The sequence below is a fragment of the Rhamphochromis longiceps genome, linkage group LG3, assembly GCF_057381845.1.
Source record: "Rhamphochromis longiceps isolate RC_006_pf linkage group LG3, R_longiceps_female_GT1.1, whole genome shotgun sequence".
Lineage (NCBI taxonomy): Eukaryota > Metazoa > Chordata > Actinopteri > Cichliformes > Cichlidae > Rhamphochromis > Rhamphochromis longiceps.
In genome coordinates, this window is record NC_140559.1 from 50,411,107 (window position 1) to 50,699,464 (window position 288,358).

The window sequence follows — 288,358 nt, forward strand, 5'->3', positions numbered from 1 at the left end:
ATTTCCAACTTTGCGCTGAAACTCTAAAAACAAAATGACTTTATCACTGCACTGACACATCATTGCCTGGATGTAATGCACTTTAAATGACTTTTGCAAAGTAGTGGCTCATTGATTTTAAGATTCATTTTTGCCTCTTTCTACTTTTCTACTATTTTTTGTCTGTGCTTCTCACTTTTTGCAAATGGTCCAAATGTCTAGTAAATTCCCCAAAAGCCCAGCCAACCACCAGTCTTTCCAGGTTTGATTCTGTTGTGAAGGGTGTTTTATTTTAAGAATAATTACCAACACTTTGCCAGCTCTGCAAGGAGACAGCGCACATGGTAAATGTCCCGTAGAGACCTGGTGCCATTGCCCGGACTTCTCACCTTCAGAAAGCTCCAGTGAGCAGCAAGAGATTTGCTGAACACAGTGAATAAACACAGCTCAAATGACAAAACTATACCATCTCTTTGCCAAGAAAGAAAACCACAACCAGTACACATCAGATTAGTAGAATCAGCTTTTATTTAAATAGATTCATTGATTATCTCAAATGGGTTACTGGGCAACTAAATCCCATTTCACCTCAGCTGTGTGGTGCCATTTTTTAATGGTATATTTTTAGCACTGCTGTCTGATTTTTCGATCCATATTTACTGTACACCATAAACACAACGGGAGACTTGTGTGTTCAAAAGCTCTCTGCTTTCATCTTGCTCCTCTTTACTGTGAGACAGATTGAATCTAAATAGCAAAATCTTCTATTTAAATGTTGAAAAAGTTAGAATTGGTTTCCCTAGAGGACAGTGGGAATACAGTGTAAGGAAATATGAATGAATAAAGCTTCAGTTTCTGTGTCTCTCATTGCTTTTATCTGCTGTAGCAAAAGCATCTGCAAATTTTAAAGCGCCTAACTGAAATCTGAACTTAATCTGCTCCTGTCTACTAACAATCAAAGCCCCAGTGTGTGCGCATACAAGTTTGAATGTGTCATCGTGGGAAACGCAAATAAGTTCAAAAAAATGCAGGGACACAAACAAATATGGATTTTTTAAGGACACAATGCAACATGTGAGATCGAGTTGTGAAATTGACAATCAAGGTTATTTTCCCTTCCTTAAAAACAACTTCCCACAGAAGAACGACTGAACAAAGCAAAGCTTGTTGTCTGTGAACACCATTTGCTGTGATCCTATTGAGTTACTACTAATGAAGCAGTGAATGTCCTGTTGTTACGTAAGAGATTAGACATGCTCCAACGCCGCAATGGAGGCCATGGGAGGGCGACGCCTCCAAAGCGACTTGTACTATATTTAACCGGGGTTTAAAATCCTGTAATAATTACTTTTTCGAACGAAGAAGCCTTTTCAGGTTTCACAAGAATGTTTCAACAAGTAGTTTCTGAAGAGGACTTTTGTTGGTCAACCACTTTTTCATCCACTTCATGGTCGAAACATCTAGAAATGCATTTTTGGGGTACAGTTCAAAATAAAAGCCTGTAGAAAAAGACATAGAACAGGCTAAGATACAAATATTATCTTTGGTATCTTGTCTACATTGTATAACATTCACCAAAATGGCATTTGTGTAAGTCATGATGACTTGGCATCACCTCAGACTTGTCCCGTGGGACAGGAGCAGGGGCAATTTGTATTAATTTACATTTTCTATCTGACCCCGAGTGAAACACTGCTCATTGTTTTACTGCAGAAAAGGGGATGACATGAGCATTGTTTTTTGCCAATTCCCCATGTTACATTAACTCTGGAGTGCAGCCAAGGTGGTGACGGTGATATATCTCTCTGCTGTGTTTGCTGTATCCACGGTAGCTGCAGCACACAGAGCAAGCATGCTATTGCCCCAGTGCATGTTCAGAAAGTGAGATAGCTTCACTGACTAAGATTAGGTACATAAATTAGTCTTTCCCCAAAAAAGACATCAGCAGAATGGGCTACTTCCTGTATCAACATCGAGGGCAATTACTTTTTTCTTTGTTGTTGTTGTTGTTGCTGTTGTTGTTGTTGCTAGGAAAAAGAGCATTTGCTTACCACCTAAAGGTGTCATTGCTGCAGATTGTTTTAGCTGCTGTTCATATTAGAAGCAGAAAGTTAATAATTCCTGGCTGACTATTAAACAAAGAGAGGAAATTGATGTATACTGACCGCTCCGGAATATAGATGAGCCCTCCGAAGGCACAAAGGCCTAGGCTGGATTACCGTGAGGGAACACAGTGCTAATTGGTCTCAAGGGCTTTTGCAAGTAAACAGGAACATGATTTTGAATGTTCATTTGTCCATACAAGGTAATTATTTGCCTAGCTGTGTGCATCCCTCCATGAAGCTGTCTCTACATTCTGTTTGCTCAAGCTCGGTGCATTTAGTGAGAGAGGGAGAGCGCATGTTCCTGTCCTTAAAAGCTGGAAGAAGTTCAGAGATTCGTGCTGGCATTCACCTTAACGCCCACAACACTTCTGTACCTACTCACAGAAACTAGCATATTCATCACTGTTTGTCAGTTATTGTCCACTTGTGGTTTCTGAGGCGTGATCGACTGAAGGGTTTTTTTTCTCAAGAGCCAGACATACTTGACCCTGTTGCGTCACTCCACCTCATTTCAGAAGCGGAATGTGTGCCGCGTCACCCTTCACCTCACCTCATGTGCAACTAAACGCCGCCCGACTGACCCCAGGAATGCTTTATGTTCGCTCGTATATTTAGAAATCCCACCGGGCTTTGCACTTTCCTGTGAGAATGTACACCTGCTTCGCATCAGATGAGAAAGACATAAACTAAAACGCTGACACACTAGATTAGCTTTGCATTTTAGTTGCTAGTGGATTTTGATGTCAGGAGGTCATATATTAAAAAAGGTTAATCCCAGATTTCCAACATTTCTAACCTAACCTAACCAACCTAAAACGTGACACTGAACACATTGGAAGTGCGGCCATATGCAAAAACCTTTGAGAGAACCATATGTCTTCATGTGGGCACTCCTCGGTGCCCTTGCAGTTGTTATTTCACAGCACATTTGTTTTTCTCGCTAGACCCATGCATACTTAGAGGAATCCTTCTGGGATATTGGCCGGTCAACTTGTGCAACCTTTAAGCAGTTGTCTGTGTCAGCAGCCATACTGCACAATCAGTGTTCGGTGCCGTGTGTGCAGATGGAAACCCACGAGACTTCAGCTTTAAAACCTGACAGCGAATGCAACAGCAGCAGGGACCATAGTTAACTGCTGATAAACATACAGACAGCCAGCTGTTCAGACTTAGCCGGGTCACACTGTACAAAAAAACATGACTCTAACATCTCTACTTCTTGCATCTGTTGAACACACCCAAAAACTGTACGTTTCCATCTTGTCAGGGTTCTTATTGCATAACAAGTGATAACTTGATATCTATTGGGTGTTTGTGTACTCATTCTTTTGCTCCAAAGGCATTTTATTTTTGAAGGAATGTCCTCTGAGATTTCGACATGCTATCACGAGTGTCTCTCCCTGGTGCTCTTATTCAAAGCAAATCTTTTTATCAGTGGTGTTAAAGACTCTACAATGTCTTTTAACTTAACAAGGCGACAGCCTATTAACTTCACATCAGTGATCATGTTTGACTACGATAGTAGTCAAACAGTAGTTTCTCTTTGCCAGCATAAAAAGGATTTGTTTTTATGCTAACAAAGAAAGGATATTTTGAAAAATGGGAAATTTTAAAGGAACCCAGTGAAAATCTAGAGAGAGTTGTAGATTTACACAAGAACCAGCAATATCCCAATTAGTAGATGCTCTGCTCTACGTCCTGAGTCATAGCTGCCCCAAGGAAGCTATTTTGAACATGGAATCTGGAGTCCTGGAATCCACATTTCTAAACAACTGCAGATTTCCAGATCAAAGAGTTGTTTGTAAGTACAAATTATTTGGATGTGTCACCACTCAGGCCAGTTATGGAAGAAGACCCAAACTGTCGTCCTCAGATGAGAGGAAATTGGTTAGGATGTAGAGTTGGATGTCTCAAAACCGGTCTTGGTCTCGAGACTTCGAGAACACTTTTACGTGGTCTTGGTCTTGTCTTGGTCTGGACGGACTTTGGTCTTGGTCTTGTCTTGGTCTCGCTGTCTTGGTCTTGCTGTCTCAGATCGACATAGTGGTCAGGAGATTTGGAGTCAACAGTATCCTGACACACAATGTAACATTTAATAATGTGTCCTGCGCAAAAGCATCAGCTCTAAGAGCCGTGCTTAGAGAGTGCTTTGTAGTGAATCTGAAGAGTCGCCTCCCATTGAGCGAGAGCCGGCTCCTCACTTAATTTCCTTTCGCTGCTCAGCTCTCACAGTGGCTCAGCTATGCTCCAATCCCTCCATATTGTGGCCAATCACATGCGAGGATATAGGATAATATCATTATGTGAAAAACAGAGAGGGTGAGAGACGCGGCAGTCAAGTGGAGCGTGCGTCTGTCCTCTCAGTAAGTGAGTGAGACAGTAGACAGCTCCAAATTACTATGACATCCATGCCCATAATGAGTGTATGTAAACTTCTGACCACAACTGTAAGAGAGCAAAGGATTATAAAGTTTAATCTCCTGTTCAAAGACTCCATAAGAGTCCATTGCTGAACCTACATCCAACCTTTTAGTTTGGGACAATCCACTATCCCGGGCAAACTGTAGCTCTAGCCTGTACCTACTGTTCTATTTCATGTCAAGGCGAATGTGCCTCAGGGGAGACCGGTTGCAGTTTGACACAAATAATCGAATCGTCTGGCTTCCCCAACCCCCAGCTAGGGTCTCTGCCAATAATATTTCCAGTGCTGCATTTTGATAATGGCTACATTCAAAGTTCAAAGTGAGTTTGTGCCTGGTGCTGATAAACACTGCTCGATATCCGCTGTGGTACTTGGCTGGGCTATTGGAAGTGTTGGATGCTAGGCGGTGTGCTGTACAAACAGTTTTCCTGAAGAGACTGGTTAGAGGAATTCAGGAGGACAAAAAAAGGGAGTGGTAGCCGAAGCTGCACATACCAAAGGCTCTCCAACAGCGACAAGGAACGCCTACACTGGCCTGAGTCACATGGCTGCAAAATATCTGACAGGCATTTCTTATTTCATTTTTGGCAGCAGGAACAGAACCACTTTAACAGAAATCAGCAGCTAAGTATGCAGCAGTGTTGCAAATAGTCAAGGTTTCATTATATAGCAAAGCAAGTTATCTTTATCAAAGGATGATTTGCCTTGATAAACTTAACTGAAAGCTAATTCAAGGCAATCAACTTACCTGAAATCAAAATGACACCTTGTCACAGTGATTGGCAGTTGTAGCCAACCTACAGCAGATGTGATCTGTCATAACTGAGACCTTTTAGCTGTTAAACCTCCTGACCGTTCAGTATCGTTTAGTATTGTCTGTTTGGTATTTCCCACTCATATTTCCATCAGTTGGGCTTGAGTTGTAAAATATACACACATCACAAGACCAAGAAAAATTACTATTTACTATTTACATAAAAGAATAAGATCTTGAAAAAATAGAAATAAGAAAAAAATAGCGATAATTTCACCAAAGTAAAAAAGGCTATTGAAGTATTAAACACAATAAAGTGCAATGTTACTTTCATTAAACATAGGTTATCAAAGTATGCTGTGTAAGTATGTCAAATATAGAAACTCTGGTTATGTAAATGAAAATTTAAATTAAAAATTTATGTAAATTCAATTCAATTTCTGTAACTTCAAACACAGGTACATCAGAGGCTACTTAAGAGTGATCTATATCAGATATTATGAAAGAATCATGTTACCTAGCAACCATCTGCCAACAGGCTAAAATGATCATTTTTTTGGCAATTATGCACATATGACAATTTATAAAAGCATCTTATCATTCTTTCACCTAATTTGTATCCATGAAAGTTGAATTTTGCTTGATATAGTTTGGCACATTCACACTGCCTGACAACCACCTAGCAATGTGCTAATATGATCTGCTTTTAGCCTTTATGTGCCTACAGTTCGATATGAAAGCGTCCTTTCATTTTAATTTCATGTAAGCAACATCTCATTTATATACCTATTTTTTGCATATAAACAACATCTGTCCTCCATAGAGTTTTTTAATCTTATCAATATGTTTCAGTGTATCTCTTTGACATCACCAAGAATAGAGCATGGCTATGTAATATTCATATCACTGCTAGTACCAGGTTGATTTGATTTGTGTAATTTGGCATACCTTCGCCTTTTCTTCCTGTTTCCATTTGTTAACAATAGCCTCTTGACAGTCACCCTTCCACTGAGCCCATTTCTGATGAGGTGAGGGATCTCTCAGGTCCTATGTCAGGTCTTTGCTGTGTTTTTTAAAGCACATTTCTTTCAGATACTGTTTATCTTCAGTAGATAGCCTTTCAGTTCTGCCAATAGTTCTTTTGTCTTCCATCAAGTTTCCTCAAATTTTTTAAGGACACACTGCACACCATTGACAGCTATCTCAGGATTTTGGTCAATAGCTCATCAGGAATCACATTGTTGGTGAAAAAAGTATTTTGTGCCTGCCAAACTGTCAGTCAAACTATCATTTCTTAAATAGATTCAACTAAAGAAATGGGAATCAGCTGTTTGTTTTTGTCACATGCTACTAGTGACAAAGTGCCGAAAGATATAATTTTAAACAGATTAATAGAAACACTTAGTACAAAGTTAGCATGCTAGCTAAAAGTTAGCCTGACAGTATGCTACTATACTAGCTGCTTTAAGCAAAAAAACATTGTATGAAGAGATGGTGCTTGAGTATACATGAACAAAATTCCAATAATTTCTTTAATTTCTATTTTATTTTATTAATTTATCTCTCTGAATAACCATAAGATAACTGCACAATATCTATTCGCCCCAAATGTAACATGTATGGTATCGGGGAATAAATATGGCTGCTTAAGCTTGTTGTAGCTGGGGTGCCTTCCAAAATAGGCTGTTGTGGTAGTAAACAGAAAGACAGCGGCCACAGCTTATCAAACGTCAATCTTTCTTCTGCTTGGCATAGCCAAAAGGTGAGAGACACATCAGTCAAGTTGCTCATATCGCTGAAGCAGATTTGATTTGTCAGGCAGTGTAACCTTGAGGCACGTTACACTGGCTCACATGGATCTCTGGCCTCTCACACACTATGATAACTGAGAAATTTGCATAGGACTATGGCACAAAAATGCACCGTCCTTCACTGGAGCTAGCTCATACCAACCCGTATCGCACACATACATATTGCATTCTGTTCCCTTTCCCAAAACAGAAATGTGCAATTTTTTCCCTTTCTTTTGAAACCAATTAAAAGGAAAATCAAAAATTCTGATTGGATTTTTGATCATTGTACGCCACTTTATTGAGCAAAAATGTGAGATAAAATCTGTTTATGAAAATCAATATACAACAGTTTTCAGTAGTGTGCCTGTCTAATGTACACAGTGATTTTTTTAAATTATTCCCTGCAGTGCAACAGTTAACATCAGTGGAAAGACCAAAGGATGCTACATACACGCTAACTTGAACCAGCAACACCCAACAGGATGCTCTGTTCTGACTCCAGCATCACTCCACAAACAACAACCTCAGGTTAAGCAACTAAGTAGACAGCATCTCTGTGTGACTTCAACACGGGTTCAAAGGTCTTCTGACTCAGGGATGAGCGCATTCTCGACAGAAACATTAGGGAGGGGGACTGGACCACCCGTAGACACCCACCCCAGAGCAGCTCTGTTGAAGGAGGGTCGAATTACCAGGGTGTCCCCTTGGAGCTCCGGGAGCTCTGGGAGGATTTCTACCTGAAGGGTCTTGACAGGAGCAGGCCTGGGTGCTTTGCTGAAACCACCGAAAGGGGTTGCCACCCTGGAGATGACAAAGCCACGGTGTTAACAGCAGACAACATGTGCTAATGAGAGAAACTTGAAGTGACATTTGAAGTGATGCAATTAATTAAAGCCAAGCAAAGACATTGACCCGGGGACATTTCTAAGATACAGTTGCTGAGTGTGAGAAACACTGTGCAACGAATGAGGTGAAGGACAGTATTTTCTTTGCTCACTCACCACTTGCATTCATGCTATATTAAAGCAAGAATGTATAATTCAGAGAGAGTTAGACTTTTGAATGGATGCGATTTACATTCATAAATAGTAAAACACACCCTCAACAGTTATATATTTAAATGTTTTATTGTTATAACTTCACTTTTAACTCCTAATTTCCATTTGTGTTTCCATTTGTTCACCTGTTTCAGGGATGTCAGACTTATTTTACATCGTGGGCCACATAAGGTCTGCTTTGATTCAAGTTCGTGCAAAGAAGTTTAACTGTGCATTTAATCTCAGGGCTATCTTTTACATGATTATTTTGATCTAGTATGAATGGCCATGGGTGAGGCCTTTATCAGTAGGAAAATCTGTAACTCCAAAATATATGCCCTCTTTTACATTTGAAAGGATGATTCTGGCCCTCGGGCCTTATATTTGACACATCTGACCTATTTGGGAATTACCTGTTGAAGCTTTTGTACCCTGGCAGGTCTTGTTGAGGTGCCAGCTCTGGCATGCGGGTGATGAGAGTGTCAGCCAAGGCAGGGTCATTGATGATGGCCTGCTCCCAGGGTGAGTGGTAGGACTTTGGCACAGCTGTACTGTTGAACTTCTCCGGAGGGATGTCTTTCAAAGGACCTCCATACCCTGGATAAATTATACAACACTGGCAGTGAAGGCATGTGGGGCTTTTCTGTTTTTCTATGTCAAATAAAGACCAGGTGTTGGCTTTTTCCACACGGTTCGCAAACCAGAACTTTGTGAGAGTCAGTTCAAAAGACTTCTTCAACAGCCACCAGCGAACGTACTGTCCAAAGAAAGCAGATCCTTCACTTTCATCGCAGATCTGAAGAAAACTTGAGTTCAGAAGTGAAAAAACGTTTCCCCTTTCCACCGTCTGTAACTGTTAAACTTTTAACTGATTTTGGTTTGTCTTTTAGTTTGACTGCATGTAAATACAAAAGAACAAAGAGATCAGGTCATTTCAGACTAAAGGAAAGTGACATTTAAAAAAAAATATCTTCATCTGTATTTTGTTACAAATGTGTACCTAATTTAACAGCAGTCTAAGTGTCCTGTCTTTCTTCTTTAGCTCCTTTTTTTCTCATTAAAGTTCACAGCCAAACAGAATAAAGGCACAGCTTCCCCGTGTTTGTGCGTGTGGGTGTGTGGATGCATGCCTGCATGTATGTCTCCCCACATACACTGTGTGTGTTGATGGGAGAGTCCAATCGAAAGTACTATCCTTCAAACCCAGCGCTTCACTCAGGGGGGCTTGCAAGCTTGGCGTTACATAACACGGGCCGCTGTGTCACGTCCTAACCCCTCACAATGAACAATTCCCCCTTCCTGAGTTTATGTTTTGCCCTGAGGAGGAAGCAGGAGAAACCAAACAGACCTGTGGGGAAGTTTACAGATTTTTTTGGTAGGGGGGGAATAATCTATGACAAAACACTGTGTAAAAATGTTTCTGAGGCCATGGGATATTATTCCTGTGGTTGGACGTTTGGCTAAGCTGATACTTTCGTGGGAAAGGATGATTACACCCCAGTTTCATGCAGGGATAAAAGAAGGAACTAAACCAAAAAGGAAATGTGAAAAAAAAAACAGCAGTTGGCTTAATTAGTGTCCAAGTGGCCTGATAACTAAAGGCACGTTTGCTTATTCCTTTTTCCATTGTTGAAAAATGGCACAAAAATAACTTTTTGTGAAGTTTCCGGTGTTTAACTGTTGAAATGGGCTTACTGTATATGACTATTGCCTGGCATGCACTCCTACAGTAAGTGGATGAGTGGGCTATTTTAAACATAATTCCCATTTGATACCTGATGCACTTTGGCCGGATTTCTGCTACAGTTGGACTGACTTCATTCACATACCCTGGGGTCTGTGTCTGGTCCACAAATAGCACCCCACCCTAGTGTCAACACGGTCATCCTTAAATCATGGTTTTGTGTCAGCTGAGCAAAATTAGGACATGAGGGAGGATGTGAGTGCACAGCTGATGGTATCAGCAGCACAAGAGCCAAACAGGAAACGGTTTCCGTGAGTAAAACTCAACGAATTTTAGAATGATGGTAAGAGCTGATTGCAATAAGGACGGTTGAATAAAAGGAGTAGACATGAGAGAAGGGAGTAGGATGAATATATAGAAATAAATAAAGGAGTCAGGCTCAGAGAGGGAGAACAGAAATGTGTAATCATATTTAGCCCGAGGCCAGCAGATTCCAGGCAAAGAAGAAAATTGTTTTCCTGCACGATCAAAGCCTGCTTGAGTACAAACAATGAGAAACAGTTGAATCCATATCAAAACACGGCACATCTAGTACTTTGTGCAGAGCACATGTGCGCAGTCACTCTGCTGGGAGCTGTACTTAGCATTCATCATACAGCAAAAAGACCAAAGTTTAGTGCAACACAATTAACGCAAACAGGTTAAATGGATAGGAACAGCTGAATATAAGTCAGTAGTATATCACTGCTGTATGATTTTGAGTCCTTGGAAAGTTTTTTCAGTGCACTGTATCACACAGCTTTACCTACCCGGAGCAATGCTGGTGGGATCTGGCACCATTTCCATAGTTGTTGTGTCACATGTCACTTTCGGTGGCTGGTCAACACCTACGTTGTTCTGGCCGCTGTGGCTGTCAGTGGTATTCCCAGTCTCAGTTTGGAAGATGGCAATGCTCTACAAGAAAGATCAAAGAGGTCATTCGGGCCCACAAAAAAGGTTTGAAACCATTTATCAATCAGTTGATTCCTGACAATTCATATCAACGTTTCACACAATTTTTGGAACATTTTCGACAGCATTTGTTTGGTTACTTGGTAACAGGAGAAACAAGCAGCAAACATCTTGCCATCTTTGAGGTTAATATGACATAAAAATGGATAACCATGACATGCATATCAAAGTTTCCTCAGTTTAGAAGTCATAAATCTAAACAGTAAATCAGTTGTATCTTCATTGCAGCGATATCACATGATAAGCACATAACAGATCTTCAATTTTCCACGTTTTCCTTAAACAAAGGAGCTATCTGTTTGTCCAGTTGTCTGTCCATTTGCCCTCTACATTCGAAATACTATTCTCTGGACTGAGATGAAATGTACTGCAGCCCCAGCACCCGGCTTTTCATCCCCTCTGAAAGATATTTATGATGATTTACTCGAGGATTTCCTCAGGAAATGTTGACAACTTGAAACAAAATCCTTCTATTGCCCAGAGCAATAAACAAACCGAGATATCTAAGTCCTTCATACATCAAAGATGAGGGGAAAAACTTCTCTTGAGCATAATAGTTATTTTATCTGTGGACTTAAGGGGGGCATTGAAAAGTACACAAGGGAACCACACAACTAAATTAAAGAGGACATAACTACGGATCCTAATTAATTAGATATAACAGAGAGAAACCTGGCTTTACTTGATTTTGCTGTGCGCTGTGAGACATGAACTTCTTTGTGTGACCAGATCAGCGAATGGTACCGCTGAGAAAAGAAAATGCTAACTTGGCGTGTTGCCCATCCATACACAAAGGAACATTAATAAAACCACTTATGACCAACTGCACGACTTGTGCTACAGATACACTGTGGCACAAGCAATATAAACACTCGAAGTGCTTATACTTTGTCAGGATGTAAGGTGGAATGTTTTTCATGTTTTGGTGAAAGAAGATGAATTAGGAAAGGGATAATCGGGCATGAAAAATATGCACGCTAGCAATGTGGAATTCTTACGGTACCCTCTTAATCTTTATCCCTACAAATGATCATAAATTTATGTGCATTTCAATGATTAGTTGTGCAGTTTAATGAGATTATCTGCTTATTTGCTGTCTTATCAGGAGTTAGGTGGTTAAAAGATTTAAAGATTGCAACCTTGGGTGCTAAAGAATTGACCGTTAGAGATGCCAAGAACTGCCTCCACAAGTGACTGAATCCCCATAGACTCCAGTAAGTAAATGCTCAGCTTTAGACCAGAGATGAACATGTCTCCAACCTATTACAAAAGACAGCTTGGGTTTGTATCAAAAGTTTAAGTTCTGCATGATTAAAAGCAGTAACTGGTCAGCACCAGGCTGGTAGCCATCTTTAGACTTCATCTTGGTGGCTGAACTGGACCTCAACAGTGTGTTTGTGATCTTTATCCTTTCTGGGGCCTTTTAATTAAAATATCTGACTCACATTATTGTTTAATGTGAGCTACAGTGGCCACATTAATGCTTTAAAGTATCCATTAGCAGCTACGTATGGGATTTACATGCTGTTATGTTGCAGTGATCTTAAACTGGTACAGTTCAAACAAAGAAGATATGAAATGTGGATTATAAAGTTGTAGAGGACAGATTTTTTTGGGGGGTTTATTGTTGGGTTGGTTGTGTTGGTTAATTTGATTAGTTTGGTTGGTGTTTGGGTTAGTTGGGTTGATTGATTGTTTGTTTGTGTTGCGTTGGGTTGATTAGCTTAGTTGGTTAGATTAGGGTGATTGGTTCGTCTGGTTAGTCAGTTTGTTTGATTTAATTAGTTTTTATCTTTTGAGAGAGTCAAGGTAACTGGCTAGCAAATCTTCCTGATAAGGTAGCCTGCTACTGCCTGCAGCTTTAACTGTAGTTCCTACGCAAACATGAACAAGGACTCGATTTTGGGACCTATTGTTGAAAAAGAAGATTTTTTTTCCCCAATATCTAAAGATTTCTTTAAGATAATAATTTAGACCACAGTTCTTCTTACATTCAGCTGTGTGTTGTTTTGGTTCTGGATGCTCTCAAAAGTGTATTTTTCTGATCGTCTCTGACGCATTTTGAAGAGACGGGAGCCCCGGTTGGAGGCGAAAGACAGCTCCTCCAGCATTATGTCCTTAGGCACACTCATCTTCTTTCCCAGATCCATTTCTATATCTGAACAGAAGGAAACAAAACAAGACACTAAACAACTTGTGTTTATTCAGTGCTTGAATCAGACTTCTGACAAGACAAATGTATTTTCACGATTCCTATACTCCCACCTATGCTGAATCAAATTAAATCCATACAGGAAAAAAAAAAACCTCCCTGCACAAAAGAAAAAATCCTGTACATGGCTGCTGACTTAGCATTCCTGCCAGTATGATGAACGAGGAATTATCTTCCCTCGTAATCAGCTCATATTCAGTGCTTGTTTTATGGTTTGCTCCGCATGTTAGCTACTGCATGCTGATCATGGAGATGTCATCGGCCTATATTCAAGCGTGAGACACATAATTTGCCAGAATATCTTTCAGCTGTCAGTAGCCTTCAGACCCTCCCCATCCCCAAGGCGCACAGTTGTCCACGCCCTGAAATAGCGTGTTCAAAGGAGAACGACAAAGGATTAGTTACTATGAGCCATAAAAGTAGTCATTTGCTTATTTATAGGATCATAGAGGGGAAGGTTGGCAACTGTTTTGCTAGAAAATGATGGGCTCATGCCTTTTATAAAGTAAATTTTGGAGAATTTGACAGTAAGGCTAACAGATCTGTACTGTAACTTATGGTGTTGTTAACTAATTGTCTTTGTTTACATGTTTAATGAAGAAGGTAAGAACAGAATGTGGGAGGTCAGAGGGATCAGGAAAACATGCAAGTGAAGAGGAAACGATACAGCTACCTTCTTGGGCTTGAACCTCCCTGCAGATTGCTGCTGCCTGCATTTTCCTCTCTCTGGTTGTCATGGTGGAGAACTGTGACATGGCTGCCATTGGGGAGATTGGGGTGAGGCAAAAAGTCACAGGAGACAGTGCACATCAGTACAATCTGTTCAAATGTACAAAGACAAAAGCAAGGCAGCTGCATGTTAGTCATCAAACACCCACAACACGCACAAAATCCCACCGAAGCAGATAGAATTTATCAAGGCAGTGAAAAGGGCAAAGTTAGCACTTCCCTTTAAATAACCTTGGGCTGTTAAACGCCAAGCACATGCTCTGCAGATATGGCAACCAGCAGTGTCAGGGGCGTCTCAGAATCGATATGTTTGAAATTACCCAAGTGGGCTGAAAGGACAGGGATGCAGAGCATGGTGTTGTCACATCGAACATGTGAGACAGCAGATTAGAGAGCAAATCAGAAAGTTTACACCGAGGTGTCGGAGAACACGAGTGTTTTATTAGAATCCAAAATGCTTTTCACAAAGCAAAGAACAATTTCTCAAAGAACCAACGAGCATTTCACAGCAAGTCTTCAAATTACCATCACTTAGAAATCAGTTGATAACAGACAAGGTTGCAAAATGCTTTACCTCCAATACGCTGTTGTGTAGATATATATATATGCTATTTATAGCTTTGTATTTGAGGTACATTCGCTTTAAATAAATCAGGACATATCCCATATATACAATTAAATTAATACAGAAAAAAGACATACATTTTCATGTATGTGTTCATTAAAAAAATAAAAAAATAAATATAAAAGCAAGCTATCACACCAACAGTAAAATACAGAGGGACTGAGTGTAGGTGGCAGAGAGAGTCATGCTTGATTAAAAGTGCAAGTGTCACGTTAGACATGGACAGCACACCTGTGGAGAAGCCCAAGCGATGGCTTACCTGTCCTGAAGGACCCTCAGGGGGTTGTCTCAAGTTGTGCCTGTCTCCTCGGGGAAAGAAAGGTGAGGTCAGACCGGGTAGTGTGACCCGTGTGGGCGCTCACACTCCCCGTTACTGAGGCTTGTGTTGGGGAGGGCAGCAAGTGGGGGCTGCAGCCTGTGAGTGACTGAATGAGTGGGTGGGTGGGTGGGTGTCAGTTTGTCTGTTGTCATTGGTATTTAGTTCACAAGCAGAGGGCGACTAAATTTAGACCGCTGCCACTACTACTTCACTTGCCCAACACCATCTCCCTTGGCCCGGTGTTATTACAGTAGCTCAGAATGAATCTGTGTTCATTTCAAAACAGGCAAACATTTACCTAGCGGGCACTTTTAGAGTTATTATGTAAAAAAAATGAGAATGAACTTAATGAAAAAAGCAAATAAATAAATAAAAGGCAAACACTTTTATTAGGCATACCTGTTACCCAGTCGGATAACTGCAACTCACTGCATTTAGGCATGTACAGTGCTGTGCAAAAGTCCTAAGCCGCCACTAATTTCTTTATATATTTGGAAAATATAAAGTAGGTGCAGAGATTGAAAATCAGTATTTGGTACGATCGCTTCCATTCTTCAACACAGTCTGAGCTCTCTTAGGCAGCTTTCTCGTCATTTCTTTAAGTAGCCTTCAGATATAGTTCTCCAAGCTTCTTAAAGGACATTCAAAGAAGAAAGCACACACTGCAAGCTCTGCGGAGGCCATTGTGTTTGACTGCGAACCAGTGTGTGTTTTTCTATGCTGATATGCTTTTACAGCACTGGCAGTATTTGGGATCATTATCATGCTGAAAAATGAAGCTGTTACCAATTAGACAGAACCCCCACCATGCCATATAGATGGCCGAAGACACTCAGTGTTGTCCCTCGCTATCCTAACACATCAAAGATGTCTTGAACCACAAATTTCCCACTTGGATTAATCACTCTCTGAGACCTGTTGCAACTGATTTTCAGTCTATTTCTTGTATAATCCGACAGTCTCTCCTCCATGTTTCCCTTTCTTCAGAATGCTTTCTTGACAGCCACCCTTCCACTGAGACCATTTCTGATGAGGCTTCAGTGAACAAAAAGGACTGAAAATGAATGAAAAAGCAGCTAATGTCAAAAGAAAAACTTTGAAAGACCTTCAGAAAGACTAGAAAACTATTCTTCAAGAGCACAAAAATTGCAAAAAAAAAGTCTGGAAGCTAAAGAAGTAACAAATGTGGGGCGATTACTAGATCTGTAGTTCGGATAAACTTAAATGAAAACCCTCTGGAAGATAAAGTGAGGATATATCTGGCAGTTGATAAGTGTTGGAGGAATTGGAGTTGCTCTAACTATACATAGGGCAATAATGTGCTGCCAGCTTGCAACTTTTCTAATAGACATGCATTGAAAAATGCTAAAGACATGAAAACTCGCTTAGTAAACCACTGACAAAGCTTTAACATCAAAATAAAGCTGTTTCAGCACTCAGGAAATTGCTATGCACAGCTAACATTAAATATATTCAGTGACATCCACCACGGGAACATGGTCCCCTCAGGGCTTGCAGACCAATCACATACTATTTGTTTTAAGTGCCATCATGTGATAAAGGAAGTACCAAAGTCTAATGGAATTCATTTACTTTATAATACCATCACAATGTTTCCAACGACCTTGCTACATTTAATTTAGTCTCATTTCCCCCCAGTTTTTTAAGAAGGCAGGCTGAGTTTGCGGCACATAGCAGAGCTACAGTATGTTGGATTCAGGGTTGGATATCAAGCTGAGTGGCATAACTGCACTGCATAGTGAACAGAAAGCTATGCCTGGGACACAGAATAATAATAAAGTTATGTCCCAAAAAGTTGATTCTGTTCATCTGGACATAGCGTGACTGAAGAAGTCACTTGGATGAGTTATGTTCAGCTGAACATAACTCATCCAAGTGACTTCTTCAGTCACGCTATGTCCAGATGAACAGAATCAACTTTTGGGGATTTTCTTACTTGGATAATTGAGCGTGCATCAAGACAATAAAATTACATGTGCTACAGTGCTATGCACTTCAACAGGCTTCACCCCTTTAAAAAGCATTTGAACCGCAAAGTGTTTCCCAGATCCAAATTGGTGGGGAAATACTTGCTTTTTATCGGCTCCGTCTGTGCCCTTATCTCTCATTCTCTAATGGTTCAGCTACACTAGGTACCCACTGTTGTTATGTAACATCTGGTCACCATGGGAACTGGTCTCCCTCTCAACTCCCCGTGCTGTATATGGAGTGACCATTTGAGACAACACATCTTGCAAAAAGCTTCACGGGATGGCACAGCAAGCAACAAATGGCCCCGAGCACAAGATGGGAATAGACAGCAAAGAGCACAAAAGGGCAACGTCTTAAATTGTGATATTTCACTGCATTTATTTTATAGAATGCTCTACATGAAATGGACTGCTGTATTGTATTACGACCATAATATGTGTTGTTTGAATGGAAGTGATACAGTAAAACAATCTGAGATTGTTACACTACACTATAGTACATCTGCATAAAACACAACACTGTGTAATAAATCTTATTTGCATTTATGAGGTTGCTCAGTGAGAATCGCATTAGGACATTATGCGCACTCTGTGGAAACACCAACGTAGCTTTAACATTTGGAGATGATTACAAGTCGATAGCAAAAGCCCAAACTAGAAATAAGCCACAAGCCAATTGCACAGTGTAAGTAATCGCCCTGGCAGCACTAAACCTTCCATAAACTAAACAAAAATCTTTTTTGTAGTGTTGATTAGATTTCATTGGTATGAAGCGATCGATGAAATTCACTCCCAACAAAAAGTTGTCAGTCGTTTTACATACTGCATTTGATTGTCTCCTATACAGTATATACTGTTATGTATGTGATGCTAGACAGTTGAAATGTCTATTCAATTCTATTTTAATGATATAGCACCAAATCACAAAAACAGTTGCCCCAAAGCACTTTATACTGAAAGGTAAAGACCCTACAATAATACAGAGAAAATCCCAACAATCAAACGACTCTCTTTGAGCAAGCACTTGGTGACATTGGGAACGAAAAACTCCCTTTTAACAGGAAGAAACCTCTGGCAGAACCAGGGTAATGGCCACATACCAATGCATTACTGAAAATACACCTATTGTGCACCAACGACATCACAGGTTATGGCACCTTTTCCCAAGGTAATTGCATTCTAGCACTTGAATCATTTTCTTATCAGAGGACACCACAAATCCTGCATGGATTTTGCAAAACAAGCAAAAAAAAAGAAAAGTGTACACCCATGGTAGCAACCTACATGGCAGATGCATGCATCCACAGCAAAATATCAAACTCAGATTGCTGGAAATCCACAAGCTCAAGAACAACTCAAGAAACAATCTTCACTTAAAACCTACAAAATGACAGGTGTCTTTTTTTTTTTCCAATCACAGATAAGTCCACATATGCAATCAAATGCTTTTTCCACCAAAGATATTGATGCACTCTCTCTAAACAACGTACTCATCTCTTTATCTAATCAACTAGTCTTCCACATCAGTGTGTTTGCCATCCATTTTTCCCACATCTTTTCAAATATCTAACAATAGAATGTATTAAAAGGTTCTCTACCAGTTAACTTTCTGTCCTTTCTAACAAGCTGTTGTTTTTTATTTCCTGACTGCATGTGAATGTATTACGAAACTCAGAATAAATGAGATTTGACTCATTAAAGACCGCACAGGCTGAACTGTAGTCTACCGCCTCCAGCTCCAAGTGTTGCTGGTGTACACAGACTTGTAAGTTTGCTTTCCGAAAGGGCTCTTAGACTCATATGAAGACACCGAGGGCCTCGGGTTAGCCTCTGTCACAGATTTCTGAGGCTGCCACTGTCTGGGCAGGGACCTGTAACCGGCATGACTAACTGTGGTGGAGATAGAGCTCCTTACTGGCGACACAAACGATGGGAGCGAAGCTCGACTCAGGCTCTGGCTTTGGCTCCAAGTCTGGCTGCCTGTTTTCTGCGGTGCTTGGTAAGAAACCCTGGCTTTCCACTCTGCTGGCGGCTCAGGCAAGATTTTGCGCTGGGCTGCCAAGCGCACATTCGAGGCAAGGGTTTGCTGGAGGCTCTGGAAAGCAAAAGCTTCATCTACCAGGCCCATGGGATGCCGGGAGGCAGCCTCCCATGGTGTGAGGAGCTTTTGGCTTTTTTCCATCCAGCATGTCTGCCTTGCCGAGGGAGTTGTGGAGCCCAGTGCTGGGGGCTTTGGGGAGGAAGAAGTTGAAGCTGACTTCTGGCCCGTGAACTGTACTCTGGCTGGTGGAGAAAGGGAGTAGCTCCTGCCAGGGGCCTGTAAAGAAGAATCCAGACATGTTTATTTTAGTAAGGGTTCATTTGTGTTTGGCTCTTTGGCCAAATCAAATTAGCTTGGATAAGAGTGAGATGCAGAGTAGCTCCCTGCCAGGATTATTTCTTTTAAATGCAGTAATACATGTATAATTTACTTGTGTATAGAAGATCAGTCACTCTCTTATTCAAAGGGGGTATGTGTATGTGTGTAAAAGAGTTCTAGGACATGTCATACTGCAGCCAGTGAATTAAACTGCACTAGCATTTGTCTAAACACATTGTCCCGCTTATTAATCAGAGCAACTGGCACATGAAAGTGCATAACCTTCTGGAAGTATAAGCCACATTCGGCTCATTTCCACTTAATATAGTTTGCTAAACAGCAACAGTTTGAAAGAATAACGAGATGGAAATGCTAAATGCCCAATACCAATAATATCCCCAGGATACCGGTGCTGCAGAGGGTTATGTGGGGTGAAAACACAGCTATACTGCACATAATCTCATCCAATGCCTCCTGTTATGTATGGTGGATAAGCAGAAAAGCCAGTGCTGCCATCATCTGGTGAGTGATGTGCACTGTCAGCTGATAAAATATGGCACAAATTTAAGAAGAGAGAAGAAGAGCGTGCAGAGATAAATGCTAAATCAGTCAAGGGGAATAAAGTCTCTGCTGCTCAGGTATGCGGTAGGCTTAAAATGCCCACAGGAGTGGGGGTCCTGGGCACAAGAATATATGAACAGATCAGTAGGTCATATTTTTACTTTGCTGAAGGAGACCGATAGCCCATTTGCACATGGTTTATGTCCTTCTATGTGCCATTTCTGCCAGATTTAACATGCTCAGAAAACGAGCGTAACAGCTGGGCTCCTTACATTTTAAGACAGATGTTCAAAACAGTCTTTAAATGCAGGAATGTTACATCCTGATTTATGGTTTGGCTAAGGTTTGATTTAGGGCATAAATACAATATTTATCTTGTATTTTTCTTATTAAAACAAATAATATGAAGCAAAAGGTGTCAAAGCTTGGTGTATTAGCACTACAGGGCATTAATGTGTGGGCTCTAAAGCAAGAGTAAACATTTGCTGTCTCTCTTTTATTGTCTTTTGATTGCAGATTGAAGATAAATGAATCGGCATGGGGATCAATTCCCTTCAGAAATAGTCGGTAAAATCCGCTAACTAAGATTATGAAATGATACTAATACTTTCATTCAACATATATCTGCTCTTTTTCAAAATCCATGATGCAACATGGATATATATTTCAGCTGTGCTCACTCACTTGACCATAATTATCCGGTGAAGTCACAGCTCTAATAATACTCTTCGTAAATGCATCATCACATGGTCATTCTGCAGGAATGTGCATCTCAAGTTTCTAAACTCTCTCTTTCTTTATTTTATTTTATTTTTTACAAAAAGGAGGTGATTTGGATAATTAGGTGCACCTTGCTGATAACTCTTGAAAATGGAACCACCAGATGCTGTGGTACGGACTAATTTGTGACAGATTTTTCTTTTTGTTGACAAGGTCAATAAGGACAGTATTTATAGTGAAAGTGGAGAAGTGGTGAAATTCAGCAAGACAACAGCAAAGAGACTAAAAATAGAAGAAACCCTAAAAGCATGTTCAGAGGACAAAAGAAAAGGAAACCAAACAAAGATAAAAGACAGTTTAATGGCACTGCAGTGAATCATACAGAAAGTGCACTATGAAGAGAAACACACAGACACAAAAAGAAAAGAACACAGAGAACCAAAGAAGCGACCCTGTACCAAAAATCAACTTGTGAGCATTACCAGGCTGGTTATCCTTTCAATAACTCTTCCTTTCTAGATCATGTATCATCTGTTCACATATCAAAACAAGGAACAGATACATAATGGGTAAATCTATGAGTGATAGACATTACATAACTGTCTCTTATCAGGAAAAATACTATGGCAGTCTGGAAGTTGGTAGCTTTCACTGGCTTAAGTTGAAATTTAAGCCTACTCTCTGGACCTCAGAATCTTGTCTCATGAGGGACTTTAAATATAGTGTCTAACATGACGCAACAGCTGGTAGAGAGCTTTAAATAAAACCCAACACACTTAAGTAGGTCCTACCAAAAAGGAATTGGGGAAAGTACTGGGGGAAAAAGAAGTATAGCACATTTTATGTTTAAGGAAAACAGTGTTAGTTGTCACAAGTCTGTCTGCCGTGTTATTTGGCCTAGAATAGCCTAAAATCCCACTGCTGTTACATAATCTCCGTACTCAACATCTGACGTTACACATTAAGCCTTCTGCTTGATATTATTACAGGCTACAGGCCCCATCCTTTTCACTTACCCACATACAAATACTTTTAGTATTTGCTTAAAAACTTTTTTTGGTCTTTTTAAAATGTAATAATTTGTAATATTAAGAACATTTATCATTTTCCCCTTTAAAAACATCAACCTGTCTTGACTTATCCAGTTCCACTGAATCTTTTTCTCGCACCCTTTTCTTTCACTTCACACTGAGCATTAGGCTCCCCTACATTCTTATTAATCACACAATTCTTTTGCATAAAATGTAATGAATTTACATTTATTACTTTTGCCTAATAAAATATGTTTACAATTATTATGACTATGCTGCGTCTGATAAGATATACTAAAATTCTATTAAAATAGGATGTAAGTCTATCCTTATATTCTTAATTTTATAGATATTCCTTTTTTCATTAGCTCCATGAACTTTTAGACTAGTAGGTTCTGCACTATGACAATAAATAGAGCTGGTAAGGAAAATAGTCCATGTGGCGGGGCACAAAACCTTTAATTCAAGCAGACGTCAAATAAGTCATGATTCTACAAGAATCACTCTTTATCAACTGCTGCAGGCTTCCACACCTGAGCTGAACTCTTATTAGCTGTAAACTTAGGCTTGGGAGCCACTCCAGGGTTACCACCAGATGCAGACTCAGGCCTAGCAGCCACAGGGAAACTGGGAGCAATATAGCTACTAAGAGGCTGTGGCTGGTAGGGCACTGAAGGAGCTGCCAGATAGGGAGGGCTATTGGCTGGCTGGTAACCAGCTTGTACCGAGTGTTGGTAGGGAGAGTTTGGAGACTGAGGGGCTTGGGGATGATAAGCAGGTGGAGCAGGTTGTTGATACTGTTGGTTATATACTTGCTGGTATGGACAACTAGGAGGTTGCTGATAAGGATTAGAGGGGGGATAAACATTTGGTTGGATCTGCTGATACTGGCTATCGTGCATCACAGGCTGCATTGGCATCTCATAGGTTTGTTGGGGATATGGGGCACCAAATGGTCCAGCAGGCTGGACCAGGGGCATTTGCTCATATCTGATTGGTTGGTTATCATCAGGTGGATTAGGAGGCGAACAGCTGGTCTTAGGTGCGGAAAGCTTGGTGGCCTCTGCTGCTGGACCATAGATAAAGAGTGAGGAATTTAGTTGATAGGGTTGATGTTTCATGACATCTATTACATTAAGAGGTTTAGGAGCAGGCATCTGTTTCGCTTTGTCTTTTTTCTTTGCTTTGGTTGAGGGGCTACTTGAAGGGGGTTGCTTTGTTGCTGCTGGGGGATAAAAAGGTGATTGAATAGGGTTATATGCACGTGGAGGTGGAGCACGTACATTGGGAGTGTATTTCCACTCATTCGGTAAGGAAGCTGCTGGTGATGTTGACCTGCTTGCCTTATTTGCTTCCACCGTCTCAGAGTCCACGATATACTTCTCCATTCGAGACTGCCTCTTTGCAAACATATCAGCTCCTTTTCCTTTAACAGCTGGCATCTCAAATGCTGAACCCTGGGATGATGGGTTTAAGACAGTGGCCATTGGGTTGATGGGCGATGAAACTCTTTGACCAATAGTGAAAGAGTGCATTCGCTGTGGCGGAGTAGGAGGGGATCGGCTTTGTGGAACATTTTGTGGTGGTTGCCAAGGTTTTGGAGAGGGGCGAGTGTTCACTGTCAGTGTGGAAATATTCACAGGTTTTTGCTGTGATTGTGGAGTCCAGGCATTCACAGGTGTCTGAGGCTGTGTCTGAGCTGGTTGCCATGTGTTTATTGGTGGTTGTGGTGGACTCTTTGATGTAGGCTGTTGCCACTTTGGCTGTGGTGCTGGCTGGGCTGGAACAGGTTGAGCCCATGGAGACTGATGGTGGGCCTGATCCTGCTCTTGAGTCCAAGAACTTATGTGGTGTTGACCGTGCTCTGGGGGGTGTTGAGCCCATGGAGGCTGAGACTGAGTCTGGGCAGGTACTGGCGCCCATGGATTTAAATTGGCTTGAGGCTGTGCTTGAGGTTGTGGTTGAGCGACTTGGATCCAGGGTGGCTGAGCTTGGGGTTGAGTTTGTGATGGGGCCCATGCATTCACTGAAGGTAGCTGTTGCTGTTGTGGTTGAGCTGATACCCAAGGTGGTTGAGACTGACCTGGTGCTTCAGTCTGTGGCCATAATTGTGGAGGAGCCTGATGTTGTGCTTGCTGAACCCATGGTGGTTGTGGCTGGGATTCTGGTTGTACCCCTTGAACCCAAGGAGTTTGTGCTTGGGATTTTTTATGAGGTTGTTGCATCCATGGTGGTTGATGTTGAGAGTCTGTTTGTGATGGCTGTGTCCATTGGTGCTGTTGTTGTGGCTGCATTTGTTCTTGGGCTTGACTCCAGTTGGGCTGCATTTTCTGTAGATGTGGCTGCTCAGTAGAGTGTGCCCAAGGTGGGTGAACCTGCGGCTGAGACTGAGGTTGCTCTCGTGACTGGGCCCAGGATGGCTGAACATGTGCTTGGGGTTGTGATTGCTCTGGAGGCTGCGTCCAGGACTGCTGAATTTGAGGGGTCCAAGTACTTGTGGGAGGTTGCTGTGCCTGGTTCTGAGTAGGCTGATGTGATACCCAAGGTGGGTGAGGTGAGGACTGTCTTGGAGGTGGTTCTGAGGGCTGCACTTGAGCTGAATGCCAAGAACTTGAAGATAACTGTTGTTGCATTTGTGTTTGAGCTGCACCCCAGGTAGTCACAGCAGACGACTCAGACTGCAGCGTAGAATTCATATGACCATTTGCCTCTTGAGCTACAGCTTGTGTGGGCTGTTGTTGAGATTCGGGTTCTGGGAGCGGCCATGTGTGCTGTTCCTCTTTGTTGGTACTGCCAGGATTCTCCTGGGGTGCAGCAGGGGGATAAGACTCAGGGGCAGGTGCAGGGGTTGGCTCTAGTTCTGGAGCAGGAGTAGTCTCTGCGGTGGGGGCTGCAGCAGGTGTGGATAGACTATTTTCAGCACACTGAGGCATCTCCTGGTTGGTTGCTTCTATCTGTGAGGACCAAGGAGGTGATGTGGGATTGATCACAGGCTTTGGGGCAACTGGTGGAGGAATCTTGTGTTTGACTCGCTGAGACTGAAGAAAATTACAAGCCTCGGCTCCAAGACTAAGATAATCATCCTCAGGTCCTGATTCAAACCCGGGCTTTTTATCACCTTTGTTTAGGAGGTTCAGCAATGCTGGGTTTGGGGATACTTTTGGGGCTTCCTTAAATGTGAACATAGGCTTGGCTGCATTCTTTTTCCTTGAATCCAACAAAAGTCCCGTCCTGATTGCAGGAGTAGAAATGCGCTCATCACGGGAAGCAATCTGCTCTCCTTGACTCACAGAATCTTGATTGGTCCCACTCATTGCGTGAGAATAAGGGGTGGCCGCCATGTTGTCTGCTGAGAAAGGCTTTGCAGTACGATTGCTGAAAGAGCTCTGCATTTCATTTGTTTGATGTTGGACAGTGCCATTGACAGTTGCTGAATACTGCTGCATTTTTTGTTGCTCCTGATGATATTCTTGCTGCTGGTGATACATTTGCTGTTGCTGATAGTGACTTTGCTCATATTGCTGTTGCTGATATTGCTGCTGATATTGTTGCTGATATTGTTGTTGTTGTTGGTAGTTCTGCTGTTGCTCATAGTACTGTTGCTCTTGAAACTGCTGGTACTGTTGCTGGGTTTGCTGGTGCACGTTTACATCCATGTAACTGCGGCCTTCTGCAGCCGACTGCATGTAGGAATGCTCCACTATTTTATTTTTAGCCTCTTGCACTGCTTCAACGGGGATCCCTTGGCGCCTAAGCTCCTCGTGTTCGGCAGAAATCTCATCCATCCTCTGGCGACGCTGGGCAAACATCAGCGCACCCTTGCCTTTGGTTTCAGGCAAAGATTCCATCTCTGCTTGGTTCTTCAAATTCCTTTCGATTTCAAGAAGACCCTTGTCCAAGGTAAAAGTTAGCACACTTTTGCCACTGTGGGTGCTAGTGAGAAAAGGCTTATCTATGTCAGAGTCGTTTGGGGCCACAAGGATAAATTGTGGAGCAGAGGTTTCTTGTCTGCTGTCTGGATTTTCCTCGTACTCCTCGTCGCTGTACTCTGGCTCGTCTTCTCCTGTGCCGTAGCTCACGAGCGTGAATTTCTTAGCTCTCTGACGATGCTTCTTGAACATCAACAGCCCCTTGTTATTGGGGTTGGTCGGAGCAGCCGTAAGAAGAAGGGCAATTCGTTTACATTTGGACTTGGCTTCCTTTAGCTGTTTCTCTGAAATGCTCTCGTTGCGCCTGAGCCCTTAACAGAGAAGGAAAAGAGAGACAGTTGTGTTTAAAAAATGGCCAAAATGAATCCAATTTAATGGTACTAAAACCTTAAAGAATTACAATCATAAAAACATTTAATCTGTTCATCTGAATTTACTTAAAAAAATAAACAGTTCGTAAAGATTTTGAACAAGAGACTTTAAAGAGGCTTTACAAACTGCACTAAACACGTGACTGTAGTTAATATTTTTATATCAAATGCTGTTTATTTTTGCTCTCATCAAAGCTGCCTGGAGAAGTTATGTGGAGACAGAAGATACAATTCACCTTTAACCTCCTAGGACCTGGCGTCCACATATGTGGACATCACATTTTGGGTTATTTAGACCAAAATACTCAATTTTGCTCTACATGGGCCTGATATCCACTTACGAGGACATTATACTGCTACTGTTCTATCAAAATTTTAAACAAATATCCGTATATGTGGCTCTTATTTTTCATAAAAACAAAAATAAGGTAAAAAAAATAAATCTGGTAATTCTTTGTTTTTACGTTCATCTGGCCCCAATATGCCCAAATATCAAAGAGAAATTAAAAATGCATGCCGTGGAAGAGTTCGGGTCTTAGGAGGTTAAAATAAGCAAGCCACGAAGCAGTTTCATCTTGTAACGTTACTTTGATATTAACCTCATCCAGCATTTACAGCTAAAGCAGATACAGAAATAACAGTAAACTAATAATACAGCTTGCTCTGTGGTTGACCTGATCCAAACACTCAGCAAATAGACTGTAAACTGAGCTATTTACAGATTCATTCACTCAAAAAAAATGATACATTACATATTTTCTCAGTCCACACATTACATTTACATACTTACATACTATCCAGCTGTGATTTTATCATTCAAATGAGCTCATTCCCTTGAACATAATACACTGGCCCATAAAGCAATAATGAAATTCTCCGACCCATGTCTAATATTCCCATTTGTACACTCAATCACTCATCCAACCCTGTAAAGTAGCCAAGAATAGGAAGCAAGAAAGATTATTTTAGCATGCATGCAATAAATTCACCAGGACAGCAACGTCTTTACCAATCCTTCTGTGTGTGTTGGCACGCAGTCTACTTGAAAGAAAAAAAATAAAATAAAATGTTTTCTTCTGAAATCACATTTCGTCCAATCCGACAGTCACGGAGAATGTGCGCCGAATGCAATTGCACAATAACACCAGCGGGCTTACTTTTTTATATTCTTGCAAGACTAACCTGAAGGTGGAGGAGACAGCGGGAGTGAGCGACAGACTCACTTTTTGAGCTTAGTTAAAGCACTCAGTTTGAAAGGATCAGGTAACGGGTCTGGGGGAGCACATGCTGGTGTCTGTCAAAGGGCCACTTCTGCAGGCATCGTCAGCGTGCTGGGGTTATATTTATGTCTTCTACACAGTTCAGAGGAACGCCCCGGTATCCATATTCACCATTGCCTCTCTTTAAATGGATGGTTTTAATGTTTTATAGGGTGCAGATGCTCCCCCCCCATACATACAATCCATTCTTTTTGTATCTTTCTCTTGTGATAGTGAATTCTTATATGATAAGACTTTGTTAGAAGCTCGATCGACCCGCAATACTATAACTTTGGTTCTGAGATAATTCAGGTTAGATCCGGATGCATCTCCTTCCTTTCAAAGGAATGAGCACCCCACCCCCCTTGCAGTTGCAGTGAGAGACTATTTTGAGGCGTACACACACTGGACATCAGGCTTTGGAATGCACACATGTTGACAAATGTAATTTAGTGCTGAAGATTACCCCTCTTAAAGAAAAGACAGTTATCCCCACTCACACACACAGAAAGAATGCACACAAAGGTAATACTGGTGCAGGTGGAACCAGTCCAAATATACTTACTGGCATGCCTAGCCCGATGCTTGTTGGGTTTGTGTTGAACTCCTTCAGAATCAGACTCCTGCTCTTCTGCAGGACTGCAGTCCTCTTCTTCTCCTTCACTTTGAGAACCAACTGTTTCCCTTACCCGAGTGCCACCTCCACTCTGGAGGCCCCTCCCTACTCCCGATGCCTCCAAAATGACCTCCACCTGCCCCAGCATTAAAGGGGAGTTGAGAACCACTCCATGATGGCTTAGCGGCTCCCTGACGGAGCGCGATGCGGTGGCGGCATTGGTGATATGAACAGCCTCCACACCCTCCCGGTTTGAGAGGTCCCCATCAATCCCACGAGCACTTCCGAGCGAGGCGCAGCCCACATCATCCAAGGTTTGCTCAGACAGGGACACCTGGAGCTCCACCATGTCCCCGGGTGAGAAGCACCGCTGTACTTTATCATCTTCTTCCTTAGATGAGGGGATATGTAGCTGAGTGCAAAGCAGCTGGCCTTCCTTGGAAAACTCTGTGTTGATATTAAACTCTTTGCTGTAGGTCTCATCCGGGGATTCAGGATTTGGGATTTGGGATGTTTGCTTTGGGGGGAAGATGTGAAGGGTGGTGCTCTCTAAAGTCTCACCCGCAGAGGCCCTCTCACTGCAGTGCATTTCATCCGATTCATAGTCTTCAGTGGTGATGGAGTGGTATCTTTAGAAAAGAAGAAGGCGAGATAAACAATGAGTGACGGAGTAAATGTGTTTTTTCTTTTCATTATTAAAATGAACTGAACTTGGGGGAAGACATGAAAACAATTACTTATTGATAAATGTTATTGGTTACATTTTTTCCTCTTCTACAGTTTGAAATGTACACTTCCTGTTTTCCAGTAATGTCAAAACTTGGACAGATTTCTTTTAGACCCGTGTTTTAATTAAATCTCTAAATAGACTAAAACCCACCCAATTTACACCTCTAAGCAAGATGCAGGGGTGTTCACTCGACAGAAGCAGGCATTTCAGCACTGGATTGAAGCCCTCGTTGTTCTGCTGAAGTTGTCAAAGCAATCAAGGAGATTTAATCTCGATGTAGAAAGTGAATCGAAAAGGTCAGGGCACCGAAGTGGAAAATAATTACGTTCAGACACCGATCTGCCTAATTTCGACTTTCAAGGTCAGTTTGGAGCAGCATAAACTAACGTCATTATGCATGACAGCAACTGTGCTCAAGTCAATTAGCCGTTAAAGACCAGCTCTTGTCTCCAAATGTAATCAACTTCTGCCAAACAGCAAAGTTGAGACGATCTGCTCGGAATCTCCCTTTAAAGCAGCTACACAACAAGCAGTCAAGGCCTGTTAAAGAGAAAGCGGGATTATCTGAGGACATGTCACTCTGATAAACAGACTGGCACTGCCAGTTGAGTAATGGCTGAGCAGCTGCATGCCAATCAGACACACAAATCTGCAACACCTTGGCAAAGCCACTTGGTAGGTTCAGCATGGTCGAGGCACAGGCTACAACACACGCAGACGTGGCTGGATATGATCACAGAAACAGGGGTTCATTCAAGTATGCAAAAAGGCCACATGTCATAAAGCTACATGCTATCTAAATGCTAATAAAACAGTGGAACGATCAGTTTTCCCTGCTGCTGTGGTCACCAAGGACTTACAGTTTGCATGGCTCAGTTGTCACAATGCAAAGGCTCTGCAGTGTAACTGATAAACCTACATTATTTTGTGTTTTACTACTTCACATTATTACATGTTATCCTATGAATACAGTCCTGTGCCTTTGTTTTCTGAAACTCGGGGTTTTCTAGGCTTCGCACATGTCTCATATGATCTCAGTTCAGCGGCTGGCATGCTGCATTACCTTCTGACTAGCAGCTGCAGACAGTCGATTGATGTGTCGATTAGCGCAAACGCTTGTAAAAGGGTGAGGTCAGCACACGGCTCCCCGTTGATTGACACCACCTCATCTCCATCCTGTACTCCAGCCAGGGAGGCACGACCACCCTCCTCTACCTGCAGAAGACATTTGGGAGTCAGAAAAGAAAGGAAAAAAAAAAAAACACAGTTTGATGTGTAACTTCTTCACAAACAGCGTAGCGGGGTGCAGCATCAGGCAATAGAAGGATAACATGAGATAAAGGCCTGCCAAGAGTGAGATCTGCTGTTTAAGATTCACGAATCTCGGTTGTCATGTTTGAAATATTACCTGTCAAAAAGCAGAAATCAGTTTCACAAGTTCATATTTTTTCTGGGAAATCAGATAAGAAAACTCTTTTTCACGTAACACGAGGTGAAAATGGACGTCCAGTAAAAGCCAGTGTGAAGATCAAGCCAGCCAAAGTGTGCAGAGGAATTCAGACTGGACCGTTAACATTTTAGAGATCTGAAGAGAGCATGCCGGCAGCGTAATTTAACTTAACGTAATGTACATTTGGCACCAAAATGTACAAACACTGCATAGGCTAGGTGTTCAGTAATAAAACTATTAATTCTACCTTGAATCTTGACTGTGCTGCTGCATATTATTGCTGTAGTCGAGCTCTGGGCAGAGCCATTTAAAGGGCACCTCTTTACACAGTTAGACTAATGACTGATGGTTTCATTTTCTTCTAATTGGTTCCTGGAGCCTATAAAATGGTTCATTAATAAGAGGATTTAATAAGGAGAAATACCTCATAAATTCAGCACAAAAGGCCACTCATACAGCTAAGGGGATAAATTATTACTGTAGTACTATGCTATTAGAGGATTTGGTTTCAGGAGTTATGTTAAGATATTTTGCCAGTATCCCAATTACAAAGCTTTAGGAAGGTTTCTCAGATATCTTAAGACTGGCAGCCGTTTGAAAATGTTGATTCCTTTTTCTTTACGCTTTATCTTCGTCAGTTCTAGATTAAAGACCACATGCCATAAAAAAAATAAACCCTGGTAGTGATAAAGTTATGCTTTTAATAAGCGTCTTTGGCTAATTTTCCTGAGGGATTGATTTAGAGAACTTTATACTGGCATCAAAATCAATACACAGGGAAGGCACCATGATTTTCTACTGTTACAGAATGTCTCTCTGCTGAATGATTTAAATGATCTCCTGACAAGCTGCTCTACCTGAGCACTTGTACAACATGTCTCATTCACACAAGCCTTTTTTTTTCTGTGGTGCTTTTCTATCTAACATTCACACTCGGATTGATGCATCAGAGACCAACTTGGGGATTTGTAACTTGCCCAAGGATATTTATCAAACCACCAACTTTCCAATTAATAGAGAATCTGCTCTATTTCCTGAGCTGCAGCCACCCCGTTAGTGGGAAATCAACCCCAAAATCTCTTATTTACAATCACTATGCTGTGTTATTAGGATGAAAATACATAAAGCTGTGCAACATCTAAAATGTCAAAGTCGTTTTACATTGTGTACCACATACTGCCAGCTTTGATCTTAAGTGGGTCAGAGTGGACCAGTGAAACTTGATAAATGGGTAAAATTACAAAAAAAAGTTCTGATAGTTCATTGCCCAGGACATTGTTCAATATCCTGTAATTCTAAAATATAAAGTTTTCATTAATTAACAAATGCTGGTGAAAAACATAGTAAAAAAACAACAGTTTGTCATCGTTTATCTATAACTTAATTACTTTGGTGTAGTAAGAAAAGTTGGAAAACCTGAAAATACAGGTAAAGATCTATGTACTCATTTTCCAAAGCTGTCCAGTGGGCCAGATTGGAGACTTTACCAGGCCAGTTCTGGCCCCCGGGCCATATGTTTGATACCTCTGGTCTTAGAATAACAATGCTTTACAAAAGTGTCCTGAAACTTTGTGACTTTCATACTGCAAATGAGGCAGTTCTGCATAGCTGCAGTGAAACAACTTCATCACTAGATGGAGATGCACACACATTGTACAGCTGATGGGGGGAAGCGAAAAACCTCTGAGTGAGATTTCATAATATAGAAAGGAATCAAAAGTCAAAAAAGCCTGCCTTTACTTTGTACACCATTTTTGATTTCACATATTTGCTATTAAAACTTTCCCCAATGAAACCAGTTGTAGTCTTTCTTCTTTGGATGTCATTACTTTTGCCCATTGCTTATATTTAAATATAATGCAAGAATGATCCTACTTTGTTATACATACAAATATCTTTCAGGTGTTCTATTATAGAGATGGTAACTTTCCATCCTCGCTCCAGTTTTTCGGAGCAAACAGCGAACAAAACAAGCCCTATATGGCAGCCAATGTGTCCGTCCCTTTGGGACTCGCACCTCGCTACAGGGAGGACGGTTACTTCTGGGATGCCACAGCAACGGTCCACACTCCAAAAAAGGAGGGGAAAGATTTGTCGTTGTCTCTCCTCACAACTCAAAAATACACAGTCCGCCAATGTTTACCACACAGCTTACAAAGAAAAGCCTCAGATATGCACTAAGTGCCCTTGAGAGGATAGCAGATAAATGCTGTGTAGGTTTCTTCAAATGGAGAGGAACTTGTCAAAATAATTGGCCACATAACTATTTTAATGTGGGGCTGTAACAATGTCTGGGTAACCACTTTTCAAATGAGCTATTTAAGTGCATTAAACCTAACAGAAAATCACAGGAAATACAGGAACGGGTGATGTCTCTGCCTACCTCCGTGTGGTTCCTGCCTTTCACAGCTTTGAGCAATTATTGTTTTTAGATTACAGGCAGATATTTTCCAGGTGTTTCACATTTAGCACTAAATCCATGCTGGAAGATTTATATTTGACCCTCCTGTATGTTCCCCTTGTTTTGTGTTAGGTTATTTATGCTATCAAGAGTTTAGCTTTCCTCTAAATTTGCATCATTTCTTATTATAACTGTATTTCCTTTCATTTGAGCTGTATGTGTCTTGAGGGGAGATACATTTGTTTTTTTGTCATGTGCATGCATGCCAAGCCATAACACACCAATGAAGGCACTGAAATAGAATATAGATTACTTATTATACATACATGTGGAAGAAGATTCCTTTTTTCTTTTTTTTAAACTTATAATATTCATAAATCATTATTCTTCATTTCTGGCTTTGATGTTTTTTCTTGCAAAGAATAATTAAGCCCCCATTTAAGATCTAGCTATAAATCTGTTATTGTTTGTGTCACTGGTAGACGTTTCTCTAGTCTGCAGTATTTTTTTCTATAATAAAGATGGCTTTTAGCTGTAATTGGGTTTTATTTGCAATCAGTAGCAGAATTCCCGACAGTTTTCCATTTGTTACATCATCTGGATGTATGACTAATGTATGGAGTAATGGATCTGGAATGACATCAGTTCCCAAAAACTGCCTAATGTCTTTTTTGAACAGCTTTCCAGAAATTCAAATAATTCTTAAAGATGTCCTGTGGGCACAAAATAGATGAAATACAGTTTCACTTTATTTTTTTTAATCGAATTCCTTGGCTGTAAATCCCAGAAAGTTCACTTTTTCAGTGTGTGCATAGTAATGCCCTGCTCAGTAAAATAAGCCTTAAACTCAGATTAAACTAAAAATAAATAAATAAATAAATGATTTATCCAAGAACAGCAACATTTAATTCATCCATCATCTATAACTCAACCAGTTGAAGGTTGCAGGAGTCTCTTCCTATCCTATCCCAGCTGAGAAGCAGACACTCATTCTTATGCATGCCTTCAGACTGTCGGAGGAAGTCAAAGAGGACCAACGCAGACACGGGGAGGACATGCAAACTCCACACAGAAAGGTCCAAAAGGTCTAAAGCAACAATCCTAACCACTGCACCATCACGCCACCTATATCTGTGCACCACTCCAAACATCACACGCAATTGCACAATCAGCTATTTTAATATTGCCCTCACATTTGCACTGATGTGAGGGGAATAGCTGGACTCTGACACAAACATCACCTCTTTCACAATAAAAGCGACTTTAGAAGAAAGCAAGAAAAACAGTATTGCAACATCCAAGAATATTTTTTTTCTGTCACAAATTAAACACCACACACTTTGGGGGGTTGACGAAGAGCAGGAATGCCGCAAATACAAAGCTGTTTGAGCACTGGCCCTCATTTGTTTAGATGATGTGAAACAGAAAAGAGGAAAACAAGCCCGGCCAGCCATCGCGTAAGGTCACTGCTTTCTCCCAGGATTGGAAATGAGATGGCTTGTTGCACAACACAATGCCCAAACTCAGATAAGTGACTGAGCTGTGAATCACTCTGCTTAGTCTGGGAAAACAGCAGTGAATGACTGAGGAAACGGCTCATTGGCTCATTTCTTGGCAGCTTAACGAGGTTCCTGTGGCGCACTATTAGGGCCGAAGCATCAGCAACAAAAGCCGTCTTTGCTCTGTAAAAGGCAAAAAAACAACTCATAAAAGTTTTTATACTTTAACAGACTAACAGATTAGTTCATGTATGTAAGAATAAACTCGTGCAAACTTTTAAAAGTCTTTCATGAAGATCACAGTTATCACTGCGTGCTCCTTAACTGATCTGATGCATGTTGACATTTCACATACAGAGATGGAATACCTTAGTAATTAGGCCAAAAAGTCTCCTGATCAGGCTGGTGGGATTTAAACTCTCTTTAATTTTTATATTTTTTGTATTGGAATATCTGTTTAATATGAATGCATTCTGCATCACAGAGCAAACGCAGCTTTTTCACCTCGGTGCGTGTTAGTGAATTTGACACGGCTTTGTACTGAGCATGCTCCTGCAGCTTTAAAAAAAATAAAGTGACCTCATCAACTTTGTACTCAAGCCAGGACTCCAAATAAGAAGAAAAATACAAGCACCCTTATATGGACAGAACCTTTTAAGAGGGGATACAGAGCGCCTTACTCTGTGTCGCTTGTCAGTACACTGAACAATCACTTTCCCCCAGGAAACAAAACACGGTGTCCACGACATTCAGCAGAAGCATTAAAAAACACACATTTTTTTATCAGACGCAGGAGAGCCTCTAGCTCGAGAGCATTTGTCACGATCTCGGTATGTTTGTTTCTCTTTTTGTAACTTCTGACTAACAGACTTGGCTCACTCACAAGAAAAGTTTAAAGGTATGTTTAGAGTTATGTCTTCCAGATGAGGCAGACTGGAACTGAACCCCCCCACACACAACCCCAGATGTCCCAAACTGGGGCATATGTAGCTACTTCACATTAATAGGCCCATACTTGAACGCAATGTATTCACAGCACCCGTTTGTTAACACACGGGAACACTTTGGGTGCAAGGATGCTTTAAAAAGCACATTTATGTCTGAAATTAGGCAGCACAGTTTCACGAGAAAATTAAAGCTTCAGGAGGCATCGAAGGGAGAGCAACTTTATAAATAGCTTTGCTTGCTTTACCTCACGTTAAGTGCTGTTTTTGGCTTAGAGTTGTGAGAGGGGATATAGTAGCTTATGTGCAATATTTGCAATTTTTTTCTCAATACAGTCTACTAAACTTTATGGGGTATTTCTCTCACTCAAAGCTAACAAGATTTAAGAGTTGTTTATTGCCCACAGGAGATATTTGTCTTCAGGTGCTTTTGCTGATGCTTTTATTCTGACATTAGGCAGACACTGAGTGTCAGGCCTGCGTGAGGGGGGCATTTCATAGGAAAAAGTGTCACTATACTATTTAATCAGACTAATCATATAAAGGACAGAAAGCAACTTTACAGATGTGGCTTCACTTGTTGGAGACATGCTAAACATCTGTCATGAAAATGATCTGCTGAGGTTTTTGGATTCTCCAAAACTTTCTCCCGGTGGCGCTTCGATGTCGCAGGAATGTGGCTTAAGAATGGTTTTTTTAAATTTTATTTTTACATGCACTCTGTTGACAAGTTGATGGGGAATGTGTGCAGCTTGAGCACTTTGGAACATACAGACCATATATAGAGCTTAAGCAGCTGGTCAAGGTAACGGCACCTGGTTTCACAAATACTGTGCATCACAGTGTGTGCAACACTATCCCATGTCTTTAAGGCAGATTGGTTTAAGGTGATCCAGCCTTTCAGTGATCCTTACACTCACAAAGATGCTCATTTATGGTTATGGTAAAGAGTAAAAAAGCTCCACTTAAGCTTAAACTTTCATTTTTCCATCCATCTACTTGTTTATTTGAACGTTTGAAGGCAGTAAACTAAGTTGGCTGGTACAATGGCTTTTACTGTATTATTAATTTTTTTGAGTGAGTTGTTGTATGCAACGCTGTCCACACTTGCATAATATGTAAAGCTGTTAAAAGTGACTAATTAATTATGATACTAATTTAAGTATCATAATAAGCTTTAAACTGGTTTCCATTATCACTGGCTGCAAAATGAGAACGTGTGATGGACGGACGAGCAAATAATAGGAAATAACCTAAAGAGTACAACATATATTATCTGTCTGTGTACATTTACATTACAGTATGTTAAAAAATGGCCTCTGCGTCTCATCAGAAAGTGGCTACATCAGCAGTTACCTCTAAGCAGATAAAACCCCGCACCTCTAAGGTTTATTACCTTATTATCAGGCTAAACAAATGTCACGCAGCTGAATCGTTCTTACAGCAAAACTTCAAATTTGCCTGTCCTCCTCTCTATCTCTTATTTGAATTCTTTTTGAAAGGGATATTTGCATGATAACCTCTTAGTTTTAGCCGCACTTGTTTTTTGTTCATACTAAAACGTAACACCTTGGTGTTATGCACATATACCTTCACTCTTCAGTCTGGTTACTGGACTTGCTTTCTTGCTTAAAAAGTCTTTGTGACTGAAAACAGATCATACTGCCCTGAGCTTCACACTCTGTCGTGGCCTTGACCATATAAGGGTGCCGAGGAATCTCTCACCAAAACACAGCCAACGCGCACAAAAATGCAGCGGCAGACAGCTCTCTCCCATCAAATTTCAGACTTTTTAAAGTCTCTGTTTTTCTGTTTTTTTCTGTTTTCCTGCTGAATTTCTCACCTTAAAAAAAAACTGTCGTGACTCTGAAGAAACAGAAACTTTTCCAGGATCTCAACAACAACATGTCCACAAACTTTCATTAGGCTGTTTATCCATCGTTGCAGTCTCACTAGCATTAGATTAGACAGGCATGACCCTGCTCAAGTGGTATTAAAACATCCTCCCACGCACGCTCGCATACATACCTGGGAAACTAGAAGAGGTCTGTAGGTGTCCCCTTCTCCCTCTTGCAGGGTGAATCCCCAGGGCGCACCACCACGCAGCGTTACGCAGATGTAATCCCCGGTGCCCATGCTGCGCGCAGCTCCTCAGCCAAACTTCCACGGCGCGCTCATGGAGCTGTCAGCCGGGCCAGCAGCACTTAACGAAAAACCACATCCACCGCACCGCTGTAGCCTATAACCCCCATCATCTGTCCTCAGAGTCCAGCCCGTTTTGGAAACGTCACTGCGCACGGACCCGCCTGCCGGCGTTAAACGCAACTGGTGGTGGGTGTAACTATCACTACTTCACCAACATCCCTGAACATCTTATTCAAAGGGAGATTTTGGGCAAGTGAGGTGAGGGGTACTTTTATGATTTAGAGACAGCAAAGACGAAGACAATGAATTATATTATAATAATACTTCTTGGTTATTTGTTTAAATCGAGAATGTTAATTCCAGCTTTGTTTGTGTCAGATACCTAAATAATGAGTACTGAATGTACTTTTGTGGCTTCATATCAGCATCCATTCATTCTCTTTGCCGTATAACTTCATTAAGGAATTAATTAGAATATTTAAAGTAGGTGTCTGATATGATTTTCATGTGTTTTATTACATATAAAAATGAAGTGTGACTAGGACATTTTTTTTTGTCGGAGAGAAAGCTCATGTGCGTTACTAAGGTGACGAAACAACGCATGTACTCTCGAGGACCACCACTCAACCCCTGTGGAGCCAGTGGTGCTGACGTGTATGGGTTCCCTCTCTTCCACGCATGCGCACACGGCAAACTGCGTCTGGGCCTCGTCAAATTAGCCACTCCATTCTGCTCGAAACAGAAGTGCATGTAATTCCTTCAACGTACAACGTGAAGTAGCGTTTTGAAACAAAAAAATAAGGGTACAAAAGGTTGTTATTGTTTTAGTTAGTCGTAAAATATTGATATTTCTACACTCAGGCTCGCGTTTGCATCGTTCATTTTGGATAAGCAAGTTTATTCGTCGTTAAGAGTTTTATTTTGAAACGCATAACAGGAAGCAGCTCACCGTTCTCTACGTGGCTGGAAACGCTGGTTTCGTCGCACAAACCAACAGAGCGACCGGTGCCGTGGTGGAGTTTGACGTGGCACTCTGCTTCAACTGAGAGGTGTAGATAGTGAAGAGGACTCTGCCCGACACACAGGTAGATTACAGCCAACAGACGTGAGTATTTCTATCTCCGGTAATTCTTCATTTGAATGTATTTATTGTAGAAATAGCTACGTTTCTGTCTCAGAGGAAAACTTTGTAGTAATTTCCGCGTTGCTAGCAAGATGTTTTCAGTCTGTGTGATTATAACTGAGCCGAGTGCTGTGTTGTCACATTACTGCTCCTCCTCTTTTTTCTTTAAAAAAAAAAAGGGCATTAAGCTACATTTATTGTCAAACAACAAGCTACGTGTTACTGACAAAATTGTGTAGTAGCAGCAAACGGGCCAACGTTTCCAGCTGGATGTGAATTAAAGGAAGGCAGCAATGCTTCCCCCCCCCCCTTTTTTTTTTATAAAAGCCATCATAACGGTATTCGACGTGGCAGCTCTCGAAAATGTCACACGCATTAACTATTGCACCGCTCAATTACCACTCATATTGCATTTTTAAAAGGTTTTATTTGGGTGAAACGTGCTTAAAATTGTCACTTTAAAGTTATAAAAGTAATCATGGAGATGTCATAGGCAGCTGTTGCGCGTTGGCCCAGCTGTTCCCATTTCCTTTTAAAAACTTTACAGGCCACGTTTTGTTTATAAGGCGTTATTTTTATTTTATTTTAATTTGTTTTTTAAGAGCAAGTTTAAAGCAAGTAAAACTAGGCATTTTGGTTAAAGGTTTATTAATGTTGGCAGAAAAACAATGTAAACACTTTGGTAAACACTGGAGCAAAAACAGAAATGAGCTGCTGGTGTTGTTAATTACTGATGATACACCAACAGATTGGCATTGTTTATTGCGAGATAAAGCAGTCAAAGGTTCATCTTACTGTGTGCTAATCATTGCATGAGGTCAAATATCAGTAGTCATTGGTGTGGTTTGTAAACACTGAAGATATGATTTGGTTTTGAATGAGGAGCGTAAAGATCCACCAAATGTTTGTGCAAACGGTTGTTAATTTTATGAATGTATGATTACAAGTCACATGTAATTATGTATGTGTCGCAATGAAGAACCAGACCTAAAAAGTTTTGATTTAACTTGTCCAACCTTGCCACCTGGCAGACACAAGCTTCATTATATGCTTGTGTTCTGGATACAAACATCTAGGATTTTTAGCAGGTTTTTACATAAACGTTCACCTAACAAGCAAAAGCTTCCTGGTTTGATTCCAGGAGGAGATGCGACTGCCTTTGAGGGGCGATCGTGGCTCAAGTTGGGAGTTTGCCTTGTAATCAGAAGGTTGCCGGTTCGAGCCCCGGCTTGGACAGTCTCAGTCATTGTGTCCTTGGGCAAGACACTTCACCTGTTGCCTACTGGTGGCGCCAGTGTCTGGCAGCCTCGCCTCTGTCAGTGCGCCCCAGGGTGGCTACAATGTAGCTTGCCACCAGTGTGTGAATGGGTGGATGACTGGATGTGCAAAGCACTTTGGGGTCCTTAGGGACTAGTAAAGCGCTATACACATACAGGCCATTTAGTATTTTGTCAGGAGAGGCATCCAGCGTAAAAATGAGACTTGCCAAGCTCTCCACTTTGGCAGCCAAAAGCAGCTTTATTTTCATATTAAACTTTTTTTTTCAGACAAAAACAAACAAACAAATTAAAATCGCTATATATAAAACTGAAGTCCTTGTTTACTTTTTATAATCTAAGTATCCCAGTTTCACTGCCCTAGGTCATACTCTTTCATCTTGGCATGAGAAGACTGTGAGAGACATCCCAGCATCATGAGTCAACAGGGTTATGTCGCTGCACCCCCGTACTCCCAGGCCCAGCCAGGGATGGGGGCATATCAAGGTGGATTCGGATCTGGTCCTACGCAGCCCCTCTACGGGCATTATGGGGGCCCACCTCAGGCATTCAGTGCTCCACCTGCAGGTAAAATGCATTTAAGTGTATTAAATATAACTTTTTTTTTTTTTGTTTATCTTGATGTGCATGTCTTTCAGAGTAAGAGTAATGGTTCATTTTGAAGCTATATCAGCTCCTGATATTATAATGTCTGTTACTCACTGAAGGTATGATGAAATCATCAGTTGCCCCAGCTGCTAGCATGCCTCTGCCTGCAGGGTCTAGTCAGTACAATCCAAACGTCCAGCAGAATGGCTCTCATCCTCAAAGGTAACGTTCCTTATCAGACTGCACCGACTCAGATCGACTGATTTTCCTTGAAGTACAAACAACAAAGTGATGAATTTAAGTGGGCTGAAAGTTCACGCCATCTGCCTTTAAAAAAATAAAATAAAATAAAAAATAAATGTATTTTTCACCATCCCACACCATGAAAGATGTTCACTGTTAAGTTATGTTAATAGGTTGTTGCAATAACAGCTGCTAACTTTTGCCATGTCTTTAAAGCAGCTTTAAAAACAAGGAACTGTGCAAATATAAGAATGCATTGAACCTCACGTATAGCTCAGTGCAATAACTGTTGTTATGATCTTCAGCTACCCGGCTCCACCAGCTGTATCTGCACCGTATGGACAACCACCACACTCACTATACAACAGCATGGCATCACCTGGCCCGCCTCCAACACAGCAGCTCACCAATCAGATGAGTTCTATGAACTTAGGCAGCCATGGTAAGTTTTCTGTATAGCCTCAGATCATACGGTCTTTTAATTATAGTCTTTTAGTGGAATTGTTAGGTTGGAAAACTCACTACATAAGATGTGCTCTTTTTATTTCTTAGTCCAAGGACTGCAGAGCCCTCCTCCTCCAGCAAGCTCTGTTGTTCAGCAGCCTTTCCAGACACCACCTCCTTCAACAATGGCTCCACCACAGATGCTTCCAGGCCTGCAGTCCCCCCACATGTCCCCTCTGATGTCTCCTCCACAGTCACCCCCAGAAAGCATGCCAATGGCAAGCCAGTCGATGGCAGGCACATCAATGGCAGGCATGGGTAGACCGTTCCCTGGGCCACCTCCTCCAGGCCCTGGAGGTTTCCAGCAACCTGGTTTGGGATCTGCTGGTCAGCCAGGATACCCCCAGCAAGCAGGTAACTCTGAGCCAAAAGCAGTGGACATCACAGGTTTTCATTTAGACAGGTATCTCAACATCTGCATCTAGGGACCTTACAATCTATACAGCATACAACACAATCTGGCTTTGATTCTGATCAGGAAAATTCAAGAACAGTGTCAGCAGTGTACCCTCTGTGGAAATAGAAATATCATTTATTGTCCCTCATTGGGGAAATTCACATGTTCTAGCAGCAAAGTGACAGGCAGGTGGAGCATGCAGATTCACACAAAAGTAAAGAATATAAAATAAAAAAACAAGAAATAATATACTGTAAAGCAGCGCTCCCCAACCTTTTTTGCGCCACGGACCGGTTTATGCCCGACAATATTTTCATGGACCGGCCTTTAAGGTGCCGCGGATAAATACAACAAAATAAAACTAGTACAGGTACCGAAAAAAAGAAGATTTATTCATAGCACACGTGAAAAGACCCAGGAAATCAGAGTTAACGATCACTGCTAATTCATCAAGTAGTTATAATACAGCTGACTGTTCTTGCATTCTTTTCAGTGGAGCCAATAAATACCTACAGATGTTGTTTCAATGTACAGGTCAGTTTGGAGGATACATGGCTGGGCCTCAGCAAAACATGCCAGGAGCCTTTCCTGGAGCACAATCTGCAATGGCTGGCCCACCTCAGAAGAAACTGGACCCCGACTCTATCCCTAGCATTGTGAGTGAAAAGCATGCCTTCACTTATCAGCACAGCACATTTGTCTGTCCTCATTTTTTGTCGTGAACTAGCAGCTTATTCATTCTTCAAGAGTTGTGTGGCAAAATTACTGACATCGGCTACTTTGTTACTAAATATTTGTAGTGATTTTAATTAAAATGGTGGCTAATGCAAACAAAAGGATTAAGCAAAAAGTCTAAGATTACATAAAAAGTGTTCGGGGATATTAATTTGTCTTCAGATCTGGGCATGAACAGTATGTTTTTATTTTGTCATGGCAGGTCTCCTGTCTTTATGAATGATGGACATATTATGCTTTTATGTTGAAGTCTGAAGCCTGAGGCCCAAAAGCTCAGGATTCAAGCTACTCTAAATACCCAGTTTCTGTGTATTTTTCTTAAGCGCTTTGTTCAGTGTGATGTCAAAGGGGTAGCATGACTAATATGGTCATCTCAGGCTGTGAGCACATTAGCCACACCTACCTGCTGTTAGAATAAGGGGCAGCCAATCAGAACAAAGTTGGCTTATGCTACAGTAACACTAGGCAAAAACACTGATAGGACACCAAAGCGAAACCAAAATTGTTGTGATCCTGTACAGTGAACTTGTTGCCTTAGAAATGGTTGCTTTGAAGCCAGGGGTCAGGTCTTTGACCACTTGCAGTCGGTTTTTGTCTTAAAATTGACTTTGGTGTGTCAAGACGTTGATAAAACAACTCTAAGATAGTGTCAGTCTGCTATCAATCAGCTGTCCATTTGCCATTAAGTTGGGTTAAGTTTGCAGTTACATACCAACTTATCACATACATCAGTTTGTAATAATACCACGATTAACGGCAATAAATAAATGTGGAAATTCACATTAAGTACTTGAATGCAAACTCCAGTCATGACCTCATAGATTTGAAACAGAAATTCCCTCACAAATAGTGACGTAGTTGCTACGAGACAGCGTTTTAACTGCAAAGTGGCATAACTGTTTTTATATAGGAATATAACTGGAATACAACCAGTTTGCAAGCAGCTGAGTCGAGTCTACCACTGCAACGAGAGATGTCGCTCAAAGAGATATGTTGTACTCGTCACCATGGACTGAGTCAGACTCTGTCTGCATTTATGAATTACATGGAAATATTTTGCAAACCTTGTCTGAGAGTGACTGCAGTCAGTCTGTACAATTACCTTACAGCCAAAAGTGGTTGCCCCGAAGTTGAGGGTGTTGCATACTCAACCTATTACAAAATATTTTTTAATACAATAAACTGGACATTGTAGGGATGGTAACCTAAAGGAAAAGGAGCTAAAACAGCTCATTTCAGACAATGGATCAACTGCGGGCAAGTCTCAGTACAAGATAAATAACAATTATATTTAACTGTAAATCAGGTAGAATTACTGTAGCAAAAACATGGAGTTGAAAACTAGCACAATATGATTACCTTTAATGAAGTATCCATTCTAAAAAAAAAAAAGTGCTTTTAACTAAATGATGTTAATAAATATCAGATTGCACTTTAATGCATAACATTTCTACTTTAGACCCATGTGATCGAGGATGACCAAGTGAAACAAGGAGGACAGGTTTTCACCACAAACATCAGAGGACAGGTTCCACCTCTTGTCACCACTGACTTCACAGTGACAGATCAAGGTAAAAAAATGCATATCCAAACTTTTCGTTGAGCATTTAGTTACAGTAGAGTATTCATTTATCCCTTATAGCGAGTTTATTTGGGAAAGATTTAACAGTAAAAACAAAGAACTGTCCTTATATTGAAATAATATAACAATATGAATTGGAATAAACAACAGATTATTTATGCTTCGTTTTGCTAAATCCAGGTAATGCCAGCCCCAGATTCATCCGCTGCACCACCTACTCGCTTCCCTGCACTGCTGATTTGGCCAAGCAGTGCCAAGTGCCCCTTGCTGCCATCATCAAACCCTTTGCCAGTTTGCCAAAGAATGAGGTAAGTTACCGATTCACATAAAACTTCATCCGGTCGCAACACAAAATTAAGATTCTACGATAAAAGGTGGACAGCTACTGTAAGGTCATCCATCCATTTCTCAGGGTTTGCATTTTCATTGTTGCAATATTATTTTCAAAACACTGGACGTGATGAGGAGGAGTGAAATAACTATGCTAACAATTAGTGATTGATTGTTAGCAAATGAGCATATCACAGATATCCTTTTTTCAAATATAGTATCACCAAGATTTATAAAATAATTATTTTTTAAATTCACTTTTTAATTCAGTATGACCCAAAATGATGAACCCATTAGCAAAGTGTTTACAGAGACCAAGAGAGCAAGCTGTTTTCCAGTAGACTTCTATAAGAATAGATGTTTTTTTGCACCGTAGCGATTTCCATCTGGTGGCTTTCAGGTAGAGTTTCAGGTTTTTAGGCACTAATGCATCATCACTACAATCTTTTTTTAATATACAGTCTGTTGTTAAAATACAGTAGAAAGAGAGAGGAAAACAAACTCATCTTGTACTGTAAATGTAACATTTGCAATGACTGATGGGTGCTAATATACACCACTGTCTCTGAGAATTTATTCATATCTGTTGCTCATCCATCCCACACTTATCCTTGGACTGAGCTGTGTTTTTGAAATCTTGAACACTGTCATATATAATGATTCATAAATCTTACTCATAAAGAACACTTGACACTGACTGTTTCTAATGCTGTAGAAGGAGAACCAGTTGTTTATGCCATATTCTCCCAAAGAGTTTGACACTTTATAAAGTCTATGTTAAAGTCTTTTTGGCATCCTCCTGTAAGAGAGACAGGATCGTTAAAATGTCAAAAGTCACTTGTGATGGTTACATATTCTACACTGTTATTTCTCCTTTAATAGATGTTTCCATGAACTACAAAAGATCATTTGTCCCACGAATGACCTCCTTTTGGATCACGTGTGGTCCAAGAACCCTGTCTTAGATATTTTCCCCTCTACACTCGCCTTGTCCCAGACACCAGTTGGCCTTTTTAGGCAATGTTAGCACTGTCTCATCTGGCTTTTGGCTAATTGGCTAATGTCAGATCTGCAGGGACCAGAGAAGACAAAAAAAGTCTTATACAAAAAGAATGGAAAATTAGACTCAGTCCCATCCAGTGCAAAAGGGAATTTAGAGTAGCCATAGTTAATCACTGCTCTGAGGTTGTAGAGAACCAAAAGAGCACGCTGCTGGGTCTTAATGTTGTTTCATTGCTGTTGTCATACAACTGCTTTTGCTTAGCTCCAAGATATTATAAACACTTTTACTCTCCTCCTTAAATTTGCTGGTGTAATAACAAACCTGCTTGCTGCCCTGTCTACATGTGTTTTAAGGCACTGGAGTTCATCTGATGCAAACATATTCAGTTTATGTTGTGTCAGAGAGTACTGAATAAACAGTGCGAAGACACTTTGTCATCTGTGCGTGGTGTGCGTAATCCTCACCGTTTCTATTCTATTTTATGATAAACTCTTCTCATTTTGAAAGCAAAGTGTGTTTTTATTTGGGTGTCGTAGAGCTGATCTATTCATCTTTATTCTCTGTGCAGACTCCACTGTATGTTGTGAATCATGGTGATACAGGCCCAGTCCGCTGTAATCGATGCAAGGCGTATATGTGCCCTTACATGCAATTTATTGATGGAGGGCGCCGCTACCAGTGTGGTTTCTGCAACTGTGTCAATGAAGGTACAGCACAATACAGAAAAACTAACTATATTTTAATCCTTGGACTCTGTGTGTGATTCACTGTTCAGAATATTACAATATTATTGTTGTTATACTCGATCTTGTGGCAGCATCCCAGTTCATCCTTTGTCTGAAACAAGTTGTTGAGCTCTATTGCCCCTCTCTTTAAGACATATATTCCTTGTGAATGACTGCACTTCATACATTTGAAAGGCAGATGGGTGTTTATAGCCAGAGCTGAGTGCTTAAGATGACCGTATCTTATTGACGTCATGTGGAGTAAACAGACAAAAAAACCCAAACGACTGTTTAGAGCAGGCTAAAGCCTGAGCTTTTGGCTCACAGGGATTACTTATACAAATGCTAACCTCATTATTTGAAAGTCTGTCCCGAGGGAGCAAGATGAAAGTTATTAAATTTAATTTAAAGAAGAAAAAGCGCACAGTGATCAGCTCAACACAGAGTTATATTTCTCTCTCTGCTCCTAGTGCCAGTCTTCTACTTCCAACATCTGGACCACATGGGCCGAAGGGTGGACTTCTATGAGAGGCCCGAACTGTCCCTGGGATCGTATGAGTTTGTAGCCACTCTGGATTACTGTAAGGTACACAAAGACTGATATCAAGTACACAATATGCAGGGTAAATAAAGCTGGTCAGACTGATAGAAACAAGCACTTAGATTCAGGCGTTGTTTGCTTGTGAAAGGATGAGTTTATGCACTGATGCAACTGAATGATGTATCACTTCAAATAGCTGATTCTTTGTTTAGTTTGTTGAACGCAGTAAAAGAGATTTGTATCGGAAGAACGGCTTTTTGGATTTTTCAAAGGACATTTTTGGCCAAACATCCTGTGTTTTCAGCATCGCCCGAACAGGACAGAACAGGGTTCAGCTCAGTCTCTTCAAAGTACAAAAAAACTGTCAATGATGCCAATCAGTGTCCCCACTGAGCCTGTTGAGAACATTAGAGGGTTAAAGTAAGTAGGCAAAGCTGAGTCACTCCACTGGCCTACTTTTGCTCTGTTTAATATGCCTTATAAACAATCTAGGCAAGGCCAGATAATAAACAAAAGCCTGTAAGGTGAGTGTCTTGTAATGGGTGTAACTGTGGAAACATAATATCTCACTGACAAGCCCCCTCACAAACTTCACTGCTGTTCCCTTGTTTTTAGCAATTTATCCCTGATACGGTGTTCAGAGTTATAAAGAAGCATAGAGGGAAATATCTTTGATGAATAACAGAAACCTAAAGTGGAAGACAATGATTGATCCTGTTATGAGCTCACTGATATAGGTCTCTGATAACGGTGTGTTATCTCGTGACTTGTGTGTTTAAAAGGCCAAGGAGAGCTGCTTTCCTATTTGTAAATTCGACATGTTACGTTGGAGGTCAGCCAAGCTATCATTGCCCGAAAAGGAGCAACTCATTTATTGTGCCTGCTGCTGTTTCTCCCACAGAACAACAAGCCTCCAAATCCTCCTGCCTACATCTTCATGATTGATGTGTCCTATAACAACATTAAGAGTGGCCTGGTAAAGCTGATATGTGATGAGCTGAAGACTCTGCTGGAGAAGCTGCCCAGGTACACACAGTAAAAAGCACACTTGCTCACTACGCTGCAGGGCTTCCCCTGAAGCCTTACAGATCAGCCATCCTGCTGAACATCAGCTGAACATGAAACTTTGCAGATGACGGGTACGAGGGAGCGCCAAAAGGGAAAATATGACAGTGCACGCTCTCATCTTTGAAAAGTATCCTAAACAAAAAGCTTTGTTATGGTTTTCTGTTAAGAATGACTTGATTTATGTTAGAGGAGAGGATGGTGTACTTCACCTGGTTACTCCCAAAATAACTTGGAAACTGTCCTGCCTTCTCACTAGTCCATCAGTGCCAGCAACAACATTTCCTTAAATGTCTCCTGCCATGACATCACTTTTTAAACACCTAGCAGAAGCATATGCAAGATAAGGGCTTCTTTAGCTGCGTTTGAACCTCTGCTTTTGCTTTCACAGGCACTAAATTAAACCCACTGGATACTCGGTGGTTTTCATGTGGTTCATGTAATTCTGCAGTATTTGGAAAAAATGCATGAATAATTCACTTAAGAAGGTGGAGGGAACTTTAAATAGATCCAGATGTGTAGATGAAGGCTTTTAATGATATTTTTATCACCACTGGTATGAGGAAGAGCACAATAAATAAAATCTGCTGAATCTGTTATTTAGAAAAGCAGCTGTAGCTGTAGAGGAGCCCCGAGGAGCTGTTTCCAGTCACATTACATATTCCTACGGTGCGAGCCCTTGATTTAAGAACGTACGTCTACAAAGTGCAGTTGGGATTGTCAGGAAAGAATGTTTTGAAATCACTCATATGGTGACAGGTTTTTATTCATGGTCCAGGTCAGTGCAGCTGCCTATTAGACTTCTGAATCCAGGGGTTTCTGATAAATGTCAGCAGGTATTGTGTCTTTAATTCTTTACGTGTGCTGCCACCTTAACCCAAAATCATCTTTGTGCGCCTGGAGGCACAGTGTAGAAGCAAAAAATGACCACGGCAGGCAAGACTCCCCAGTAAATACACATCCTTTGGATTTAATCCATCCTGGAATTCACCGATTGCTCGTTCTCTCCACAGAGAGGAAGGCATGGAGACCTCAGCAATAAAGGTCGGCTTTGTCACCTACAACAAGGTCCTTCATTTCTACAACGTGAAGAGCGCTTTGGCTCAGCCGCAGATGATGGTGGTGTCAGACACGGCCGAGATGTTCGTCCCGCTGCTCGATGGCTTCCTTGTCAACTACCAGGACTCGAGAGCCGTCATCTACAAGTAAGAAGCACTTCGTCACTGATGTGCGGAGTCACTGTTTATCTTAGAGGGCCCTCTAGCAGAGAGCATCGGACGCAAAGTACTGTCAAACATTTCAAGAGTAGCTGTTGTGAAAGCATTAACGAGGCAGTGTGACACGTCCGTGTCAAACCATAATCCTCTTGCTTGTCTCTGCAGCCTCCTGGACCAGATCCCTGACATGTTTGCGGACACCGCTGAGAGCGAAACGGTCTTTGCCCCTGTCATCCAGGCCGGCGTGGAGGCATTTAAGGTTAGCCTCAGTGTGACACCTGTCAACGCTGAAGTGGAACTGAGTGTAGCTCCCTGAAACAAACACTTACTGTAGGTTTGTTTCAGGGAGGGTGTGGGCTTCCTAAAGGTTTGGGGTAATTTAAATCTAAAACGCAGTGCTACTATGCTCTCACCAACACTGGCTCTCAAGCTTGAACTCATTCAACCTATCAACTGAGTGAAGCAACATGTAGATTTTACTCCCCCTGATATGTTTGTGTTTACTTAAAGTCCAGCAAGCTTTCCCAGTGATATGAAGTCAGTGTTTTGGCCAGTGACAAAGGGAAAGTTCCCACGCAGCTTTTAATTGGAAGCAGTTGCGATATTACACAACAGCGAGGAGTCAGAGACGTATTTATTTGTTCGTGCCCATTTATGTGGCGTACATGAAGTCTAGCATTAGAATATTTGCAGGAGTTGATATTTTTTTCACCTCTTGACCTCGTGGCTAAGCGAGATCTTCTTTCCCCTTCCATCTCTTTCCGCCCTCCAGGCAGCAGAATGTAGCGGAAAGCTCTTCATCTTCCAATCGTCCATGCCCACTGCCGAGGCTCCAGGCAAACTGAAGAACAGGGATGATAAAAAGCTGGTGAACACAGACAAGGAGAAGGTGAGTACCTTTTTATGTCAGTTGTGCCCCTAATCTGAATTCTGAACACACAGCGCTGGGCATAAGGAAAACCAATGCTGGTCTGATCTCAGTCTAATTACAATAAGTGTTTGAAACTGGTGACCTAATCTTGGTAAACTGTCTTGTACTTTTCCACAGACCCTGTTCCAGCCTCAGAAAGGTGTTTATGAGCAGCTGTCTAAAGACTGTGTGGCAAGTGGCTGCTGTGTGGATCTCTTCCTCTTCCCCAGCCAGTATACGGACATAGCAACCATGGCTGATGTGCCGTCACACACCGGAGGCTCCGTCTATAAGTACAGCAACTTCCAGGTACCAGCAGACGTGTGGTGCCTGTTTACATTGTATTTGGCTCTAAGCGCACGCACGCACAAATGCTGCATGCAGACTCATAACGAGCAGTTGTTTTATTCTTGTAATTGTATTAAGAAGTCCTAATTTCACACAGAGGCAAAGTTTGCTGCCTAATAAAAGTGAATTGTACCTACATAATGAGTTTGGCACAGAAGCCAGTCTGATATAAAATAGTCCCAAAGGAACGGTGCAGTAAGCATGGGAAGTTTGCACATAAGTACAATGTTGATTTTTATGCCTGGATCTGCTTCTTACAGACACGGCTCCAACAGTAACAACCAACACTGCCATCTGCTGGCTAAAACTTTGTTTGTTTGTTTTTGCTTTTTGTTGACAGATAGAGACAGATGGGGAGCATTTTCTGAGGGACCTGAGGAAAGATGTACAGAAGAGCATCGGGTTTGATGCCATCATGCGTGTCCGTACTAGCACGGGTAAGAGGAAAGACACGGTCGCTCTTTTGGTGTGTTCTGATCTATCACGGCGAGTTACCTCCCAGTTTTTCACACTGGTCTTTGTCTCCTTTAGGCTTCAGAGCCACTGACTTCTTTGGCGGCATTTATATGAACAACACCACAGATGTAGAGATGGCAGCGGTGGACTGCGACAACGGCGTGACAGTAGAGTTCAAGCACGACGACACACTGAGCGAGGAGACCGGAGCGCTCATGCAGGTGTGTGTTAAACCAAGCTTTATCCCAGACTGGTCATATTTGAAATCTTTTCTCTGAAGATTAAAAACCCAAGTATGTTTAAAGCTTATGTTTCACGCTTTTTTCCCCAGTGTGCCTTGCTGTACACCACCATCGGCGGGCAGCGGCGTCTCCGCATCCACAACCTGAGTCTGAACTGCAGCTCGCAGTTGTCAGAGCTGTACAAGAGCTGCGAGACGGATTCGCTCATCAACTTCTTTGCCAAATCAGGTTAGATTCCTCTGGAGTTCAGGTGGACTGCATTAGTTCAAACTCTGCTTGTGGGAAACATATTTTATGATGTAGTGCAGAGGCACGGCCTGCTAACACACTCAAATGTCATCTGACATTTGTTGATTATATCCCATGTATCACTAAATAATCTACTTTTACTCATATGTTTCACATGATGCCGTCCTTCTGTAATCTGCACATAGCGGACCATGAGTCCAGCTGTGTTACTGACCTCTGTTACCTTTTGGTTTTTTACCTTTTCTTCCACCTTTTTTTCCCCCCATACTTGCCATCAGATGCCTCTGAGCCGCCCCCCATGTTTTTGTCTCTCCTGCTCTTGCTTTGTTTTTTTTAACTAATCTTTTGTCCTGCCCCCTCAGCTTACCGTGCCATATTGAACCAGCCTCTAAAGAATGTGAGGGAGATCCTGGTGAACCAGACGGCTCACATGCTGGCCTGCTACAGGAAGAACTGTGCCAGCCCCTCCGCTGCTAGCCAGGTCGGAGAATCACACCTAGAAAGAAGTTTCAATGTGTATTTTAACTTTAGGATTAAAAAAAACAACTAACCATATATTTTTTAATAAATCCACCCGTAGCTGATCCTTCCTGATGCCATGAAAGTGTTCCCAGTCTATATGAACAGCCTGATGAAAACTGCCCCCCTGGTGGGCAGCACTGAGCTCTCCACGGACGACAGAGCCCATCAGAGGCTGTCGGTCATGGCCATGGGAGTGGAGGACACCCAGCTGCTGCTCTACCCACGCCTCATCCCTCTGGTAGGGAATAAAAACACTTTGCGCTTGGTCATCTCACTTAGACGCACACTATTAGTTTCAGTTGCTAAACCCTTTGTACTGTTTTTCAGCACAACATAGACGTCAACAGCGAGAAGCCGGCCACTCCTGTGCGCTGCTCTGAGGAGCGTCTCACAGACTCTGGCATCTTCCTGCTGGAGAACGGCCAGTCCATGTTCCTGTGGCTGGGCCAAGCAAGCTCACCAGACCTCATCCAGAGCCTGTTCAACCTGCCCTCCCTCGCCCACCTGCAAGGACACATGGTCAGCATTCATTTCATCACTTTGGCCTCAGTGTGCTCAGAATCCACATGAAATGGTTTTTGAGATATTAGAGTTGACATTTTAGCTCCCCGGTGCCTGGCGGCATTACGGTATGGTCAGAGAATGTCTGGATGGTAAAAGTCCAGTTTTGAGAAATCATCTCAGCACATCATAATTCAGTCATGTTCGACTCTGCCCACATTTTATGAAGTATGACTCACTTGAACTCCACTGCTGTGTAAAATGAGCTAAACTGAGTCAAAGCTTTTGTAAACCTCAAAGTTTTAAACAAGTACGCCCCGCACACAGAGATCAAAGATCCACGTTTATTTTCAAGGCAGAACTCAAAGACTTCAGTATGTGGTACTGCGGCACAGGAAGGAGGCAAGCAGTATTTAGGACTGGTCTTTATTTTTAGTGATCAAACTGCTCCTAATTACACTAAATCTTTTTGTTTGTTTGTTTTAGTGTGCGCTGCCGGAGCTTGACAACCCTTTGTCGAGGAAGGTCCGCTCCATCATCAGTGGCCTTCTTGAAAAGAGGTCAAACTCTATGAAGGTAAGCGAAACACAATCCAAAAGCATTGTTTAAACACAGTTCACATCCTTTATATTTGAACCTATTTAAACCAAAGAGAACATGGTTTACTTGAGGTGAGGCAGAGACGATATTGAGGCTTTTGTTGATCTCTGCTTCCCTCTAGTGGAGCTTTACAGTAAATACACTCCCCCAAAAGTTGCAAAAACATCATTCATTTATTCATGTTTTGCCCTGTTTCTATATAAATAGTCTAATCAAAGTACATCTACAGAAAGCACTGTACAAATGGCCCCATGCACTGCACACCCAGTGCTATTGAGCAGTTAATATATAGAAAGTTTGAATCCTGGATCCACAGAGGACCACACACATATACACACACACCAGCCTTAAAGTGAAGCTGAAGTAAATTCGATAAAATAGATGAGAAACATGTTTCACAAAAACAGGAACGTGCCAGCTGTGACAACAGAAACAATGTGAATAGATTTTGTAGTGTGACAGCTCCTGTGTTCCAGCTGTGCTGGAAATCAGTCACACTTCTCTTTTCTGCCCTGCTCAGCTGCAAATTGTGAGGCAGAAAGACAAACCGGAGATGCTGTTCCGTCAGTTCCTGGTGGAGGACAAAGGCTTGCACGGCGGGGCTTCCTACATGGACTTCCTTTGCTACGTTCACCGAGAGATCAGGCAGCTGCTAACCTAACCCGCTCAAGTTCGGGCTCAGGTTCCCCAACTGGACCGTGTGCAAACCTCTAAGGCTCAGTCTCATTAGGTTCTGTTTGAATCTTTAAGATGAGCCACAGAATGACAAGAAGAAACAAGGAACCAGGGAGAGCCCGTCGTCAATTCAACTTCCAGAGTCCAAAGTTGCCTTTATCATTGTTTAGTGGCCCACAGTATGATCTTCAAATAACCACTTGACACATGAGGAACTTTAAAGTAAATAAGGGAATGAAATGGACAACACATTAAGGATTTCCCGCTTGGGTACTCTGTGTGATGGACTGACATCGATGCCCGAGGCTGAAATGCACTCTGGCACGAGGCCCATCGGCATAAGCAGTACAACTCACTGTGTATTCAATCGGGTAAAGTGTTTTTCCCCATTTTACTTTGTAGATTTATAGGATCTGGATTAGACAAGGGGTTATTTGTGGGCCATACTGTAGACGTTCACTAGTCTACTCTCCCAGGAAGACTGAGTATATTTCAGTATATTTCACTTTTTAAAACTCTTTTTAAACAACAGATGTTCAGAGAATATTTGCAATATTCAAAGGTCTTGCAGAGGTTTGTACATTTTATCACGCTTTTGGTGTCTGACCAGAAAATTGATTTCAATAAATGTTTAAAGCATGTATCAGTCATTTCATAATTTAACAGAAACAACGCTGAAACAAAAGCCACAGGCTGCCAGGACCGAAGCGCGGTCCTGTTATCGCACCCTGAGTGATTCAAAGCATTCGATTCACACATGCCCCCACCAAAAATCTCATTCTTTGACCATTTATGGCTTCACTGCATGCAGTGGTAAACATAGCGTTTTGTTTGGGTGCTCTGAGCACACAATGAGACGAACACAGCTAAACCCTCTCTACATAGAGAACACGTCTGATGAAAAGTGACACTTTTTCTTTTCCAATTACGCGCGACTCAGAGTCGGTGCTCAAAACGGAAAATATTTAGTGAGGGATTACCTCAACAATCCAACATAGGAATTTATATATGACTTTTTGTTGTTGTTGCTTTGGGCCTGCGCTGCTGTTGTGCTTCAACTGCAGCACGTTTTAATTTATACGCCGACTTTTATGGCAGATAAAAACAGTCGAGCTACTGTTTGTGTCGGCTGATCATTAGTGTAAGGGACTATCTGCTTACTGCATAACCATCCAAAATCGTTAAATCTTGTGTTCAGTGATAACATGTAACATCATCACTTCATTCAGTGTAAGGTCACCTTCTGTTAAGAGGTACTGTACTTGCATCAGTATAATTAATGTTATCTATCTGCCTGCTTTTACGTTGATATATGTAACATCATAAAATCTACATGTCTCTGTGTAATACAATATAATTGTTTGGTTTATAAGCAAACTTATCTCAGGTAATCTAAGTATGTAGAAAGCAGTGGCTGGAATCTGACTGGAAAGATCGTTTTTGTGGAAATTTGTGCCAGATGCATTTCATTTCTCACCTTAAATGTCTTTTTTTTTTTTTTTTTTTTTTAAATCCAAGTCAACTATTGTCTTTAAATGTTGCTCAACTTTGTGAACGTTTATGTTTTGTTTACAAGTGCAATTTATTACATCACCCTCTGACGCATATTAAAATGAAAATTTCATATCCATACGCCTCATTGCCGCTGTGCTTTTTAAACCAGAGCATTGTTGCACTTACCATGACTGGTGCTCATCCTCCTACTTCAACATCCATTTTAGCTACACTTGGTAAGATTCAAAATACAACATTCATTTTTTTCATCCACTTTTTTCCTCTATACACTCTAAACAACAATATTATTATATATCCCAGTTTATGCCATTCAGGCAAGAAAGAATCAAGTCAATCGCCTTGTGTAATTCCACATTGCTACCACCAGGAGGCTTCAGTGAGAACCAGTAAGCACAACATACACTACATGGTCAAAAGTATTTGGGCCACGCCTCCTAATCTTCATTTCAGGTGTTTTCAGTCCCATTGATGTATGAAATCAATAACAGAGCCACGCAGGCTGCCTTTACAAACATTTGTGAACGAATGGTTCAAATGAGCTCCATGAATTTCAGGGTGGTGCTGTAATAGGACACCACCGCGGCAACAGGTCAGTTCATGAAATTTCTTCCCTTCAAGATATTCCAGGATCAGTTGTAAGTGGGATTATTGGAAAGTGGAAGTGTTTAGGAAACACAGCAGCTCAGCCATGAAGCGTCAGATTGTGAAGTTGCAGAGCATCAGCACGGAAACTGTGCACCGGGAGCTTCATGGCTTGGGTTTCCATTGCTGAGCCGCTCCTGTGGGTGTAATGTGTAGGTGGCCTGGTACTTTTAGATCTAAAATATGACACGCTTTTGATGGAATCGATTTTTAAAAGTTTTGTCTGCAAACTATTTGATCTGTTTGTAACTTTCCAAATCAACCGTGTTGCTCTTTTGTATTCCGTAGTGGATAAAAGTTACTTTTCATCATCAGGTCTCTGCAAATAAAATACAAATCACACTCAAACAAGCGGTTTAACAAACAGCAAGTTAAACAAGCTAAAACCAAACTATCTCCTTTTACATGAATAACAAGAAGCAGGGCTGAGAAAAAGTGTCATTTTCTTTACTAAATTATGGATGATTAACATGCCTCACCGAGGAGGTTCATATGTTCCCGACTCCCAGTGATACATCGTAGAAACACACTGTACACTTCGAAGGACAAACATGATGAACCATTAAATGTTGCGACACATTAACCATAAACCACAGCTCTCAAGTATAAGTCGTATTTCTGCCTACTTCCTGTGTCTAATATCCAAGTCTCTGTGGAAAAGAGCAAGAAAAAAAGAGAGCGCATGTCAGACAGAAACACTCAGACACACTTGAGACACTTCTCTCAATAATCCTGTAGTTTTTGCTAACATTTGGGAGCCAATCAAACCAATCAGGCTGAATCGGTGTGGGCAGCTGCATCCCACAGGATGGAGGAGGAGGAGAGAAACAGCAAGAAAACCCAAACTAATGAGTATAATACAAAGTTTGTACCAATAACCAAACCCCACTGGCCTTTCTTATTAAAAACAGTGACTCATATGAACAAATCTAAAGACCTGAAAATCACCCGAGGGTGACTTTTCATGTAATACTGTACAATGACCTGAACACCTTATAAATAATCCCAAGCACTGCTCCTAGTGTAAACTCATAAAACCCAAAGAAAAACATACTGATGGATGATTTTACTTTACAGGAAATATACATACATGAGGTTAAATGAATTCCACTGAAAGCAGCATTTCTCCTGTGACAAAGAAATGGTTGTATAACATCATAAGTAGAGCTACCTGTGTGCTTCTGTAGACAAACCATCGATATTATGGTCCAAGTTTGACATCAATACAATCCTTGTGTTGTCTCATTCTAGTTGGCAAGTAAACAAGAACAAAAGTTTCTCAAGGAGTTCTTATCTAATAATGTTTTTTATATTATGTACAGTTTAAAATGGTAAAATGTATTGTTTTTTCTTTTTTCCCCCTCTAAACAGTTCCTTCAAAGAGCAGAAAGACAGACCACGATGGCTAACTAAATCGGGAGGGAACACTCTGGAATTGGGAGCCGGTCTGGAATGTAAAAGCAGACGGAGTGTGACGTTACACCCGATGTTTTGTTCGGGTGTTTCTGATGCTGCAGAAAGTCACAGTGATCTGATTTGGCAGTAAATAAAACAGAACAGAATCTGTCTGAAGCCTTTCGTTAGACGTCTTAGGCAGAGTTCGGCAAACACAAAGACACTCCAGAGACAGAAGGCGGAAATCAACCTTAAAGTTAATGGTTTCATTTTGAAGCATCTCCTTTTAATCCATTTTCACTATTTCACTTAGAAGTTTCCCGAATTTGTTTAAAAGAAAGCGGCAACCAGCTCCAGAGTGTCCACGCCTATACCGCCTACTTACAACTGAGGCCCTCTGTAATGAAGAATAACTGTATCTATGGTCAAAAAGTCTGCATAGCACACTGTACACAGTATGAGTCCAAGTCAGTAACTGGGCCAAGCTAAAGATGATGGTCTCTTCCAAATCCTCCACAGCCAGCCGAAAATTAAAGAACGTTTTCAAAGAGGTGCATCGATCGCATGATGTTTTCATCCTGAGGATACAAAATAAGAGACAATACGATGAGCGGTGCTGAGACTGTGCCAGCAGCAGTGCGAGCTGATGTTCTGGGGATCGGCCTTACGTTTTGGCAACAGTCGATGAACTCGTCTATGGTTACCACGCCGTCTTTGTTCTTATCCATCTTCTGTTGGAGGCAGACAAAAGGAGAGATATGAAGGTTTTCCTGAAGCCTCGTACATAAAACAGTAAAATCTGCCAACTGCCTGCTTGCCTGAAAGAATACTTCTACGTGCTGACGGGGCGTCTCCTCTTTGAGGACGGGGTATGTGCATTTTCCCATCATGTCGTAGATGGCCTTCATGATGTCCAGCATTTCCTGTGATGCGCAGAAAACATAACAGAGATAAATACAATGTCTTACACTCAGTTTGCACTGACTGCTCGCTAGCAGTTCTTGTGTCCTCACTCATATCTTACGTGCGACTGGATTCATGCACGAGTCGTGTCTCAGGATGAATTATTGGTCAGCGTCAGAAAAAAAATAATTTAAATGAATGGCCCTGAGCCTCAGCTGTTATGCTAATCAGCACGTGTTGCATTATAGAGCATTCATTTGCACCGGGACTGTTTGTTCTTTCAGGTCCCCGTAAAACAGATTCAAGGAGCAGGAAGTTCGAATAACAACCCTGAGAATTTAAGGATGGCGATTATTTTATGTTGTTTTGTGATTTCTGCACTACATTATTACATTATTCAGCTTTACTTATAGTGTTGAATCAACATCCTAATGAGTGATATACATATATACTCACTGGCCACTTTATTGTTCAACTGCTTGTTAACACCAAAGTCTAATCAAGCAATCATGCGGCAGAAAATCGATGCATTTAGATACATAGACATGGTCAAGATGGGACCATGAAGTTCAAACCGAGCATCAGAATAGAGGAGAAAGTTGATTCATATTTCAGTGACTTTGAACTTAGCACGGTTCTCGGTGCCAGACCAGTTTAGCAGTTCCTGAGTGTTTCAGAATCTGCTGGGATTTTCCCACACAACCATCTCTAGAGTTTACAGAGAATTAGCCAAAAATAGATAAAACATGCAGTGAGCAGCTGTTCTCTGCCTTGATGGTGTCAGCGGTGAATGGCAAGACTGCTTCAAGTTGCTAGAAAGGCCATAAGTCAAATAACAGCTTGTTACAACCAAGGTACGCAGAAGAGCATCTCTGAACACACAACACATTGAAGCTTGAGGCAGATGGGCTACAGGAGTTGAAACAAACAGCTGTGCAGGGAAAATACTATTAGCTTGTTTAGGCCGGCTTTGAAAAAAGTGGCTTTAAATGTTTGCGGGCTGACTTAATCCCTGCGTTTGAATTAAATTAAAAGGAGCCAGCTTTGTTAATGAACATATGGCAGCTCGACAGCTTTAAAAATAGTGAAAGTAAAGAATAAAATTAAAGGTTAGGGTAGTTTTAGTTAAGCTGTAAATGTAGTCAGGCCACACTGGCAGTACTTTTGACACAAACTACTTTTGACACAGTAGATGGCAAAAAGAGCCAAATGTGGCTCTGGAGCGGCAAACTGGAGACACCTGCTCAGTACACGGACTGAAAACAGTACTGCAACTCAACCATAAGAGGGCAGTGTTTGTTTTCAGTACAGCTAATTCTTCCTAAGAACTTTTATTTTAAGTATTGTGAACTCCAATGCTTGAGTGCTTTCACACTGACAAGCTTAGTGAGCCAGTAGGAGGAGGATATGTCAATGTTAACCCACAGAGGCAGATTCCTGGGAGGATGTTTTCTTCAGTTTAACTGTTACATTTTGATCTTTACTGTACAAAAATCGAGCTTAGTCTGCAGGCTCAATGTGAACATTAGCAAAATGCAAACTGGCGTAGCGCTGTGCTCGATCAAAATCGACGAATCGTGGACATCCTGTACAACAACATGTAAGTGAATTAACTAAAGCATGCGGCGTGAAACACGGCAAATATCTCAGCACTGTGACCTTCGTGTTTTTAGGAGACGTACCTCTTTAGTGATATATCCGTCTTTATTGATATCATAAAGGTTGAAGGCCCAGTTGAGTTTTTCCTGGACTGTGCCACGCAGGAGGATAGAGAGACCCATAACAAAATCCTGTAATGGAAACGCAACTTACTGACAAATGTGCAAAACATCACAGCTTTAACTCAACAACGACGCATGAGACACTTTCTACGTGAGGCACTTCAACCGATTCCACCCTTTCTGTGAGGATGCCGTCCTCTATCACGTATTCATTAGAGGAAAATGATGAAAGTGGAGCTATCATAAATCAAAAATAGCTCATTATTCAAATGTTTAGTCGACTCAGTGTCAGTCCTCAGGGAGATCTCGTACTTCAGAACAGAGTGGACCGCACATTAGGCAGGGAAACTTTGTTTGGCATAATGACAGCTGTTCCCTGTTCTGTCCTAATAAGCAAATAAGTGCCCTTCATAAATATTAATCAAATGTTGAGCATCTTGAGTAAACTTGATGAGGCTAGATTTTTTTTTCTATAAAGGGGGTTGCAGGTTACATAATGATCGAGTGTAAAGCCTCGTCTGTAGGAGCGTTTGATGCGCACGCCTTTTCGACAGCGAACCCACACACTGGTCGAGCTTTAAGACACTGAGAAATGAACAATCTGGCAACTCTGGGCTTACCTCAAAACTCACAGAGCCATTGTGATCCGTGTCAAAAGCATTGAACAGGAAGTGTGCGTATGTCGAGGCATCTATGGAGAGAACAAACAACCAATCACAGAACATCTGTCGTGATTACGGCTCGCTGGCAGTGGTGGCTACTGCAAACAAGAAAAAGGTTCAAAGCGGAGACTGTTTTTTCTTTTCCACTTCAAAGAAAACAGGCTCGCGATGAGAGGGAAGAACAGTGTGCTTAGAGCTGAGGGTTTTATCATTGTTTCCTCTGTGCTGTGCCATTATGTTCACTGGCCTGCCTTTCTTCTCTCTGAACAGATATATCAAAGCTTCCTAATGTTTCCTCTGTTCCTCCTCGGGTTGAATCTTTGCATAATGATGAGAGCCAACAGAGAGAAACTCAAGGCTGCCTGAATACAAACTTCTCTTCTCCCTCTGCCTCTCACCGACACTGTGTTTTCATGGGAGGCGAGGAAACCTAACGTACTCCGGACTTAGTGCAATTTTTGTAAACACGCATGAATGCGGGAGCTCCTGGGAAAGGGAAAGCATGCTGGGAAAACAAAGCAGCAGGCACAGACCTCCTTGCGGGAAGAACTGTGCGTAGATGTCTTTAAAAGTGTCTTCGTTGACGACCCCGCTGGGACATTCCTGCAAGACAAAATGGAGATGCGCAGGTTATCTGACATCTATGTTTACAGTCCTAGCCTTAAACTTGAGTTCACATAGTGCCAATCACGGTCACGTCTCACTAAAAACAGGGCACCTCTGAGAACGACAAAGTCAGCTAGCAGTGGGAAGATGTCTTTAAATGAAAAACAACATATTCCACCAGTGACTGACCATCGAATCCTCAGCAGCTATCTCGTCCATGCCTGTGGTTATCTGGCAGCATTCACTGGAAAAGACTGAATAGTAACATACCCAAGAATTGTGCGTGTGTCTCTTTTCAAACAATCAAAGTAGCGGATGACCTTGCTTGGAGCAGCGTGGTGATGGAGGCAAATAGTTTTACAGGTTCGATTCTGCGGCACACGCTGACGGGATATTGACTTTAGAAAGTTACCCCCTACATGGGCAATTTCCAGGGCAGGAGCCTCGTGTTTCTCTGTATTTTATGGAAGAAAATAGCCAACAGCAGCGAGGGCTTTTATTGGAAATCAAATATAACAAAACAAAACAAAACACGGTGTGGATGCAAATGCGAACACCTCTATGATAGAAGGACTTCTGAAGCTACATTGTGCTTGTGAACTTGCATCAACATCAACATATTCTATTCCCTTTCACGAAAGTCAAAAGTAGACACGTTAAAAGGCTCTCTGAGTATGAGTAACCTCGCTAGAATTAAAGGGCACGCCGGGTTTCCTGCTTCCCGTGACCACGTCTCATCAGCCACTTTGGGAAACAGTGCGGCGAGGGGAAGAAAATAAAGACGAAACCTTCATCGTCTTGCTTCAAATGGGCGTCTTGTGTTTCAAGTTAAGAGGATGCTGCAAGGTTGTCTGCGCAAGTCCCCTGACACCCTCCTCCTTCTTGGTCTCACAGACTCAGCTGAATATCTTGCAGGGTGAGGCGAGAAAGAAGTTTCGGAGACAGAATGTGCACAAGTCTGTCTCTGCGTTGTCATCTGGCAGGCTCTAACCTGATTTGTGAAGTCTGAAAGTCGTTGCTTGGACTAGCGTGTATGAATCATAATGATGTACAATGAGGAAAATTACTCTCCATCATGGTTGGAATAAATGACACCTAATTATAACGGTCACAGTGCCTGGATTGAGGAAAAATATTCAGGCTGTTAATTTATAAGTATTGATCTTTATTCCTGGTAAAACAAAAGACTGCAGCTGCAAAGAAAACAATTAGTGCTTTTTGACTTAGAAAAGTATGACATTGCTGTGATATGTGGATGTTAAATGTGAAGCAACAGCGTTGTGAAAAGTTATTTTTTGCATATCTGTCACACTTGCATGTTTTAGAGCAGCGGTCTCCAACCTTTTTTGCGCCACGGACCGGTTTATGCCCGACAATATTTTCACGGACCGGCCTTTAAGGTGTCGCGGATAAATACAACAAAATAAAACTAGTACCGGTACCGAAAAAAAGAAGATTTATTCATAACACACGTGAAAAGACACAGGAAAAACGAGTTAACGATAAAAACGATAACAAAAAACCCTGAAAACCGATAAAAACCCTGAAAACCATACATTTCACACCTGAGCCTCAACTCTCGCAGCCCGGTACCAAACGACTCACGGACCGGTACCGGTCTGAGGCCCGGGGGTTGGGGACGCTGTTTTAGATTATCAAACAATTACAACACAAATACAAAGTGTTTTTAAATGATGATTTTTTTTTATTTAGTGAAATTTAGCCCTATGTGACAAAGTTTTTGCCCCCCTTCTTAACTCATTAATTAACTGTGACTCTTCATTTTTTGGAAAGCTGAGTTCAATCTACCAGCCACGCCCAGGTCTGACTACTGCCATAGCTGCTGAATGACTTGCATGCTAACATTAGTGATGTGCGATACCACTGATTTCCTTTCCGATCCGATACAAAGTAATATTCAGGGTGGTATCGACGATACTGATCCGATACCGATACTTTGTACAAAAACGTATTTTATTTATTGTATCTCAAATTATAGCGTCATAATGATTACAGGGCATCAGATTTCTTGTTCTTATCACTTAATAATGCAGGGTTCATCATATAGAAATAAAAAAACTAAAGTTGTGCCTATTTGAACACCTTGCCTGCCTGCAGCACTAAAGGACTCCGTGAGAGACGTCTGTCTCGCCCTAGCAGCACCTGCCCCTGTCCTCCTCTTCAGTTCGTCTCAACATACGCTCGTCATATTCTGTGATATGATTTACTCTGAGGTGTTTCACAAGGTTAGTGATGTTGCCACAACCATACATGCCAACCCTCCCGATGTTTCCGGGAGAATCCCGGAGCCACCATTCTCCCGAATTTCCACCTGGACAACAAAATTGAAAAACCATATCGCAGAATTCATAGCGGGCCCAGCCAATTCCAGTTTCCAACAATGGCGGCAGCTACTTAGTTTTAATATCACTCTTATTTCTCTTTCTGGGTCGCAAAAAAAACCCCAACTTTTAACATATTTTCAGGTGAGAATGTAGCTGTGTAAACTTAAAATATCTGAGCCGACCGACACATCGTTTTCAAACCCCCGCGGTCTTTCGCTACTCGGGTTAAACGTGATTTATAAGTCACTTTGATAACTTAAAAATGTTATTGTTGGGCTTTTTCAGTGTTTTATTTGTTTGTGAGTAAATTGGCTTGGCTGAGATTAAAGTTATTAGATTAGATTAAATTAAATTTAATCCATCGAGAGGGTTCCTCCGGGGTTTTCACACGGCTGAATAAACATCAAACAGAAAACTAATTAAAGAAAGTGTGAGACGGTCGAGAGTTTACGCCAGCGCCCGGTTATATTTTAGATAGCAAGGAGCAGACGGCAGAGTTTCACTCCACTGAGGGAGCTGTGACGTACTACCCGGCTTTCTTTAGACCGCGAAGGCCGGGTCCTCAAGTGGAAGCAGCCTCTGAATTTGGACACCCCCGCTGTTTCCGGGCCGGCCAATAATAACGGTGACATTTAACGTATTTTATCTGATAAATAAACACTGTAAAATGTATTTAACCCCCCCCCCCCCCAACAGCCCTTTTCAATGTCTCCCTAATTCTGAGGTCTCAAGGTTGGGAAAGTATGGCCACAACACCTCACTTTTTGCCACATGTATCGCAAACCACGTCTCAGCTGTTTGTGAAGGTAAAATACGTCCGCACAATTACGCTCAGTCATGGTTGTGAGTGCGCACGCCAAGGGGCTGCGAGACATTTATACAGCCGTATTTCGCACATGACTATGAAAGGCGGAAAAGCTTTCTGTGATCTGTTCATCTATTTAAAAAAAAAATTATCTACATCTAATATAAAGAATCAAAAGGTCACATTTTTAAGAAAGAGGAAAAATCCATTCACTGAGAGAAAAAAAAGATTTTTCAGGGGGGAAAGAAGGTTTTTTTTTTCAGGGAAAAAAGGCTGAAGTACAGTGGGGCAAAAAAGTATTTAGTCAGCCACCGATTGTGCAAGTTCCCCCACTTAAAATGATGACAGAGGTCAGTAATTTGCACCAGAGGTACACTTCAACTGTGAGAGACAGAATGTGAAAAAAAAATCCATGAATCCACATGGTAGGATTTGTAAAGAATTTATTCGTAAATCAGGGTGGAAAATAAGTATTTGGTCACCTCAAACATGGAAAATCTCTGGCTCTCACAGACCTGTAACGTCCTCTGTAAGAAGCTTTTCTGTCCCCCGCTCGTTACCTGTATGAATGGCACCTGTTTGAACTCATCATCTGTATAAAAGACACCTGTCCACAGCCTCAAACAGTCAGACTCCAAACTCCGCCATGGCCAAGACCAAAGAGCTTTCGAAGGACACCAGGAAAAGTATTGTAGACCTGCACCAGACTGGGAAGAGTGAATCTACAATAGGCAAGCAGCTTGGTGTGAAAAAATCAACTGTGGGAGCAATCATCAGAAAATGGAAGACATACAAGACCACTGATAATCTCCCTCGATCTGGGGCTCCACGCAAGATCTCATCCCGTGGGGTCAAAATGATCATGAGAACGGTGAGCAAAGATCCCAGAACCACACGGGGGGACCTGGTGAATGACCTGCAGAGAGCTGGGACCAAAGTAACAAAGGTCACCATCAGTAACACACTACAACGGCAGGGAATCAAATCCCGCAGTGCCAGACGTGTTCCGCTGCTGAAGCCAGTGCATGTCCAGGCCCGTCTGAAGTTTGCCAGAGAGCACATGGATGATACAGCAGAGGATTGGGAGAATGTCATGTGGTCAGATGAAACCAAAGTAGAACTTTTTGGTATAAACTCAACTCGTCGTGTTTGGAGGAAGAAGAATACTGAGTTGCATCCCAAGAACACCATACCTACTGTGAAGCATGGGGGTGGAAACATCATGCTATGGGGCTGTTTTTCTGCCAAGGGGACAGGACGACTGATCCGTGTTAAGGACAGAATGAATGGGGCCATGTATCGTGAGATTTTGAGCCAAAACCTCCTTCCATCAGTGAGAACTTTGAAGATGAAACGAGGCTGGGTCTTCCAACATGACAATGATCCAAAACACACCGCCCGGGCAACAAAGGAGTGGCTCCGTAAGAAGCATTTGAAAGTCCTGGAGTGGCCTAGCCAGTCTCCAGACCTCAACCCCATAGAAAATCTGTGGCGGGAGTTGAAAGTCCGTGTTGCTCGGCGACAGCCCCAAAACATCACTGCTCTCGAGAAGATCTGCATGGAGGAATGGGCCAAAATACCAGCTACTGTGTGTGCAAACCTGGTAAAGACCTATAGTAAACGTTTGACCTCTGTTATTGCCAACAAAGGTTATGTTACAAAGTATTGAGTTGTATTTTTGTTATTGACCAAATACTTATTTTCCACCCTGATTTACGAATAAATTCTTTACAAATCCTACCATGTGGATTCATGGATTTTTTTTTCACATTCTGTCTCTCACAGTTGAAGTGTACCTCTGGTGCAAATTACTGACCTCTGTCATCATTTTAAGTGGGGGAACTTGCACAATCGGTGGCTGACTAAATACTTTTTTGCCCCACTGTATGTCAAATTATATAAGAACTGGACTGGTAATCACTAGTAACAGATCTTTGGATAAATCCAAATTTAAAATGTTTGTTTAAATTTGTTTGGGATGGAGATCTTGTCAAAATTGATGGAAATAGTATGGTTGGATTGGGTTCCACCATGCAGTACTATCTGGAAAGCATCTGATCTGATTGTTGAATGATCCCAAACCCACTGCCAACACACAATGAAACTCAAACTAAAAATCAGTCATGGATTGGCCTCCCCCCAGCCTGGACCTCAACACAATTGAAGCAGTGTGGGATCACGCTGACGGGGAACAGAACAATATGCAGAAACCTCCAAAGATGAGCTTTGAATGTCCTTCAAGAAGTCTGGAGAACTATTCCTGAAGACTACCTAAAGAAATTACAATAAACTTCCTCATAGAGTTCAGGCCGTTTTGACGAATAAAGGTGGTCACACCAAATAAAGCTCATCGGGGTTGTTGTCTGTTTTTGCCTTATATGCTTTTTTCTAGATATGTTTGCACACATTTCAATAAATTGTTATTATTGTATTATTATTTAATTTCCCATTTTCATACTAAAATATAAAGAAGTAAGGGTTGGATCAAGATTTTTACGTAACGCTGCGTATTTTTTATCTGTAGCTTCTTAAGGAATGTAGAAATTCTGTCCCTGCAGGGACTTCACGCATATCCACCATAAAGACAAAATGCACTGTAGCATCTTTGTATTTGACAGTATTTCTCTGTTGTTTACCAGAGCAGCTGTTAATTAATGCTTTGTTTATCTTCCACAACCGTGCAGACAACACGCTCTCAACAGTCAACCTCTTGTTGTAGTTGTGCTCTGTAAATAAATATAGTAAGCAGGGGGATTTTTTTTAAATAGGACTTCTACTTGACTTGTAGAGTATGTGCATGGCTGCACCTGTGTGTGTCTGTGCATCACACACACTTCTTCTTCTATTCTCTCTACTGCAAATCATCCTAAAAAGCTGCAGAAAAAATAAAGCTCAGTGAAAGCTGTTGGAGCGAGTCTCACTCTCATGGCAGAATTCAACTGATTGTATATCAGCGTTTCTTTGTAGCCTGATGATGACATTGGTGAGCGAGGCTATTTTTCAGTTGGGAATGGAGCCTGTGCGTCATCTTATTACCACATGCAATGCAGCGCCCCTGCAATTCAATTTCAAGTACAGAGAAATAGTTACACTTTGACTTTAGGTCCCATCAAGGAAAACTTTGATCTTGCTGAGCTAAAAGTCAGGAACTCATTTATTTTATATTATATACATATATAACATTAAGCCAGAGTTCATTTTATTTTCATAAAGTATGCATCTGTGTCCCAACAACAGATGAACATATCACCAAATTAAAGATATAACAAATATCTAAATGTTTACATTTACATACATATCGATAAAATTAATTAGCTTATTTTTCCTGCTAGGACTCAATTCATAAATATTTGCTCATGCACTTCTAGATCAAGACTTTAAGAAAAAGAAAAAAGCAACTAGAAAAACATGGGTTACATTTTCCAGGATGATCACCAACGTAGTCACTGTTTCCCTTTGTCCTCGTTTTTTTGTTTTGTTTTGATTTTGCACATTGTTCAATGCCGTTCTCATTAGACGGACTGAGAGATCAGAAAGTTTATTTGTATTCATTTGATATGCTTGTAAAATTAGCTCATCCATGATAATAAAATCACACATCCAATTCAATCAAATGCAAAACTGGCCAGGCATGAAATTCCTTTTGGAGACCCATGAAGCGAGGCGGCAATAAGCAGTGCGGGGAATGAAATATACCTACGAACAGACGAATCGTGACTGATGGCATCGAAAGTATGAGATCTTAATCTAATGCCCAAGTCAGTACCCTGGACTGTGAACTGTGAAAGCTCAGAAGATTCAGTCAGACGTGAGGACAATATTGTGTTATTTTCTATAGTCTGAGGTCAAGGTTTGTTTTTTTTTAAATAATAAATTCTCTCAAACCTTTAAGGTGACCCCTTGCTCAAATTCTGCCTCGAGATCAAGGCCCAGAACCAGAGGTTTCATTTGGTAGACGAGACCTGCTCGACAAAGCGCTATATCTAAAACAAAGCACCACTTGTGCTACAAGTGAATAACTTGTAAAGTCTGTTGTCAAGACAGATGACCTCATCCTTCCACCAAATCAAACTTGGAGAAGTTTGATTTGCTTCAAAACCCTGGATACCAAGGACAAAGGGCCAAACTTCTCATCATGGGAATCATGCCAGCTTCTATTAGTCTGGCTCGCCTTAAAAGCTTTCCTTCATTCTGCCAATGTCACTGGGATAGGGCAAGACAAGATGAGCTGTTTGACCCCAGAAGTTAAAAAATGAGCCACACTCTAGATTTAGTGATGGACAGAAGCTATTTAATAGCTGTAATTTAAGCGTCATTACTCTTTCTCTTTGTCCAGTTTGGGGTCCTAGTTCAACCACATCTAACTCCACAGTAGACAGGAGCAACTGAGTAAACGGAGACGATGACCTCCTATTCCAATACATAAATGAATAAATACACTAAAAACATTATAACCATGCTAGTGGCTCAGTGAGGCTGTATTGAGGCTCTTTGATGTACAGAGGTAAATGCTAACATGCCAATATTTTACTATTCTAAACAGCAAACAAGCTAAACACAGTGAGGATCATGTGAATTTCATTTTTTGGTTTTTATCAAAAATCAAAGAATTTGAATTTAAAATTCAAGTTTAGATTTTAAAAAGGCAGATGGAGAATTAGGAAATGATACTGCGCGTTGTGGAAGGCCGGACAGATCCCCATGTACTAAGAAGAAGTAAATAAAATAAAAAGGTTAGATAGTGCTCAATCACAATCAGAAGAGTTGCCTTTTGGTACTTTCTAGTGTAAGTTAAAAACCCTGCAATAACAGAAAGAAAACCCCAACAATCAGATAATCCCTTTCAAGCAAGCACTTGGTGACTGTGGGAAGGAAAAACTCCCTTTTAACAGGAAGTGACCTGTTTGGAAAGCCATCGGCTAGTTTGATAACTTCTGGGCTAAGACTTCTTGTTGAATTGTTGTCAGATGATATCAATGGTTTCATGACTGCAGTTTAGCAGTTGCAGTCTTTGTTTTGCTGTCCACACTGTCTGCTTACCTCCATCCAACCAAGACCTGATTCTGATTCTTAAAGGTGGCATTATATGGTACTCAGACTATGAGCCGACAAAAAACGAAAACCAGAACACTTCCAGTACCAAATGGAAATTATGTCCCTTGCTAATAAATTCTGCATATATTCCTGATAAATCACCCAGAGGGGCAAATTAATATGTATGCCTTTTTCCTGGTGCTCAAAGAAAGCTGAAGGGGCCACCTGAGTTATTTGGATTCATCACTTCATCCCTTCCAGTGGCAAAATAGAGAATGTCTTTAAATGCTGTGAAATCAGGCAGCGTGAAGCACAAATTAAATCCCTGATCAGAACACTTCTTACCTCTTACACCATCTCCAGTGGAAACGAACTAATGGGAAAGATTTGCAGGGACTTGGCTAGAGCACATTGCAGGCAACAGGAAACTGAAGCCTCACGGGAACACCATCACAGGACTCTCACTATCCTCTTTCACAGCCAGATAATCTGGGTTGGGTTAATTCTGGGTCATCTTATTATGCCTCACACCAGAGATGACAAAGAAGTAAGCTGGGAGGGGGTGGAAGGGTTGAGGCATGACCTCATTATCTCTGACACAGTGAACCGTGTACCGAAGTTTAAATTTTCTGTGGTAAGCACTATTGGACAGTTTAACATTTAATGCAGGTTGAGCTGCTTCAGGAGACTTGGGTGGAAACACCCTTGCTCACTACAGCAGGTTGTAAAAGAATACATGAAATAAAATCAAAAGGAAAACAATGTTTTTGATGTGAAGAAAAAAGAGATATCCAAGAAAGAACAAAGCATTCCAAGGTGTACATTATGTATGGTGGCCTCGTCACTTACATTCTTGAAGCCGCGGTAAAGAATCTGTAGCTCCTTTCGGGAGAACCGCGTCTGTGCTTCGAGTTGTTCCAGGCCTTCTGGGCGATGGCGGACTGCCGATAGTTCCAGCTCGTCTTCGACGCTGTCTGGAGAGGAGAAAGAACAAGGTGAGACATGAAACGCGTCCTTGCAAATTTGTATTTTTGACACTAGAATTTTAGCTATCTTGTTACATTTTCAGCAAATAGATAATCAAATAAAACAAAAAAAAACAACAAAAAGCTCCATTCACAATGCCAGAACTCAACATTTTACTACAAAATGTTATTGGCTCATGGGAAAATCCATTCAAGCGGATCAGTTCTGAAGTCCTTTCTTTGCCTCACACGCCACATTCCTTTATCGGACCCTTCACAAAACCAAACAAAAAACCTGAATGCTCTTTTCTTCTCTACAACAAACATGACAGCAGAGGTAATTAGAGTTTTTTTGAGACCCTGGAACACAACAAGCCCTCGTGGCAGAGAGCCTCTTCATGAAAGAGGGTAGCTGAACCCTGTGAAATGTTTTAATGGGCCTTTAATGATAGCAGATGCTGTCTGGGCACTGTCACCGACTGCACTGTCCTCACAGCACAGCGTTTGACTTGTCTTGTGCAGGGTCTCTCATATACCTGAAGTGTGACACACTAAGTGCCTCATTAGCTCGAAGAGGCTTATTACGGCCCACAGTCAAAAGGCCAAATCTTTAAACGGACCATAATTAACCTGTTGCTATGGAACAAAAGCTCCGCATCCGTTGGGGGATGTCAGCTGATATAAAGGAAATAAAAATGGCTATTTGATCTCATTCTCATCATCATATTAGTCCAGAAACTGTAGCATTACAGCGGTGTAATTAACAAATTTCTGTTCACCTGACCTGTTTAGCATCACATATTCTTTTTCACGTCACCGTGTAATTACGCCGAAACTAATCTGCAATATGCGAGTGTTTTGTTTCAGTGAAAGATGACAGTTTTGACTGTGAACAGCAGAAAAACATTTTTATTCCCTTCAGAAAAGAAAGAAAAGATTTCACGTTGCAGCTAAAATGCAGCTCCGTCAATCATGTGTGACTAAAGCCTGTACTGGCTGAGAAAAGACACAGAAACAAAAGAACATCTTAGACAACAGCAACAAAATCATCAGAGAGACAGAGTGAAGGGAGAGAGAGGGAGAGAAAGCCTTGGAAGAGCCACTTGCTTTGATTAGTGGAGGATGGCTTTTTGGCTGTGGAGCATGGAAAGAGCCTCATGAGTCGAGCTCTCACCCCGCGCTTGTGGACAATCTGAGGGTAACCTGGGAAATACAGCATTAGGTCTTGTGGGTTACCCAGGCAACCAAGAGCCTCAGAACACTGTAGGACGCTGGACATGCAAGACGTGAGGGTCTAAGTTTGGACATGAAGCTAGCTGTCTTCAGGACAACAACACAGTGTTTTTGCTCTGCAGCAAGCAGCCTCAAAAGGAGCTCGGCTTGTGTCATTTTGGCTGTTACTAATTAGCTTTTAACACAATGCATAGCACACTGATGAGTAGTTTTTAGCTATTCAAAATCCTCAGTATAGGTCAAAAAAAAGAAAGATGGATGAAAAGGAAAAGGAATTTTTCAACATTGTTCTGCTCATTCTGAGGAGAAGTTGTCATGGCAATATCTCCCTTCAAATGGGAAACTCATCCCCAACAACAGGTTGAACCATTTGCACCAAGGACGAAAAACTTATTTTACATCATGTGCCACCCACAACCCACGTAATTTTCAGATTAGAAGGCCCAGAGACACTCTCCTTCCTGTTACTGTGACGACTTTAACTGCACTTTTATACCAAGAGCTCTTAATATAAGGAAAGTATGACAAAAAATATGTCAGACGTTTGCTTTGCTTTAGCTTTTTTTGTTTGTTTTTGCTGTGGATATGTTGTAAAAACTTTAAATTTCTACAGTAGACAGTAGAAAACAGGACATTTTCTTGCATTTATCTGTTTATCTATTACTTAATTACTTTGGTGCATTATGAATGACCATGGAGGAGGTCTTTATCAGTAAGAAAAGCTGTAAAATTTATGAAAATGCAGTTAAAAGTCCAGCTTTTATGCAAACCTTTACCAGTCTTTACCAGGCCGATTTGGTCCCTAGGCCTAATGTTTGACACCCCTGAGCTACACTACACTTCTCTTAATCCAGCCGAGAAACTTCTTAGACTGAACCAACTGGCAGATCAACAGACATTTTTATTTACTAGCACTGCTGAAGTTATCTCTGAATTTACTTCACGGACAGTGCTCCTAACAGATAAAAACAAGACCAACGAGGAACTACTTCTTCTGTTTAGCTGAAACAGTACAAAGCTACTCCCAAGACCATCTACGAACTGTCTTTGGATTCTGTGCTTTGTCTACTGAGCTAGTCCTTGGCTTTTAAACAGATGTGCCCTTATATCTAGATTTAGTTGAAAAGTAAAACAGAAAGAGTTGTCCTTTAGGCTGAGGTTTATTGCAAAGAGTGTTCAGGCCCTTTAAATTTACCCACTGAGCAATTTTATGTTGATTAGAGAAAGGCCTAAAAGATCTGTCAAAACCTGTAATTCCTACTTGTGTCAACAGTGTTTAGCTCCATCGCCTTGAAATTGCCAATTTTGGGGTTTGCAGAGGTGGTGAAGAGGAATGGCGTCTTTTTAACCTTTTTAACCAAATTTATACTTAAAGTAGCATCTTTGTAATGACCTGAGAAGATGGCTTTTCACTTTCCAAGAGAACAGATCTTAACAGTGTTTAGGTGTCTGTGAAAGTTGCTTTCAATGCCATTTTGGTGTATTTTTTTTGTGCAGTTTTGATGCAGGTTGGTGAAGCTATGAACTACAGGTTCAGGACTGCAGAAGTGTGAGATAGGACTAGTTCGCTGGTTACATTATTAATCAATCTCCAAGCACATTGTTCTCCATCAGTGTAAAAGACGGGCTCTGAATGTGATATGGAGGCTCATGACCTCGGGTCACGATGTAAGTTAATATCTCATCGGGTGTCATCTCTTCTCGCACATAATCAAGCTGGTTTCTTGACAAATGTGTTGCCTCCTCTTTAATTTAACAAAGTGGTGCATTCAAGGTAGGAATTGATGACCCTGCTACACACCCCAAAAAATCTTCTGTTGTATGCAAAACCAACGCGTGAATATGAAAGCCATTAAGTAATAAGTCCACAGTGTTGCCAAAAAAACTCCATTTGCCCTCCCTCTCCAGGCTATTGTGAAAAATTTAGTTCAAGGTTTGACGGCAGCTGTGGGTGTTAAGACGAGTGCTGTGAACCATTTGTCAATTGTGCACCAAGCACAAGGCAGCTCTCGCAGGAGAAAACAGTAATAGAGATGTAGCTCATGGCATGTTTATAACTAACTAGTTAAGATGACTGATGAGAGTTGCAAGAGGTCTCTATAAACCTGGGCTATAAAGGGATGTAGTAGTAACAATTACATCATTGTACAGAGGGCATGGAAATAGTGTCATAAATCTGCAGCCTACACCGTCATGAAGTGTAGAAGCAAACTGGAGGTAGAGGAAAGAGAGAAATGATCCTTGAAAAGGTTGTTGAATTAATGATAATTAATGCTAATATTATTCTTTTGGATCATCTACTGTTTGGATCAGATGTTGCAGACTTACACTAACGATGTATCATACTTGCTTTATTTGTATGAATTCATGTATAAGCAAAAGTGGCTGAATTGGAGGAGGAAGAAGCTCAACCAAGCTTAGCCTTAAGCGTGAATTTTTACTCCTAATTTTGCCAAATACTTATTCCACAGAGCTGGAAAGAAGCCCCGGCAGAGTCAATATTTAATGTGCCTCTGCCTTTTCAGCCTCACAGTGTATAAAGCATAAACAGTGCACACTGTGTTAGTGGACCACAGGCAAACCGCAGAGTGTAGATGGTTAAAAGCTCTTAGGTCTGGCCACATAATGACCAACATTATTGTGCACAACAAACTTGTTTGCTGTGAAGAATCTCTTTCTGTTGAAGGCCGCTTCATATTGCCTCCTCTGATAACACAATAACTTTGAGATTTAGAGGATGAAGCTCTCATCTGTTCTCGTTACCTCGGTGACACACACACCTTCCTACCTGAGTGGAGAGGAGACGTCTGAGTGCCCCCTCACTGAGGTTGAACTAGACAGATGTTGCTTTTGTTATCAAGATATATTGGTCTTGACAGCAAGCTGGCTTCATCTGGAGGCATTACTGTGCTCCAGAGAGGCACCTTTTTCTACCTTGGAGCTCAAGGACATCATGGAGAAGGGCCTTTAGTAGATTCTTTAGCAGCTGAACCGAGTTTAGGAGGCAGCGCGAACATTACAACGAATCTCGACTGTACTGAAGCGACAGGATGACTTAGCAAGAAGGCAATAAAAGCTGATCTCTAAAGTGGAACGGAGTAGAGCTTGAGTGACAGAGTGCTTAATCAGGCAAGAAAAGAGCAAACAGTCACGGCTGTCTGATTAAAAGTTGCCCTTTTATTTTATTGACAAAAAGGATTCGACGCTCGACTGTGTGTGATTCTGTGAAGAACAGCTCAAGCTGTGTCCTCCTGCCCCTTTGATAAAGGTCAAAGGTCGCACCTTTGCCGGTATTGCACCGCTTGTGTCCAGTTCATTAAAGGCAATAAAACCGCTGTTGTTGTCCTGAAGAATTAAGTATATCATGCAAGTCTAAACATTTACTTCACTGGTTTAGTTAATACGTGCCAACTCATACCGTCATGCCATACTTTTGCCTTCCTCGAAAGAAAAAAAAAAAGACCTTAGCAGCTTCTTGAGTGACAGCAGCTATAATAGTAGGCTCTGGCTGACTGTACAGCTCGCCAACAACGTAATTCACAGCCACCCCTGAACAGCAAAGCTGCCTTCACTATTTTGGCCTGCAGCAATACAAGAGAATGAGACTGATGTCTCAGCAAAATGTAATTACCACAGACCATAGTGTAACACGCTTTGCAGACTAAACTAAAATGGTCTACCACACAGTATCTTCTTTGTCAATGCTCTGCAAAAACACTTATATCCTGAAGAACGAATGTCAGGATATTTCCCTTCCTCCCAGTTTGGACTGATCAATCACGGCCCCGCTGCTACAGTCCCTTAATGTTTATTATATCAGGACTCATTCATTCCAGAGTTATAAGGTCAAGCTGGAGGATAAAACTTTACTAAATCAATCGGGTCTATAAACCGAAAGAGAGGGACTAATAAATACTTGACACACAGACACAACTGCTTACTATCAATAACTCTTGGGTCAGTGCTGTTGAGCTTTCTGCTTCTTTGTTGTGGTAAGAGGGGGTACGTACAGTCTGAAGCTGCATACAGCCAAATGATGGCCTCGGGGAACACATAGGACAGATGAATTTAATACAGTAAGTGCAAAAGACCTGACTCCGTGTGGGGTTCAAATTAAAATGATTAAATTGGTCTTTAGTGGGGGAAGTCTGCATTTAATCTGTGTGAAATTGTCCAAGATCGTTTTTAATTTCAGCCACTGATAGGCTACATCAAAGCCTGGATTTTGTGTGTGTGTGTGTGTGTGTGTGTGTGTGTGTGTGTGTGTGTGTGTGTGTGTGTGTGTGTGTGTGTGTGTGTGTGTGTGTGTGTGTGTGTGTGTGTGTGTGTGTGTATCTAAGATTAGGTCTTATATACTTTAGCTCCAGCTGCTTTAGCACAGTGGCGCCAAGAAGGCAGAGCTCACAAAAGTAGGCCATGACTCCAAGGGAGCACAACTTATCTTCTAGCACCAACAGTTAGATAGGGTTTTACAGGCATTAGAAATGCTGATGTGCACTTGTACTGCTTCAGTAGGTGGTCTGAAGATGACCGTGACTGGACTGGAGAGTTTTGGTTACAGATGATGGCCAACTTAGAACAAAAATACTGCATTTAGGCACGGAAAGTGAAAACCAAGGTCTGGACATTGAATAAAACCTAAATAACGGAGCTTCATGTTTAAAATGTAAACAACAGCAGGTTTTGGTTACTCACACAGATGCGCTAAAGCTAAATGCTAGTGTCAGTTAGCTAACATGCGCACATACTTATAACATACTTATCTTTTAAGTATCATGTTTTTACCTGCAGCCAAATTCAAAGATGCAGCCCTTGAATTTGGGCAATTAGTTTGCCATGTTAGCAACCTAAAATGTTCCTATTCAGCATTATACCCATTGTGCTGCTAGCTTAGGCTAACATTAAGCATGTAAACAGAAAAAGGGGGAAAGCTACATGACAAAAGCTGATGATGACAAAATCTCAAATTCTTTAATACATCAATGTTTACACATCCTTAAATTTATATTCATGAAAAGGATTGTTTTTCTGCCCTATTTTTGAGCCACGCTATACAAGACACTGTTCTAGATTGCTGATGCCATATAAACGTAGGGACAGAGAGAGCTGTTGATTCTGATTTTGAAAGATGGTGATTTTCACTCATTTCAAAGTCAGTGCTGGGAAATGAGACCAATGGTGTGATGAGTAACCACAGTCCTTAAATTTTAAAAGAAAGTAATAACTCCCCCTCAACTCCACCATTTGGTTTTGGGCTATAAAATCATTGTTGGAAACATATTTTACACACTGTGGCAGAAAAGTACAGAGCTCCCCCAGAGGTTTTTTTTTTAATCCCTAGGGAAAGTTTTCTGTAGTGGAAACGTGACTTTAGATGCATGTGCAGCACATCCTTAACCTCATGAGACCTGAGCTCTTTTTTGGGATGCACGAGATGTAACCGGTTTGAGACACGGGGTCTCAGAGGTTAAAATAAATTAATATAGTAGGACGAAAACGTCATTTAAAGTAGCTACAAAAGATACCACAAATACACCACATGTACGGCTGGATCAAAAATTAATCATTATGTGGTGTTTTTAGTATCAGTTTCCATAACAGACTCATGTCATCATGCTAAATCTATAATAAACAGATGTAAAAAACAAAAAACAAAAAAACCCTTCTTATCAGATTGGCTTTAGTGCAGAACACTTCACTTTAACAGCAATAAATAAAGAGATAGAGAGAAGAAATAAACTCTTATGAGTTATTGCAGCTTTTCTGGAGCAATGAAATAACAAAGATCATGACAGAGACAGTAAATAAGTGATGTAAATAGCTCTTTTCAAAGCGTCACTTACTATCAAAACCTGCCTGAATAAATCTGACTTCCTCACATTCACCAAAGTAACCACTGAGACTGGCCATCGATAAGCTCCAGATGACAACCAAACTCAAATCTGATCTTATCTTAACCCATGCTAACTCCTAATATAGCAGGTTCTGAATCCTGGCAATGCAACACAAGAAACTGAGGGTATCAAGTTAATCACAAGGCTGTGCTGTTTCCTCTGTTGGCCTTTTAGGGTCAAAATATGCTAACATAACAGCAAGGTATGGATGACTGCAATGGTTGTCAAACACACTACTGACTCAGATATTAAATAGTTCATATCCAAGAGAAAATAAAATGAGTGAATTTTAAGTTTGTTGGCTTCCAGCATGATTTGATTCGATCATTTTTTTTAGGCACAATATGGTCAGCAGTGATTTTCTGGGATCCTCCAAGTCACCTGTATGAGTGATTGTATGTGGCGGAGGACACCAGTGCTGCTGTCGCTTCTATCTGCATCCTGATGTGTATCTGGTCGAGAATCAAACTGGTTTAAAAGAAGTAATTAATCGCTCTGCACAAAATGGGATTGTTTTACTAAGCTAGAGAGTTAGTGAGGCATTGGTTCACTGAAGTGCCAGTGATTCCAACGATATTGGATAGTCCGTCAACAAAAATATACTGCCTTTTCAACAACTTCTGCTTTATAGGTTTTCTGGGGTTTATAAAAAAAATAAATAATAAGCTCTTTACAAAGACAACAAATGACAACATGCCAGACATCATTTATTAAGAGATGGATGGTATTGGATATTTTGAAGTGTTTACTGTCCTCAAGCCAGGTTTTAAAGTCAGTGGTTCCCCAGGTGTTAATCTCTTAACACCTTAATCTGTCTCCTGGTGGCCTCGAGACAGATCAAAGTTGGAGTAGAGTCCGAGCAGCGCCACCTCTTATCAGCCAAGTTTTACATTACAACAAAACACACAGCAATTTCATGGCATCTGCAGGGTCAGTGCCAGCTTAATTTGACTGGATCTTAGATGCAGCACAGCTATTTGCTTTTCCTTAAACATGCTTCATATCATTGAATGAACCAAACAGAGGCAAAATGACAAGAGGCTGTAAAAAAGGATTGTTTGATTGGATGGTATTTAAGTCGATGCTAGTGACTGGTAATTGCCATGCTGGTTTGTCAATACCTCGATTTAAATTCTCTCATCTTTCTAAAGGTCACCTTGGTATTAGTAATAGTCTGTATATGGAACATTTACAGAAGGTCATACAGCCAATTGATGAAATTCAGAGGCAAAGCCTTTTCGGTCATATAAATCGAATCTACTCAGCCGGAGCCAGGGGCTAGGATGCTTCTTTTAAGCTCAGTGTTATTTGGCTGTAACGCTACCAGTGTTTAAGTCCCAAGGCTGCATGCTGTTTTTGGGGGACAAACGTGGCAGATACTTGGCAGCTAGCAATTAACTGAAATTATACCCAGAGACAAGGGACGAGGGCAGCAGATGAGCAGTGTCTGGCAGCCTGCGCTTGCATGACTGGCACGAGTCCTAAAAAAAGGCCAATGTGATGTGAAACTGACCTGAAGTTACATCAACTCTGATGTCACAAGCTGTCTCCCAGCAGAATACTGAATTGCGCTAAGTGTTGTGTGGCTATGTTGATTTATTGCTCAAGATATGCTTCTGTCAACACTAAAACATCTGTTAATAGATGATACCTCTGGCGCAGATGCTAAACATAATGAGCATGCATTAGTGTAATGCTTGCATTACAGTATGTTAACACGTCGAGCGCAGCCAGATTATACAGATACGGGTAAACAGTTTTCAAGCTACAAAGCAGAGCAGTAAATGGGACTCGTGCTTATATGGTGCTTTTGTGCTTTAGCTGAACACTTAGAGCACTTTGTACTACAAGCATCATTCACCCATTCACACAGTCATACAGCAATTTATTCTGTGCTTTTTGGCACTTTCCCTAACATTCACGCGCACAATCACACTCCAGTGGATGAACTGGGGGCAACTTGAGTTGCAATACATTGTCCAAAGACACAACAAGCAGACTAGAAGATGCAGGGGTTAAACCACCAACCTTCCAATTGATACACAACCTGCTCTACCTCTTGACCCGCAGCCACCCAGTGAAGCAGAAGGTAAGCAGAAGGTTACTGGGTTGATGCCAGACTAGGTAAGTCTGGCATCAACTTAGATGGGGGTGATGTCACTGCATCAAGACAGTTGACCCTGCTACAGTAGTAACATTGGAAGCACAAGGAAAAACTGGATTTCTTTTGCTTCTAACAAGGTCGAGTCATCCATCACTAGTAATTCAGCCCGGTCACAGCAGATGGCCGCCCCTCCCTGAGCCTGGTTCTGTCGGAGGTTTCTTCCTGTTAAAAGGGAGTTTTTCCTTCCCACTGTTGCCAAAGTGCTTGCTCATAGGGGGTCATATGATTGCTGGGGTTTTCTCTGTATGTATTATTGTAGCGTCTACCTTACAATATAAAGCGCCTTGAGGCGACTGTTGTTGTGATTAGGCGCTTTATAAATAAAATTGAATTGAATTCAATGTCTAGTTGCAACCCATTCATGGATAGTGCCTGATCCTCCATGAATTGCTTATTTACCAAGTTATAAATACATAAAGTAATAGCACAGATTGAATGATTTACTACTCTTTGCATGCACTGCCATCATCTTGGATTGTAAAGTCGAAGATTGCAGGACATGTCCAGCTCTCCAAGCCAGAAATTCAATTTGGGGGGGCAACTCAGAAGTTAACAAATGGAACATAGCATAATGGCTAGTTTATGGTGACTGCATTCACTGTGTCCCATACCAACTGGGACATCGTAGCCCTGTCGCTTGAGGCGTGCAGGACTCCCTGCAGTCTTCTCCTAAATGATAGGTGTTGCCACTCAAAATAAAGTTCCGCATTAGCGATGATGTGGGAGTAGAGGGAGTCAGAAAGTCTTAGCTTTTCGGACTGTTGCAACGTTTCCTTCTGTATAATCTGGGAATCTCTGAGCTCCTGTACTTAAATATCACTGACATGGTGGTAAAGGCTCACGACAAGACCAAACGACACTAAAGAATGGAACACACCAGTAATTGTGAAGTCAATTTCAGTGCGTGCTGGAGGGCATTCAAATGTGGTATCTACTCAGATGAAAGTGACCCCATGTATATTCAACTCGGAACACAGCTGTTTGGGGAAATACATACTGAACTTTGGAAATATGCCAAGTAATAAAACTTAATAGCAAAGAGGTTGAAAGCAGAGCAAAAGCACCAATGAATCCATCATCTCCAGATCCGCCAGCAGACAGATTTTGCCTCTACCTGAAGCACTCTGAACACCAGAGCTGCCAGCAGTGGACATCTGCTGTTTACAACACATTTTTTTTCCATGTGTAAGATCTGCAGATGCAAGTCAGTGAGAGATAAGTAATTGAAACGCAGGCCTCATGCTATAGCAGATAAATGAGAGGAGCAAAGAGGGAGGTGGATACAGACCTGCCATTTGTTTCCATTTTGGTGGTCACAAATACAAATAAGCTCTGAGACCAGAGTCAGCCAAAGCGATATGTCATTTCTGTTATTTAATAAAACAGTTTCTTATGGCAGGCAGGAAAAATGGCAGTGTAATCGCTGTAGTAATAGGAAGGAGTTGGAGGGCAAGGTCAGTCGAGCAAATTTCTTAGACCACACAACAGTGCAAACTCTTTTTGCTGAGATATGAATTTATTTATCCAGAGACATATTAAAAATTCTGCGTCATGCTGCCAGTAATGAAAAGAACATCCAAACGAGCCAAACCAAGGAGACCGGGAACGGATCCGTGTGAACAGAAGCCTTGACTATTCCCTTTACAGCAGGTTAGCTATTACAAGACAGAAGGCAAAATATCTCCAATTACAGTGGCTCTTTACTGGCACCAGGAACACATTATCCAATGCTTTCCACCATTAGTACAATTTGCTACAGCTTCTATGTTGCCTAATGCAATAATAGTAGTTTTAATTAGTTTAAACAAGCGGATACCGAAGACATGTAGGAACTAATTTTTCATGCTGAGTATGGCCAGGACCATAAAAAGCTGTCCTTTCCTGTTCTGACCTGAGTGTGAGTGACTGCACTGACTGGTGGTCTGGGAACCGGATGGCAAGGTTCTTTATGAGCGAGAGCGGACTCTCACGCCGGCCATAATGACACACCATCACCATTTATTGGAATCTGGGGGAAAGAGCAGTCTATGTTTTTAATTGCAATCATTTGTCATGTGGAAGTGCTTCAATAATATTCTGTCTCTGGGAAGGCGTTGCTACAGCAGTGGAAGGAAAGGAACTTTGCCCTTTCTTCTCCAATCATTTTAAAGATTATAAGATGGGACAAGGGAGGGAAAAGGAGGTTTATCATACTTCAGCTCCAAAGATTAGAGCTTTCACGCCAAGAAAAAAGGATACCCGGAGAAGAGATGGTCTTTATGACTAACTTCAGAGTGAGTCATCCTTATTCCAGCTGCTGACACTGACGCTACCAGTCACTCAGAAAAGTGCATCAATGGATTAATGGATTTTACCCCAGACAATGTTTACAGTGTAATTCACATCAACAGTCTGAGATGCCAAAACAAACTTTTGAACTCACATCCAATTTTCTCCATAAACTGCGGCTCAGCCAAAAGACGTGATGTGATCACTTGAAGGGGAACAAAATGGCCCCAATAGTTGATTAACGTTTTACTTACTTCCTCCATTATTTCTCTGACAGTGAGGCTTTTACTCTGCCACCGCTATTGTGATGAAAAGGAAGTAGCCAGCTGGGATGATTTATGGTCTGCAACACCAGCCAATAAGATCCAAATGAGCTAAGTGATTTTTTTTCCTTCCTTTTTATTCAAATATAGAAAAGTATTATTTCATGTGCTTGGACTACATTAACATTTTCCTGTAGCTTTACAGCTGATGATGTATGATATTTCATCAGACTCAGTGCAAATTCAGACTTGTCCTTGCTCAGCAAATGGTTTCAATATAACAGAGGAATCTCTCGTGATATGAGATTGGTTTGCGAGAGGTACAATTCAGCACTTTATATTTCCCAGTGTCCCAGTTCTTTTTACAATAGTGCACACCACTAAATTCTTCCAAAAAGCCCTGCTGTTCAGTTAGTCGAGGAGTTAAAATCAAAACAAATAGAAGAAACATCAGTTGTGCCCAAACATGCAGACCCACCTCCCCCAGCTTCCACCCACAAACAACAAAAAAATAAATCCTCAGTGAAATTAATGGGGACTATAAACTCCACTGAATTCACAATCAACCACAACAAGAAACATGCATTATGAATAAGAACTGATGTCCTTGGTTTAATTATGGACAATACTGTTGCTGGAATGATTATTCATTTTGCAGGCTAATTAAAGCCAGAAACACGCTGAATGAGCACGCTTGTTGTGCAGCCTTGATTAAAAAAAAAAAAAAAAAGGGGGGAAAAGCACGTGCAACTTCAAAGGTCTAGAGATGGTTGAAAGAAGCAAGGCTCAAGCTTAAATTAACCCCAAAAAATGCAACACCAAATCCTTAAAAACCTCTTAATGTATTCACAAGACAATATGCTTTGGAGGTTGTGTCCTACATTGCTGCGCTGTATGTACAGGTCATTTAATTAAGTGAATCTTTAAGTATATATTGTGCCTCCTGCTCACTCGTCCATGGGGAGCTTTTTCATGCTGCCATCACCTATCTCGCAGCATATATATCCTTGCCTCAGAAGCATGCAGCTTACTTTTATCACCACTTATTACCAGTGATGTTTTTATCAACATTGATTGCTTGTGTGATACTTGCCCTTGCTTTAAAGTAAGTCCTCTTACTTCCACTAAGATCCACTGCCAGGCCTTTCTTGCCTCAAAAGACACCATGAGGACCGGTAACGCAGCACAGGTGGTTGCTCTAAAGCATAGAAAGTAGCTAAAGGAAAATTAGACCATTTGACTGTTTAAATTTACTGCTGAGTGGATGAGAGATTAAAGCGCTACAAAACACTTTACACTTCTTTACCTTTGACTGGATTTGTTTCCAATCTTTTAAAAGTTTGCCTGCTGGAGTAATTATTAGATTTATTCCCACAATGGACACAGCCAAATGAATTTACTGAAAAGACTGTAAATGCCATCCATCATAACAAAAAGGATGCTAAACACTTCTGACCCAACTTTGATGATATGTGACTTAAACAAAACAATCCCATAATAAAGATGCACTAAACCATCTACGATGTCCAAAAAACAACGCGTTTGAATGAAAAATGAACGCAATGCACTTAAAAAAATGAAGAATACCTTTTTGGTATTTTACAGTGATATAAATCCCTCACAGGCTGTATGCCTTAAACAATATCATAAGCATGTGTACAGACAATGAAGACATAAAGACCAACACAGTTAGCTGTCATTCTCCTACTGCAGGGGTCGGCAACCGAAGGGTTAACTGATGGCTCGACCATAGCTGGACTGGCCATCGGGCATACCGGGCATTTGCTCGGTGGCCCGGTGACTTTTTTTCCCCTTTGTAACGGTAAAACACTGAAAGGTGGTGGATTGGCCAGATTCTGGTCGGTGTGTAAAAATAACTCAGTTGTTTGGTGGCGGCTATGGCGGAGCTTCCTCAGATTCAGTAAAATTAGCAAGTGGTGGAGGCCAGCAGGTGGATGAGAGAAAGGGGAGGCAGGAGGAGAGACCCGAGGCAGCCGCCAGTCCGAGTGTCAGGTGAACTGAGCTTCAGGTAAGAAGTTATGACCTGCAGTCTGTCTGGGTCAGATATAAACCAAGTTTAGGTGCAGTTTATTTTTGTTGTGCTGACTTTTTACAGTCAGCTACAATAACTCGTACTGCGTACTAGCTAGCATGACGGAGTTTCTATACTGCTGGGTGGGTGCTATGATGTTACTTACTGATAGTGAACTTTATTTAATTCATAAGGTTAGTTAGTAGAGTTGCCAACCGTCCCGTAAAAAGACGGAATCGCCCCGTATTGAGAGAAAATATTACGCGTTTCGTGTTGAGCTGTAAAGGAACAGTTTGTCCCGGACTTCAGCTAGAATGAAAAAAGGACACAAGGCTGGAGTTATTCTGTGTCTTTGCTGCACAGCTGCCTCTTCTCTCATCTCCCCCTCCCTCTCCTGTTGCTACTTCAATCATGAAACTGATCAATGATCAGCTGATCGGCTTTTCTCTCTTGTTTGTTTATCGCCCACTTTGCACCAGAAAGAGGAAACCAGCGGATGTCGCGCTAAACAACAGCAGCACGTTTAAACTTGATCAGCTGTTGTTAGAATTTATTTAATATTACTTTCTACTATCAGCTGATGTTTGCTGGAGCCACAGCTGTAAAAGCTGCTGGTCATGATATCGGTTTGGTTATCTGGTGAGAGGGAAACATGAAGATGAAACCAGGAGATGTCCTTACTGAATCATCAGAGCTGAACAGGTGATGGAGAAACAGGTTTACTTTTTAGGTGACATGAATGAGTTGAAGGGAAGTTATGAACTGTTTCTGAGAGACAAATAACACCAGGATCCTTTTCTATGTAGCTGACAGCTGGTAACTGTGCAGGGGCGGGTCTAGCAAAGTTTTGCCAGGGGGGGCAGGTAGGGCATTAACAGGGAAAAGGAGGGCACAAATAAATACTTTCTTATTCTCATTTAAAATGTCCAGCTTTTATTAAATAATTATCTGAAGCTTACAACCAAAGTTTTTATCTGACGTAAAATGTATAGAAATCATACATATAGCATCGAAGTAGCTGGAATCCATAGATGTGCGTGTTCATGGAGCTTGCATTTTCACCTGCTGGACATCACTACCTGACAAGTTTAACTGTCTTCAGAACATTGCAAAGGCCTTATTGACAGTATTTGGCTCTACTTATCTGTGTGAGCAGATTTTCTCTCACATGAGTGTCCTCAGGTGGCCGTCTGAATGCTGGACACTTGGAGACCTCTGTCTTTGAGTGGGAGACCAGAGATCACATTAACACACATTAACATAGTTTATTTTTCTTATCATTGTTGTGAGGAGACCATCAATAGCATTTGTATTTTCTGTATTTTCTGTATTTGCTGTTATGGATAAAAAAGTGTCTTTTTTTGTTTCAAAATTGCTGATAACTATTCGCTGATAGCTGCCAACATCTGCGAACAAATATAATTCTATAAAGTGGTCCTATATAGTATGTAACTGTTAATAAAGAGCATTATTAAATTTATTGCTAATGCAATCATATGGCACATTGACTTCTGAGGAAATTTTAAATGGCACTCGCCATCAGAAAGGTTGCCTACCCCTGTCCTACTGTATGGCCAGCTTCATGCCGAGATGATGTGATTATCAATGACAGGCATGTCAGAACAGCTTGATCATAAATAAATGCCACCAAACAGCAACAGAAAGGTCACTCATAATTTTGGATGATAAAAATTCACCAGCTGTGGGTTCCAAAGATTTTTATGCAGCAGGCTTTAGACATCTTGCTGCTTATTAACATTAGCTGAGCACGATTATAACACTCAGCAAAGCTTGGTTGATCCTTAACACCCAATCAAAGAAATCTGAAACAAAAGCGGTGTCACAATGAGCTCTAACTATATTTGCGCTATCAGCATTTTCATCTTCTTAACTTAGCACATTGATCTAAAATGTGTTAGTTATGTTTAACAAAAGGTGTTCACAACCTAAAGCAGTGGAAATGGACAGCAGGACATAAAAATTGTCTAAAGACAATTAATGCAGTATCTGTAGAGATATTGAAATGTAAACCAACTGGTGGTGCTTCAACTGGCTTCATCCATGTGACTGTGCATCCATTTTCTTCCCCCTTTCCAATTCAGGGTTGGTGAAGCCTATCCCACCTGTCACAGGAGGAGAGGAGGGGTACACCCCACACAGGTTGCCAATCTGTTTGCAGAACTAACGCATAGTGTCTTTTCTCCCGTCTTCCTCCCCTCAGCCCAAATGGTGGCAGTAGATGTGATCCATCCCTGAGCCTGGTTCCATCAGAGGTTTCTTCCTGTTAAAAGGGAGTTTTTCCTTCCCACTGCCAAAAGCTTGCTCAAAGGGGATCGCCTGATTGTTGGTGTTTTCTCTGTATTATTGTAGGGTCTTTACCTTTCAATTTGCCTTGAGTGTTGTTGTGATTTGCCACTATTTAAATAAATTGAGCTGAATTTAACTGAATGGAGACAGACAACCACTCACACCTACAGGCAATTTAGAATTTTGCCTTACCATTTAGAATCCATCATGTCTTTGGACTGTGGGAGGCAATCAGAGTACCCAGCAAAAACACACAGGGAGAATATGGAAACCAGGACCTTCGTCGATCATTCTTCAAACCATCCATGAGATATGTGATTATCAACAAAGTAATGAACAACATGATGTGTTTCAGATTACGTACCGCCATACTAACACCCACTATTCTATGTGTACAAGCGTGTCACTAAGTGTATCTCAATGCTGTGCTTTCAGTTAAAAAGTTAACTGAGAAGCACTCAATTCTTGCTTCCTTTTATCCCCATTTCAGGCAAAGGAAGGGACGATAAAGCAAGTTTTAGCTGCTAGAAAGAGGGTACACCAACACCAGCGATGCTAGTTAGCTGTAGCGCGCTAAAAGTCGTAGATTTATTTCAGCCACTGTAGGTAAAAAAAAAAAAAAAATCGCAGACTGCGTCAAATGTTATTTTAAGTAGGTGCCTGACACGCTTTACAGCTTTACCCCTTCACCTTTGATCTCACACGGTCCTGTGAAAATGCATGCAGAAGTAAGCTGTAACGTACTACACGGTAGTACAAGTGTCCAAACTGACTGAAACCATAAGAATGGCTATGATGACGGTCCAGTTAATTGCAGGTGATTATTATGTCTGGCTCTATTATCTTGGCTTGATTTTACTGGAGTTTTTGTCTGCATCACCTACAAGCATAATTTGTTGGTACTAGGGTTGCCAACCGTCCCTTAAAAAACGGAATCGTCCCGTATTTAGAAACAAAAGTACACGTCCCGTATTGAGCTAATAAGGGACGCACTTTGTCCCGTAATACAGTGAGAATCAAAAGTAGTCTATAAATGTTTATGGAATTAACGCTTTGTTTGAAAACATAATTCCCAGCCCCTCTCCTGCTTTGTGACCAATGAGCTGACAGCACACTTATGACAATTCGAGTATGACAATTCAGATTATCTCATTGGTCGAGGAAAGGTCGCTTACGGAGAAAATACCGGAAGACAACAGATGACCACAACAAGAAGCATGGCCAACAGGGAAATAAACGCCGACACTGCGGTGCAAGTCTCGGACGACAGTACACCTAAAGCTGGGCAAACACTGTGCGATTTTTTCAGTCACGTTATTCAGCTCCTGCTCAAACTGCACGATTGACTCGCAGGGTTAGAAGTTGGTAGGTCACGATGCAGGTCTCACACTATACGGCCCGATGCTCTGATGCGACCTGAGTGCTCACACTGTGCCTCCATAAAATGAAGGTTATAACAGAAAATCTGTCGCTCGCTCTCTCTGTCTTTCACTCACACAGACACACCACTACCATCAACTTTGCTAAATTGCTAATGAAAAACATTGATCAGGCAGCTGTGATTGAGCAGCATGTAAATCCAACTGTTTTCACGGTTGTTGTGGTCGTGATAATTTTGTGATGCCACATCGAAAAGGCTCGGATGAGCTTTCCAAAGTTCTACAAGTTGTGCCTCCATCGCTTGTGTCCAGATCACAGGCTGCACAGCCGTGCTGCTCCGTCTTTTTCACCGACGTTTACGTGTTTGCGCGTGAGCAGTGTGAGCGGCTGTGGTGACACCCTCGCGAGCGATTGATGATCGGGAGCTGGTCGTGAGGTGTTAATCGCTTCTCGTTACCCCACGTATACTACACGACGCACGATGAAGGCCAAAATCGGTCCGATCACCAAAACGGTCGCACGACTCAAATCAGCTCAAAATGGGCCTAAAACCGCACAGTGTAAGCCCAGCATTAGAGCAGCAATGTTTGTTCCCCTCAGAGAAAGGGAAGAATGGGAAAAGGAAAACACCTGGCTGGAAAAAGTTAATATGGGCATGTGCAGTGAATATCAGCGCTATGTGGCCAGAAGTGTGATAATATAACTTATTTTGTGTAATAAACAGCTGCAAGGATAGATGATTACAACAAATAGATGACTAATACATAAAAGTAATACATAGATGAATAATGATGATGAGTTATGATGTGTAATCATGGGAACAAGCGGGTTTACAAACAGGAGCAGCTGATTAGCATTAGAAAAGCTGAAATAATACCTCAACTGAAGCCAATTGTACTAAATGCACTAAATGTGCACTGTTACAAGAATATTTTTCTTTCTATTGTTTTCTATTAATTTATATAATTTTAAGTTAAGCAGGACAGAGTTCTTTTAAAGAAAGATTTACTTATATTCTCAAAAGTTAAGCATGACAGGCTTCTGTTTAAGAAAGAGACCTGTTTTACTGTGTTAATGTTGTCATTTTGAGCTAAAAATAAATGGCTAAATGATCATTTGTTTCACATGTGTTCATATCACAAAGAATAGAATATGCATCTACTTAAATCAACTTCAAGTCAAATGGTTAAAAAATAATTTCACACACAAAAAAAAAAAAGAGCTACCACACTGGGAAGGGTGAAGACAACTGGGTCGCCCGGCCCTGGCCACGAGGTGTCCCTTATTTATTTTTCAGGGAGTTGGCAACCCTAGTTGGTACATAAGAGTCCTGTCACTTATGTACCAACAAATCGAGCCAACATGCTCATTAGCACTTTATTACCACTCTAAATAAATAAATAAAAACAGGCAATAGGGAACAAAAAAGGGTCCTGGTCAGTTGCTGACACAAATTATTTTTATTTGCCCGCCTTTGAAAATCCAATCAAGGTCACACAGAACATAAGAACATTGTTAGATGAATGTCGGTGCTGAGATGCTCTGTCCTCTGAGCCGGTAATAAACAAACGGCAGGTCCAAATTGACACAGTGTTCCATCACCGTTCTGGTAATGCTGTAATTGCGTGCAGTGTGTGCATGTTTGCAGGGCTACGAGGTTACGGTCGGGGGTGTTGCTGTGTACAGCTGAACCAGAGAATAATTCATCATTTCGTGACATACTGATTAGCCTGCACCTTGAGGCTTGAGTCTTTACTCAGCAGTTTGCAATACTGCATTATGTAAGTAGAAATGTACATACGTGTGAGAAGGATCTGGATATGTTTGTGAATAAGCAAGTGTAAGAATCTACATTGTTATTCGCTATTCTGCAAGGAGGAGGAGAAGGCTTGGTGGTTGATTATTCAGCAAAAAACAAGCAAACATCGTAATTTCTCCATCTTTAACTCAGTCTCTAATAAAAGTGGTCATTACATTATTTCGCTAGCCGAGGAGGGCAAACACTTGCCAGCTGCGCTGCCATTCTGCTCAATGGCAACAATACAAGCACACATGCATCAGTTCTGCTGCATTCACAATTAAACTGAAGCAAGTGACTTTTGTGCAGCTTGCCAGACCTTACTTTTATTCACAGTGAATGCTCTGGTGATTGTGCACGGTCTGATGCAATAGTCCTGTTATATTTCTCCAACGTGAAAGCATGCCAGGAGCAGGGAGAGGCTGTTAATAAACTATTTCTCAGGGTCTGAGGTCCTTACAGTCTGTGAAGTCGAAATAATCAATCCCAGGAGGTCAGACTTGATTTTTTACAAAGGGTACAGTTTCTTACTTGCTGCCAGCTGACTCTTTACAGTAAAGAGCGGAGCAGTGCTGGGACACATCCAGAGCGTGCTCTCGGCTCGAGATAACTCCCGTGACTGGAACGTTGCCAGTTTAAATCTACAGCGCAGCTGAGAAACTCCCTCAACATTTACCCCACACAGGCTTTTGAAAGAAAGACCTTTATCCTGCAGAAGCCCCAGCGGAGCAGCTCAGGTGGCCTGCAGTAGAGGGATGTGATCGTACTGGGCAGCTCCCAGCTGTGAACGTGTCTGACTGTATGAATGTTAAGCAGACCGTGCGCTTTCAGTGAACCTCTGTCCCTGGAGGTTTCTTCAAAAATAAAAAATAAAAGGGGCAAAAACAAACTATTTTAGTTATTGCAGAACGTGACAGCTGCTACAAAGGTAAATCTATACAACTGTGAGGTTTATATACAAGTGAAGCTACGCAGATGCTCGGCGGTTAAGACTGTCAACTCAGATATTTGCAAGCACAAGCCCTGAATCCTGATCTTAGCTTGGCCTTTCTGAAATGCAGTTCTTTTAGTTTTAGTTTTTTCCGCCCCTGCTGACTTGAAAATATGAACGCCGACTGAATAATGACCTTAAAGTTCTTTTCTGAGTTTTGAAAATGCAGAAAAAACAAACCTGTTTCCACTTATTATTAGCTCCTCTTTCTGCAAGAAACTTACAAATGTGCAGAATACCCTTAAACCATTTGGAAACATGCTTGTTGTCTGTCCTGCTGAATCCTGGTTGAGATGATCAGTTTGTGTTTAATTCAAACCTCGCTTCAAGACATTTAGCTTTGTTTAACCGAGCAGTGGAAACAGGGAACACAACTGGTCTGTCTCTATAAAAGATGCCATCTAACACAGTGCAAAGTTCTCCTATTTACACATTAAGATATCTGCGCTATAGAAGAAGTTACAGGGAAACAGAAACTGTGGAATAATGTGCTGTTGACTAAATATATTCAGGCCTTTATTGGCTTTTAGCTTGCTTACTAACAAGATCTTTAGATGGAAAGAGCAATTTATGTCAACATGGGATCTGTGAAATGAAAAAAGGACCTTTACTAATTGAGCAATCAAGAAAGGAATAAAACTAAAAAGTAATTCTTAGTTGCACCTCGAGTTTTGATGATTTATTTGCTTCTGTATGGGCTTAATTACAAAATTTAACTTCTTTCTACCCCCGCATGCATCGTGGGAGATTTTAAGACTACACACAGCTTGCGTTTGCCAGTGTTGATATGATTACAAAAAGATTTGTGGTCTCTCATTTGAAAACCTATTTGCCTAATGAAAAGCATTTCGCGTGCATTTTCAGCCCCTCTCCCAATATCTTTTTACCATTCCCTCGTCCTGAAAACGACTGCAAACACAAACAAAACATCGATATCTGTATTGACAGCCTGTCGGGCACCGCCAGCGCAGGCATTCTGTAAGTAATCAGGCTCTGAGACGGCTCCGTGGAATATAAATCACATCAACAGGCAAACGGCACCCGACATGCCAGCCCTGACATCTGTATAATCTCACCGTCGCCGATAATCAATATCATGTCAGCTGCGCTTGGAGATGCAGAGCGAGGGGAAATCTGAGTCGCCAGTGTTTAGCAAGGCATGTAAACTGTTACGTCGGGCGTGAGGTTCACCATCCCCCCAACCCAAATGAAAACCCAGCTCCCAGGTGCTTTTGAAACAGCACAGCCAGAGACAGTCAACAGACGCTAACACGTCCATCTAAACACTCGTCTCAGGTCGGGTCAGGTCGGCTTTTTCCTGCTACTGACTAAAGCACATTATCGCCTCTCTATTTACTTGCTGCCCCTCTGAATATGCACCCACCTTTGATTGATTATTCTAATTACAGGTTAAGGTGTATTTACTGAGCAGCGTGTGCTGTTCTTCGGTTTGAAGTGCTTACCATAGTGCTCGACTTTATTTAACGAGACAGCTTCAGTAGGTCTAAACTGAACGCTTTCTTTTCTCATTCTGCGCTTGCCGAACTTCCCCGCTCAGTTTTCCTCAAGAGCAAAGTGAAATGCATGCACAAGAAAACAACAGAGGCTTCTAAGGTCTGAAATACAGAGATTCTCTTGCCTCTCAAATGTTTTGATGCTTCAGAAGTGACACCGTTTTGCAGCTCAAGACATTCCTCAATCTCATCACAAGCTCACGCATACTTCTGTGACATTTCCTTTGCTACGCATTAATTAGACCGTCTTTTTGTGCTTCCCACTCCTGTTTTGGCATAATGATTACCTCAGTTAACTTCAAAACTTTTCAAATTGCAGTCTTAGAAAGTTTCAGAGAACTTCGAGCAAACTGAGAGTGAATCTAATGAGTCGAGGGAGCAGACGTGGAAAGCTGAAAAGGTGAGACTGATTGAAAATACATCAGCAAGGCTTATTATAGTCTATCAGTGAGCAAGCTTTAACTTGTTGTGTCTGCCAACCTCCACCTCCCTCCACCTCCCTCCACCACCCCAACAACCTTCAAATCAGTGTCTTACCCTCTGAGAAGCTGATGAGCCCCAGAAGGTGCAGGAGCTTGATGGAGGCAAACACCAACACCACGATGCCCACCGTCTGTAGCCCCTCAGTTTCCCAGATCGCGTTCAGCATCACTCCCCCTTCTGCCCACTCCCCACCGCCATACCCGGACCCGAACCCGGAGCCTGAGCCAGCTTCTTCTTCTACTTCCGGGCCGCCGCCGGGACCAGGACCACCATTCTCACCTGGCCCCGCACTCCAGTTCCCCTGCACCAACTCCAGCGCTACGCCGGCCCAAGCGCACGGGCCGGGCGCCCCCTGGCACCCGCCTTCTGCTCGCTTGTTCTCTAAATCCACTCTGGGTAAGGTTAAAATTGGAGATTAACAATCAGCAAGACTTGTCCTCAGGTTTGCGAGAAGCCTGAAGTCATTAAGGATGTTTCTGATTTCGAGAAGTCACTGAGAATTCAGGACGATCCTCTTCCTCTTCATTTCCTTCCCTCACAAACGAGGAGACCCTTGAAAGCCGGGAGAGCAAACTCTGCTGTTCTCTGACAGTTTGGAGCTCTCGCTCACTCTTTCAGGCGCACCGACTGCCTCGCTGCAATGTAAGGGAGGGAGCAGGAAAGGGGACGGATATGAGTGAGGGAGGGGAGATGGGACGGAGGCTGTGGGGAGGTGTGGTCCTAGAAGGCGCACAACCGAGCGGGAGCTACACATGTTCAAATTAACTTTAATCACAGGAGCGGCACAGCAAGCGTAACTGAATTCTGTCTGCTGGATAATTATACCATTAAATCAAGAAAACGGCATAATTCTGTGGTTATAGGAAAGACTGATCTTGGAGATGGGAGGCAAAAAAAAAATTAAATTGCAAAAAGCCGTACAGAGAGATCAAACTAACTTTTTAGCAAGGCAAGACAAAATAAATATCTCGTGGTTCAAAAGGAAGGAAAAAGAGAAAAAGCTGATAGCGTTCACTAGATAATCACCTACTTCAGGAGTAAAGAAAGCAACAAATCGCACAACTTTATTTAACTTAATCGCTTGTTTTTGAATCACATTTGATTGCGATGAGATGTGGCGAGCCGATAAAGAAAACTAGAGCGACAGAGACCGTGTGTGTCCAAGAGAGAGGCTGATGCATGCAGTCAGCGTTTGGAGCAAATGAGTGAAGACACCACCATCTACTGGTCCTGTGCAGACTGTAATTATCATACAGCACAGCATTCGATATTTATCCTGTTTTAACCAAAGAAAGAAAATTACTCCCATTTTATTTTGAAAATAATAAGCTTTCATGTTTCAGGAAATCAATGCTTTAACTCCAATAACTACAAGTTCAAAACAAGTAGAAAAGCCACATTGAAAGCTTGTGCGTTTCTGTGAGTTATTTGCGACTGCAAACACAATTTCACTGCACTCTACTTGATTATTTTGACTCAGAATGTCCCTCTGCCGTGTAAGCTGTGAATCAATTTAGAGTAAAGTCCGCCATATATCACTGATGTAAATGCACAAAGCCAACTTGATTACAATCATCACAACAGGATATTATTTTGGCACTGTGAAAGAAACCGTGTCTCACCGCTTACTCAATTGCTCTATGATAAATATCCAGTGTGACGCAGTGCTCTTTTCCAGTGATGGAAAAACGCGCACTCATCCATTTACATGCGGTCCATCTGCCGCTGCTTTTTCTTCAGCAACACAGAATGGAAAGTAGGAGATGTAATTCCATGTTTTTTTTTAAATTCTCTGAATAATTTAGCATGATGCTATTTGAAAAAGAAAATAATATTCAGCAGACATCCTGCTTAACCTGAATAGCCCAGAGCATTTTTAAAAAGTCGTTGGTATGGGAGACTTGTCCTTGCAAAGTGAGACATTTGATGAGGACTGAACTCAAGGATTATTTTGTATGCAATAATTTTAAAAATGTGTATTTATTTGTATATTTGTATTTTGGGTGCGCTGTTCTGAAAACTGAGTTAGAGCAAAAAGTGCATCTTTAGGCAGTATAATACAGCATGTATTCTGTAATTACCTCGTGCACTTTTCTTTTCCAAACATTTAATGACTGCAAATATCTCAGTTGCTCTGTGTCTGGATTAGCTTTCTATGCTTTTTTTTTTTTTAAAGGAAGATTTTTTTTCCTAAGTAACATATTCAATCATTGCTTTTATCTGTGTTTTACTTAAATCCATCTATTACAGACACTAAAAGAACAGTCAGATGCCATTATTGCACTACACAGCTTAGATAATAGCAGATAAAATAACTGTTGTTGTCAGATCTAGATGCCAGCAGTTTATCCCATAGTCTACAATCTATACATATATTTTTACTCTGAATTTGTTGTGTCCAAATCACAGGTGAGAGGATAGCAGACCAGTTAGTCCAGTCTTTTAAGTGGTATTTTCATACCAACTGTTTATGTTGGTTTAAGCTGAAAACCTCCAATGATCCGACTCCACAGAATCTCTCAGCTATACAAAATCCCCACGTTAAATCCCCCACATCAGTGAGCAACGTCATTGTTTGCATTCATACTTTTGTTCTGGTTGACTTTCATTGCTCTGAACAGCTCTTTTTGGATTTGGAGCTCATTAAATTATGAGGAGAAGTTAATTTCACTGAAATGCACATTTTCGAAGTATACACATTGTCAGTGCTTTAAAAACTGCATTTGTGTAGTGTACAAGGGCAAAATACGATATATACACACACACACAAGCAAAAATGAATGACAACAACTCCATGAATTTAGGCATTTAGACACGGTCAAGCTGACCCCCTGAAATTCAAACTGAGCCAATTCTGAGCATCAGAATTTAAGAGATTCTGAATGTGGCATGGTTGTTGGTGTCAGACTGGCTGGTCTGAGTATTTCAGAATGGGATTCTAATGGGATTTTCTCACAAAACCACCTCATTGTTTGTCTATTTGTTTTTCAGAAGTGGCCCAAAAAGGAGAAAATATTCTGTGTGTGGAAGTTCCTGGCTCTAAAAGCCTTGTTGGTGCCAGAGGTTAGAGGAGAATGGCCAGACTGCTTCACGCTGATAGGAAGGCAACCTCATGGTGCAGGGCGATATTTTCTCAGCACATTTGGGTTCCTCGGTGCCAACTAAACCCCACAGCCTACCTGAGTGTTGTTGTTGACCATATCCATCCCTTTATGACTACAGTCTACCCATCTTCTGATAACTGCTCGCAGCAGGATAATGCTTCATCTCACAAAGTTCTCACAAATCATCTCAAACTGGTTTCTTAAACACGACAATGAGTTCACTGTTTTAGTTCAGAGCCATTTTATTAGACTGAGTAACCAGTCTCAGTCTAATAAAGCACCTTTGGGATGTGGTGGAATTGGATATTCTCATCATTCATTACTATGATGCATAGTTACACTTCTGGAAGGGGACACATCAGGCTGCAGCTGTTTTGTACGACAGTGTAACATAGTCCTGATATTTCATAGTTTTGGTAAAAGTTTCCATTCTCGGTAACATCATTCCAGTTTTCCGTAAAAATGCACCAACAATCACTTTAATGTCTCCTTGAGGTCAAAGGCAGTATCAACATATTTCCAATGTTAGTTTAGCATATTAAGCCAATCAAAGTCAATAATACACATTTATGTGGAAGAATTACAGGTTCAGATCAGATTGTATTGGTATCAGTATTGCTCAGCTTTCACATGCAATTTATGAAAAATCAACTAACCTAAAAGTTTAGTTCTTCAGTGTCTCCTGACAACTCACAGCAGAGCTGCCAACATGTGGGCACTGGCACTGCCTCAGTGAAGCCACAGCCACATCACAAGGCATTCAACGGGCCAACAGAGGCTTCACTATCCCCCTTTTCCAAAATCATGGCTTGGCTTGCCAAACACTTCCCAGAAGACCAATAGTTGATGAAACAAGTAGGAATAACTGTCCAATCATAACTTCTCTCCAGCATACAGATACCATCTTAAAACCATAAATTACTAAAGCTGTGAGGGCGGAGGTGAGACAAATGAGAAAAGTAGTAGTGGGGATTTTGTGGCATAAGCATTCACTCAGCTATTATCTAAGCCATGATTCTATCAATGGTGCTGACAGATAAATATTACACTCCACATCTTGCTCAATTAATGTCACACAAATTCTGGACAATCACCACTCTAAAAACTATTACAGGATGGCAGGTCTGACAGATAGAAAACCTGAAAATTCTGCGTTTATAGACCTGACAAGAATATTTATCTTCGCGAGACTGAGATTACAAAATGATTTTATTTCGATATTGGAGAAGAAAATGGAAGCTGTGGAAAGCTGACACTTCTATCATTTGAAACAAAGGCCTGAGGGTAAAACACAGCTCCCTGAATGAGGCTCTATAGAGCTGCTCACAACACTAATGATTCAATAACCTGTTTGAGAGCACTGAAATGTTATTCAAGGAATATTACATTAAAGACCAATAAAGATGCCAGCTGCCTCAATCAGACATAAAAATATGAAATTATCACAAGGAATAAGAAGCCTTTCAGCTGTAACGTGAAAGGCTTTCTATTAATGTCATCGGGACTATTTAAAAGTCTTGAACCAACCCTCATTTCTTTCTGCTTTCCTACAAAAATTGGAAATAGGCGGGGAAATTTATTGCAAACATACATGGGAATACAATACAAGGCCAAAACAGAATTTGTACTTTCCTAACGAACTTCAAAGTCCATATTTGGTATCATATATTAATAGTAATTCACATTTGACCACCTTTATTCTCAACAAGCTTCCTTGTCATTTCTTTAAGTCATCTTCAGGAATAGCTCTCCAGGCTTCTTGAATGACATTTAAAGTTCCTCTTTGGATGTTGGCTGCCTTTGATTCTGTTCTCTGTCAAGATGATCCAACACTACTTCAATAATGTTGGGGAGGCCAATCCATGACTGATAGGGTTCCACTGTGTGGTTTTTCTATTCAGGTATGCTTTTACTGCACTGGCAGTGTGATTAGGATGAGTGATCCATCTACCCTCATCCATTCGCTTCCGCTCATCCTTCTCAGGGTCGCGGGGGGCGCTGGAGCCTATCCCAGCTGTCGGACGAGAGGCGGGGTACACCCTGAACAGGTCACCAGTCTGTCACAGGGCTAACACACAGAGACAAGACAACCATTCGCGCTCACACCTATGTGAAATTTGGATTAATCAGTTAACCTATCCCTAGGGCTGCTCGATTATGGCAAAAATGATAATCACGATTATTTTCACTGAAATTGAGATCACGATTATTTGACGATATTTATTTAACCCTTTAAGACCTACCATAGAACCAAGTCCGCCAGAGCTTATATATATTTTTTTTACATGTTGTAGTGCCATTTGTGGGAGCATTTCAAGTTGCTATACATCAATACAACTGTTATAGCCCATATTTTAATAATATGTATGCATTAAGTCCATAGTAACTACATTAATTGCAAACAAGTGCAATAAACTACAAAAAAATTGAAAATCGTTTTTGTTTTGTTTACATATATTTCTACTTGGAGAAATTTAAGAGGTTTATCCCTCAAAACTTTAAATACAAAAAAGTTGCAAAAAATAGTTTACAACAACAGGAAATTTATTTTGAGTGTCTTCATAGTTTTATTTTGGAGATACAGCAATTTTTATATACTGCAGGAAAAAGAAAAAAAACAATCCTATGATGCAAATTTGCAAAGAAAACAGCACGTGCATCAAAATAAACTATTTCCAGCTGTGCAATTCGAGTTCTAAGCATCCCAGCAACTATTCAGAAAAGTATAGAGTCAAACATGACTTATAAAAACACTAGTATAAGTATAGTATAGTATAGTTTTTTACTTAAGGCCTACAAGTAAACTACATTTTCCGCAAAAATGACACAGCTTTTTATGCAATTTTTGCAAAGCTTTATGTGGAAGGAAACTGTGACCGAGGACAAGCTGATGGCATAAGATGTAAGTACAACTCCTCCGGTTTCATATGCAAAACAAATTATTGCGCTAGCTTACACGGTTCAGGTTCTACAGGGATTTAAAAATAGTTACGTAAAACGGAGTGTGCTGCTCTGACCGGCTTTAAAGGGTTAACAATAACAATGTATTGAATAATGACTTTAAAAAATAATATAAAATAGTGTGCAAATACTGATAACAGTGCAAATGTTTGCAATATAAGAAATAAATGAAAAATGTAAACATCTATGTTTAGTCAACTTTGCAGTGTTGCTCTGTGGTGCAGCTACTACATCGTAGCAAAGTTTACACACTGTCTACTTGATCCACGTCTAACTCCGCCAACCCATAATGTTTCCACACCACTGAAGTTTTTTTTTTTTACCTCTTTTCAACCAACGGCAGTCACTCTCCTCTCCAAATAACTTCTGCTTAGCTTTCCGAGCTTCCCTCGGGTCCTCTTAATTGTTGTGACGCGTGTTCGAAATGGAGAGCGGTGCGCTTGACTTACCACACGGAGCAGCGCGAGAGTAAAGCATGAGGGAGGGGCTAATAATCGGCTCAGTCATTTTTAATGATCGTTGAAAGCCCAGATCGTAATCGTGATTAAAATTCGATTAATTGAGCAGCCCTACCTATCCCCACTAACTGCATGTCTCTGGATGGTGGGAGGAAGCCGGAGTACCCGGAGGGAACCCACGCAAACACGGGGAGAACATGCAAACTCCACACAGAAAGACCCCGGCCTGATGGTGGAACTGAACTCAGGACCTTCTTGCTGTGCAGCAACAGTGCTAACCACCGTGCTGGATGAGTGATGAAAAATTAAATTGCTGTCAATCAGATGCTTTCCAGATAGTATGGTAAATGGTTCCATTGGGTTTTATTTTTTTTATCTGGGTACTGTATTACTGTAATGGCAGTGTGTTTGGAATCACTGTCATGCTGAAAAATGAGACCATTGCCAATCAGATGCATTCCAGATACTATTGCATGGTGATGGCTGAAATTGAGTTTCAACCCATAACAGAGCCCCCACTGTGTTTTACAGATGGCTGTACACACTCATTGCTATACCTCTGTGCTGACCTCCTCTGTACATACTGACAGTAGTTCAAACCAAACATTTCCAAATTCAATAGACTGCTCCATAAGGCCTGCTACCACTGATTTTCAGTCCATTTCTTCTGTAATCTAGCAAATTTCATCTTTTTCTCCCTGCTTTCCTCGGCCACCGTGAACAGTAGACGGAAGAGCTGATAGGCCAGATGTAACGCAATAAGCTTTGTGTTATTGCAGCAGGTGCTTTGCTGAGTTGTCTGTTATGTGCAGACACAACACTGGTCCATCCTTAGAGTTAGGTTTTTGTGTTTGAATGATACACAGGTCAGTGTCAACTGACTTAAAAAAGAAAGCCTGGAGAATTATTGCTTGACTTTAAAAACAAACAAAAAAACCAAGTTAGCTCCTTGGAAACAAAGTATAAAGCTCAAGACTTTAGCAGAGCAATGTATGTTTAATGACAAAGAGCATTTGAAAACTGTGCACATCTAAAGATGTCTCCTTTTTTCCCCTCTGTTGAGCCACAGATGCCAGGGGATGTGTGTTTTTGAGAAAGACTATGGCAAAAAAAAACAACTATTATTTCCTGTGCTGTAGTTTGGCACAAAGGAGGTGTGCAATAATTTCTCTAAATCAGTTCACATTAAGTGCTTTTAATTTGGTAGTTTCTAGTTATTCCTTCTAATTTTTGAGAACCATACAAGAGACATGTGCCTGATGACAGCTTGCACCAACCAAATCCCCACATTCATCATTCCTTCACTGAGAGCTTTCACAAAGACCTTGTCCAACCTCTATAACCTTTGTTAGATAGCATCTTTGAAAAGAAAAAGTCTGAAATGTCAAGCTGCACTCAGGTCTGGAGATTTGCCATGTCCAAATTTCTTATCTGCGATCAGGCAAGACAAGTCTGAGTGACAAACATGCAGTCCTTTTTGTTCATTTGCCGCTGTAGACTGATGGACACTGATCTTGGAACAGATTACATATTTTCAGATTTACTTTTCATGCTCAGTATTCATAAGGGGAGGATCTTATCACGTTTGGTCTGGGCAGAGTGGATACGAAGGACAGGATCGACAGTACAGGTCACTGAAAAAGTCTCGCGAGCTTAAAGTGTTTCCTGTGTACATGAAACTTATGCACCAGCCAAATGGACTAAAACTAAACAGTAGCCTATGTGAGGTTTTTTTCTTAAAAGATTTTACCCTTTTTTCCCCCGCACAGTCACTGCGTATGCATACCAAACAGGCCCCCAAGAACAAAATTCCCATTAAAAACTGGACACGTGTTATCTTTCTTAAGCACACGGTGAGCCTTGGTGAAAATACAAGACCAACAGCAGAGAAACTGGCTTCGATGTAACCGTCATCAATCAAAGCTACACCGATCGGTGGATGGGAAAAGAGGCGAAGATGAGATTGTCCCGCTGTTTACAGATCAGCTTAGAGAACAAGTGGATGATATAATTAGGTGACACCTGCAGTGATTTGCTCAGGCATGCAGAGCAGCGTTAGTGTTTGGGTTATGTGTTCCAAGGCACATTAAAATCAGGCTGTCATATTTACAGAGGCAGCGCCTGTGAAAGGGTAGACAATTATGAGCCGTGAACCAGGGAAACCCTCAGTGAAGCAGCTTGTGCAATCAACCATGGAGTGCCGTGGGGTGACTGATATTGAGGACTTAGTTTGTAGAAAGCACACTCTGCAAGGTGCGTGCGCATGCATGCATTTATAGAAATTTGCAATATTTAACCCTTTCAACCTCTGCATACACATTGTAACTGTAGGGAAGACAAAAATGACTGTTTCAGACTATATATAGAAAGTGACAATTCATTCTGTCTACTGAGTATAATCCAGGACTCAAATAAATGTGTATTTATGTGATATTCAGCAAGAATTCAACAAGTCAGCAAGTGCATGAATAGTGTACAGAATTTCATGTTACAGTATTATGCAAAACTCTTGAGCCACCCCTCATTTCTTTATATTTTGCCTTCTTTTTTAGAGTGCTTGACCAATAGTTCTCCAGGCTCCAGGCCCTTCACTTGATCCAGCTGCAGGTCATTGAAGCCTTATTAGAAATTCTTTCAGTGGAGGCGTGGATGTCAAGAAGCCATTCTTAAGAAAGCAATACATGGAAAATTGCTGAGGTATGCCAGATTACACAAGAACTGGACTGAAAATCAGTGGGAACAGATCTTTGTTGTCAATGCATCAATAAGAGTTCAAGACAGAAGTACAGCAGTGAGTGTCTGCAGCCATCTGTAAAACACGGTGGAGACACTGTCGTGGTTTCTGGCTCTATTTCAGTCAGTGTTGTTGGACAAAATTGATGAAGTTTTGAATGTAGAAAAGTACCATAGATTTTGATCCACCATGCAATACTATCTGGAAAGTGCCTGATTGGCAACATCTTCATTTTTCAGCATGACGATTATTCCAAACACACTGCCAAGGCAGTAAAAGCATACCTGGTTAGAAAAACACACAATGGAACACTATCAGTCATGGATTGACCTCCCCAGACCCCGGACTTCAGCATTAGTGAGGCAGTGTGGGATCATCTTGACAGAAAAAAAGGCAGCCAACATCCAAAGAATCGCTTTGAGTGTCCTTCAAGAAGACTGGAGAACTATTCCTGAAGACTATCAAATCTCTTATCTAATAAAAGCTTGTCTTTATAGGAGAAAGAGTTAAAGAATCCACAAGAAACCTTGTATAGGAGGGTTCAGACAATGTTGTAGAATAGAGGTGGTCATACCAAAAATTGAATTTCAAGCTCATAAAAATTGAACAACTTTGTTTTAACTTACATATAGTATCTCCATTTTTTATTTGGAAATTTCAGTAAATCGATGCACCAATTTTCCGAGCAAGATATGAAGAAATGGGGGAGGGGGGGACAAAAGAGTTTTTGCACAATACTGTAAGCTCACATCTACCTAAAGGAAATGCAAGAAATGAATACTCTGGGATCTGATGCATTTCCTATGGGCTGTAGTTTGTTTTTTGATCTGGACCTTATTACTTGTTTTATGTCTTTTTGTAAATGTCAAGTTAAACTAGAAAAATTTGCATTTCCTGCGAAAATGCAGTGTGGATGCTTAAAGCTGAAGCTGTATGCAAAAAGTAGCTGAAAAAGCTGAAAAGTTGCAGAAATTGTAAAAACTTTGCAGAAGCAAAAGAAGTTTGCTAAAATGGAATAACTTAGCAGAACTGCAATATCTTAGAGGAAACATAATACTTGGCAGAAATACAATAGCATAGCAGAATTTAGCAGAAATATTGTAACTTACCAGAAACATGATAACTTCTCAAAAATACAAGAATTTAGGAGAAATAGTATAAGATAACAGAAAGAATATATTTAGCCAAAAATACTTAAACATTACAGAAACACTATGATTTAGAAAAATAGTACAACAGAGCAGAAATATTGTGATTTACCAGAGACACTGTGATGAACTATGAATATTGTAATTTTAAATTAAGACTATGTTTTAGCACAAATATTATAATTTGGCAGAAATACTATAATTTAGCAGAAATACTATGTTTCAGCACAAATCCTATAAAAAGCAGAAATACTATATTAAGCACAAATTCTACAAAAAGCAGAAATACTATATTAAGCACAAATTCTACAAAAAGCAGAAATACTATATTAAGCACAAATTCTATAAAAAGCAGAAATACTATATTAAGCACAAATTCTACAAAAAGCAGAAATACTATATTAAGCACAAATTCTACAAAAAGCAGAAATACTATATTAAGCACAAATTCTACAAAAAGCAGAAATAGTATATTAAGCACAAATCTTATAAAATAGCAGAAATAGTATGATTTAGCACAATAGTAAGAAGTTAAACAGAAAAATTGGAAAAGCAAAATGGACAGCTGAAAAAATGCTGAACATGCTGAGGGTCCCTCAAATATACTTGTTAAATGAAAAAAATTGGCAAAAAAATCTATAACAGCCACACAATCACAAATATGTACACATAAGGAAACACACATGCACAGAGAGACACACACACAAGATCCAATTCAGTCACCCAGTCTAAATATATTGAATTTGAATCTTAGAATGAGATCATCCCATTAAAAGCCTCTCTCTCTCTCTCTCTCTCTCTCTCTCTCACACACACACACACACACACACACACACACACACACACATAAACACAGGGAGAGAGAAGTAAGTTTCTAGGTCAGCCTGGGAGCTGCTGAATTTGAATCCACCAATCAGAGAGCCTGTGCACTTTTTCCCTCCAAAACAGGTGCTTCTGTTTACACACGCAGCACAGAGAGGCACAGGATTTTTGCAGTCTATTTCTCATAATGACGACTCACCTCAAACAAATGACCATAATTTCCTAACCGTAGAGGCTAGAACGGTCATTCTTACACCGTTTTGTTCAGAAGAGATGGGGGAATCTTCAAGTGTTGACAATTTATCATTAAAATATGAATTTTTAGAGATATATGACATGGATGACTTGTTGACTTAGAAGCCACGAATTCCCCAATATGCAAATTTGAATGCCTGAGGCCACATATATGATTGGCTGGCTGGGAAGCCGTGCAGGCCCTGATTTGTGGATTTGAATTCCTCAGCCCTCAGATATGATTGGCTGGCTTAGAAGCCACGAAGGCCCCAATATGCAAATTTGAATGCCTCAGGACACTTATATGATTGGCTGGGAAACCGTGCAGGCCCTGATTTGAAAATTTGAATGTCTCAGTCCTCACAGAGGATTGGCTGCCTGGGGACCTGGCAGAAATATATAGAAATACTATGATTAAGCATAAATACTACATTTAGTAGAAATACTATGTTTTAGCACAAATACTATAAAAAGCAGAAATACTGTATTAGGCACAAATACTATAAAAAGCAGAAATAGTATGATTAAGCATAAATACTACATTTAGTAGAAATACTATGTTTTAGCACAAATAGTATAAAAAGCAGAAATACTATAATTTAGCACAAATAGTATAAAAAGCAGAAATATTATAATTTAGCACAAATAGTATAAAAAGCAGAAATACTACATTTAGTAGAAATACTATGTTTTAGCACAAATAGTATAATAAAGCAGAAATACTATAATTTAGCAGAAATACTGTATTTACCACAAGTACCGAAAAGTACCAGAAATACTATGATTTAGCAGAATAGCAATAACTTACAAAATTACAAATATGGAGGCATATTGAAACAGAAATGAAGAGAGGGACACACAAACACAGGCTCTAATCCAGTCAATCAGTCTAACCATATTCAATTTAAATCCTACAATGACATGCTGCCAAATAAGGGCAGGGTCCTCTCTCTCCCACTAAACACACACACACACACACACACACACACACACACACACACACACACACACACACACACACACACACACACACACACACAGGGAGAGAGCTGCCGAATTTAAATCCACCAATCAGAGTGGCTGTTTACGTTTTCCCGCCAAAAAAGGTGCATCTTTTTACACACGCAGCACAGAGAGGCACAGGATTATTGCAGTCTATTTCTCATAGTGACGACTCCCCTCAAACAAATGACCATAATTTCCTAACCGTAGGGGCTAGAACGGTCATTCTTACACCGTTTTGTTCAGAAGACATGGGGGAATATTCCAGTGTTTACAATTTATCATTAAAATATGAATTATTAAAGATATTTGACTTCTAATGCACCATAACTGAGTAGAGCGAAGCAAAAACTGCCTTGACTTGCCCTCAAACAACGCTTTGTAACTTGAAATCTGTTTGGAGTATCGATAACATTCTTTCACCGTAAGAGACAGCAGGCTTTGGTGAACAATCATGGAAATTTTCAGGTCTCTGTGGAAATCCAACAAAAAGTTATGACGAGAGAAAAAAGTGGTTCATTTCCAGACTTTGAAATCTGAAGAAATCTGAGCGAAGGACGAATTTCCTACCCTCAAACAAGTCCAACTCATTTCAGAACGGTAATAGTTGAGAAAGAAATTCTTGAATTGTGAGCGTCAGGAGTGTCTGAAGATATGCCGGGACAAGCCTCATGTCTTAACTTTGCTTCGTTAAGGAGATATGACGATTCGAATATGCCTCTCATTCCAGAAATGCAGCGGTGATTTTGAACAAACTCTCCATTGACTTTATATGGAGAGTTTTCTGACCTTGTGTTAGTCTGAGGAGATTTGCGAAAGTTCTAGGAATACCACAACAATGATAGGGACATTTTCTGAAAGCCAGCAAAAATACCTACGTTTTGATGTATAATTTGTGGAAGTTGAGTAAAAATTGAGCAAGTAGCAAACAGTTGTTCGGACATGAAGAGAAGACTGCAAAAGCTTCAGTGTCACACTGGAAGCCAAGAGCATAGCAACCATAACAACGCATGTATTTTGTGAAAAATCACAATTTTGCAACTCAAAACTTTAAGAGGCATAAAAGTAAAACAGTAAAAGATTTGAAAAAGCTGAATCATACCTGAATAGCCCAATAATTTGTGAACATTTTAAAATTTGAATGGTTGTTCTAGGTGAAAATTTGAGGAAGTAGTTAAGTTTCAAAAACAAGCAAAATTTAGCAGAATTGCTGAAGTTTCCCATTAATTTCAATGGGACAAATTAAAGGAAAAAAGTGGAATATTTTAAAAAGTATAATAGTTAAAAATACCAAAAGATATAGCCGGAAAGAGCAAAAATAGCTGAATAGTTTAAAATTTGAACGGTGAAAATCGGCTGAAAATTGTGGAAGTAGTTCTACGGCGAAAAGTGTACGGAAGCAACTAGAATAAAGTATAAAGAATAAAGAGAAACAGGAACTCAATAGTGTGGATGCTTAAAGCATCCACACAATTACTCAACAACTGATGTAATATGACTGTAGTAACATTGTTCTATTTTAGAGATGGTATGTTTGAGCTTTTTATTTAGAAAGAAATGCAGAGCTGCGATGTGGCGTGATGATGTGCACTGCTATACTGAACACTGTTACACATGCAGCACATGAACAAGAGAAACTGTCTTTATCATCATTCTGAGTTGTTGGGTGGTGGCAAAAATACATCTGTGTATGTGGAGACACCATCAATCTACCTTGTCTTTTTTTACTACTGCAGGTATGTGAGTCGGGCTTTTTGGTTATTTTCTGAAATATGGGTGTGTGTGGCCTCAGCGACATTCACAGGAAATGCGTTTTCCGCTACCAACTACATCTGCTGTGCTATGGCGATGCCTCATCATTCAAGGTTGGATGGCTAGTAAACACATACGCTCGTCCTCCCCCATTTCCCCACCTGAATCAGTTCTGTCCGGTCCAATTCACCAACTCTGAAAGTTACAAACATGCCCCAGGAAGCCCTTACTTTTAAAGGTAATGAGCCAATTCAGAAAGCAAACCTTACTTGTTATACGCTTTTGCATTTTAGTGGATTGCATGTTTCACCGTGTTTCCATGCAAAAAAACGAAAAAATGCTAATTCTATCCATAGCATGGTGTCAAATAAGGAAGAAAGGGAGAAAGACCTATAAATTGCTCAAATACTTGACCAACCAGATCATAAAGGATGCTGAAATTTAGCTCCAAGAAACAAAAGCACAATAAAAGAAAAGGCAACGTGTTGAGTGATGGGTCGGAAATTCCCTTTGGAGGCAATAAGCCTATAAATGAAAGACATTCATTTTCTCAACAAAACGGCAGCCATCTCTCTCTACAGCAGAACCACTAGATCTTTATCAAACTCCCAATTCATTCCACATGATTAGTTGTAGTGAAGGGAAAGGTCAAAGGTATTGTCTGCAGGTGGACAGTAATACAAAGATCCAGACAGCGTGCTACAGGAGATAACATTGAACTCCTCCTTTCTGTACCTCTGCAATATTAGCTCCTGCGCGGCTATCTGCTGGCTCACTGTGGACAACACGTGAGGCCAAAGAGCAGGACTCGAGTTGTCTTTGCACAGCCAGCCTGTCATCTGATTTATGATGCACCATCCTTTCAGCAGCAGCAAAGTACCAGTCAAGCTGAGCTTCGAGTGCAAAGGTCGATGGAGAACATGCATTAGCAGGAACAGTAAAAAGAGACCAAGGGTGGCATAAAATGGCAGACAGAATACAGGACGGCTGGAGCCACTGTCCAAAGGATGAGATATGACGAGCACAGTTCAGCAGAAAGAAAAAGATGCTGAGAGGAAATCGATATAGAAGGCTGTTCCTAAAAGGAATCATCAACGTGGGTATAAATTTATTTAGCAGGATGTGGAAAAGTGATGAGTAGTGCATGAGCTATTGTGTCAAAGCACTGCAAATACTAAACTTTCTGGGTTATAGAGAGCACGCATTGTGTTGAAGCTATTAAGCGCCAAATCAAATATTTATAGTACTGCTGAGTTTGCTACTCAAACAGACACTGATTTGATGGATCGTATCAAAGCAAAAACACGTGAACCCAGTTTATATTCAACAGCAAGACAGAATGAGGAGACTGAGCTACTGAATTTCAGGTTAATGCTTTTATTTCCTCCTCTTCTTTCAGTCGTGTAAACTTAACTGGCTGACACTCCGGGACTAATTCCCGTGTTTGCTTCAAAGTGTAACTTCATTCACCTGTAATTAGAAATAAACTCTGATAAATGAGTCCCAATAAATCTCATATCCTGCGTTCTGAGTTCGGTAGAGACAACTCTGGCTAGGGATGCTTAAAACCATCTTTGCACTGCTGCATGCTGCAGGGCATGCATGCTTTATCATATTCCTGATTCTCCAATTAGGAAAAAACAAATACAAACAATTTACTTTTGCCCTGAAAGCCAGGATAAAATAATTATGCCATAAAGTATCTAATGAAAAAATATCTGTATTAAATAAACATATCCACTTAATATTCCAAGCAAGGGGATCTCCTGAGGCGAAGTTTGGTTGAGGTGTTAATAATCTCGCACTGCTAAATATTCTGGTATTCAATACAGCTTCATTTCTAGTTAATTGTGTCGAGACATCCCCTGCCATAACAGTATTAAATGTGAGGAAATAATTTATGAAAGCTGTTTGGTCCACAGATCAGATATCATTTAGCAGCGGAGCATCCAGTAGAATAATGTTTTATCGAACCCAGAGATACACTTACAAATCAAAAAAATGTTCATCGTGCATAGCGAGCGATTTAATATCACGGGCGAACATGAACCGGAGTTCATTGCTGAAGAATTTCCTGATAACAGTGGGCTGTCACAGTGGCACAACAATAAATAGCACCACAAGCAGGTACTGCGTTATATTAGGAGGTGGTAAAATTATGTGAGAATGCACAAACTGAGAAAACTGCCACAACAACAACATGAAAGTGCAGTTAGTCTGCATTTTTCATGAGCTTATTCGTCATTTCTGGGAATAAAAAGGCTAAATAAGCAACAAGACCACTATATCTGCTATATTTTGGTAAAACCATAATCCGAGTTAGCACTATAATCTTGTTACAGTATACTGCAACCAAATTTTTCTTAACTTGCTTTAATTTCCTATTATAAAATAATTGTGCCAATCTGTTAGCGAAATGGCTTGTGTGTATTAGGGAATAAAACTTGATTTAGCTTTAACATTTATCATGAGGCTTTTATCAATGCCTGAAGGCAAGCATGTAATGATTGCACTGAATATAATCCCCTTCATACAGTTCTACACTGTGCACAGTCCACTATAATTTATTAACATTTCAGTGTGATAATGAGCTTTTCCTCATGTTATTGTTGGAATCAATTCATAATTTTACAAAACATGAGCATAAACTCGGACTATTTCCCACAACGTCTCCCTCTCCTTACCCCAAACCCCTGCAGATGGCTGCCCCTCCATAATCCTGGTCCTGCTGGAGGTTTCTTCCTGTTAAAAGGGAGTTTTTCCTTCCTCCCGTTGCCAATTGCTTGCTCATAGGGAGTAGTCTGATTGTTGACGTTATGCATCTGTTATTAACGGGTCGTTATCTTACAATGTAAAGCACTTTGAGGCAACTGTTGTTGTGATTTGACGCTATATACAAACAATTGAATTGAATCAACCAAAAGCAAAACCCAAACACGGAACAAACAGATATAAACATTCAAACACAAATGTGTGAAAGGAGGAGCTAGGGTGGAGGTGGGTTGCAAAGAGGCTTGCAGATGCACAATGAGATTTACCAACTGGATGAGTAAAGGTTCCATGTTCTAAAACGTCTACGTAAAAGGAAGGAGAGGTGATTTCTAAATGTTCTGCATGCTCCAAAAAGGCTTAACTCTACTTTTCCTTAATATGTGAACAGGTTCCAAAACCAAAGACCAAGCTTAAGGCTTTTAGTTGGAAAAAGTAGATTTTCAAGAGGAACATGAGATTATACTTTGTTTCCTCATGGAGGCCATACAGATTCCAGCACTTAGAAGCATTTGTTTCTACATACAGCTAAGCTCCAAAAAAAGCTTAAACCTCATCTTCCCTTTTACAAATGTGCCTGCAGGATGATCCCCAAAACAAATGAAAGCATCATACGTTCATGATTTTCCGAATCAATCATTAGTAGCTCTCTCATTGCAGAGATTGATGGCAGAGTAAAACTGAAGCCTGTGGAATCATCCCTAACAGAGTTTAATTCAGCAGAAAGACACAAGACACAACAATATTTCTCTCATACCTGTCTGAGGCTCTGGGCTATTATCCAAAATTATAATAAATTGCAGATTTTTTAATATTCCTCCACTGAATAATATAGGACTAGATTTGTGAAAAATATGTCGAGAAAGTAAGATGAAGGCAATAAGGAGCACATTACTCATGCTATGAAGGGGACTAAATGTTTTTTTAAAAAGAGAGAGAAATCTTACATATTCCACTTTATTTAATGTGCTCTATACAAACATGAGCCTCCCTTTGCTTTGTGCCCACATTTTAAAAGTTAATAACTGTCACATCCACATGTGCTGTTCTAACAATATTTAAATGCTTTGTATTTTGTTTAAAACTCACACTGTAGTGTGCTACTTTAGGTTTTACATTTGGTTTCAATTTGAGTTTAAGTGCCCTCCTGGTGTTTCATTTTCTATCTACAGAGCTTTATTACTGCACCCACTTACTACATTACTAGCATTTATATGGTTGCGCTGCACTTTGTTAGGTTGGTGTGCAAGTGCAAGATAAGACAATTTATGTTCTTCTTACCAATTACTGCCCATTAAATCACACAGCTGGAACTGCTGGAAAACGGAATCCGCCTGATAGATACTGGTTTGTTTTTACTAGAGAACCTGGCTTTGCCTCTAGCTCCCAATCCTGGACTCATTAGTACTGAGTGGTGAGGCTGACTGTAAACTCTGGTTCCCTCTGGTGGCACATCTGCTAAACATGCACGTCAAAGAGAACATTTTTTACATAGGTTCAACTGTAAAACCACATTAAAAATGTGAGCTTATCGCAGAGAACAGTTATGGGCTTTTTAATGGACTGGAACTACTCACAGTGGTGTAAACATACAAATAATGTACAATAATAACTGTTCTCTGTGTTTATTATGTTGACAGATTCTCTGGTACACAAAACCATTGTAATAAAAGCTACACAATGTAATAAAAAACACACATAAACAAAACACATTATATCTAAAAGCCGTGTCATGGCAGCTTGAATGCCAGTGATTAAGCATCTTTATGTATTTTTTTCCCCAAACACAGTACTGTGTTCGTTCGACTCCAAGAAATCATGTTTTATAATGCAGCCAAGCACATCAGAGCACTCGCTTAGCAAATATTATTAGGATGCAAATACATGTCCTCTCCATTCACTATAGACCAGAGTAGGTAGGTAGGTAGGTAGGTAGGTAGGTAGGTAGGTAGGTAGGTAGGTAGATAGGTAGATAGATAGGTAGATAGATAGATAGATAGATAGATAGATAGATAGATAGATAGATAGATAGATAGATAGATAGATAGATAGATAGATAGATAGATAGATAGATAGATAGATAGATAGATAGATAGATAGATAGATAGATAGATAGATAGATAGATAGATAGATAGATAGATAGATAGATAGATAGATAGATAGATAGATAGATAGATAGATAGATAGATAGATAGATAGATAGATAGATAGATAGATAGATAGATAGATAGGATAGGATAGATAGGATAGATAGGATAGATAGATAGGATAGATAGATAGGATAGATAGATAGGATAGATAGATAGGATAGATAGATAGGATAGATAGATAGGATAGATAGATAGGATAGATAGGATAGATAGGATAGATAGATAGATAGATAGATAGATAGATAGATAGATAGATAGGATAGATAGATAGGATAGATAGATAGGATAGATAGATAGATAGATAGATAGATAGATAGAGAGATAGAGAGATAGAGAGATAGAGAGATAGAGAGAGAGATAGAGAGATAGAGAGATGAGATAGATAAGATAGATAAGATAGATAAGATAGATAAGATAGATAAGATAGATAGGATAGATAGATAGCATTAATAAATAACATGTGCACTTTTGTTCTTCTTTTAGCTGCTGCCTTCAGGGGTCGCTACAGCGCCTATCTGCACCATTCACCATCTCTAGCATCCTCCTCTGTCACACCAACCCTCTCCATGTCCTCCTTCACTACATCCCTGTGGTCTTCCTCTTTTCCTCATAACTGGCAGCTCTGTCTTCAACATCCTTTGAGCAGTATACCCACTATCCCTCCTCTGTACATGTCCAAACTAACTCAGTCTTGCCTCTCGAACTTTGTCTCCAAACTGCTCAACCTGAGCTGTTCCTCTGATGAACTCGTTCCAAATCCTGTCAATGAAAACCTTAACATCTTCAGCTCTGCTTCCGTCTTTCTGTTTGTGCCGCTGTCTCCAAATCATACATCATACATCTTTCTGTCTCTTACGCATCATCAGTTGCTCTGGATGGTTGATGCCAGGTATTTAAACTTACCTACCTTCACCAGCACTTCCTGTCTCCCTCTTATTCACACATGTATTCTCTCTTGCTTCAATAAACAACATGTACACTGTAAATCTTATAATCTTGGGACACAGTCTGCCAACCCAGCAGGTGAGACCTGTGGCATGAGGGGTGCACTGTGTTCAATGAAGGTGAGAGCATACATTATTCCATCCAACACATGAAAATAATTTGTCCTCCTGAAGTCTAAGAGTCTAATTTACACACGGTAATGGCTATGGCAGCATGTACTGGCAGTGTGTTTACAGAGTCACAGCTGATGAAAGCCACACCTTCAGCAGCAGCCATGTAAATGGCTGCCCTTGTCAGCTGTCACGTCCCACTGCACTGGTGACACACTGCTGTCACTCACTGTCACACCACTGAAGAGAGGCACAGACACTGAAAAGAGCCATTTGGGTCTGGCTGTGTTGCGAGTCTATTTTTATCCAAAAACCATCAAGTGGGAGAGTGCCACAGAGTAATAATCAGCTCTACAAATTCCTGATATATTTCCTGGTTTATTGTTGGCTTGGTTTTGGAGAGAGCATGTCAAGTTAAAAAAAAATCAAGTCCTTTGTTTTGGTTGGACCTTTGAAAAGGCACTCATACGGGACACTTCTTTGCTTTTATGACAATAATTTTCATAGCAGACTTTTAGTAGAGGGTGTATGGAATCATCCGATTTCAAAGTGCTTTAATTTAGCAGCTGTTGAAGGGTAACGATTGAAACATGTTAGAAAGAGCAGCTTACACATAAGTAGCATTACAAGAGCAGCAGCTGCAGTAAGCGTGGACACAAAAATATGGGATGAGTTTGACTATCTACCTGTTGGTTTTAAAGTTATTTTAAAGTCATATCCCTGAATTTGATTTTTGGTGACATAAATCATCTCCACGTTTCTTTAACAAACCTAAAAATACATTCTTTCTTCTGATTGGTTGAGTTCAGTATCGACCACAAACAAACTGCATGGGACATAAATGGGATTTTCTCACAGTCCCACGTGTGAATGTGACTGTTGCTGTTGGCGTGCTTCAACCGGGTGTTCGTGTCATGAAAAACATGGAGGGAACATTAAAAGTACAAGTGGAACGAGCAAGTGCTTTTAATTTTGAATTGTCAAACGTTGGCAAACATTGGTCCAACACTGGCAACCGACTGCTTTTATCCTGGCTGGTCTGAAGATGTTTGCCTTTCGCAGCCATAAGGCAAACAGCTTGGCAGCCTGTACAGTAAGTGGAGCTCATAAACAACAGGTGGTCTTCTGTGCCGGAGAGACCCAGCTCCTCAATATTAGATTCACACTTTGGTGGGAAAGATTCAGCATGGCACCTTGACAAATCTCCAGTGGGCGAGGGTTCAATCATTGTTCCCTCCTAAGCCAGGAGAAAGCGAACACCAAAAACAAAATGAATCATGAAGCAAAGGCATCTTTGAGAGTAGCCGCAACCAACAAGAAAAATTCAGATGAATATAAATCACTGCTTTTCTACTTCAGTACCTGAATTAGTGAAAACCTTTCATCCTTAAAATGACAAAGAACAGGATTTCATCTGGATTTGAACCCTTTACGTTTCCAGCTAATGAGAGAAAAGCAAATGTCACTGTGGCAGTTTAAAGCCCCAACTATAAATTCCAGGTTCTCAGCACCAGAATGAAATCCAGTCCTCATCATCATCATCTCTCTCTCTGTCTCTCTCTCTCTCATTTGGATAAATAAGTTAAACGACCCACAGATGATGCAGGCTTTCACGCCCAATTAAATTTAATTTCAATTTAATAAACAAACCATCAAAGTGGAGGCGCAAATGTCAAGAACCCACAAAGACTACCGGGTGTAAAATGAAATCCTAAAATTACACTGAGACGCAATGAAAAGGAATACAGTCAAATTATAATATTTGGATGTGTGTGATGTGTGAGTCATCACGACTGTTAAACCAATTAGCGGCAAAGTCAGGTGACTCAGAGAGATGCAACATATTCAATTAAAATAGCTTGAAGGGCGGACGCAGAGGCTGTCGAGGACTTCCGTTTGACGAGCAACAGACAACAAAGTTGACCTTATAAAGTCCACAGAGCACAATCACACAGCGAGGAGACAGTAACATCCATCTGAGCCTCTAATGCTCACACTCAGCCTGTAGCATTAGGTCTATTTTCAGGACATTTGCAAAAGGAGTCAGACTTGTATTGTATATTGCTCAGTGTCCACTATCACACGTTTTAACCATCAAAACACAAACATGTCAACATTTTTAAAATCTATGTAAGAGGACCTCCACTGTTGCACAGCAGGTAGTCTTACTGTAATAAACTACACTCTGCTTTTACAAACTTTCAGCAACAAGTGGTTGAATGCCAGGACAGAAATGATTTAGCTGTTCCCTTACCATCATAGCCAGATTCCAACAAACCAAACTGCTCCAGCACCTTAACGAACAGGACCACAACTACGAGCACGGCGATCATTTCCAGTCCCTCCAAGTTCATAGTCAACATGTCGGACAGGTCATAGGGTGCCCATGGCCAACGATGCAGAGCTCAGTGTTCAGCACTGTCAGCAGGCCATTTAACTCCACTTAAGAGCCCTGCATCTCTGGCTCTGATGAGAAACCGGCACAAGTCAGGGAGGGAGGAAGGGGGAGAAGAAGCACGTGGAAAAGAAAGGGGGGGTAGAGTGGCAACGCTAAAGATGAGGGGGCGTGAGGAAATGGAAAAAGAGGCAAGGAGGGAAGGGCGAGGAGAAGGGATGAACCTGATCGTTGTGACAAAGATAAATAACAGACAGAAGGGTAAAAGAATGAGGAGAGACGGTGAGCCACCAGTTGCTGTGGGATGTGAAGCACTGATTACGTTTAGGTGTGCTCACATTTTTATACACTTTTTCTTGCTAATGCACGAGAGACAATCGTTACCTGTCAACATAATCCTAATTTTACACACAAACACGATGGATGGCTAATTTAATCATTAACACTCATTTCTATAAGCTTCAACAATAGACTACATACAAAAAAGGTAGGTTGCTTTGCTCTGTTCTGTTTTGAAGGCTCAACTATTTACCAGCTAATGCTAGCTAGCATTATCAGGCTGCAACCGTCAACTGTGGTTGTGTTGCACAGACAAATATCAATACTAGTGCAGACCTTGTAAAAGGTTCCAGTAACACAAGTCAAGAAGTCTCAAATCACTGACTTCAGTGTCTCTGCAGACAGTGACACTGTCACTGACACCCAGTCAAAGTGGCCATAACCTAATTCTCACAGTTTGAAATGTTGGGTTACAAAGGAGATTAACCCTGCATGTAATTTCTCACACAGAGTCGCCCGATTGTTGGGGTTTCGCTCCATTATTGTAGTGTCTTTACTTAAAACACTATGAGGTGACCATTGTTGTGATTTGGCACCATATAAATAAAACTGAATTTAATTAAAAATTTAGAGTTTTTGTGGATTAGTTACTGTTAGTTACTTTCATGCTCTTGTTTTTTTTTTTTTTTTTTTACAAGTCTCTTTAACATGTTTCCCAGCCATCCCCAGTGTTTCCCCTCATGCAGAGTTGATTTGTATATTTGTGTGTGTAATACTTTCATTTGTCTATTACTTCCTGTTTTGGCAGTCATCTGTTTCCTGTGTCTTGTATTTACTCATTATTCTCATTGGTTTCACTTGCTTCTTGTTACCCTTCTGTGCCCAGTCCCCTGATTAAACCGTTGTGTAAACCATAAATAGTTCTTTGTCTCTGTGGTTGTGTACCTGCCACATGTGTTTGCTCTTGTCGTGTGCCTCTGGCTATAGTTTGCTTTTCCATTTTGGACTTTGTTTTTCGCTTTGCCCTTTGGATTTCATGTTTTCCTTTATGGACTTTTGCAACAGCCTAATTAAACGTCTTGCCTTTTGTATAACCCCGCCTGCCTTTCGAGTCTGTGTTTTGGGTCCTCAACTTTTACACAGTCTGCATAATCTGCAGATTGTGACAGAAGGTCTTGACCTTTCTTAAATGCCACTTACGAAAAAGATAGCATGATAGAACGATGAACACGGCCACAGTGTGCTTCGCTTTCTAACCCATGCTGCAATCATTTATGCGACTGTCTTTAATAGACAAAACTTTTCTATAAGTATCGAATTTGCGCGATTTTACTCTTTTTTCCCTTTCCCTGAACAAATTAATTCAGTAGTTTAATAATTAATTATAAAGGACTATCCAAAACACCTGTGTAAATTAGAGGTGATATCAGGCTTAATCAAGGCATTGACAAATCAAAAATACTTGCCACAATCGAGTGAAATGTGATACTGACAAGCTCAACTAATCAAAAGCAGGAAAAGCAGGTTGAAAACTCAAAATCAGCTTAACCCAGAGTGATTGTCTGAAAATCATGGCAAATCGCTCTAGTGATTGTCTTGACAGAAGAAGACTGCAAATCACTCAAGTGATGATGTGAAAATGTTTTCCGTCTTTTCTTTTTTTCAAACTCTGTTAAGGAACTAATAGCATCGTTGATTGAGGCAAGACACCAGAGAAAGTTGGCAGGAGGACTGATGAGTGTAAAATGTCAGCTCGTGAAAAAAACAACAACAAAAAAACAACATGTGTCTGACCTCCCCGTCACCTAGACTTTAAATAAAGAGCAAAACTATAAGGGACGGATGATAAGCGAGAGGTCAGGGAGAAAGACAACACTGCAGATGAGAGGGCTTTGAGGTTTCTGACTGCGGTCAGCAGTCGATGAGGTCAGAGTAAAGTAATCATCTGGTGTCTCCTGATTCTCTCAGTTCATAGTTGTTGATATTGTTTGTATCGTTTCCCTATTTATCAATATACGATATTACTTATTAATCCAGAAAACAGCCCAATTCCTTCACTAACAGTGAGTGAATTCCACAATTCATAGTGTGACCTGAATGTGTTTTTAAAATAGGTCATGCAAACTTAGGGCATCAAGCTGCTAAAAACTGATGAAAGGAGCAAGCAGCTTCTGTCAGATTTTCAAGATGAGCCAAAAAGTGAAATAGTTCTTTCCATTCAGAGCAATAGTCACAACTGCCTGGTGCAGAACCGCAGAAATATGCATGTTTAATTAGGAAAAAAAGTGACATGGTAGTTTATAATTAAAAGCTGCTCCAGAGATAAGGTCCCTTACACACCCTCTCATGGATGGGAGTGATCATTTCCACATTTAATCTTCGCAGCCCGTTGGCTCAAATGAATTGTTAGGACGCTGTTTTGCCATGGAAACAACCGCTCTCTGCTGTGCATGCTATTGGGCAGCTCGTTTATCCCACTATCACTTACTTTCCTTTATTTGTGGCAGCTGGGTAAGAGCCAAATATAGCTCCCAGGTCTTGTGTGTTTGTGTGTGTATGTATGTGTGTGCACTAGCATGCTGTCTCTGGACATGAGAGGACTGGTAACTGTGTAGCTTTCAGAGAAAAGGGATTGTAAAATTGGTGAAAAGAAGGTGTGACAGAAGCCTCAGTGACAAAAGCTGTACCCCGACATGAAGAAAAAGAAAGTGTTTTAATCTGGAATTCAATAAGATTTTGCTCCTTTTTTTGTTCTTTCAAATACTAATATCAGACCACAACCTAATCGCAAAGATTATGCCTCCACTTCTCAGCATCTCAGCTCTCCAATCACCTCAAAAACGTTGCTCAGGGTGTAATCAAGGCCCTCGGCTAATGGTAATGAAAATAATCAAGGTCTGTGCATGTCATCAGCACACAGTGTGCGGGATCAATCAGTGTATGATTGGTGATGAAGGTAATTGCCACTGCAGAGGATTGTGCTGTGTTGGATGGAGCATGCACTGTACTGTAGGGGGCAGAGGGCGTCTGCAGCACCTGCAAACTGACAAAACCGCTACAGGAGAAATACACGGAGCATCACATGAGCAGTGCATCAGTCTAAAGCCATAAAAAGGCAGTGAGCCGTACCCGCTGGGAATTGTGATAATTATAATTACAACATTACACAAACAGGGAAAAATGATTTAGTGCTGATATTTGAAAACAAAGCTGAATTCCTTTATGCCTGCGCAGATTCTTCCTGGAAAACAGTCACATGTTATTATTAAAGGAATACTGATTCTATTTTAGTTTATTCCTGGTGTCGATCAATCTTGACATGTCTCATGTGTGAAAATACCAACACATAGGAAATCTTGGGCGTAACAAATAGATATTGATGACTTTTGAATAAAATATATTACACTCCTTAATATAGTGCCATACTGCAATATATACACTCCCTAGACACTTTGTTCTTGCTAATACCCGATTGGACCTCCTTTTGCTTTCAGAACTAGCTTAATTTTTCATGGCACACATTCAACAAGGTGTTGGAAACATTCCTGGAAGATTTTGGTCCACATTGACACGATAGCATCACACAGTTGATGCAGATTTATTGGCTTCACCTCCATGATGTGAATCTCTTGTTCCTCCACATTCCAAAGGAGCCCTATTGGACTGAGATCTGGCGACCAGAGATGGGCAGTAATGCGTAATCCAATTACTTTTTTCAAGTAACGAGTAAAGTAAGGGATTACTATTGCAAAAACGGTAATTAGATTGCCGTTACTTTCCCGTAGGAACGCTGCGTTACTGCGTTACTAAAACCGTGATTTTTTGCAAGAATGTCTCACGACAGTGACGTAAGCGAGTGCGCCGTTCGTGACAACAGCTGTGTGCAGATCAACAGTGGATCATATATCGAGTGCGGTGAGAGTATGAGTGTGCAGCGTTTAAAGCGTGGAAGTACTGACCTTACTTTGAGTTTGATTCCACAAAAAGTGACAAAAACATTAGCGTCCGTTGTGCGTGGGAAGAAAACTTCTTTTTACAGCGAAAAAAACCCCTAAACTTCCAAGCAAGCACCGAGTGCGCTACCACGTAATGGGAAACTCACAGAGAAACTCGCAGATTCTTCAACTGACCGCGGCACACCTGCACCAGGGTAAACCTCCGCCTACCCTACTCCTGCTTTACAGGTGAAAATAGAGCAAAAGCACCGCTGAGTCTTTGACTTTATTTATTTTCTGCTGTATTTTACTTGCATCTTTTTGAAAGAGTGAGTGTAAACACACAAGAAAAATTATTTTATGTGCTGGAATGTGCAGAAAATAGGTTTCAATGTTAAACTAATTTATTCAACTCAGAGAATGTTGCATATAATTAAATTTTTGCTTGATGCATAAAGTTAAAAGATTAAAACTAATAAAACAAGTTTTAAAAAGAGACTTTTCCATTTGATTACATTTTGTATGATGGATTATGTAGAAAAAGTAGAATTGGGCTGACAGATCTATCGCTTTATCACCTACTCAGGTTGTAAATCGTGTTTTAAAAAAGTAACTAAGTAATTAATTACTTTTGAAAATAAGTAATCAGTAAAGTAACGGGATTACTTTTTTGGGGAAGTAATCAGTAATTAGTTACTGATTACTTTTTTCAAGTAACTTGACCAACACTGCTGGCGACTGTGGAGGCCCCTTGAGCACAACTCATTTGAGCTCATGTTCACGAAACCAGTTTGAGATGATATGAACTTTGTGACATGGCACGCTATCCTGCTGTTAACAGCTATCAGAATGAGGTTATATAGGCCTGGTCATAGTCAGCAATAGTACTCAGGTAGCTGTGGGATTTAAATATGCTTAGTTGGAGTCAAAGTGTGCCAAGAAAATTTCCCCCACACCATTACACCGCCATCAACCTGAATCTTTGATACAAGTCAGGATGGACACATGTGCTCATGCTGTTTACACCTCATTGTGACCCTGCTATTCAAATGTCACAGCAGAAAATCAATACTCATCAGACCAGATTCTTTTATCTTGTATTGTCCAATTATGGTGAGCCTATGTGAAATAAAGCCTTGGTTTCCTGTTAATAGCTAACAGGAGTGGCACTCAGCGTGGTGTCCTGCTGCTGTAGCCATCTGCTTCAAGCCTAGATGTATTGTGTGTTCAGAGATGCTCTTCTGCAGTGGTTGTTTGATTTACTAATTTCTTCTCTGAAGTTTCTAATAATCAAAGGCAAATCTATGAGCACAACGTAGTGCAGATATATCTGAAGAACAAAACAAACTCAACCATTCTGCTTGTACACATTTGCTCAGCAAGACATTAGGCATTCAAATAGTCTATTTAAGCTAATGTGATCACAACTGTGATCAGTGGACCTGCAGGTATAGCCCCCCTCTTAACATAAATGCAGTGGGGGGAAGAAACGTGCTTTCCTTACGTTAAATTAAGTTAAAATTGAATTCCCATCTGCAGACAAAGCAGAGCGCTGCAACATGGCATTAAAACAAATTAATGTCTTCCATTTGTTTGGAAAAATTACACAAGAAGGCCCCAGTGGCCTGTAACCTTCAAAGAATATGGTTAATTGCAAACTGATGTGATTTGGATCCCAATAATGAGATGGGTTGTGCAGTCAAAGTTGTAGTTGAAGACATTTTCTTTCTCATGTGTTTCAAAAGAACACAGTCAAATCTGTGTGTGCCTCTGTGGTGGCTTCTGCTATCTTTTATGGTGTGGTCTGCTGGGGCGGCAGCATCTCTGCTGGGGACAGGAAGAGACTGAACAGGGTGATCCGAAGGGCCAGCTCTGTTCTAGGATGCCCTCTGGACCCAGTGGAGGTGGTGAGTGACAGGAGAATGGCGGCTAAGCTGTCATCCCTGTTGGACAACGTCTCCCACCCCATGCAGCAGACTGTGACAGCACTGAGCAGCTCCTTCAGTGGGAGACTGCGGCACCCACGGTGTGGGACGGAGAGATTTCGCAGGTCTTTCCTCCCCACTGCTGTCAGACTCCACAACAAAGACTTTAACTGAACAAACACACACATCCACACATGTGCAATAACACTAAGTGCAATAATCTTTTCTGGCATCGTTGTATTTTTACTCAGTTGTATATAGCATTCGTATTCTATTTTTATCTTATTGTATATTTTTATTCTATTTTATTCTACTGTATATAGTATATTATTTTATTCTATTCTGTACAGCTGTGTACTGTATTTATTCTTATTGTATTCTAATTTTTGCGTCATAACTTTTGCACTGTCCACTTCCTGCTGTGACAAAACAAATTTCCCACGTGTGGGACTAATAAAGGTTATCTTATCTTATCTTATCTTATCAAAGGTCTCTTTTTTTGTTTTGTTCTGCCAATATTACTGGAAAATCAGGCACTTTTATTCTGGACAGGTCTGAAATGATCAATGAAGCTAATATATAATAAGACATATCAGTATCATCTACCTGAACTGCTTCAACACATGCTTAAAATTGATTTGTTTGTGCTCAGCGCTGTTTAGATTTGCACTATTGAGCAAGCAGAACTTGGCAGAAGATAAGTTGCCTATATCTGCTGGCATTTTCACTACTTTGAGGTTTTAGCCAATGGCAATCTGACAGGGCCACATTTTAACATTCTGAATCATCACTGAGCTTCTGTTTTTTCCCTCTTCCATCTTACTGCAAGAAGCTTGTTTGTTTGGACCTGCTGCCATCAGGTGGAAGAAGCAAGAATCAGCCGGTCAAAGCCCATTAAAGTGGTAACAAAGCAAAGCACAACGAGGCTTTTCCTCCAGACACTGTCATTGCCTCTATATAATTTTAACATGCCCCAAAGAGGATTTGGGCCTTTCCCTAAAATAAAATCAACAGGATGGCAATAAAAATATTTGTAATAAAATTTTCCAATGGTATTTCATTTATTCTACTTATGAAACTGTGCTTTCTCATGCAGCCAGCCCCGCAGCAGGCCCATTTTGAGCCAGGAAAAACCCTGTTGCAGCCACTGGCTCTGAAATCATCTCTCATATTGTGAATTTTAATGCTTGATAGTCTATTGCCAAAAAAGGGCATGGCACTGTATTTTGTGGCAAGTCATGCTTTTCTCTTCACCATCATGGGGACCTGTGATGAATCTGAATACTTGTAAATGCAAAATGCCGTTTTTCATAAATGAAACAGACACAGTCACATCTCTAACTATACTTCAACATTTTGGCTTTGGATCATTGCCTCTCTGTCGTCTTATCCTACCTTTCAACAAACAGTACAAAGTGTTATGCATTATTATGGCGACAAATTAAGTATTGATCAAACCAGCGCTGCACCCAGGAGTGACAGCAAGCACCTGCGGTTGCTCTACAGATGTCAGTAGGAACTGCCGTTGTCCCACTGCTAGCCACGTCACTCCGCATTCAGGCTAAGCCTATTTTCCTGCACCTGCTGAGCTCCTCCGAGCAGGAAGCTATTCATTAATCCAGTTCTAAGTGAACCCTCTTAATACTGGTCACCATGCCCTGTGGGAACCGAGTGATTAATATCAGCGAACAAACTGCTGCACCGAGTACCACGCCACGGCAGGAAACGCAAAACAAGCTCGCAGCCCAAAGCCCACCGGTGTGGCTTCACTTTTCAATTTAAATGCTAATTTAGCGAGCAGCAAAACCAATACTGTATAATGACGGAGTGACTTTGAAAAGGACTGAGATTACGCGCTGCTGATAACATAAGAAAGAAAAGAGAAATCCAAAGGGAACTAGAGACTCCATAGGTGACCCCCCGCCTCCTCCTCATTTACTCCTGCAAGAGTAGCTGAGGGTACATTTGCATATCAGAGAATATGGATAGCTCTGTCTTTTACATGCCACATGGCTTAATGAGAAGCAGTGCCACTTTTCAGATATCATTCTGAGATAATCTTCCCAGGGAGACGGTATAGATTCATCCAAAAAGTGCAGGCTAGGCCTTACTTCATAAAGATGTTAACAAAGGGAATGTCAAGTCTTTTCTGAAGGTCTGCTTTTCACTCAGAATAATTCACAGAGACAATACATTCCAGAACTACATATTAACTGACTCCTTAGGGGATGTCTCATTAGCTTTCACTTAGTACTGTGATACTCATCAATGGACTAAAGAACCATGTGCATACCGAATGTTCTCTCTATTCTCTGTCACATTGTGACATCACCCAGCACTTCTGAACACGACGAGCAGCTCTGTGAAAAATGGTGCATGTGGCAGATGGGTTGGAAAAAAAAGATAATGAGATTCACTCAAAGTGCTTTTGGCACACAGTCCATTTTACAGTGATTTGCCTTTGACTCAGAGACTCTATGAATACAGTAAAAACAGTTCCCGCAGGTCTTTTTGAGACGGAGGAAGACGGGCACTGCTCAGATATGACTTTAATTAAACCAATTTCCAAACTGGTGCTCGAGCTAATAGAGTTTAGTTTAAATATGTTTCTTTGTTGCCAGTGTGCTCAGCAGAACCTGAAGGATTGGTTAAACACAAAGTTACAGTTTACAAGAAAAAAATAAAAGAAATAAAAATGTGTTTTTCCTATAATCATACGGGGCTGTGAGCAAACATGGTGATCGGTGGCACGGCTGCCCCTTAAAATGACATCTGCTGTCCCTGTGGTCGGCCAAAGTAGCCACTCAGTTCTGTAAACACCAGAAGGCCTGGGAGGAGAGGGGGCCAGCGACAAGAAGGATACTGGATATCTCTGTCGCCCTTTGTGTAAATGTCACAGGAAAGTACGAGAACATGAACCATCACTTGTTAGTTTAGACTGCGTGGTGCTATTAGTCCACAAAAAACAGAAAGAAAAAAAAAATCAGACTGCTAGTTCAGGATGTTTTGAACAAATTTCAGTGCGGTAGCTTGAGTCATACTGCGGTTAATGTTTTGCCGTTTCCATTTGAAGGGCTCTACCTCTGAGTGTACCTAGCTACTCCTACACAAACTCTACTCGCAGAGGCTCCCAACAACAGAAACAGGCGAGGGATTTAAATGACATCGAACACAAGGCCAAACACATCAGCGAACAACACCATAATGAGACTGGAACGTCTATTATCTTTGAAACATTTCAAACACTGTGGGGAGATTCAAAAGTGGTCCAGGTGCATGTTTGAAAAGGAGCTGGAGGCCAGACTACTTCCTGTGACTACTTACTGGACCATCAGCTTATCATGCCGATGAGTGGAGCTATGAAAATTAATGGAAAATACTAAAGTGGGTAGTGTAATAGCACCGAGGTCTCTCGGACAGAGCATCTTTTTTATGTTGTCTTTATATAAAGACCTTCTATGGTATGAATCAGTATGTTGCATGATTTGAGGAAACAGAAATGTCAGCAGTGGAACTGGTTTCAGCTGGATTTGCAGAATAAACAAAGGGTTTAAAAGGGTTTGCTTTGTTCGATTATGTAAGAGCCGTAGTTTTGTTTTTCACTTTCTTTCTGAAGGAGGCATCCATTATTCTTTTCTCTTTTTTCAGTTTGCTGATCAACAACTGAAAGTCCACAGAACAGAACAGCAGCAAATATTAAGGATGCACATTTGTGAAACTCTGGATACCAGTATTTAAAATTAAAATCTGCTCAGTGCCAATACTGATTTTGTTTTTCCAGGTTTTGGTTGAAATTTGTTTCTTAGTTTCTCAACATTTGGTGTGACATACAGTACTAGTAAAGTATTGGCTGCTAACAATGGTAAATGACATCTTATTTATACATCATGCTGATGTAACGATACTAATGTATTGCTATACTGTTGTACATCTACCAAATATTCGTTTTCCAGAAGCAAAACAAATTATTCTATTAGAATACAAATACTAATCACTTGATAAACTAATTAAGAGATCAATACACAACTTCCCAGAACATTTAAGCATGTTAGAAAGGACCTGTCAAGCTTCCTCGCATAAATAACAGTTAGATTTTTTTTAAAAAAAACTTCTGATGAATATTTTTTATTTTTTAATAAAAGAAAATAGCCTGAAGAAGAAGTGTGTGTTAAGCAGCATGTTCATATACTCCAACTAATTCTGACAATAAGGACAGTTAACAGGCTGCTCTTCAAGGTTCATTGTTGTAAAAGATGCCGCTACAGTCTGAGAGGCTAATGCCGAAATGCTTTGAATTTGCAATTTTCCTAATGGCCAGAAGGGGGGGTTCCTTCTCTGGCTGCAAAAAGATCTGCTCACTTGATCCATAACTTCAGTAGAATTCCTGATAAGTGTCTCAGTCGCTAGTTTCTTTTTCAATATGACATGATGTTAATTTTAAAATTTACAGCCCCAATTTGAGTCTAAACCGATGACGGCACGTGTGTGGTACGTGATGGTATGGTATGTATATGAACAGGTTAACTGTGAATCATAGATTGTTACAAAATGAGTAGGTTTGTGTAACTACATTGCAGCACAAACATTTCTGTGTCTTACAGATGGATCGCCAACTGATGAGGACGTGTTAAGAGATTCACTGACTGAATAGCCAAGGACATGAATTGGATGATTTCCAGTGCTCAGGCCTGACCGGTGACCAGCTGTCAACCTCACATACAATATATAATTATGTACCAGTCTGTTTTACGCACATGCACAGCGGGGCAGGCTAATACTCGCACCCAGACTCACTGCCACACGTTAGCAGCTGTTCGCTGTGAGTGAGGACAAGTGTTTTTAAAAGTAAACCACAAGGAGACCACCATGAAAAAGTATTTAGCAACAAACCTAAGGAGAAACTTAAACAACATTTACCAAGCTGAACATTTTAAAGACACTAATAAAGGAAAAGCGGATAACGCTAAAGCTAGCAAGAGCACAGAGCTAGCCACGAGCTAGCAAGCTCAGTATTAGCAAACAATCAAAGAACGCACAAGGAAAATTGTGGAAAAGGTGAATTTATAAACAGTTATAATCTTGGAAAATCAATTACGATCAGAAAAGGTCAGTATCATCTGTTAAATCTGAAATCAGTGCATCTGTATTTGCAACCAACCTAGGAAGTTAATTTGTAAGCAGTTAACTGCTCAGTTAGCCAATTAGAACCGATTTTACCAACACAGCAAGCTAAGAGTGTGAAAACCCATTTAACTGCTGTCTGACACCATGAATCCACTCTTTCATAATAATTTTATATTCTACGTTTAACTTCACAGTCTACTAACAACCATCATCGACAGGCACAGCAGTCTATTTTGAAAAATCTCAGCTCTGTGTTAATTTCCAAAAGCTATAAACACTGTATACATGTACAGCAAGCATATGGCACAATATATGCAAGAAATCTCCTGCAAGATTGTGTGTATCTGGATCCCATGTTCTCCTTTCTAGGTCTCTATAAAATGTGCTTACAGAGCACACTCTGTGATCTATTGCTTGAGAGAGTTACATAGAGCCCCTCATTCATTTTGCTTTCAAGCCCTCCAACAATACCCAAGTGAAATATGACTTTCTATACTTTACATGTCATCCATTCTGTCTCTCTCCCACTACACCACTAAATATAACCTCTGTCAGTTATTGTCCACTGGCCACCCACTGAATATTTCATTGTTCTTTAATAAAGACTGGACTTCCTTTTGTTTTGTTACAGTGACAAGCTGTGACGGTGACGCTGATCAGCACATTATTGGAGGGATACGACGTTGTAACACAAGCTTGTGCGACTGCGTTGGCAGGGAGTCGCATGTGGCATGCTGTGTGTGTGTGTGTGTGTGGGTGTGTCTGTGTGCTGTCACGGTAAAATCAATACCGGGTGAAAAGCAAATGAAAAACTCGAGCAAGTTTGTGGAGTTCAGCCTCAAACGTTTACTGAAATGCGGCGAATTTCGAGTCAATTTCATGGACTGCTGGTGTGGCACCGTGAATTCATTTGAGATTAAAAGGAAAACACAAGATTAACAGGAAACTTCCACAACACACACACATATGCACAAACACACACCATCTGTATGAAACACATCATACAGTGAAAGAGTAATCGTTACTTTACTGGTTGGGCAATTAGTTTCGTTATTTACAGATCTTCAGTCTTGCGTACCTGTCTTGCGTCTTTGTTTTGGCTGAAGAGAGAAGATGACCATTAAAGCTCCCATGATGCCCTCTAGACTTTCTCGCTTAGTGATCTAGAAGTCCTGCTAGATTTCGCACACTTTCCCTCCCACAACTGGGTCGGCTTGAGAGTGAAAACGGAGGGAAAAAAATCCAGTGATATGCTGGGATCCTCACATTAGGAGAAAATAAAGTAAAATCTGGTCTCCGGTCCAAACTTCTCCTTTATATTCACCGTGTTAGGTGGGCTGTACGTAGAGCAGAGTGGGAGTAAAACATGCGTGCCTCTGTTGAGTTTTGAATTTTGACGCGCACGCTCTGCAGACCCCCTCCCTCCTCTAGTGTTCCCACTATGAAGTGAGAGCTTGCTGGCTGATCTCTGCACTGCAAAAGCTACTTTGTACCACTTGAGCACCTAGATTAATTGAGCGCTATGAGAGAAAGGCAGAAGCATGCTGTGGAGAGTGTTTGCCGCCGCTCTTTTCAACAGACCTTTCCTCACACGGGGAGGGTAAAGCTGGAGGGAGGCGAGAGAGCTCATACTGTAGATAGCCATTTTTCCTCGCTAGCTGCCTTTTAACTACATCTCCTGCTGGGAATGGGAGGAGAAAACCACGCTGTGTCCACGGCAGTAAGTTAGAGCTGATCTCTCAGGCTGGTGGCTGGTGTAAATATTTAAATTATGTGCAACGTTGCTTGTGCATAATTTAAAGTCTTCTCGTTGCAAATGCTGACACCCATTTTATAGATTAATGACAGAGCAGTTTTAATGTAACGTAGCCCAACTACTACAACCGAGGTATAGCAGAAAACTCTCTTTTATGATAGATAACAGCATGGTATGTATATAAGAATGGTTTCTGATGCAATACTGATTCAGTACTCATAACACTGAATAAAGTCTCCTACTTCCATGCCTTTATCCACCCTGAAAAATAAAGTAATTGCCTCTTCAGCACTGATCCTGCACCCGCTTACGTGGCAGAGTCAGGCTGACTTCGTGGCAGATCTTCAGGATTACGGAGACGGTCAACAGGTCAGAAAAACGCTGAGGCCCACATCTCTTTTATTCTCATCCTTTGCTTGGAACATGTGAAAAAAAAATACAGCAGAGATGCTTTGCCTGATGTGACACATCAAAAGAGGAAAATAGAATGAAAAATACTTCCGCTCCCTATGCCACCCACACGCAATTCATTTCATGAACTGTGTGACAGCAGTCCAATTCAGGAAAAAAAAAAGAAAGAACAGCCAACCACAGCAATCAAGTACCAATTTGCACCCACTCCATTAACCTGCTTCCTGCCTGCTGTGTGTTCTTTGTTGCTCAGAGGCCTCTTTCAGACAGAAGTTAAAGTGCAGTTTAACTTCCACCTTTAGCAAACGCACTCTCAAAACCAAGTATTTATGTAATCTACACAAAAAGAAACAGACAAATGAGTGTCTGTAGCTAATCTGAGGTTCAAGGACTTTTAAATCACCAACGCAGAGTCCATTTCTTTAGTAAATGTTCTCCTGAAGGAATCTGACCAGCATTTACTGCAGCATTAGATTACCAACCACCTCCCTATTTCATACTCAGCAAAAGCATTTATGCTATTTGTCATGCTATATTTTCCTCCACTGGGGTCAGGGAACAGCGATTTTAAACAGGCTCAGCATTACTGTGGCTACATACAGTACGATAACTTACTGCCTTCATTTAACTTCATTAATATGACCATTTTCAGACAACCACAGCACCCACTGGATGCTTACCACTGCAGTGTTTGACAGTTAAAGTGGAAACATTATGCTTATTTCCACCTTCGTGTTTTTATCCTTGAACTCTACTAATGTGGTTTTGTATGATTCTCAGTTGACAATAACTGTTATTTATCTGGTTGCTCCTTGCAAACAGCATATTTGAACAGCAGATGGGCGGGGCTTCTGTTCCTGAGACAGCCATAAACAGTATATCCCCTCATTATACAGATCCAGGAGTAGCAGTCATAAACCGAGCGTTTAAAGAGCCTGATTATTAGAGAACACGAGCGTTCGGCTCATAAAGATTATTTGTGCATTCACTGACCTCATAATTTGAAATGCTGGAATATATGCATGTATAATGTGTGTGAATGAAAGCTAGTTAACAAAGTAAAATTGCATTATAGTAAAGTATAGACACCCAATATGAACTCTATCTTCAAACCCAGTTTGAAGATTGGTCCAAACCAGCTGAGCATGGCTCTTCAAAGGGTATCCTAATTATGTTGGAGCAGTAATGACTTTTCATTAAATTGGACACTCCAGAGAATAGGATGAAATAATCAAATGTCTCTGGGGTGAATCATCCCCGCATATGCTGAGGCATATTCCACACCACTTGAGGAAAACAATCTAAAAACAATCTGATTAGCTACATGGGTTTGGAGAGAGAAAGTGCAATAGCAGCATAAGTGCTTCGTAACTGGAACGAAGTTGGAATTTGAAGTTTACAGAGCTCTCTGGTAACAACGAGGCCTGGTCAAATCCAAGGACTACTGTTCAAAACAGCACGCAATCCCCCTGTAACTTCAAGAAATCAACACTTCACCATCTAAAGCAGGCAGGTGCTCTGCTGCCTACACGCACACACGTTTGATATGGTTCTCCTGTTGCTTTTCTTTCCTTCTTCCCTGCTTCCTTCCTCCCGTTGTTTCCTGTTGATCAAACTGTGCATATAGAGCGCTTCGTTAAAAGAAATCCTGGAAGGCTGTAGGTGTTTGTGACTCAGCACAGGCTGGCGAGCCATAGCCTCACTATCTTCTGAACTAAGGGTGGGAAAAGGCAAATGCAAATTGCACTTGAGCCGTAGCTGCAGGACGCTTGCAAACAGTAACTGAAGCGAGATGAGAGCGATGAATCAGACAGGTTGAGGTCTGAAGAGGTGGCTGCAGGTGGACCAAAACAGGAGGTGCGTGCAACCCATCAACACAGCGTGCACAGAATAAATGAAATACCAGAGGGAACCTGACTGAAACTCAGCTCCAAACATTTTTAAAAAAGGTTATGATGGGGGTTTTTTTTGGCCTTTTTGTACAGATTAGGTAACTGGTAAAAATGGTGCAATGCGCTGTGAATGAAAGTGTCTGAAAGCAGCGGTGAAAGGGTAGAGCACGTTTGATTTAGTATCATTTGATCTAGTTTAAAAAACTCCAAAGTCTATTAATGCTCCTGATTCATTCAAATGATATCACTCTACTAAGTCAGTTTAAATCAGTTCCATTATTTTTTTTACAATTTTATTTATATAGTGCCAAATCACAACAGCAGTCATCTTAAGGCTTTACATTGTAAGGTAGAGAAGCTCCACAATAACACAGACAAACCTTACCAATCTAATGGCCGACTTTAATGAAGCCCTTGACGACAATGGGAAGGAAAAACACCCTTTTACAGGAAGAAACCTCCAGCAGAACTACGCCATCTACCTCTACCAGTACACACTTAAAGTAGTTGTTTACTTTTAAAATTACTAACAACACTGCACCCAGCTACCTTAAGGACCTTTTAAACCCTTATGCTCCTGCTAGGGCTTTAAGGTCATCGTCACAGTTACTGCTGGCTCAGCCCAGATCTCGACTTAAGACTAGAGGTGATCGATCGTTTGCTCTTGTTGCACCTGTGCTGTGTAACAATCTCCCGATTGGCATCCGGGCATCTGATTCTATTCATTCTTTTAAATCACAGCTTAAAACATATCTTTTTAAACTTGCCTTCTCCACCTTTTAATTGCTGGTTTGTTTGTTTGTTTGTTTGGTTGCTGTGACCTATTGACCTCTTGTATTAATTCCCTCCTATCTTTCTATTGGTGTCTTTTATTATGGTGGTACAGCTTTTATCTTGCTATTACCCATGTGCTGTAGTCATTCTTATTGGTAGCTTTTATCTATGAACATAACTCGTTATTTTTTATTTTTTTTATCCGTTATCAATGTTTGAACCTTTTATTGTTTTATGTAAAGCACTTTGGTATGCCCAAGGCTTTTAAATGTGCTCTATAAATAAAGATTGTTGTTGTTGTTGTAGGGGGAGGGGCCAGTCGCAAGTCTTTTATGGTAAATGTAGTAAGCTCAAATATGTACAGCTTTGGAACGTGTTGTACTTGGAAAAAGGGTCATAAACACGTACAATATATTAAGTGAATTCTCTGCTTACTGAACTCCATGAACTGTGGAGCTCACACTTCATGGAGTTCATTCTTGCTTTATCCATTGAAGGTTCCCATACAATGCATTTAAACGAGATGTACTCAAAGAAAGACAGCAGCACTTTGACTACTGCAGTTTTATCGGTTAATTTTAAGTACTGATGAATGTGTTGGAACAGCTTCTCACTCCCGACCCGTAATATACTGACAATGTGTCACGTCTCGAGGCGTTCCATGGCAACGCAAAAGGTGACCTTCCGCGTTCCTATGATACGCGCCGGATTGTGGATGAAATCGAATAGAATGACGCTCCAGCGGTAACACAGGTTCCAACCGTGTATTCCAGCACTAACCATAGCCTTATCCCTAATCTTAACCACCCCGTTAATCGTGTTAGATAGTGTTTTCCAAAGCAATCTAAGTAAAATAAACGCACATGTGTAGATTATTTCTAAACAGTTCTCACGTGTCTTCATTTTTTGGAACTTGTAATATAGGGACGTGTTGGATGGCTGAAAGCGTACCTAGCGTAAAATGTTACGCTTTGGGAGTGAGAACGTGTTGGTTGGAAATGTCTTCATGGACATTTTGTATGTTGCATTTTATTACCAAGAGTGAGCGCTATGTTTTCTTTTCTTCAAGCTAAAAACATGCAACTGTTTGAAATCTGCAACATGCATCAACAGAATTACACAATTACTCGATGTTTCCACCACATCTCAGATCTAATTAGCTGCATATTTCTTGTAAACACAACATGTACTGGGGATAAACATTAGGCAATATTTGCTGGTGTACTGATAATACAGAACATTTACAGTGGGTCTTTGCTGATTTTATGAGAGACTTATTCGTGCTCTGTCAATGTTTAAGCAGCCGTATCTAAGCCACTGGAGTTTTTAGACCAAGTGCAATTTGCACAGAATAATTTGTCAACAATCATAATAATGAAGTTAATATTAAGGACACAATGTAAATTATTCACTTGGTCCACCATCGGTTTAGACTGATGGCTGGATCAGCTCCTCTAACTTTACTCGAGTTTGGACATTATTGGAATAAATAATGTATGCAGGTGTAGTTTTATTTCTGGCCATGATGTAATACTGATGAGAAAACCAGAGAACAAAACTATACTTATTTATCATTGTTTAATTTGTGCTAGGCTTTTCTATCGCTTAAGGAATTAATGTGAGAAAGTAAGAGACTCATCACTTTTACATTGTGTTTAATTAAAACTAAACTATTTTTAAAAAATGTTCTTTTCACTGTGTTAATAAAAAACCTACACACTGGATCTCATACAGCTTTAAACTAGTTTAATTCAGCAGCTGTGGCTGCTTTTACCTCCTGAGCCACAGCCATCCAAATGCTATGCAATATGTATTACTTTTGCTATGGCTCAGTTTTCACATCGTCCACTAAGTGGCAGCAAAACTGTGCAAGTTCAACAAAGCCAACATTTACTATACACTGCTCACTTTTTAAAAATGTTATCAGTGCCAGAAACAGGACAAACTCGATAAGCATCGTTCATCACATCTCACAGTAAGATATTTTCAAGCCTTTTTCCCTTGATTAGGACATAAGTTGCAGTACTATGAGTTCTAGTCCTCCATCAGTCCTTGTTATACATACATAAAGAGAGAGAGTCATAAAATTAACTGCTGGCATACCATTAGTGTTGGCCGTATATCATTAAATTAGAAAAACATTTAAAAAAACAGAAATAGGGGAGAGAAAAAAGTGGACTTAGAAGTATAATCAGCTTGTTTGATGAATTCTATAATTCTATATATTTATATATATTAGAAACTTTCAAAAATCAAAGTGAAAGAGCATCTTCTATGAAACAAACACAGCCATGACCTCTAGGATACAGTGAGGCTTTTCTTTTTGTGCCACCATCAGTTGCATGCATGAAAGTAGACACTAGAGGGCGCAATTGATCTTGAAAACTAAGAGCACCACACAGTCCAAATACATACATGGAAGGGAAATCATTTCTCGTGATCTTTACAATAATGTCACATTATCTTGCTAAAAGCAAGCACACCGTGCTCCCACTTCTTCTCTCTAAACATTATTTAGATGAAAAGCACTTACCTTTAAACAACCACACATGACACGCAACACAGATCTTATAACAAAGATTAGCGTCTCTTGACAAAAAGAGCAATGTAAATAACAGAGAGCAGACGTGCTTTTTTTTTCTCTTCTTTTCCGTGACGCAACCCACAGCCTGCCAAAAGTACACTGCAAGGTGTCAAGAAATTATTCTAAAACAAACTATAAATCTTCTTTCAATATATATTTGAAAGAAAAAAAAAGAACTTGTCACACCAGGCAGCGACGATCCCGCCTGTTTGAAGGCTGCTGAGAGTTTCGGTCGTGATGGAAAACTCGAAGCAGTAGTCAGTACATTTTTCTGAAACTCTCTAAGAACTGCAAGCAAATAAGCACAATTTCAAGAGGAAATGAAATTGAAGGAGGACGGGAAAATGGTACATTAAGCCTTTTTAGTCGGAAGTCATTACAATAAGACAAAAAATTCTTAATCAGGAGTACATTTAGCTCAAGATAAGAAGAAAGAATCCCATTAAGTCGCAATGCAGGGAATGCAGTGTCGCTACAGTATATTGGTAAAATGGCAGAAAAAATGACTGCTTTATGCTTTATGCATTATTGGATGCAGAAAAGCAGAAACTGAGCCCAGTGCACCACTGACCAAAACAATATTTAGGCAGCAGGTATACCCAACATCCTGATTTAGGGAGAATCTGCCTGCTGGTTGTCAGTTCAGATCAGTTAAGAATGGTCTTTAGAGGACATAAGAGACGTAGTGGGTGCAGGGTTTGTCATGGGGCTTACTTTCAAAGCACAGCAGCAGCAGATTATGTAGCAGAGTTTGCTCATGCAGGCTTTACTTTGCAGTCATATAAGAGAAATGGCTTCCCTTGCACACAAATCATAATGATGCAACAATAAAAATGCCAGAATCAGAATATGCACACTCAGCTCCTTCTTTTTCCTGCACAGCAAACAAAGTGTTTTCTCTCTTCTACGCCCCCGTCTGTAAAGTGATTCTCCTAACATCCTGGGACTGGTCTGAACCATAACGTGTGGCTGCAATGACACTGGGCTGCACTACCTGCCCAGATGGTCTGTATCAGTGGGGAACTGGACTGTGTGGGGTGCACCGCATCCACCTGCCATCAATCACAGGCAAATATGGTCCAGGAGAAAAAGCTTACTTCCCTTCAAATTGTGGCAGAAAAACAAAAAAAAAACAATTTCCACAACAGGGCAAAGTGCGGTAATATAGCCACTCTAATGTTTAGTGAACCCCAGTGGGTTCGCTATTTGTTTGCTTCTATCTTAGCTAACAAAATATCTCGTGTTCAATGAGGTAGCACAGTCATTTGGGGAGATGTGGAAGAAACAGAGGAAGAATTGGCGAGCTTAATGTATTTCTGAACTTTTTTCTTCCCCCTTTTTCCACAGCCGTAAACAGAGGAGAGGTGTATGACTCAGCACTACCTTTAATGACGCATCCAAGTACAGAACTTTCCCGAAGCCATAATAAAAACCGAGCAGCAGGCCATAATTTTAATCAAACTGTGCTGCTGCCATATGAAGAACAACCAGGCAGCATTACTGAGAAACTGTTGAAAACAAATAACTGGCCCAGACGCCACACAGATTTCAAACCCACACCCGCTCGAGTGGATCTGTCATTAGCCACCCCACCTGCTGCCACCGTGCACCCCGTAGGCCGCGCCTGTGTCACATTCTTTTATTACAACCCTCCCCGATATGAAGCTGCTGTCTACCGAGCCCACTCTTACAGATCGGTGCCCACTGAGGCGTGCGCGACATCGGAAAGTGTCCAAAGCGGCATGGAAAAATTACAACAGAGCTGCTAAAGTGGTGCTTTTCTGCTCAGCCAGTTGAGAAATGTGTCGGGTCAAGCCAAAATCTAAAATCTCACTGAGCAGCAACAAATAACAAATCCGCACTGATGCAGGAAGACCAAATTATTGTTTTTCCTCCCCTTAACCAAACCACTTTCCTTGCTTCTTAACACAGTGGATATTGCACTGCAGCTGCGTAATGAGAACTGTCCGCCGTGAATCATAGCTTCTCACATCTCCAAATAAAAAAGGAAAAAAAAACGATGAAACTCGTGCTGAGATGTGAGGATGAACCCAATAAAACCTTGCGAGGCACATGCAGTGGCATGATTGCCAGCTATTGTGGTGGTACAAATATCACAAAATAAGCAATCCACAAGCAACATGAAAACATAATTTAATGCTCCTTTGAATCGGTGCGATCATAAACCCCAAGAGCAATAAACATTCCTCCTCACTCCAGTTCATTTTAGCAATACCGGATACTGTACATTATCATTCTACGCGTATCTTACCCATTTGTGTTCTACTTGAGATGGCAAGGGAGCAGTTTAGTTTACTGCGTGAGAAATTATACTGACATATTAAATACGTGCTCTTTAATAAGATCACTCTGTTTTAGTCATATATACCGTTCAGCTCAGAGGGTGGGGACTTATCCCAGGGGTATCAGTAGTTGGTGCACATTTGAAATTTGTATTTTGGCATTATGGAGACATAAAACCAGTGGAAAACTTTTAATTAAAGACAAATTATGGTCTGTAACACATAGGTTGAAAGGGATTAATGACAAAATGGTATAATATCCTCCACGGATCTTTTGTGAGTTCCACTGTTGGATAAACAAATTGTATGAGTACCCCTTTGCGGTCACAGTTATAAGATGACACTCATAACAAACTGGTAGATTTATTAGGTCAGTAAACTGACCTGCTAATAGAGCCAAAATGGTTCTGAAACCACAAAGACCAAATCCACAGTTCACCGTCTCATATCGAGGCTCGATCTTCTTGTGTCACAATACCGGCTTACAATGAGCTGCTGTTGAGCAATCACAGACATATTCAAAGAGCGTTTGTTTCCCGGAAGAGATGTTGTAAAGGTTATATAAGGTGCAGCAGCTTTGTGCATGGAAGTCAGGGAAGGAAGTTGATGACTGCTGCAAAGAGGGGGGATAACGTCATTACTATAGTCAGCTGATGGAACATATTGTATATTAGCAAATAGAGTCTGACAGATATATTGGCGGTGATGATATGAACTATTTCCTCATAAATTTATATTGGCATTTATAATGGTTCATAAATGAAAATGTAGAAAAAAAGAACGTACAAACATCTTTTATCGAGGCTATGATTGTTGATGTTGCATAGTACGTCCACCAGGGGGCACTCTATAACATTATTGTTATAAAAATCTGTTGCGTTTTGAATGCAACAAACAATAACAAGAAAAACAAGACTATTTTAAAACTGCATTGTCATTGTAAGAAGTCATAAATAATACATTTTAGGGTAAATCTGTTTTGTGCGCCTGAAAGAAAAAATATCGGCTGATATTTTAGATTTTTAAATCATCAAATATCGGTATTTGTATTGGTCTGAAAAATCCTCTTTCGGTCAGGATCTGTGAACAACTTTTGCAGGCATCACTATTTGTGCTCGTGTAAACACCACGTGTACAAATATATGCAAAGATCTAGCTTAAATAAAATGATATTTAGCCATGTGCTAATGATGACCATGCTAGTTAGACACCTGGACCTGCCTGATTAAAGCATGCTAGTTTGGTGAAAGCTACAAAGTTTTAAGATCCAATTGTGATCTAGCAAAAACACTGGTTTAAAACAAACTGTGGATTTGTAGAATTACACCACCACCATCAGTAATGAATACAACAAATCAATGAATGGATTGGATGAATAAAAGTATGTTTCAGTGTTTATGAACTTCTAATTACTACGGTAAACAGAGGTGCTACATCAAGGCCCAATATAAGATAAATAAGAATTTTCTGGATTGGAAATCATGCAAAGCTGCTCTACTGGAGTCCTAGAATATAATTATGGATCTTAAATGGAGCATAATAGGTCGTCTTTAAAGCCTGCTTGGTCCCTCTCCCTGTGGCCATTCCTAGAGAGCAGAAAAGATGATGAGCTTTGGCTGTGGTAGCAGCTCACAGGCTGACGCGTGTCCTTCACCAAGTAGGTGACACGGTGCAGCGGCCTCTAACTGCATTAAAAAAAAGAAGCCTTATTCCATTTCTCTCCTCCCCAGAGCACTGACAAATCTGAGCTCTTGGTGGAAAGCTCACCTTGGGTTTGTGTGTATTTCTTTGTGCACGTTTGTGTGGTTGCACACATCTGAAATGTCCCCTAACTAAATTTTCTCGTGCCCTGAAAATGACTGTATTAATACTTGAGAGGCGTCCGCTTGTACCACTGTGACGAATGCATGTTAAACAGCACTCGGTGCAATTTAAAGCGGCTTCACATTAAAACTGCACCGAGGCCTTGTAAACCTGCAGAGTGGGTTACTATAATTGACTCCTGCAAACAGCAGAATTGAAATTAGCTGCATAATTGCAGAAACGGGCTGCTTTCCAGCACTGAGCTCTGATTTACAGCTGAAACCATGAAAAACCCTGCTACTGAGGCAGTAGCTGTCATGGCTCACAATGTCCTGGTGCTTGGCTGGAAAAACAAATCCCTCCCTCAGGTGTGTGTAGACATGCTGGAATGTATTCACCTGCTGTGTTTGTTATGTACAGTTGGTGGGTGGATGTAGAGGAGAGCACAGTGAAGATGGCTCTACATGTATGTGCTTCTGTGTTTGTTGAATTAATAATACCAGCCAGACCTCATGATTCGTAGACTGCACCAACCTGACAAGTGTTAGTGAAAGAGCGTTTGACGGGGAGAGAATGGCGTTCCCGACTCTGTGGATTATTGGAAAACAAGCTTGCGGTCTGAGACATGTAATACCACCCATAATTTTTTTGCATAAGATTCAGCAACAGGAAGATTGAAAGATATAAGATATAAGCTTTTTTTTTAAATTATATTAAAAATATTAAAAATAATTTAGTTGGCAATTATTCCAGTAAGGTTTTGGTCACTGGATGGGTGAAGCTACATCAAATAGTGCGCCAAAATTTCTACACATGGCAAAACATTAACTAACTATTGAAAAAGAAATGACATTACAAGTGGAAATTGCTCCATAGGCTTGACCACTTTGAATGTTTTGCCCATCATGGTCATTTTTTTAACCTCTTTTATATGATTTGAAGAAGTTCATAATATCAGCTGAGTAATACAGTTCAATATCCTTAGACAGACAGCCTTGGCTGTGCCAAGGTCACAAAAAGTGCAATAAATGATGCATTCATCAACTTACTGTGTGCCAAAGTCTCATCTAAAATCTATTAGGCTGGCTCTGATGACAGCTTATCAGCAGCAGTGACAGGTGAAACACTAACCGTGTCAATACCGCTAACACTGCGTCGCCTGCCCGACATCCACCAGCTCGCTATTAATAAACCACAGGGTGGAGAGGAAACCCTTTTCCCTGGGTAAATGGCGAGACATGTTGCAATCCATCCTCTTACACAGACCTGCAGACCTTAACCAAACCTTATCTGTGCCAGCAGCTACTGGAATCCTCAAGTATCACCTGCTCTCTTACGTTACCCACATGAAACACAGATTACGTGTCAGTGCTGGGAAGTTGCAGCATGAGTTTCATCATGTTAAGATGATATTTAGTTCTCTTTCCGAGGCTGTCAGAAAGTGATGATGTTGTTTGAGAGAAAGAGTCGATTTACTCTGCTATTAGTAGTCTTATCTGATGTACTGCGGTAAGAGAGGATGTGAATGTGAACAGCAGCAGCTCCAAATGAGATAATCCTTAAAAAGATGGGTTCACTATCCAATTTAATTGCTGAACTCATGCCAACAGCTTCTGGTCATTAATCCTTGCAGATTGAGAAGGGGATATTAGTATGTGTCTGTTTTATGCCTCTCTAAATCACTCATGTTTGCTCGCAAAGAAATACCGTAATCCCTAATGTGGCCTCTGCGCTTCTTTGCATCTTTGATCTGAAAGTGGAAGCCAATCAATATGTACAATCCACAAGGCTGTGTAAAGCAGAGCCAGCCTCACACACATTGTTGAGTTCACACAGGGATCTACTTTAAAGCAACAGCTCAGACCTACAGGTATAAAATGCCTGCAGACAAACAGCGCTCCTAAAACGTATTATTCGTTTTTAACGCCTTTCTGATCTGTTGTTATTGTTTTAACAAGCATCCTCGGAAACAAGCGACCAAGGATGAACATTTCTAGTCACAGATTGTCTTCTGAGCGGATGCTACAGCACAGAGTACATCCCGTCAGCCTAATTCAGTCGCGCACATTTCACACCAACAGTTGAGAACAAAGTGCTGAATAATACTCTCGGTGTCTCTTAATATACAGAGACAAAGCAAAGGCAATTGCTTCAGTACCAAATCCATTGTAAATTTCTCACAGGGCCAAGAATTTGTTGATCCTAGTGCAATATACAGATACATTTTGAAGTATTGAGCTGTAATACCCAGCTTTAGTGAGGTTCCCTTCATTTGAATCATTTTTAGATGCTATAACAGGCAAAACTGCACAGTTTTTCCACAATAATAAAAGAACAATAACACAAAATGCAGAAAAATAAACTGAATTACAGTTTCACCTTCTATTTTGTACGCACATGCATCAACCCCTCGATACTCTCCGAGCTTCAAAGGCGGGGATGAGCAGGGTTTAAACTAAAACACATTTTTTAATTTCATGTTACACTGAGAAATGAGAATTAAATGGTGCCTAAGGTATGCTGAGACAAGACTGGAATATTTTACTCAGTGTGAAGATCCTAATGGAGAGCTGATAAGGGACAAGTGGAATAAAATTATTTTTCCTGTCTGAAATATATAATAATTAAAAAATGGACATAAAATGAGCTATTGGATATTAAGGAGATGATAGGTACAAGAAAAAGGTAAAAAAAAAGATAAAAGATCACATTTTAGGCAATAATCCAATTCCCTTCACTTGATTTAGATGCAGCACTGCAGGCCTGGTATGATGTAAAACATGATAGAGCAGGTAAAGCAGCGAATGTGAGCAAGCTACACAAAGCAAGTCATGCACAGGGCACAGATCTATAAATGAATCACGTGCCAGTCTTCAGCAGTCTAACTGCTGTTTGACGCATTGCTTCTCTCTTAACACTTTATCTCCAGCTCAAAGTCAAGAAACCCCTTAACCTTTAAAACCACCTCCACACAATACTATAGTGACTGACCTTTCACCCTACCAGGGATATTTCCAGAGCCAGCTCGTGTCTCCGGTGTATGTAACAGAATTCGGTTGAGTTCCTGCTCATAAAAATTACATGACTTTAAGTTGACTGGCAGATATGTGTGTCTGAATTATGCATTGCATGGTAAATACCGACCTCCGTGGGTACTGCTTCCAGAGATGTTTCAGTTCAGTGCATTAAGATCTTAGGCTTAGAGGTAATTGGTTTCAAAAGAGGCGAGAGTATCGTTGTATTATTAAATGTTTATGTGGTGTTATGGAGCATGTGCTGAGGACAAGTTCCCAATGCCAAAGGTGAAACGGTCACCTATCATGTAATCTGTTTCTTCAAGTATACAAACCTGCATTAACAGTGTGTATGCAGTTTGCAATCGGCTGACAACCATGATCTTTGTTTCCCTCCCCACCAGTGTTTTTTTTTTAATTTAAATAAAATGCTTTTGTTTTTTTCTCAACATTGGCTACTGCCTTTCTCTCTTTCTGTTATGAGTTTGAGTAAATGAATCGCACAGAGGGTGCTGTTAAAACAGCGCTATTATTTTTTCAGTTGACTGCTTCTCTTAGCTTCAACCAACATTATAAGCAAATGTGCTCATGTGCAAATAAATAAATTGCTCTTGTAAAAACAGTCGGTGAAAGGCTCAGCCTATCATCGATGGTCGATATATTCATCCAGTCGCCCAACCTTAGTCTCTTTTGGACTTTTTCTCATTGTAGACCTAAAAAGTAATTCACTCAATTTTGTACATTGACACAAATCAATAGATATGAAAATGCAAGGATACATTTCCAGCCGGGGTACCTCCGATCTGAGACTGTAGTTGAAATAATTTAAATGTGAAATATATATTTTAGGGTTTTTTTAAACTTCGTATTGTAGGGTTTGTTGTCATAATACTTTATTGAAAAACAAAAACAGATTTTTCAACTCTGTGGTTCAAATCTCCACAAGATCTCAGAAAATTAGAGTCCAAATTATTTATCTGTGGGCTAACATTATTGGTTGATGTATTTACCAAAATCGACATTGATGGAACCAGATAACATTTTAATTTTCAAAGTAAAGATGAGACGGGCAAATAGCTTTCAAAATTGTTATGATAATTGACCCCTAACCCCATGGAGTTACACATCTACTCATAACCAAACATAACAACTATTTGGGAAATCTGTTGATATTTCATGTGTCTGAAGGGAAGCTCAGTGACTTGACCTCTGCAGAAAATAAAACATAGAGTTGCAGAGGACCTACAAAACCACATAAGGAGACAAAAAAGCTTATATCTTATATCTTTCAATCTTCCTGTTGCTGAATCTTATGCAAAAAAATTATGGGTGGTATTACATGTCTCAGACCGCAAGCTTGTTTTCCAATAATCCACAGAGTCGGGAACGCCATTCTCTCCCCGTCAAACGCTCTTTCACTAACACTTGTCAGGTTGGTGCAGTCTACGAATCATGAGGTCTGGCTGGTATTATTAATTCAACAAACACAGAAGCACATACATGTAGAGCCATCTTCACTGTGCTCTCCTCTACATCCACCCACCAACTGTACATAACAAACACAGCAGGTGAATACATTCCAGCATGTCTACACACACCTGAGGGAGGGATTTGTTTTTCCAGCCAAGCACCAGGACATTGTGAGCCATGACAGCTACTGCCTCAGTAGCAGGGTTTTTCATGGTTTCAGCTGTAAATCAGAGCTCAGTGCTGGAAAGCAGCCCGTTTCTGCAATTATGCAGCTAATTTCAATTCTGCTGTTTGCAGGAGTCAATTATAGTAACCCACTCTGCAGGTTTACAAGGCCTCGGTGCAGTTTTAATGTGAAGCCGCTTTAAATTGCACCGAGTGCTGTTTAACATGCATTCGTCACAGTGGTACAAGCGGACGCCTCTCAAGTATTAATACAGTCATTTTCAGGGCACGAGAAAATTTAGTTAGGGGACATTTCAGATGTGTGCAACCACACAAACGTGCACAAAGAAATACACACAAACCCAAGGTGAGCTTTCCACCAAGAGCTCAGATTTGTCAGTGCTCTGGGGAGGAGAGAAATGGAATAAGGCTTCTTTTTTTTAATGCAGTTAGAGGCCGCTGCACCGTGTCACCTACTTGGTGAAGGACACGCGTCAGCCTGTGAGCTGCTACCACAGCCAAAGCTCATCATCTTTTCTGCTCTCTAGGAATGGCCACAGGGAGAGGGACCAAGCAGGCTTTAAAGACGACCTATTATGCTCCATTTAAGATCCATAATTATATTCTAGGACTCCAGTAGAGCAGCTTTGCATGATTTCCAATCCAGAAAATTCTTATTTATCTTATATTGGGCCTTGATGTAGCACCTCTGTTTATATTCTAATTATATGACAGACTGCAACAAAGAGTGTGTAGCTCCTCCATTTGTCAGTGATGGAGGTTCAATGAAAATGTAACTATACAAAAAAAACCTATTTTATTCTTGATTGCAAGTTGAGCTTTTTCCAAATCTATCCAAACATGTTGAAGCCCAAAAATAACAGTGCAGAACATGAAAACCAGAATAACATTACCTGCTTGTTGTGGAAGATAATACTCTTTCAGTGTGTCCCTGGTTATAACTATACATCACCACAATGCTGAAAATACTGAAACAGAAAATGCCTGCTATCAGGTGGCGTAGCAAGAAAAGGTTATACTGCTCTAACTGTATAGCAGCTTCCTGGCTCATTGCTTAACGCTCTTTCACACATACTGCAAGACTAGAATTATAAAGAGCAACTTAGCTACACTGGAAATATGCCTACTGTCATCATGAAAAATCACAAGCCACTTGGTCTGATTATCAATAAAAAGCTAACATTTCAGCAATATAGTGTCACTTAAAGTGCTACTGATGCTTAACCACTGGAATTTATAAATGTGCTCAGGCATTAGCCTTGGCAAAAATCCAACTTCATACTGGGTTGTACTGAAAAGTCCAATTGAATTCAATTTTATTTATACAGCGACAAATCACAACAGCAGTCCCCTTAGGTTACTTTATTATGTAAGCTAGACCCTAAAATCATATGACCCTTCTATGAGCAAGCACTTTGGCGACAGTGGGAAGGAAAAACTCCCTTTTAACAGGAAGAAACCTCTGGCAGAGCCAGGCTCAGGGAGGGGCGGGGCCATCTGCTGCGACCGGTTGGGGTGAGAGAAGGAAGACAGGATAAAAGACATGCTGTGGAAGAGAGACAGAGGTTGAGACAAGTATGATTCAGTGCAGAGAGGTCTGTTAATACATAGTGAGTGAGAAACACCCAGTGCATCATGAGAATCCCCCAGCAGCCTACACCTATTGCAGCATAACTAAGGGAGGATCCAGGGTCACCTGATCCAGCCCTAACTATATGCTTTAGCAAACTAATCTTAACAGTACAGATAGTGTCTGTCTCCCAAATGCAAATTGGAAGCTGGTTGCATAGAAGAGGGGCCTGAAAACTGAAGGCTCTGCCTCCAATTCTACTTTTAAATACTCTAGGAACAACAAGTAGGCCTGCAGAGCGAGAGCGAAGTGCTCTCACTGCAAGGTCATTAAGATAAGATGGGGCCTGATTATTCAAGACTTTGTATGTCAGTAGCAGGATTTTCCATGTCCATTATGAAGCAAAATTTGGCTTTTGTGTATGTCTGTGTCCATTTTGTTTTCCTCTCCCGGTCTCAGTCACACAGCTTTAGAGACCAGTTCGCAACCCCCTAATAACCCCAGTCGGGGTTAAAAAATGTGTATTCCTGGGTAAAACTGGTCACAAAGAAGATGCGGCACCAAAAACTTCTTTTGTGTAGTCACCTGTAGTTTGGATGAAAGACACCGACTTGTGTGACTAGGACCTTAAGCAAGCCAAGCAAAGCTTTTAAGGTTTTCTACATAACTTTAAAAGCCTTAAACTAAACTTTGCACACCTTAATCAGCTAAAGTGTCTAAATTTGTACAATCATTAGTTTGTGAAACGGTCTTGTGTTTATTTCCAGACTTGCTTGGATTGTGAAGGAATATGAATATTTACATAAACAGGTTTAAAGCCATGACAACCTCATATTTAATACTTTGAATAACTTCAATCTGCAAAGCTCCCCCATCTGGTGTGGGATGTCAGAAAAAAAACATCCACACCTCAAGTCACAGTGAGATATAGAGTCATTTGCTGGCACCAAAGTTTGACAGCAGCTCAAGAGCAATTTACATTTTCACAAGTATGATTATGTTAGTCTGGTATGTTGCAGGTGTAAGCAGACAACTCTTCAACTGGAAGACTTCCTGTTATGACAGGTGTCTGATTTACTTAAAAATCTTTGAGGACATAACTGAATCCCTACCAGCTGCATTGACGTTGTTCTATAGTCATTCTGACATCCATAAAACATCACGCTAACTCTGCTGCTTCAATGTAATCAGCCTTTCATGATCTCTCAATTGTCTGGCAGCAGGGCCGAAGGGGTTAAAGTGTGAATGAAAGAGCGCAGGCTTGGCAAGCATCATGAAATCCCATTTCATGGTCGGGCTTTGGCATCACAGCGCTGTTTTGGATATGAGTTTGGGGACAGTCAATACACAATCAATAGACTTCATTTCCCATCTTCACAGCTCAGCAACAGAAACCAATAAGGTTCACGAGTACACTCAGGAAGTAGACAGGTGCAGCTTGAGGATTTGAAATTTGGAACGATATGCAACGTCTATTTGAGACTACAACTTCAGGTGATGTATTCAAATGTGTAAAGCAACAGTGTTGACGAGCATTAATAGATACGCATTCTGAACAGATGCAGTTTAACATGAGCATCTCTGAGAGAAGCTGTTTGTGGCTGGGTGAATAACTCACATAAAACTCTGCTGCATGCATTCTCCTTGCCTTTCTTCATGGCATTTGTTCAGTGACTGAAAATAAATATGATTTGAATTTTGAATTAAAAGTTAGACTCTCTCACATGAATCCAAATTTTACTCACATTTGGTACCACTTTTTTCCCCCTAGCTTGAGCAGAGCTAGCCTCTCTCTACAGTGAGCATGGCTTTACGCCAAATCCCCACCTCTGAAAAGATCCTTCATAGCACAAGCTCTTTCATCGCCCGCAGCACTGTAAACCTTTAAGTTGAGTCAGGAACTCAGTCTTTTATATTCTTGCCCTCAGACATGGCTTGTGCATCAATTATTCACAGTCTACTGTTTGCCAGAAGTGCGGAATTGAATTTAAGACCAATAAAATCGTGGTTTAAACACAGATCATCAGTGATTCATGAGCAAACAGTGCACGCTATTGAAGGTGAGGGCAATATTTACCTCCCTATAATAAGCTTGTTTTTCTTTTGTAAATCAAGACATACATAGGTTAGGCAAAGTATGAAAAAATAATGAGAACACAACTGTTTGGATAAAGAACATGAAGTATCTGTATATGCGTGGTGATGTGTTGGGCTCAGAGTTACGTCATGTTGAGGTCATGAATAAGAAATCAGCAGATGCAATTTGATTAACAAACGCCCAAAAAGCTTGAGAACCCTGCCTGAGGACTTTTTTTGCCTTTTTATATTTATATACAAATCTCTACAATCTCTTTTTTTGTGCAGTGATAGCAGACAGATGCATTGTGACAGCCCACACATGGGCAAGTATTTTTGCACTGTTCTGTCAAAGAACAAGCCACAGCAGTCCCACTACTGTGACACAAACCCACTCACACAATCTCAGAGAAATGCAGTGTGCAGTGGCCGCCTGATATGGTAGAAAAAGCCTGGCAATATCGGTTTGATATCATAAATAGAGTCAATAAACATGCGTGTTTGTCCTATATTTACAGAAAGAAATATTAAAATAAATCAACTTCCTGTGCCCTTCACAATGCTTATTTTGATAGCCCATTATAATACTATGGCTGGCTGATCAGAATTGCAAAGTGAGGGCAATCAGTATTTGCATAGGTTATAAAACAGTGGTATGCAATCAGAGCAAGCACACATGAGGTGACTACATAATAAGACTGCAGGAAAGTAATTTTTCTTCTCTTGGTGTCTAAACTACAGTGATAATGTGCTTTAATTGTCCAACAGCTCAAATTAACTTAATTTCCTTATTGCCATGTACGCAACTGTGTTTGCTGTCATCAGGGCCTGTGAAAAAACAACAACTGCTACACCTTAAAATCAAGTGTGGAAATAAACCTCACCACTAGCTTAAAGTTTAACAACTCCAAATCAGCCCCAGGGCAGATCAAGCAGGAGGGACTTACTGGGTTCTCATATCAAAAATGTACCTCGTGAACCTTTCTCTGCCTCATTATTCCAGAGCGTCACCCACCCAGAGAGTCTATTTTAGCGTGTCCCAGCTTGCGCCGGTCAAACTCATTGATCGTTGTGTTAAAGGACAAGTAATTGTGGGTGAGTGGTGAGCTCTGATTGCCTCTGGGCTTCTTCAAGACCAATTTGTCTGCTTGTCACTTTAGGGCTGGTGCTCGAGGCTCAACGTGGGGCAGGGAAAGAGCTTGATGGGAAATGTGATCTCCTGGTGACGTGTTGAGTGCTTCCTCCTTGTCTGTTTGTGAGAATTTGCTTGCTAAGTGTATTACACAGTACTGTATGTGCTTCTAGGAACCATTGTCAGATAATCAGACCACTTTGTTTGAGTTATTGTTTGCAGACTTGTAGGCTATTGTTGCTACAGAGCTCAGTATTTCAGATGGGCCTCAGACAGGCTGCAGTTCCTGATCTGGCAACTCGAGGCTGGCTTTAAAAATTGCAACAATCTCTCGCCTCAGAATGTCCAACTATAAAAAGAAATAAATATGTTTTGATCGGGAGAAGAAGCAGCTGCTCTATAAATCTAAATTGTTTTTTTTCCATACACCCCTGTTAAAGTTTATTAAAAGCATGGACATGCTGACTGGCAGATGGGTATACCATGTCTTCCAGACATCACCTCAGCTAACCGGACTCAGTGAACCTTTTGGAGCCTTTAAATACAATCCAACAAATATGACCAACGGTGACGAAATTGCATGTTACATGGCACTTGCTAGCCCCCATACAGTCAATACATGCATCCAGCTTACCGAGTATGCTAGTGTTAACTCTTAACTTAGCCCTTAAATTAAACCCTGACGTCTAAAAATAATAATAAGATAGCAACAGCTACAAAAAAGATGATGCTTCCAGAGGACGATGCCTGTCCTTGCTCTATATGCAGGTTTCCTTCATAGGTGTAAAAATATTGTCTTATCGAGTCGTTTTATTTGGTAGCTGTAAGAAGAAGTGTCAAGTGTTTGATAATTATGCCATTATAGTGAACTTTCAGATTGAACACCAAAAAAACTAAAAATCAATAGAGCCTCTTGTGCTACATCTTATTTATTGATCTAAAGAGAATTAACTGACTGGCTCAAGCACATGATTTAAAATATCATCCAGCATGCCGATGCTATTCTTTCATATATCAGGCCAGCAACATAAACTATAACAATGCAATCTGATTTAAGCTAAATGTCATTTCACACATCCCATCAGCGTCTTTCGCCAATAAAAACTGACTTGCTGTGAATACATACTTTAATGTGACGGCACATGCTAACACCTTGTCAGAAAAACCAATCACAAAATAACATCCGGCATCTTTAGTGAAAAAGATCATCACTTATACAGCGTGTACCCGCTTTAGAGCATTTTCTGTGTTGTTCCTGCGGGCTCTGGATGTAGCCAGCCATTACAGAACAAGGGCCATTTTTCATGTGTAATGGGGTCCTCCATTAAACATGAACCTGGAGGAACTATCATTTAGCTTGGCGCCATCACCTCCACAAACCAGCAGCAGATACTAGAAGAGATACAGCCTCTGTGACAGACTGGCAAAGGGTAAAGCTTTAAAGGTTGGGGAAGAAAAAGAAGAAACGAGACTGTACAACCCCCGAGAAAATGACCAAAAAGCTCATCTGTGCAAGCTATAATTATGACCTATAGGTATGTTAAAGACAGCCATATGAAAAAAGTGCATGTAAAATATGGAAGTGGTGTTGTTACCCTGGTAACCTGGAAAATGTAGCTTTCTACATGTGTTTAACCCTCAAGCAACTGAACTATTTTAGCGTAAAATGATTGAGTGAGGTAATTTATGACCCAATTATAGCCTATACAAGAATGCTTTATTTAATATCTATAATAATATCTATAATAACTATAACAAATTATGTCTGTCAGTCAGATTTTTTGCATTTGGCCAGAGTTCTTAAGTGGAAACCAGATTTTCTCACCTGGTTTCCACTTAGCCAGAGCAAACAATCACAAAAAAAGGAAGAAATAGAAAGACAAACAGCCAATACTGAGGCATGACAACTAACTAAAAGATACAAAAGAGATGGCAGCAAAAATGGGGAAACACTGAGAAGAACCACAAGAAAAATTAGAAACACAAGAAAGAAAACAGGAACTGTAATGCAATAAATACCAAACAAAAACCAGGAACCATGAAAGAAAGCTTCAGCAAGTAAGTCTGGCTAATGTCAGTCTGTTAGTCATGAGTCACAGGAAAATTGCAGTTGTAAAAAACATAACTTTTCTTTTTCTTTACCACAGTAATGGACCGTATCCTGCAGAAGAAAAAAAAACAACAAGTCCGACAAGTTAATTAACCAAGTAAGAGAGATTTCTCTACCGCGTGGGTCACCAGAGCAATACCACAGAAAAATAGAGTCAACCTGACTCATTGGTGGACCATTATCAGCTGATAGTAGCTACTTGGCGACCTATCAGCATTTATGACAACCAATAAAATAAATTTTAGAAATACTGGAGGCAACCAGTGGTAGCCCTCAACCTCCTAGTAGTACACCGATGGCATCAATTTCAAAATCCTAGGTAACTTCTCGAGTTATCAGATTCACAAAATCTTCAGAAAACTTGACCTCTGACCTTGCCCTTGAGGTCAAGGTCCCTGGGATTAAACTCGTCTGAGAACATTTGCACATACACCTATGTCCTTATGCTGTAGATAAAGTCGTATGTCACTTCATTCTCTCTTTATTGCATTCACAGACTTGGATGTCCATGTCACCTAACCACCCACACCCCAGGCTGATGTTGGAGTAACCCCTTCAGCCTTTTGGGCACTCATCACCCAGAGGGCACTCTGTAACTTAACTGTTGGCATGACTCATGTTTGGAACGGCAGCTCAAGGTCCCCAGTATACCTTTTTTGCTTTCTTTCGACCACTACTCATGCTAGGGCCTTCGTCTGGGTCTGAATTTTCTCCAGGGCCCAGCTCAGATTGACTACTTTTTCTTCTCAAGTATTTATCTATTGCTGTTATGTGCTGCGTCGTCTCACACCATGACTATTATATAATTCCTTCTTCATCTTGTTCTGTTTTACTGGCAGTTGGCAACCCATTTAATTAGAGCAGGTAGCTGTACTGCCATCTAGTGAAACAGAATGTAATTGTTCTGACCGTTACGTTGGTCGCTTAGAGCAGCGGTCCCCAACCCCCGGTACCGGGTACCGGGCAGCGAGAGATGAGGCTCGGGTGTGAAATTCATGGTTTTCATGGTTTTTTAGCGTTAACTCAGTTTCCCTGGGTCTTTTCCCATGTTTTATGAATAAATCTCCTCTTTTTTTGTACCGGTACTGGTTTTATTTTGTTGTATTTATCCGCAACACCTAAAGGCCGGTCCGTGAAAATATTGTCGGACATAAACCAGTCAATGGCGCAAAAAAGGTTGCGGACCGCTGGCTTAGAGTACCAAACAAGTGGAACCAGATAATCTTCCACGGCACACCTGATCATTTCTCACGGGACACCTATGTGCCGCGGCAGGTTGGGAAACACTGCTCTAAATCACTAGATATTGGTACAGTCCTAAAAATGTTATAGCTATACCTGTAAAAAAAATTGTAAAGTTCTGGAAGAAGACTAGCATTTAAAATATTATACTAACAGATATGTCAATAACATCAGTTATCTCTTTGTCATTTAGCTGCTACATAGCTTAGCTTTTCACCGCTCAATACATTCACAATGAAGAAAAGTAATACACCGTGGCTCCTAAAACCAGGAAATGAGAAAAGACAACGAATACTACAGCAAGCAAAGTGAAAGATCCCAGTGAATTAAATTCAATGAATTGCTGGGGCTTACAACTTTTTAAATTGAGAACAGGGTACAGTAAAAAAATAAAAAATAAAAATCAGGCAATAGAGATTTAAGAACAACCACCGGCTAGCAACAAACCCTTTTCATAATACCCAATCAAATCCCATGAGTGTCTGATTACACAGACAATACCAGTGTGAAACATGGCAGAGAAATCCAGTCTCCTACTCGGCCGCACTGAAACCCTGAAATCCCACACCACTATCCATGCTTGACAGACAATATCAGCCTCCCCCACAAGAGGCCCTTATCTTTGATAGCACTTTCCATCAGCACATTGTGAAGAACACTGCTTCAGTTGCAACCACTGTTACAACACTGGCTCTCAATATTTGCCCTGTATGAAGTCATAGCTCATCAGACAGCTTAAGTGAAGTGATGGTCTATAAATCAGAAAGCAAAGAAAAAGTAAGAGTCTAATGAAAATCCATGAGGCGCAACTAGAGGCGGGAGAAGTTCAAGCTTGATATTTTACCTTATACAATTATGATTTTCACAATAAGGAAAGACTTTAACACATTACCCCACCTGATATTACAGCTTAGAACAGACACACGAATAAGTTCATGCATCTTTTAGTGAAGAAATGGAAAGATAAATCTAAAAGCTGTATATTGAGAAAAATGAGGGGAAAAAACCCTTAGCTGCTACTTAGTTGGACGCCCTACTGCTTAAACTTAATTCAAACGTCATCTAAATTTCTGTTTAATGGCTGCATATGCTCAGAACACCAGACCACATGTTGGCTTCTTTCTGAGATCAAACCAGTGATTATACTTATTTTATGCTGGCTCTATCAAGAAATCTACACAAGCTGCTATATGAACGCTCACTGTAATGAGCATTCACTATGATTATGCACTTAATCATAAAGTTGCCTTGCATAACGTGATTTTTTTTCTTCCAATAAGCTAGGTGCAGCGTGCAGCCAGTAGCTGTTTGTCAAATAAGTATTTTCTCTTCCTATTAATGCATCTCACATGTCACCTCTAACTGATTCTCACTAACCCTGAAGTTTGCAGAGGCTGTTTTCTCTGCTACCATGTCTGTTTTTTAAAAATAAATTATCTTATTGTCTTATCTTAAGTATTATGAAGGATTGATACTCCCTGGTTGTTGTTTTTTTAGGCTTTGTTGAAATCTAGTTCAAATGTAACTCAGCTAGATGATAAGATGAACATGAATTAAAAGCACATTCTTGCACTGCGTTCTCTCTGTGTTAACATTGGCACATTGTTTGGCTTCTCTGCAACAAAATGGACACTTCTGAGAATAGTCATTCTGGCTCAGTCCCTGGCATCAAGTGATACATTTCACAAAGGATGAGAATGGAAATGCAGGAAGGAAATATTGCTTTGTGCGCATCTCTATTTTCTCCTTCAGCTTTTCCATTTCTGCTCCAGCGACTCGACTCTATTTACTCTAGCAAAGCTCAGATTACACTTTTATCCACAGACCGGAAGAGATTAGAGCTGTAAACAACAGCATTACAATCCCCAGGCTGAACAACATACAACTTTTATTGTTTGTTGTCTTTGTTTGTTCTTAATAAATACCGTTAAATGTGAAACCCCGTGCCCGAGCAACCAGCTGCATTTTGGTCTGAATGCCCAGCAATACAGCAGGCAGCGATGTTGTCATTGTCGCAGACTGAGCCAAAAGGTAGCTCTGTTTACACTGTCCTCAAGTCGTCTGACCTGACCGACCAGGATCTGAACTGATGTGACCTGGATAAAGTGGTCTGTCACGCATATGAATAATATTTAGCTGAGAAATGTGTCTGAGAAATAATAATAATAACGGATTGGATTTATATAGCGCTTTTCAAGGCACCCAAAGCGCTTTACAATGCCACTATTCATTCACTCTCACATTCACTCACTGGTGGAGGCAGCTACGGTTGTAGCCACAGCTGCCCTGGGGCAGACTGACAGAAGCGAGGCTGCCATATCGCGCCATCGGCCCCTCTAGCCAACACCAGTAGGCAAGTAGGGTAAAGTGTCTTGCCCAAGGACACAACGACCAGGACAGAGAGCCCGGGGATCGAACCGGCGACCTTCCGGTTACAGATACGCTTCCCAACCCCCTGAGCCTCGTGAATGCAAACATGACGTCACATTCACGAGGACAGTCGTTAATTGAAGGTTTAACGATAAAAATACCATCAAAGAAAAAGGCTGACCATCTTTTATGGTACAGTAGTGCCCAAAAGTCTTCCTCATTTCAAGATGATCCCACACCGCTTCAATAATGTTGGGGTCCGGCCTCTGGGGAGGCCAATCCATGACTCCTAGTGTTCCACTATATGGTTTCACTATGTGTTTGTTTTTAATCTACACTGGTTTGTTTGGGATCATTATCATGGTGAAAACAAATTTGTTGTTTTCCAGGTTGTATTGCATAGTGGATCAAAACCAATTTTGACATGATCTCCAACACCACTGGCTGAAACCATGACAGAGCCTCCTCTGACTGTACAGAAGATCTTCACTGTTGTACGTCTCTCCTGACTCCCTCCGAACTGATCATTTGTACCCAGCATTCCTAACTTGGATTCATCTATCCTCCATGATTCACTTCCTTTAAAATGGCTTCTTGACAGCCACCCCTGCACTGAGACCATTTCTGATGAGGTTTCAGTGGACAGTAGATGGATCAACTGAAGGACTGGATGGCTTACCCAGGACCTGGCTTTTCTCTTTTTCTCAAGGACACGCCTTTTAGATACTGTTCATGTGCTGTAAATAGTTTTTTCTTGTCCTGTTTCTTTGAATTTGTTAGAAACACACCAATGTTTCAGCTAATAGGTCTTTTGCATCAACCAAACTGTTATACTTACTCTATCCCCTCACTTAAATGTCACTTGCATGCCTCAGTGAATCATAGATCAGTGTTAAGTGGTGTAACATACAGAAATGAACCCAAAAACTGAAAAAGTGAAGATGGCCAGGTACATGAGGTGGAATGAGTGAAAAAGCAGCCAATAGTCAGTGAGTTAGTGCTCAAAACCACACTTTGCTTAAAAGTGTGGCTTCTTGGAAGCAACATATGAAGAAATGAGCGGCATGTTCAGAGCTTTTCCACAGTGCTATGTTTTTACCATAAGAGATGGTCTGCCTGTTTCTAGTCAGGCAGGAAACGTTGCATTCAAATAAGTGCAAATAAGGTTAAGTTTATTCAAAGGCCCATATTGCATTTGGGGGTAAGGTAGTCCTTTCCACTATAAAAATCCATCTGGGGTTTTGCAATGATGAATTTTCAGGTAAGTGAATCAAAATCATCCAACTGATCCATCTATTACTAAACCAATGTAACTATTCCCCAGAAAATTGACTGTGATTAATCATCTCTGTCGTGTAATATTATTATTATTTATTTATTTATTTATTTTTTATTTTTTATTTTTTTTTGCCTGTCCCGTTTGGCTCTTTTGCCATCAGAATTGTTGTCTAAAGGCAAAGAAAGATGCCCAACGGATTTACTTTACCAAATTGACCATCCCAGCCTTGCCATAATGGTCCATTTGATTCACCTTTTATTGTTTATTTTATTTTCACTTACTGAACATGGGACAGACTTGACTGGGGGAAAGAAAGAGGGAAAGAGAAACAGCTGAGAAGAGGGACGGGGAAGAAGGGCAAAAACCAAAAACCAACAGAATGAGCAGAAAAAGAAAAAAAAGAAGAAAAAAAGAAAAAAAATGCATATATCAATCACCTGGGTCACCTGCTGAGAAAGAAAAAAGAAAACAAGCAGAAGAGAACAAGAGTAATAGAATAAACAACATCACAATGATATATGGGAATATGACAGTAAATACTAAATGTTAAACATTATTGTGCAGCACATAAGATCAACAGAACACAGTGTGCTTTGAGGTAGGAGCCAAAAAGGGTGTAGTTTGTGGGTGTGATCACCCGTGTGTACACCTGTGAGCATGGACGCGCTTGTTTTTTTAAAAGGTTCCTTCATGTAATGATCTGCTAGAGGGTGTGGGGGAGCCACAGCCCCGTCCTCCAGGGCATGAAGCAGGTATGGAGGAGATCAAAACTCCAGACATCCAGAGGCCCCCAGAACACAAGAGACCAAGGAAGACCAACAGAGGGGCAGCTGCGCCACTGTCCCGGAAAGAGCTGAGGAGAGTCCCAGATGAGGGCTCACTCAGCAGCCGCGGAGCAGAAGCCAGGGGGAGTTGCAGTGACGCGCCCGTGAGCTCCGCCGGCAGCCAGCTGCGCCTGAGTGACCGAGCCCCAGGCCGAGAGGCCGGGGGCACCCCACCTCCGAAGTGGCCCGAGCAAGCCCCAGGCTCCAGGCCCCGATAAGCGGCCGCCAAGGAGTGAGCCGGTGTGTACCTGGACGCCCATCCCCGGACACAAAGAACCACCAACGCACCGACGTCTGAGGGAGTCCGCCACTGGCAGGGGAAGTGGTGGTAGGGGGAGATAGGCCTCCATACCTTGGAGGGCCTAAGATGTCCCCAGAGAGGTGGCGCCTGACACCCAACCTGACATATAGACACAGACATACAGGCACACACAGATACAAACATCCATTCCCACCCTCATGCTCTCATATGCACTTACTCCACACTCAACCAACGTGGAGACAGACATAAAGAGACGTTGTACACACGATCACACTCCCCAAGCGTACTCTAAGCCCCGGGTCTAGGTACCCCCGCCCCTGGAGGGGGGAACTGCACCCAGACCCAGGTGGTGTTTCCCTTTTCCCTGCGGTGGGGGGAGGCAGACCGCCCCGACTCCGCAGCAGCAGGGAGGCCCCACACTCCAGACCGCAGTCGGACGGCCAACTCCTCCTCCTAGCCCCCCCACTCCAGCAGGTCGCAGAGAATGGGGGTGAGAGAAGACTCCGAACCTCCCTCCACCCGTTCATTGTAATGTTGATGCATGTGTGTTCTAAGGTGCATTTAAAACCCAGGAGGGCTTGGAGCTACCTGCCAGAGAGCAGCAGGTAAGCGCATGGTCCCTCCTGCTGGCCCTCAATGTCTACATGTATTTAACATTGAGAGGTGGGCAACGACGCCAGGGGTGGGGTGTACACCCTGATGGTACTTTGGATTCCGTGTATCGTGCCCACCCCCAAGATCCTATATGTATGTGTAATGAGAGTGTGAGTAATGTGAATGTCTAAGTTGTGGGATAAAATTGAGGCAGGGGCAGCCAGAAGGGGACGGGGGACGGGGGGGGGGGGGGGGGGGGGGGGTGGCCTCCTCTGCACCCTGGTGACATACCCCTACTCCAAGGTCCTGCATGTGTGGGTGGTTGTGGTGGAGCGGGAAGAGTGAGGCAGCTGGAGATGGGGAGGGAAGGAAGGGAGGGGCAAGTGACCCCTCCCTGGGGCCAGCTCCCCCGCTGACCCCAGTAGGCACCCCCATACTCCGCGACCCACCAGGGAAAGGGGGCCCAGGCCCATCCAGACCGGGGCCCAGCGCAGCAGCGCCTCCCGGCCCCACAGAGCCCAGGACAGTCCACCCAACCCCACCACAGAGAAAACTGCACCCACCCCACCATCCACTCTTCTTCCAGACTACATAAGACAATAAACACCCAGGCTGAGATCTTCCTCCACCTCTCCTGTATCTCCCCCTCCTGTAGAGAGAGCCCCTGAGGAGAGGAAAGCTCCTGCAAGATGTGACAATCTTCCCCACCAGTTGAAGAGCCCCCCAGGTGGCTCGATGCACCGGCGGCACCCTGCTCCAGGGCTGGGCCCCCATGCACCCACCCGCCCACAACCCCGGCAACACACCAACCAGGACCCAAGCCCCCGAGGCCCGGCCCGGGCCCCAGCCCAGAGACGGAGCGCCCCCAGAACCTCACGCCCATCCCGGACCCACCCAGGGGCAGCCAGGCTACCAGGTCAGTAACCCACGTCCGTCAGCACAGACCCTCCCCTAGCCCCGCTGCACGCAGCCGCGAGGAAACAGTCACCGGAGAGCCAACAGAGCCCCTAACCGGACATGACCGCTACCCCGGGTTGAGCCCCCCAAGGAAAATGCCTCCGGGGAAGCCCCCGACGCCCTAAGCCTGTCCCTACCCCCACACCAATCACAACAGTGAAGGCGGGACCAAACTATGACCCCCCACCCCCACTAGGTGATGGAGCTGATCAAAGGAGCCCAGAGCAATTGATCTGATGTGGTGGCAGAGGCTGTATCAAGACTAATGTAATCTAATAGATAATTTCTATATTGGTTAGAATTAAGATTATTTTTATTTTTCCAGTTCATGAGGACTGTTTTCTTGGCTATGCATAGGGCAGTGAAAACCATATGGGCGATATTCTTTTCTGAAGTGACATTATCTAAGCTGCCCAACAAACACACTAAGGGGGAAGTTGGAATGTTACATTTCAGACACTTCGATAAGTCTTCACATATCTCGCGCCAAAACTTCTGAACTGGTGGACAGAACCAAAGAGCGTGGATATAATTGTCCGGTGAATTGGTTTGGCAGTGTGAGCAGTTGTTGGTAGACGTAAAGCCCATCTTGAACATCCGATGACCTGTATAGTGCACTCTATGTAATATTTTGTATTGAATTAATTGAAGACTGGGATTTCTAATTAGATGAAAGGTTTTTAAGCAAATCTGAGACCAGAAGTTTAGGTCTAAGTTAACTGATAAATCCGCTTCCCATTTTGCAATAGGAAGTGATATTGATTCATCTGTTTTAGAAAGCATTCTGTATATTTTGGATAGTAATTTGGGGGTTTTAAGAGTAAGAAATTGAACCACACTTGGTGGTGTTTGTAGTTCAACTTGACCCGGTTTAAATTTCTTTTTTACTATGGATTTAATTTGTTGATATTCTAAAAATCTTTTCTTGTTGATCCCATATTGTGTAACTAGTCTGTCAAATGAAATAAATTCTGTTCCTTCTAGTATAGGTTATAAATATTTGATTCCTTTACCACAAAGGCCCATATTGCATTTGGGGGTAAGGTAGTCCTTTCCACTATAAAAATCCATCTGGGGTTTTGCAATGATGAATTTTCAGGTAAGTGAATCAAAATCATCCAACTGATCCATCTATTACTAAACCAATGTAACTATTCCCCAGAAAATTGACTGTGATTAATCATCTCTGTCGTGTAATATTATTATTATTTATAATGCAGATCTCTTAGAAGGCTGAAAGTTACATTGGAATCACTTAAAACAGAACAACATGTCAGAAGAATAGGTACAGATTTCCTTGGGAGAGGCACAGTTTAATCAGAGAAGATAGCAGGAGGAAAAATAGGCTGCAGAAAAGAAGTGACAAGAGCGGAAGGGTAATCCATCCTTATTAGGTACAAATCAAATGCATCAACCGGCCAGTCAGAGGCAATAGAATGGTCAGGGTGATCTGTGAAACAGTGCACAGGACGAGATAGGCCTTAGCTGCTCGGGCCCGAGCTGTGTGATTGCTGGGGCAGAAGCACTGTAAACGCCAAACACAAATACCTTTTGTTCTGTTGCTTTGCATTTAAATTGAATTTGAGACGGTTTCAGCAGTGCGTGGAAACCGCAGGAGACTGAAGACAAATTCTAAACGATGTCTTGCTTCCACATAAGATGCTCTGTAGGATGCTCGGTTGCTCGGAGTCCTGTGCATCACTTCCCTTCCCCGTCACTACAGTCGCTCGGTGAGCTGCCACCATTTAATCTGTTTTCAAAGTATTCTGCAGTGTCATGCTGAAAGGAAAGCTCCTGCCAACTTCTCTTACTGGCAGGCTTGGCTAAAAATACAGCAAGAATCGGACTTTTCGAATCATCAAACATTAAAGATGTTGTGATCAATCTGGCACACAAAATACTCAACTGGTGGTCTATAAAGCTGCTGTTCAGCACTTATCTGAGAGAGCTTTATAGTCAAATTTAAGATGTGGGAGTGTGCATCGCTGTTTTAAGGTCAGATGAGTCCACCAGATGACGGCTGCTGTTGAGGGAGCCCTATCCAGAATTATGACAAAGAGCGGTGTTAGTGACGACAGAAATATTGTAATAAGTCATCGTCATCTAAAAAGTCAAATTCAATGGATTTCAAAAATAATGACAGCTAGAGGAAAACAGAGTGAAAGGCATGCCTGTGGCGTAAGGTTGCATGTAAGACGCACACAGACGACGGTCTCGCTGTTATCTGGACAGCACAGTCAAGTGTGAATGAGGCTCTAAGACACACAGGACTCTGCAGCTAACCTTACAAAGACTAATGAAGCACACGCAAGTTACACTAAAACACATTACTTGGCTCACTTGGCTAATTTATCAATTAATTAGTTTCTTCTGGTGGTGCAATGTGAGCTCCCTGATTATGCTTTAACAGTCATGTTAGACAGCTGAGATCCATTCTGTTTACGCCTGCCTGGTGTTGACACAGAGTTAGCCTGGTAAGTAATGGGACCCGTGGGGGTGGCGGGTGGTGTTGGTCGGGGGGGGGAATCTGTCTGCAGAATGATGGAGAAGGAGCTCCATTTTCTGCATGGCCATCCACGACAAGCTGCGCCAGAGAGAGTGAGTCATTACACCGTTTTACAACAGATGTGTGAGATGTGTGGGGACTTGATGGGGGCGTGGATGTATCTGGGCTCGATCTTGGCAACCGCACACTCCCAGCCGCGGCCTTGTCTCCTGCGGACCAGACTGTAATGTCCATCCAGGTTTTAGTGCCCTTGACTTAAGAGCTCATACACTGCTCGCTGAACATGGGCAGCAAAATTCTGGTCACACAATGCCTCTTTATCCTCTGGAGCCTGCAACACAAAGCTGAGCGCCTGCACGGTGGAGCCAGAAAGCCATTAAGTTATTTCATTTGTCTGCATGATCTCTGCAGCAGCTGTGGCTATTCAAATTAAAATGAAATTATGCAAACGATTTGATTACAGTGTGCAGAAATAATCCCAGGGTGGAAAAGCAAACAACGCAACAAGGTAATGTAATAATTCCACCTTAAATCATCCGTTTCCAAACTGTAAGTCTACTGTAAATCACATGCCCATATAGCTGCAAAGTGCACACATTCTTTGCATGATTGCACGTAGATACAGTGTGTGTGTGTGTGTCTCATGTGCCAGCTAGGGAGGAAAAACATGCTGACTTTAACTCAATGCTGCACCAAAATGAGAAGCAAATTGGCCCCGCAATGAACGAATGTAAAAGGGTGTAATTTAGAAGTTAAACACTGCTTACACTCTCTGCTTTAATGCAGTTCATTATCTTGGCGTCTGAAACAAAAACCTCCCCTGTAATATTTGTAAAACATTATTATTTCCTGTCCAAAAGTGTAGAAGAAAATAACACGAACAGCAATGCTCGCGACACTAATAACACCCTCAGACATTACGCCCTCGCCTCAACTTTGATCACGAGTCACAGAGAGAGCACGGCAACGATCATAGTAAAAAAGTGTCCGAAACTGCAAAAGTAACGGGCCGTCATTTACATCCGGCCTCGTGTCCGTCTTTTTATTTCCTCTGTCTATTCAACCGTGTGACATTTTGCGCAAGTGAGAGTGAGAGAGATTGATCTGTTTGAAATTTCAATCTGCAGCCAATCAAAGGAGACATGAAAACCATTTGAGAGCAGTCATTTTCATCAGTGGATCTACGCTTCAGGAAAATGAAAAGTGAAAAAAAGCACAGAAACATGAGAACACACACAAAAGCCCCCAATTCCTTCGGGACTGCAGCAAGAAAGGTCTCTTAATAAAACATCAAGTGTTCAATACTAGAGCTTCTACTTTTACTTTCGTGGACATTATCATTACAATCACAGAGTAGATGTGCATGAAGAAATAAGCGCGTGTTAATGATGCTAAGTTGCTCTTCTTTCCCTGGAGTCTCCACTCCGACCCTCAGAGGTGTATTGATTTTCTTGTTCTGGTTGGGGAGCTGGAGCAGGGCTGCAGTCCCAATAATTGCCAGCTAACGGTGCGTGGAGAGGACATTGTCTCTTGTATTGCGGAGCGTCTGGGGCAGGTTCAGTTTTTTTTGTTAAAACGCAGCCAAGGCAACTGACAGTTGGAAACATATGAAACAAAGAGCCTTAAAATTAAGTGATTAAACGTGGAAGAGGGAGAGAGAGGAGATAAAAGTTAGGACATGGAGTTGGAAGCAGCAAAGAAAAAGAATGGTGACAACAGAGAAAGGAGAAAACTTTTTAATTTAAGTTAACAATAGCAATGATCACATGAAGAAGAGTCAGAGCAGGGACAATTAATAGAACAATCTTCTGAGGTGCTGATAACAACAACAGACAAGGGAAACAAATCCACACCAAACAAATTACAACTGCTCTTAATAGCGAGTGTTTTAAAGGGCGTAGTTTGGTATTTTTATATTCTTCAGTGCTATTTGGCGTTGCTCTACTTACATGCCGTCTTTACAGTAAGAAGCTTAAACATGAAAACGACCCACCAAAGATTCAGTTTCTCATGATCTCCAAGTCACGGAGGTGAATGAAAGCTCAAATCTTTGAACACACACTCATGCAGGAATTTGTAACCGAAGCATGCACGCACTACTAAAAATAGCCCGGCCATTCCTTCCACTCAGAAGGACTCTCGTTTACAAACATTAGCGCAAATGGAAAACCTGATTACTCTGGCTATAGGAAGGGTGACTTCAAAAGGACAGCGGCACAGGAGAAACACGGGCCAATGTCGAATGCAAATGGAGACAAATGAAGAAGAATGCCATCCGGGCGATCCGGAGGGTGTAGCGGTGTTGAGGCGGTGACGCTCGATAGGAGCACCAGAACCACAACTACTGTGTCAGGTTGCCTTAACAGCCCTGTATTTCATTTGAGCAAAACCTCAATTGGATTCCCAATCCAAACCAGATTTGGATGGGGAATAGAAAAAGGTCAAAAACTAAATACATTAATTTCAATTTTGACTAGATCCCCTGTACACATCAAGGTTTAATCACTCTTTCAGCTGCGATGGCGATATTATAGTGACAAGCTCATCATTGCCTAATTAGCTCTAGTAATTAATCAGCAGTTCCAGGACTGGTGAAGGACAGAGGTATTCTCTGCTAACACACCAGCAACGCTGTTTAAATGACTGCACCAGCTTTCAAATGTGTTTTACTGGCTTTTATGGGGCCAAAACGATCCACCGGGGACTTCGGGATAGTTTTGAAATGTTAATAATCCATGTGCTACTTATTTTCCAGCCATAGCCTCGACAATAGCAAGGTCAAAGAATACTTTCACTATAAGAATACTTCCACGACAGCGAAGACGCTCTCCCTCTTCTGCTTTACATAACACTAGGCCAGATTGTCGAGCAGCACTTTAACGGGCTCTGACAGACACTCACTCATTTTCAGTCAGGCAGAGGAGGATCTGGGTGGACTGAGCTGGTGCTTAGCTACTGTAGGACACCAACTGTAAGTTCTCAAGCCAAGCACTGTTTGTACTGCTCTAATGAGCCAAAGAATCTGTGCTGCTCTGGTGCTGGACAGCAACACAGCAACAGAAACCAGAAACCAGAAGTAGGCAGGGACTGAGTAACGGAGAGACAGCAGGACGTACCTGCCAGGAAGCTGATACGGATAGATGTATCACCGTTAAACATCTTCCGTCTGCCCTCGCCAAAAGAGAGTGAACCTTAAGAAAGGGGTCATGGTGAAAGGTTACGCTTCAAGTTTGACAGAAACCTGTTACTGGATGAACCTGATGCGTCTTCTCTTCTTCCAGTTATGTAAGAAGCTTGGCAGAGATGATTCGATTGGATTCTACAATTGTCCAAATCTGTTGTTCGCTGTGTTAAACATCTCGCAACCATTGATTTCCATCTGCATATTTGTAAAATCCAGGAGCAGAAGGTGCACTGAAAGAATTTTGCACACTAGATGGACAGTTCAAAAGAATCATCAGAACCGAACTTTCAACACAGATCGTTTGAGGATTATATTTTGTGTGAGTAAAATGGAAGTTCATGATCTCATCTTGCATGACATCTATGTTCGTGATTCAAACCAGATGCTTGTCAGGTGAATCAAGCAGATGCTACGATAATGCAGTGGGTGTGAAAGAGACATTATATAACATGGTTTTCCATCTGTTATTGTTCCGCCTGTCCAAGCCCCAAAGAAATGTTCAACAGATACATGCACGGCTTTAATGCTGGGCACTAAAAAAGTGCTTTGTCTGGACTTTTCCTCGCTCAGAAAAGGCCTTTAGCGAGTGAGGTTTTGAAAAAAGGTTTAAAAAAGCTGCATCAACCTTCTACGAGAGACAAAAATCCTTTTTTTTAATATTTGATATTTCACATTTGTATATTTTTTGGTAGTTTTGTAACAATTCTAGTAATTTGTGAAACATGCAGGCTTAAAACTTCCAGAAATATTTGGGTTTCTCTATCAGAAATGATCTCTAAACGCCCTCTTATAGTGAATGTCTTCATGTACAAGAAGTAAAACAGTCTGGCGTCTCCAGAGCAGGCACTGTTGCACAGATGTGATGCCAAACCAACCTGCCTGTGGGTATCAAATATTCAGTGTTTGGTCAGGGATTATGCGCTTTGAACGTGCTGTCCTCATGGGACAGGTGGAACATGACCTGCTACTATCCGTCAGGAAACCAAAGAGAGGGAAACAAAGAAGGGCCTTCGCGTCACTGGGCATGCCCCCACACACATGCTCACAACTGCATACTGACAGGTAGATTAATGTCGACAGCATTGTCGTATGGCCATAGATTAGATAAGTAACTAAACATCTCGCAAAGGCCGCATCGACTGAGTTTTCTCTGAAGCAGAACACTTTCCCAACACAAACAGAACAAATCTTTTATTTTGATGCCTTTGTCACCAATTAACACTTTTTTAACTTGTAGTTACTATACAGGTAAAAAGGCTACAGAGGGGTTTTTGATTTTAGCATTTTTTCCTTAAAAGTTCTACAAATTATTCCACACAGCAGACGAGAAAGCTCATTTCTAAGTTGATTTCCCAAAAAGGCGACACAAGTTCCCCACAAGATTGTCTCAAAGGACACGTTTCAAGCCCTGATGTTCCACACAGATACTGCAAGAACCATTTAAGGTGTTTGGTTGGGACTACTACTTTGGAGAGGAGCCAGACATGATAATCTGAGAAGCAGAGGCAACGTCTCCAAACTAAACAGTGCATGTTTTCAGGGGCAAGCATGTGGGCGCCTCTGTGCGTGACTGGTTACACTGCAGTCGTGAGGCTCATTTAAATAACTCTCTGATTCACGCCAAACGTTTATGTCTGCGCGAGGATAAAAATGTTCTTATATTCCGCCCATAAATACTCCCACAATGAACCATAAATCATCAGTGCAGTCTGGGCAAACATAGAGGTTAGTGTAATAAGCTCCTGCATCAACAGTGGGAACGAAACCACGTGCAGCTGATGACTTTGCACACTACTTAACCAAAAGGTGTCTCAGGTGCCATCTTTGAACCTGATGCCCCTGACGTCGCAGTCACGCTGAAACTGACGAGGTTTTACACAAATAAAATAATGTGAGAACAAATTAAGTCTTAATTTGACAGCATTAGAAGATTTTGTTGAAACCCCGCCGTGCGCTGCTCTTTCAAATCATGAAGAGGCTTGTCCAATTAAGCACTGCTTCCACAACCGACGGGGCAGAGTGAGCATCATAAGCCTGCCCCTCTTTTCTGTGCTCTGACAGCCGAGGAAAGTAGTGATAATCAAACGCAAAATTTCACATTTCAATTATAGTTTATTAGGGGAATATAGATATGTATTATTTGGCTTGGCCTGAATCTCACAAAAATAAGAGGAAAGAAGTGAAGAGTCTTGTCACAGGCACAAGCAAAAAATGAATTATTTTATATCACAACTATAAAACATAGTCAAGTCAAACCTTCTTTATGTATACAGGTCATTTAAAACAGCAAAAGATGATCTCTAAAATCTTTGTACCCATGTTTGGTATTCACAGCAGGTCACAACATCCAAACTGTAAAATCATCAGAAAGTTTATAAACACTTCAACTGTTCCATTGTAAGGAACGCAGCCAATAAAATATTCGTCTCCGCTAAGCACACTGACAAGCCGAATTAACCTAATTAAAATGATGCAAGCTGCTTAATGGCTCATCAACGCAGTAGCAGTGCAGAGAAAGCAAGTTTTATCGCACAAAAGGTTGAGAGGAGAGGTTGGAAGGGCATGTGCTGTGATGTCAAACGATATGCTTGGACTCGGTTACGAGCACGTGAGCTTGTCCTGATGAGAAGAAAAGGATGATGCATCACAGATGCTGGGACGCCTGACAGCCAGACACTGAGGGAAGAAGCGAACCGTGACGATGCGGTGAAAGATTCCAAAAAAGTATCTGCTCCGAAGCAAATGGCAGATTTACTGTGTTCTGCAATGCAATCCAGCTAAATACAAGCGGGAAAATATATGCTTTAAAATGTCCCAGTGCACAACCACGGGTATTGACTCTAAAACGAATAGACATTGAAAATGTGCTACATAAAGGTAATCAGTATAAATAAACCTGTGACACATACTGATGGTGGACTTGCAGCTCTCCCTGCTCATCTGTCACAGTGGCTGAAATGGAAATGTTGAAGGAGATGAAGATTTCCCCTGGTGTGAGCAGCCAACAAGTTTCTGCCTCTCACACTATTGAGCATGTGCCGACACTGCTGTTTGGATTTATAACCTCAGAAAAGCTGTGCATCTGTGATTTGTTTCCCCTCTACAGTTGGAAAATTCAACGCCTGCAGTGGTGGTGGCACGAATACGAATGGTGGGCCTCTTAAACAGTTTATATGTACAGCATGTTTTATACTGTATGCTCTGTTTTTCTTTAATAAACTATGCCCTGCGCTCACTGCAGATATCAAAGGAACTCTCTTTGGAGTGGAACTTCACATTAATGATAATACATCTTTTTCAGAGACCTACACTAACAAAAAGGCTTTTGCGGACAGCAGATGCTCACTGCAGACATCAAACATCTGAAAAGCCCTGTCCTCTTACATCATGCGCATTACCCTCCACCTACTCTATGTATCCATGATGTCCTTGGCAACAAAATGACCAAATGAAGCGATGACTGTGAGTCTCTTCTAGGACAATGAACATCTCAATTAAGACCCCTTGGCCTGTTAACTGACTCCATCTATCATTCTCTTCCCCTGGTCATCCAAATATGGCCGAGCCAGCCTCGCTCTGGTCAAGCTCCATTTATATTAATCTGCAGTGCAGTCTGTGGAAGATGAGTTAATACAATGTGTTCATAGAGAAATGGACCCAACCAACTGGAAACTGGCTAATAAATTACTGGTATTGGGTTTTGTAACCTCATACATGTAATATCTTTTTTCGAGGAATTAAGCTCCAGGTGCTGACATGCAGACATTATCTGTACAGGTGGGAGGAGATAAACAACCAGAACTCTCTTAAGGATTTGAAATAGGGAAAATGTGGTGGCTTCGAATGAGGACTTCAAAACTGAATCAATATATGTGTGATAACACATATATTACATACAGGTGTAATTTAAAGCGTATTTTAATATTTAACTATAATATTGAGATTTGACTGAACAAAGTATCCTCCTCTGGCTCAGCACATTTACAGTAATTACCCGGGTCCAAAGGGAAATAACGTCCAGCCATGCAGTCTACATGAGTAATAATTAACAAGTACTAACACTAACAATTAAGAACACAGTTTTACACATGAACAAACAAAGCAATGCTGCATTTTACCAGCCAAAGCTTTGGGGACATGAAGGTAAATTACTCCAGAATATACACTAATTGTGTTTATTACCAAATGGGAATTGCAGTCTGACCTCAGCAACATGCTGGTGGCCATGGAAACCAACAGCATACTCCTCTGGGCATATACTGTAGATGGATTTCTTCAACCTTTGCATCAACCACAAGCCCGTACTCATTGCTATGATTGGAAAACTGAAACCATCTACTCCTTTTATAGTTCACCCCATCGACAAGGTGACTCTTCTGTAGCTGCCTCCCTTCCTCCCGACTTGTTCCTGCTGTCTCAAAGGTCATGGACACCGCAGAAAGTAGGCCACATCTTAGCAGCTTCATTTCGCTCAGCTCAGTTCTTTGACTAAACACACACTGTAAGAACTGAAGTGGCTGCAAGAAGTAAAAATAGTCTTAAATGTTCAGAATCATGTTGTAATTCATTAGCATGTTCAAGAAGCACCTCTCCGGGGCTTAGCACCTTGCGGTGTGATAATCAACAACCTACTCGACAGGAGCTCAGTGAATGCAAAAACCAGACAGGAGACACACAAGGCAAGGGTGTCAATGTATGCTACTAGTGTTGTCACATCATCTGTGCACAAACCGCACATGCCACTGTAAAGTCCAAGAATAATCAACTCTCGAATGATAGCTGTGAATAATTCAGAGCTCGTTTGATGCATAATGTGCAATATGTGCAACGATCAGTATATTCTGCTGCTGGTAACCTTTATCCTTTATTGAACCCTTCATGGAGTAATCTGCTGGTAATCCACCATAATCCATGATTTAATCTTGTTAAAGCCATTGATTTACTATCCTGCTTATTAGAAAAGCTCTTGGTCTGTGTGCACGGATCCAAAAAGAAGCCGAACTATATTAGGCTTTGCAGCACGATACAAGTCCAGAACTATTGATGATTGGTGGTGTTTGTGCACACTGAATGCAACAACTTCATTTTCAAGAAAGGACTCGTAAGGATTTGGAACAAACATACTGCTACACATTATTTTTAATTGACTGACACCACATTACATACAATATGTTGTATGCAACGCTGCTTAAAATTGTTAAGATGCAGAAAACAGGACTGCAACGCTGAGCTGTCAGAACCAGCGAGTCAAATCCTTGAATACATAAAAAAACCTGCTGTTCCTGTATTGCGTGAGATGTTTGATTACATTTCTTTCCACTATAATGACTTCACCTTTGCCTCCGGTTATATTCTGTCCTTCTGTGCACATTTTAACATGCGCGCACAGTCAAACAAATTATGATGGAGAGCAGGCGATAAATCCAAACCCCAGTCTGGAAATCCTCAAGTGGGCTTTGCTGCTGTAAATGTATACACAATGTAAATACTGCATGGTCCTGATGTTACGCAAGGTGGATGTGTCCAATTTGGACTTTGTTAAAAAAAAAAAAAAATTATGAAAACATTGAGGAGAAGTAGAACAAAACTGCTTAGATGTAAATACAAAAATCGGCGGAGGTTTAGGAGAACTGCAGCAAAGACGCCTGTCAGAGTCTTACCGGTGTTGAGCGTGCCTGTGATGAGTCTGAACAGGTACTGTGCGAACTTGAAGATCTCACGCTTGCATCTTTTCCTGCAGCTCATCTTTGCAGTGGGGTAAAGGGGGGATGCTTGGAAAGGTCAGCACAAAAGGAAGACTCTAGTTTCAGGGTTAAAATCCAGGAAGGACTTTCACTTTGACAAAGTCTTGCAACGGGGCAAGTGTCCTTTTCTCTGCCCCACTCTCCTGGCTGTGTCAGCGTGGCCTTTGTGTCGGTGTGTGGCAGGAGTGATGATCATGAGTGAGTGGAGAGAAGTGACCGGGGACTCCACTCGCAAGTGTGTATGTGTCCCAGCTCGTCTGTTGCGCGGCTCCAGGGTAAAGGCTGTCTGATCAGCACGGACACGGGGATGGAGTGTGCTCTTTTGTCAGATCGTTAATATTTGCTTACCGACGCTTTACCTCCTGCTCTCTGGAGAGAGGTGAAGGGACTTCTTTCCAACACTCACTCCCTCCTCTCTGGACTTTTCCTCCAACTCCTCTGAGCGTACACTCTGAGCATACACTCTGCTGCTCTTCTTCTGTGTTACTACTGTTGGAGTCACAACACAGTGGTTATCCAGTGGGTCTCTCCTTCTCTGTCTCTCTCAGACACAAACAAACACACACTCCCACACACACTCGTAGTGCGCCTACTGCTCGCTCTACTCAGCACCATCTGTGGATGTTTTACCCTCAATGACGGTTGCCATGGAGGTGTGGCCTGATTGGCCCGTGAAGAGGAGGAGGAGAAGAAGAAGAGAGAGAGAGTGGGAGAGAGATAGAAGGCACACACAAGGAGGAGGAGAGGCATAAAGGAGAATTAAGGGGAAAGTATCCACCTCGATGAATCAGCAATGGCAGTACATTACAGCCCTGCTGTGTGATGTGTAACTGAACGTTTTTTAAAAAGTGACAGTAATGGGCAATTTTAATGGCACACAATGGGCGCCTCAAACAGACAAGTGACTCAATAATTAAGGGTACATTTCATAAGAAAAAGAAATGAAAAAGTCTTTTCTGCTAAATCATCAACTTGTTCCACAGCATGCCCCAACAGTATCTAAAATCCATAACCACAAATCATGTTTAAATGAAAATAAAAAATTATTATGATAGTTAAAATAATTATTTTGTCAGTAAAAGAAGAGAAAAGCTGTCTCACAGCAGAAATACATGAGAAACTACATACCTGAAAAAATGTGTTTAAAAGTTCTTGAGTCTATTCACCAGCGGTTTTCAGGTTTTCATTATTTATTCATTATTATTCATTTATACGTTTGAGCGTGGCTGACTGATTTTCTGCATGCCGATATGATTGGTGACGTCTCTTTTTGAGCTAAAAATCCACATTTCAGTCAATTTAAAGTTATTTAAAATCCATTTTCATTGCAGTTTAAACATTCAAAAGGTCACAACACAAACACCACATGTAACAGGACAGGACACATGAGAATAAAAATATTTTGTCTTCTGTTTCTGCAAACGTGAACCCCTTCTCTCAGATTCACCATCTCCCTACACAAACTGTTTAATACAGTCATGGCTTAAAGGAGCACTTTGGAATTTTCCTACATGACTTGTATTGGATGAAATTACAGAAATGTAGCAGCCTCTCACACAAATGCATTGTATCAAAGTGAACGATACTTCATGAAATCATATGATTAATACTAGGTCAACAACTCGCCACCAGGGTTTAAATACCTGGGACTCCCCATCATTTGCTTTTAGCACTGAAGAAGCCGCTGGGATGAGAGGTGAAACGCTCCATGACCTGGATGTCTGAGAACCTACACAAACATACTTCTTGAAATCATTGCTTTGTTGATACAAGTACTGCTGAGGATAATATAGATGATACTAAAAGGCAAATGCTGCTTTAATTAGGTAGTGAAGCCTAGTTAGTCATTATTCATTCAGTGTATCAAAACAATATCAAAGCATTTAAATCTGAAACATTAATCTCTCCCAAAAGTATCATGTATATCCCATGCTTTTATCTCATTACAATGTAAATGCACCTCTTCTGCAATATAGTAATAATACTAATAATAATGATAACAACAAGAAGCCCTCTTGTAGCCAAGGAGACTCACTGTCTTTTCCCACTATTTACTTTTAAGTATTATATTGTGTTACTTTGTTCTTTTTAAATGTACTTTAAGACATTGTTAGTGCAGCAAAACAAGTGCAAAGTGCAGACTTTTGTTATTTGCCCTGCTGAAACCCAAGAAAAAATGTGCCTCAACTATAAGATTTCTCCTTGCTTGAAGTTAATACTTAATAAAATCTCTTCAATACAATATGTGAACATGAAATGTACCCCAAATTATACAACAGACCATACACAAAGTAAAAAAACAGTCATTTACAATATAAGAGGAGGGCAGAGAAGAAAAAGCTGTGGAGCTCAGGACGGCGAGTTATCCTGCAAGAAAATGTCAAGGTCGGTATTTATGACTGACGGGCTACACTAAGCATCTGTGATGACATTAGGATCAGTCGAGTGCATCATCTCCTCCACTAATTAGCCTACACTGTACCTCAATTGCACTCATCTATAAATGCCAAGCTCTCCCACCTCAAAAATCTGTCATTAACTCGAACCTTTCCAGTCTTATTACAGCAGTGACTTCACTCAAGAAAACTCTGATAGCCATATTTTCTCATTATTACATGTCCATCAGGCTGACAGGTTTAGGTTTCAGATAAGTTAAGGCTTAAAATGAGGCTAAGTTTCTACAGGTCACTTGACAGAGAGATACTTCTATTTTGGTAAAGTCTACTCTGTGTAGAAACTCTGCAGACTCTGACCTTGGACTTTTCATCAGCCTGTAATGCTACACAGACTTTGCAGACAGAGTCCACAGGCAAGAATAAAAAAATATGTGCTTGGAGGAAAAAGAAAGATTTCAAGGACTTAGTAAGTATTGTGAAACTTCTTACTGGGTCAGATTGCCACAGAGAACTAGCACAGTGTCTGAAATAGGTGAATAATTTACAAGGTACCTGTGGGGTGTAGCAGTGTCTTTGTGACACGACTTGCTTTCAGAAACAGGAGACACAGAAGATGAATAATAACGAATAAAAAACGTTCAAAGTATTTTCTTTATGTTCATCCATTACCTAAGCACTAACTACTTTATTAAATTGCTAATCGAGTCGAGTTTTCCATTTTCATTTGGCTCACATGCAGTTGACAATGACATAAAGGCACATTTACGACTAAAAGTCTTGGTTTTCTTTGAAAAAATAAAGTGTTCTTGAATCAACAAAAGTGAATGCCAGTCAATTCCAGCCAGTGACTGTTGACTTTGCTGCGAGTCACCAGCTAGTTATTATTAGCTTCATTAAACTGCAAAACGCTATTGTCGCATTTCAATTTGAAAACACAATCTCTTAAATGGTGCTAATAACTTCGTGTCAAGCAAAACGACAAAAGCTGAAGCTCCTTTTTAAAGCCGCTTTAGCAGTAAAAGGACAAGATTAGATACGCAATCTTATGGTCCATGAGTGCACAGAGCCATCGTTAATAATGGCATAATGCTGTTTAAATGGTTTAATAATGGAAAAACAAACAACGTAATATTTCTTCTTTATTGTTTGTATTTTCTAACTTGTGAAAAGGCCTTGAGCATTACCACTGTAATTGTGTTATAGGTGAAAAATGTGCTTTGGTTGCTCAATTGTCATTTTCCACAAACCAGGGAAGAGCTGCAAACGTTAAACTACACTGAATATTGTAACACTACACAATGGATAGATCAGACACAATTGAGTGTTTACTATTTGACTAAGACAGACATAAAACTTCTATTTGGCCTTGTAATGCAAAGCCATGTTAAAATGTTTGTGTCAGAGGGTTTACTTTGTAAAAGCGCTTAAATACCACTTTAAAGTAACTTGAGTGCTAAACTGCAGTCGAAATTAACACTAAAAGTTATAAATCAAGTAAACGCATGGATGTCCGCTCAGAATGAACAGTGAGATAAAAGGAAACTATTTGGCGAGCTTTATAACATTATTCAAATGTGTTTATTAATGTGAAATATCGTTTTCCATGGCCCCAAGTATAAAACATTTGAAAAAGACTGTAGTTTACTTTGTAGCATTTCCAGGCGTCGTCTTTAACCACCAAGAGTGTCATTATGTCCCTTAAACTTGCAAATGCACCACTTTATTGTAGACTAACAAGTATGCTAGCTGTCAGTATAACAGTTAATATATGTCTACATTTACAACATAAACTCTAGTTGGGCCTAAGTATGTCAGATTGTTGCATTTTAAGATTTCTTTTTGACACAGGCTAAGCTAACTTACAGTACTGTGCAAAAGTTTTAAGCACACCCTTCCTTTATGTTTAGCTTGAGCCAGACGTTTTGTAATTTTTTAAAAGTGGTCTTAAGAAATAATGCATGATAGGCAGCTCACAGGACAACATCTTCAAGCACAGCTTAATAATGGTCGTAGTAAGCAAGTCTCAGTTTCAGCTATAAAGAGAAGACTTCGAGCTGTTTGACAGGATGAGTTGCAGCAAAAAACCCGTTGCTAAGACATCAGAATAAGACAAAGAGGCTTGCCTGGACCATGAAACACCACCATCGGACTACTGAAGACTGGAAGAAGCTATTATTGATTGATGAATCAAAATTTGAAATCTTCGGTTCACTACGCAGGATCACCATCGGGTAGGTGAAAGGACGGTTCCACAGTGTGTGGCATCAACTGTCAAACATGGACGAGGAAGTGTGATGGTCTGGGGTGTTTTTCTGGATCCATGGTCGGTGACTTGTACAGAGTGAAAGGCACCCTGAACCAAAATGACTACCACAGCATTCTGGAGCACCATGCAATACCCTCTGGTATGTGCCTAGCTTTCAGAGGTTCATCCTACAGCAAGATAATGACCCTAAACATAAGTCCACACTATGCCAGAACTACCTTAGCAAAAAGCACAAGATGGTAAGCTTGAAAAAACAGAGCAGCCAGCACGGTCTCCATCGAGCTGGTTTGGGATGAACTGGACAGAAGAGTGAAAGCAAAGCAACCTACAAGTGCCACACATTTATGGGAACTTCTGCAACAGATATGGAAAGACCTTTCTGAAGAATATTTGATTTCTATTGTAGGTAGAATGCCACAGGTGTGTTCAGGTGTTATATCTGCAAAGGTGGCTACTTTGATGAGTCAAAAGTCCATGGTTTCTTTTTTTCTTTTTCTTTTTTTAACTCCAGTTGCTTATCTGTACTATGTTTTCATTTCAGAATGCAACAAGACATTTAGCTTCATAATTTTAAATAAAAAAATGGAAGAATTTGAGTGTTCTAAAACTTTTGACCAGTTTTGTTTGTTTGCTTGGTAAGCCACTTAATGCTGAGCAATGAATCATTCACACATACAAAAGCCACCTAAACCAATGACAAACAGTGCTGTATCTATACATACCAGACAACTTAGCAAAGATCCAATTTTAAATTGTATCTTTAGGCACTTTGTTCCGAGCACGCTGTCACAAAAACACACAATTTGCTCCCATTTTTTCTTTAGCTGAGTCAATGAAAAATGCCAAAGATAACACAGTTTGACAGGCATAAAACAGTATTTTTGCACCAACAAGGTGATTTCCAAAGAGCTCTTGGCTTCTCTCTCAGCATGGTGTGCAGTGTGTCCTTAAAATAAGAAATAGCAAGCGTAAGAATCAACAGCAGATGAACAGCATCTGAAAATCATGCTCTTAAGAAATACGAAAAAATATCCAGCAAAGGCCTGAGAGATGCACCTGGTCCTTCTACTGTTCACTGCAGCCTCATCAAGGATGATGTAAGTGGAAAGCTGGCTCTCAATAACCATTCTTAACAAAGGGAAACAAGAAAGATTGCCTAAGAGAGCTCGAGCCGTGTTGAAGAATAAAGGTGGTCAAAACCATTTTAAGTACCCAATCTTTACTGGTCCCACACACCTATTAACCCTCTAATGGTTGATTTCAACCTCTGCAACTCTGATAAACAGAAAGACTCCTGAACTCTCTGTAATTATAGATAGAAGCACTACATTATATGAACTACACCAGATAGCTTCAGGTCACACAAGGAACAAGCACAAACTGCACTGACACAATGTTTGTCACTCCACTATTTCTCTGGTAAACAGATGGCCTGCTGCTCATGTTGGTTATTGGTAAAGCGCCGCTGACATCACTCACACTTGATTCAAGTACACTGTGCTGCTGCCAAACACTGAGCTAAAACCTATATATTTTCCTACAAGCCTGCAAGTCCATCACAGATCACTCTCAAGGCCTCTCCAACACTCTTATAGAATTTGAAGTGTGGAACAAATCACTACAATACAAGTCCACGCGCAGGCAGGAAAACTCTCACCAGGAGTAATGTTTAATTTAATGAGCTGGTCAGGACACGGGGGGATGGAATGAATACAACAGAAAATACTGAAATCTTACAAGATATTTGGGTGAGTCTAAACAAAGAGAACAAAGAGCAGATTTACACTATTCAGAAGGCTTGTTTGAAGGCAACACCAACTACAGCATTTATTTAGTAATTGCAATATCTTATGTTAATTAAGAATCATGAGATCTAATGAATATCACACAGCAAACTAAATTCTTAATTAAAACCACCCTAATCTTAAATTATATTACCATAGCTGCAGCCTTTAGGGTCCTATTAAAATACTATCTTCTACAACTTAGCATGATCACATTCCTTCCCATAGCACTGTGCTATATCTGCATTGTTTAAGTAATTGTAGCCTTAATGCAGGATGATTTGACGTCATTCTTCTCTGAAGCACCCTCGAGCCTACAAGAAGAGTTCACTTGATCGGGCGGACCTCTTTTCTGCAGAGAGTTTCCCCTGATATGAGACAGAACTACCAACTCCCTACAGATTTCAATTTGCAATTTCAGTCTGACATCAGGTGTGCTTTTCTACCAACACTAGGACACTGTTTAAACAAGAAATATCAGGATGTCCTATTGCAGCGAGACCATTACGTTCAGATTGCGACGTATTTGTATCCAATTGTATGCATACTGTAGGCAGCTGAAGTCATACTGAAAGAAATGTGACCTTGATTTTTGCAGCTACTTTACTCTCTACTCTGCTGTCTAATTTCTGTGGCAACTGCAGATATAGTTTCCCTGTCCACTGAAGACTATCGTATCCACCTGCATCTAATGAGAACAGCTTGAAATAACAGTCAGTCCCACTCACAGTGATGATTGGCTAATTGTTGGGCTGTCAGTGGTGCTCATTAGACCGATCGCTTTTCAACAATAAAACTCCTTTGGGGGGGGTTTCGTGTCAAAAATCGGTCAACAGGGTAGAGCGGACAAATTCAAAAGGAACCGAAGATCAAATTTGCACACACATAACATTAAAAGTCTCCATGTGGCTCAGCTGGAGGGAGTAAGAGCAGTGGCTTGCTCCTCAGATTTCCACATTGCACGCAAATGATGCATTATATTTTTGATTGAGCACAACAGCCAAAGATGCAGCTGTATTTTCCCCATCATCTAAAATATAAAGTCCCAGAGAAACTTTTCTTCATTCCCAGACTTTGATCGAACATGAACTTTTTCTATGTTGCCCCCTGCAGCAATGGAAGGAGTAAGAATAGGCTCTGCTGGGGAGAAGTTGACAGATATACTGATCCATCCAGAAAACACTGACTGCAGGTGCCCAGGGGTGAGAGCCAACATTACCACAAGAGCTTTTCTTTTCTACCCGCTGCGTGAGAGGCGCTCGGCCAGCTGAAAAGCTGCAGAGAGCAGCTTATCATCAAAAACAGGGGCGCGGCTGACAACCGCAGACTTCTATTGTGAATCGCTGCGTCCCACATTGCATTTAAAGAAAGCCCATTTACCACAAACTGCACAACCACTCTGATCCTTTAATGTGAACACAGGTGATACATCGCTGTCAGAAACTGAGCACTCTGAGGCAAAGTGGCCAGTAAACTGAACATCAAGTGCTGAGCCACAATCTAGTCGCCATTTGTCATCAAGAAGTGGAGTGTGCTTCACTGTGATGTCTAAGTGCTCCACCTTTCTCACTTCAGCGTGCTTGACAATATCCACAAAATAGTTCTACAAGTTGCTGGGCTGGAGCAGGACAAGTAATCATCCACAGCCTCAATCACCAATATGCGCCCTTTTACATTTTAGGGATGTTTTCTTGTTGCTAACGAAGGATCGTGCACAAAAGAGGCATGCTAATAGCCTTTTAAGGTAGTCCATTGTGCTGATTTCTAATCAGACCAGCTTTCGACAACTAAAGGGCGCTTCTTTCCCTGCCAGTATTAAAAACTGATCGCTTCTAATTACCGGTTCACTGTATGTGAATTCTGACAAGTGCACTGTGCAGTCTGACAGAATCCAGTATGACCGTTTACCACATGGCTGCTTCAGCTGCTCGATTCCTGCACTTGTGTGCGTCCACCCGCTTTATGAGTCACATGTGACCCTGGCTTTTTTCTTTCTTTTTTTCCTGCATTGCCTTCTTTACGTGTCAGGTCTATTTCTGTCACGCCGGCTCACATCTCTAGCTGTAGGTTGAAAAACACTCACATACAGCAATTACTGACAGCTGACATGAAGAAAATTGTCTAGCATTTCTTTTCTTTTTTTCTATTTCTCTTTTAATACTGGCTGACTGAGATGGTGTGAGGGAGGAATCTATGTTCAGCAGAGCAAAGATGCTGCTGTGGATAAACTTACTGTCAAATAAACATAAACCAAAATCCATGTGAATGACAGCTGCTCTGATGTCAAATTATCTACATTGACCTTTAAAATGAGCGATGACAGAGGAAAAAGTTGTCTTAAACTCAAAATACGGTGGCCTTGAGAGGTTAAACACACTGCACTTAAGACAACACCACTTATCAGAAAAGGATTACATAAGTACACAAAAAGAGAAACAGTTAGCGTGACAGAACCACCATGGAATTGACAAGCTAACAGTAAATGGCTGCGACACCAGAGATGGGTAATCCAATTACTTTTTCAAGTAACGAGTAAAGTAAGGGATTACTATTGCAAAAACGGTAATTAGATTGCCGTTACTTTCCCGTAGGAACGCTGCGTTACTGCGTTACTAAAACCGTGATTTTTTTGCAAGAATGTCTCGTGACAGTGACGTAGGCGAGTGCCATGTTCGTGACAACAGCTGTGTGCAGATCAACAGTGGATCACATATCGATTGTGGGAGAGAGTATGAGCGTGCAGCGTTTAAAGCGTGGAAGTACTGACCTTACTTTGAGTTTGATTCCATAAAAAGTGACAAAAACATTAGCGTCCATCTTGCGTGGGAAGAAAACTTCTTTTTACAACGAAAAAAACCCCTAAACTTCCAAGCAAGCACCGAGTGCGCAACGACGTAATGGGAAACTCACAGAAAGTCGCGGATTCTTCCACTGACTGCTGCGGCACACCTGCACCAGGGTAAACCTCCGCCTACCCAACTCCTGCTTTACAGGTGAAAATAGAGCAACAGGACCGCTGAGTCTTTGACTTTATTTTCTGCTGTGTTTTACTTGCATCTATTTGAAAGAGTGAGTGTAAACACAAAAAATATTTTATTTTATGTGCTGGAATGTGCAGAAAATAAGTTTAAATGTTAAACTAATTTCTTCCAGTCAGAGAATGTTGCATATAATTAAATTTTTGCTTGATGCATAAAGTTAAAAGATTAAAACTGATAAAACAAGTTAAAAAAAGAGACTTTTCCATTTGATTACATTTTGTATGATGGATTATGTAGAAAAAGTAGAATTGGGCTGAAAGATCTATCGCTTTATCACCTCTTCAGGTTGTAAATCGTGTTTTTAAAAAGTAACTAAGTAATTAATTACTTTTGAAAATAAGTAATCAGTAAAGTAATGGGATTACTTTTTGGGGGACGCAATCAGTAATTAGTTACTGATTACTTTTTTCAAGTAACTTGACCAACAGTGGTCGACACAGCCTGCAATTACTGGGTTTCGGGTTACATTGCAAGTTATGACATAGATTTCCAGCAGAAGTCTAAATCAGGCATTGTATACATCACATAATTAAAACGCACGTTACCAATGAATCCTCCGCTTCTTCTTTTCTGCCACTTTCTCGGTTGTTCAGTCACGTTACTGTCTCCTCAAAAACACTTCAGTTTAGTTTTGTGAGTTTTTACAGCATTTTTTTTTGTTAGTGTTTTCTTAAGTTCCATTTGACGTCTCGAAAGACACATTTATTCAAGCCAAAGTCACTCTCATTAACTAATCACTGCAGCTTAGTTGCACAGTTTATGTCGTTACTAATTCATGAAACCACTAAGTGAGTAAAAGACAACCTTTCTGTTTTCAGATCAATAGTTATTACCTTTCGATCCACTGCCATGTCTGCCGTTTGCATTATGGGACTAGAATACTTGAAAAATTGACGGATACAAGTAAAATGTTACTTCCACCAATGCATAATAAAAATAATCCTCATTAACAGCAAAGCCTTTTTAAAAAGTCAGCTTGTCAAACTTTGCAGGTGGAGAATCTCCAGGCTGTCTTTACACTTCCATTAAGTCTAACGTCTTCCGGCACCTGGGAATATCGCAGAACACCAGCATGCACTGAGATGAGCGCTATCTGTAGCATAGCTGAGTTTTGGCAAACAAGGCAAATGTCAATATGCCTTCAGCACAGTGCAAATATCTCTAAGGACCAAGAAGTCACAGAAAACACAAAGCGGATACACAGGTGTACATATGGGAATGCCTAACAATAGAATCAGAGGAATAGAAAAGCATTAAATGTTTAGTTTTAGCTTTAATTAACAGTATTTTCACATTAGTTAGACAGTCATTTTGTTTGGTGTTGTTTTTTCTTTTTACTTGTTTTACTTGTGAAATTAAAAAAAAAATAGAGGAAACTAAAAGCTCATCAACTTAAGCTGGGACAGTACCACACAGGACATTCTGCTGAGTGCACAGAAAGCTGGCAGGAGACTAAAACTGCACCATCAGTTCTGCTCACTGTTTTAGATAGAAATGAATCCTCGGAGGCTGTCTGCATAAACACTTCTACTGAAGTCAATTTCAACAGTGAGGGGAAAAAATAACTGGAAATAGTAAATATACTGTGGTCTACGGGGTGATGCATTCAATTCCAAATTGAAGATTTAAGCCTGGGCTCTCTGCCCAGACTTGCTTACTGAATACACAATGTCACGAGCCTCAAAAATAAGGTGATAATATGAAACATGTCTGCCAAAGATACACAATGATGGTAAAATAGGACACAGCAATGAGCAGGACAGTCATCGCTAAATCATAAATAATGAAATAAAAATCTTGGAAAATGTACAGCAGCAGCTTTAGCAACAATCTCCGAATCCAAATCCACTTTAGCAAAGGCAGCGAGACGTGGATGAAATGCAGCAAAAATTTAATTCAACACATTTTTTTAGTCTGCAACCTAAAATTAACATAAGGTCTTATCAACATCTAGTTTGATAAAGAATACTATTGTAAAGCAGAGAATGAGGGAACTGCTGGGTTTCTCATTGTCATCTGCTGCAAACTTTCTGTATGGGTGAACCTAATAACACCAAGAGTGTAGTGAAACTAAGCTTTCTTTTCCCCCAATGGAGTCTTGCTCAAGAGCCAAAAAATGTCTTCCAAAGTCTTAAAGCTTAAAAGTTTATGGTCCAAAATATGTTGGTAATGAAACAGATTCTCTGAACAAGTCTATGGTTTGCTGGACTAAATCCCTTTAAACACTGGGTCTGAACTGTGCAGCCAAAAAGGAATAAAAGAGGAGCCCATACCACAGCAAACAGTAGAAACTAAAGCCAAATGGCTGCTATAGTAACCTTTGCTGAACTGAAAGATTAAGGACACAGACGCAGTAAAACAAAAAACAACTGAAGTTGATCGATGTTGTTATTCTGTCATTAGCAAAAAGGTTAGCAGATTTGTTCAAGCATATGATGAAAAAAAGAAATGTAAAAACCCCTTAGGATTAATGCAGTACTTTCATCAGGGAATTAAAAGAGCATTCTGGGAATTAAGGTGAACGCTGAACTAACATTGAAGCAAAGTGGACAATATGAGTGCATGGATACGGATCCTTGTTTCTGATCATGAACTACAGCTGACTTAGACAAACAGAAACTTGTCATCTTACTAAAAAGGTATTTTTAACAAGATCATGCATTTTCAATTCACTTCAGTTCACTTTTATTTATATAGTGCCAAATAACAAAAATAGTCACCTCAAGGTGCTTTACATTGTAAGTTCAACCCAACAATAATAGAGAGAAAACCCCACCTACTGTGTGCAAGCACTTGGCAACAGTGGGAAGGAAAAAGCATCTTTTAACAGTCTCAGGGAGTGGCAGTCATCTGGACCATTTTCAGTGACTCTTTATTTCTTCAAGCTTCTTTACAAACAAAATAAGAAACAGCATAGCTGCAAATAAACAATAATTACATTAGTGGTAAATCTGCAAATTAGAGGTGAAGACTCAGGGTCAGCTTATCAATGATTGGTCGATATGCTTTCCTCTAACCAAATTACCTGGTTACTTTCATAAGAAGAAAACTGCTACATCAGCATCCTTCAAGGATCATTCTTTAATTTTGCAACTTTTACAATCTGATGCAGATGCTAGGTTAGTTCGGGCAGGCCAAGAGATCAAGTTCAGCCACAAACCAGGCCAGATGCCGCCAACATCTGCAGGTAGCAGCTATACCTGGACCAGGCTGCATGTCAGGCGTCTCTCTTTAATCCTAACTGTTTGTTATTGCTCAAGACAGCTCTTACCGTAGTCCACCACTTAATCTAGTTTCAAGAAATATAGTCAGTTTAAAACAAGTAGCTTAAACTACTTAATATGCCGCAAATACTAGTTTTAAAAAAATATTGATTGCCAATTTAGGCGAATAAGACAAGCAGGTGACGTACGCTCATTGTAGTGTGGCAGATTAATATAATTTGGTTGAGAAATAGATACCATTTTTCCAGCAAACTGTTACTGGAAACCACCACTGTAAATAATAGTACTATACTATAATTCACGTGATTAGAAATATACACTATCTAGTTCTATATTAGAGCTGATAAGCTGACATTTCATGTGACCTCTGCACATAAAACATTTTTTTTTATCACATAACGTTTTTGTCATTTTGGAATAAAGGTTTCACTGCTGATCAGTGAGACCTTTCTCACACACAAGACTTCAAATACTGCCAACCAGTCAAAGCCATGCACATAAGCTAAGCTGGTAAACATTTGTTACTTCTGGCTGGAATACAAATGTCAATTGATTTTCATTCAGCTGACTACTCGTCTCTATTTTAATATTAGCCCAGGGCATACATACATACATACATACATACATACATATTATTACAAAAAATAATGAACGATCAAAGTGCCTCTGAAGAATGAATGCCCAACAGTTTAGAGGATGTAGGAAGTGTTGCTACACTTAAGTGTTGTTATTAAGCCGGTTACTGCAAACATTAATATTGATGATTCTTTCAAAAGGGAAGGAAGAAATAACCTTAAATCATTAAAGGATAAATGGAGCCGTAGAGCTGAAGAAAAAACATCTTAACCCATCCCATTAATGCTAGCAGATGCAGAGCGCACAGGAATTTAGTGGTTTCCTTGGACAAAAGGTTAACCGTAGAAGTGACAATGCAGGGTGTCACTGCAGATAAGAGCCAGGTCGATATCTGACGACAGTAATGAATTGCTTATGACATCAGTGTACTAACGTTAGCGCAACTGCTCCCTCAGGGCACTCCTGAAAAGCATATGGGATGCCTCCTGAAATTAAAGTCCATTCCCCTGCTTTGTATGCTCTTTACAGATCACTCTGATGCGCTGTGTGTTTGTATACTCTGCATTTCAGAGTGATGGATCATTACTCTGAACATATGGCAGGTTTTAAATGGCGTTTTGCCCAAACGCTTGTCTAGATGCCTACTGCAGTCTGTCTTCATTGGCATTCATTAGCATTGTTTAGAATTAAGGGGTTTGTTTTGAAAAGGTCGTTACGGAAACTTTACGTGATCCCCTCGTTATAAATCCGGGTGCCTGTAATGGCACAGAGAAACCTGAAATGCTATCTCTGTTTCCTTCTGCTGAGGACATTGCTCTGTATATCTCCGTCATTATTCCTTGGGCTCGACATTTTATCTACACTCGGGTATCTCGCCTGGGCTATTTGAGGAGATGAAGGTTCTTGAACAAGACGCTGATAAGGCTGACTCACTTTATACGTACATTCGCATGGATCTAAAGGGGGCCCGTACTTGAAAACTCATACACACAGCGAAAACTTTAGCACTTCAAAAACGAACGCTATACTTTGTCCCGATTGCATTTTAACTGCAGGCTCTGAGATGGCAAAACTGACTTCCAACTCTTTTTCAAGGGGCATTAGGTCTTATATTAATGCCTGCTGACAAAAGCTGCTTTCACACTGCAAGGCTTAATGCGCAGTTTTGATTTATTGTTGAGAACTGATTTTCTGTTACACACATAATGAACTCACTGTGGCCAAAATCTAATAGGAGTTTGAAAAGGTTCGATGTGGAAAACGAGCCACGTATTCCTCTTTTGTTAAATTCTTCAGATGTCTGAAACAATCCCTAAGGCTCTTAAGTGTGAGGTGACATTGGAGCCACATTCACCTGTGATCCTGTTCAGCTATTTCTTTTGATATGCTTTCAAACATGAGCGCTTTGAATTTTGCTGCAAACCTTTTTCCCTAAATCCTTATGAGGTCCAACACCTCATTATCCCACTGAACAATGCCCTTCATGCTCACTTGCTAGTACAGCCAACAGCGTGTATTCTAGATCCCCAAATAAAGTCCTACAGGGACATAAAACTTGTATGAATTTTTAATATGACTTCTGACAGCTCGTATAAGATAGACAGTGTGTCAGATTTGGGTACACAGGACTGAGCTGGAAATGTCAGTTTGTGACGCTGTAAAAGGCAGCTCTCTGGCTCTGTACCAGATGTAGCAGTGCCCACATCTGTCAGCAGAGCAGGTGACCTTCTGTTTAACTGGTGGACATCAAATAGCAAAAGCATGCTGTATAGATTATAATGTGAGCTAATGCATAGGGCCCCTGCAGCTTGTTAATGGATGCGGACGACCTGACTGCAGAGCGAACGTGACAATGTAAGTGCTGATGCTCATGCTTGATGTTTCCACCTAACACACAGTACGGTTTAATACTGGTGGGCGCTGTTTAACGGGCAAGGTGCCTTTTTATGCTCAAGCACTATAAAGTCACAAGGAGCAGTGAAGATGCATTTACGTAGAAGCTAAGTGCTTGTGAAACCCTCCTGCTTTACATGATCTACATCTAATGGTGTAGTTAAAAATATATTTCGACTGTTACAGACTTAAATTACACTCTTTAGTCATGACACTTAAGAAACCACAAGTTTTGAGTCCTCAGTAGGTCTTTAACACTTTTCTGAGACATCACTAAAACAAATCTGGCTACCAAGCACAGATTTGGGCAGTTACTTTGAAGGATTATCTAAATCAGCTTTAATTTCAGTGGTCACTGAGATATAAAAACTTAATGCATAGAATTAACTTTGCTATAACTTTACAGTTCAATAACTGATTACTCACGTCTTGCTTGTACACTCCACAGCCACTATATTAAGTACAACTTGCTAGTACCAGGTTGGACCTGCTTTTTCTTCATAAATGCTTTAATTCTTAATGAAAAAGATTCAACAAGTATCAGGAAACGTTTATCATAGATTTTGGTCCATATTGACGCAACAGCGTCACACAGTTGCTGCAGATTTGTCAGCTCCACCTCCATGATCCTTCGCCAAGGTGCTCTATTGGACCAAGATCTGGTGACTGTGGAGGTGATTTGGGTACACTGAACCCGTTGTCACGTTCCAGAAATCGATTTGAGATGATCTGAGCATTGTGCAACAAGGTTACATCAAAAGATCAGAATCAGAATGACTTTATTTATCCCCACGGGGCAATTAAGATGGAAATGCATGTGGTTGGGAACAATACTCAGGTAGGCTGTGGTGTTTAAACAATGTCCAGTTTGTACTAAAGGGCCCAAAGCGTGCCAAGAAACCATTACCCACACCACTGCACCACCACCATAAGCCTGAACCATTGATACGAGGCAGACTGGATCCATGTTTTCATGTTGTTTACACCAAATTCTAACCCTACATTAAAAGCCAACTCATTGGACCAGGCAGCATTTGTCCAGTCATCTGTTTGAAAGCAAATACGAGACCGAAGAAACACCCTTCAACGATGATGGTGTCGCATAGTTTGTCCACCATAGGTAACTCTGCTACTTCCTCATTAGCAACACAAACACAACGACCAGCTGGTCGTTGTGTTTGTGTTGCTAACTGGACTATTTTTAAACTGCTTTGTTATATTATCTTATTAAGGGATTATAAATACATAACAAAAGCTACACATATCCTGTGTCTGAAAGAAAAAGAATATAGTCTGATATGTCAGATTTTTTGATTCACCAAATGTTGGCAATGGTTTAAAAAATACTGGCAGCTGCCAGTGTTAAATCTCAGCCACCTTTAGATACCCGTGTGGTATTAACTTAAAAATCAGAAAAAGTGACCTTGAGGTCGAGATCAGCGAGATTCAAACTCATCCCAGTTCTAAGTCACCTCATTTTTGAGTTATCACACTTAAAACATTTGGGTGTCCGCACAACCCACCCACTCCAGCTGGCTTACTACAATAAAATCCTAAACCCTAGAGAAGGTTGTGTAGGAAAAACACAGTGGATGCAGTGGATCACCAAACCAAACCTCAGCAATGCTGATATGAAAATGAAAAGACAACGATCACTACATTTTCTAATGACATGATCAGGAACACCAACTACCACGATCCCTAATGTTAAGTAGGGAGTAACACTTCTTGCTCACCTTTAACAACTCAAAAACTCTTGAAACAGCTTTTGGAAACATTTCTTGTGGAATTTCAACCTGTGTTTCTGATACTGGGAGGTGATGGGAAGAGGAAAGACAGAATGAAAAGTGAAGAAAGTAGAAGGAATTCACCATAAATCTGAGTAATGAACACATCAACAGCAGGGACAGTAATGAACTTCATCGTTTCTTCCAGAACCTCATCAGCCGGTTTGATTGAGTGAGGGGTCAGCATTCATTTTCACTGAGAGCAAAAACCAATAATGATCTAGAAAGCATCAGTCCCCCTGTATTTACTGTGGCCCGTTCCAGCCAGGCTTCTAAAGTATGCTGGCACACTAAAGACACAGACATCATGAATCTTAAACTATTTTCCACAGGTGATGGAATAGGGAAAAGGGGACAGTCACCAGGGAGATGTAGATGGCATTTAAATTATGGGTTTATACTGCAGAGTGCTGCTCCTACTCGAAATGGAGTTGGTCCAGTGTTGAATGTTAAGGTAATGTTCCAGACCGTCACTTTTTTGATTTATCACTTCTCCGGGGAAGACCATTCCTGCTATTTGACATAATAGCTGAAACCTGTGTTTCACTGTGATTTATTCATAACGATTATGATATATTATTAACGCACAGGTCCCTGTTAGTCATCTGGAGTTCCATTTTTAAGGTTTCAAATAAAAACACATAAAACCATTTTTTTTAAACATGGTGTGTGTTTAAAAAAAGACATTTAAACAAATACACAACCCACCAGAAACACATACATGAACACCCACACACATACAAATATAAAAATACAAAAAAGCCTGTAAAACACAAAGAAATATGAAAAATGAACAAACCTGTGGCTAAACTCACTAGTAGGTACATCTGCATAATTAGAATTATCAACATCATTATTATTATTATTATTATTAATATTAAATGGAAACACTACTTAAATGAGGGATCTGTGATCTAAAAGTGTGTTTTAAGAGTTTCTTGAAATTATCTGTAGGACCCATGCATGCACAGGAAGAACATCCAAACTCCACACAGAAAAGTCCACACTGGATTTAAACTCAGTCTCTTTTTTATTTTCCTCAGGCATTGCAGTACACAACCTTAATGCCAGACACATTCATTTCCCTGTTGATGGCGTGTAATTCAAAGTGAATGCATATTTATCAAAAAACACAAACGTTTCTCCGTTTAATTTTGTACTATTTACAATAAAACGTGCCGGTTAAATGATTTACAAGTCATTGCATTCGGTTATATTTGTGTCTGAGTTGTGGATGAAGACACAGCTTTATCTCCATGTTTTCATTTCCAGCTTGGAAATGTCCAAAATGTTGTTGAAAGTGTGAAATTAGATGCAAATTTTGAGCTTGAAAAGAATCACAGATTTTCTAGGGCATCGATTTTGATATGCCGGCCAGGAACTCATTGCAGATCAGTCAGTGGAGGAAGCTGCTGTTCAAACTAATTTTTCAAAGAAGAAAAACAAATGTTTCCATCTCTCAGGGATTGAATAGGCTTGTTTTAAATACTGTTACTTTGATCCAATTTAAAATAAATACATTAATCTTGTTGTATATGGTAGCCTTTCATGTGGGAGTTGGTTATGTAAATGTATTTGAGTAAGAGCCAATCAGTCTTCCTTCAAACTCTCCAAACACTCAGTGTGAGGCTAAATAGAAGCAATATGCACAGCAGTGATAGTATCAGTAAGTCTGGGATACATATGTCCTTTTTTACCTTAAAGACGTATTTTTCAAAAAAGCTTGAAAAGCTGAACCAAAGGATGGTCTGAGCATTTGGATGTAGTGCGAACATTCATTCATTCTGAGACGCTAAATCATTCATTAAAGCTATAGTGCACAGGAAAAAATTCACCAAGGCCACCTTTAGTTGGCTCACTAATAATGTGGCAGAAGTTGCCGTGAGCATTGATGGAGAGGACAAAAAATACGAGGCAGGAGATTGGGTTTACTGCTGTGTGGCTGCTTTTTATTTCATGATTCACAGATTCAGAGCTAAACCACAAAGGCTCACTATCTGCCAGTTTTATGGACAATGCAGAGACTGCAGGAGCTTAGGGGGCACTTAAAAAGAGTGAAGGCTGAACTACAGAGCAGAACATAGATCGAAAATTCAACCACACTGAACCTCATCTGACAGGAAAAGTCGCACTAAGCTATAACAAAGTAAACCTTTAAACAAGTCTATAGTCACAATAAAGTGTTGCTAATATAAACTTTTAAACTGTACCTTAGTTTGGCTCAGCCATATGAAAAAGAACTAATTATAGTCTTACTGCTTCCTTAGGAATAAGGAGGTTAACTACAAGAAAGTTGTTGCTAATCAAACTAATTTGATAAATTCAACATCAGTGAAAAGAAAAAAGGAGAATTATTGGCTGTTTGTTGGTCTGTAACATTCGGGTATGTGCTAACACAATACCAATGGACAGCACAGCAAATTCACCCTAATGTCAGATTGTGCATTGAACCCAAGAATGTCCTTTAGACAGACAAGACCAAAGTGATGATTTGGGCTTGTTTTGCAGCCACGTGACCTCGGCACCTTGCAGTCATTGAGTCGACCATGAACTCTGAAGAAGAAAGGAATCTAGGTGCTATAATGGCCTAGTCAAAATCCAGACATTTACTGTGGCATGGTCTTAATTGTGCTGCATATAAATAAATGCCTACAAACATCAATCAACTAAAGCAATGCTGTAAAGAAGAGTGGGCCAGTGGCATCCATATTCAGCATCCTTTGTCTAATATTCATCCGCTCTCCCGCCTCCTCATGTCCAAACCAAACTTTGTCTCCAAACTGCTAAACCGTCCATTTGAGCTCATTTCTAATCGTGTCCATTCTGGTCACTCAAAATGAAAATCTTAACATCTTTCCCTTCTGAAACCTCCAGTTTGGCCTTCCATCTCATTGTCTGTGCCATCATCTCCAAATTCTTCAACACAGCAGGTTTCACGCTTATAAACCTTCCCTTTCCAAAATATTGGCTGACTATGCTCCAAAACGGCGAAATCCACCACATCTCCTCTCCTGCATTTGTTGTTAGATGGAGTGGTGTCACCACACCATCTAACAACTCCTTGTCTTCTCTATTCCCATTAAACATGGCCATTAAAGTCTACTACAATCATCAATTTCTCCCCTTGGAGATACCGTTTCATCCAGCTTACAACAGAAGCCATCTCCATCTTCTAACTGACATCCAACCTGGGAGACAACATCTTGTCCAACATCACTGTCTGACGTCACAAATGAGCTTCTGGAAGAATGGTCACAAATTCCCATAAACAGACTCTTAAACCTTGTGGAAAATCTTCCTAGAAGAGATGAAGTTGTTTTAGCTGCAAATATTCGGCCAATCATATAGATTAATAGTATTTCACTTAACTTCATTAACTTATGAGTGTGAAGGCAAACAAGTGAATACTTTTAGAAATATAGTCTATCTATGATCTCATTTCTACCAAGGGGTTTTGCAGCTGCCTGCTGTGTTTAATACTGTGGGTTGTGTCAGACCAAACAACTGCAACCCTAATTTGGAAGTGGCATTCAGAGGCATGCTAGAAACATACTTTAACTTCAGTGTTACGCAGTCATCCTATCAACAAACTTTTAATTCAGTTAATTATGAAGGCTTCCTTTTGAACCTTTAAATCAGGAGGGGCACAATTCTCTCTTGCAAAAAAAAAAAAAAAAGCTATTTGCTGAATGAATGCCTTTAAGATGAGAAAAATAAAAACAACTTAGTCGCTGTCATGGGAATGGGCAAATTACACCCACCACCATGCAGTACAAATGATCATTAGCACTGTAATTACTGGGAGGCCATCATGTTTGAAATTCATCAGCAGAAGTGGATTGCCAGTAAGCACTCCTAGAAGTACAAGGAAATGCATCACATGGGGATTATGTGGTGGGGTAATGTACTCTAGCTCACAAAAAGGCGTCAATCCTTCAAGTTGCAACTGATGGAAAAGAGACCATGTCTTCCTTGTAAATAACCAGAATTCAGCAGAGTCTGCTAGAGTTAAAAATACTGCAAAATAATGTAAAAGTCCTTTTAATACTGCTTTTCACTTTGCATTACCATAGGCATTGTTAGTTTAGCAGGACTCACAATGTCAAACACACAGGAAGAACGCAAATGGAAAACGTATTGTGGTGAATGACTTTGTTAATGTTGAGGGTAAACTGTCATAACAAAGCATATATTGTGCCATGCTAAAAAGCTCTGCAGGCCAGCTGAGAGCCATCTCTTTTCCATGACCTAATTTTGTTTGGTTTCTTCCAGGAGGCCTGGTGTGGTTTGTTGACCTCATTTCTACAGGCTGTGCATCTGCCCACAGAGCGACATCCACAAACAAATGGGACTGATGCCATTTGTGGAGCAGCAAACAAAGAGGTTGCCCTTAATCTGTGGCTGCAATGGTAACAAATTCTCAACCTTGTTAACTGTGAAAATAAGAAAAACCTAAAAGGGCCACAAAGATGAATTTCCTGATATTACCCCAGTCAGGGACTAATAAGAAACCAGCTCCCCATTGTAAAGCAAAAAATAGACTCTAGGGTTGACATAAAGGATAAAGTGAGCTTTATTTAGCAGTTACTCCTATTATGCCAGTAAAAGATCAATTTGAGGATCAATCAAGGCCCAGGGCATGTGCTGGTGCTTCAAAGGAAACTGACTTACTGTGCTAATTCAGGCTAAAAATATAACTGTATGACCCATGTAGGGCTCAGTGTTGTCTGGAAATAGTAATGCCACTGTAATTAACATGATGTTACCAAAACAATCATGTGTAATTTGCAAACATATCTAATATTACCAAAGCTGCACAGAAAATGAGGCTTATTTTTGTAGAAGCCCATAGATTTCAGAGTTGTGGGATAACAGGAGGAATCGCACATCATATTCACTCGCTGCAGATCCTACTGATGTGCATTTGGGAGATCTGAAGGAATCACATGGAGAGACAAACTCCTGGCGAAGTTCAAATCTGCTGCAGCAAAATACCCATTCACTCCTAAACAGTCAGACAGCATCATACTAAAGAAGACACAAACTCAAAATTATCAAAGAGGTTTGTGAAATTGGACGACTGTTCAAGTACAGAGTCTTTCCAGCACAGAGGAGTTTTTGGCTAGATGTTTAAAAGCTACTTTCTTAGAAGTGCTTTAGTTTCCTTCTTTTTCCTTCTACTGTGTGCATGTTAATTGGACATCAATTAAGATACTATATGATGCAAACATACCAGATTTTAGCAAAACTGTTGATTTACAGCCAAAGTCCCATAAAAGTCCCATAAAATTTTGCAATAACCAAAAAACATTCAGATCTGCATTAAAGCAAGCACAAATACAAGCATCACATCTTACAAATAAATAAAAAAATATCATACATCATACAAACAAAGACTGCCAAGAATGGGAGATGTAACGCATCCACTCATAAGATCCAATATTCACTCACTTTTATTGATAGCGCTGTTTGTCTGAATGCGGCGGGCCTATGAGGCACCCTCTAGTGGTGGCCTTGGTCCTAATCCCAGGTTCAGTCTTTAGATTCATAACTTCATTTAAAGGAGGTGGGGAAACACTTATATAAAGAAAACAAGCATGCTTCCATGTATCTTTTTCTTCTTATGGTTGTCATGCACGGTCAGGTTTATCAGAAGGGCTGCAGGAGACTCCAGTCTGTTCCACAGATTTCTGCTTGTGTCTCAGAGGAATGTAAAAAGTAGCATTTCTCTGCCTTTTCTGACAGAGATTCCACCTTCAGCCATCTGTCTCTATCACTCCTCATGCACTGCCCTTATCCAGTCCTTCCAACATTTCTCCTGCTTAATTACTCTACCCTCCCTCCCCCCTTCTTCTTCTCCTCTACTGTCTCAGATCCACTTATTGCTGCTCAGAGATGTCCTTCTTGGTTAAAATAGTCACCAGTGCTATAAATTTGCTTTAATGATATCAATCACTTCTCATTAGTCTCGTGGGCTAAACTGCAGGATAGCAGCACACAAAGGAGCTCTAACTAGAGAAACTGGGAGGGTATTCACATTGTGCCGATAATTGTTATTGCACAATTTGAACAGGGTTCTAATAAGTAAAAAAACTCAACTACATAGGCAAGGCAAGTTTATTTGTATAGCACAATTCAACAACAAGGTGATTCAAAGTGCTTTACAGAGACATTAGAAACAAAAACAAATAAAAAGCATGATTTAAAATTTAAAACATAGCCTTATTATTCAGTCAAATGCCAGTTAAAGAGCATGCCTATCATAAAAAACTGAAAAAAGAAAACAATAAAACCAAAATCATTTGGGGCCAGGCTATAAACAGACGCAACAGGAAGTGTGTTTTTGTTTCCGAAGTGTAACCTGCCTTCTTGCTCTATGACAGCTTATAACAGTCTCCAGCAACCCAAGCTTGATAAACAGCTGAGGAAATATAGCGATGGGTATTTGTATGAAACGTTGTCATAATTAATGCATGCATTCCTGCACTGTGTTGTCAGTTTGGCAATAACTGAACGGTCCTCCCACATTCCCCCGAGGCATTCCTGAGGTATTTCATTTGTGAAAATAAAACGGAAAACCCAAACACCTCCGACCACACAACCTCCGGATGTATAAAAATGGGAACTTATGTGTCTTTTGGTGCTGCCCTGCTGACCCTAGAGGACTGTAAATCAACAAGTACCTGTAAACAAGCAGCTCACTCACACCCTGCCAACAACCTTGTTAAACTCCTCCCCTTGGCCAGACGTAGAGCTCTGCATCTGAAAACTACCAGACACAGGAGCAGTTTCCTTTTTTCATGCCATCAATGTCATAAATAACTGAACAGGGAAAATACCAAAGCAACTCCTATTTGCATAACCACTTGTGCTACTACAACTCCATGTACTTCCTGCATTGTTACAGTCCTTTGTTACAATGATTTTATGAAGCTCAGAATTACTTTAAAACAACTGTACACAAAACATTCTAACATCCAGACCTGAACATACCAAACTACAGTTGGCCAGAGATGCTTATCCTTCATCATGAACATTAAATACAAAACACCTTATTAGACACGTCTCTGGGGGAAACATGACTGAACTTGTGCGCTCTTTCAGGCCTGCGTCTGAACCTCTGCCTGTAACTTGGATGGCATCTGACACATGCGGGGCAGATAAATTAGACCATGACAGGGACAGGTGTGTTAATGTCGAGTGGCACAGACACAAGAAAGTCATTTCTGCCCAGCAGCAGCCAAACGCTTATGAGGCTTCACTGTGCTGGGTATCAATCAGCAGGGACTATTTATAGAGGGCCCAGGCCGCTGCTAGAATACAAACACTTGACTGAAGTAGGTTACCATGAAAAGGGCTGTATCACCAGCAGACATGTAGAGAAAGGAGGACGTATGAGGAAAAGACTGGAGCCAGGTTAAGGATAAGTTAGAAGCTGATGATTAATTACACTTCCAACAAACTTCTCCTCCAGTATTTTTGCAGTCTATAACTAGATTTGAAACTTTAAAGTCTCTGCTTTCTGCTCTACTTAAAGAAATATAGAGTTATTTGAAGAGCCATTGCTGTTGATTATTATTTCAAGTAATCTTTTTTAGAAAATATATTTGGAAAAAAAAAACACTCTAAAGACATTTAGTCCACATGGCCAAAAATCACGCATGTAGATATGGTCAAAATAACCTGCTGAAGTTCAAAGTGAGCATCAGAATGGGAGGCAAAACTGATTTAAGTGACTTTGAAAATAGAAACTGGTGATCTGCAGGGATTTTCAGAGAATGGTCATAAAAAGACTAAATATCCAGTGAGCGTCAGTTCTCTGGTAAAAATGCCTTGTTGATGCCAGAGGTCAGAGGCCTAAAGTGCTATGAGCTGATAAGCGGGCCGCAGTAACTCAAATAACACAGAAGAGCATCTCTGAATGCAAAACATGTTGATCCTTGAAGCAGATGGGCTACAGCAGCAGAAGACCGCTCTGGAAATGAGGCTACCATTCACACAGGTTCACCCAAATCAAAGACTGGAAAAAACATTGCCTGGTCTGCTGAGACTTGATTTCTGCAGCAACATTCAGATGGCAGAGTCACAATTTGGTATAAACAATGTGAGCGTGGATCCATCCTGCCTTGTATAAACAGTTCATGCTGATGGTGGTTATTTAGCAAAGATCATTTAAACACCACAGCCTACCTGAGTATTATTGCTGTACATGTCCATCCTTTTGTAACCACAGTGTGCCTATCTTCTCATGACTGCTTGCAGTAGGATAACACACCAGGTCACAAAGCTCAAATCATCTCAAACTGGTTCTTGAACATGACAATAAGTTCAATAAGTTCAATGCACTCAGATGACCTAGTTGTATATAGTAGGTTATCATGAGAAGGGCTGTGTCACGCCGAGAGCAGCTCTGGAATTTGGTAGAGCTGTGTGATGCTGTCCTGTCAATATGGACCAAAACCTCAGAGGAATGTTTCCAGTACCTTGGTGAAACTAAGCCACGTTAAGATATTTCTGAAGGGAAACTTAATGAGGAAACTCTGAAGTGCTTTTTTAAAGGTCAACAGTGAATTCAAATCCCAGTAAAGATTTTCAGGCTACAATAACAATAAGAAAAGACTGCCGAGTCATAATAAATGATAATAAATCAATGGGTTTTGACTCCAAAAGTACTTTTAAGCAATAAATGACTAAACCATTAAACCAATTGCCAAAATCATCTGTTCTTAGAAGCAGCGCTTAGCCTCACAGATATTTGCCCTCAGAAAATCAAACACTTCAAGTCTGTGAAAAAACACCTGCATGTGGCAAGAAATGCATCTTTAATGATGTGTAGAAAGAGCTCCTTGTATAGCCTGGACAAAAGGACCCAGCTTGGTTACATATATGACTGGTGCACAGTCACGTCTCCAACCAGCCAGCATCTCAGTTAGCTGTATCCAATTGACAAAGCAGAGAGGGAGTGCCACTGTCTGTCAACAGGCTACTTTAAGGTGTTATACAAACAAAATGGTTCACTGGGGTCGCCTATTCTCTGACTAATCCCTGGCTGTTAGCTGCTAATCCCTGTTTATCATGGGTGCGGGTCATGGCCAAGACTGAGAAACAGACTGACAGGCTCGCTACTGAGTCAAATACAGTGGAAGAAAGTGCTTCTTGAATCATGTATGCTTTGGCTAACACAAGCAGTTTCTGTGCTCCAAGTATTAAATAGTGAAAAAAACTAATTTTTTTCTTCCATTTAACTGTTTGTCTGTTGTATATTGATTGCTTGTGTAGTGTAGAGTGCCAGTGGGGGAAAATACAGTTAAGTCAAATACTTATGTTCCTTTTCACATTTTCCAAAGCTGTCCAGTGGGCCAGATTGGAGTCTCTTTTGGCCTGATTCTGGGCCGTGGACCTTATGCTTGAGAAACCTGCTTTAAAGGATCTCTCTCTAGCACTGAAACAAACATTTAATACAGACAAACACACACACACACACACACACACACACGGGAGCACAATGCACAAAACATTTTGTCCAGCTGAATGAGCCCAGCCTGCTACTACACCTGCAGCTCTGCTAGTGAAATATAAGCTAGATTACAAGCATGCAGAGGCTGCAGTTCTGCAAATTCACCATCGTCATCTCTGGGGCCATTTGTTGTAAACGGCGTGTAGCACCTTCTCTTTGGCTGCCACCAGCACTAGCCGGCACGATGAATAAGATTAATGTCAGGGAAAGGCATCGCTGTGGGATCCCGTCCACTCTTTCTCCAGCAGTGTTTTTCACAATATATGAATCAAATGAAAGACAACAGTAGGACATGTCAGCATCGCAGCCAGCCAGCAGTCTCTAGGCAATCGCTCTTTTCCCCCTGTCCTCTGAACTGAGAGGCTGCACGCTGCCTCAGCTACCTCTCTAATCCATCATTGCCTTTTTCCATTTCCACCTCAGTTCTACAGAGGCCCGCACTCTTGACCAAGAGGGAAAACAGATTGAAATGGAAACAGAGTTGCTTTATCGAAAGCAGACGTTTGGCCTGAAGCTACAGGCAAAAATTGTGATTTATCATTCGATAAAATGGGCAGAATTAGGCTCATTTGCTTAATGATATCTAACATGTTCTCCACAATACAGCAACATGGAGACTGGCATTATATCTCAAGGTTTAAGGTTCCTTTAAGACACTGCATCTAATCCCCAACTGTTGGACGTGGGATCAAATTCTCAGAAATTAATTTCACATTAGAGAGGAGAAGCGGTGGGATTTGAACAAGACAATAAAACGAAAAGGTGGTAATTCATCTGAACGTGTGTGGAATTTTTAAAAGAAGTTCATAACCACCGACTTGGCCAAAGCAAAAGCAAATTAATTTGGCTATTTCTGTGCTCTCTGAAGGACGTGACCAAGAAATGCAGCCTTCAAGGTGGTGAGGATCTGCTCTTTGCGCCACAGCATGCACAGTTATATATTAGCCAGGGAAATATATTTTAAAAATGCAGTGACAGTTATCATATTATGATATCTGCTAAAAAGACCTGGAAGGAAATAATTCAAACAGCTCTCCGTCGTCTCCACTCAAGCAATATCTGCCACTGATGAACACTGAAATGGTTAATTCTCGGTGTCATGGATTTCCATGCAGTCATATTCTGATTTCCTTCCTCAATATTGTGCTGTAATAGGAAAAAGCTGCATCCCAGCTACACTGAGTGCATTTGGGGCCACTGAATTACTGCTGCAGTGCAGACATTCTGTGGATTTATGACAGTCTCAGTACCTGAGAGCGATTCTGACACGATTTCGGAGCAGTCTTATCTTGTATGGTTGTTTTACTTTGTTTTCTTGCCTTTGAAAATTATGGTTTTGTTGTCATGGCCACACTTTTACATGTACATCGATGGAGTTAAAGCCAAGCATGATAAAACTGGGCAGATGGCTGCAGCTCCAGATTCCTACGGGTACCTACTGCACCTTTTATCTTGGTGGGATGTTTTTTACTGCAGTCTGTCTCCGCAGATCAGCTAAATTTCTGCATTTTGTTTGTTCAAAGTAGACAATAAGCTCTATTTTCATTACTGAGAAACAAATCTGTCATCTTTGCTCCTTTTAGTCCTCCTATTTGTGGTGGCAGTACATTTTAAACACATACTCTAATCCCATACTTATGTAATATCATCCTAACCCAACTAAATGACTCACTTAAATCTCCAAATCCAATAATATTCTCACAGCACTGCAGCTAAAGATCTCTGAATGCAGCAAACTGTTACATCAGCTCGGACATCTTTTTAGTCAGTAGCTTGCTGCCCTCTGCTGGCAGCAAAGAACAGGTGCAATTCTGATTACCACAAGTGTCCAACAAGGAAAAGTATGAGAATTTCTACAGGTTCAATGCAAAAAACGGGCATCAATGGAATTTTCAAGTTCCACTTAATGCACATTTGCCACATGAGGTAAATCTAACAATTCTATGTATTGCAGCTTAAAACAGGAGAGTGATGTGCACAGGTCCAGCACATTCAGAGTAAACTCCAACCACGCACAGGTTGGCAACATTTTGGGGCATGCAGCACAGCATGCTATTTCCCTATAAAGCAACTGACCCATTTCAGTGCGTCACATAGACAGCGGGGATTTGTAAAGAGCTCGCTTGTAGCAGACGTCTGTCCCGGAGACACAACATGGGGGCTTGTGTATTTCTAGAAACAACCGCTTTATTGAGCGTGTTCATTTTCCCTCAGACTGCCTGAAAATCCAGAGGGTACCATTGCCACCTGGCAGGTTTATGGTGTGATCATCGGCATGCTGAGAGGTTATTCTGGGTAACACGGGGGGATAATGTTATTAGTTCGAGATGCCAGCTAATGAGAAGAACACCTACAAGAAGAACATATGCTAAGAGAGGCTCAAAATCCAAAACAACTGTTGTTAAATCTCTGTTACCTGGTGACTCATAAATCTGTTTTTATGCGTGCATTAAAAAAGCAAGAAAAAAAATGGGAAAAAAGAAGGAAAATTCATTTCTGCTAGGCTATTATAAAAAGTCATTATGTATCTTTGTGTCATACACTCCACAGCTTTTTAAAAACTTACAGTGGCCTGAAAATACAGCCCACACTCAGGGACAGCAGCGCCTTTTCAGCAAAAAAATGAGCAGCGATTGCAATGAAAGCGTAATTCTTATGTGGCCAACAGAAACACCTGGGTCCTGGTGTGGCTCCAGCTGTGTTTGTCAGCTCGCGTGTTATTAGATAGATTCAAAAGTTAACTGTAAGGTAAAGCAGGGGAAAGAAACCACAGTGATTATGAGATGTAGAAACTGCACCTGCCCCACTGGCTGCAATCTAATCAATACAACTACAAAGAAAAAACACTCTTTTTATGACAAAAGGTGAAATTTCACTGTTGCTTCTGTGATTCCTGAGGAAAAAAACCAAAACAAAAACAGCTGTTTTATAGACCTTCTGTTATTGTTTTACCCCTGCAGAAAAATGTTTACTGCAGATGCCATTTAGGAGTCCCTGCTGGGATATTCATGACTGTTTAATAGCATGCTAAATCACACCCAAACACAACCCATTTATCTTAACAACTGGCAAATCATACAAGTGCAGGAGACCACCTGTCTATTACCAAATGCTTTAACAGCAACGCTTGTCATGTCAATGAAATATAGTGCAATCATGGGAACTTCAGAAGTGTAAAAATAAATGAGAAACAGATAAGATTATAAAAAAGCCACATCAATGTGCCTGCATACTGGTGCTAAAAGCGCATAAAGGAAACCCTGAAAAAAAAATTGATTTACATGTTATTAATAAAAATATCTCCAAATATCAGCGAGCAAAACATAAAAAGCAGAATAAAAGACGCCATGATGGATCACCAAAAACATTTCTTGTAACTAGGTCAGTAAAAAATCGATCATTTGTATGCAGATAAAACTAAAGCCAGAGCAAAAATGCATCACAGCAAGGATCACATGTGGTGGCTAAATGTATGCTCTGCTGCAACTGGCCTTTACAAAAAGACAGCTCAGTGTTTTTTCTCTGCACTTTAGTTTCAGTTTCAGTGGCAAAAAACAAAAACAACTGTAGCTATGAATCCAGTTGTGCATATATGGCTGTAGTAAATATGCTTGACCTGAGAAGTAATCAAGAGAGGGCTCGACTGTGACTTGCGGTGTTCAAATCATAAATCCTGGCGTCTCTATTGGAGGTGGGAATCGCCAGACACCCCATGAAACAATATTATCACAATACTTTTTTACATTTTGCAATAAGCATGAGTATAGCTTTAACATATACTGGAATTTATCACCTTTTTTTAACTGCAAATTATGTCCTCAAAGTTAAACTTCATTAGTATCTGTTTTATCCAGTAAGATAAAATTATCTCACTTCAATTAAGTGTTTTTGTTGTTGTTGCAAAATGAGCCTGTCTAAGAGTCTAAGAGTGTGTAAGAGTGTCAGTCTGATAGTAGTCTGCGATTGAATGGGGTCAAGTTGGCAATTACATGCAGTCTGTTTCAGATAACACAATATTACTATTGATAAATCAACAAAAATCACATATCTGTTGCTGCCTACATAGACAGATATTTACATTTAATAGAAACTGTCAGCAACGTTCCTGTTCTATAGGAATATAACCAGAATACAGCAGCTAATTGAGTCGAGTCTCCTCAAGTTGTGCTCATTGACAAAGGCTCTTTCAGACTCGTGTGTCTGCACTTATAAATTAGACAGCAATATTTGCAAACCTATGAGATTTTCTCTGATAGTGATTGCAGCCAGTCCAAGTCCGACTGCAGCTGCTTGCAAAAAGGTTGCCTCCTATCAGGCGACCTCTTGTTTAAAGTATTCCCATTATTTTAATTTATCTAGTAAGATATTGATATTTGGTTTCTCTGCATCGATACGATATCTCCACACAAAACTTTGTAATAAGTTGAGAGGTTAATGGATCAGATCCACAAGGCTTTACAACGTTTTGCTCCAGTTCTTCTTTTCAAAGCTCAATTTAACAGTACATGCAGTGAGTGTATAGGGTTACTGTTAAATCTAATCACATAAGTGAAATCAGCCTTATTATACATTTTCCAGTTCTTTAGTTGCTCACATTGTACAACAATGTTCTCTAGTAGAAACTGATATTTCCTTGACCTCCCAGTTACGGTAAAAACTTTGGGAATCGGAAGTAACTCATAATACGGGACAATCACAGTAAGTTGGCCATGGTAACAATGGGATAGTATAGAGATTTTGCACTACTCAGCCAACTATATCAGATGTTAGCCTGTTGATAATTTACATCTACATATGAGGAAATTACATTGTACAGATTAAAATTCTGTAATTTTCCTTTGTAATGCTGAAATCTGAATGCAATCCTGAATAAAACTGTTTCTGTATATTGCTCCTGTGGTCACTAAAACTTTCATGGAAAAATACTTGATTAGTTAGTAGCTGCACCTTTAAAGCAATAAACACAAGTAGAATAAATTCTACTGAATTCATACTGCCCATACATAATAAAGTCCATCTTATTCTTCTAGAGGTGGGAATCACCAAACACACATATCAAATTTTTAACATTTTTCAAAATGCTTAGAATTACAGTAACAAATACTGCAATTTATCACCTTTTTTAAGTTATGTCCTACAAAGTTAAACTTAGTCAGTATCTTTAAAAATAAACTTATTTCCTTTTAGTTGTGTTTTTTTTCCCCCGCTGCAAAATGAGACTGCCATCAATGTTGCCATAAGTCAGAGTCACTCTCCTATCAGTCTGCTATCAGTCTGCAACTGAAGGGAGTCAAGTTTGCAATTACATGCAATCTGTTTCAGATAATATAGCAATAACCTCTGATAAATCGTCAAAAATGACACATATGTTGCTGTCTACGTAGACAGATGACAGACTGATGACAACATGTTGGCAATCTGTCTGCATTTATTAATTAGAGACCAACTATTTGCAAACCTCTGAGAGTGATTGCAGTCAGTCCGAGTCAGACTGCAACTGTTTGCAGAAAGTTTGCTTCTTATCTGGGGAGATAAGTGCTCTTATTTGTAGTATTCTGAAAGTTTTTTAATTTATTTAATTTTTGAAATATTGCTATTTTGTGTCCCTGTATCAATACAACATTGTCCAAGAAAATATCGTATTACTAAGCAGTATCGATTTTTTCCCCACCCTTATTATTCACTGAATGGGAATTGATTCCTGATCTTTCCAAACTTACAAATCTGTGCTTTTTGTACCTTGAGGGTTTGGCGAGGCCCAGGTGATGATGCGCCGCACCAGGCAGCAGTTGAGCAGGACTTTCCTGGAGAAGCCGTAGTCTTTGCGGAAATGCTGCAGGTCGCCCCTCATCTGGTTTGTCTTACTTGGCGTAAACATGGCTGGAGACTCGCTACTGTGAAATATAGCGTGCAGTTATTTGCAAGGACAACGACCAACAACTACAAGCACTTTCATAACCCTAAATGCACAGCATTATGAGAGTGCAGTAAACATAATTCGACTGCATATTAAAAACAAGAGACGCTGGTCTTCATTGCCTCCGGTAAAGATTCAAACATGAATAGCTGCAGCCACTACACCATGCAATGCAAACTGTCACAAAGCAACACACCTGAATAGATATGCTAATTTGGAATCTCTTTTTGCCCCCAGTTATGCGCAGCTATAATGATATGCGAGACATTTCCACATGCCCTTTTTCAGTAGCCAAAAAAAGCTCGTCTCATATCCTTTGAGCTGTGGGTTCAAGAAGATAGGAAATTTGTCCACCTATTGTGGCTAAAAGTAAATAAACTGAGCAGATTGTCTGAGCATTAAGCACCTGCAATGACAGTTTGCCTTTGCCGCTACACTGTAAGTACAATTCCCCTTAAGGTCCCATTTCAAGAGCAAAACTTTCAGACATCAACAGATCACAGGTCATTCAGCTACTCTAACCGCAAGGTCTGTTTTAAGGTTGGATGTCATTCATTGCACAGAAAATAGAGGTGCACTGCGCAGACTAACTGCTATCAATTGTTCCTTTGGGCATCATCTTACCTTCCAGGCTAAAACTCGATGTGGCTGCTCTCTCCGGTTCCTCAGTCTGCAAGTGATCCTCAGGTTTCACACAAGCACTTCCCCTTTCCTGAGCTGATCAACAGAGTGTGAAAGGAAGGAGGAGGAGAAAGAAGCGGCAAGCGAGGACCGCTCAGTGAAGAAGACCCAGTGAATGAATAGCAGGGGAAGAGAGAGAGAGAGAGAGAGAGAGAGAGAGAGAGAGAGAGAGAGAGAGAGAGAGAGAGAGATGGAGGGAGGGAGGTAGAGAGAAAATACTCCATAGCAATCTGGCTTTTACTTCAAGTTTGGACCAAGTATGTGCAGGTTTATTCAAGAAGAAGAGGAAAAGAGTCCAAGCTGCGGGTAGCTGTTTGCAGTGGACCCTCTTTGATCATCCTACCTCATCCTCTTCAAACACATGAAAGCTGTGATACACACACACACACACACACAACCTCATCTATACAAAGTGCACAAAGTGCAGAAAGTCATGAGTTTCACTTGAATGTCAACCAGTTACTTTAAGAATTAAAGTTAGCACCAAAGGAAAAGTCCTGCAGTCACCAAAACTGTTCAGACAATTTTTTAAAAATCTTAACCTTGTGACAACCTTTGTGCAAGAGAGTGCCACTATGTACCTGCTAAGACCTTCTCCGAGGAACATAAATGCTAGAGACAAAAGTTATAGCGTTTCATTAAGCACTACATAGTTCAATTATCAGTTGGACCACCTCAGCTATACTGACTCCTGTTGCCATGATGATGTCACTACCATGATATGTTTTTCCTACTGCAGGTTCAGCATCAGCTGTACTGACACTTTACTGATCAATTGCCACACAGACAGAGTTGATAATCAACATAAGCAGAGCTGATAATAACTGAACAGATGATAGCAGCAGGATAAATAAAATCATATCAATATCCCTCGTTATTTATGTCTGCATCTTGCATGACTGGGACACAATCTGGTTCTTCATAAAGAACCAGATTGCTAAAATCAGTGTTGCCAGGACCAGATCTTGCAATGGTGACACACACAGCATTCAGAGGTGAAAACGATACCAGCTCTGCTATCACAGCTAAGGATGCAAGTAACTTTTAAACCCCATAAAAAACTTGCTAAACCTGCATGTTTGTACTCAAGTGTTTAAGCATCATTACACAAACTTTCCCCAGACAACCATGGATTTATTACCAGGATCTCAGAATGCAGAATTTTGTCAGCACTCAACATACACCTTGTGTTTATCTTACAACAGACTCTAAATGTCACTCATTTCTGTGACTCATGCGCTAATCATTTTGGCCATTTTCCAAATGAGCTTACAGTTTTTTTCAATCGCTAACAAGCGCCTACCCATACTTCAGATACTTTTTCTAAACTCTTAACACAGACTCACACCTACAAAACACAATTGGCCAAATGGATAATTTTCTTCTCAAAAATACATTTTGTTAAATATATATTAACTCTTCATTTCAAAATAGAACACATCTTTCTCTGCACACACTAACTGTACAAAAACACTATAAATCTGACTCAAAATGAAATTAGTCTGTCAAAGAATAACACTTGTTTTCACCTCACAAGGTACATGCAGTCAATCAAAGTACACCAGGTTTCAAAATACTGGCTATTATTGACATTACAAAAACTGCATAGACTTTTATGTTTCAGTTTTACAGGTATTTGCATGCGAAACATGCAATCCACCATTTTGACACCAGAAATGTCTTGGTTGGTAACTGTATGTCCACATGTACAGTAATGTTCACATTCAAAAGCATTCCAGTAAAAAGCAAACAAGTTTTTGTTTCTCCACTGTTTACTACAGGAGGTACAGTAGAAACACGGTATGATAGGACAGAGAAAGTTTTACAGTATTGCTTACAGTGAACAAAATATCCATGAAACACACAAGAGCATTCTGAACAAAAAAACAACAGCAAAAAGCCAAGATAAAAAGGGGGGAGGGGGAGGGGGGCTAAAAAAAGACAAAAAATTTGCATCTAATCTCTGCGATCTTCAGGGTTAGGCCACATGTTTTCATCAACATCACATCTGATGTTACCCAAGTCGATGCACCTGGGATAAAACCGCCTGGTATGTCGGATCCACCCTTGGCAATCGTCAACTGTGATGTCCCTGGAGCCGGCATCCATGGCTTCAAGGAGGGACATCTGGTCATGTGGCTGATGGTCATAAACCTTCCACCTCCATGCAGAAAAAAACTCCTCTATGGGGTTGAGGAAAGGTGAATAGGGTGGAAGGAAGAGACTTACCAGTCTTGGGTGGACTTCAAACCATGTTGTTATTGCTTGCGAGTGATGGAAAGCCACATTGTCCCAGGTAATTACAAAGGTCCTCATGTTTTCACCCTCCTGACCCTGCTCTGGAACCAGGCGCTGGTGGAGATCATTGAGAAAGGCAAGCAAGCGCTCTGTATTATAGGGTCCAACCTGACATCTGTGAAGGAGTAATCCTGCATTTGCAATTGCTGCACACATGGTAATGTTTGCCCCTCTCTGTCCTGGCACATCAACTGTGGCCCTTTTTCCAATTACATTCCATCCACGTCGACGCCTTTTGGCCAGATTGAATCCTGCCTCATCGATGTATATGAATTCATGAGGGGCTTGGTTGGCCTCCAATTCCATAACTCTCTGAAACAAAGTTTATGTAAGTCATGTTATTACTGTATACCATACTGTACTGTAACCTAGTATTGTGTAGGTTACCTACTTGCAAAGTGCAAAGCTTATAGAACTGGACATTGGATTGAATATACACTATACCTGGACATATTGTCGTCGTAGCTCCTTGACCCCCTCACTGTTCCTCTCAAAGGGAACAGTGTAGCTCTGCTTCATCCGCACTCTGTGTTTGGACAATGTCCGCGTAATGGTTGTGAGGCTGATTCTATCGATATTGTCAAATATCTCATGGTCCGCCACAATTCTAGTTTGAATTTCACGCAGTTTTATTGAATTATTTGCAGTAACCATTTCCACAATGGCAAGCTCCTGATCATTACTGAGGAGCTTTCCTCTTCCCCCAGAGGGTGGAAGACGTTGCATTCTTTAGAAAGACAAAAAATTCAACATATGCATTACTGTATGACCATATTGACATGTCAAGTGAGAATAAAAACAATCCATGTAAAATGCAATACTTACCTGTTGGTTTGTTGAAAGATGCGTATAATGGAGGCAAACGTTGACCGCCTCAAATTGGGCTGCACTCTTTCACCAGCCTCTCTTAGTGAAAGACCATGGTTGATTACATGGTCAATGATAGTGGCACGGATTTCATCACTGACTACTGTTCTTGCAGCCCTTGGAATGCCACCACCACGCATTCTTACACCTCTACCTTGCCCTCTCCTTGGGCCTGCTCTTCTCCCTGGGCCCCTTGCTCTTACTCTTCCTCGACCAGACATTACAGTGTTTGTCTTTTTCTTGTTTCCAAAAACATCACTCCTCAAGGTCTTGCCTTATAAACCCCACTGAGTCTAAGCCAGAATGGAAGAAGGTGTGGTTGGCCCAATTTACCCAACATAAATCAGCTGTGTGTCAATTATTCAATTGTTTGTTTATTATCAGCTGAGATATATTTTTGATATTGATATTGTTTTTGTACTGATATCATTGCAGAAGCAGAGGTTTTTATACTGTATCTAAGGTTTGGAATATTGTTTTTGCTATTGTGGGATGCTGTGTGTTAACATTCGTAGATACTACAAAAACAGTCCATAATTTTGTTGGGAGGTATAGCTTGTCTGTTAAGAAAATGTAAGCATTGTGGAAATGTGTTCACTGACTGCATATTGGGTGAACACGACATGAAATGTGTGAATGGTATGGCCACAACAGACCGATGCTGTGCTAATTGTGTTTAGAGTTTTGCAAATGTGACAACTGTTTGGACAAACGCTTGTTAGCGACTGCAAAAAACTGTAAGTTTACATTTAAATGCACATAATATTAATTTCTGCATAGTGATATATGGTTGTGCTTACAGGGAGACAGCAATGCTTAATCTAATTGCTTCCCCTGAGATGTTCGAGACATATTTTGTACCTGAGGAGACAGAGGGGGGCCCGGGACAGAGAACTGGGAAAGGAGCCACGCTCTCCCAGCAGGCCGAGACGCGCCGATGATTGAAATGAGAGAACAGATTGGTCGCTATGTTGCGGCATGTTATGCATGCATGGATATACATTCTGTGGGAGCACTTGTTAGGTGAGCACATTCTGAGGGATGTCCAAATCCTGAGGGAGAAGGCTTGAAAGGTTTGTCCCTATGCTGAATAATTTATACTCAAGGAGCTATTGATATTCAACACTGCCTTAGTTGAGTATGAGTCAACTCCAAGAGCAGGCATGGTTGAATTTTTGTATCGTCATGTTTCAAATTGAGACATAATGAGACACAAATATAGAAAAAACAGTAGACTAATATACTGCTCCGTAACCATCCGGAGGAGCTATGCAATGTCCAGATTCCAGCAATAATCTGCGAGATTTTACTCAATTACAAGTCTTCAGCTGTTCTTCTACGTTATGAAAAATATTTTGTCTGTCTGATTGTGGCACACCCATTCAGTGCAGCACATAAATCACAGCCAAGCAAAAAGAATACAAATGTGCGTGTAAGTGGAAGATGGGTGGAGTACTGCTCCTACCTCATCCTCTCAGTTATGATTATCTGTCCTGCTCCCGCCACCCCACGAAAAAAACTGAAATACAATCCACATGCATTGGCTGCTGAATGCCTTAAAGGTACTACGTGGTTTTGTAGGAGATATAAGACTGAGTCTGTGAATGCCTTAAATCTTTATTGTTCCTTGATTACAGACACACATCGGTAATGTCAGAAGCAATTTGTGATAATGTATTATAAAAAATCAATTCAGAGAGCAGCTCAAGTGGAGTGGATTTAGCGTTACACCATATGTGTGTGTGTGTGTGTTTGACACCTAGGCTTTATCATCTAAGCTTGTCACTAACTGCAGGATGTTTTGGAAGACTAAGCCTCGCCCAGTTTTGCACAAAAAACACATTAGATACTGTTTTTATTATAAGCAGAATAAGCAGTAACTTTAAGTGTATGTTTATCCATTTGCTTTCCTTCTCAAAGACCAGACAGTGAGACATGTACTTGACCAACTAGCCAACAGAAATGGCCGTGTGTCTACATGTTCTGTGGCCCTCATTATTAAGTTGAGCAGACTAAAAAAAACGCCTGACTCAAAACTCAGGAGTCGATCCACTTTCACAGAGTTTGCACTGCTTGTAGAGCTGGGCGATATGAGATTTTTTCATATCACGATATGTTTTTTTCATTTCAGGCGATAACGATATCTATCACGATATAAGCCAAATAACTATATTTGTAAGATTTAAATGTGCCGTTGCTCACAAGTAAAATGTGAAATAATCAGCAGCTTGTTTTTATTTAAATATTTATTTCCCATAATAAGTTCAACAGGGTAGATGTACTTAAGGAACATGAGACTTTTTCAGATAAATAAAGGCAAATATTGCAAACTACACAAAAGGCAGCCGCTAAAGCGTTTAAGTTTCAAAATAGAACAAACGAAACAGACTAAATTGTCAATTCCACTTAGAAACAAAATATTAATTCTAAAAATAAATCTTAGTTTGTTTTACAGAAGAACAGACAAAACTGACTAACTTTTGTCAATATCAAATAAACTGAGAACTAAAAGGAAATTCTCAATCTCTCCTTGTTGTATAGCTGAGCTTTTCAAACAGTTGTAACAGTTACTTTAGTCTGACAAAAGCCGAATGACGAATTAGCGCTTCCAGTCAGAGACTGAGGCTACGTCCACACGTACACGGGTATTTTTGAAAACGGAGATTTTCCGTTTCCGTTTTAAAAAATAATCCCGTCCACACATAAAGGCAGAAATGAAGGAAAACGCTGCTATGAACATGCCAAAGCAGCAGGTGGCGCTAGATTCCTAACCGTGCAGAAATGTTGGCCAATCAGAAGTCTAGAAGCCTCGGTGGGAAAAAGTAAACAAAGCTGGGGCATAGAAGCAGAACCGAGTCGTATGTGTGGAGGGACAGTAACTGTGTGTATATGTAAGCATTTAAACACTGCAGAGAGTAGAATTAACAGTAACAGTATTGTAGAAATTCATTTCACCGAAACAATAACGTGGCGCACAGTGTGACGCATGCACCAGTTTATTGTATTTCCAGACTTGCTTTCGGCACAATTTACAGTGCAGCTACTCTGTTTTTTGTCAGACTTGAAATAGCCGAAATACCTTCACCCTACGGAACTTCTATGGCTCTTCCGTTCGACAATCTCTCCGGCATTGGAACCATCATCTGTTTTCTCTTCGGTCACGCTCGGTTGATTTTTCTAGTCGGCACACTCATTTCCTCCATTACGCGCTGGCTCCATTACCCGCTGGCTGCTTCCCAAACAAACACACGTGCGGCTTGGCACTTGTGCTGTACTAACAAGTCACGCGACGTGACGCTGCGGCTGTGATTGGTTCGGCTCTGCGCTACTTAATTTGGATTGGCTGACCTTTTTTTTTTTTTTTTTTTTGAGGACAAGAGCTGCGAGGTCTATCGCGATAGCTTAATTTCTCTATCGAGTAAAAGTTATATCGCGATACATATCGTTATCGTTCTATCGCCCAGCTCTAACTGCTTGCGAATATTTTACCTCAGTATTCTGCAGTCTGGCAGCCAAAATCGAAGCAATACTTTTGCTACAGATTAACAAAGTCATAATTATCCCTGATTTTAGTTCATAAATCTCTAACGATTTGGAAACTGCCACACCGGCTTTCTTGTTCTCGTTACACAGGAAAGTACAGAGAGGTGGCTCAACGCAGGAAGTTGTCTTATTGGTGACTTTTACATCTACTTCAGACCCAGCTTTGTAACTTCACGTAGTCTGCCACTTCATGGTTGAGTTGCTGTGGTTTCCAAACACTTCCACTTTGCAATAATCCCACTCACAGCTAATCGTTGAATATCTTTGAGAGAAGAAATTTTACAAACTGTCTTGTTCTAACAGTACCACACTCAAATTCAGTGAGCTCTTTAGAAGCATTCATGACAATCTGTGAAGGCAGACTGCATGAATTACAGAAAATTACATACTACATGATATAATAATTTATCTACCAAAAATTAACCCAAAATGCTTCAGCAGTAAGTGAAAAACTAAGAGCACCCTTATGTCTTGCCCAGGAATTAATAGGTTAAGTAGCAGCCAGGCGCTAATAATCATATACACTCCAATAACTGATCATCAATAAGTGTAAGCACTTCTAAAAAAGCAGAAGTTTTTGTAGATTCCTGGTGTCTATAATAGGGCTGCCACGATTAGTCGACTAGTCACGATTACGTCGATGACTGATTTAATAGTCGACACATCGTTTGAAGCTTTGTAAGATCACAAAAGACGCAGGTAGTAGGATTTAAGAGTGTAATAACGGACTGAAACAGAAGATGGCAGCACTGCATGTACAAGGATGCCAGCTGCCGTTAAACCCCGAAGAAGAAGAAGCTGTGTCCCAGAATTCATAGCGCAGCCCAGCTCAGTTTCCAACAATGGCGGCAGCTAGTTAGTTTTTATATTACTCTTATTATTCTTTCTGGGTCACAAAATAAACGTTTAACATATTTAAGTCCATCATTCTGCAGTGAGAAAGTTTCTTCCCCTCACATTCAAGACAGCCGTCAATCTTCCCAGAGTCCCAGAAAATTCACCCCAGCGTCAGGCCATGCAATGCTCACAGACTGAAAAAACCCAACAGTTACATCTCTGTTAAATGTTAACAGAGCGGCACTTGTTTGGAAGGATTGTCCGGAGAAAACCAACTCTCCCTAAAAACAACATGACGGCACAGCTTAGGTTTGAAAAAGTTGAAAAAGTTGCATTTGAACAAACCACAAGACTTCTAGAACAATCTCCACCAAGCTGGAGATCTCTGACCACAATGCACAGCACCACGCCAGTTAGTAGATGCACATGTGGTATCAAACTCCTGCGTCTTTCTCACGTTATCGCAACCCCATCACCATTTTACAGCTGAGGGGTAAAACCTCAATTTGAAAGACTGTGACACACACCTGGTACTAAAAATTGTTAAGTTAACAAGGTAAAAGCAAAAGAGGTCTATGGCTTTATTACACAGCTACTCCTCCTCAAAATTCAACATTCTGGCAGTTACACGTGTTTCTGTTCTCTGTGTTCTGCTTCACCATGTTCAGTTTGAAATAATGGACACATTAAAGCACCAAGTCTCATCTTAGGCTCATCTTCCTCTAATTGTTTCTGGCAGATGTTTTAACACGCAAAACAGCTCACCCATGAGCTGATGGGGTGATGGGATTTAACAAGGAACGATAAAGACACTCTATTTTTGCATCAGGCACTATTTTCTGTGAGTCATTTAAAAATGAAATTTTGTTCTTTAGTAAAAAAACAGTTTAGTTCAAATTAAAATCCCCTTACTTTTCATTGTAGAGTTGTCTGTGTTTCTGTAACTACTGCAAAACAAAAGCTCACTTTGGGTAAACAGGTAGAACTTCCTACACCTTTATGTGAGGTTTTAAGAGGGAATCTTGCTTTTTAAGTCCAAATGTTGCAGGTGACTTTGGAAAAGCTAAAGACTTACTAAAAACCCAGCTCGGTGTGAAATGATCGAAGACACACATCGGAGGAAAAAAGGAGTCATTTGAACCAAGCCCAACATTATTATAAAATCTTGCAAGGATAATGCAACGCCCCATTACAGAAGCCATTACCCAAATGGAAACACTATCCAACAATATGAGCAACATATTATTAAATCTTTTATTTTCTTGAATGTTCCCCAACACAGTACTAAACACTGTCCACTAATTGTCTTCACTGCTCAAGTAAGTGTAAATGCTCCAGGTTAGGGCAGATGAGTGAAGTTGATTTAACATAGACTATAGCCAACGTTAAATCTATGCTATAAGTTTTACCAGATCTGCCTGTTTGTCTCATATTAAGGTTATGAGAATGGGTGAAAGCCAAAGTCTGTTTGTTGTTGGGAATTTTTTAAGTTTGTCCTTTCAACACCTTTTGGCTATATTTTTTTCCCTGCAGTACTCCTGATGCAAGTGAACTACTGCTTATTAGCTGGTTAGGCGAGTCTGTTTATATGAATATGCTACAATTACTCTCTAAGGACGTTGCTATACCTACTGTATAGTTTGTTTACTCTGGTCTGAATCGGTTGATGAGTTTGGAAACTTTTCCCCACGGTTTGCTTTGTATTCACACATAGAGAGATTTATTTCAAACCAATAGTGAGAACATTACATTGTAGGATTTCAAAAATTTATTGAATTATTGCCTCATCCATGCCCACACAAGGTAAAACTTTAAAAGCATACAAACACATACACAGAGACACACACACACATACACAAAACAGCTGCAGCCACTGCAGGAACTCTGTAAAAAATGCTGTCACAGGTTGGAGCCATAAACCAGGGAGCTCATTATTCTCTGGTGCAATAGCTTGAAATGAGCTGCTACCTCCTTTGCCATCTCCCAAGCCGTTCCAATGTTATGGTGGTCAGAACCCCTGTAGCTCAGTGTTACCGTGTTGGCTGGTAGTCACAGTGAGACACACTGAGCAGAGTGCTTCGAGGCTGGATGACTTTCTGCCTCCCTTCAGCACGCATAGACACGTACATTTTGTCTTCCCAATTTTTCACACACCGACCACGACCTTGTCCTCCAAAGTGGCAGCTAAAATTAGCACAATGCAAGTGGGAAACAGCCCTGTGGATTAAACAAACTGCAATGCAGTACTTAAAGATGCGAGCCACACTGAAGGCTGATCTCAGTGAAGTCACATCTACTTTCTTGCTTGTTCTGAAACCCGAGAGCTCCATAATGGTATCTTTGCGGAAACGGCTGTTGTTAACTTATTTACTTAAGCTGACCTGAAACTGATCCAATCACTTCTTGAACCATGGCTGTGTAATCTGATCAGAGGTAAGGTGAAGACTACAAGAACCAAAGATCGGTGTCAGATGGGGGGAAAAAAGCAAACGTTGAAGCAAGGGAAGCTTTTTTTCCTGGTTCGGTAAGAGTCTCCGGTTACTCCAGAATGCAGCTGGTTTATTCACATGAACCTTCAGCAGCTTTGGCTGCAAAGGCTAATTGAAAGGTCACATAAGATAATGAAAAAAGGGTTGACATACCCACCTAACAAGCTTGCTGATACAATTATCTGTCAGTCACAGCATTTTCTCATTATTATGTTTCAATTACATACCCGCACTATTATGCAACTGTTGTGTAATTAGGTGTTGAGCACTTTTATACACTGGGTAATTGACAAAGCTCTTAGGAGAGGGCCCCTCAGCGTAATGAAAATGAATGGGGCGAACAGTCCATCGGCTCACATTTGCCTGATCTCTCTCACTCTTGCTCGCTCTTTCATCGTTAAATGAACTGCAGCGAGATGTCCCACATAGTTTAAAAACAATGAAAAAAATCAAACGAGAAAAATCGGAGAAACTCAACACACACACAACACGCAGTGCCAAGAAAAAGCTATAGACACACATCTTTGAATATGCACACTTTCAAACAGGCACCCACAAACACACCCCCAGATATACGCCTCAAACCTTTCACCACCGCCCTGCCCTCTGTGGGTGTGTGCAGTTTCCTCTGTCAAAGTGTTGGAATGCCTCCATAAATTATTCAGCCGCAGCGCCTGCTATCTGAAGATAACAGAGAGTCTTTATCGGTCAGCGTGTACAGAGACACTGCGCTGGTGACTATACAAGCACCCAGAGGGATTTGGGGCACGTTCTGTGTAAGGATGCGTGTCACTGTGGCAGTCAAGCATATAAAAGAATATAGCCTATCTGCAGGTTTATGTAGTAAGGTCACTTTCATTGTCTCCAGGGATGCGCTTGATTTTCAGCTCATCAAACAAGGAGCAATTTGTTTCCCACTGCACAACGAATGTTCTCTTATCGGGATAGTTGCCTGTCATCTATACTTGTTTTATGGATTAGCACAATGGCGGTAGTTGCAGCTCCCAAAATGTGGAACAATTTGCCTTTGCACACTAAACAGGGCTCTTCTCTGTCTGTTTAAAATTGGCCTCTGACACCGTTTATTTTATTTTATCAATTGTATTTTTTAAAAATTGTGCAGCTTTTGTACAATGTATAGCACTTTGGTCCATTGTGGATTTTTTTCCATGCTTTACAAACAAAGCTGGTATGATATTGCAGTTAGCAAAAAAACTAACAATGAGTACATTCACTGACTAATGATACTAAAAAATAAGTCATAGAGTTGGTTTATTTTATTTTTTCTGCACCAAACTCTGCATACAGGGAGTGCAGAATTATTAGGGAAATGAGTATCATCCTCTTCATGCATGTTGTCTTACTCCAAGTTGTTTTTGTTTTGTTTTTGAATGTCAGAAATGTATATTTGTGAATGTGGAGATGTTATATTGGTTTCACTGGTAAAAATAAATAATTGAAATGGGTATATATTTGTTTTTTGTTAAGTTGCCTAATAATTATGCACAGTAATAGTCACCTGCACACACAGATATCCCCCTAAAATAGCTAAAACTAAAAACAAACTAAAAACTACTTCCAAAAACATTCAGCTTTGATATTAATGAGTTTTTTGAGTTCATTGAGAACATGGTTGTTGTTCAATAATAACATTATCCCTCAAAAATACAACTTGCCTAATAATTCTGCACTCCCTGTAAAATCAACTGATAAGAAAAAAATTCTAATATTTTAGCAAAAATACTACAGATTCACTCTTTCCTGTGTCATCTCATTTTTATTTTTCCTTTCTGTGGTAATAATGAATTCTATAATGATGCTCAAAATGACACAAAGCTACTAACATTTGTAGGCTGTGGGTAATTTAGAAGGGTATTTCTCACTATTCACTAATATTTCATAAGGATGCCGGAAAAAACTTCCCAAGGGAGGGAAGCACAACAAACAAACAGTTAGAGAGAAGTGGGATGCATCTGTCCATCCATGCATCCATTTTCTTACTGCTTATCCAATTAAGGGGTGGTGGGGGAGCTGGACAGTACAGCCTGGACAGGCTGCCAATCCATGAAAGAAAGATAGAAAAGAAAAAAATGCACTTGTATTTTGGACAACAGTTGAGGCTTAGTTCACAAGCTGTTCTTAAACGTGATTAACAATTAACTGGCAGAATAATCAATACCTAAATCACTTAGTAGCACCAGCATTAAAAGCAGCTTTATGCCTAAGTATGGCAACCTAAACCCAGTCTGTTTGTTTTTCAAAGTACGATAAGCAAGCATGCCCAAACTAGACTTTAGCACAATTATTTCATACTGTCATCTTGACTTATGGGCACCTTTTCTCTGAATGGCCACTAGGTGTCATCCTTGCACACTGCATGGATCCTGCAACTACCATACAGCTGGCCAATTCTTTCCATCACTTTCAAGGTTGAGTGTTGGTTGACAGAACGCTGCAAAAGATCTACTAATAATCACTTAAACAAATAATGATAAGCCCATTAGCAGTCATTGTCATTCCATGCAGAGTGCTGCAGTATATTCTCAGTTCCATGCTAATTATCAAGATGGACCCAGGCTGGCATATGGCACATATCAGTATGCTTTGCATGTCATAATCTCCCACTGGAATGACAGATATGTTTAGTATTTTGCTGTTGTGAGAGTCTATATTAAGTGCTGGCAATACCCTGTAGGACATGGACTTTTGAAGAAACTAAATCCCAGAATAGAGCCCCCCTACTCCCCTCCCTATTGGGATGAGAAGAAAGACAGACGGACCCTCCAGTTGGCCACTCATGCCGGGCCTGCCTCCACATATGGCCTGTATGATGTTCAGCCCTGACACCATTTCATCAAGGAGTCTTTGGAAAAACTTGTTCTCCCAGACATACGGCGGATCCTTTAAGGGGTATTTTTATGATTTGCTTTTATTTTCAGTGTCTCGTAGTGGAGAGTAATGTTGGGGGTGTGAGATACAACACATTTCACCAGCTGAAAATGAACTTAGAAGCACATAGTGATGGACTGTTTCTGTGTTTCTTGTGTAATAATTCAGTGGTAAATATAAATCGACACTCATTTACGCAGATATGATTTAAAGTGCTCGGAAATCTTGCCGTAAGGAACAAAGATACATCAGCTGATATTAGTCATTTGCTAATATATCGGCATCAGCATTTACAGCAGCCGGTAAATGAAAAATTTTTTAAATTTAGAAGAAAAGAAGAGACAAGGGAAACGCCTTTAACCACATTGTGTGTGCTGCAACTTCCCTGTTGGCAACCTTTGTTTGGGCAGAACAAAAATGAGTAATCCACAACTCCATGTGACAAGAAAATTATTTAAATTCACAAAATCAGTATCTTGTAATCCTATATCAGTCAGGCGCTATTATGGGATCACAGCAGAATAATTTCTGGACAAAATACAGGATTTTCTTTCTTTGTTTGTTTGCTTGCTGGTTGTTATAAGAAAGGCCCTGGGATCAGCAATGTAAACTATGAAATACATTACTATAAAAAGTCACCTTGCACCTATACAAACAACAGTTTCATTTATAAAAAAAGAGGTTTCCAAAGCAGTCCGAAAGTTTAATTGGAAAGGTAAAAGGTGACCATGGTTTCTTTTTTCCCTAGGAATGCAGTTCTTCCGCAGTGTGACCTTGGCACTAACAAACAAAGGCACGTTTGCAAGCTGAGGCCAAGCATTTCCCACCCAGTTGGAACCGGCTGTTTGGCGCACTATCCAAAGAAGTCCAATAGAATGAATGCGCGGCATAAACAAGCCTGTGGGTGGACACATAAACACAAAACACAGTCTAATTCTTTCAGCTTCCAGCAGTCATATACAAGCACCTTATGTTCCTCCGTCCCAAAAGCAGTAACCCACAGAAATGGTACAGCGACCCTCCTTCGGCGTGCCAGTCAGTCGCACTATGTGGGTTCACACTTCACTGTGTTGTGTTGCCTCTCCTTTTCCGAACCCTGCATTCTCACCACACCCTCTTTTCTTTTTGACTTTTCCTTCCCTCATTCTTGTCTGGCCTGTGTCCCAAGGCAGATGGTCCATGCAAGCAGATGCTCCCCCCCCAGTCCATGTGAAGGAAAAACAAAGCCTGGATGCAAAGCAAACAAAATCTGCTTGAGGGTGCCCATGAGATAAGGAGGGAGGTTCATTGTACAATTAATCCTAGATGTAACCACGGGTCTCCTTTTTATCGACAGGTAGAGAGGACACACGCGGGTGATTACAAAAACGAAACCTATCGACAACAAAGCCTTCTTTTGCCGTGATGATGATAAGTACACTTAACTCCACAGCAGTTGGTATGCCTCCGACTGTTTAACAAGTCAAACTGTCCAATTATGAATCTATTTACATAATTAATATAAAACCTGACAAACAGATCCAAAATTCTGATGATCCCCACTGCCAAATGATGGCAGATTTATCACGGTGAAGAGGCACAAAGCTAGAGCGAGCAAAGTCACACAATTACATCTGCAATTTTCCTGATTAAAAAAAGCCCAAACACCTGCAGATGCTTCCAGGAACGTGTCTCGAAGCTGCCACTTAAAAACATTACGTGGTTAATTCTGAATCTCATTAATTGGCCTTTAAATAGTTTTATTTGCATAATCTCCACGTCACACTTTGAGATCATCAAGGACAATGTAAATTGGTCTAATAACAAATCAAACAACTGGTGGTTTGAGGTAACAAATAGAAGAAAAAAACAGAAGAGACTTTTATGTGATCCTTTACTGCATACTGTCAAAACACTCCTGTGAAATGCTGAATCATTCCGCCCTGCTGTCTGACAGATTTGGAGCAGTTTCCTCTTCAATCTGTACCTTTGCTTCACTGTGATCTCAGGACCCCTGACTGCCAGATGCTTGGAAAGTACACACATGCACACAACATGTGGTCAGTTCTCAACTCCATAAGTGCTCAAAGCTGAAGTCTGAACACACACACACACAAAACTATCTGTATGTATTATTAGTGTTACAGAGCCAATAAAGGGGAAGTAAAAATACAGCAGATCAAGCTGATGTTCAGTCAGTAAAACGTACCTAAGCAGTAATAATTTTCCTCTCATTTTTATAGCATAAACATTTTGAATACAGCACTTAAGTGTTTTAAAAAAACATCAACTTAAACATTACCTGACCAATTCCTGACTAACTGCTAACCTCAGTGCGATTTATAAAGTTGCCCACATGTAGACCAAAATTGTGAATGACAACAGGGGTGTGCTGTCACTATAGTCATGACTTGTTACATCTGCTGACTAACAAAGGTCTTACAAATGTGTTAGCTGATGCATGGCGTAGGTAAAATGCAAGCTTAATCAAATGCAAATCAGAGTAAACGAAGCATTGATTCAACACTTTTGTGGTGCTGCTTTACTGCTAATATGAAAAGACGGCGTTTAGAAAAACTCCACAGTGCACTCCCAAAGGTTTAGGTGCAAGAGAAGGAGCTGGCCGTGGTGCTGAAAGCAACTCAGTCAGAACAATACGCCTCGCGGGGCTGCGCTTCATATACCGCCGTTTTTTGAAACTCTGGGAATCTGCACTAAAGGAGAGAAATGTCTAGGGGAGCCGTTGGCAGGCACCGACAGAAGTTGTAATGGTGATCTGAGAGAGCTCCGAGGCACTGATGCAAAGAATCACTGCACCAAGGAAGCAGCTCTTGGGAGGATCAACTCATGGCTGGGCGGTGTAGCATATTTATGGCTGATTGTTATATTTTAAGATTTCCTTGGGGCACCACCATAATGTGGTATCCCATTGGGATTTTAAAAAAAAGTAGTGATGGCTTTAGTGACTGGAGTTAAGGGAAAGGGAAGAGCTGAGGAAAAATAAGCGCCATAGGGGACAGAATGTGGATTCTCTCTGTGACAGTCAAGTGATTTCTGATGCAAGCTTGTAGCAAATGTCTACATGTTTCAGCCCCTTCCAGTCCCTCCCACACACACAGACTGACCCTATAGTTCTAATTAAATCTAAATTGCCTTAAATACCAAGCAAAAGGGTCAGAAGTGGCGACTACAGTAAATCAGAGAGGCTTAGAGTCAGCTGCTAAGGCAAGCTATAGTCAGATTCAAACTCCCACAGGCCTCATTAACTTAAGATAAACAACATATCCTGCAAAGGTTTATGGTACACCTGATATAGCCTCTCCTACACCCTGAGGTCTCTGTTAGTGTCTGTGGCACAGGGAGCACATGCAAACTCCTCAAAGAATGGCCCCAGATGGCAGATTCAAACAAAGGACAGCAAAAAATGCTAATCGCTCCACAGTCTCATGTCCCTGTGTTGGTGTCGTTCCTGGATCATCATAATTAACGTTGGTGCAGGTTCAACATAACAAGCGGCTGATCACAGTATTGTGATGTCATAGTTTTGCAACGTAGAAACACCAATTCCAAAACCATAACCCCGTAACCCCAATTACATCCCCCAACCCCAACCATAATCCTAATGCCACTTAGTGCACATTGGTAGGGTTTTTTCTACATCACAAACTTATGACATGATAACAGTCTGGTCTCTGCAGTGGTGAACCTGGATCAACAATAATTATGATCAAGGAACAACACCAACACGGGGGATATCACACACACCCTAACCACCTCACACCCACACTAAGCAAGCAAGTCATCAATTGCTAGGGGAGTCTCGGACATGGCACTCTATTACTAGCCAAACCTCAGCCACACAAACCACAACAATCAAAGTTTAAACATAAACCATAACTGAAAAAAAAAGATTACAGTATTATGTAATTTTTAAGCTAAAGATTCAACCTTAAACAGTCCTGAGTCTTTGAGCACAGTCCTGATGAATACTTGGAAAAAAAATCATAAATATATTATGACTGAAAAGTATATAGGCAAAAAAAATGACTAGCACAATAAGGTATCTCATTTAAATGAGATTTAAAATATCCTTCAATCACATAACATAAAGCATAATGTGTTTACATTCCAATGCAGCCAACAGACCATTTTCACAGCAGCCATTTTTGGCAATAAGGTAAACACAGGTGTTACTAATGATGTTACCGAAGGCACTGTTCTGTTTAGCTACAGAGCCCTAATCAATGTGATTACTTACACCTGTGCTCAGCTATTATTTCATGTCAAAATGGCTGCTATGAAAAAGCTCTTTATACTGTAACTGCAACAGAAGACAACTGGGACCTGCCACAGTCTTCACTTTCACCAGCCTGATTGTCACAGTGCTTTTGTTAAAAGACAACATGACCTCATTAGTTGTTCTAAGTTTTATTCCTCACCAGTGGTTGTTTAAGCAGCTACACACAGTATTGTTTCCCACCTCTATACACCCTCCCGCTTATGGGCTAATACCTGAAAATCTAAACCTCCAGATGGCAGTACAGCGTTTGCTGGATGTGTTATGCTCCTCAGCAGCTCAAATCTGTTTAAAACCTTAAAGGTATGACTCACGTCTTTAACAAAAGGATAATTAGGAGTCAATTAGGCATGCAAACAAACATTAACCCGTGTCAGGAATGATGAGAAGTTAACTGCTCCTTTTGGCTCTAAGAGAGGCAGTGAACGGCCTAAGGGGAAACCTACGGACTATAACTGAGTGATCATTATTCTGGATGCCAGCTAAGTACTGTGCAGGAGAGAGGTGGAGGAACCCAGGAGAGGGTTTGTGCTACTGAACCCATTATGGTCTTTTTTTATGGCTACATAAATTCTATTGCCACAAGTTTTGAGTATGCACAGTGTAGGGTACAGCTGCAGATTTTTAAAAAAAAAGAAGCCTATCACAAACAACTTAAAGTCAAAGAAGGAAAACCACAGGTGTCTTAATGAAGACTGGATTCTGTTTAGGTGAGGTCCTGCTAAAGGGTATGCTGATTCACTGTCACTGTCATCAGTTTTCTACGATTCTCCATTAATGAATAATGACAAATGTAATATAATTATTGAAAAATATAAACATAAATATTTTTTTTAAAGGAAGTGACGTATTTTGTGACATTTTAACGACCAATTGCCAAAAAACTAATAATTTAAATCTAGGTGAAACTGCACAGTAAAAACATGCGATGACAAACTAATGAAAGCTGTCAAAGAAATGGTCACCCAAACAATATCTGTCTTTCAAAAGAAGGCAAAAGTCCTGGCATGGCTCTGGTTACAAACAACGAAAAATATGCTAAGCATTAAAAAACATGCAAGCTAAAAAATTAGCATGGGAGTAATTTAATGTTGCCTTTGAAAACATATTAACCGAGAACCCACTGCACTACTAATATTAGTCACTTCATTGTAACTTTTCCCTTTGACAGTGCATTTGGTCTTATCTTTAGCCCAAAAAAGCTCTAAAGTTGTGGTTTTTACCAAAGTAAGACGTCCGCTTTGCCTAATTAAAGAGTATCCCTGTGTCCTCCACCTGTAATAACAGCTTTAAGGCACGCTGTAAAAGGTATTTTCACCAGGAAGCGAGGCAACATTAAATTTCCACTCTTCCGCTTGGCTTCTTTTGCATATATATTTTCCACACGAGAGACCGAGCAAAAGACACCTTATAAATCACTCTGTTATCGGCGCACGAGCCAAAACATGCCATCACTGTCCTACCAGTTGAAGAAACAGCGGCGTCCACGCGGGCGGATACGGTCTCCACTCTTTTTGCGTCCATTGTTTCTTCCCAAAGATGGAGGTTTTTTTATTAATATTATTGTTGTTGATCACAGGAGCTCGTCCTCGCTGACTTGTACGCGGCTGGGTCTACTTGCGTGCTTCTCATTCAACTCCCAAGTTTCGCTGTGTGTGTGAGAGGCGTTCTGCGCTGAGTGGATGCTCGTGCACAGTTGTTTGGCGGGAACGAGCTTAGGTGGGTGGTAAGTGATGATGGTGATGGTATATAGGGAGCTCTGTTTGTTAGTCAGGGGTTTCATTTCTAATCTAACTTATTTAACAATTTCCAGTTTAACAAATTTAAAAAAAAATTTTTTGTTTGTTTTTACCTTTTTTAATCGCAAATCGCAGAGTTTCTGGAAGGTTAATCGATTAATTCCAGTTATTTACTGGACATATTCACGGATTCATCTTTATACAAGCAGTGTTAGCCACTGCAGATACAATCAATCTGTGTCTCTAAGGCATTATATAACTACCTGAGTAGGGGATCCAGTTCCCCATTTTCTGGGAAAAACTGTATGTTCCTCCTCAGTGAGCCCTTTAACATCGATAGATGCAGCACTGAAAGCCAGTTTTAGTTGCAAAACGATGCATTTCTTACAACTCCATTTCCCCCAAAATATTAGGTGGTGTGTAAAATCCAATGATTTGCACATCTCAAATCTCAATATTTTATTCACAATAGAACATAGAACACATATCAAATGTTTCAGCTGTGAAAATGTAACATTTTCAGAAAGAAATTAGGTCTCAACACGTCTCAAAAAAAATGGGGGCCACGTTTGCCACTGCTGGACATTTAGGTGAGGAATGTTGTCCCATTCCTGACTGATTCGCAACAGTCCTGGTTTGTATTTTTCATTTCCTGATTCCCCAAATGTTTGTTGAAATGTCTTCACCACAGACAGGCCTTTCCAGATGTTCAGGCTACCAGTTCCATAGGCACTAATGCACCTCCATACCGTCAGAGATGCAGGCTTTTGAAATGAGTGCTGATAACATGCTCGATGCTTCCCTTCCTCTTTAGTCTGGAGGACACAATGTCCTTGTTTTCTAAAAAGAATTTAACATCACCACAGAAAAGTTTTACACTTCGGCTTTGGGCTTTGAACCAGAGAAGACAGCAGCATTACTGAATCATGTTCACACATGGCGTTTTCTTGGCATGATACAACTTTAACCTGCATTTATGGATGGCATCGCAACTTTTTTGGAACTGGGTTTATAGTTTTTTAGTTTGGTCCATTATCTACCATTGCCCAACACCTTTACTTTTGCTTCTTCTATCCATGAGGCCAGATGACACACACCAATTAGTCAAACTGCAAGAAGGTCTTAAAGGCATAAATAGCCAATGACCTCTAATTTCCTGCTTCTACATTCAGATAAAACTAAGGTCATCGTACTTGTCTCTAAAAATTCGAGAAAAATTAGTTTTACTCTCTGCATTACCTTGGCATCCAAAAACACCGTGAGAAATCTTGGGGTAGTTTTTGACCAGTATGTGTCCTTCAATGCAAATATTAAACTGCTCCATCCTCTTTCGCTTATCCTTATCAGGGTCGTGGAGTCTCTCCCAGCTACCATAGCTACCATCTTCCCTGTTAGATCCTTTTCCTCAAATACAAGGTCAGTAACAAATGAACTTTATTCAGTCTTATCTGACAAACCCCATAGTGCCAGGACCCATCAGAGCACTTGGCTCTTAGATTGTTGGCTACTTGGTTGGTAGGGTTTTTAAAACTAGAATGGGAGGACGAGTTTTCAGGTTGCAGGCTTGTTTTCCATGGAACCAGCTCCCAGTTTGGATTCAGAAGACAGACACCCTCTTTACTTTTAAGATTGGGTTTAAAACTTAATATATTAATGATGCACTGAGTGCTTCTTCTTCACTCACTATGTCCTTACAAACGACTCTGCATGTCATCATTAGTTATTATTAATCTCTGGCTGTCCTGTCGCCCCTCCCCCCTTCCTGAGTCTGGTTCTGCTGAAGGTTTCTTCCTGTCAAAAGGGAGTTTTTCCTTTCCACTGTCGCCAAGTGCTTGCTCATACGGGGGTCATCTGATTGCTGGGATTTTCTCTGTAATATTGTATGGTCTGTACAATATAAAGCACAACGAGGTGATTGTTGTTTTGATGTGGTATTATATAAATAAATTGAATTAAATTTGAAAAGGTGAACTTAAAACAAGGATGCATGTACCATTTTTAGAATACCCCCCGCCTTCCTTGGTACCACATTTAAAAACAGTTCTGAAAATCCCCTTGGGTCTGGGTAACACTTTTAACAAATACAGTCTGAGGCTGTTTATGTGCTGTTACATCATAATATTGTCCTCTTTCACAGAGCCAGATCCATAAATAAAGGGATTTCCAGTTTTGGATAGAGGGACTTGGCTGACCTCAGTTTCATCTAACATATTTTGAATCTTCTGGAATGCTGTCTGCAAGCCAGGCCTTATCACCCAACACATCCCTGACCTCTTCTGGATTAACAAGCGCGAGTCCCTGCAGCCAACAAGTTTAACAAATCCTACCCCAGAAGAGTGGCCGAGGCATTAACGCCTGTGGTTTTGCAGTGGTATTCAGTCCCATTTGGGTATATTATTGTGGTGTCCACATACCTTTTCTTTGAGACAGCTCTTTAGGAATGCACTTTGCCATAATCCACAGTTGTATGCTGAATTTATGGCGCCTCTGCTACAGTGTGGTTTGTTTGGCACGCCATAGGCTACATTAAACTTTTACATTGTGGTTCAGTGACCACGAGGGGTCTTTAATAACAGTGTTTTCATCATAAATCGCTTCACTTTCCCAACTTGCCACAAACAGTTTAGACAGTTATATAACTCTGCTGAAGCCAAAACACTTCGGGAAGCTGCCTGATAAAAAACACAACAACAAAAAATGGGGTCTGCAGATAAATGCGCCCATCCGCACGCGCACAGAGCACTTGACGGGAATCACATACACTCACACACACTCACAAACAAAACCACAGTGCAGACAACATATCAGTTTTTAGACAGACGACTATGTCCAGAAAGAAATAAAGTGGAGATTTTCCACACGTACTGTTGCCACACAATGAAACGGCCCCACTACAGCTGACAGTAAAGCCCACAGTGAAAGATAAGCCAGGCTGCTTCTTAGCAAGTCAAGTCAGCTGTCAGCTTTTTTGAAGATTAGAACATTTTTAACAACGCTGCGTATCTGTTTCATGGCAGCTAAAACTGAGCAATTCCAAGTGATTTTTTGTTTTGTTTTGCTAAACACACTCTCAGTTCAGTTAAACACAACTGACAGCGTCAGACAAATCACCAAACAGGAGGCCATTTGCTCAGCAGGTATCATGGGAAATTGCTGACATTTCTCACAGAAAGAGCTTCATCCTTAAATGACTTTGATGCCTCTGTTGGATAACGTAACTTTAAACCTTGGCATATCAGATATTTTTAGACATATTTATTTCTGGAATATACATGAAACACATTCAGATGATGCGTATGTATGCACCTGGTGCTCAGTTGGTCCACATACTTGACGTGAATTTCAGCAGATTTATTCTTCTTAAACTTCCAGCTTCCTGAGTGATTCATCAAGGCATAGCCTATTGTTCATCAAGGTGAAAGGTGCACACTCGACTGCAGTTTGCTTCAAGTTTTCTGTTTTATGCCCTGTGAGCATTTTTCTATCCAAAACATTTAATCATGACTCTAAAAAACACTTCGAGATACAGCCCAGCCTGCCTCACTTCAACAAATACTTTTAATAAAAGCTGAAACACAGTGTGACAACAACATGTGTACAGAGTAATTATGACGGAAAATTGACTAATAATTGGCTTATAAATGTAACTTTTTATTTGAAACATTGTTTTTCAAATGTTACACAGGCTCACTTTGGCCAGTGCTTCCTGAAAAGTTAAGATGATTGCTGGACCTCTGCAAAAGTCTGATTTCTTTGTGTTTTGCAAGGAAAATGGGAAATGTGTGCAGCCATTTATTAAAACACGTGAAAACATCAATGGAAATACAGTGTATAAGACAAAAACAGGCGTTGTACAGTTCTAACCAGCATTAGTGTTCATCATAGTTTAGCTGTATTGCTCCAGGCCTGGCCTCCAGGCCTCTTAAAGGATATTCCAAAGCTCTTCTTTGGATGTTGATGTTATTTTTTGTTCTGATAATTTGAACAAAAAATGTCAAATTTGGAGTCAACACTACATCAGATTTTCAGTCCAGTTCTTGTGCAATTTAGCCACCTTTTTTCTATGTTTCACTTCTTTAGTTAAAGCTTGTCAGCCAATTATACTATCTTTGATGAGGCTTCGCTAAAGAGGAGATGGATCAGCTGAAGATCCACATGTATCTCTCAGGTCCTTTGTCAGCTCTTTGTTGGATTTTTTTCTATTTCTTAAAGACATGACTGTCAGATATGGTCCATCTGCTTTAGTTAGTCATTTTTAGACCTGTCACTTCTTTTGCATTCCACTTTTCCAGTTTCCTCAAACTTTTTAAGGACACACTGCACACCGTACCATCATATGCAATGTTTTAAAATTGGCGTTTTGCTAAGTTTTCCATTATATGTAAACACAACAGTGATTCATCCAAAGAGTTAGATGCCTGTTTTATGCTTGAGTGATTCATAGGCCAGTTTTAAGTTGCTTAACAAACAAACAAACAAAAAAAATTCATCTGAAAATGATCAGCAACAAGGACTGGACTCCTTGCACAGTTTGCACAGAACTTTATGCTCATGCACAGCCTACACAAAACTAAGTTAGAAGCCTTTGTCTTGTCTATGGTAGATAGATTTGTTAGCTTAGCTTGCCCTAGCATCAATGAAAGTGGGATCACATGGCTGCCCTGCCTCTTTTTTCACATTTAAATTTTTATAAAATTTTCAATTTATAAAGGTACCTGAAAAAAACAAACCACAAAATACAGAATCTGTACTGCCTCTTTTTTAAATGTTCGAAAATATTGGTGCTTAAACCTCTAAAAAGTTTCAAAAAATGTTTCAAAGGAAAACAAATTGCAATAATGGCTTTGACTTACTTTTAAATACGTTATTTTCTTTTAAGCTGACTAAGATGTAGCCACTTACTGCTTCAATTTTGTTCCCCAAAAACTTATGTTGACAAGACACATGTATACCAATAGCTAACCTTTTGATTCCTCAAATGTACACAACAGGGAGGGTTACTCTCTCCAACTGTCACCATGAACAATGACTGAAACTTTTTTTTTAGGTGGCTATAAATAACAGAGCACCTGGACAGAAAGAGGAAGCCAAATCTGTATAGCCAGACCGGCACAGATAGATGGATGGCAATATGAGGGCATTAATGAGAGCACAGGTCTGCCAACACATGGGATGTGAGCTCTGCAGATGGCTTGATGTCATTATTATATGGCAGTGTAAGAGGTTACGTTGCTGTGACTTTGGTGGGTGGTGGGGCACAGGGTAGAGTGAATGAGAGCTTTAAAATCATAGCAAGAACAAGGTCAACTGAAAACTTTGATTTTACTTACTTGTGGGCGATCAATATCTCAGCAATCGAAATACAAAGAAGGAATTACCATTTACACTGTCTTGGAGTTCTCTCTCTCTCTCACGCACACACACACAGACACACACACAAGTATAACTGATTTAATGATCAAGCCAGCAGCACAGCCTTCCTCTTCTCATGCCGCCCCCTGTGAGATGAAAAAAAAAAGTGAGCATCTATTTCTGTCCTCATCTCTAATGGTGCCCAAAGTTTAATCAAGATATATTTGGGTTTGCACAAGGCCTCTGTGCTGTATTTAATAAGGAGACTGTGCCGATATTAGAATTCCAGCACTTCGATTCATCAAAGCATTTACAAAGTTTACATCGCATTTTTCATCGCAGCCAGTTCCAGTGCTATGAAAACAACCATTGGTTAAGGCTGAAATTTATGGCGGATCTACAACAAAAGGGCGGAGAAGTTCATCGTGAAAACTGAAGCTGATTGTAGGGTGATTTTACAAATGAGACACGGAGCCGCAATTTCTAAACCCATAACGGGCGGATTTTTTCTCCTTTGAGAAGTTATGGACTGTCAAATATGAGCTACAACTTGAAGGGCATGGTTTGATCAGAGGCTAAAAAAAAAAAAGAAAAAGAAAAATCTCCTAGAATGAAAACTTTTCAAACAGGAAGTCTGGTCTGTGTCCCAGCAACTGAGCAACAAATGAATACAAGCTAAGCTGCCTTTGACATTGAAGCATCAGCACTACAACCATTAAATGGAAAGGTCAAAGTTCACGTTAACCCACAGTCCATCGAGCGTTTACCTCCTGAACTTACTAACTAAAGACAAACATACTAAACACCATCCAGGCTTCCCATCATCTTTAATACTTTGCATTTGCCTTCAATTGTAATTCTTTTAAAACAGTTACATAATGTGGATCGGCAAGTTTTTCCTATTTCGGATTCAGTTTCCATAAAAAACTATTTAACTTTATCAGCAAGAAAATCAAGTTTGAAAAATGCAAATTTGGTACAGGGGAAGATGTGGGTAAGCCATTCTGAAGAAAATGAGGCGGAAAATACATCATTTTCTCACTGAATAAGATATCAATTAAAAGAATGCAAAAGTATGAAAAGCATGAAGGGCGGCTGTCGTTTTCAGCCTGAACTTGCATTTATCTTAAAACTGTGCTAGAATGTTGGGAAATATGTTGAAGTGTTTGTAAGAGCCCTGACATACAGTAGGGCTTCAACAGGGTTCATAATGCTTTTGCTAATGATCTGTTATATAGACAGTGTTAAGGTTCAAAATTGAGGAAGGAGAGTACAAACCACCCATGGTCCAGAAGGTCTTGGTCAAACAATGATTTTAATGACTACACACGTGTGGGAAGAACACTCTGTACGCCGACAGCAAGTGATCTCCGACTTAATCAAAGCATACACAGATTTTATACCGTCAGGGCTTGTTTACTGACGCCCCTTCATGCGTCACAGATACATTTTATACATAGATCAGATCAACACCACAATGACTTTTAACCACGAAGATCATCTTCTATTTTCCTGGCTGGTACTTTCCGTTCTTGTCTTAAAGTGAATTGTTCCTCTTTCTTGCCGAGACATGACTAATCTCTCCTCTAAATAAATCTAACTCATGTGTGTGTGTGTGTTGACCCCACATGCTCTTTGTGTCACCTCTTCACCTACTAACTGTCTGTGTCTCGTCCTCAAATGCTCTTTCTCAATTCACCTGTTGCACTTCTGACCTTTTACCAGACCAGAGGCTCACTGAGACTATATGTATGTCTTCTACTAAATAAATGTTTTAACCAAGAACCTCTACTTAAACCTTAATATGAAATGACCTGATATATAAGTGTTTTGTAAGCATGTATTGCAATTCCTTCTATGGCTCCAAGTCACTTGCACAATAGATTGTCCGGACATCGCGCCGAACAAAGCTTCCAACCCCCAATTAATTGACCGAGCTCCAACTCTTTAATAAGCACAGATATGCATTGTGTATAAAATAGTCATAACTGCACCTGAAATATAAAATTAACATCATCATAAACATCTTAAGGCCATCTTAAAGCTATCTGTTACATTGTTAAAGCCTCGTCTTAGCCTGCTGCTCAAAATAACTTCCTGCTTCTGCAAACTCTCTGCAAGCCTGTGACTTTTAGCCTTTCTGAAAGACACACTGTTCAACCCCTGAATGCAATATAAACTCCAGATTATATTATTAATGCAATGGTAATGATGACAATTATTTAACAATAGCAGTAAAATAATTTCCCTGCTCCACATTCCCTCTCTCGACCTCTGGCACACCAGAGGTCGCAATACATTGTGTCCTCGCTCAGCAAATCAGACAACCTCCTGTCATCTACTTGGTCCAGTAATAAACACCAGCTCCCATTCGAGAACACTCCATGTGTAAGCTTTGGTTTTCTCAGTCCCTCTCTGGTGGTTCAGCAGGCCTCGAGATCTCCAGGATCCTCGCCCCTCCTGTGGTCGCCGAGATCGATCTTCTGCAAAGGAAACAAAACACCTTTTCCTGCATCTCCCTAACTTATCCTTTTTGGGACTCTGTAATCAAAAGCCTGATCCTAATTATGTTCTTAACTTATTGACTTATATTTATATATATTCTTCAACGTTACTCATCCCTTTAAAACTCTTTAAGCCCTGCTTTCACGTCCGGTTGCTCACTCTATTTTCCTATCTGATCATCGACCTCCTGTACACAAACTGTCCACCTTTTTAACAAAAAATCATTAGAACCAGCCTATTCTACTAAAAGCTCCAAAAGAAAAACAACCACTTTAATCAATTAAGTTTAAGCATATAAGCAATTACTCCTGTATACATTTCATCATAGCTAAATGCTGCCTTGAAACAACTCCTGTGTGTTAACACTAACTTCATTTTAAAACCTCACATTTCCTATGTTATCACCTGTTTTTGGTATAGCCTTTTATTTCATTTTGCTCATTTTAATGTAACAATACCTTCTAATTCTAGTTTATCAGACTTAACCAAAATATATGCTTTCCTTCCTCTTTGGTCCTTCTTTTAAGTTCAGTTAAAAGCTAAATGAATTTTAGGCCTTATGCCTGGAATCAATACTGTCATGTGTGTTTCTGTGTAATATCTGTCTGTGTAAGCCTACATTATAACCACTACTTCTAGAAATCAAAAGAAATCAAACCTGTTCTCCTCCTTCAACCCTCACTAATTTTCCCCTAAGGATATCTTTTTGTCAACGTGTCCCACAATTTCCCTCTAAGATTTGTGCACAGCTTTGAAAAACCGGCATTGTATCTTCTAAACAGGATTCAGTTCTTTAATCCTTTAACCTTAACATAAAAATAACAGTTTCAGTTTTACCATATCCAAATGATCAAAAACCCCAAAAGTCCTAAAATGATCCTAAATTATTAAACAATTAAATTAATACACCCTAAAGCCCCCTTTATTTTGACACATGAAATGTGTCAAAATACTATACAAAACTAAAAATGCTCAGTTTTCCCCACTCATGTTCCAATCTATATCATAAAAATAAACTTAAAACAGAACAATTATCAGTCATGTGTTTCTACAATTAATGGTAACTGAGTTATATCAGAAAATGCCTCCCCCGTAACATTTGGCCTTCTCCCAACAATATACTATAATCCCATAATCTAACCCCAGTCAACAAAACAAAACAGAAATTTTCTCTGGTAAAAACAAATTGTTTGTCCACATGTATTCATCCACACCTTCATCCAGTCACACATTCATTCACATGCAGTCACACCATATATTGCTAATAATGGAGCAAGTGATCAGATTCTCCACCCTCAGCAAAATGAGCTCAGTCATTTTTTATTTTCCATAGGAAAATATTTCTTTATGCTTTTGGACTGGATTGACTCGCATAAAATCCTTTTTACAGGGACTTACAGGTAGCTTTCTCCTCAGCCAATTGTAATCTGGAAAGCCCCCTTATATTTGCTCTTCCCGAGAATTTTCAGCGCCGTTATTCACTGTTGCAGGCCTGCTTAAAACAGAAATGAAAAAATAGAGCTGATTGTTAGCTCACAAAACACAAAACAAAATCACCTGACAGGTTTTCTTTAAGTGCACTGTTACAAAATAATGGGCCCAATTTTAGACATGTCGATGTTTCCTAAAACTCCCTCTATTAAAAACAAAAACAACAACAACCCGAACCTAACTGACAGAATCAACCCATCACCACAACAACCTCAACAACCTTAAACACACAAAAGTTTTGCCACCACATAATTTCACCTCCTCAATACACCGAAAGTCTCATTAAAACCACACAATTTGCACACAAAAATCACCCCCTTATGCTCTGTAACATACTTACATTCAGCATAAGACCCCCTTACAACAACATATCACTAAACTATAAATTTCCTACCCAAATCTGCACTTCTCTTGTCTGCCATGCTTCCTCTTCTGAAAGTCACTTCCTCAGTCACACACACACACAGGAAGTTCCTTCGTCACCACTCACTCCAACTAATTTGCATACTGAGTCATCTCTCAATGAGTTGCTGTAACAACAGAAACATATGATTAAACATTACCAACTCATTAAATCATTTTATTTCTTTCTACAGTGATCACTACTTGATCACTCAGTACGAGAGAGCACTCCTAAGTCACTCTTTTTAAAACTACTTTAAACACTTTTTGTTTTCATAACTCACTCCCTCATATAACTTCTTTGAGTTCCTCAGCTTCAAACTCAAGTGTATTTCATTAACCATTCACACCATTCTACCACTCATACAAGTAGCAAGCTGATCTTCATTGCGTATCTTTGTGTTCTAAGCCAGGTTTAATCAGTATCTATACAAATAATCATCATGAGCTTGTCTTGTCTTTATAAGGTTAATGCATTTTCTGTTTGTGTATGTGAATTTGCATATGTTGCTTTTGCAGTGTGTCAGACTCCTGCACAATTTTGCCTTTAAACAGTCAATTTACTCTTTCCCAAATTTACTAACCCAAATTCTAAGTTCCCACCTTAAATAGCAGCATTCCTTGTCCTCAGCCAGAAGGTAGGGCTCCACTTGCCACTCTCCCCCTCTGCCTCAGCCCAGCGGCTTTACCCTTGAGGTCCCGTCTTCTTCACTTCATCTCACCAGTGAGTCTGAGCTCACAGGGACTGAGTGAGGCCGAGTAATCGTGACTGTGCCTGCCTTAGGTTGTCCCAGGGTTTCGAGGTGGGATCTTACCCGTCATGGGCTATCCAGCCTTCCATACTCGCCTGATACGGGGGCCAAGTGGGCAGGGGAGGGAACACACTGGCTCTGGAAATTAAAGGAGTGTGAGCTGCTTCCTTCATTGCATCTTAAATTAAACTATCTCACTTCTGATTCCTTCCTAGAATAATTTCACATATGGCACTTTGTGTATGTGTGTTTTCTATTCATTAATGTAATTGTCAGTTATTTTCTCTCTTCATTTTACCTTCTTTTGTTTGTTTGTGACGTTCTACTTTAGTTCTACTAAACCTTGATGTAAAAACAATACTCCCTTATTTCACGCACACACTCTGCATTTTGCCTACGCACACACTTCTCTCTCCGACTTCCTTTTATGGGCATGTAACTTCCTGTCACACACACAGCACGCAGCTTATCAGAGCAGCTCAAGCTGCTTTTCTGTTTCTGCAGGCTAATCAAACTCATTTTGTATTCACAATCTACAAACCCTCTGTAATTCTGCTAACTTTTGATCTAAAATGTAGCATCATTCACACAATGATTTCATAATCCTCTCACACACACACACACACCTGTCAGCATTCACATCACAATCTTCAACGTGCTCACTTTCACTCAGTACCAGACGCGGAGATGGACATCTCCTATACCTAACATAAACTAAATTACCATATCAACATACAATTACTGAAATTCAAACTCAAATACACCGTCTGTTTTAATAAAGTCAAAGAGTAAACGGGTGTACCAAGTGTATGTACTTATGTGTTTTTAAACTGAAAGAAAAGAAACTCAAACTCTTATAACATCACTCATGCATCTCTTAAATTAAAAACACTTTCAAACTTTAAAACATCCTACTTTACATCACCAAAGAAATACCTCTCACACCTTCATTCCTCATTCAAAACCTTCTAGTCACCGCATTCACACTTAAACTGTGACCAGAGTTGAGGAATATAACTCAAAACACACTTTCCTAAGAGTATTTTAGACATGCTTGTCATAATCAGAAAGAGCAAGTCAAAAACAAACAAACGAAAAATTGAAACCTCCATTAATTCTCACCGCACACACAAGAAATTGAAAAAATAAACCACACCAGCAACTAATGCTGGAGAAAAGTTACTACTGAAAGTAATGTGTTAGTCTTAAGTATATACAGTGCACTCAATATATTTATATATCTGCATCCAAACTCAGTCAATTACTATACATCCACTACGGCAACTCAAAACTTTATTTATAACCCTCTAATAAACATAAATGGCATTTGAAAAACACACTCAACAATGTTTGCAGCAGTATTTGTAAAACCAACTGTGGCTTAAACAGTTCACTGCTTACTAATTTGCATTTTCACACTCACACACACACATCTAAAAATAGCAGCAGGCAGTCAGTACATTACTGACTCGACACACAGAGATCTCTCACACCAAATTTTCTTATTCTATATTACAACGACGTCTTATATTTACAACCACTGTCAGATCTGTCAGCTTTAGCGCCTACACAATTTCGACAAATTTAAAATAACCGCCCAGCGGATAAACTCCCTGAGTTTTTTGCGACCAATTAACCAGTATCAGACTTTAACTGTTTCTGGCCTCATCTCTAAAATCCCTAACTCAATTTAAAAGCGTCAACCAACCCAAACTTTGCCTGAAGCTCTATTTTTGGCATTACACAGCCAAGGCTTACCCCGAAGTTTTAAGTTAAAGTTACACGCCCGAAGTCCAACTTCTCCTGACCAAAAAAGCGCAGACTACCGTTCCAAACGGTAAGGAGACTCTAACTCCTAGTTATTCTGGAGTGCCCCAAGCTCCACAGTGACCAACTGACTATCCCTCTTCGAGGACAATGCCTAAGCGTCCTTGGCATTGGCAAGCGTTACCTCTGAGCACTGCGCTTCCTAGAACCCCCTCGGTTCCGTTCTAAAATAATTTATAATACTTTTGAAACAACAATCAACACCCAACACAAGTGTATGACTGAGGCAGATCTACCCTGATGGACAATGGGGACTCTAACCCACAAAATGACCAACAAAGGTCTGACCTAATGACCAACCGGGACTTTAACCCACAAAATGACCAAATATCCTACCAAACTACTTGAGACTCTAACTCAATTTCTTTGGGACTTCAACCCAGTATTTAAACTTTTCCTGGCAGACTCTAACTGCTCTCGCAGACTTTAACTGCTTTCATTTCTTCTTAGCAGAACTCTAACTGCTTCAACTCATGAGATTTTTCATCAAAATCAAACCAGACATCCACCAGTAATTTCAGTGAGTAGACTTAAATTTTATCATATCCAATTTGGCACACTTTGGAAATAATTCAACAGGTAGTGCCTTACCTTTTGGATAAGCCGGCTTATGCCCACTCACTTCGACCACTGGAATTCATGTCTGCCCGTCAGACCACCTCAGACCAAATTTCTCCATCTACACCTCCAATTCTCCCTCCTCAACCACCGGACGAAGCCCCCAAATGTTAAGGTTCAAAATTGAGGAAGGAGAGTACAAACCACCCATGGTCCAGAAGGTCTTGGTTAAACAATGATTTTAATGACTACACACGTGTGGGAAGAACACTCTGTACGCCGACAGCAAGTGATCTCCGACTTCCTCAAAGCATACACAGATTTTATACCGTCAGGGCTTGTTTACTGACGCCCCTTCATGCGTCACAGATACATTTTATACATAGATCAGATCAACACCACAATGACTTTTAACCCAGAAGATCATCTTCTATTTTCATGGCTGGTACTTTCCGTTCTTGTCTTAAAGTGAATTGTTCCTCTTTCTTGCCGAGACACGACTAATCTCTCCTCTAAATAAATCTAACTCATGTGTGTGTGTGTGTTGACCCCACATGCTCTTTGTGTCACCTCTTCACCTACTAACTGTCTGTGTCTCGTCCTCACATGCTCTTTCTCAATTCACCTGTTGCACTTCTGACCTTTTACCAGACCAGAGGCTCACTGAGACTATATGTATGTCTTCTACTAAATAAATGTTTTAACCAAGAACCTCTACTTAAACCTTAATATGAAATGACCTGATATATAAGTGTTTTGTAAGCATGTATTGCAATTCCTTCTATGGCTCCAAGTCACTTGCACAATAGATTGTCCGGACATCGCGCCGAACAAAGCTTCCAACCCCCAATTAATTGACCGAGCTCCAACTCTTTAATAAGCACAGATATGCATTGTGTATAAAATAGTCATAACTGCACCTGAAATAAAAAATTAACATCATCATAAACATCTTAAGGCCATCTTAAAGCTATCTGTTACATTGTTAAAGCCTCGTCTTAGCCTGCTGCTCAAAATAACTTCCTGCTTCTGCAAACTCTCTGCAAGCCTGTGACTTTTAGCCTTTCTGAAAGACACACTGTTCAACCCCTGAATGCAATATAAACTCCAGATTATATTATTAATGCAATGGTAATGATGACAATTATTTAACAATAGCAGTAAAATAATTTCCCTGCTCCACAACAGTGGAGGAAATTAGGTCAGAGCGTGTAATAGTAATTTCAGGCTGTTCTTAACACTCACTGGGTTTTAGGCAGCCTTTTAGACTTGTGCTAAACCGATGTCAGCTCAGCATGGACCTCCTTACACAAGGTTGCCTCACTTCCTTATGGAAGTAGGCAAGCCTAACAAGCACCAAGTATTGTTTTTGAATTACCCTCTTCTTCCTCTTGCATCCACTTCTTCATTGTATCACTCTGTTTGCTATTTGGTCCTTTAACTAAGTAAAAAGTACAGGTGGCAAGTTATGAAGTAGTACAGTACAGTAACTAAGTACTAGTTGTACTTAGTTACTGTACTAGAATTTTCATGTATCTGTACGTTACTTGAGTAGTTATTTTTTGGACAACTTGTTACTTTTACTCCCTACATTTTAACACAAATATCTGTACTTTCTACTCCTCACGTTTTCAAAACGAGCCCGTTACTTGAGGTTTAAAAGTATCTTTATAGTGTTTATACTCAGCCATAAGTTGTAGTTGACCATCTAGCTAGCGCTACTGAAGAGGAGCGAGCATTTTTGAGTGGCAGGTAAAATGCAACATTTGTATTAGCTCAACAGTCGGTCGCACAGTGTGTCTGCTAGCTAAAGGTACAGCAACTGTATTTCTCAGGGACAGAAAACAGTGCAAAGTAATTTCAGAGATGGACAAAGATGTAAAAAGACAGACAGGACAGGAGAAGAGAGGCACATTTAAAGGTAAGGACTGCTCAGGGGCATTTGATAACTTTAGATTTTAACATTGTATCTAATGTTGTCATTTTTAATTACTAACTGGATCTGTATATGATTTGTTTTGATAAATTGTGTATTTGCATATTGGGAAATGCCCTTAAGATTTTTGGACAGCCACACATTAAATCAGACATCTTTCTATGTAGTATTTAACTAACAAATAAAAACAAATATCTATGTGAATACATATATGTTTTGTTTGAGGAAGCCAGGCGAGGGGGAGCCAATTGGAAAACATGAGAGGGGTTCTTAAAGAGACAGGAGGGCTTGTTTCAGAGAGAGGTTCACCTCAGGTTACCTGGGGTGTCACAAAGCGGACTCCTGTGATAAAAACATGGAGCTGGATATTAGCATAATAGGTCCCCTTTAAATATAACCTTAACATTGATGCGTGTTTACCTCATTTGCAAATATTTAAAGTGTCTCCTTTAGCTTGCCAGAATATACAATATACGTCAGATTTCTATTGGGTAACGAGAATATTGCAAGTTAAGAAGAAAAAAGCAGAAAGCGGACCCTCTGGACAGCCAGATCCACGTAATTACAATCAGCAGTCAGATGGCTTCATGTACTAGAAAGTATCAATCTTCATTCCAGTGGCAAGCTTCCACAACAGAGCCAGATGCTTCCTCCAGGCACCATGAGCAGCAACTGGAAAATGTAAACAACACATCACTTGTCTGATGTTGGTCGTTCCTGGGCCTCCCGGTAAGGAATTGTGCTCGGATGCGCTCTACAGAGCACACTAAGTGGAAACGGGGCGGAGAGATCCTGCCATGTCTGAAAATAAAGCGTTCAGCTGTAATTGATGCTTTTGGTGTCTGAATGTAATTCTCTCATCGCTGATTTATTATTTTGGAGATGGGTGATCTAACCCCAAGACTCCCGAATGAGATTAAGAAAAGGCCTAAATGACTTAATTTGTTTTATCTTAATTTATTATCGATTTCTGCCCAAGGTGTCCCAGTGATCTTAAAGCCGAGATACTATCAGTTTATTTGCCTTGATGAGCTTTTTCCCCACGCAGCACCAACACCCTCCGATTGTCATTCCCCGCCACGCAGACTGCCTCAAATGAACTTTATAACAGATGGCAGCGCTGAAGAACCTTTGCGATTATTTGAAGATCAGTCTTTCATGCCTCCGGGGAATCAGCGAGCCTGCCACTAATCAAGGCCTAACTGCTCTCTACATAATTCAAAAGTCTTATTATAATTTGTCACATCCAAGATGGGCCAGGCAATATATCTTTGCCCGAGTGAAATATGTGTTTTATTAATATGCCATTAATGAAAAATTGGAGTTATTGGAGCTGCAGTCTCTCTCGGTGTCTCCTGTGAATGGGGTGATCTGTAGACGGCGATTACTGATCGGTTCCTACATGTGAAAAATTGCTGGCGTAGTTTTACGTCTGACCTTCCAACATTTTATGTTGGTTAGTTAATGGCAGGCTGTGAAGATGTGAATACATCACTCGGAACAAGTTGTTTTGTCATTTAGTCTGAGCTTGGTCCTCCCAAAAGTCGCAGGGACTGTCGTGTGTTCCTGACCCCTTGTTTGGAAACTGTAACACTGCAGTGGGAAGTAAATGCTAGTCATTTTTCAGCAGAGCAGATATCTTAAACTCTAAGAGTTTTCCCCGAGGGAAACAAGACAGGCTGAAAATCTTAAAAAGCAAAACTGAGTGCAGGAAGAATCATTAACATTATAATTCTCCACAGTTTACAGCATCTCGGTCTGTTCCCAGCTTTCGCTTGTAGCGTTGCATCATCATTAGCTAGGTTATCGCACTGGATTTCCAATGACTCACTTTGTGCTGTCAGTGCATTTCAACCCTCTTAGTAGTCGACCAGTTGGGTCTTACATGCATCTAAATTTCAGACCCTACTGTTACAATGACCTGGTGCATTTCTGTCTTAGGAAGGAGACGTGTATTCTGGATCCTTTTAAAATTATATTAAAATGTAAAGTTTTGCATTAGGGCTGTCGCTACATTAAGTAAACTGTGGCTTGCTGGTTGTCTAATTTTACTACATATTCTCCTCCTGTTATTTATCTATTTAACATAAACTTAGAAGCACATTTGGCTCATGTTAACCAGGATTGAAGGTATTAGTGTATTTGATTACTTTAGGTTCCTAAAATTTGCTAAAATCACATCTCCACAAATCATTGGGTGATGTTAAATCGTCTACATCCATTCTGCTATAAACACAACACTGTGCATTCATGTGTTTCAGTGGTGATTGAGTTTACCACCAAATATTCACTGGTGGCAAATGAAGTCATTATATACCTATGCTCTTACACAGCTAGGGAGCTGAGCCAACATCAAGCTCGTTGCTGTTGACAGAACCACCAAGTCTACATGCTACATGGCATTCGCCCAGCAAAAAGTCACAGCAATTCATCTCTTGAGTACTCAAGCAGTCAAATCACACTTTGAGTCTCTTACACGCTCTGCCCCAACAGCGATGTCAAGCAGCGAGTGGAACTCCAGTTCAGCTGTCAGCTGTGGAGGAGATGGAGAATGGAAAGCGCTGCAAGGAGAAGAAGACACTTCTCTCATTATCCTTTCTTCTCATGGCAGCTTCACTTGCCCTGAGAGTCAGCTGTCAATCACAGCCGGGCGCATTAAGACAGCGGGTGCCCCGAAAGTAAGGCGCACTCATCAAATCTGCCAGCAGGCAGCAAGAAAACACCCATAGAGCCCACAGCCACAGCCAGCTGCAATTAAAGTGCTGCACCACTGTAGAGAAAGGAACCCGAGGCCACCTGAAGGTCAGCGAAAAACCCAATTACCAGCATGTCATATATTGTCAGGGAGAGTAATTCCTGGAAACAAAACAGCTCTGACTCACCTTTGCAGTGGCTGCAGAGAGCAAAAGATGAGATCGTGGGTGCAAGTGCAAGAAACAAATCTCTAAATTAGGTAAATGGAACTTTTGTTTTAATTATTGTTGGAACAAACTAGAAAACGGGGGGGAAAAGGCTCCAGGTTAACGGTACGCACAGGGCCACACAGCTCAGACCATGCGGTTTCATGTACAAAACTCTCAAAGTGGTGGATTAAAAGTTATAAAAATAGAACATTTACAGAAACATATCTACAAAGTCAGTTCATTGGCCATAATTCGGCTACTATTTTCCAATTTTTTTCTTTTTTCAAGGAAAAAAAAAGTACAATCAAACAACTAAACCAGACATTCACAGCTTAAAGTTGTGAGCACATTATTATGCAGTCTTTAGCACAGAAACGGTTGCTACACAGTAGTTTCATGTTTCCACAAGCCGGTCTTTACTGCGGCTGCACTGTCCGCTTTAATTACAGCCACTGCCTGTCCATTCTCTTTAAGCGCGCCACCGTTGTGAGTGATAAGGTTCAGCCCATAAGACTTAGGGTGGCTTTCCAGTCCCGTGCTGCCAGGCTGCTTTGCAGAAGCAGAGTCTCTACTTGAGCTCGACCCTGCCGCAGTAACCGACTGCTCAGTCTCTACGGTTACCACAGATCCTTTCCCCAGCGTGCTGCCGCCTCCTTTATCTGAGTAGCGGGAGCGCCGCGGCAGGCTGGCGCTGTCGCTGCTGTCCTGTTGCAGCTGGCTCTGATGCCGCTCCCTGTACGCCATGTAGGCCGCTCGTCTGCTGTTGCGAGCTGCCATGTCGTAGTGATGGTGTCTCCTGTGTGGGGCGCTCTGCACGCTGCCCTCCACGCTGGTAGGCACGTCGTAGGCGTACTCTCGCAGCACGGTGAGCCGACTCGCCCTGTGCGTGCGCGCTCTGTTTTTGTGATGCCTGCTTATGTGGCCGTTGGCGGTGGCGGCGACGGTGGCGGCCGGGTTGCTCGCGTTGTTCACGGGGTGGAACTGGACCTCGAGCGGTGACACGTGCATTTTGATTTCATTGTCTAGTGAATGCTCGGTCAGGCTGTTGTCCAAAATAGCAGCGCCATTGGCTGCCGCTGATGCTGAGGCTGACTTGCACTGTGCAGCCTCCGCGTGGAGATTGGTCAGCTTGCTGCCGTGGGCGGAGTTGCGCATGCTCGGGGCGCTCTTGTTTGTATAGGAAGAGTCCGCGCTGCTGTGGCCGCACTTGGCTGACTCCCCATCTGCCTTGTTGTCAGATCCTGTCGTGGATATCATCGCCACGCCTGGCTGAGGCAGAAGGGTGTCCTCCTGTGCGGAGTACGCTCGTCTCCCGGAGCAACAGACCTGGGACCAGTGGCGCCTCATATCTTGTCTGTTGACGCAGTGATGAGCAACCATGAAGGCCCCGAGCGCCAGCGCCGCCACCCCAAACAAGCAGGTGAAAGCTAAATCAAAAGGGTGGTCCTGTGATACCGCCATGGCGCCGAACACCCACAGGGCTGCGTACAGCCCCAATGCCCCCGCTGCACCCATCAACTGCCCAGCGAAGGTGTGCTCGTTCTCCAGAGCCGACAGTGGCACAGTGTGGGGGGGAAACACTAATGAAGAGGACGCCTCATGTGGCTGAAGCTGGAGGGTGAGGGGGTGGCAGTGGCTGCCGGGAGCATCGGGCCCAACCTCAGTGTTGGCCGGAGCCAGATGCTGCTGCTCTTCGGTTGGCTCTTTGAGCTCGTAACGGCGCTCAGGGTGCCGGCGCAGCTGCAGCAGGATGCTGAGGAAGTACATGCAGTCCACAAAGATGATAAAAACTACCGGGCCATAAAATGCTCCGATGCTCGGCTCCCACGCCATCCAGCAACTAATGAAGACAGAGATAAGACGATTCAGACATCAGATGTGGCTTTTTTTTCCAACTCTATATCAGGCTCAACGTTTAGCATTCATTTAAATTTACCGAACATGCTAATGGTAAAGTTTTCCCTCATTAAAACAATACCTCGTCTCCCCGTCTTAATCTGTCGCTGTGATTATTAACCCGAGAAACTCGAAATTACTCTGGAAAAAGTTTTGCGTCTCATTCTTACAGTTACTGTCCCATTACATTTAATAACACAGGCTGAATTTGTTTTGGTTGCAAGAAATTAATTAAGCTCCAAAGACTCCAAGACAGATACGGCTCCAGATTTCTCAATTAGTCAGCCACGCTACACAATCTAAACAGCTGCCGCCGTAGAGAGCGGGGCGGGGGAGCTCGCTGTAAACTGGCAGCAGTTTCTCGTTGCTTGGATGCGCATATCATTAAAAGGCATCTATAATCAGAACTGGAGGGAATAAACCTTCCCTCATAAAAATATTCGAGCTAATGCAGTGCAGTCTGGCCTGGACAACCACAAAGTCAATTTCTCTTAAAGACAGAAGGTAGAAAAATATGTGAATCTGTTGACCAGATAAAATGGCACGGCGTTTCCATGAAATCAAACCAAGAGAAGGAAACTTTAATGACTAAAGTTCTACTTACTGTGGCGCATTGATCTGGCTGCCGTAGTTTTTGATGTTTGCTGCAGCAGTGATCCCACAGACTATGATGGGTATCCCTCCGCCAATTAAGTAGAACCTTTTGGAGAAAGGAAAGAGAGGTAGTTCTGTTTCAGTCTTTGAATGATAAAATAGGCATGAAGGAAATAAAAGAGATCAGGTGATGCTTCGGGCTTCTACAGTGACACCGTGTGGTGGCAGCCTCACTAAAATGTGGCCACATATAACAACAGAAATGTCATATACACATTTAAGGGAAGGTATGCTGAGTATATATACAGATAAGTTTTATGACACAGCGTAGCGTGTCCTGCGCTACGTCTGTAATTTGTGTAAAAAACACACGACAGCTCAAGCTTGGTTCACATTATAAAAGCTGCCTGCTGCTACAGATTTATGCACAGGAAGAATCACACGCACACATCTCAACGGACAAAATGCACAGTCCTGTTTATCTGAACAGTTAAAGAGCCTGAGTCTAGTTTATGTGGTATTTACAAGCATACGGATTTTGCTGTACTGCTATTAATTCAACTGCGCCTGTGCGATCCACACATGCTGCAAAGGAAGCAGGCACAAAATAAGTGAAGCTCTGGTTCATTTCTTCACTTCCAGGATAATAAAAAGATAGAACTGGGTGAAACAAAAGCTCTGAAGCCATTAGTAGAATTACTACATGTTCAGATGGTTGACAAGGCTATCATTTGGAGGGTGTAGTTTAAAAAGGCACCACTTTTGCCACACATCTGCTGCGGTGAGAGAGTCAAACCTCAGCATTGGCCGCGGCGGTGGCGGTGGCTCGTCCAGCTCCTCGTAGCGTTTGGCCTTGCGCGTCACTTGCTTGTAAATGTTCCTTGCAGTCACACCCACCCAGAGAGTGGTAGCGAGAGTGGAGTAGTGCAGCAAAATGCCCACCTAGGAGAGAATGGACCATTATAGTAGCAGCGAAATCAGTGAGTGTCAGTATGACAAAATGTGCCTCTTCAGCTCTATTCTATTAAAAGTAAGAGAACGGAGCACACTGTAGATATTTTTGTTTAGTGCATCTTCTGCTTAAGACATCATCACATTGAGTTGGATATTAACATTAGAAAATATCATTTTACATCAAAGCACATTCAATAAATCAACAAGGTCTTGCATCCAGATTGGTGCAATTTAAAAAAGAAAAAGAAAAAGAAAGAAGAAAAAGTAGTGCGTCCCACTCCAGCACACCTTGAGGAGAGGTGCAGGGTTGCCTCAAGCCATGAAACGAGCTACAGTATCTTTCTATGCCACCCCACCCTCAGAGTTTCACAAGTGCAGTGATTTTAGCCAAAGGCAACTTTTTCAACTTCTTATTCCTAGAAAACATTCAAAGTGGAAGCAAATGCGGCGGGGAGGCTGGGAGAGGCTCAGAGTGTGCGGGCGCTGTATACTCACTGCTTGACAGACGCTTGAGAATCGCGTCTGATTGATGCCACCTATAAAAACCCCACAGGTGAGGGAGATGTGGAAGCAGAGGTTGATCAACATGTGCCAAAACTTCCGGCTCACTCGGACAGACCTGCAGTCGCAGAAACAACAGATTGCAGAGCTATGAATGAGACAAGGGGGCTAATGGGAAAGCCGTTCAATACCACTGGTTTATTCTCTTACCTGTGATGGTAGATATAGCTTATAATAATGGTGGCCAGGCACAGGAGGAGTATGACAGTGGTGGCGTAGATAACCGGGTGCAGTGGCTTAATGCTTGGCGAGGAATATTCCATAGCGCTGAGATCCTGAAACAAGAATGAGATCATAAAGAGATATACTAGAGGGCCAGTGAGGTCATACTGTGCACACGGGTGCTGATCGCCTCACAAACTCCCCAGTGAACATAAAGAGGCAGCCCAACCTACCATAAGCAGGCCATAGTTGCCCAGAGAGTTGCATGATATGGTTGTGAAATTGTCGTGATGGTCTAATATGCGGCAGCCGTCGCTCTGCCATCCTCCCTGACCTCCCGCCTGGCTCAAGTTCCAGCAGGCGGACACAGCATCTGAGCCGCGGGCAAACAGGCGCAGGGTGACATTAACGGGGGTCTTCAGGACGCGTGGAGTCATGCCATCTGATGCCAAGTACACAGTGGGGTAAAGCACTTTAAGTTTTCAGTTTGTTTCCTGATAATGTGTCCTTGTTGATTAGAAGAGCTGACCTTTTGTCAGGTTAGGGTTTACCACTATGCCTGCAACATCACGACTCACCTATCTTGGCCATGATGACAGGTGTGGCTACACTTCTCCTCCGCCCTCCATCAGCAAGTTGGGAGGAGTTGCCAGTGGATGGAAAAAACTTGCCATTGTGGAAGCCAAGTAGGTGGAGCTTGTAGACCGTGTCCTCTGGCTGCCCAGGAGGTACAGCCTCAGTAAGGAGAGACTGGGGAAACTGCAGGGAAGCCTCCGCTGCAGTGCTCTATAAAGACAAAAAACACAATGAAAGAACAACTTGTCATGTTAAACTACTCAAAAGACGCTGTTACGACTAAAATCTGATGAATTCATTTATAAATTCAGAAGCTGTCCACAAATAAAAGTTCCGCCTAATGAAACTGCAAACTAGTTTTTTTTCCTGGCAGGAGCTGACCTTGTAAAAGATGCTGGAAAACGAGCTGCTTGTGTTACATTTGAAGGTGAGCTGGCGGTCCTGGCCGATGGGGCGCTCAGGGATGGCCCTCTGCAGTAACACGCAGGACATACCATTCCAGTCGCTGACCTTGACAAAGTGGACGTCCAGTGCAATGTTAGGGGAGGTCTGGAAGGACAACAGAAAGAGTCAAATGCAGCTCTGCGTTACACATAATCTGTAGTGCAACATGTCTAAATGCTGTTGGTGAGGCTAACCAGGGGGAAGGCCTGAGGTGTAGCTGGGCGGTAAGCGGCAATCTTCTGGAGGCAGGCGATGATGCGGGAGCAGGCCATGGCTTCACGCTGAGCCATCGACAACACCCTCTCGTCGGCCAGCATCAGGTTACTGGCCATGCTGACCATCACCTGACCCAGCTAGGAGACAAAGAGACACAACAAGATTTCCAACTACATCCAACTCAGCAGTGCATACTCCAAGTTTTTAAAAGAGAAACAATTAAATGTGAACACATAAGCACATCCACTTACGTCTTTAAACTTCTCAACAAACTTCCCAAACTTCTCGATCATCTCAGCCACAAAGATGATATCCATCTTGTCTGAGAAGTTGGCAGCATCCTTCGTGTAGACAAACAGGCGTTGAGCTATAGTCACCACATTGCTCTCATTTAGAGGCATCTAGGAAAAACAAAACTGGGCATGAATAGAGAGCTGTGGGCCACAGGTACGAGGAAGCTCAAAACCATCAAATCACAGCCTGAATGGCCAGATACAAACCTGGTTGATGACATTGAGGAATCTTGTGACATCCTTCTGAAACTGGCAGCGGGAATAATCCTCTTCTGCCCATTGGCCCTCGCGATCACAGTAACGCCAAGCCCGCTGCTCTTCACTGGAGCTGCCCGAGTACGTGCTTCCGCTCGATGGCAGTCGGTTGCAGGGCAGGTAGGCTCTGATCCCTGCTAAGGTGCGTGGCCACCTGGGAGGATTTAAATAAATTGCTGTTTATTTCCTCTTCAGGCTGTGTCATGTGAGCCAAAATAGGTCCAATCTGGTAACTGAAGGAGTAACACCGTTTGGCCACAAGGGGGTGCTGCTTGCACAATAACGCAACTGCTCCAACACAGCAAGAATACACTTCAATCACAAAGGAAATTATTTATTACTTCACCTTTGGTATATTCCATCACACTGGATTTTTGAGTTTTAAGTGGTTTTAAGTTTAAAAAGAGAAAAAAAAGGAATAAGTATCCACCTGAACTCTCCCTTGTTGTTGGAGACACGTTCAGGGACGCAGTACTTGGCTGAACTTTGCAGGACCACAATGTGGACCGTCCTGGTGGTGTTTCCCCTGCTTGTCCTGACCCGACACTCCCAGTTGCCCGTAAAACCAGGTTGGATGTTTGAGATGGTCAATGCACTGATGGAAACCATGAAAATATAATATATTTTATGTTAATTGGTCAAGGTGGCTATATAAATTCCTATGAACTGCAGAATACACGAACACCTATCTTCATACCTGGCAATCAGCGAGCAGTTCTGCACAATGCGCTTTTCAATGAAGATGCCTTGAGTGGCATCAGGCTTGACCATGTGGCCCCTGTGGTACCACAGCACCTGCATGTCCTCTGCCACGAGGGAGGCCTGACACTGGAACGGCAGGCTGTCCCCCTGAAAGACGACCTGCCGCTGGGATGGGGTCAGCTGGAAGGAGGGCAGCTCGAGTGGAGCGTCTGAGGAAAACAAGCAGGCGAGTCAGGAGGTATTTCTCAAAATAAAAATGAAGCGTCGCTCATTTTTCCAGTTCTGTTTACTATACAAGTTAAAACTGCATCTTTAAATTCTCAGTACTTTTAGTGCCACTTGTAATTCATGTCAGGCCAGCAGCTTCTGCTAAATCTACGCCATACATTTCATAATCCCTCACTGAGATGAGTGCCAAACCGATAAGACATGAGCAAGTACAAACAAAGGCAGCGCTGGCCTGGGCAGCCCTTGTCTTATCTCCCGTGTCATTGCACAAGCCCCTGTTACCCAAACACTAACCTCACTGATACCAAAACAGAGACGTTAAAGGGACAGCGCAGCATTTTGACTGTACAGTCGTCTGAGCTGCTGCTCAGTTATTTAGACATGTTTAAGACAGGACAAATGGCAGATTCGAGTCAGCGGCAATTAAAATGATGCAGTTCTGTTGCAGGATGTTCAAACGATTATATTTTAACGTGTGCGTGTGTGTCTCCGTACCGCATGTAAAGAGCTCCGACCTGATGGAGGTAACTGACTGACCCTGTAGAGACTGTGGGTAGGAGCACTCTGTGTTCCTTACAGAGATTTTCCTGTCTTTGATCCAGCGCAGCAGCCAGAGAAGGTTGCAGTCACACAGCAGGTAAGGTGTCTTGAAGTCCCTGGAGATGGACAAAAACAACACCTGGGGTCAGTTTAGGTGATCGAGCACCATCAAACAGACTGACAATGGCCACGTGCATGAAGTTTCTTTTCAAGCTGAGCATACTCACAGCGCCTTCAGAGACACCAAGCTGTCAAAGGTCCCCTGAGCCAATGAAGAGAACATGTTCCCTGTAAGGTTTCTGAGAGGGGAGAAAAAAAAAGAGGTTTTATTTGGGATGTACTATAAAGACATGACTAGATCACATTCACAGCAGTGCAAATGACTTACAGTCGGATCAGACTGGATAGACCTTTAAAGATGTCGCTGTTCAGACAGCTGATGCTGTTGTTGGCCAGGTCTCTGCAGTGCACACAGAAGAAGAATGACATTTTATTTGTTTGACAGCTGAAAAAATAAACCAATCTAAGAGCCGTGTTGTTCTACCACGGTGACTCTTAACCAGGGGTACTCAGAGATTAGCTGTACTACTACGTTTAATGAAGTGAGACAGAAAAGTTAATTGGCACAAAACAGCAGACAAATTGTATTACAGTAGATAAGTAATGATCAAAAAATAAACAAATAATTTAAATCCCTAGGAGTTCACTAGCTAATTGTATAGATAAAGAAATCAGACTGAACATAACAGATCTTCTCTTTCTTCTTTCAGCTGATGCCTTTAAGAGTCGCTACAGAAGATCACCCTATCCCTGTTATCCTCCACTGTCACATTACCATCCTTGACTACTTGAATCTCCTCCTCTGAGGTCTTTCAACCTCAATGGTAACAATAACTGAGAAGCCGTAAGCTGAAAGTCGTCCGCATCCAGTTTAAATGAGTTTTACTAAAGTTACTTGAAAAGTATGCCAGAAAAAAAAAAAAGGTTGGGGACCACTGGCTCAAAAAGATCATCGAGTTGTCTTCATCTGAGCTGCAAATGTATTAGAACATAAATGAACACCTCGAGAAACGCTGCTGAGTTGCTGAGATAAAAAAAAAAACAGTAGGTTTAAAAGAAAAAAGCCAAGTTCAACAGAGGCAGGTTGAGACAGAGATCTCCAAATTCAGCCGACAGGCTTACAACTTCCAAGGTGATTTTAGATAATGTCTGTGTGGGCCTGCGGGGGGAACCTACACATCAAAGGCACAGCAACACTGTGGTAGGTGATTAATCACCCGTGATTAATGTCAAATGCAGGAAAAGTGTGTGTTTCTCCCCTTCATGTGACCTGACATGATGTCTCTTGCAAACATCAGATGGAAGTGTCAGAGACTCTTTCAAAAAGGAAACTCGGAGACGGTTCAGGGGCTTAACGGGGAAAAGATGGAGGCTGCCTCTGTGAATTACACTGACTCTACCAACATTCAGAAATATTCACCGAAGGAAGGTCCAGGTCAGCTGGAGCACACCGCCTTCAGCAGATATAATCATCATCAAGGGATATACATAAAGATGTTTATACAACCTCAATACTACTACAGCTAATAATTACAATAATAAAGATGCATTTTATTGCGCAAGTACTGAATATTTTCTGATGTCCAAAGACCTCAATAAACTAAAATAATAAAAAGTAAAATGTTTCAGTGGATTAACTACTTCTTTCATTAACACATAAATCTAGTAACAGTAGTGCAACTAAGCACTGTTAGCATTCTGGTTAAGCTGTGTTTCTGGCATGCTGTCAGAGGGAAACTGACTTAGTTGCCACATTGTGGCGTCTAACAAGATTTGTATTTTTTCCAAATACAGCTGTGACTGGGACCAAGGCTAATGATGGAGGTGAGACCAAAACCTCTGAATTAATGCTGCGACCCAGAAACCCAAAACAATGGCACTAAAATATAATACTGAGAAGAGGGGAATGGTATATCCTTATAATCTACTAGATGTAGACTGTAGGTCTTTGGTTCAATAATAACATTAATTTAAGCTTTTAACATTATCCAAAAACCTACTTCAAAACAAGAAAGCTAGGTGGCAATTTTTCAGTTTCCAGGGAGACAGCATTGAATCAAACCCTTGTTATAGCTGTAACATATAAACCTCTGTGCGAGGAAACCAATTGTTGCAAAGTGGCAAGAAATGAAACAAGAGCCAGTGAGAAAAGGCAGATCGTTACCTCAGCTTGCCGCCAGCAAAACTATATGTTCGGGTGCTTGAGGAAGGTGATACTAATGCAAAAATGATACCTGAAAAACAGCTGGCAGGTATATCCTAGCATCCCAGAATTTATGTAATTATTGGTGTTGCGCCTTAAGGTGCCGGCCGAGGACTTTTACGGTGTGAGGTTATTAGTTTCACTTGGAAGTAAAGAAAAAGCCTCCTTTTGCGGGCCTGCCAAATTTGTGTGTCATGGGAAGGATATAGAAGTGAGGCGGGCGTACTTTCATCTCCGGTTATCGCCTGGATTCAACTGCTAAAGTTACAGCTACACCAGGAGCCTCGAGAATATTTGTTAAAATAGCTAAAAACCAAAAAAAAAAGTGTCACTTTGTTACTGAGTGAAGCCACATGCATGTCTTTTGGCCACAGGCACGCAGCAAATTAACAGCACAGAGGAGCGCTCCAGAGCAGCACATTTGAGGAGCTGAAGCAAAAATAGCCCGATGTGATAAGGTTCGAGTGGGAATCGTTCAGCTGTTGGGAGGAATGCCGAGTAAGGAGCGCCGAGCCTAAAGGAATCCATAGGGTCTGAGAATGCTGTAGTGTTGGGAGAAGTCTGCTTAAATGTTTTAGTGTGGAGAAATTGAGTGTGTGAACTGTGTGTAAAGTCAGGTAAGGGATATACTTATCTTGGCCCACGGGGTTGTAACCAGCAGCGCGGCCTACACCCAAGCTCTCAGCGTGAATAAAGAAACCCAGCTGGGAGCAGCTGACTACGTCTAGATCAGATGTTAGCTCTCTTGTAAGAGAGATCATTATTATACCCGTCTTAACATCTTTTTTTCTTTTTAAACTTGTCACTGGTGCGGGCTGAACACAAATTCAGTGGAGACATGCGCCAGTTTTTACGCATTCTGTCTTCTCATCGACACGAGCGCCGCATCGCCTGTCAAAACAGTTATATAACGTCTCTCTTTGATTTGGAGCGAACGTTCCTAAGCCCGAAAAACACACACACAACCGTAATGATGTTGTAGTGATGCTGGAAGTCGTCTCAGTGTGCACTCTAATGGAAAAACCTGCACTGAAGCTACAGTGAAGAGCTGTGGGCTTTGAAACAAGTGTTTCTGGAGCCTAATAAATACTGAGTAATGAATGCTTTGGACCATTTTTAATGCAGGGTTTTGGAGCCCTGAAGTTGATCTGCGTGTGGTGTACAACAGTGTAAATATTCTGGCACGAGTGAAAAGTGGGGACACTCTCAAGGAGTTTGGAAACTTGTTTCTCTTCTCTGCAGCACAATCTTTCCTTTAAGATGTGTAAATGTGAGCTTTTTATTGTGGCCTTCAATCTGCAGCCTTCACTTTAAATGCTCCTGTGCTCTGTGACATGGCACGCAAGATAAATGAGGCCTCCAAATGGCACATCTTGAAGTGAGGATGGGAAAACTCTAATTAGGCGATTGGGGAGGGGGCTACAGTAAAGTCAAAGATAAGGGCTAAAGCATTACGTGCCAAGTTTCTGAGGCGTTTCATGACATTACAAACCCTGGCAAAACTTATGACATATGAATGAGCCATAAAAACTGGCAAAGTCTGCAAATTAACTCCACTCCTATTTTTCACAAAAAATAAATAAATAAAAAATGTATATTAAAAAAGCCGAGCGAATGTGTCGCTTGTAATGCCAAGCCTTGATGTAGGGCTTCTGTGTTTACATTCCCAGAGTCCAGTACTACCTCATCGTCTCCTTTGCTCTTCTGTGCTCCCTCCCTTTCACAGCCGAGTGACTGTTACCCTTTGAAATGAACTGAGACAGGCGGTGGGGCCAATTAAACTTTGCTACAAAGCCAAACTGTAAACTGGAGCACGTGTTTCCACGATGATCTCTGTGGCGATAAGAAAGGCCTTTAACGATATCTGTGTGTGTTTTAGATTTTAATATGCAGAGGACATATAGACAGGCACGTATCCATCAGAGAATATGCATCGAGGAGGAAACGGGGCCAATTCTGATCCGAGGAGCTGACTGCCTTCCTGTCTCGTTCTTATTGCTCTACAGCAGCAGCCAAGCTCAAGTTTGTGTTGGCAGGGACTGGGTGCTGTCGGATCATTCCAATTCATGCTGTGTTCTTGCTCTCGCTCTCATGCGCGCACATCCACAGAAGGGAAACACGCGGCGACGCGCTTACGTTCGACGCCCTAAACAAGCACGCGGCACCCAGATGGATTTGAGAGTTACGTTTTCTGCATATCAGAGTTACCCTCCGTAGATATTCATAGACATCACACGCGCATACGTGCTAAAAGACGTCTGAGTGCAAAAAAATATAAGTCTGCACGGTGTGTGCTGTGATCTCTGGCCAGACAAAGCAACCCAGTAGCAATAAGCCCGATTCAGACGAGAACTTTTTTTCCCCGTTAATTTGTTGTGAAGGCAGCCTAACAGGGTCATTTCCCAGTAACATTTACATAACATTTCCAGCACGGCACAAGTCTGAACTGCGTGCAGTGGCATTAACAACATGGCAGGCACGAGATGATGACGCACGTCTCCCGTGTTCGTGAATTCATCAGTTCACATCAAAACACTTTATTTTAAAGAACAAAAAGCTCAATCTGAGGTTACATAACTGATCTTCAAGAAGAAAAGATAACCTGAAACTTCCTGCTGACTTTACCTAAAAATCAGGTTTTCAAAAAGCTTTTTTCACACAAAGTTACACATCTTTGCTGTTAAGTAACTCCCACATAGACTGAAATTCAAAGTTCTTTGAAATACTATGTTTTACTGTTTAAGAAACTCAGAAAGACTTGTGCCAGTAGCTTCTTAACCATTATAGGTGCTAGAACAACTGCTCTTGAGAGAACAAATGCAGAGAGAAAGCACCAGAATTGGACTCTGACCAACTCCTAGTAAAAAATCTGTGGATTTCAAGCAATAACATTGTTTTTCAAATCACTAGGAGAAAATAGTTTAACCCTTTAAGACCTACCATAGAACCAAGTCCGCCAGAGCTTATATTATATATTTACATGCTGTAGTGCCATTTTTGGGAGCATTTCAAGTTGCTATACATCAATACAACCATTATAGCCCAAATTTTAATAATATGTCTGCATTAAGTGTATAGTAATTACATAAATTGCAAAAAAGTGCAATAAACTACAAAAAAAATTGAAAATCGTTTTTGTTTTTTTAAACATATATTTCTAGTTAGAGAAATTAAAGAGGCTTATCCCTCAAAACTGTAAATACAAAAAAGTTGCACAAAATACCGTAATTGTCGGGCTATAAGCCGCTACTTTTTGCACAAGCTTTGAACCCTGCGGCTTTTAGTCAGGTGCGGCTTTTCTATGGATTGTCCATGATTTTTGTCATATCGTAAAACGATTTGTTTTGTTTGTTCCGCTGTTGTACGGCACTACGTTGCTTGGCGGAAGGGCATGTGATCAGACACACAGGGTTCAAGAGTGGTATGTTGGTCACATGTCCATCCGCCAGGCAACATAGTGCCGTAGAAGTAGCGCGAAAAACAAACTTCAAAGTAGCGTTACGCGTTCAGCGGGAGGCGTGGATGACGAGCGGCGATAAACTTGCGAAAAGCAAGTTATGCTCAACTCCACAGGTGGAATCTGACAGCGTGGAAAAGTGTGAAAACATCCACGATCACCAACGGATTTCGAAGGGCTGGACTGCTGCATGATGGAGAGGAGGACACCGCCACGGCCCTTCTGAGGGTGTTCGACTCTGACACTGACAACGAGGATTTGTTTGGTTTTGAAAGTGACAACGAAGGAAAGAAGCTGAGAGTGGATAACGAAGCCATCCTGAGCCTGTTCGTATCCGACACTGGAGAAGAGGACTTTGGTGGTTTCAGTGCGCAGGAAGAAGAGAAAGATGGTGGTGAATGACTGACTTTTCTTCTTGTTAAAGCCGTGTCACTGCACCTGAGCCTAAAAGGTAGGCCGAATCTATTTTTCTGGTGTGCTGTAGGTTATTGTTATGTACTACATTTGTTACTCATTTATGAAGCACAGTACATGTTTCCTACTTGTAATTACCGGTACTTGTACATATACCTAAAAGGTTATGCAAATATGTACCTATAACTTGTTTTTCAAAATATTAATAAAAGGGGTGTGTCTCCAAACAGCCATCTCTTTCCTGACAATTCCCTTTGTGCATATTCTCTTACATATGATAAGTCAACATTGAAACACCTGCGGCTTTTGGTCAGGTGCGGCTAATGTATGTACAAAACAGGATTTTCCCCTGATTTTAGCTTGTGCGGCTAATATTCAGGTGCTCTGTAGTCCGGGAAATACGGTAGTATCCCACCACAGGAAATTTATTTTGAGTGTCTTCATAGTTTTATTTTTGAAATTCAGCAATTTTTATATACTGCAGGAAAAACTAAAATAAGTATTATAATGCAAATTTGCAAAAAAAAAAGCATATGCATCAAAATAAACTATTTCCAGCAGTGCAATTTGACTTCTAAGCATCCCAGAAACGACACAGAAAGTCATAAAGTCAAACATAACTTTTAAAAACACCAGTATAGCCTTACAAGGCCCTGATGGTAAAAAACTACATTTCTACGTCTAAATGACGTCACTTCCGGTGTCGGGCAGGTCATGGCGGATATGCGATAGTTCGCGCTGATGGACGTAGGAAGTGTTACAAACAGCTGATCGGATCGGCAAAGCGTGTTTCTTGAATATTATGTTTTTGTTGCTGCAAGCGCTTTTTATGCAATTTTTGCAAAGCTATATGTGGAAGGAAACCGTGACCTAGGACAAGCTGATGGCATAAGATGTAAGTACAACTCCTCCGGTTTCATATGCAAAAAAATTATTGCGCTAGCTTACATGGTTGCAGAGCTACCGGGATTTAAAAATAGTTACGCAAAACCGAGCGTGCCCGCTCCGACCGGCTTTAAAGGGTTAAAATAACATGTGACCAACAAAACACAATTTCAATTAATAGTTTAAGAGAAGACAAGCTGAACAAAATCTGTCTCCTAACAAGATTCTGTTCTCAACTGAAATATAACTAAGGCAATCCTTTGAAAGGTTTAAAAACAAGAACACCTCGGCAATCCCTGAGGGCCTGAATGTGGGAATATGGAGTACACACACACACACACACACACATAGAGAAACCACATTAAAGAGACAGCAGAGCTACAGAAATACTCACAGTCGCTTTAGTGCTGGCAAGCCAAGAAAAGCTCCTGGTTCAATATGACTGATCATGTTACTCCGCAGGTCCCTGTGGAAAAATGAAAAGATTTGAGCAGTGCAAACAGCAACAAGACAGCACAACTGCAACGGTGTTGCTAATCAATCATCCAAGTCTCCTTAACAAAACAGTTATAAGTTTACCGTTCTTTAGTTAAAGCGAGGAACACTGCTGATCAGAAAGAACATCTGCGAACACTCTCGGCTTGAAATAAAACATCGTTCTGTATATATCTGGTTGCTGCAAATTTTCTTGAAATTTCTTGATATGGCTTTGAGAAAAGGATTTGCATTTGGGCTTGTGAGATACCTCCAGATTTGTGCTCAGTAGTTTGAAATCTTTCCAGTTTTCTACTTTGAGAACAGTCAGTGTAACCACTAGACTCCATTGCCATCATCTGAAATTAACATTTCATTGTGCAACATTCAGCACCCATAATAACATGGTTCCTGCTAGGAAAACTTTTTATGCATGCATTTTTGTTTAACCCAGTGACAAGATCCCTTCTTCAAACTTAACACCCTTTGTCACCACATAGCTGTTGTCAAGGACAACCTGAGCCTCAAAGCTGCTCTCTTTCTCTTCACACACAAGCACACAAACCTCCCAAACCTGAGGTTCAAAGGCTCGCGGTCAGAGATTTCCTGCGGTGCTCACCTGTGCTGGCACTGCCAAGTCACTCATTACAGTCGAGGTTCAGGAGGCTTTCTAGTCGCCACCTGAACCCACACAAAAGGCCTCTGGGTAACTCTGCCTGTTTGATGTCAATGAACTGTCATCTGAAGGCGGGTATGTGGCCACAGATAAGTCAGAGACTGAAAAAACAACAACACACACACACACAAAACTACTGCTTGTTAAAAACTTTTGATGTGCTGGCTTCTCTGTGAAGTTGTGTTGAGAGAAAAATGAGAAGGCAGGACAAAGAAATCAAAAATATCCTTGCAGAGCCGTCGCAGCCAGGAAGAGCCAGATTGGAGAGTGTACTGGGTGCATAAACAGGCGTGTTGAGTCTGGTAATTTGCTTGTTGCTGAAGCTAATTTATTTTTTGTGTAAACTTTGCTTAGAGTTTCAGTGTTTACAGTTGGAGGACACAAACACAATCTGGCAACCTCAACTGGGTCCAAGAGAAGCCAGAAAAGAACGCTTTCCCTCCATCTGGCTCAATGATCAAAACGCATAGCTGCCAAAAAGACTAATGTCAAGCTCAGTGTTGAGTGCTTTTAACCAGGAGAATTACAAAATAATGTCTGCTGGAGGTCTGAGCTCTAGATCTGCTGGTGTAACCACTACTACTAATAGCAAAAAAAGAACACCATAGCTCTCTGTTATTCCAGTATGTGGATTAGCCAAATATAAATACACTTCTCATTCCACAGACATCCAACCACACATGACCTGGTACCTTTTAAATCTATTTGCAAGGCGAAAAACGCCAGGTTTCTTCTTTTGTCATGCTCAGAAAGAGCTGGCTGAATACTTCTAAGTGTTCTCCAGCACTGGTCTTGAACTGGCAACAAACTGAAGGGTGGATCTGCAGCTGCTGCCAATATTTCAGGGCACGTGTATGCTGTCTTCCAAAGGTGTTACTCATATGCACGTTAAAACAAATTAAAAATGTGTCATGTAAATATAAGATTAATGAAAGCCTCTTTTCCAAGTTTGTTTTTGGCATGGTGGGTTATATATTGAATATGGAAGGTTTCTGGCATTAGACTCGCATTTCCACTGAAGAGAGAGAAGCTCGCGCTATTCAACCAACCACCAGCATCATTTTTAGAACATGATCGCTTTTGGGGTTCGATACCTGCCAATACTGAGCTGCATACTGCCATGTCGCTCACATTATTTATCACCACACTCATTTCAGTCGGCTTCTGCACTGATGTGATACTATAAATACAAACTAGAATGATTCCCACTCTTTTCCTTACATTATGGAATACGGTTTAACAGTTTAACAGCAGCACTGGACTGACACTTTGGAGTGGCAGAGACACAAACATGTATGTCATATTTCCTGTTGCCAAAATGTTACAGAGGCATATTTGAAAGTGAGACTATAAAGCTTTTTGTGTTAACGGGGCTGTGAAATTGTCGAGGGAGCTGGGCCGTTCCCTTAGAGAGACTGTGAGAAGTTTGACCATTCAGGAAGAAGATGTACACATGCTCAAGATGACCTGCTGAACTTCAAACCGAGCCCTGGAAAAGGGGAAGAAAGGTGATTTAGGGGACTTTGAATGCGGCGTGGCATTTTAGAAACTAATCTACTGGGATTTTTCCACACAGCCATCTGTAAGGTTTAGAATGGTCTGAAAAAGAGGAAATATCCAGAAATTGGCAGTTCTATTGATGGCAGAGGTTAGAGGAGAATGGCCAGACTGCTTTGAGCTGACAGAAGGGGTCTGCATCAGGGCATCTTTGAACATCTTAAACTGGTTTCTTGATCATGACAGTGAGCTCATTGTACTTAAATGCAGTCACCAGATCTCAGTGCATCTTTGGGATGTGCTGGAATAGGAATTTTGCATTATTTGAACAAATCTGCAGCAACTCTGTGATCATCTATCATGTCGATGTGGATCAAAGTCTCTGAGGAATGTTTCGAGAAACTTGTTGAAGCTATACCACAGAGAATTAAGGCAGGTCACAAGGTAAATGCAAGGGGAATTATTGCACATCACATGGGTAACTTACAGTTCTATGAAGGCACCATTAATGCCAATTTTTTTTTATATATATGTCTATATATATATATATACACACATACATACATACATACATACATGACTTTCTGTTGCCATCCAAAGATGCACTGACTATTCCAGCAAGACAGTGCCAAAACACACTGTGTGTATTAGTGTGTTTGCATGCAACTGAAAAATATCAGCCATCAAAAATATGTACCATATTATTAAGAAAGTACAAGGGCGAGTCTGAACTCAACCAAAAATTGGAACTAGGCTTTTAAAACTACACAACCTGTATCTTCAAATCTTTATACTACTATTAAAATGCCCAGTTTGTAAAAATATTTGCAACTTTTTAGGATTTAGAAGCATGCTGAACTCAGCAATGAGTCATTTAAAATCGTATAACTTAACCTTTCATTTGTGTAATAATTTTTCAATATTTTAAAATGTTACATAGTCTAACATGAATCCTACGGGTTAAGCAAATTAGAGCCGTATGAGCAGAATCCTCTTTTCTGAAGTCTATTAAGTAAAGGCTGTGTTCCAATACCCATTTATATCTACCTTTATATGAATGTGATGCTTGCTTGCAGAATACCATTGATGAATTCACAAACAGTTTTTCAGGAAACGCCACATACTAGCTCCATTTTCCCACAATAATTCCCCCACAGCACTGGATTTAGAAAGGAATTAGCATGTGACGGTCGCCCAAGTTGGCTCCTATTTCTATGAGGGGAGATAATGGGGATTCTGTGTGGCTTATTCCCATGCAGAGACACCTTTGGCCCCAACAAAACACAGCGGTCTCCACAGTTACTTTGCAATTTCACGCAGAGTGCCTGAGAGGCATAATGGATTCTCTACCCCTCTCTGGCACTCACAGCCAGCTGCTGTCTCAGTCGTCACCACTGCATTAAGGCCGTCCAAATGAGGGAGAGTCCCTTTGTAAAGTGAAAAAAGAAGGGAAAAGAAAAGCCGTGAAGGCGGGAGGAAGGAGGGGTGGCTGGCAAGATGGAGAGCCTCAGTGCATTCAGACAGATTTGTGCTGCATTTTTTTCCTGCTTTGAGAGTTTGAGGAAAAATGAGTGCAACTTAAGGTAAGAGGTAAAGTATAGGACTATTTCAGAGCGGTGTAGCGTGTAGGAATTACACTGCTAACACCTTTGGCCTTGGCTTGCCCTTTTATAATGACAAAAGCAAGTAAGCCTTTTAGTGATCTCACCTTGCTGGCTGAGAGTGGACTGGAGGAGGTGGGGTCTGTGAGGAGCAATGAAAGCTCAGTTTTCAGGTAAACCCGCCTGTAGTTTCACAGCGCGACAGTCAGGCAGTACAGATTTTACAACCAAGGCAACTGCAAGCTCACAGACAAAATACACAAGAGCCTTTAAGGCTTTCTTGGTAGAGAAAGATCAAAGATTTTTTTAAAGCATTAAACATGCAGCCTCCTGTTTATTCTTGAGGCCTGAGCACTAAAACTAACAAGTGACCCAATTCAATAGTCCATAGAGACTTCGCCTGTGAATCTATAAAGAATCCAGATATATGAAAGTCCCAGGACTGTTTCAAATAACAAATTAAAACTTCTTTTCCAAAAATCTGGTATCCTCTCCAAAAGAAAAGAGTGCAGTGAATTTCCAGTTAGTCAAATCTCATATATAATTATAAATAATAACCTGAAACTAAATTCTGAAACGGAAAAAAAATGTTTTGATGCCAGCAATACATTCTTAAAATGTGTGTACGCAGGCAGCAGTCAGTACATAAAGTCATATTCAGAATTCTGTACACTAGTGTCAAGGTTGAAAATCTATTCTGAATTTGGCAATTTAATATGTTTTGTACATGGGTAATTTTTTGGGGGGACAAATAAAGTATAAACAGATTTTCGTAACATTTATTTTGTGTAAGTATTTACTTGCTTTCACTTGACTCTGCTCTGATCAGCTGCTTGATGCGTTTGTGGCGTTCCAAACACGTTTCAACAGGAGAGGACGGCTGGATGAAGGCGTTTTTCTCGTCTCTACTTTACTTTTAAAATTTTCATTCGTCGGCTGTCACAACTGCCAATGCTGATGCAGACAGATCAGCAGATAGCCAACATTGGCTGGTAACATCAGGTACCAGCCGACTGCTGTTCACAAACGCTGTCCATCTAATCTGACTGAGCTGGAGCTGTTTGCAAAGAAGAATGGGCAAGGATTTCAGTCTCTAGATGTGCAAAGCTGGTAGAGACAGACCCTAAAAGACTGGCAGCTGTAATTGCAGCAAAAGGTGGTTGTACAAAGTGCTGACTCAGGGGGCTGAATAACTACACACACCCCACTTTGCAGTTATTTATTTGTAAAAAATGTTTGGAATCATGTATGATTTTCGTTCCACTTCTCACGTGTACACCACTTTGTGTTGGTCTTTCACGTGGAATTCCAATAAACTTGATTCATGTTTGTGGCTGTAATGTGACAAATGTGGAAAAGTTCAAGGGGGCCGAATACTTTTGCAAGCCACTGTACCTGGAAATGCCTTAACACATCTATAAAACTTTCCTCTTTACAGATTTCAACGGCCATCAATACTTCATTGCCGCGGTGTCTCTTTAACCATCCCAGAATACTCCAGCAGCTGTGTGCTGAGAGTATATTGCCAGGCAGATAACAACCAACCCTAGTGGCTATGCCTATAATTAGGCCTTTCTAGTACCATCTTTAGTCTTTCACTTTAGACAGATTTCCTGTATTGAAGTTAGGTGTGCAAAACGTCACATTTTAGGCGACTCGGATGTTTTGCCGACACGATGCCAGTGTGTGTTTAACAAACCTCCTGCTGCACAAGCCAAAACTTCACTTGGGAAGTGATGAATGGCTCCTGCTAATGCACTGTCAGATATAACATGAAATACTATGAGGGGGTTTTTTAGCTTGAGACTAACATATGTGAGGTGCATTAGTGACGATTTATGTTTCTGTACAACCTAAGCATAAGAAAAAAAAAAGCTTTCTTTCAATGTGCTATAAACAGAGCATTAATATTGACACATTAATGCTCTCTTAAATCACAGGCTGAGGAAATAACGATACTCACAATTTTTCCAAAGCAAATAATCCAAAGAAGGATCCATTTCTGAGATCTTGAATCTTGTTGTTGCTTAAAATTCTGCAGAGAAAAAAAAAAAAAGTGTGAACGCAAAGCAACAGATATTGACTCACACAAAAGACTGCATAACGATTTCCAGGCTGTTGAAATAAAAACATTTTACTGTGCAATGTCAGTAAAGCAGCCGCGGTGCCAAAACATCAGCGAGGAATGTGTGCTAATGAAATGCAAAGGTGGAATCAAAAGGATCGAGTGTCTTTTTCAGAAGCAAATGGATTCATGACAGAGTGCTACTTGTTGACAGATAACAATATTAACCCAACTTCTTTTTGCTCTAGACACGCTTAGCATCCAGTCACACCAGGTTGCTTTCTGCCAGGGAGAGCTGAAGAAAAACAACTCCAACTTTAGCTGAGTGTTTCTTTCATGTCAAATTGGCAGTGTCTGGTAGCCAAAGTGGGATTAGGAGTAAGCTGGCTTGACTTTATAGGTAAATGTATCGCAATCTGATCGGCAGCCACGATGACTCATTAGTGGCATACTCGCCTCGAAGCTGTCACACAATTAGACAGTGCGGGGAGTCGTCCTTATGAGAAGAAATCCCTGTTTATAGAAGGAACACCCAAATATTCATCTCATATTTACAGCTAACACTGTATTAAAAGCAATGTGGTTAGAGTTAACAGTGGTCCAATTTAAATGCAACTTTGCCAATTAGTTGTTTACTAAAACAAAACGGGAAAAAATAGAGGAAGAGAGAGCCTGAGAAAGTCTAAAACCTAAATCTAACCTAAGTGTGAATTCTTGATAGCTTCCTCTCGGGGTAATAAACAGCATTTTATTATCTAGTTTATTTTCCCAGCAGAGCTAACCCACAGCAAGGAAAGCTCCAAGCTAATTGCCCGCTTTCTGCTCCCGTGTGTCCCTCCCAGTTATGGTCCTTCTTTAAAAGTACTCCCAAAGAGTGCGGGAGCAAGGACGTGTGGTTAGCATGGAGGGGAAATGGTGGGTGACATACATGCTTAGTGGCACCCACAACCCGGGGCCAAATTGGAGTCATTACGGGGCGTTGAGGGGCCGTTTTATTACAGGGTTGGACAGAGGAGACTCTCTGGAGATTTGCTGTTTGGCTCCCTGCCGTTCAGAGAAAGTACGCACATAAAGAGTTCCTGTTTTCCAGGCTTCTGAACGCTGAAATGGCAAATGTTAAGACTCGATGATGTACAAGACTGCAAACTCTGTTCACTGCCTGTGTGCACATGGTCCGATGATACAGCCGCAGATGTTGGGTCTCTCGTCACAAAAGTCGAATTCATACGTGAAATGCATGGAATACCAAATGGATGAAATCCAGCTTTAGCAATGTGGGGCTTAATCAGCAGAATACAGGGGATGGACAAAAACACCTTTCAGTACACTAGCACTCCAATAAATGCAAGGCTGGGGGAATTTATTATGTTTGGCTACTTCTTTGTAGCATTTCTCATGTTGGCTGGATCGTCACACTACAAAAAGAGCATACGCAAGATTTTATTCCTTTAATACATTTTTTTAAAGGAATAATAATAAAACTGAAAAGAGCTGAAGTTGAAGATTCATTCAAAACTTGGAGCAATAAACAAACAAATCTGCAATGCAAAAATCAAAGTCATAACCTTCCAAGTATACACTAACCCACCTCAGCCTCAACCAGTCGCTAGGGTGGATCAGCGATGCTTTTAGTTAGAGCTTTTCAGGTTTGTAGAAAAGCCTTTGAAAAAACACTATATTTAAAGTCTCCCATTGGTATTCACTAACAGCAAGAAGGTCCTGGCTTCAAATCTACCAGTCGGCTGCCCTTTCTTTGGGGAGTCTGCATGTAATGCACATACATATCTTTCACTGTACTCCAGCTTCCTTCCAAAGTCCAAAGATATGCATAGGTTAGGTAATTGGCTAATCTACATTGGCTGAAAGAATGGTTGTTTGTCTTTCTGTGTTAGCCCTATGACAAATTGGCAACCTGTCCAGGGCTGGGATAGGCTCCAGCCCACCAGTGACCCTGAACTGGATAAATGGAAGGAAATGGGTGGATGGAGAATTCCCTGATGAGAATCTTGACAAAAGGGTTGGGGGTAAAACCTAAACCTGAGTTGGGCATTTGAGAAAAGTAGGATTTTAGGCATGAAATTCTAAATACGTGATAAATAAATAAATTTAAAGGGTAAACATGCAATTGTGTGTGCATGGCTACTCAAACAATGCCCAAACCTGAAACCCAATACTGTCCCCAAGTCCATGTGTGAAAACAACTTCAGTGCAGGCAAAAGAAAACCTTCACCATCACCGACATCATCAGAGGTTATGTAAAGCATCAAGAATTAGGTTTGGCTACAAAACTGCACATTTAAAGCCCTGTAAGTCTCAAGTCATCCAAATAAACCTATAAAAGAGAGTTCTCCTGAGAGCCATGCACACTTTTCTTGGCCTCTCTTCATTCCTCCCTTCTTTGGCTCTTTTGCTAGCTTTGTCCCACCCTCTTCCTCATGACAGGAGTGTGACCTCGCCACATTAGAAACCGCTTGGGCTGCAAAGTCCTCTCTGCACTCTTGCATTCATGTGAAAGCCTTACCACTGCAGACTAGGTAAATAATATGTATAGAGCAAAGCCTCGAGTCTCCATAGAGATCACGGCCATTTAAATACTAGTGTCTTCACTGGCCTCAGGACATGTGTAGTTAGATCGTCTGCTTCCCTGCTGTCTGTCTCATGAAATCAGCCTGAGGTCGCCAGACAAAGGACCAGTCTGTGGAATTTCTTCAGTCTGTGCTTCTAACAACACATGAGGGAGTCTTGCTTATCTTGATGCATAGATAAGACCTGCTTGAGCTCAAGCCAGGAACAAGCTGCTAGGGGAGTCTACGAAATCTCACATCCTGTCTACTGATACAGATGGTATAAATCTCAATGACATTTATGGAAAAACCTTCTCTAAAAACAGAATTTCCACTCTTAGTCACAAGTAGTATAAAATGCACTTGTCTAGATTAAATCTCATTCTCTATGTGAGTAAAAACTACACTAGTGAAAGGCAATTTTTACATTGTGCAGCGAGGGAGTGAAACACACAAAATGGCCAGCCACTGCTAAGTGTGCAAGCAGCCACGTAGTGTTTCAAGGACAAAGCCCTGGAGTTCTCCCTACAGGTTCTTTATGCTCAAGAGGCTTTTGGACAAAGAACTTCATAGCGTGGAGATCTGTAACCCTTCAGCAGGTTTTCAAATAAGATTCAGGCTGCAGATGGGTTCATAAAAACCCTTCTAGAGTGACTTCCTCTGAATATAGTGCATGGAAAAGTAGGTCTGAGTTCAGGTGGGGAAAGGACCTGGTCCAGTGGCTGAGGTGCTCTCATGTGCCAATGTAAAGATTTTCAGCTCTTTATTATTCTACAAAAAAAAATCAAAGTATGAAGACTTTTTTCAGGAATATTGTGTGAGAAAAATGGACGACAAAAGAGTGAAAAAAAAATGTAGAAAACATAAAGGTGCAGTGATTCATCCGAACTGGCAAGCTCAAAAAGGCACATGTCATACACCCTCTTTTTGCAAATTCATCCTTGTAAGTCATTGGTATTAAAATATCTTCTTTCAGCTTTCAACAGGACAAACCATTAGAGTGCGGTATTCACCTTATAGCTCTGCAGCTGAATGGAAAAATGATCCGCTGTTCAAACACCGGGGTAAAGGAAAAAAAAAAAGGGGGGGCGAGCAGGAAAATGAACACAGACGTGTAGGCACCGCACAGCACGTAGCTCGTGTTTACACACCGAACTGAATTGCTTGTCTGGGATTAAGCGATACTTGAGGCAACCTGACAAAGTCAAAGCTCAACTGGTCTGCGAAATGAAAGCCTGCAGACTGACTTTCTGCGCAGCTGTCAGTGAATGCCTCGCCTTTGGGATTTTACCCTCTTCTGCAAACACTTCAGAACTACTATTTAAAAAAAACAAAACAGGAGCATTCCTTGAGACCAACGGTTTGCTCGGAAAGCACCAAAAACAAACCCTCTTAGGACATGCATGACAGCAAGCACCTGCACTCTCCTCGCACAAGCACTTTAAAATCTCTCAGCATGACATGGAAAAATTGATGAGACGACTGACGTAAGCACAGAGATTGCGCTTTGGACCAGAATTTACAATCACGCTGAAAAAAGTTTAAAGATCTAAAATCCAAAGGGGAAACAACTCCACGGAGCTCGACTTAAAGGAAATGAAATCACCAGATGAGCCTACAGCATCCAGGTCTGCACTACTGCGAAACAAGACAGTTTATTGCACTCAAATGTGTCATCAAATCAGAGTGATTTTTTTCTGCCATGAGGGAGGAAATCCCTGCTTTTCTCCAGACATTAATCCCGCGCTGCTCTGCAGCGGCCAAAACCAGGTGCACGCATTTTTACAGTCTGATCCAGGTGCTCCTGTGAATGGATCCTTTTTTAAAATATATATATGCACTAAACAAGGATTGTAAAGAAATATGAGCTTGGTGAATACTTCACGTCTAGTTTCTTCCTGTCTGTGTGGATGCAGAGGCTGAAACTTATACAGGTACACAGAAATAAATGCTCACACCCATGCATACTACTCAGACAACCCTTAAAATAAAAGTTAAATTCAACCACTCGTATATTAGCCGAGGGCCCACACTGACACGGGAGGACAGGCCAGCTGTAAACACATTTGTGTCATTTCCTCTCGGATTACTTAGGCATGTGGTATCACTGGGAGAGCACAAATGTGAGGAATGTATTACTCTTTTTTTTTTTCTCTGCCGAGAGGCATTGAGAGCAGGACTAAACCGGGTAACTACACAAACTCAGTTTGAGGACGAGGCCAATAACACCAAGCATTCAAGTAGGGTAAGACGATAGCTAATTTAGCTGTACAACTGCTCATGTGTAAACAGCGACGATTAAAGTTAGACTTCTGGTTGTTCTACTCTTACGCATGGTAACTTTTCTGGAATGAAGTCAAGCCAATTATCACTGTAGTTCAGCGAGTTCAAAGTCTAAAGAGTTTTTGACAAACTTCCAAAAGAAATGTGCTTACAGGTCAAAGCTTTCTTTCTTTTTTCTCACGTGAAAAGCTTGGATTACATTTTTTATTTGTTAGAAGACCCCCCAAAGAGGTAAATCAGAAGTACAAAGGGGTGGAATTAGTATGACAGATGGGTTTCTAATCATATCTAGCTTAACGTGCTGTTTCCGACAAGAAAGACACCATGCCATCAATCACTTCCTTGACAATATACCGTAACTGACGCCCAAAGGGCCAGAGTAGGTGAAGGATATTACTGTGTATTAACCTCAGAGGGGCACTGAAAATGATGAAATTTTTAATATTCCAAAAAAATTCATCCAAAGCGAGAGATTTGGCAGGAAAGCCTGCTAAAGGGCCATTTAGATACAGATCTATTAGCTTCGCACACCTCGAGGAATCTCATCTGTGAATTTCCGGACATTATTCCCAGTATTATCGCTGCATGAACAGACAAAGTAAGAGCAGCTGAAAATGTTGGGATTAGCTTTGGCTTAACAAGGAGAAACGGGGGATGATCATTTTCAAGACTGGGAAAGGGTTCTCACACCAGCTGGGACTCCTGCGAGGCCAGCTGCGTCTCCCGAGAGGGGTCGCTGATTTTACAGGTTATAAATTGCCACCCAAAAAACTTTGCAGTCAGCATAAACTGTCATTTCATTGCCACTCATGTCTGCAGGGAACTATGAAGACAGTTCCACAAGTACAGGGTAGTTCTACTGTTTTCCAACAATAAACGACAACTGCTTCCCAGAAAAACAAACGTGGGCGACTGAATAAAATCTTTCGCGTTCATGGCTGTTTTTGGTCGAGCTCTCAAATTACACTGCTCTTGTTCTTTGGAGCTCAGCGCTAAATCATGAGCAACCAGGCTCAACCTCCGATCCATCACTGTCAGAGCGTGATGAGAGACTACAAGCTCACTGTAGACATAAAGACAAAGCAAACAGAAGGGAGGGCCCACTACATTACTTCAGAGCACACCATACTTAGCACTAATTCCATAAATCCTTCCTGAAAATAAAAATAAAAGCAGTGGAATTTATCTTTTTCTTTTTTTATTCAAGAGCCATACAAGTGTTTTATTCCAGTTTACGACAGATCTTGTCTACTTGTCCATTCTGCTCACCATCCTTTAAACTAAACTGCAATGAGACATCCCATAGTCTGTGCAGGTAATGGTAAATCTGCCCTAACACTAATAATTCGCACACAGTAAACTCACCCATATGATCTATTCCTGTGTTAGCGAGAAGCTTGAATATGCGGTTTGATTCTACCCACCAATAACATCACAGCAGGCATGTGCTGGAGTAAATTTGGACTCCTCGTGGCTTCTTGATGCCGTAGAGTAAAGAAAACAACTGACGCACAATATGAATGCTTCGTTTAATGGGACATTTAATCATAAGGACAAGCGTACAGTCTGTGTTTTTGGATCAGTGCTTTTGGTAATAACACTTGGTTGAATGACTGCCAGGTGTGGAGCTCCACCCAGGATAGACTATACAGGCCTAATTTGGATGTTTTTTGGGCTCCAGTTACTTGATAAAATTACTCTGGACATAAACCCAAACTCCAAACTTAACAACATCCTTGCAGAAACTATGCGCATGGGCTGATTTTCAAGTCTCATATGACACAAGAAAGTTTCAAATATCTGCAAATGCAGTCGAGTCCTGTTTTGAAATACAAACTAACATTTTTTAAAAACGTGCGCCTTTGGAAAGTGCCTCAAATCTAACAAGTGGCTTATAGTAAAGCTCTTAAAAACATGCACTGCAATTGTCTTACAACTCTTTATTACCAGCCAATCCTCTGCCTTTCTTTCCCTCCTGGGAGTCCATTATTTGCTTTCCACTCCTGCACCCTGCCCTGGTATTCTCATATTTCCTCCATTGCACACCACCACCACAAAGTACAAGAGCTCTGGGGTGCACGCAGCTTCGACTTACTGTCAAGATTATTCAAATTCCTTTTTATTTATTTTTCCCTGTCAAATGCTCAGTGATGGACCAAAACCAGAGTGTCAATTGGTTAAATCTGCTCTGACTTGACACAACACAAAGGCCTCAATCAATCAGCAGCTTGTGTCTCGGTGTGCGTTTCATCCCTGCAGACTGCCACACAAAGACCAGCAACTTTAATCAATGACACTGATGGAGAGGCAGTGGTTGCACAGCCTCAAAGCCTGCTTCTGATGTAAGGCCATATTACTGTAGTGGCTACATACCAACAACCTAAAACTAAACTTTAAAAGTGTAATTCTTGAAGAAAAAAAAGGCATCTGGCTAGTGTTAGCCAGGTGTGCTGTCAGGATCTAACCATGCCAGAGTAAAACCAGGTGGAAAAAGAATCACATCCATAACCTATGAGCTCTTACATTTATAATGGCATGTGTGCAATTTAGCAGCCTCTGCATAAATCACTGCATAACAGGAAGGGGTTACTGTTACACAAGGTTAGTATTTACACTGCTATTTACAGTATATAGCTGTGAAATGATAGTTTGTGGTCGGCTTATCAAGATATATTTATCTTTCCATGTTTGTGCAGTATGAATAAGGGGGATAAGATGGTTATTAAGACGTCGCAAACAGTTCCAGTAACATTAACTTTCAGGAAAGAAACAGTCCTTACTGAGAATAAAGTGAATCTAGTGACTGATGGGATGTGTTTTCACAGCATGCATCTGTATGCGTGTACTCACAGTGTCACTGTTCTGTTCGGGAAAGAGAGAGAGTCCGGGGGCAACACCTGATGGAGCTCCATGTTGCTGCAGACCACTTTCTTGTAGGACGGCACGATTTTCCCACCGCTTTTCGAGTTTTCATCAAACGATTTGCACGCGGATGATGCCGCTGAGCCACAGCAGCCGCTCAGCAGCAGCAAAATCCCAAACAACTGCAAACGATCCACCCTCATTTTTAATTCACACGCGGCCAGAAAAGCACTGCAGCACCGGCGAAGGAAACAATGTTTTGATAACAGAACAGGCGGGCGGGTAGATGTTGCTAGAACCGGGCAAAGAAGAATGAGACCTTTGCAAGTATGTTGTTTGGCTCAAGCGAGCCTTCCTCCTCCATTTCTCGCAAGGCTTTCCCTTTGCTCGGCGGTGTTCAGTCCGACGGAGGTGTCCTTCTTTGTTTGGAAAACGACTCATTTAGAATTCCCTTTCCATGTTGGCATCGGCTTCCATTTCCTCCCAGCTCTGCAAATCTACCACATTTCAAATGCCGAGTATCCTCCCTGGTAGCTAAATAACTAGCCCAGTTGTTGAGAGGTTCCCTTTGTTGCCCATAGCGTGGGTCCAAGTCAGTGTGTTGTCTTATCCAAAGGAGGCGGCTGCAGTCATCCCAGGTTATCCGCTCCCAACTTCAGGAAACGCGGTCGGGCTTTTTTAACGCTCACTTTAAATTTCCCATTACTTCGAAACACGTACGGGACGAGAAACAAGCGTGCAAACTCTCGCCCCCGGTCATGAACAGGAAATTACTTTGAGGGGAAAAAAACAGAGCGCAAAAACAACAACAGTTTTAGCTCAAACTGTGCTACCAATGTGGGAAAAATACACTAAAAACTGTATAATAACGTATCCAGAGTAGTCGGCGTGTCCGTTTTGTTAACCGGTGTCTTTAGAAAAGATTTAAAACTAGCCTTATTTCCATTGAGAAGTCCTACTAGTCCCATGGTCCTGCCCCGGGAGCCACTAAAGTCAGGGGCGGTCAAGGCCGAGCAGATTCCAAACCACATCCGGTCCGCATTTCATAATAAAAGCACCAGGAGATGACTTCCTTTGAGTTTGGGGGATGATTGCGTCTACGAGGTTCATTGGTTGAACGCAAAGGAACTGTTAAAAGTGTCTTTTCTGGATATGTACCTGTTGCACATCACCAAACAGTGCACAGTTACATGTAAAACTATCAACATAAGTAATATAGCATTTAAAATATAAACCTGCGATATAAAAATGCGATAAAAAATATGGTGGACATAAAAAAATACTGCTGTTGCAGGACTAAAAAAAGTGAGTGTTTATGTTTTTCTTGCTAATTTTATCGTAATACAGGATCTGTACTTTCACCTCTGGTCGTTTGGTCTAGTTTGCAGTTCACATGAAAGCCATGATAAGGATTTGTTTTTGCCCTGATACAGACGTTTGAATCTTTCCACTCCACCGAGTTGAGAATGTAATACTCTTGATAATCTGATAGTATTTGTTTGCCCTCTTGTCGCAGTCCATTGTGTTCATTTTGATGAGATCAAATGATTCACTTCATCATATAGAAAACTAGACTACAGCATTATTAGAACCCGTGCGAGGCTTAACGATAGACTGTATATGATACGGAAGTATCATACCATATGTGTTATAACTATAGTTCATTTTTGCATTTCTTATACTATCTAAAGAAATACTTCTGTCCAAATTGTTAATAGCATCGTAATATTTGGGTCTTTACAATTTGAATTTATGTTATTTGTTTTATAATTTAAAAAAAAAAAGTTAATACCATAAACTCACAGCAGAAACTCACTTAGTTGCTCTGCTTGACTGCAAAATAGACTTTTACTAATTTACCAAGCTGGCAACAGCCTTTGATTTTATCGCAACCCTCGACTCATTCTTGCGGTGCTTTCAGGTGCACCTCGGATTTCATTTCCTCATTTCTTAATCCCACATTCCTGCCCTAAATTTTGAACATGAAAAGACCGAATCCCGTGAACTAATGTGTTTTTGATTTATTATTATTTAATAACAGAATTAAGCTAGTATTACAGTAGTGGCATTGTCGAAAAAAGCAAAATCCAGCGAGATAATTATCCTCGGAGTTTCCCGTACTGGATGAAATCTTCTGTACGTGACTTACGAAACGTCACATCTCGCAGTAGTTCCTGGTCTGTGGACGTTAATGGCTGCGATGCCACATGAAACAAAAACAAAACAAAACAAAAAAACGTCCGCTTTGTAGGGAGACAAGTCGCTTTGTGTATTAAATTTAAGAGAGATAAAAGCATAACGCGCTAAGATATAGGAACACCTTTGTTTCAGCGTCCTAATGCACAAAACATGTTCCCACGTGACTTTGCATGGGGAGCGGCGACGTCTGCGTATCAAATAGAAGGTATGTAAACAAGTTTTTGAATGGAGCAGTGATAACTGTTATGGAGCGGGAGAGAGAGGGGGGTTTTACACTCCGAGAACCTCTAATGTAATTCGCTTTACCGTGAATACTTTACTTGGTAAATATTGGCGCTATTGACTCTGTAACATGCTTTAAATGAGTGTTTGGTGAAACTTAAGCATGTGTAAAGAAATAGTAGCCATTGCACTGAATATATTGATGGAGATACAGATAAATGAAAATGTATTCATCATTTCCTCATTTGTTGTTTTGACATTGGTGTAACAGGGCATTTGGTCTAATGGAGATCTGGTGACTAAACGGGCCTTAAGTCTGTGATTCATATGATTTTCTTATTCACCAAACCATTCGGTGACCTGTATGGCCCATGCATCTATGCACTGTCATCATGGAAGCCAACAACCCCCCATGACGCTTTCATGCCCATGTGGACTGAAGAATATGGTTAAGGCTGGCTCATCTCTCACCACCATATTACTTTTTGTTTTCTGTGACACAGTCTGATCATATCCCATAATGCTATTGTCAGTCACCCGAGGAAGAATGGCTCCTTTTCTGGTTTTCAAAACTCGAATGCAACAAAAAACCCTGCCGCCTGTTTCCTTCTCCTAACCCCTGACCGGTTGCAGCAGATAGCTGCGCATCCCTGAGCCTGGTTCTGTCAGAGGTTTCTTCCTGTTAAAAGGCAGTTTTTCCTTCCTACTGTCACCATGTACTTGCTCATAGGGGGTTGTCTGATTCTTGGACATTTCTTTTTAGTATTGTAGGACCTTTACCTTACGATATAAAGCAGCTACACGCGACTGTTGTTGTGATTTGGTGGTATATAAATAAAACTAAGTTGAATGTGTTCTTCTGAACACTGTTTCCGACATTTACTTGTATTTCTCCCCACATTTTTTTTAGTTGTTCCTTACATTTGTCACTCATTTGGTACACATAAAAAAATATTGGCAGACTAATACAGTCTTTAACACACTTATGTAATTAGATGAATGTAAATAACCGCTAGAGTAGATGACGTCTTAGATGCTGTCACAATAAATTCACAGAGTGATATTTCTATATGTCAACACTTTACCTGTTTTTCTGAACAACCTTTACGCGGTCGTTCAGGTGGCTGGCAATCGGACGGCAAGGGACCGAGTATCTGGGACACATTTTGTCATGAGAAAGGCAGAGTGTTTGGGGACCAGAATGGAGACGTGGCCTGCAACAGCTATGAGCTGTGGGAGAAAGACCTGGAGTGTATCCAGCAGCTTGGGCTGACGCACTATCGCCTGTCTTTCTCCTGGGCCCGCCTCCTGCCTGATGGGACCACGCAACATGTCAATCAGAAAGGTATTTTCATAGACCTGAAACACACATGCTGGAATTAGATCCAGGCCTATTTGATGGCTTTAGGCAATTGTATCTCATTACCCATTTATGGCACTCTCTGTTCAACAGGTGTGCAATACTACAACAAAGTGATTGATGATTTGCTAACCTCAAATGTCTCACCGATGGTTACCCTTTACCACTTTGACCTGCCTCAAGCTCTGCAAGACCAGGGAGGCTGGAAATCACCTGGTATAGCCAGTCTCTTTGACAATTACGCTCAGTTTTGTTTCCAAACATTTGGGGACCGTGTCAAACTTTGGATCACTATCAATGAGCCACAAGTGTGCGCCAAACTGGGACACGAAGACGGCATCCATGCCCCAGGGTTAAAAGAGAAAGGCACTGCTGCCTACCTGGTAGGACACAACATGCTGCGGGCCCACGCCATGGCCTGGCACAGCTACAATTCTCGCTACAGGTCAGAGCAGAAAGGTGCCGTGTCTATTGCCCTCAACAGCGACTGGTGTGAGCCATTAAACCAAGGTTGCCCCAAGGACATTGCTGCTACTGAACGTGACCTTGCATTTAAACTGGGATGGTTCGCCTGGCCCGTGTTTGTTACCGGTGATTATCCAGAAATAATGAGATCTGCTATAGACGCTCAAAGTAGGAAGCTAGGATACAATGCAGCCTCAAGGCTCCCCAGTTTCTCCAAGGATGAATCTGCCATTCTGGGAACTGCCGACTTCTTTGCGTTGAACTACTACACGTCTCGCAAAGTCAAACCAGGAGGAGGTTGTGAAAAGATGTTGTGTATAAAGGGAGACCAAGAGACAGAGGAAGTTTTGGATTCATCCTGGCCCATCAGTGGACTGTCCTGGCTGGCTGTAGTGCCAGATGGCTTGAGGAAACTCCTAAAGTACATTAAGGTAAAACTTTTTCCTAAAAATCTTTTTTTTTCTTTTGGTTACAGTCTGTGTGGGGCAGCCAATCAGAAGAAAGTTTCCTTAAAAAGTGGGGGGAGGGAGTATAAAGCGCTTGTTTCAGATAAATGATTGACTAAGATAATTCACCAGTCCCGGCATAACATAAATAAGGATTATTTTAAACTGTGAGCCATGCACAGCTACTGCAGTAGAGTTCAAAAATGTAAAAATGCACAATTTTACGCTAATATATTACACTAAAAATAACCCAAACCAAGGGCCGACCAAATCTTTTCATTACAGTTTGGATTCACCTTGCGGAAAAGTAAAGTCGGTGCTCAAAATGAATTGACCAGCAACAAGATAGATCACCTTCAACCGTACGAGGAGAACACTGGCATTTGTTTAGTGTCTCACTATTGATTTTGCATGCAGCAATCTCTTTTCGACACCTCCAGAAACACACTGATGCTTCATTAGTGCTGTCACATTGAATGAAACAGTTACTTTGCTGAAAAGTGTTTGCAAACGAGCAATTTCCTGCTGTTGTGACTTGTCACACGCCATTAGTCTGAGCCTGGCACCGTTGAAACGCAGCTGAACGGCACACTGTAGACCAATCTGTCTCCCCCTGGAATGTCTGACAGGCTGTGATGCCTTGTTTGACAATAATATTTGCCCTATGACTTTGCAGGACACTTTTAACAACCCGGCGATCTACATTACAGAGAATGGTTTCTCTCAGGTGGGGCCACTGCAGATCGAGGATGCCCAGCGCTGTATGTATTACAAGGACACCATCTCAGAAGTGGCAAAAGGTAATGGCTGGTAAATCGGGACTGCATAAATCCTGCGTATTTAAAAAATTAAAAGCATGCGAATCGGGAAAATAATGGTTAAAATATCATTTTAATTCTGCAGCTTCTCCAAATTGACAAATTTAGTCTTGTTTAAAACAAAAAACATTTAATTGGTTTGATGTACCTTTAATCTTCTTGCTATCATTTATCATAAATTTGGTTTCCAAAGACTGTTTGTGTTGTATCAAAAGGTTTTTATTTACCTCACTTTCAAAGAGGGGTACCCAGTGCGGTAAAGTTAATACTTGTTTCATTACCATTTCATTTCAGATGCCTTTGACAGCGACACTATAGATACAAGCGTTACACATACGTCTGTGTGTATCTTACGCATACGTTGCTTCTGCTAATCAATTTTTAGCGCATTAACACTTTGGGGTCACGGGAATGTGTTGTGATTCAGATCTGTGAGTAAGTGTTCAGCGACAGCGACGCCAACTGATTACTTTTATGCAATGAATATGTCGTTTGCAAAGAGAAAGATAAATACACGCGTCTTTATTATCCATCTGTTTGATGTTTATGAACAGCAGTTTTTGCTATATCTACTTTTTATAATGAAGATATAAATGAGTGGACCTAGTAAACAGGTTTTTGCTAGTACTTTAGAATGATCCTTTTGTCACATATCATGATACTAGTCATGGTTTAATTAGATGGCTCTATGTAACTCCTTTCTTCTGTCCTTGTATAGCTATACAAGAAGATGGGATCAACGTCCGTGGATATTTTGCATGGTCTCTGATGGATAACTTTGAATGGGCCGATGGATTCAGCGTTCGTTTTGGCTTGTTCCATGTGGACTTCAGTGATTTGAAGCAGAGTCGAACTCTGTACCAATCTGGACGGGAATATGCAAAAATCATCTCAAAATCCCGATCTGGCCAGTCTAAATAAGAGTAGCTGGAAAAAATGTGTGTTACTATGTGAATTATGAACATGCTTTTGCTTTCAAGAACTGGAGTCAAGAATCCAGATTTATTTTGGATTTGAAGTATTGCCTATGAATTTTTTTGTAGTTTAACAAAAACAGCTGGTGAATTGTCTCAGGAGTATAATTTCTCACTCGCCTTTATGATGTGAAGACAGGGACAAAATAAGGTTATGTTAATTCAGTGGTATTTAAATCGGTATTCTATCCTGCCGAATCCCAACTCATTGCAGGTAAGGAAGGTTTATACAGAACCAGCGAGCTGTAAGGCCCTGCAATTGCTTCATGGGGCTGGAGAAGAACTTATGAAGAACCCAACAATAATAATGGCATTATCACTGTGAATGACTTTATTGTGCGTACATGTATTATGTGAAAGCTGACCTGTTCTGGCGGTCTGTTTACATATTTAAGATCTTATCTTTAGCTTAAATCTACCAGCAAGAGTCACGTGACTGGAATCTGCGAGATATCTTGCATTAATGTCTTGAATTGTTCTCTGAATAGTTGTGATTCACTAAAAGGTTGAAGGTCTGTAGCTGTAGTGACACAGGTATGGGAAAACATGCTCAGCAGTTTCACTTTGTGATGTGAAAGGCTGTTTCCTGTTTACAGACGTAACGGACACAGTGCACATGCCCACATGACGATAACAGTACCTGAGGAATGACAGAGAAACCACAGTCTCCACAGTTGCATTCCTTACAATTGCAGGCAATTTTAAAGCGCTATAAGCAGTGTCAGTATGAGCAATAATGTGATTATATCAATGAAAGCAGTGGTTTTATGACCGCAAATTGTCTCAGTGAGCTCACTGAAGACGGTGTCGAGACAAAGGAACGCGCGGAAATAAAGCCTTTTTCAGTGACACATCAAAGCCCATAGCTTCCATTTATTTGGAATAAAGACTGATTGAGCAGATGCTTCACTTCTTTGACAAGATTAAACAAATACCGTAGTTTAGCTGCTGTGGGGGAAACAGGTATAATTAGTAACCCCTTTTCTAACCACCTGCCCTATGAATGGAAAGGATGCGACATAAGACAAAATGCAGTACTCATCTTAGTTATGATAATGTCATCTGGGTGCATAAAGAGCATTTCAGCACACTCAGAAGGCGTGCCAGCTGAAAGCAACAGATGTCCTGCCACAGGAAGTGAGCATAATACAATTTGTGTTCCCCGGACAGCTGTGCAAATGAACTACTTTTAGAGGGAAAAACCAAACAAGGAAAACACCCTGAGGCAGTCTGCTGATTCATTGCCGTGGTTAAGGTTAAGGATTATTTGGATGCTGTATTGAGCAAACTATACTGCTATGGAGCTTAATGAGCGCTGCTGAATTTCAGGTTTTGTACTGCGGGTGTGTACATGTATCTGATCCAGCTACACACCTGTGAAGGGGAGGACAACCGGAGAAGAAGAGCGGTTTAACAGCATCTGTTTGTGAGCCTGCAGTGCCACCTCGTGGTGCACAGTTGTAGTACAGCGCACCTCAGCGTGTACGGCTTTTTATGTGGCATGCAGTGATGTGCTGCTCTCATTAATAAAGCGCATGCTGTTGGCTTAAAAAGCTCCTTCACTTGTTTATTGTTAACTACAATACATCATATATTTAATACAATTAATATTTATGCTCCGACGTGAAGGAAAACGCCATTTATATACTGTGTTGGGAGACTTTGTTTGCATTAATAAGCATTGTTTATCGTGACATCCAGTTGGCTGTGCTTACTGTTCTCAACAGATGTGAATAATACCCTCGTGGCCCTCCTCCATCTATGTCAAGCCGAATGAGAATCTCCTTTGTCTTCTGATGAATAACAAGCTATTGTGGAAACATGAATAATGCCACTGCCGCTCGGATTAGAGCTTCTTTGCAGGCTGCTTTTGAGCACAAGCTTGAAGCACATTTCATAGCATCTGACAAAGTTCACGCACGGTGGTCTTGACGGAGCGGAAAACGTTGAACTCGTCAGGTGCAAACACACAGCTCGATTCCAGGTGAAATTTCTCTCACCCGAATAAAAAACAAACAAAATCAGAAGTGAGGGAAGTTTGAATCATATTTCCCATGATTCCTCACTGCAGCCCATGAGCAACATAATTCCCAGCTAAGAGTTGATTAGTAATTCCAGCACCTGTCTCCCAGTATTGATGGATTCCATCTTCCTTTATCACGGCGTCGAGCTAGCTGCACGGCTGAAAGAACCTGCACTGCTGCCGAATTGATTGAATGGAATACTGTATGAGCAAGAGGTTACTCTGCACTTAGTGAATGTTGAAATTAGCCATTTGTGTGTGTGTGTGTGTGTGTGTGTTGGGGTGGAGGGGAATGAGGAATAATATGTGCCTATTGCTACTTGAAAAGCTTAAAACATTCATTTGCATTTAAATAATTCACACTTCCAGTCTCTTTAATAGCCCAACTACGAATATTCAACTTCAATTCATTACAGCCAGCGGAATTTATTCTGATTAGGCCGTGATGTAGAAAGTCACCGAATAAACCATTTCTAAATGTGCCTTCCAATTAGGCGCCAAATATATCATGTGTGTAGATAAGTTGCTTTTGACAATGAATTAGCACGTTTAATTGTAACATTCAATCACATTCACTTGCAGAGATTTACCCCGAGGAACATTCTGGCAAATTACCAAGTGGGACCCATTTGTATTTGACCAAACTTAACTCATTATGTTTTGACAGACACTATGAAATATTCAATAACTGGGAAATTCATTTACTTATTATAAATTAGCTAAATAATTTAGCCCCCTAATAAACTATCTTCATCGTGAATTATAGGAGAGGCACAATCTTGGATCGGCGCAGTGCTTACAGGTGCAAAGGCTATGACTTCTGGCAAATAATTACCTTTTTCTATTTACTGATTACCCTCATATGCATATTCCCCCTGGAGAAATGGTATAATTAGATTGTTGCTTCAATATCAAGATGAAGAGACGCGAGCCACTCCCTTTCTCTGGAGCGCAGATACAAATCTCTTCCCTCTTTTTCTTTGTCTGGGTCTCTCACACTCAGCTGGTGAGGGACCCGCGAGAGCCCCAAACCACCACTCAGCCTGTCTTCATGTCTCCTCCATCCACCCACCTACCCACCCCTTTCTTTCACTTGCTCTCTCCAGCTCATCATCTTCCCCTCTCCTAATCGCATTGCTCATTTTTCCATTGACGAGTGTATGAGAAAGGGGGGGGGAGAAAAAAAAGCATCACAAACTTTCTAAATCCCATTGACCTACTTCGCCAGACATTTCACTGGGAATTCATGTTAGTGCAAAAGAGTTAGAAGAAGAAATGTTTTCTCACTTCCCCCCCTCATCTCTCTTTCAGCTGGAAGCCATTTTCCTCGCGTCCCGTATTTGATCCTGCGTGAGCACTAGCAGCACATTATACAAGTGGATAAACGCCTTACTGTGGCATAACCGGCGGTTTGGAGCCCTGTCACCACTTTTGACAGTGGCGTAAGTAGCGTGACATCGAAGTTATGAAAAAGCGCCTTTTGGAAGGCCTCGTCTGCGATTGATGAATTTGGCGGCGGAGACGAGATTGAGGGGGATGAATGCTGCTAGGCCTGGAAGACAGGAAGTGGAATTATGACAGACCCATACAGAGAACTGAAGCAGGGAGATGAAGAGAGAATAGAAAGAGAGAGAGAGAGAAAAGGCAATTCAACTCATTTCTTTTAAGCCCCTCCCTGAGGGACTGGAGATGACCCTGCTAACGTCTGTCAAAATTCTGACTCCCTTGAGTGCGATGGCGCTGCATGATGGGAGGGGGTTCACAGACCTGCCTGAAAAATTGAAAGCTCTTAGAATATTCAGCTAACCCTGTGCGCTCAGCTGGGGGTGGGGATGGGTGTATGTGTGTGTGTGTGTGGTGGGTAAACCCAGCGGTGGTGGCAAGAGAGACCCCCCACCCCCCCATGTGCGTGGTGGCCAATGAGCCGAGTACCTTGTCTCGTGGGAACAGTTGTGGGAGTAAGAAGAGAATATAAGCGAGAAAGAAAAAAAGACAATTTATAGAACCTTTAGAACCAAAGTGAATATAGTTCTCAGGCATGGATCCAAGCCGGGAGACTAACAATGTGGATGTAACCTCGTGCTCCCAATATGCAAACATGATGTCATCAACAAAGAAAGAGTCAAAAACTCCTCCGCCCGAAATCTCTTTGAAACTTAATGGACAAAAAATGAAATAAAATAAGAACCAGCAGGTCTTACCTGTCAGAAACTATTGAAATGAGTACAAGGGGAAACATATTAAGCTTCATTCAACATTTAATTTGGCATTTCATGTCCTATGTTACTCAACGATCTGAAGAACTATTTTGGGATTATACAACCTGGATCTTATTTTCATAGTTTGGCTGTATTATCATTCACTTTATTACTGATTGCCTTTACCGAGTGTGTTGCTTAGATCTGGAAACACACTGACATATAAAAAACCCCCAAAACAATCCATCCTGATCTCACAGACCCAGCCTTAATTTTCTGATTACCCCAGCTTGCACTATGTAATGGTTCTGGTTCTTGATCTTTGACACCTGTCAAATCGGTCTCAAAACACCATGCAAAACATCACCAATCACAAAGCTTTGAACTGACTGACAAAAACAGGACATTACAAGTGAGGAGTAAATTTAAGTGAGAACCCGAGTGACGCTGCACTCTCATACCGTAGAAGAAGTTGACATTTTCTTTGTGGGATTTAAAGAATATGATGGGCAAATGCCGCTATAACGATATCCAAACTTTGGTTTAGAGGATCCCTTGTTTACCCCTGGCTAAGCTGCTGGCTTGTTTGCAGTCTGACAGTTTGGTGACTAGCAGCCGTGAGAACTTGAAAAGAAATCCCTTTATTTCCTGAAACAACAAGTGGTTCTTTTAACAAGAAAAAAAAAAGGCGAGAAGATGAGGAGAGAGCATAGGCACGGGGTGCTGAGCAACAGTGTGCATGGACTAATTAACTCTAAGTGTTGTACGACATGCTCCCTTCTCACCCGTGTTGTCACTCAGGGTTTGAGTGGCACTAATGAGAGAATTATCTAGCCTCGGACCCTGGTAATGCATTCAAATGAACACCAGCTGACCTGACCTATGAGATGGCTTTTTAATCTCACCACTTAATACCAATCAGACCTGCTTTCTCATGTGCCCACACTGGGAGGGCCCTCTGCTCCAAAACGCTGCCATCCACTTTTTTTTTTCTCCCCCCACTGTTGATCTAAGGGAAAGCGTTAATTGTCTTGGATGACTCGAGGGCCTCTGTTGATATTATGCAGAGAACCTCAGGTGTGCAGGATAAAACAGGTGGATAGGGCTTCTAAAGTGTTTGCCGGGCATCAGAATGAAAGTGGCGACGTGCACGCATGCAAGTGTGTGCGTGTAAGCCCCTTATCACGAGAACCCAGTTGAGGATTAAGAAGGTTAATAAGGTCATGAGTTTGCAACAGAAGTCTGCGACTTACAATAGAGCCTTGGCATTGTTGGATTACCATAATCATCATCCATTGGTGCCCAAACCTGTGACTCAATTGTTGTGCTCACTGTGTTTCCAGATGCAATACAGATGTTCTGCAGGGGTGGGGGGGAGTGGGGGGTCTGGGGGAATTTAATAATTACCTGCTGGTATTACCAATTTAAGCATTTATACTTGAGCAAATAAGCCTGTGTTTCTAATTGGATCAAAGTATTTTCAGTTTGTTGTCTAGCGAGCTTAACGGCGACGGTGTGTTTCAGCCAGACAGCTCTGAACTTGTGGGCAACATGAGCAATAAACCCTTTCAAGTGTTTGGGCTGTAGCCGTTTTTGTTTTGCCAAGTGCTCGAGGTAACAAATAGCAGATCAGCCAGAGTTCAAGGCTGCTTGTGAAATGGTTGGTGCGTTTCAATGCCTTTTGGGGAGGCTTTTATTGTTATAAATCTTGTGGCGTGCTCGGAACGTGTACGTTTGAGTGAGTCTGCCGGTGTGTGTGTGTGCCGGGGAGTCTTAACTCAAGCATGGGTGAGACGTATATGCTCGCGTAAACCTTGCAAACTTTCAAACAGAAGAGCACGCTATCGGTCCACACCCGCCCCACCCGCAACCCGCCACCCGCAGGAGCAGCAGAAGTGTGTTGAGACAGGAAAGAAAAAAATATCGATGAGACTTATATACAAAGCTTTTCCACCTCCCTCTTGTCATGAGAATCTATATTTTTTTGTACTGTTCAAAAGCATTCAGGATTTGCCTGAATGAGGGGCAATTAAAAGGGATTTAATAGGATTTTCTTATTGCCGATTCAAGGAGGCGATTCTGATGCGTTCTCTTTTATTTTAAGCAATTCGCCTCAGCTATGTTTATTTCTAAGTTGTACTATTAACTGGGGACTAAGCCCTTTGGAGAGTGCTGCTATCTTGAAAGAAGACCACAGTAATGAGTAGATTGGAAGCCTATAATCATTAAACTCATTCATTTTCCTTATTGTACATGAATATTACATTACCCTGATTTCAGCTAGTTTGAATCAGTTCCCTCTGTGTGTGTGTGTGTGTGTGTGCGCGTGTGTGTGTGTGTGTGTGTGTGTGTGTGTGTGTGTGTGCGCGCGTGTGTGTGTGTGTGCGCGTGTGTGTGTGTGTGTGTGTGTGTGTGTGTGTGTGTGTGTTTGTGATAGCACTCATTGTCAGAATATTGCGGGTGAAAAACAGTAATTCACGCAGGCCCGCTTATAGTACACGCGGCGTTCAATTACATGTTACCAGGTTGGGAGCATTGTGCGGCATGTCTTTACATCATCAGTTGTCACCTAATTGTGCAGCAGAAAATAAAGATCTGCCGGTGTAATGTGTCATGCATGTGTGTGGCAGAGTTCCAGCTTTTTGTCTCTCTATCTCAGCCCACAGGCCCATTGTCATGCAGGCGCCCAGGTAACAGGTCCAGTCGTCACTCATCCGCCTGACGGCCGCCGCTATCTGCCCTGACGCTGACTGATGATGGGAGTGTGGGATGGGAGAGTGTGTATGTGTTACACAGTGTGTTACACCAAAGGGGGTAGCAGGCAGGCAGTGAAGGAGGCGCGCTAGATACCACCCTGGCTGAGGGCGGTGTTCGAAGCAAGCGAGCGCCGCTGCATTCACTGACCTTGCCCATGAGTAATACTGGAGCTAGTGGGCACGAGGAAAGCGGCGTCGGTGAGATGGATCAGTTGTCACATGGGTAGTGTGACACTGGAAGAAAAAAGTCGCAATTGGGTGGACGGCGCGGTTTAGCTGTGTGTCATGGCGGGCTAATAAAAAAAAGATGCGAGCAGAGAATTGGAAGAATTACTCTCAAACAGAGGTTGTCAAGCTGTGGTGAGGATTTTCACTGGGGGCGAGTTGAGGGATAGCGAGAGGCTGGAAGCTGAATTAATCTGCTTTATCTTGGAAGTATAAAAAAGCAGGAGCGCTTCCACACTAGCGAGGCTGACAAAACCCAAAATCAAATTAAATGTTAAGCAGAATGGACCAATTTTTGTAAAAGTAATATGAGGCAAAACAAGCGATTCAAAGTAAGATCATGAAAAAGTCTATTTTTGCTCTGGGATTCACTGTCAGAGTAGGAACACTTCACTCTTGTGTGTCCACTACACCTGAGCTTACATCACTTACACTGTACCGATATTTGTACATGTCGATACCACTGGCATTAAACTTTGGCACACACATTTTTTTCTGCTTTTAAAGGGCAACATGACAAAAACGTTGGAGAGCAGGGCTCTAAAACAAAAGACATTCTTCTTCTAGGTCAATTACGTAGTACTTCAAAAGTACCAAACTAGTTTTGAGTGATGTGACTGTTCTATGGTAACCCAAATGAGCGCTGTTACTTTGTCAAGTCAATGATTAAAAGCTATAGGTCATACACTATGCATGTATACACACAGAGAACAATCTCACCAGAGTGGAAAAACAGAGTAAAAACAAAGCAGCTAAATACAGGAGTAGATTTACGCAGTCTTGAATTCTGAGTGTCATCTCGTGTGTTCCACTTATGAATTTATGTATACTGTACATGCAGATTCATGCGCAAGTGGACTATAAATATGCGCGCGGGTGTGTGTTTTCATGCGTCTGGCGTCCGGGAAGATCAATTTGTCCCCATCGATGTTGTCTTGCCCTCTACACGTGAAGCGAATGGAGGGGGGAGGGGGAGGAGGGTGCGACGAGAGTGGGGCGAGTGGCGCGCGCTAAATGGATGCGATGCAAATGGCACCAGAGGACATAGGAATCAATTTACCTTATTGAAACAAATGAGAGCAGCTCAGCCCTTGCCATAGCGTGCCTTCTTTTTTTTTCTTTTTTTTTTTGGCTGCCCCCATTGTTATTGTAATTAACTCGCCCAACCCAAATCTCAGACCCTCCCTTTCGCAAACATATCCAACCCCCCTAAACAACCTGGCTTGGGTTCCCTTTTACCATAATGAAAAAGCCTCTGAGGTGCGCAGGTAAAAATGTAGGCGCTGTAATGGTGATTCATAGCCCCGGGTGACATGCTAAAAGGCATGGGAGATCTGCCGAGGAAAGCATTTAGGAAAAGGGTATTCCACGTACTAGCGCCAACACCCCCACTTCAGCACAACCCTACAATAACTGTAAGTCATTGTAGGTTTATGAACTCCCTCTCTCTCTACATTCACACAATCCCAATAACCAAAATGGACTTTGTGAACCACTGGAATGACCTTGGAGGTAAGTAGCCAACGTGCTGCCTATTTCATAAAGTGAAGTGTGATATCCAGTTGAAAATTTTCCATTCTTTCATTTAACATTAGGCCACATTGATGACTGAGCTGTAATTCAGCGGTGTGGCATGGGCATTGTGCAGGGGTCTTGGGGGATGGATCAATAGTAAGAAAGAGCGATGGGGTCATGGTGGAATCAATTCCCCTGGACAAACGACCTCCAGCTGCCACCTGCACCTTCCGAGCCACCTGACACCTGAGGCGATCTTTACTGGAATGTCCTCTGCTGAAATGCCACAGGACCACGGGTTGCTGAGCAGTCACTCATGCAGGGCTCCCAAATCAAGTGGTGTATGCAAACTGGGTCTGCTTGTCATCCGCGGTGAAAGGCCCTGGCTCAGCGTTACTACATAAACAAAACCCATGCACCTGAGAATGTCAATTACCTCCCGCCTGCCCCTCTGGACGGCCCGCGTTTGATGGCCAAATTGGGATTAATTTGGGGAAGATGGGGGCCAGTGTAGAGGTGACACTGTCATTACACTTCAAAAAGGGAGAGACAGAGGTGCCTGTGGCATGGAGAACAGGAGCAGTGGGCCGGCTTGATTGTTCCCCCATTGCCCCGCACGCCATTTTGCATAAGCTGCAAAAGGCGCTGATGAAAACAAGTGGTGGTTTCAGGTCGGAAGCAGACACCCAGAAAATGAGCTTTCCTCCCCCCTTTCTCTCCTTACCCTTCTGCTGGGCCGCATAATTCAGAAGAGCCATCTTGTGGAAATGTCATCGTGTGGTGGCGATGGAGCAAGCAGTGTGACAGGACGCTGTAACGCCTCCTGGGCTGGGGCCCTGGCCACGCTTGCTACGCCCGAGTCGGCCTGACCTTGCAGGTGCTGATATATGCAGCCACGTTGGCGTCAACAAACGGACAATGGGCGCCTTGTCTGTGCGGAAGGTTCTAGCCGTGGCCAGCGCAACTTTTCCTTCTGCTTTGGGTTCATGGTGAGGTGGTGCATATTTCAAAGAGAGGCTGTATATGTTTATTCGCTTGAGGATATAGATTTCTTTCCCTTTTTTCCCTCCTCCTTTTCTTTTTTGAATAGAGGTCAATTCCCCACTGTGCATTCTCTTTTATGTACCCACTCCCTATTCTTCATTCATCTTACCTGCTGACACATCTGACAACACGCTGCTGTATTATCATCTACCAACCCGCAGCTCTATACCCTCCACAACAACGCGGGGCCGCCTCGACTCCTCCACCCTTTCTCTTTCTCCTTTAGAAAACTGATTATAAATGGTCAATTTGAAAATAGACTGGAAAGTCCCCAAGGCTGCTTGCCTTGTCAAATTGAAAAGGGACAAGGATAAGTCAGTCGACTTTCTCACTGTCCGCTGTCCTGATGTTTCCGAGGTGGGTGTACGGGAGGGAACATAACAAATTCCCCCCATGCGGCGAGCAAGGCGATGGCGAAGGATGGCGCGAGGGAGGGTGGGGCGGCAGCGAGCTGAGGATCTTTAACATCTAGCCCTCAGCATTTATATCACAAGTCTCCACAAAGACTCTATGGATCACTCCAGTGGGCTGGTGTTGGCAGTATCAGGTAAAGCCATAGGCTGTCAGGGAGTATGCGCTTTTCATATTTCACCGCAGACAGCCTCCCCTTCTCCCGGCCTCACTCACAGCAGCCTTTTGAGGATAATATCTTCAAATCTCTCCTTGCCATGCTGAGAGGCTATTTTTAAATAGATATTTATTTCATTTTCTCAATTTTTCTTCCCTCCCTCCCGTCTGTCCTACAGGTATAGCTTTGCTGCCTTGTGACCAGTAGAGAAATCGACCCAGAACGGAGAAATGCTGGTGGCGTGAAGGTAGTTCTGTCAACACCTATCTACTTTGTCTTTCTCCATTTTCCTCTTCCATATAAACAGAGCTAAAAAAACAGAAGAAGAAAGAAATAAGAAAGAAAAAAGAAATAAGGCACCGAACATTAACTTAAAAAAAAATTGGCCTTGGTGCATCATCCCACTATGCTGAGGTCTCATCTCATCAACAGACAGAGTGAATAAATGCTTGATTTTATGAGTCTTTCTGTGATCTGCAGTGACTTTTTATGTTAACAATAAAGTCCCTTTTTGATTAATCACACCGAGATGGAAAGCACCCTTTGATATAGCCGAGATGTCCATTGCAGCACGATTCATCAGAGGAGACCTTGCAATCAGATGGGACGTGTGCCTTTTTCCCCCCACCACGTATCCCCTCTCTCCTCAGAATACATTAGAGGAGTGTGAGCGACGGAATCATCAGATACCAGGAGGTGAATTGAAGTGGTCATGAACCTAGTGTCAAACTCAAATAGCTGAATGGCAATAGATAAAACAAACAAGGAACGTGAACTGCTTGCAGAGGGAGGCGGGGAGCCGTGTGTCGCACTGTTGAAAACTTTTACAGATAAGGCCCGCTAGCCCTGCATTGCAATTGGGCTTTTATCGAGCATGACCCATGCTGAAAATGTAACATATGACCCCAAATTTATGTATTCCATGAACTTTCTCCCCGCGTAGCATGGCAGTTATATTTCATGTTCAGCTGGGAACTGCTCTGCTTTCCCCCTGGGAGCACAGTCCTCTTGATCCACTGCAGAAAAAAAAGGTAACTGGAAATTTGCGGGCTGTGACTTTCCCTTTCGAATAAATGCTACTATGTTACCACGCTTCGTGTTGAATATTGCTCGGGCAGAATACTCAGTAAAGCATGTCCAGTCAAAAGCATTTTGCTCACTTCCTTTTATATCGTTCAAGATGGGCTTCGCAAATTGACAGCCTCTCTGTCTGTAGCAATATTACTTTCATGTTTACCATTCCAGTAAAAGAATGTTAGATAACAAGACACTACGACCCAAAGCTTTAGTATACTCTCTCCTCGGACGTATTCCCCAACGATTGTCTCTTGCGCAGTAAGCACATTTAAAGTTGTTGTCTGTTATCCTTTATCTTATTTCGTCCTTCTAACCGTGGCTAATAGCAGTTTTTCCTATCTTCCTCTATTTCTGTGCTAAGCTGGGTCTTAGAGCTGGCCCTCCGTTTTACAGAGAGCCAGAAACTGCTTGGGTAAGCACAGGAAGGATTCCTCGGTTGCTACTTCAGGTAGTCCCCTCCCTCCCTTTAGCTGAGATATCTATCCCAGGCCCTTATTATCACCAAACAAGCACTTTTTGATGATGATAAGTAATAGCCACATCTCTAGGACTCACTTCTCAGGGGAGTAAGGAGAGCACGCTGGTCATTTTTCTTGCCTGTTTGGCGTCCAGCAATCCCAGGGAAAATAGAGGCTGCGTAGAGGGGGGTGATTCTGTGTTTGTGCAGCACTATTCACAGCTGAAGGAATAGCAAAATACTGGATGAGAGAAATGCTTTTTACTATTATTTGTGATTTAACAGCTTTGGGGGGGGGGGGAAAGAACAAAACAAAAACAGCCTTACAATTTTGATTACAGGATGTTATATCTTCCTCCAAAAATCCAAAATGTCAAAAATCCATAAATATAAAGTTAAACATTAATAAGTAGGAAGTGCCCAAAGCTCCACATTAAATAGTTAATAATAGATAACACTACAATTATCATGACAGATCTCCAACAACATTGTTTGTCTGGAGCAAAACTGATAGAAAAGAAACACATCACAACTGAGGTGACTTGATTTTCACTCCTTCTTGATTTTACTGTATTTTCCATGAGGGCAAGTAAGAAGGCAATGCTTGCCCAATAAAAATCCAAAATAAAGATTAATTAAAACCAGAGTGAAAGTAATTAAGCTTCTTTCAGTTTCAAGAAGTAAAGTTTCTTGCCCATTTGCACCTATCTTTTAAATTACTGCCCTCTTCTGGCCACAGTTGGCGATTGTCTCTGGAAATGAGGTGGGGTTTCTTCTTTACTTGCCTGTTTTTGTAAAAGCCACCATAGGATACAGATGTAGCTGCTAGAAAGTGACTCACTGGTCTGCCTACTAGTATTTTGAAGCCTTGAGTTGTTTTGGCCATTTTGGAGGCAGAAGGGACAATACTTGGACAAGAGTGTAGAATGCCAAGTTAAGCTAGCCTGGCTAATTACCGTATGGGAGCATTGTACAGACACAGATATCTTCTAATTAGTGCTAATAATGTAGCTCAGGAGGTAGAGCAGGTCATCTCCTGTTTAAAAGGTTGGTCGTTCAATCGCTGGCTACCCCAGAGTGCATGCCAAATATCCTTGGGAAAGATACTAACCCCAAGTTGCTCTCCGATGCGTCCATCGGAGTATAAGTGTGTGAATGTTGAAAGCACTCACAAGCATGTTGTATGAAGTGTGTTCCAGTAGATTAGAAAAGCACTGTATAAGAATGAGTCCGTTCCATTTAATAAATAATGCTTAGATTTTGCTCACTGGAAAAAGTGGAGTTAAGACTAGTACACAGGAAATCATATTATTTGTAGGAAAAGTTCAATAAAACACTCTTAAAAGTACTAATCCAATAAACACAGTTGGTCTGGTGTAGTGACTCAGTACAGCTGTTTGTAATCATCCATCCATTCACTTCCGCTTATCCTTTTCAGGGTCGCGGGGGGCGCTGGAGCCTATCCCAGCTGTCATAGGGCGAGAGGCGGGGTACACCCTGGACAGGTCGCCAGTCTGTCGCAAGGCTAACACACAGGGACAAACAACCATTCGCACTCACATTCATTTGCACATTCACACCTAGTGACAATTTGGGTTAGCCAATTAACCTATCCCCACAAGCTGCATGTCTTTGGACGGTGGGAGGAAGCCGGAGTACCCGGAGGGAACCCACGCAGACACGGGGAGAACATGCAAACTCCACACAGAAAGACCCCGGCCTGATGTTGGAATTGAACTCAGGACCTTCTTGCTGTGCGGCAACAGTGCTAACCACCGTGCCTGTTTGTAATCATGTATCATTAAAAATGCCACACCCTTAATCACACATAAATTTAAGCATTAGTACAATTTAAACAGGTGAATTATATAAAAAATCCCATTAATGTAGTTGCCATGAAGTTAGCTATCTGGTCGTTAAGTCTGACGTCACTAGCCGTGTCTGGGCCTAAACTCCGCTGCAGGTCCATATATCAAACGATCACTATGGCATTACTGAGTTGAAAAACTGTCTAAAGTCTTTCATCTTTAATAAAATGATCAGCGTTCTGCTCTACCAGGTGTAACAATTGGGTTTAACATCCAGGCATCCATGAAAACGGAATTTATGACATTTAACGGAGTTAGAAGTTAACAGGAAGTTAGCTCGCTAGCTTCTATCTAAATACAATATAGCATGTCCTGACTGTGGGGTTCTGGAAACAAATTAAAACGTACAGCTCTGTTATCACTTCCAACATAAATGAAGACAGAAAACTAAACAGCAGTGACGTTTGTAGGGTTACTGAAGTTGGGCTAGCTGCTATATAATGATGTGCTACGTGACCGCTATAGCTATGTTAGCATAATATAAACAAGCTAACTTTTTTTCCACTCGATAAAAGTTAACGTGAGTGTTCTCGGTGGTCAGGAACAAATGTAATCGCATGGCAGGATGCTGTAAAAGGACCAAACTTCAGCCAGGAGAACAACTGAGATAATCCATCCACAATACGAGGTTAGTCATTCATATACTGCTGCATGGGCTGGGCTGTAGTTACATCCTAAGGTTTTAAAAACTGAGCTTAAATAAATGATTAGTGGTAATAAAAGCCGAGGGAGGTCAACAGTGATCACTGATTGTTTTAGGAGCTTTTTGAGATTAAATAGAAGAAAATACATAACATTAAACATGTTAACAACACAAAAGCCATATTAAACGCAGACTACTTTAGGCCCGGAAGTAGGATTCGTCACGTCATCACTTAACGGCCGGATTGGGAGCAAAGCAATGTTTTGTATCTTTCTGCTGTCATTTTTTGATATTTTAACATGGCTATGGGAATTGACTTGCTATCAAACTATATTCAAGTGGCAATTTTAAGAACTGCAGTTTTTTGTCCCGAAGCTTGCTGCTCGATCCTGATACAAGTCCTGTAGCCAGCAGCAGTATAATTAAGTGACTGCGGTGGTCGAGGGAGAGACTGATCTGCTGTGGATGAAAGTGGAAACAAAGCGGACACAAACATCGTCTTGGGCCTTCTAATCTCACAGATGTGCTCGACAGTTGCCTGTCAAAATGCGTAGACCAATTTGAATGCACAGCAGGGGGACTCCCTTCCTCTCAATTTGGTGTGCATCTTGTTTATTTCATGCTTTAAAGCTGCATCTCATTGCCAACCACACCGACATAATTCAGATGGAAGCGAGAAAGAGAGTCTGATGTTATAGTCTGCTAAAGGAGGAAAGTGGGGAAAAGGGTGACCGTGAGAGGGAGAAAGAAAAGGGGACAATCAAAGTCATACACAGAGGAACTGAAACTTATGAAAAGAAGCTGAATAGGGTTATAGTATTAAGCAATATACAGTACATGAGATAAAAGATTAAGGCTTACCCTGCCAAACAACTGTTCAGAGTTGAAGGGTTAGGTTTTGTGTAAAAGATGCTCCTTTGTCCGTTTGCCCACTTTGGCTTTGGGAGTGGTCTGCCAACTATGCCACTCAACAGAAGTGGTTTTCAAAGCAGGTATTCAGACCAGCATATGGACAGCTTTGTCCTCAAGCCAAAAGAACCTTTGGAGGGAGATGAGTATTTCTAAGAAGAAGCTGTTGCTTTTACGCATCCCATTTGGAAGCAAATCAGCAATTTAAAATCACAGGTAGTGAGAGGCCTTTGGCCAGCCGTATACTACAAACCTGATTAATAAAAAAAATACATGCACCGTTATGTGATTGCAGTAATGTTTATGCCTGTGCATTCATAGTTTTTAAGGCAGTTTTTTTCACAGTGGTCTGTTAAGAGTGTGGTCACATGAAAGTGGAGACTCTCCCTCATCCTGGTGGCTGTCACACTGAATCCCAGAGCTACGACTGAACAGCGTGACCTTTGGCTCTGCCTTTTAGTGCATTGATCCACCGGACACTTTAGTCCAAGATGGGCTCCTTCGTCTTGCTTGCTCCCACCCTGCTCACCTGAGCACTTGGTGACCACCTGGGCCCTAGCCCTCTGGCAGCTCTGTGCATGGCCCTGTTGAAAATATTGCTTTTAAAAATTGCCTTAAATAATGATGGGGGAAAAAAGGAACGGCGGCTTTTCTTCCAAACCAGATGCACGGGGTTATGCTTTCTAATTTTAGATAGTGTTAATTGCAGCCCTCTCAAGTGTCCTCACTGCCACCTTTGACAAAAGCACCATTCATAGTCAGGGCAGCCAGGCGGACTGGCAGGGTGCCCACTTTGCCAGTTGTTGCTGACATCTCCTTGGCAGCGCCAGGCTGGCACTAGTTGAAGTGTCTGCTGATGCCGCCTTCCCAATAAGAATACATTTACTTCCTATTCTATATGTACTAGTTGATAGTATTTGAAATATACTGTCAACTGGATATGTAAATAATGTAGCCTATGGAGGATTGCAGAAACAAGCTGCATTTATGATTTAAGATACATGCTGTAATTTCTAGATAAGGTTGGTCAAGTCACAGCTGGTAGAAGACAAAAATGGAACAG

The 288,358-nt window shown here is 41.2% G+C and overlaps 6 protein-coding genes across 13 annotated transcripts; 2 read left to right on the forward strand and 4 right to left on the reverse strand.

Moving 5' to 3' along the window:
• Positions 1–7,256: 7,256 nt before the first annotated feature.
• myoz2a (myozenin 2a) lies at positions 7,257–14,759 on the reverse strand. Of its 2 annotated transcripts, none has more exons than XM_085400228.1 (6): positions 14,611–14,749; positions 13,671–13,816; positions 12,777–12,943; positions 10,584–10,728; positions 8,504–8,687; positions 7,257–7,854 (listed from the first exon to the last, which is right to left on the reverse strand). In XM_085400228.1, the coding sequence occupies exons 2-6, from the start codon at positions 13,759–13,761 to the stop codon at positions 7,629–7,631; spliced, it is 813 nt and encodes a 270-aa protein (XP_085256354.1). In that variant the 5' UTR covers positions 13,762–13,816; positions 14,611–14,749; the 3' UTR covers positions 7,257–7,628. The 2 variants fall into 2 exon arrangements, with proteins under 2 accessions (XP_085256354.1, XP_085256356.1); XM_085400230.1 differs by having other exon boundaries at positions 7,277–7,854; positions 13,671–13,754; positions 14,611–14,759.
• Positions 14,760–14,929: 170 nt separating this feature from the next.
• On the reverse strand, positions 14,930–36,766 carry synpo2a (synaptopodin 2a). 2 transcript variants are annotated; one of them, XM_085400227.1, is made up of 5 exons: positions 36,560–36,766; positions 29,301–29,452; positions 27,457–28,136; positions 22,616–25,572; positions 14,930–18,978 (listed from the first exon to the last, which is right to left on the reverse strand). In XM_085400227.1, the coding sequence occupies exons 1-5, from the start codon at positions 36,665–36,667 to the stop codon at positions 18,385–18,387; spliced, it is 4,491 nt and encodes a 1,496-aa protein (XP_085256353.1). In that variant the 5' UTR covers positions 36,668–36,766; the 3' UTR covers positions 14,930–18,384. The 2 variants fall into 2 exon arrangements, with proteins under 2 accessions (XP_085256353.1, XP_085256352.1); XM_085400226.1 differs by lacking the exon at positions 14,930–18,978 and having other exon boundaries at positions 19,002–25,572; positions 36,560–36,763.
• A 623-nt stretch (positions 36,767–37,389) lies between these two features.
• sec24d (SEC24 homolog D, COPII coat complex component) lies at positions 37,390–54,022 on the forward strand. 2 transcript variants are annotated; one of them, XM_085400231.1, is made up of 23 exons: positions 37,390–37,781; positions 39,441–39,643; positions 39,784–39,886; positions 40,213–40,349; positions 40,460–40,765; positions 41,343–41,464; positions 43,003–43,114; positions 43,306–43,433; positions 45,027–45,165; positions 45,654–45,769; positions 46,626–46,750; positions 47,803–47,994; positions 48,172–48,265; positions 48,779–48,895; positions 49,055–49,225; positions 49,605–49,701; positions 49,796–49,941; positions 50,052–50,190; positions 50,574–50,692; positions 50,792–50,971; positions 51,061–51,252; positions 51,721–51,810; positions 52,355–54,022. In XM_085400231.1, exons 2-23 carry the CDS (start codon positions 39,493–39,495, stop codon positions 52,493–52,495), a joined length of 3,117 nt encoding a protein of 1,038 aa, XP_085256357.1. In that variant the 5' UTR covers positions 37,390–37,781; positions 39,441–39,492; the 3' UTR covers positions 52,496–54,022. The 2 variants fall into 2 exon arrangements, with proteins under 2 accessions (XP_085256357.1, XP_085256358.1); XM_085400232.1 differs by having other exon boundaries at positions 37,390–37,761.
• Positions 54,023–54,739: 717 nt separating this feature from the next.
• kcnip4a (potassium voltage-gated channel interacting protein 4a) lies at positions 54,740–219,205 on the reverse strand. 5 transcript variants are annotated; one of them, XM_085400233.1, is made up of 9 exons: positions 200,346–200,415; positions 199,544–199,698; positions 68,987–69,111; positions 59,881–59,950; positions 59,306–59,376; positions 58,647–58,754; positions 56,880–56,984; positions 56,730–56,792; positions 54,740–56,639 (listed from the first exon to the last, which is right to left on the reverse strand). In XM_085400233.1, exons 2-9 carry the CDS (start codon positions 199,680–199,682, stop codon positions 56,592–56,594), a joined length of 729 nt encoding a protein of 242 aa, XP_085256359.1. In that variant the 5' UTR covers positions 199,683–199,698; positions 200,346–200,415; the 3' UTR covers positions 54,740–56,591. The 5 variants fall into 5 exon arrangements, with proteins under 5 accessions (XP_085256359.1, XP_085256362.1, XP_085256361.1 ...); XM_085400236.1 differs by lacking the exons at positions 199,544–199,698; positions 200,346–200,415 and adding an exon at positions 219,065–219,205; XM_085400235.1 differs by lacking the exons at positions 199,544–199,698; positions 200,346–200,415 and adding an exon at positions 167,237–167,874.
• Positions 219,206–237,112: 17,907 nt separating this feature from the next.
• On the reverse strand, positions 237,113–266,551 carry adgra3 (adhesion G protein-coupled receptor A3). Its single transcript, XM_085400238.1, has 19 exons — positions 265,517–266,551; positions 257,718–257,789; positions 251,901–251,972; positions 244,876–244,947; positions 244,715–244,786; positions 244,443–244,603; positions 243,715–243,928; positions 243,448–243,612; positions 242,970–243,171; positions 242,721–242,870; positions 242,448–242,606; positions 242,191–242,358; positions 241,812–242,019; positions 241,467–241,675; positions 241,222–241,346; positions 241,006–241,129; positions 240,353–240,498; positions 239,567–239,662; positions 237,113–238,906 (listed from the first exon to the last, which is right to left on the reverse strand). The coding sequence occupies exons 1-19, from the start codon at positions 265,729–265,731 to the stop codon at positions 237,448–237,450; spliced, it is 4,089 nt and encodes a 1,362-aa protein (XP_085256364.1). The 5' UTR covers positions 265,732–266,551; the 3' UTR covers positions 237,113–237,447.
• Positions 266,552–267,362: 811 nt separating this feature from the next.
• Positions 267,363–273,528, forward strand: gba3 (glucosidase, beta, acid 3). Its single transcript, XM_085400240.1, has 5 exons — positions 267,363–267,932; positions 269,070–269,294; positions 269,403–270,205; positions 270,897–271,020; positions 271,757–273,528. Exons 1-5 carry the CDS (start codon positions 267,878–267,880, stop codon positions 271,957–271,959), a joined length of 1,410 nt encoding a protein of 469 aa, XP_085256366.1. The 5' UTR covers positions 267,363–267,877; the 3' UTR covers positions 271,960–273,528.
• Positions 273,529–288,358: the final 14,830 nt, after the last annotated feature.

Bases quoted from the DNA above. Each gene is read 5' to 3' on its own strand.
- myoz2a (XM_085400228.1), bottom strand. From the start codon at position 13,761: ATGGCAGCCATGTCACAGTTCTCCACCATGACAACCAGAGAGAGGAAA. The intron at 12,944-13,670 runs GTAGCTGTATCG...CCTTCTGTTCAG, and splicing joins GGAGGTTCAAGCCCAAGAAG to ATATAGAAATGGATCTGGGA. The intron at 7,855-8,503 runs GTAATTCCCAAA...TGTCATCTCCAG, and splicing joins GGGTACAAAAGCTTCAACAG to GGTGGCAACCCCTTTCGGTG.
- synpo2a (XM_085400226.1), bottom strand. From the start codon at position 36,667: ATGGGCACCGGGGATTACATCTGCGTAACGCTGCGTGGTGGTGCGCCC. The intron at 29,453-36,559 runs GTATGTATGCGA...TGTCTTCTGCAG, and splicing joins GACCTCTTCTAGTTTCCCAG to GTAGAGGAGGGTGGTCGTGC. The intron at 25,573-27,456 runs GTAAGTATATTT...TTCTCTGTTAAG, and splicing joins GCATCGGGCTAGGCATGCCA to GGCTCAGGCGCAACGAGAGC.
- sec24d (XM_085400231.1), top strand. From the start codon at position 39,493: ATGAGTCAACAGGGTTATGTCGCTGCACCCCCGTACTCCCAGGCCCAG. The intron at 43,115-43,305 runs GTAAAAAAATGC...TGCTAAATCCAG, and splicing joins CTTCACAGTGACAGATCAAG to GTAATGCCAGCCCCAGATTC. The intron at 50,191-50,573 runs GTTAGATTCCTC...CTGCCCCCTCAG, and splicing joins CAACTTCTTTGCCAAATCAG to CTTACCGTGCCATATTGAAC.
- kcnip4a (XM_085400233.1), bottom strand. From the start codon at position 199,682: ATGTTTACGCCAAGTAAGACAAACCAGATGAGGGGCGACCTGCAGCAT. The intron at 69,112-199,543 runs GTACAAAAAGCA...TCTCCTCTCCAG, and splicing joins GGCCTCGCCAAACCCTCAAG to ACAGCGTCGAAGACGAGCTG. The intron at 56,793-56,879 runs GCAAGCAGGCAG...TGCCTCCAACAG, and splicing joins ACGTAGAAGTATTCTTTCAG to AAGATGGATAAGAACAAAGA.
- adgra3 (XM_085400238.1), bottom strand. From the start codon at position 265,731: ATGAGGGTGGATCGTTTGCAGTTGTTTGGGATTTTGCTGCTGCTGAGC. The intron at 243,613-243,714 runs GTATGAAGATAG...GGTTTCCATCAG, and splicing joins AACTGCTCGCTGATTGCCAG to TGCATTGACCATCTCAAACA. The intron at 242,359-242,447 runs GTTAGCCTCACC...TTGTCCTTCCAG, and splicing joins CACCTCAGGCCTTCCCCCTG to ACCTCCCCTAACATTGCACT.
- gba3 (XM_085400240.1), top strand. From the start codon at position 267,878: ATGTTCCCACGTGACTTTGCATGGGGAGCGGCGACGTCTGCGTATCAA. The intron at 269,295-269,402 runs GTATTTTCATAG...TCTGTTCAACAG, and splicing joins GCAACATGTCAATCAGAAAG to GTGTGCAATACTACAACAAA. The intron at 271,021-271,756 runs GTAATGGCTGGT...GTCCTTGTATAG, and splicing joins CATCTCAGAAGTGGCAAAAG to CTATACAAGAAGATGGGATC.